This window comes from Desarmillaria tabescens (assembly GCF_030435595.1).
Source record: "Desarmillaria tabescens strain CCBAS 213 chromosome Unknown EV420scaffold_27, whole genome shotgun sequence".
NCBI lineage: Eukaryota > Fungi > Basidiomycota > Agaricomycetes > Agaricales > Physalacriaceae > Desarmillaria > Desarmillaria tabescens.
The window spans coordinates 161,472-397,285 of record NW_026848326.1 but is presented as its reverse complement, the minus strand read 5'-3'; the positions used below and the strand labels follow the sequence as shown (position 1 = coordinate 397,285).

At 46.8% G+C, this 235,814-nt stretch overlaps 42 protein-coding genes across 42 annotated transcripts; 23 read left to right on the top strand and 19 right to left on the bottom strand.

Annotated features, from left to right (window-relative positions):
- Positions 1 to 1,028: 1,028 nt before the first annotated feature.
- EV420DRAFT_1645114 (uncharacterized protein) lies at positions 1,029 to 1,525 on the bottom strand (the record flags this gene model as incomplete). The annotated part of the gene is made up of 3 exons (XM_060477737.1): positions 1,029 to 1,103; positions 1,153 to 1,340; positions 1,393 to 1,525. The coding sequence occupies 3 exons, from the start codon at positions 1,523 to 1,525 to the stop codon at positions 1,029 to 1,031; spliced, it is 396 nt and encodes a 131-aa protein (XP_060328609.1).
- A 3,808-nt stretch (positions 1,526 to 5,333) lies between these two features.
- Positions 5,334 to 5,675, top strand: EV420DRAFT_1481660 (uncharacterized protein; the record flags this gene model as incomplete). Its single annotated transcript, XM_060469793.1, has 1 exon — positions 5,334 to 5,675. One exon carries the CDS (start codon positions 5,334 to 5,336, stop codon positions 5,673 to 5,675), a length of 342 nt encoding a protein of 113 aa, XP_060328608.1.
- A 693-nt stretch (positions 5,676 to 6,368) lies between these two features.
- On the top strand, positions 6,369 to 8,357 carry EV420DRAFT_1555814 (uncharacterized protein). Its single transcript, XM_060473652.1, has 3 exons — positions 6,369 to 6,712; positions 6,761 to 8,087; positions 8,147 to 8,357. The coding sequence occupies exons 1-3, from the start codon at positions 6,386 to 6,388 to the stop codon at positions 8,152 to 8,154; spliced, it is 1,662 nt and encodes a 553-aa protein (XP_060328607.1). The 5' UTR covers positions 6,369 to 6,385; the 3' UTR covers positions 8,155 to 8,357.
- A 1,586-nt stretch (positions 8,358 to 9,943) lies between these two features.
- Positions 9,944 to 11,367, top strand: EV420DRAFT_1765787 (uncharacterized protein; the record flags this gene model as incomplete). The annotated part of the gene is made up of 5 exons (XM_060480841.1): positions 9,944 to 10,077; positions 10,131 to 10,172; positions 10,226 to 10,458; positions 10,786 to 10,950; positions 10,999 to 11,367. The coding sequence occupies exons 1-5, from the start codon at positions 9,966 to 9,968 to the stop codon at positions 11,365 to 11,367; spliced, it is 921 nt and encodes a 306-aa protein (XP_060328606.1). The 5' UTR covers positions 9,944 to 9,965.
- Positions 11,368 to 29,332: 17,965 nt separating this feature from the next.
- Positions 29,333 to 31,067, top strand: EV420DRAFT_1749525 (uncharacterized protein; the record flags this gene model as incomplete). Its single annotated transcript, XM_060480284.1, has 6 exons — positions 29,333 to 29,444; positions 29,781 to 29,824; positions 29,857 to 29,934; positions 30,256 to 30,348; positions 30,375 to 30,692; positions 30,741 to 31,067. The coding sequence occupies 6 exons, from the start codon at positions 29,333 to 29,335 to the stop codon at positions 31,065 to 31,067; spliced, it is 972 nt and encodes a 323-aa protein (XP_060328605.1).
- A 287-nt stretch (positions 31,068 to 31,354) lies between these two features.
- EV420DRAFT_605686 (uncharacterized protein) lies at positions 31,355 to 32,185 on the bottom strand. Its single transcript, XM_060482772.1, has 4 exons — positions 32,136 to 32,185; positions 31,764 to 32,019; positions 31,609 to 31,709; positions 31,355 to 31,550 (listed from the first exon to the last, which is right to left on the bottom strand). The coding sequence occupies exons 2-4, from the start codon at positions 31,884 to 31,886 to the stop codon at positions 31,409 to 31,411; spliced, it is 366 nt and encodes a 121-aa protein (XP_060328604.1). The 5' UTR covers positions 31,887 to 32,019; positions 32,136 to 32,185; the 3' UTR covers positions 31,355 to 31,408.
- Positions 32,186 to 35,079: 2,894 nt separating this feature from the next.
- EV420DRAFT_605610 (aromatic compound dioxygenase) lies at positions 35,080 to 36,919 on the bottom strand. The gene is made up of 6 exons (XM_060482771.1): positions 36,406 to 36,919; positions 35,997 to 36,346; positions 35,870 to 35,942; positions 35,716 to 35,817; positions 35,468 to 35,663; positions 35,080 to 35,412 (listed from the first exon to the last, which is right to left on the bottom strand). The coding sequence occupies exons 1-6, from the start codon at positions 36,647 to 36,649 to the stop codon at positions 35,187 to 35,189; spliced, it is 1,191 nt and encodes a 396-aa protein (XP_060328603.1). The 5' UTR covers positions 36,650 to 36,919; the 3' UTR covers positions 35,080 to 35,186.
- A 397-nt stretch (positions 36,920 to 37,316) lies between these two features.
- On the bottom strand, positions 37,317 to 39,737 carry EV420DRAFT_1481654 (uncharacterized protein; the record flags this gene model as incomplete). Its single annotated transcript, XM_060469792.1, has 13 exons — positions 37,317 to 37,358; positions 37,464 to 37,689; positions 37,817 to 37,907; positions 37,975 to 38,057; positions 38,135 to 38,207; positions 38,265 to 38,278; positions 38,403 to 38,443; positions 38,782 to 38,824; positions 39,055 to 39,131; positions 39,256 to 39,337; positions 39,388 to 39,478; positions 39,547 to 39,560; positions 39,712 to 39,737. The coding sequence occupies 13 exons, from the start codon at positions 39,735 to 39,737 to the stop codon at positions 37,317 to 37,319; spliced, it is 903 nt and encodes a 300-aa protein (XP_060328602.1).
- Positions 39,738 to 41,398: 1,661 nt separating this feature from the next.
- On the bottom strand, positions 41,399 to 42,918 carry EV420DRAFT_1311099 (aromatic compound dioxygenase; the record flags this gene model as incomplete). The annotated part of the gene is made up of 6 exons (XM_060468571.1): positions 41,399 to 41,698; positions 41,753 to 41,948; positions 42,002 to 42,103; positions 42,157 to 42,229; positions 42,285 to 42,589; positions 42,675 to 42,918. 6 exons carry the CDS (start codon positions 42,916 to 42,918, stop codon positions 41,473 to 41,475), a joined length of 1,146 nt encoding a protein of 381 aa, XP_060328601.1. The 3' UTR covers positions 41,399 to 41,472.
- A 786-nt stretch (positions 42,919 to 43,704) lies between these two features.
- EV420DRAFT_1555769 (uncharacterized protein) lies at positions 43,705 to 44,332 on the bottom strand. Its single transcript, XM_060473651.1, has 2 exons — positions 44,093 to 44,332; positions 43,705 to 44,045 (listed from the first exon to the last, which is right to left on the bottom strand). The coding sequence occupies exons 1-2, from the start codon at positions 44,113 to 44,115 to the stop codon at positions 43,811 to 43,813; spliced, it is 258 nt and encodes an 85-aa protein (XP_060328600.1). The 5' UTR covers positions 44,116 to 44,332; the 3' UTR covers positions 43,705 to 43,810.
- A 971-nt stretch (positions 44,333 to 45,303) lies between these two features.
- On the bottom strand, positions 45,304 to 46,989 carry EV420DRAFT_1645105 (uncharacterized protein; the record flags this gene model as incomplete). Its single annotated transcript, XM_060477736.1, has 1 exon — positions 45,304 to 46,989. The coding sequence occupies one exon, from the start codon at positions 46,987 to 46,989 to the stop codon at positions 45,304 to 45,306; it is 1,686 nt and encodes a 561-aa protein (XP_060328599.1).
- Positions 46,990 to 57,020: 10,031 nt separating this feature from the next.
- EV420DRAFT_1645103 (uncharacterized protein) lies at positions 57,021 to 57,391 on the top strand (the record flags this gene model as incomplete). The annotated part of the gene is made up of 2 exons (XM_060477735.1): positions 57,021 to 57,143; positions 57,194 to 57,391. 2 exons carry the CDS (start codon positions 57,021 to 57,023, stop codon positions 57,389 to 57,391), a joined length of 321 nt encoding a protein of 106 aa, XP_060328598.1.
- A 281-nt stretch (positions 57,392 to 57,672) lies between these two features.
- Positions 57,673 to 58,471, top strand: EV420DRAFT_1621487 (uncharacterized protein; the record flags this gene model as incomplete). The annotated part of the gene is made up of 3 exons (XM_060475703.1): positions 57,673 to 57,893; positions 57,972 to 58,124; positions 58,174 to 58,471. The coding sequence occupies 3 exons, from the start codon at positions 57,673 to 57,675 to the stop codon at positions 58,469 to 58,471; spliced, it is 672 nt and encodes a 223-aa protein (XP_060328597.1).
- A 7,458-nt stretch (positions 58,472 to 65,929) lies between these two features.
- EV420DRAFT_1765780 (uncharacterized protein) lies at positions 65,930 to 67,883 on the bottom strand (the record flags this gene model as incomplete). The annotated part of the gene is made up of 17 exons (XM_060480840.1): positions 65,930 to 65,977; positions 66,029 to 66,064; positions 66,119 to 66,221; positions 66,276 to 66,300; positions 66,349 to 66,406; positions 66,457 to 66,484; positions 66,531 to 66,742; positions 66,939 to 66,975; positions 67,037 to 67,061; positions 67,115 to 67,145; positions 67,197 to 67,304; positions 67,356 to 67,373; positions 67,425 to 67,434; positions 67,486 to 67,575; positions 67,628 to 67,641; positions 67,691 to 67,769; positions 67,822 to 67,883. The coding sequence occupies 17 exons, from the start codon at positions 67,881 to 67,883 to the stop codon at positions 65,930 to 65,932; spliced, it is 984 nt and encodes a 327-aa protein (XP_060328596.1).
- A 2,099-nt stretch (positions 67,884 to 69,982) lies between these two features.
- EV420DRAFT_1555715 (uncharacterized protein) lies at positions 69,983 to 70,491 on the top strand. Its single transcript, XM_060473650.1, has one exon. The coding sequence runs from the start codon at positions 69,998 to 70,000 to the stop codon at positions 70,202 to 70,204; it is 207 nt and encodes a 68-aa protein (XP_060328595.1). The 5' UTR covers positions 69,983 to 69,997; the 3' UTR covers positions 70,205 to 70,491.
- A 6,203-nt stretch (positions 70,492 to 76,694) lies between these two features.
- Positions 76,695 to 77,336, top strand: EV420DRAFT_1695666 (uncharacterized protein; the record flags this gene model as incomplete). The annotated part of the gene is made up of 2 exons (XM_060479413.1): positions 76,695 to 77,236; positions 77,306 to 77,336. 2 exons carry the CDS (start codon positions 76,695 to 76,697, stop codon positions 77,334 to 77,336), a joined length of 573 nt encoding a protein of 190 aa, XP_060328594.1.
- Positions 77,337 to 97,370: 20,034 nt separating this feature from the next.
- EV420DRAFT_1695661 (uncharacterized protein) lies at positions 97,371 to 98,916 on the top strand (the record flags this gene model as incomplete). The annotated part of the gene is made up of 7 exons (XM_060479412.1): positions 97,371 to 97,540; positions 97,589 to 97,716; positions 97,766 to 97,799; positions 97,934 to 97,983; positions 98,042 to 98,290; positions 98,682 to 98,725; positions 98,786 to 98,916. The coding sequence occupies exons 1-7, from the start codon at positions 97,424 to 97,426 to the stop codon at positions 98,914 to 98,916; spliced, it is 753 nt and encodes a 250-aa protein (XP_060328593.1). The 5' UTR covers positions 97,371 to 97,423.
- Positions 98,917 to 100,351: 1,435 nt separating this feature from the next.
- Positions 100,352 to 101,995, top strand: EV420DRAFT_1336788 (aromatic compound dioxygenase). Its single transcript, XM_060468880.1, has 6 exons — positions 100,352 to 100,660; positions 100,719 to 101,068; positions 101,124 to 101,196; positions 101,248 to 101,349; positions 101,403 to 101,598; positions 101,653 to 101,995. The coding sequence occupies exons 1-6, from the start codon at positions 100,417 to 100,419 to the stop codon at positions 101,813 to 101,815; spliced, it is 1,128 nt and encodes a 375-aa protein (XP_060328592.1). The 5' UTR covers positions 100,352 to 100,416; the 3' UTR covers positions 101,816 to 101,995.
- A 5,297-nt stretch (positions 101,996 to 107,292) lies between these two features.
- On the bottom strand, positions 107,293 to 108,827 carry EV420DRAFT_1311091 (uncharacterized protein). Its single transcript, XM_060468570.1, has one exon. It carries the CDS (start codon positions 108,524 to 108,526, stop codon positions 107,624 to 107,626), a length of 903 nt encoding a protein of 300 aa, XP_060328591.1. The 5' UTR covers positions 108,527 to 108,827; the 3' UTR covers positions 107,293 to 107,623.
- A 2,916-nt stretch (positions 108,828 to 111,743) lies between these two features.
- Positions 111,744 to 112,238, top strand: EV420DRAFT_1250648 (uncharacterized protein; the record flags this gene model as incomplete). The annotated part of the gene is made up of 1 exon (XM_060466722.1): positions 111,744 to 112,238. A coding segment is annotated over one exon (495 nt), but the record flags the coding sequence as incomplete, so codon positions are not given.
- Positions 112,239 to 114,816: 2,578 nt separating this feature from the next.
- On the top strand, positions 114,817 to 116,137 carry EV420DRAFT_605069 (uncharacterized protein). Its single transcript, XM_060482770.1, has 2 exons — positions 114,817 to 115,198; positions 115,250 to 116,137. The coding sequence occupies exon 2, from the start codon at positions 115,255 to 115,257 to the stop codon at positions 116,005 to 116,007; it is 753 nt and encodes a 250-aa protein (XP_060328589.1). The 5' UTR covers positions 114,817 to 115,198; positions 115,250 to 115,254; the 3' UTR covers positions 116,008 to 116,137.
- A 3,745-nt stretch (positions 116,138 to 119,882) lies between these two features.
- On the top strand, positions 119,883 to 120,863 carry EV420DRAFT_605008 (ubiquitin-related domain-containing protein). Its single transcript, XM_060482769.1, has 3 exons — positions 119,883 to 120,250; positions 120,302 to 120,467; positions 120,519 to 120,863. The coding sequence occupies exons 1-3, from the start codon at positions 120,161 to 120,163 to the stop codon at positions 120,776 to 120,778; spliced, it is 516 nt and encodes a 171-aa protein (XP_060328588.1). The 5' UTR covers positions 119,883 to 120,160; the 3' UTR covers positions 120,779 to 120,863.
- A 182-nt stretch (positions 120,864 to 121,045) lies between these two features.
- Positions 121,046 to 122,628, bottom strand: EV420DRAFT_1695655 (uncharacterized protein; the record flags this gene model as incomplete). Its single annotated transcript, XM_060479411.1, has 4 exons — positions 122,213 to 122,628; positions 121,594 to 122,164; positions 121,174 to 121,352; positions 121,046 to 121,060 (listed from the first exon to the last, which is right to left on the bottom strand). Exons 1-4 carry the CDS (start codon positions 122,531 to 122,533, stop codon positions 121,046 to 121,048), a joined length of 1,086 nt encoding a protein of 361 aa, XP_060328587.1. The 5' UTR covers positions 122,534 to 122,628.
- A 3,103-nt stretch (positions 122,629 to 125,731) lies between these two features.
- On the top strand, positions 125,732 to 127,280 carry EV420DRAFT_1555679 (inositol oxygenase). The gene is made up of 9 exons (XM_060473649.1): positions 125,732 to 125,796; positions 125,852 to 125,983; positions 126,039 to 126,107; positions 126,162 to 126,217; positions 126,272 to 126,402; positions 126,459 to 126,480; positions 126,539 to 126,700; positions 126,757 to 126,836; positions 126,893 to 127,280. The coding sequence occupies exons 1-9, from the start codon at positions 125,745 to 125,747 to the stop codon at positions 127,077 to 127,079; spliced, it is 891 nt and encodes a 296-aa protein (XP_060328586.1). The 5' UTR covers positions 125,732 to 125,744; the 3' UTR covers positions 127,080 to 127,280.
- A 3,264-nt stretch (positions 127,281 to 130,544) lies between these two features.
- Positions 130,545 to 132,038, top strand: EV420DRAFT_1621483 (superoxide dismutase; the record flags this gene model as incomplete). The annotated part of the gene is made up of 4 exons (XM_060475702.1): positions 130,545 to 130,590; positions 131,463 to 131,568; positions 131,623 to 131,826; positions 131,885 to 132,038. The coding sequence occupies 4 exons, from the start codon at positions 130,545 to 130,547 to the stop codon at positions 132,036 to 132,038; spliced, it is 510 nt and encodes a 169-aa protein (XP_060328585.1).
- A 407-nt stretch (positions 132,039 to 132,445) lies between these two features.
- Positions 132,446 to 133,810, top strand: EV420DRAFT_1555665 (uncharacterized protein). The gene is made up of 5 exons (XM_060473648.1): positions 132,446 to 132,565; positions 132,618 to 132,780; positions 132,829 to 132,959; positions 133,019 to 133,181; positions 133,231 to 133,810. Exons 1-5 carry the CDS (start codon positions 132,476 to 132,478, stop codon positions 133,506 to 133,508), a joined length of 825 nt encoding a protein of 274 aa, XP_060328584.1. The 5' UTR covers positions 132,446 to 132,475; the 3' UTR covers positions 133,509 to 133,810.
- Positions 133,811 to 136,376: 2,566 nt separating this feature from the next.
- Positions 136,377 to 137,460, top strand: EV420DRAFT_604844 (uncharacterized protein). The gene is made up of 4 exons (XM_060482768.1): positions 136,377 to 136,777; positions 136,830 to 136,996; positions 137,053 to 137,202; positions 137,269 to 137,460. The coding sequence occupies exons 1-4, from the start codon at positions 136,603 to 136,605 to the stop codon at positions 137,281 to 137,283; spliced, it is 507 nt and encodes a 168-aa protein (XP_060328583.1). The 5' UTR covers positions 136,377 to 136,602; the 3' UTR covers positions 137,284 to 137,460.
- A 167-nt stretch (positions 137,461 to 137,627) lies between these two features.
- Positions 137,628 to 139,404, bottom strand: EV420DRAFT_604824 (uncharacterized protein). The gene is made up of 6 exons (XM_060482767.1): positions 139,286 to 139,404; positions 139,065 to 139,228; positions 138,850 to 139,012; positions 138,310 to 138,802; positions 138,044 to 138,250; positions 137,628 to 137,992 (listed from the first exon to the last, which is right to left on the bottom strand). Exons 2-6 carry the CDS (start codon positions 139,194 to 139,196, stop codon positions 137,695 to 137,697), a joined length of 1,293 nt encoding a protein of 430 aa, XP_060328582.1. The 5' UTR covers positions 139,197 to 139,228; positions 139,286 to 139,404; the 3' UTR covers positions 137,628 to 137,694.
- Positions 139,405 to 140,527: 1,123 nt separating this feature from the next.
- Positions 140,528 to 144,386, bottom strand: EV420DRAFT_1645078 (NRPS-like enzyme; the record flags this gene model as incomplete). Its single annotated transcript, XM_060477734.1, has 19 exons — positions 140,528 to 141,312; positions 141,365 to 141,669; positions 141,730 to 141,992; positions 142,043 to 142,100; positions 142,153 to 142,303; positions 142,363 to 142,381; positions 142,444 to 142,449; positions 142,512 to 142,537; positions 142,592 to 142,718; positions 142,763 to 142,831; positions 142,888 to 142,922; positions 142,975 to 143,009; positions 143,059 to 143,141; positions 143,189 to 143,242; positions 143,292 to 143,423; positions 143,482 to 143,513; positions 143,565 to 143,624; positions 143,676 to 144,059; positions 144,116 to 144,386. The coding sequence occupies 19 exons, from the start codon at positions 144,384 to 144,386 to the stop codon at positions 140,528 to 140,530; spliced, it is 2,895 nt and encodes a 964-aa protein (XP_060328581.1).
- A 992-nt stretch (positions 144,387 to 145,378) lies between these two features.
- Positions 145,379 to 146,928, top strand: EV420DRAFT_604756 (uncharacterized protein). Its single transcript, XM_060482766.1, has 6 exons — positions 145,379 to 145,791; positions 145,838 to 145,997; positions 146,050 to 146,187; positions 146,240 to 146,550; positions 146,603 to 146,659; positions 146,707 to 146,928. Exons 1-5 carry the CDS (start codon positions 145,390 to 145,392, stop codon positions 146,648 to 146,650), a joined length of 1,059 nt encoding a protein of 352 aa, XP_060328580.1. The 5' UTR covers positions 145,379 to 145,389; the 3' UTR covers positions 146,651 to 146,659; positions 146,707 to 146,928.
- Positions 146,929 to 150,035: 3,107 nt separating this feature from the next.
- EV420DRAFT_604727 (uncharacterized protein) lies at positions 150,036 to 151,797 on the bottom strand. Its single transcript, XM_060482765.1, has 6 exons — positions 151,267 to 151,797; positions 151,061 to 151,217; positions 150,866 to 151,003; positions 150,496 to 150,806; positions 150,246 to 150,446; positions 150,036 to 150,186 (listed from the first exon to the last, which is right to left on the bottom strand). Exons 1-5 carry the CDS (start codon positions 151,663 to 151,665, stop codon positions 150,396 to 150,398), a joined length of 1,056 nt encoding a protein of 351 aa, XP_060328579.1. The 5' UTR covers positions 151,666 to 151,797; the 3' UTR covers positions 150,036 to 150,186; positions 150,246 to 150,395.
- A 26-nt stretch (positions 151,798 to 151,823) lies between these two features.
- EV420DRAFT_604716 (uncharacterized protein) lies at positions 151,824 to 152,512 on the bottom strand. Its single transcript, XM_060482764.1, has 3 exons — positions 152,244 to 152,512; positions 152,135 to 152,194; positions 151,824 to 152,080 (listed from the first exon to the last, which is right to left on the bottom strand). The coding sequence occupies exons 1-3, from the start codon at positions 152,415 to 152,417 to the stop codon at positions 151,982 to 151,984; spliced, it is 333 nt and encodes a 110-aa protein (XP_060328578.1). The 5' UTR covers positions 152,418 to 152,512; the 3' UTR covers positions 151,824 to 151,981.
- A 2,081-nt stretch (positions 152,513 to 154,593) lies between these two features.
- On the top strand, positions 154,594 to 155,692 carry EV420DRAFT_604620 (uncharacterized protein). The gene is made up of 4 exons (XM_060482762.1): positions 154,594 to 154,922; positions 154,977 to 155,152; positions 155,215 to 155,357; positions 155,412 to 155,692. Exons 1-4 carry the CDS (start codon positions 154,745 to 154,747, stop codon positions 155,470 to 155,472), a joined length of 558 nt encoding a protein of 185 aa, XP_060328577.1. The 5' UTR covers positions 154,594 to 154,744; the 3' UTR covers positions 155,473 to 155,692.
- Positions 155,403 to 157,247, bottom strand: EV420DRAFT_604625 (uncharacterized protein). Its single transcript, XM_060482763.1, has 5 exons — positions 157,124 to 157,247; positions 156,950 to 157,075; positions 156,373 to 156,848; positions 156,116 to 156,319; positions 155,403 to 156,065 (listed from the first exon to the last, which is right to left on the bottom strand). The coding sequence occupies exons 1-5, from the start codon at positions 157,211 to 157,213 to the stop codon at positions 155,768 to 155,770; spliced, it is 1,194 nt and encodes a 397-aa protein (XP_060328576.1). The 5' UTR covers positions 157,214 to 157,247; the 3' UTR covers positions 155,403 to 155,767.
- A 2,079-nt stretch (positions 157,248 to 159,326) lies between these two features.
- Positions 159,327 to 161,275, top strand: EV420DRAFT_1645073 (uncharacterized protein; the record flags this gene model as incomplete). Its single annotated transcript, XM_060477733.1, has 20 exons — positions 159,327 to 159,388; positions 159,434 to 159,512; positions 159,562 to 159,575; positions 159,628 to 159,717; positions 159,769 to 159,778; positions 159,830 to 159,847; positions 159,899 to 159,924; positions 159,982 to 160,007; positions 160,055 to 160,089; positions 160,143 to 160,167; positions 160,226 to 160,237; positions 160,296 to 160,311; positions 160,370 to 160,412; positions 160,462 to 160,673; positions 160,720 to 160,747; positions 160,799 to 160,856; positions 160,905 to 160,929; positions 160,984 to 161,086; positions 161,147 to 161,176; positions 161,228 to 161,275. 20 exons carry the CDS (start codon positions 159,327 to 159,329, stop codon positions 161,273 to 161,275), a joined length of 960 nt encoding a protein of 319 aa, XP_060328575.1.
- A 10,069-nt stretch (positions 161,276 to 171,344) lies between these two features.
- Positions 171,345 to 172,223, bottom strand: EV420DRAFT_1481627 (uncharacterized protein; the record flags this gene model as incomplete). The annotated part of the gene is made up of 1 exon (XM_060469791.1): positions 171,345 to 172,223. The coding sequence occupies one exon, from the start codon at positions 172,221 to 172,223 to the stop codon at positions 171,345 to 171,347; it is 879 nt and encodes a 292-aa protein (XP_060328574.1).
- A 5,044-nt stretch (positions 172,224 to 177,267) lies between these two features.
- Positions 177,268 to 178,976, top strand: EV420DRAFT_1481626 (uncharacterized protein; the record flags this gene model as incomplete). The annotated part of the gene is made up of 5 exons (XM_060469790.1): positions 177,268 to 177,360; positions 177,707 to 177,982; positions 178,042 to 178,368; positions 178,426 to 178,627; positions 178,687 to 178,976. 5 exons carry the CDS (start codon positions 177,268 to 177,270, stop codon positions 178,974 to 178,976), a joined length of 1,188 nt encoding a protein of 395 aa, XP_060328573.1.
- A 4,284-nt stretch (positions 178,977 to 183,260) lies between these two features.
- Positions 183,261 to 185,962, bottom strand: EV420DRAFT_1645061 (uncharacterized protein; the record flags this gene model as incomplete). The annotated part of the gene is made up of 4 exons (XM_060477732.1): positions 183,261 to 184,222; positions 184,525 to 184,568; positions 184,707 to 185,588; positions 185,658 to 185,962. The coding sequence occupies 4 exons, from the start codon at positions 185,960 to 185,962 to the stop codon at positions 183,261 to 183,263; spliced, it is 2,193 nt and encodes a 730-aa protein (XP_060328572.1).
- A 12,393-nt stretch (positions 185,963 to 198,355) lies between these two features.
- EV420DRAFT_1645056 (uncharacterized protein) lies at positions 198,356 to 200,585 on the bottom strand (the record flags this gene model as incomplete). The annotated part of the gene is made up of 3 exons (XM_060477731.1): positions 198,356 to 198,821; positions 200,223 to 200,478; positions 200,531 to 200,585. 3 exons carry the CDS (start codon positions 200,583 to 200,585, stop codon positions 198,356 to 198,358), a joined length of 777 nt encoding a protein of 258 aa, XP_060328571.1.
- Positions 200,586 to 204,449: 3,864 nt separating this feature from the next.
- On the top strand, positions 204,450 to 205,301 carry EV420DRAFT_1481623 (uncharacterized protein; the record flags this gene model as incomplete). Its single annotated transcript, XM_060469789.1, has 6 exons — positions 204,450 to 204,635; positions 204,668 to 204,727; positions 204,787 to 204,903; positions 204,954 to 205,065; positions 205,118 to 205,159; positions 205,228 to 205,301. The coding sequence occupies 6 exons, from the start codon at positions 204,450 to 204,452 to the stop codon at positions 205,299 to 205,301; spliced, it is 591 nt and encodes a 196-aa protein (XP_060328570.1).
- Positions 205,302 to 208,879: 3,578 nt separating this feature from the next.
- On the top strand, positions 208,880 to 209,591 carry EV420DRAFT_1273185 (uncharacterized protein; the record flags this gene model as incomplete). Its single annotated transcript, XM_060467743.1, has 2 exons — positions 208,880 to 209,168; positions 209,224 to 209,591. 2 exons carry the CDS (start codon positions 208,880 to 208,882, stop codon positions 209,589 to 209,591), a joined length of 657 nt encoding a protein of 218 aa, XP_060328569.1.
- A 19,997-nt stretch (positions 209,592 to 229,588) lies between these two features.
- EV420DRAFT_1481620 (uncharacterized protein) lies at positions 229,589 to 230,874 on the bottom strand (the record flags this gene model as incomplete). The annotated part of the gene is made up of 7 exons (XM_060469788.1): positions 229,589 to 229,607; positions 229,660 to 229,835; positions 229,894 to 230,018; positions 230,079 to 230,188; positions 230,334 to 230,348; positions 230,429 to 230,471; positions 230,742 to 230,874. 7 exons carry the CDS (start codon positions 230,872 to 230,874, stop codon positions 229,589 to 229,591), a joined length of 621 nt encoding a protein of 206 aa, XP_060328568.1.
- Positions 230,875 to 235,814: the final 4,940 nt, after the last annotated feature.

Genomic DNA, 235,814 nt, shown 5'->3' with positions numbered 1-235,814 from the left:
AGTAGCCTTGATTCCAGGCATATGTTCATTCTAGGACTGACTACAATAGCCAATGCATGGATGAAAGGATGTCGCTGTTTGACTCGTCAGGAATTGTCCGGATAGCAGGATAAAGACACGCACTAGTGGTCCTACCACGCATATTGGCCATCCCCGTGGATATATAATTCCTCCCATAACCACAAGCTTGTCGGTAGGAGCGCTGAAAGACCCTCAGGTCGAATTCGCTAGAAAGCGGGATGAAGACCTCGACTAGGCGATAAATCCTTTCCCTTCTTCGGATGCCTATCGGAGCCGTGCTATTCTGCGAATGGCGACAATCGGCCACGCCTAAGTATGTTGAGATTCTCTCCAGTACATGGGTGTGCTCTTACGAAAAGAGATTAGACACGGTCATAAATGGGGAGAAATTTGACTCACGGTCGGACGGCTGCCTAGCGCTTGCACGCCAACAAGATGGGTCTAGCCATGAAATGACAATGAGCGCGTTTTGGCGTGACGAGAACGTAGATACCGCACCCTTCCACTCAACGCCCAACTGAACCTTCTCAGCGCCTTCGCTGGCACGGGGATCCTAGTCTTCTGTGGACTCTAGATTCGACGCAGGCCCGTTGATGGAACATTCTCGTGATGGGTACCACCACGCCAATAACATCCGGGAATTCGACGCGAGGAGACTTGTGGGCATCTCAGCGTTCAAGAGGGAGCGAGAAAGGGCTGACGACGGAATCGTCGCCGTTTGACGTGTTGAAGTCACGGTCGTGGTGGTAGTAGGAGATCAATAGAGATGCCGCCGGCTTCTGCCGCTCTTCGTCCGCTTTCTGTTATCACGCCTGGACTGCCTCTTCCCAAATTCCCTTTTTGATATTATCCTAATATTCAGATATCGTGCATTCATAAGATACAGTGATATGATACAGATTTAGTACTTCAATTGCATTCGGCGGGTGGTCATACAATGCCAGTAGGAAGCTCGTATCTTATTCGTCTGGTTATCAGCCTAAGACGAGATTGTAATGAGCTTCGAGTTATATCAAAGGGCCAAAATTTCCGTGATTACTTGAGGTGTATGCTGGAGGAGGAGGACTGATAGTCATGATGGACTACGGACATCGTCAGTATTAATAAATGTTGGAAGGAGGTAGAACTGACCATGCCGTCCTTACGATCTGCAGCCTCGCTCTCCTTACGGCCTTCATTCACGCTCTGCGTCAGCACAGCAGCCTCTGGAACCCCCACAACCTCCTCTAAATCGCGCCGCCTCCGAGCCTCCCTTCGAATCCTCCGCTTCGTCCAAATGCAATCGCAGAAGCACCCCAAGAACAATAACCCAAAGATACCTGCCAGGGGTCAGGAAAGCTTCGAAAACTGGAAAAGCCGGTAAAAACGCACAGCCAAAGACGATTCCGGCAGCTTTGGCTGAGAAGTGTCCTTTGTTTCCGTCATCTGTTGCTATCGGTATTGGGATAACATATTGTGCGCTAGCATAAGATGCGAGAAGGGCGAGGATGGTGGGAAAGAACATGGTGAGAGGAAGGAAGGGGTTGTATGGCACTTGAGACAAGCCTGGCGTATGTCTCATATGATCGCGGAATTCCGGTATTTGAAGCACGGGATCGACTACATCATCTCCCGCTCTTGCTAGACGACCGTTCGGTACAGCCGTCCCTCTACGAACAATGTTAATGAAGTATTAAGAAGGAAAGAATGTCCTAGCGCCTATCTCTGTGATTGCTAATGACCCTCGCTTGTCTTCTCCGAAAGGAGGTAGCAATTACTTTTCGTCGATGATTTCGTTGGTTTTCACTCACATATACGCTTGTCTGGAAGGCGTGAGCTATAGCTAATGGATCTCCGATCAACTCAAGAAATAGATAAAAGGTAGGCTTGAACATACTATCAGGACCGCTTAACGCCGTAATCAGCAGCGTGGTCGCCTTTTAATCATTGCCAAAGCCTATGGTCTAGGTTGATGCTAGCCGCGACAGTGATGATGGGAGGAAGTAAAGGTACAGGGTCGCGTTAAGGCGTCCGGGCCGTCTCTTCGTTAATATCCGACCATCCTCACGAAACGACACCGACTCTGGGTTATTTCTTCGACACATCGACATCTTCCCCTGGGAACAGCGCAAACAATATTTCACGCAAACCTGGTACTCTGATTTAACGATCCCCTTCAACCACGACCAAACCGCCTGGTCATCCGAATGGGACGTCCTAACAGTCTCCGTTCTCTTCCTTCCAGGAAGGAGCTTCTACGACCGAGGCCGGCTTTCCGTCCACCTTCTCCAGACCTACGATATCGATAAACCCGTAATCCCTGTCCTCTGCCAGACTGAGTTGGTGTTGGATATCGAGCTCGTGGCTCGCGTGTCTATTGGTAATCAGTCACGTGTACGTACCGGTAAATTTTCGTAGCTACGCTTTCCTCTTCTTTACTCGATTGACTACGTACTCACTGCTCATGTACTGCGTCAATCCCGTATTCGTGCCCTGATCCCTCGTGTGCTTCCATACCCACTAGGATTATTTCAACAGTTGGTGGGTGGGCACATGCTCATCCTTCGTGCGGGAAGGGAGTACTACTGTTTTAACCGTTATTCGACGGTATTCTTAAAGTTTAAGGGAGAATACGCTTCAGATTACGAGTTTATGAAGTCGAAGTTTTGGTATGATGGGATATATAGTGTTTTGGAGGCAGTTACTCCGCGTGAGATTATTACAGTGGAGTTTCGTGTGGAGCAGTTGGAGCTGAGGAAGCGGTCTGAGGAGATACGGGCGCTTAGAGATGGACTGAAGCAAAAAGGGGCGGAAGCTTGATTTATCAGGTTGTTATACAGTACGAAATACTGATACCATCCGGAGCAATTCAATCGACGTTAATATTCCTGCTGTATTGCTCCCATATCTTGATGATCCCCATGAGACCTTTCCGGCTTCAGACTCGACCTAGCGTAAGTTCAGGACCAGATGATCCCTCTCAAATTCCACGGCAAAAAAATCACCAGCTGGCTTTCGAGTCGCCTACACTGCATCAGACAGCATTCAAGTACGGAGTGGAGCCTAGAGTCTGCAAAGTGCCATCGTTGCCGATGCACGTGGAGATAAGAAGTAAAATGGTCAGTATCGGAAAGGAACGGCCCGGTGAGATGGACCGTGGTTCAGTAGAAGCCGCCGGCAACTTTGTTGGACACCACCACCTCCCCGCCATTTCGACGCGTCACATAGCAATAGATACGCCGCCAACTATTTCTTTCTCTATCTTCAACATCGTGACACGACATTCACGATTTTTTGTTGCTTCCTTTTCTCCGTTGCCGTTGGCGCGGTCCAAACCCGATGTCTATCACAAGAGCGTTCCTCCAACGGTTCTGCGAGGGATTTTGGGATACAGAGGAAGGGTATCCAATAACTGTAAGACTCCTGAGAAGATTTAGTCCACCATTGAGTATCATGGTGCGATATCTGCCTCTTTTTCTCGTAAACACACGCTCATGGTGATCTCAAGCCAGACATATCTTGTTCTCTCGCTGGCGACGCTGAGCGCTGAGCAGTTGTATGACTGTGAGCTATCTTCAATTCATTTTTGGCTGTAGCTTAACGTTTTTCCGTGGCAGAAAGACTGGTTATCGGAGAAATTTTAGAATTTGAATGCTCTCTTCAAATCTGAAAAGGTGCCTGGATACGTCGTATTTTCTATTCTGTTTCATCACTTAATGTATTTTAGTGCTTCTCCTGGCAAGCCTCTTATCGCAAGAGAATTCGGAGCTTTGAAGGATCCTAGTGCCGCCAGTGCGTTATCGTCAATCTGCTATCTAAGTAATCTCCGATTAATCGAGTAGTCTTATTATCAGCTAGCATCGTCAGTCCTGGAAGGAAAAGGGCCCTACACTGAGCCAAGGTTCCTGCCGCCTCCGTGGTCACTAGCCTCGTGTCAAGTTATGGAGCACGGGACCTTTCAGAATTAACTGGTACTCAAGATTCTCGTTTGAGTCGCTTGGATGTGGGCAGCACTTCGATTAGCATATGCCGGTGTACGGATTGACAAATTTCCCATAATCCCTAAAGGTCCAGGCCCAGGCTCGAAGGGACTGGCGACGCATCGATGTTACCCACCAGACTGCTGGTTCTTGCGTCAACGAGCTGCTGCCGCATATATGCAGGTCTGTGTTCGATCTTGAGGTGAACGGGCGACACGCCCTCGAGTCGGCTTCGTGACAATATGATGTATAGAAAGACTACTTCCATGATAGAGATGGTACGTGCACCGTTTTTGCACTTTCAGCCTTTGCTGACCTATTTTATCCGGCAGAGCAGTGGTTGTTAAATGATCCTTGTATGGCACAATAGCAATGGCATTCTCGCCGTTGGCCGATGGTTATCTGATTATGACCAATATTGTCATAAGATAGATAGTTTTCTTCGCCGGTTTATGTAGACCCTGACCGAGCCGTGTTCTACAGGTTTACCCACTATCCCTCCTAGCAGGAGGGGGAAGTATACCAGAGATGGGACCAAAAAAACTGACCAGTGCATGGATCTATTTTACTCTCTGTGACACCAAACTGACCTCCTGGCTAGCTTGGGCTCATTACATTTCGTCCGCAAAACCTTTGTTATCTCTACAGCTTTACGGCGTCTAACAGACATCGGAACTACCTCTTGTCGCTATCTTAGGTATGAACTGGATGATGATGTTGTTATTGTTACCGCTAACTTGCGAATGAATACAGAAAGTCTTCAAGCGCGTCGCAGTGATGCTATGCGTCGCATTTAGTCAGCAATCTAGTGCGGCCTGCAGGTCCATCTGGGAAGGCCGACATAAGGCTCCGAGTCCTCAGTCCTCGCGTTGTCCTCGCGATCCTTAACTCTTTCTGGATCGACTACTCGATATTCTAGGAGTTACTCCATCGAGCACCGGCAATGGACGTTGTTATAGGGTACCGCGATCTGGTCTTTATCGGCGCCCAAATCGCGAAAAGTCCGGCCTGCCGGGGCAAGTATAAATTCACGGGACTCCTGTCATTCGAATGACTCACTCCCATTGTCAACAGTATTCTACCAACCGCCTGCGAACCTCACAACATGATTTTGACCGAAGATCAGATAGAGCTTTTGGTGCGCCGTCATTTGAGTTTTATGTCAGACTCGCAGTAACTAACAGTGTCTGCAGGCATCGTACGGGCACTATTCATGGCAGAAGCCGATGATGGAACAAGCCCTGGAGTGGAATCCCCGAGAGCTCTGTCCAGCCGGGTGGTCAACGAATTGGAGAATTCATCGAATGAGGGCCAGGCTTGTGAGACTTCTACGATCACGGCCGTCTCATCTTCATGTTCATGTATACCTTCCATCTCGAAGAACCACACCTCTTCTGGGACCCATCGTGGTGCGCCTTAGGAAATTTTGTGCTTGAAGCGGGACCGGATGATCGTCGCGGATATTACTATTGGGAGGAGTCCAACATGCAGTTGTGGAAGTTCAAGGGCGGCGTCGCGACTTTACACGAGTTTGTCTCGGGGGAGATATGGTTCAACGATGGCCTTTTTTTCGACGCGTTTGAAAAGATCGAGGCAGATCATTCTACTTCTGATCTCGCTTGTTTTGCTATCCGGGCAGTCCCTTATTATTCAAACAGCGCCATCCGCATCTTTATGCGTCGGCTGTCCTCATGAGTCCTAGAATGAGCAGGGTCCTGGATAAAGCCGGCTTTCTTGCTGTCTCTGATATTGTGATGCCGACAGAAAAGCTTCACCAGCTTCCAGCATTTCCATGAAACAACCAACATCGGACGCATTGTGGTTCGAGTATTAGGATACTATTGAACTAGGAACCAAATAAGAACCTGGAATCTGTGAAGGGCCATGTGTACGTCCCCAGACGCGATAGTCACGGCGATTCGCGAGGTTTGCGCCAAACCGCCGGCATCTTCGTTGCTCTCTACCATCACCATTGCCAGATATTAGGCACGCAATATAGCCTCATATGATATAGTCATCTCATTCGTCGCACGGCACTTGACAGTCTCTGTTCCTTGCCAAGCTGATGTCAAATCCTGTAACGGTGCCCGTTGTTGATCACACGCACACATCAGAATAAAAACACCACCATCACATGGTCTTGGCAGCGTGACTCATGATCATCATATCACTTTGAGAAGATATCCCAATGTATGCGTTCAACTCGGTAGCAACATTACAATACGAACGGTAATGAGCATATGGTGTTGCGGGAAGCTATCATTCAATCAGAGATAAGGCGAAAAATCACCACCGGCTTACATCATTGGGCGCTTAGTCTTTGTTCATACAGCTCCCCGCAATGAAACCTAGATCTCAATATTTGTTTCCCCGCCACTATACTCTACACTTGATTTCTACGGTAAATGATGGCAAACGTCAATGGCGAAGAGAAGGCAGAGCTCCTTACACCATCGCACTCTGGGCATGGTCTTGCCTCAAAATCCAAGTTTCGAGGTCGAATCCCCCTATCACCAACCACTATTTCTACAATGCTTTCTGGTCCAAACTTGACCATAGTAGGTCTGATAGCAGGCGCTGCTTTCGTCTCAGTGGTACATCATTTCTTTTTGGTATTCCTTCGAGGACGTCGCGTCGAGGAACAGTTTTGGATGAAGAACACCTCTAACGCGCTGAGTATAGTCGTTCAATCCCTCTGTGCGGTATCCGTTTCCGTGTCTCTTACACAGCTTGTGAGTATCCACTTGTTACTTCGAACAAGTTTCTTATATTCATTGAAGATCTGGTGGTTTCTCCGTCGCCGACCCTTTACTGTTTCGCAGCTAAATCAGCTATTCAGCTTACCAGGACAGCTGCCCACTCTTTTCTTGGTCTTGTCGAAGAGGCCGTGGAGAATCCTTCCCATCATCTTCATTTCTGCACTCATCCCGGTCTACACCCTTGTATCCATCCTGGCACCCAATGCACTCGCAGTGGGTCCTGCTTCTCCCAAAACACAGATCATCTCTGCCCCCACAATCTTTTTCGACAGAGATCCGCTTGAGCAGGGCTGGGCTTACCCTCTACCATCAGTGTCGGGCTGCATTTATGAGGTGACTTCGAGCTTTGAAAGAGTCCTGGAGAGATCACTGCGGTTCGATGGACTCGTTGGATGGAGTGCACCCCTAGGGTGTGAAAGTGGGTGCAACTATACATTGCAATACAGTGCACCTGCTCTACGCTGCTCCAGCATTGATGCAGAAGACATCCTCAATGGAAGTTCCACAATACACCCAGCCCAACCACCTGCACTTCTTTGGAGTAACGACTCTTCCGAAGGCGTCTATAATGGTGCCTCCCAATATATGCGCTCAGATGTCGATATCGCTATTTCATGGCGAAAATACAGTGTAGGGGGGGATTTGATCTTTGGTAGCATGATTTGCTATCTGTTCAACACCACGCAACAATCTACAGTGTCATTTTCCAATAACACAGGCATCATTCTACCTAGCATCATTTCGTATAATGAGCGCTTTGATGGCGGGTTCACACCACAGATGCAGTCCCAATGCAATGAACGACAAACATTGGAGATGTCTCCCACACTTTCTTACTACGTGAGCTACTTAACAATCTTGTCCTGGCTCCAAGACCAACTGGATGGCTATATTTCTTATTTGAAACAAGGGAAGCAGTGGTACAAAAATTCAGATGTCATATCGACTGGAATTTTTGTTATCAATGAAACTGCAACTACATTTACTCCAAGGGATGACGATGTGAAGAAGGCCCTAGAGCAGATACTTGTCAATGTGACTATTGCACTTATAAGCGCAGGTGTGGAGACAACGGAGGTCAATGCTACGGTGACACAGGACTATTTGGTATGGGTGTACGATGCGCGTAGACTGTGGATGACCTATGCTACTGCGCTTGCATTGACATTTGTATGCGGCGCCATCGGACTAGCATGTATAGTGAAGAATGGTGAGGTCCGGGACCTGGCGTTTTTGGATATAGTCAGGGCTACAAGGAATGTGGAGTTGGATAGCGTCTTTGGAGAAAACACTGTAGAAAATGCAACAGAGCTCCAATACAGGGTAGAGTGGAAGGACGAGCAGAGGTCTGGAGGATTCATGTTGGTGAAATCTGGGTTTGGGCTGAAAGAGGGACCGTCGACGTACCATACTAGATCCTAGCATACAAGTATGGCCATACTATTACGAGTATGTGACACTGATCCTGGAAGTAATCGTAGGTCCACAATCGTTGAAGGTTAAGAGCTATAATATTCCCCACTTCCGAATCTTGTTCTGCTATGATTCCAACACATCCGCTATTTTGTCTCTGAAGGTTGAGGTAATAGTGATAATGTCCGGACTCCGGTCAGATGAGAGTTAGGCAGGCAGAAGCCGCCACCGGCCCGGCATCTTATCGCTCACCACCACCGCTATCAGCACTTGAAGTTGGACGTGCAATACAGCGATGGATATGCTGCCAGTATTTTCTGGCCCTATTTTCAACATTGCGGTGTGAAATCTTGTTGCATTCCTTGATGGCGTTGGCAAGGTGTGTAAATGTGACATCTCAGATCTGCGCTCCTTCAACAGGTCTGCGTGGAATTCTGATTCTACAGAGGACCAGAATACTATGCTGGCGAGGCTACTGAGAAAATGTAGTCGACCACTGAGTATCACAGTATGATATCTGCCTTTTTTTATCATTAAAACCTGCTCGTGATGATTTCATATCCGTCTCGCTCGCTGGAAAGACATGGGTGGCCGTCTAGCTGCGAGTTATATTACCTCCAATTTGGTTGTATCTTGACTTTTTTCCATAACAGAAAGACTGGTTATCGAAGCAAATTTCATCTTAGAATAGCATCCTCAACCCGGAATATGCCTCAGTTTGCTGGTTTTCTATATTCTGCTGTGCGACTTAATGCACTTCCAGTGCTCATCCTGGTAACCTTTCCGCAGGGACATCCTAGCCTCAGCGCATTTTCGCATGCAAGAACAACGGTAATTTTTTGGCTCCTTTTCTCCAGGGTCGATAAAATCCACAACATAGAGGGACAATAGATCTCCGATCCCTGTGAAGTCTCGGTAAGGAGCGAACATTATTATTGATTATCGGTAGTTCATTCCTCCCTGATGCTCTGATTCATCGAAAGCAGACTATTCGGGATAGTGAAATCACATCGTTGTGGTCCAATTTGACTATCGGCCTGAAGTCACATACCAGCTCATAGTAGATTGGAAACTTCTGGCAGTGACTCGTCAAGTCGCTTCATTCTCTCACCAAATACGTGGGATCGGGGTTCACTTGAAACACTTTATACGTCAAGCACCTAAGGATCAAAACGATTGAAAGGAACTGGATTTCCTTCCGCCTTTGAGGTTGAGCGGGTATATATTCCTTGGGTTCATTGGACAGTGTAGTATGTACTACTCCCTGTTGAGCTTCTACTACACCTATTGATAAATGCGATACAGTATAGCGGTTCAGGATGCACGGGCATCAAACAGGCATAGAGGATAACGCTATTCCTGTGCATATTGAATTGTATATCACCGCGAGACCCATGGCTGTTCTAGCACCATTTCGTAATACTTTCATATGTTGACCTTGAAGGTGATCTTCTGCCGACTAAGGTGTTATATGTCAGGATTACAAGCATCGTCACGACGAGACGTACTTCAGAGAATCCATGTGATTGTATTTCTCCCCCCATGAGACGATGTGGGCGACATGTTATACCCATTCAGTGGATTTTGTAGAGTTTCCTGCACTGTTTGACATGACAAGGATGCTTGTATTCTTCATGTAATGAATAACTGGATGCTGTTAGGTATCAGTGAGTTTAAGAATAGAGATATTTCTTTCCCTTTGTTACATACAGCCGCTGTCCTTGATATACAGCAGGGCGTGGTATGCTATATAAGGACGGATGGGGTAAACAACCTCCCTCACTTACCATTCTATCCTCTCCAGGATTTCCTGATGGCTGCTCGGACCAATAGTCCACCAGACATTCCTGATGCCGTTAAAACCTCCATATTTGAATTACTTGATGCGGACTTGAATAAAACAATACTTGACTCTCTATTACAAGGTGCGGTTTGCTCATTTTCCTAGGTACAAGTATCTAATTATGGCTGGACATAGGCATATACACTGGAATCGTAGCTGTCACACTATGGTATATTTGTAAGGAAATCATGCATTATACATTATAGAAACCGAGTTAAATGACATTCTAGTTATGAACAAGTCTCAGCGTATTCGACAAGGCATGGTTATCATTATAATACTCCTTTATATTGTCACCGCATTCAACTTCGTGAACATTTGGTTGGACATGCACATTTTATTCATCGACCATGGACAGAGTTTCTGGAGAAAATATTTGTTTTCTCGTGATCCAACTGCATTGAAAACAATTGGTGGGGGTGTCGCAGCTGCAACCTGTACTATCCTTGCAGACTCTACTATTGTGTGTAATCGTGCTTTACCATTTAATGCTGCTTACCCTTAGTCTGATTACAGATTTGGCATTGTTGGATCGTCTGGGGATGATGGTGGTTGCTTATTCTGCCCCCTATTCTTTCTCTTATTTCCGCAATTGGTATGAACACACAGATCTTCTATATTACCAATATACTTACAGCTCAGTGCAGTCTTCAGAAGTATTGCTACATACCAACGATATGTTTTTCCGGGCAAATACTGTCACTATTTCATGCCCTATCCATCTTGTGTCCTTGCCATGACATTGTGGTGCACCTTATTAATCATCTACTGAATTGTCACCGTTGCACAGGCAGGAGGTGAAGCGGGAGGTGGACTCAGGGCTTACCACCATGTCCTCGAGATCTTGATTGAGTCATCAGCTCTTTATTCAATAGCCTTGATCTTATGCACCGCCTTCTTTGCTTGCAATACCATTTCAATTATGTACTTCGATGTCTTAGCAGCAATTGCACGGGTATGTTTATGTATTTTTCTCTCTTCACATCTAACAATAATCATGTAGGGAATTGCCCCGACACTCATCATAGGGCGTGTCGCAGCAGGTCATGCCCATCCAGATGATTCATGGATGGGAAGCGTGATATCGGGTTCACTCCATTTCAGGACGTGTTCCAGGGTTCAGAGTTCTCGGAATGAAGACCTTGAAGCTCAGCAGGAGAGCTCCGACGAATATGGCCATCGTACTTTGATGGACTCTGAGGAAGATATTACAGATGACCACCGCTGCACCTTGAGGGCCTTCCAGGAAGATATTGGGGTTGAGATGGAGTGCCTCATTCTTGCAGATCACCCAAAGGCCTGCATAGGGAGACGACAGGATGGTGACTTTGATATTGAGGATGGTATATGTGGGGATGAGCTCCAAGTCTGATAGACCAGAGTACTACTCCAACCCAAATTTTCGTCGTACCTAATGTCTTCATTCGTGGATCGCTGTACTTGATACTCAGTAGGGAGTCGACAGAGAGGTTGCAATATCCACTCACCATGGCTGCCGTTATGTCTCTTTTTAGTGAATTTGTCTCAACCTGTCCTTTGTGCCAACATGCTAGTATGAAAGGATTCAGTATTAATTGGATTTACCGTCTTTTCCAGTACTCGTCTAGCATAGATGTTCATTCTGTAATCTCCTCCGGCTTGACGTTAATAGTCGGGTGAAAAGTCGTTGCGAAATGCTTAACAGTTCGAAAGCAGCTCGAAGTATGTAGTAAGATACCCATATATGCAAGTGATTTTGGGCCAAGTACGCAAAATATAAGATGCATTCTGTTGTGATTTTCCCGGGGCAATAGTAGCTAAAGCACTGGAGGGCAGCTGAAAAAGAGCCTTGTACCCTCTTATTGTTTTCAGATTTCTTGGACTAGTTAATTTTGTTTGGCTGTGCCTGGTTGTAGGCGAAATATGCATCGACAGGTAAATGCACATTAGACAAGTGGAATGGCGAAACATAGAGAGCATACTGATCAACCCGTAATTCTCACCCATCAAATCCAGAAAAAGCAAGAGGCTGGTTGTTGCAGAAAATTAGAGAATATGGCGTAGCAGAGCGCTGCGTCCAAGGAGAAAAGAAAAGTTGCAGAAACATGCCCTTAGATCGCACATGACTTGCGGAACACCCGAGTCCTCCTCACTTGCCACCGGCATTTTGGTTGATCTTCTACCACCATCATCACGACTTTGACCATGCAATATAGCAACGAATGCACCACCAGTCGACTCTCTCATATCTCTACCATTGGGGCACAGAGAACACCATGATTCTTTTCCTCATCTGTGAATGACCAGTAGTTCATACCCGGCCAGAATTCATGAAGCATTGGGCAACACCATGAGTAATCTCCTTTTTATTTTGAAAAAATGCGCTCATGGTCATTTCATATTATAGGTTGATCTATCTACCTTGCAGGAACTAGATTGTGTCATTGTGAGTCAAGTCTTACCGTATTTTGGACTGCATAGAGATTCCTTTTTCTAGGAGAGGGCCAGCGTGTTTCTGACGACATTGTCAAACATGGGTGCTTTCTCTCTTTCAAATGGCAGAGTTTCTCCAGGACCGGAAATCCACATTGTGGATGTGCAGGCATGTCGGTCGGTGTAGAACCAGACAAATAGTCAAGAGTATCGATGGATGTCGAATATGTGTTCGATAAATGCATGTGTGCGTGTTTGTCCTGCCATTCTGGCTATATATGATTACTCGAATAGCAATTTCCATGTGCTGGCTATTGTCGTCAATTGTAACAGGTGCCACACACTTTCCCTGCCCTTAAGACATGGAACAGACTGGCACCCAGCCCAACTTGTTCAATCGCAACCAAAACCACCTTCCCGACATCGCTGGGTAACTTATGTGGTGACCTGCAACGGGCTTCATCCCATGGTTGTCTATGAGACGTGACTGGCCAACAGAATTCCTTGAAAATGCTGGCAGTGCATTGACGTTACCATCCGACAACATCCTTTGCCAAGTAGACCGCCATCGGAGCGTAGCCTAAAGAAACATGCTGGAAGCATCTTCTCTCACATGGACCAGCATACATCCAACACCAAGGCTTTGTCCTGGTATGAATGCTAGTTAAATGGGTCCATCGCGGTTATGACACACTAGCGGATTGGTTTCTCAACAAATTTCTCTACCGCTGCAATGGTACGTCCGCTTCTTGTATCTTTATGCTCTTCCCGACCTTCCTCTTGCAGTGCTGTGGGGAAATTTTCATGATCGAGCGCACCAACGATATCCTTACCGGTGGTCAGCTCACTAATCGTGATGAGGTAGGCGAATTTCTTTCACCGTGGCTTATTCCAATGTTGACCGAGTAGTGTTATAGAAGAAGGGAACTAAAATTGACGACGAGATAGAGAGCCACAAGTGCGTGTATCCATTTCGTGGTCTATGCTCTCTGACCCCTGGGCTAGAACGATGCTATTATGTTCCACCAGCAAACTCCCTGAAGCAGTGATTCTGTTCTAATTTGATGGTCTCATCAGGGTCGTTATTGGCTCGTCGCCAGAACAAATTGCTCACTGGTACCACACCAGCTAGAGTTAAGCATCGGGACGCCCTTGTACCAAAGCCCCGACAACACTACATGCTCTTAATAACAATATAGCGGCGGCGTGCCGCAGATATCGCAACATGATCTGCCATCGAAAGAATCAAAAAACTCTAGGAACATTCATTGATGATGATACTCTTATGGGTGCACTGATGCTATGACAAGACTTTTTCGGTAGATGGTGCTGCTCCAATGTCGGATCTGCAGTGTTTTCTATCACCATGTCCAGCATATATGTGGTGCCAGGCTACTTCCTTGACTTTTTCTGCATAGAAGATCCCATGAAGGGCAGTGGTATGTCTAGTTGTTGCATTTTTAGACCATCCCAGACGTTTTTCTTACAGAACTGTGGCCCAGTAATCACCGCCTGATGGATCTGCATGGCAACAGAGGGTACTGATGATCAATCGCATCCTCAAATCAACGATATTTCGGCAACTCGCCTATTCCCTGATTGCACTGAGCATCCAGGGAAGAGTCATGTCGTATAGGTATTTCGTAGGTTGATTTTCCCTGGTTTACATAAACGTTGAACAAGCAGCTTTTAGCATTGGACCGAAGATTAAAATGAGTACTGAGATGGGTAAAGTGGACCAATGCATGTATATATCCTACACCTAGTGCTACCTAATCTGACTTTCTTGGTTAGGATGATGCTATCGGGACTATTTCACAAATTTCTGGCTGGTTCCCCAGCAAGTATCAATCTGTACTGCATGCTGTCTCCACGCTTCTATCAATGTTCAATGACCAAGACCTGGCCGCCGTCGCTTCACCTCAAGTGAGCCCCACAGATCACACCTTCAGGAAACGCCAGGTTATTTCACACTCGAAAGAATCGCCTCCTCCGAGAGCGCTTACTCTAGGTGACTGTTGTCTAACAATGGTACTGCCCTGCCTTCCCAAATGCATCTTTTCTCTTCCTTTCCTCTTCACTCCACACTCTCTTCCTTGCTTGGTGATCAGTGTTCCAGAAGTTCGAGCACTCACTAGTGCCCTAGTGCTTGTTTCGGGGAGGGTCGAGGACGAACGAGGTGATTTTGGCGCTGTAGACTGGGCAGTGCCGTTGAACACAGCAGGATCTCTCTTCTTTCAGGCTGCAATTTTCCGAAACCAGTAGATCGAATACTCGGCTTTCGGGTGCAGCATTGGTGCCATTCTTCAGGACCCATGAAAAGCGGTCATGTCTTTCACGGTGTTCAGCTAGTCTCGGAGCATCATACCACTGTTTGATCGTCATGTATCTGGCTGCTTCCTGCTATACCATAACTGTTGCCGTGCTGTTTTTTGAAATGGTGTGCTGCAACGTTGCATTTCCTCGGTGCTTGTGTTTCGTGGTTTCATAACTGCTCCTGTGACATCGAGGGTGAAGTCCATGTCCTGTTTTAGATGCATTGCAGGATCTGTTGAGATTCGAGCACGGGAGGGAACGAAAATGAGCAACTCGTTTATACCTAGTATGTCGACATGGTGGTAAACAGTAAAGAAAAGAAGACTACAGGTATGGTAAGTAACAGGTTCGGAGCCGGTTGATTCCGACGGCTCGTACAGCCACAGTAACTCTAATAGGATCTGCGGCTGCAATTCATGCATAGCCTCTGCACTCTTGCTTCTCGTCTCTTTTTAACGTCTCTGCATTCGCATCATTTGGAAATGAAATTGTACACCTCCTTATTGACCTCGGTCAATTCTCTAGATGTTGATTAAGTTTTTAATGTCCTCAATTTGTACAACTCCATACCTTTCCTTCATTCTTAAATTTAAGTCCTCCTTCGCAAACGACGTTGTTCACCTGTCTTTCAGTATACTCACTAATGTACCAGAAGGTGATATCGTTGGGTCAGCAGTGAACCATCCACCGGTGTCAATCCTCTTTGTGCTTCACCTATGGCACACGGATTCATCTTTGGTTTTGCAAATGCTTTTCAGAGTATCAAGGTACAATATCTGCTTTTTTCTTGTTAACACCCACTGATGATAATTTCATTGGATTCATTGGATAGACAAATATCCCTTGCTCGAACTGGGAAGCTGTATTACTGTGAATCACTCCCAATATATTTTTGGTTGTATCCGGAAGGAATCACAATCGTTGAAGGTTAAGAACTATGATAGTCCCCACTTTGTGTCATTCCACTAGGATTCTAACACATCTGCCATTTTGTGTCTGAAGGTTGGTATTGGTAAGGTCCAATCCGATGAGAGTCAGGCAAGTGGAAGCCGCCCCTGGCCCGGCAACTTATCGCTCACTACCAGTTGTTTTTCACCCTATTCAGCATCGCTATACAAAATTCATGATCCATTGTTGCTCTCCTTGGTGTCATTGGCATGGGTGACAGTGCATGAATGCAATATCTCAGATCTGATATCTGATATCTGCACTCCTTCAACAGGTCTGCATGGAATTCTCAGTCCACAGAGGACCAGAAGCCATGCTGGCGAGGCTGCTGAGAAAAATGAAGTTGACCATTGAGTATCACAATATGATATCTGTCTTTTGTAAATTAAATAATGTGCTCATGACAATTTCATACCCATCTTGCTCACTGGTAAGACATAGGCAGCTGTGTAATTGTGAGTTATATTACCTCGTTTTTCATTGTATCTTTACGTATATCCATTGGAGAAAGGCTGGTTATCGTAGTCTCGGATTAGAATTGTGTCCTCAAGCTGGAATATGCCTCTGTTTGCCGGGACTGACCGACCCAATGTGCTGGCTTGCCGGGCCGCAACCCCTTTGCTACCATGCACATGACACTGGGAACAAGCTGATCTTCTGTTTTCCAACAGGCTCCCTTTCTCTAGGGTCAGTATGATCCACGATGCAGAGTGGACAACAGATCCTTGTCAAGTATCGGTAAAAGCGAACGTTATCTGACTCATCGAAAGCAGAGACTGTTCTTGTTAGCAAAATCTGGTCATTGTGGGTCTAGATTTGACTATCTGCCTGAAACCATGAGGCCATATAGCCAATATTGTGTACAATTGCCCTGTAAGCACAGGAATTAAATTGTATATAATCCCATGAGGCCTGAGTTGTATACTTACATGACTCCTGATATGTAATGGCCTAAATCCGCATTTTCTCAACTATTAGGCACATTTCCCATCAGGATGGGCTAGAATTTTCTGTGGGACCTTTCATAAAAATCTATAATTGGCCTGTGAAGTCAGCCCATCAATATCTGGCCGAAAACGGCTGGATGCGACCAAATGAAAATGGATGTAGTGGCAGTGCCAAATTTTTGATGGCATCATAGGGGCTATTTTCCGGTCAGAATAGGATTTAGGCTGGTTTCTGGGTGCTTGGTGGGTCAGGGAATGGTACTGGAATATTCATAAACCTAAATAACATAAGATCTGACCTACTGATGAGGTATGGGGGCTCTGGAGAGCATGTAATATAGGATTTTCGCAAAAATAGCTGCAATATTTGCTTTTTGGGGGATTTTTAGGGTGATACATGCATTGGATCGATCGGGGGACTTCACCAATGAATTTCCTGACCTTGAAAACCCCCAAAAGATTCCTCTATAGCACTTGTGGCACATTTTATTACCAGGATTAGACAAGCATATTGGATTTTTAGGATGCAGCATGCTTGGATTGCTTTGAAAACTATACCAGTCGATTTGTACACTATGAAAACCTTAGAATACATTGTCTTCTATAATATTTGACCTGTATAATACTGTAAAAAAGTGGGGATTGGGGTGCACATATGGTTTATTTTGTTTTCTGTGCTTCGGATGAGTCTGGGACTATCACCAATAGATTCCTTGACATTTAAAACCCTTAAACGACTATAGGAACCTTTTATTGGGCTCCATAAACAATGGTAATGACAATATTACAGTTTAGGAGGAGCACATATGGAAATTCACTTTTCTGTACCTTGGAATACTTCGGAACTTCTACCAGTGTATTTCTTGACCTCGAAAACCTACAAAAATACATGTTAAAAAAGAGTAATAGGGGATGGAGGAGATATACCTTGTATTATGCATTTCTAGTGGTTAGAGAAGGTATTCCTGTTATATGAGAGACGATATATATTGTATAATCATTTGTACAAATTCCCACATTCATCCGAAATGTATTGGAAGAGATATAAGTAAATCATTCTGCAAATGATGAGGAGCACATCCCCAATTTCGATATTCTGATCATTCTATAGCTTGGGGAATGTCAGAATCGGATTCCTTGACCCAAAAAATGGTAGGATCACCAATCATCCATGGGATGTGAAGTGTCAACACTCCGAAGTACAATATGGACTTTCCTTGACAATTGCTGCAGTCTGATTTGTTCTTACCACCAGATGTTTTCTTGATAAAATGGCCATGGATGATTGGTGATCCTACCATTTTTTGGGTCAAGGAATCCGATTCTGACATTCCCCAAGCTATAGAATGATCAGAATATCGAAATTGGGGATGTGCTCCTCATCATTTGCAGAATGATTTACTTATATCTCTTCCAATACATTTCGGATGAATGTGGGAATTTGTACAAATGATTATACAATATATATCGTCTCTCATATAACAGGAATACCTTCTCTAACCACTAGAAATGCATAATACAAGGTATATCTCCTCCATCCCCTATTACTCTTTTTTAACATGTATTTTTGTAGGTTTTCGAGGTCAAGAAATACACTGGTAGAAGTTCCGAAGTATTCCAAGGTACAGAAAAGTGAATTTCCATATGTGCTCCTCCTAAACTGTAATATTGTCATTACCATTGTTTATGGAGCCCAATAAAAGGTTCCTATAGTCGTTTAAGGGTTTTAAATGTCAAGGAATCTATTGGTGATAGTCCCAGACTCATCCGAAGCACAGAAAACAAAATAAACCATATGTGCACCCCAATCCCCACTTTTTTACAGTATTATACAGGTCAAATATTATAGAAGACAATGTATTCTAAGGTTTTCATAGTGTACAAATCGACTGGTATAGTTTTCAAAGCAATCCAAGCATGCTGCATCCTAAAAATCCAATATGCTTGTCTAATCCTGGTAATAAAATGTGCCACAAGTGCTATAGAGGAATCTTTTGGGGGTTTTCAAGGTCAGGAAATTCATTGGTGAAGTCCCCCGATCGATCCAATGCATGTATCACCCTAAAAATCCCCCAAAAAGCAAATATTGCAGCTATTTTTGCGAAAATCCTATATTACATGCTCTCCAGAGCCCCCATACCTCATCAGTAGGTCAGATCTTATGTTATTTAGGTTTATGAATATTCCAGTACCATTCCCTGACCCACCAAGCACCCAGAAACCAGCCTAAATCCTATTCTGACCGGAAAATAGCCCCTATGATGCCATCAAAAATTTGGCACTGCCACTACATCCATTTTCATTTGGTCGCATCCAGCCGTTTTCGGCCAGATATTGATGGGCTGACTTCACAGGCCAATTATAGATTTTTATGAAAGGTCCCACAGAAAATTCTAGCCCATCCTGATGGGAAATGTGCCTAATAGTTGAGAAAATGCGGATTTAGGCCATTACATATCAGGAGTCATGTAAGTATACAACTCAGGCCTCATGGGATTATATCGGTGTCGGAGTAATTAGGACGGTCGTCGTCCAGCGAGGACGTTTTGTCCATAGCATTAAGCTCTTCAGAGTGTGCGGGAGCTGTGCACTCTGAAGAGTACACAGTGATGATGTCGGAGACGCATGGGGTGTCCGGTTCATGATAGTGAATTGGAAGGTTGCGGGGTATTTTGTCGTCTGCCCTGACCGTCTGTCCCCGCTCATTAACTGTCCACCAGACCTTTTGGATGCGTGCTTCATACTCGTTGACAAGCTCTTCGGCATTGGCCATATCGGAGCGCTTGACCCATGAGTTTTCCTCTGCTGGGTATCCCTTCCACTTCACCAAGTATTCGGTGATAGTGCGACGGGTTTGTCCGCGGCCGACGACTCTGTCCCTTTCCCCGACAATCTCCTCAATCTCGTACTCCTCTTCGTCGTCGATGAGTTCTGGGGGCGGCCTCTCAGGGCGCGGCTGATTAGGGAATTCGGGGGCACGGTATGGAGTAAGTAGGGATTCATTAAAGCGATTATGGATCCGCCACTTTGCTGGAAGTTTCAGCTCATAGGCTGAAGCTCCCTTTTTCGCCACGATGGTGAAAGGTCCCACTCGGCGATCGCCAAGCTTCTTGGTAGGTCGGGGCAGATTTAGGTTGGTTGAATCCAACCATACCTTATCGCCGACTTGGTACTGGACGGCCTCCCCCTTATGTTTGTCGTAGGTTTTCTTCATTGAACTGGCCGCTCGCTCGAGAGACTCTTTGGCCTTCTCCTGCACCTCCTGAATTCCCTGAACCAATTTTGAGGCAGCCAGTACGGTGTTCGGGCGTTGGGCAGTCTTAATGACCTGTCCGTCACGTCCGAAGACCACTTTGTACGGGGAAAAGCCTGTGGCGGAGTGCTTGCAGTTGTTATGGGTGAATGCCGCGAGCGGTAACCACTCGCTCCAATTGTCTTGTCGGTAGCTGATGAACATCTTGAGATACTTTTCGATCTCCTGATTAACCCTTTCCGTCTGTCCGTCTGTCTGGGGATGATAGGCCGTTGAAGGGTTTCCCGTCACCTGAATGAGCGCGTAGAATTCTTTCATGAATTTTGACACAAAGACAGCGCCCCTGTCCGAGATGACCTTTTCCGGCATCACGCCGTACGGTACGTAGATGTAATCTCGTAGGATCTTGGCGAAGCCGAGGGACGAAAGTTCCTCAGTGCACGCGATAGGTATTATGGTTTTGGAAAACCTATCGACTAGGACGAGGATGGAGTCATTCCCTTTGGAGTCCGGGAGTTTGGTGATCATGTCGACCGAGATGTGCGTCCACGGTCGATCTGGAACTTCATTCGGGTGAAGAGGCGCCTTTTTGGGGCGACGGTCTGCCTTGGTCCTTTGGCATACCTCACATCCCTTTACATAGGCACCTACCTCGGAGCGCATTCGAGGCCACCAATAATCCCGCAGAATCAACTCTTTGGTTTTCTCGACACCCGGGTGCCCCGCGGTTGCGTGATCATGCCTGAGGGCTATGATTTTGCCTCGCAGTCGCTTGTCCTTAGGTACGTAGATACGGCCGTCGTACCATAGTAGCTCTTGCTCTCGGGAAACCCCCTTCTCGTGATTAAGGGAATCCGAGATGCCTCTGTCCCACTTGTGAGGGTCGTGCGTGGCTAGCTTGATCTTTTCGTGTAGTTCTTCCGTGGTGGGCATGATGAGAGCTCGGAAGTGGGCTGGTTTGAGGATTACCACGTCTTGATTATCGTTTTTTCCCTGGTCGTGATCCGCCCATCGTGATAGCAGATCAGCTTTACGATTTTGGGCTCCCAGCTTGTGGTGTAGGGTAAATTGATATTCGGCTAACTCGGTTACCCACCGAGCTTGTCGTCGATTGAGCTTTTGAGGCTTTCGAAAGTACTGAAGATTGGAATGATCAGTCCAGATCTCGAAGTCCTCCCGAGCGCCCATGAGGTATTGGCGCCACTCTTCTAACACGATCATAATGGCAAGGAGTTCCTTGTCGTAGATCTCATAATTGTGTTCAGTGGCTGCTAGTGCCTTGGAAAGGAACGCCACCGGTCTCCATTTCTCTTCTTGCCACTGGGATAATACTGCCCCGATCGCTCCCTCACTGGAGTCCACCTCTACCCGGAACTTTCCTTCGTCTAGTGGAATGGCTAGAACCACATCTTCACGGAATAGTTCCTTGATCTTCGCGAATGCTGCCCGCTGGGCCTCTCCCCATTTCCATTCTACCTTCCCGGTGAGAGCCGTAAGAGGCTTGACGTGCTTGCTGTAGTCACGTATAAACCGGTGGTAGAAGTTGCAGAACCCCAGGAATGACTGGAGTTCTTGCTTTTTCGACGGGGTAGGCCAATCCAGTAAGCCAGCGATTTTGACGGGATCCATATGGATTTTCCCTTCACTGATGAGTACTCCTAGGTACTCGGTCTCTTCAACCTCGAACTCGCACTTCTCTGCTTTGAGGAATAGTTTATTTTCGCGGAGGATTCGGAGTACTTCGCGTAGGACGCGTCTGTGATGCTTTTTGTCCTTCGAGGCGATGAGGATATCGTCAAGATAGACCGATACCTCTCCAGTGGTGATGAGATCCTTGAAGATGTCATTCATCATCCACTGGAAGGTTGCCGGCGAATTTGTGAGCCCAAAAAACATGACCAGCAGTTCGTAGAGGCCGCGGTTAGTTCAAAATGCAGCCTTCCACTCATCCCCCTGTTTTATTCTGACGTTGTTGTATCCCCACCGTACATCCAGCTTGGTGAAATACTTGGCCTTCTTCAGCCGATCCATAAGTTCTCTGATAAGCGGTAATGGATAACGATTCTTGATCGTCATCTCATTAAGCTTTCGGTAGTCCTGGACTGGGCGGAGCTTTCCGTCCTTTTTCTTGACGAAAAAGAAAGGCGAGGCCATGGGAGATTTCGAGGCTTGGATTCGACCCGTAGTGAGGTTCTCGTCCAGGAACTTGTCCAATTCCTCCTGTTCGGCCGGGTTGAGGGGGTAGACCTTGCAATCCAGGTTGGCGTTGGCGTTGGGCACTAGCTCGATGGCATGGTCCCAAGGCTTTCGTGGGGGCAACTCGTCAAAGTTCTCCTTTGCAAAGACGTCCTCAAAGTCCCTGTACTCCTCTGGTACTATTTCTTCGAAGGATTTGGTAGTTTTGCGGGCGTTGGCCTGGGCGGCTAGTTCATTAGCCTTAGTACCCATGGCCCGTACGTGAAACGCTTCCTCAAAATCGATTACCAGAATGGTATCCCCTTCCTCGTACTCCTCCCACCGGGATGATGGGTCCGCATCAGGGAGGGAAAAAGGGATTTTTCGGCATGTACAGCAGGCCAAGGTGACGGCCCCAGTGTTCCAATCAATTAGTGGGTTGTGCCTCTGTAGCCAGTCATGTCCGAGAAAGAGGGGGGTGGAGCCTAGGTCCACCATGGCCAGTTCGATCCACTCCATGTGGTCACCTATTTGTATCCGCACCTCGGCATACTCGGTAATATCCCCACCCTTGTTTCTGGTGCCATCGGCATTATAGACCGGGACGGGTCGGGCCACCTTTTTGAGATTTAGGGTGTGACTCTGGGCCCAGGCGTGGTCTATGGAACTGCCGGTGGCTCCGCTGTCCACGAGCGCCTTTACCGAATGCGTCTCGCGAGTGTCTAGCGTCTCTAACTGCACTTCGATTGATACATTACGCCCCTTTCGGCCTCATATATACATGGGGGGCTTCTGCAAATCCTCCATCCATTGCCATTTCTCCCTGGCTTGGGCGGCAGTCTCCGTCTGTTCCTCTAGTTGGTGACACAATTGGTCAGTCACCTCCCCCAGGCGTCGTGGGTGAACCCACCCGTTGAGAACGGCCTGAGCCGCTGAGTCCCCTCGTGCAATGCGCAATGCTCGATGGGTCCATAGAATCCCATGGGGTTCATAGTACATTTCCGCAATGAGTTTCTTGTCGTTGGGAGTCACGGTGAGCGGGACCGTAAGCGAAGGGGGCCATTTAGCGGTTATGACCGGGATGTCGGACCGTAAGTGGGCTTCTTCGTCCTCTACCTCTTCTAGCGAAACCGAAGGGGTCTTGATTCGAGGCGGCATTTGGTCACTGGGCCGAAGAGGGCCCCTCAGCAGCACTTGGGCGCCTTCCGTCGAATCGGTGGAGGAGGGCTTGCTGCCCTGTGTTCGGCCCTGGCCACAGGCGCTTGTGCGTGGTGTTGTAACCTCCACTGTGAATCCGTGCTTACTGCTCCTCCTGGACCCGGCGGTACTTCGGGTAACCCTTCGCGGGGGCACACATATTGGTTCCTTCGAAAGGTCCTCACTGTTTGCCGATGTAAGGGCTACTAGGTGAGGGGGGTCTTCCGAATTCATCGCCTCAGCTGCTTTTCCGACGCATCCCGCTGGAACAGACGGCCCCACAGGTGAGGACGCAGGCCCAATGGGCTGGGTTGTCGACCTTTCTCCCTCTCCGGGGTGACCTCCCTTCGTCAAGGGTGCAGTCGGGACTCGACCTAGGGGGCTCTGCCCTCGAGGGGCTTTCCCTATTCGGTGAGCCGGGGGTTCCTGAGCTCGGACGGCCCCTAGGGGTTCAGTACTGAGCACGGGCTGCGCGGAGTGGCGGTAATCCCCTCCTACGCCATTGGCATTTTGCGATTCTTCATTCTTAGTTCCTTCGACTGGTAACGCGGCGAAAAGATGGGTATATTGATCATATGGAGTACCTACATACGTAGTATAAGTCCGACTAGAAGTACATGAGCACGCACCAAGGGAAACTAAGTCCTTTGCCAACGCCGTCGAATCGCTTATTTCGACGCCGGCTCGTCTTTTGACGACTTCTCATCCTTTCCTTCCTTCACTTCTTCGATCTTTGTGTCCTTTCCTAAGTCCTCCTTCTCGGCTTCAGCGAGTAATTGGCGGAGGCGGGCGACGTTAGGTTTCTTGCGAGGTGGGAGTTTGACGGGGAGCCACTTCGCCTTGTCCTCGGGGCATTTGTGTTTCGGGCTCCACCCAGTGTTCCCACACTTGAAGCACCGCTTGTCGGACCGCAGCTTATCGATTTCCATCAGCTGACCGGCACCTCCATACGTTGTCCCTGTGGCGTCCTTCTTATCGCCACTAGAGCCGCTTCCCTTTGATTGATTTTGGTTGCCTCGACCCGAACCGCCTTGGCTTGGGGAGGTCTTACTGGCGAGGCCCTGGGCCACGTCGTATCGGTAGTTGGCGTCGATCCATAGGACCCACGCCTTCCATTGTGCATAGGTCGTGGGGCGCTCATTGTCCCCATGCATGACCGTTTTTCGCACCGTCGGCCTAATCGCCGCTTCTATTGCCTCGAACATCTGTTTTTCATCTCCGAACTCTCCGCACTTGTGGGCCAATCGTTCGAATTTGGCGAAGAATTCGACCGCCGTCTTGAATTCCGACTGTCGGACCTTCTTCCACTCTGCCTTCCATATCGCAAGCTCTGCCACTTCTTGGAACTCCACGGTGAGGTCATTGGAGAACTCGTCCCAGGTGGGGAATCTCCAGTGCCCCCGATCATCCCGATATCGATAGTATTGGTCCCCCCACCATTCCTTGGCCTTCTCCTGTAGGTATCCCTGTGCGAACGTAATGCGATAGGGATTTTGTCCCTGGTCGTTCATGGTGAAGTGCAACGGAAACACCTGGAAGTACATCTCGCAATGATGTAGGAATCTATTGATATCCATGGATTCCCCCGTAAAGTACTCGGGTTGCATGATTAGCTTGGGTTTGACGTCAGCCCAAGGATTGCCATCCTTTCCCGCTGCCAGGGTCCATGGTGGTATAGGGTCCGGTGGGGAAGGCGCCCTGGGTGGCATCTGAGGATTTGGCGGTCGGGGTAGCGACCTAAGCCGATAGTTCTCCCCGGGCAGAGGATAATCGCCTGGATATGCAGGTCGTCGTGGGGGCTGACTCGGCGGTTGAGGTGGCACGGTGGACTGCTTCCCTTTGTTAGAGGGCCCTGCATCAGGGTCGTCCATATCGTCGTCATCGGGCCCGGCCCCTGCCCAAAACTCTTCGGTTTCGAGCGGGTTGGGCATCGGTTGCGGTCTTCGATAGGCCGCACACTCCTGTTTCGGTTGGTCGGGGTTCGCTAGATTCCATACTAGCGCCGCCCGGTGCCAAGTTTCTACCTCCAGGATGTTTTTCATGAGGTAAACATCCCCTACTTCCTTCGCGGATCGGTAATCTTCTCCTGCTTCCGTCAGGAGCCACTGGGAATCTTTCTCCATGTCCTCCATCATTATTTCATATAGCCTGTGCCATAGTAAGATATTAAAGATTGTTGGCCGGGGGTGAAGAGGGTGGACCAGGAGGGTCTGGACCGCCGTCATGACCTCTGTCTCGAGGGCACTGTTTGGTGGTCGACTCGGCATCCTTGGCCTCCTGCCTCTCTCAGGCGATCCGGTCGACCTCCTTGTTTCTCCTCCATCGTCCGATGTCGGAGTCGGGGTCGCTAATCTCGGCCTGGTAGGAGTTCCAAGCTCTTCTTCGCGCCTCAAGGTCGGTGCTGGCTCTTCTTGTCGCTCCTGAATATCGAACGGCTGCGGCGCGGATACGATTTTCGACTTCGGCGTCAGTAGCGTCGGGCTCGAGGGGTAGGTCCCACCAGCCTCCGGGTCCTTGGAGGGCGTCCTCTTCAGCACGCCGGATGCGTGCATCATGTGCTCTCCCTCGCTCCATTCGGGCCTCGACTTCTGGGGCGAGCCGGGCATTTCGAGAGAGTCCGAGGGACTCGACGTACGTGTGGTAGAGGAGGGGCCATGGACACTGAGAGGCCAGTACGGGGTCGGCGAAAGCTCTCGACATGACAGATGGCTCCCAGTTGGAGACTCCGGCGAGTCACTCGGAAGCGGTAATTGTTCCAAGTTCCTCGTCGTCGAGGTCTGGGAACTCGCTCCAAAGCTCCCCACTCGACGGCTCGTGCGAGGGGATGGAGGAAGGGATCGATGGGGTCGCAGACCTTTCAGAGACCTGGTCGGACTCTCTTCCGGACGTGACTCCGGCCACAGGAGTCTCTTCCCGCTGGTTGGCGTAGACCCAACTGGTTGCGGGGTGCCAGGCGACCGGCTCTCCCCTATTGGTCGGCCAGGACCTTGGAAGAGACTGTGACTGAGCTGTACTGGTGGAAGCCGCGGAGGCTCTGAGGCCAAGCTCGCCGGAATCACTGTCGTAGTCGTCCTCCTGGGCGACCCGGTATCTTCTACTCTCACTCTGCCAGACTGCATCTGTCCACCTTGTTCCTGACCGGCCACTGAAGTTGTCTCCGGTATAGGTTGCATCTTCCCCCTCGTTCGGGTAGAGGTCGTTGAGGAGGTCGTCGAGTCGGGTTCTCTCCCACTTGGAGAGCTCGTCCCCTTCGAACTCGGTATCAGACGCTTCTTCGCCCTCATCCAGAGGCCTGGTGCCTTGTCTTCGGCCTCTGTCGTCGCCAGACTCGCCTTGGACTGGAGACTGGTCGAAGAGACCTGGTAAGGGCGAGTCTCCTCGGTCGAGGAGTACGCCCCTGGTATCGGTGATGTCGATTGAGTCGACTGCTGCGCTGGAGGCGCTTCTGTAGGAGTCGGTGCTCGACCCTGAGTATCGCGAGCTGGGTCGCGACGATGTGTAGAGGGATCCTCCAGATTCCCCGGAGACGTTGGATCCGACATCTCCTAGCGTCTGCTGGGATGCCGTGGGTATGTGAATGACTGGTGGCGGGTACGCCGGAGTGCTGGGAACGTAATGGAACGGGAGTTGCGCACGGACTCGTCTCTGTTGTTGAAAACAGCGGCGTAGCCGGTACAAAATAATGGATAAGAAAAAGAGTATGAAAGTTGCAAAGACGGCGAGAATGGAGTCGGACCAGGGCATCCGTGAGTGGATCTATCCTTGGCGTAAGTCGATGATTGACCATGCGAGCTGGTAGACAGCAAGTATGGTGAGGACAATGAGAAGTGCGATAATCAAACTAAGGTCGGTCTCGTAGTTGGAGCCGTTCATCAAAAGGATTTCGCAGTTTTCAGAGGTGCTCGTTAATATCAACAACAAAATTGTCAATATAGAGGCGAGCTGGAGGGCGAGGATGAAAGGTTTCATGTTTTTAATGATGGCGTAGAAATCCGACCCAGAGTAACAGGAGGAATCCTGCAAACACTGGAGATGGGACAAATACGCAGGCAAGGAAGACTCGGAGGATGGTTACTATGACCAGTCCGAGTGGATCGTTAAGGAGGAATCGTAGCACGGAAAGTGCGACGACGATGAAAAGAAGGGTTGGAATAATGTTGGGCAACTGAAAACGAGCTTCGGCTAAATGTTAGCCACTAACTCTATCGACTTAGATTGTACTAAGGTCGCTACTCGCACTTCGGTAGACGACGCTTTAGCAAGTCAAAGGCGATGAAAGTTGATGGGACAGATAGTCACGAAGAACGGAGTTCGATATTAGGTAGATTAAACCTTAGCCGAAGCTGGGGTTTAGACCAGCTGAGGCTCTTCTTAAATACACGTTGGTACACTAAAAATAGTACTGTGGGAGTCAGTCCGTGATGATCGCTTGCGCGTAATCCAGCTGAGTAAGGAAGTGAAAAGAAAAGAAAAAGAAAAGGAAAAAGAAAAGAATAAATCGTAACAGTATTCTAAGGTTTTCATAGTGTACAAATCGACTGGTATAGTTTTCAAAGCAATCCAAAGCATGCTGCATCCTAAAAATCCAATATGCTTGTCTAATCCTGGTAATAAAATGTGCCACAAGTGCTATAGAGGAATCTTTTGGGGGTTTTCAAGGTCAGGAAATTCATTGGTGAAGTCCCCCGATCGATCCAATGCATGTATCACCCTAAAAATCCCCCAAAAAGCAAATATTGCAGCTATTTTTGCGAAAATCCTATATTACATGCTCTCCAGAGCCCCCATATCTCATCAGTAGGTCAGATCTTATGTTATTTAGGTTTATGAATATTCCAGTACCATTCCCTGACCCACCAAGCACCCAGAAACCAGCCTAAATCCTATTCTGACCGGAAAATAGCCCCTATGATGCCATCAAAAATTTGGCACTGCCACTACATCCATTTTCATTTGGTCGCATCCAGCCGTTTTCGGCCAGATATTGATGGGCTGACTTCACAGGCCAATTATAGATTTTTATGAAAGGTCCCACAGAAAATTCTAGCCCATCCTGATGGGAAATGTGCCTAATAGTTGAGAAAATGCGGATTTGATTGGATCCAGGCTTTCATACATGTGTATACTTATCAGGCCTGCAGGCCTCACAGAATTGTGTACAATCTAATTTCTGAGTCTACAGGAAATTGTATACACAACTGGCCTTATGAGGTGAAACCATGGTCCGACCAGGGTCATTTAGTTGGTTAGAAATCGCAGCAGTAACTCATCAAGTCACTTCCTTCCTTTGCCAAACTCTTGGAATCTCATAAGACTGGAGCTCACGGAAATCCTTCATACATCAAGCAGCTAAGGATCAAAATGACAGAAAGGAACTGAATTTCCGTCCGTCGTTGAGGCTGAGCCGGTATATATTACTCGGGTTTATCGGGCGATGCAGTATGTATTACTAACTAGTAGGTTTTTCTACTCCTATGTTATGCTCATTGATGAATGCGATACAGTATTGCAGTTCAAGATGCATGGGCATAGAGACTAACACAATGTCTGTGCTTATTGAATTGGATATCAGTGCGAAAGGCGGCATGGCTATTCCACAATTATTTCGTAATCCTCTCATATATTGATCTTGAAGATGATCCTTTGTGGAACAAGCTATTGCATGCAGGATGATGAGCATCGCCACGACGAGATCTACATCAGAGAATCAGGATGGTTGTTTTTCCCCCTTGCGACATGATATGAAGAATATGTTACACGTACTCAGTGGAATTTTAATTGAATTTCATAGAGTTTCCTGTACCAAGTGCCTTGATAACACTTCTTTTTTCATCATGACGAAGATGTTCATTATATTCTAATACCTGTTCTTGTGATCAAATCACTGGATGCTGTTGTGTATAAGAATAGAGAGCCTATAAGAGGCCTTTCTTTCCCTTTGCTGAGGCAGTGATTCGGGATGACGTTCTTGATGTACTGATCATCTTGTTAACCTGTGAAGGGATTTTACTGGGACAGAGTACACTATAAGGAGGGATGCGGTCTACATTATCCTTCACGTGCTATCCTACCTTCACTCGGACTGCGTGATGGCCGCTCAAGCCAATATTCCATCAGACATTTCCGATGACCTTAAAGCCGTCATTTTGCAAACACTCGATGCAGACTTGAATGGAACTATACTTGACTCCCTATTGCAAGGTACGTCTGGTCATTTGTTTAGGTACATGCGTCTAATCATGACTGAGTCTAGGCATATATACTGGGATTGTTGCCGTCGTGCTGTGGAATATCTGTAAGGGAAGCATGCCTACTACATTATACAAACTGAGTCGAATGACATCATAGTTACAAACAAGTCCCAGCCCATCGGACGAGCGATGGTTGTCATTATAATACTTCTCCATATTGTCATGACATTCAACTTTGTGGTCAATTGGTTGTTCACATGCTCTCAATTTGTTGATCATGGATGGAGTTTCTGGACAGGATTTTTGTTTTATTACAGGTCCAATACAATGATAACGGTCGGCACAGGTATCACAGCTGCGATCTGCACCATCCTTGCAGACTCCACTATTGTGCGTAGTAGTGCGAAGCTGATTCAAATTAGGGATGTGCACCGTACCGTTACGGATACGACCGTAGCAATACGGCCGTAGACCGTATAAAAATTATCGGCCACGGTACGGTACGGTTGATGTCATATCCGTACCGTGTCCGTACCGTTGTCCGTATACGGACACTTTGACGACGACGATGGGTATCTGGTGCCAAAGTGTGAGTACTATATGCTTCTTTTAGGTCATAGGTACTGACCTTTATGGAATAAGATAGTTATCTGTCCCTCCCTCAATGACCGTATTCAAACCGTATGAATACGGCCGTATTTTGGGTCGTTAAAGTCATCCACGGTACGGACCCGCATCCGTATACACCGTACGTAACCACCGTACTACGGATACGGTGCACATCCCTATTTCAAATGTGCTTACTATTGGTCCGGTTGCAGATTTGGCGTTGTTGGACCGTCTGGGGACGGCGGTGGCTGCTTATTCTGCCCCCTATTCTTTCTCTTATCGCCGCAGTTGGTATGAACACACAGGTCTTCTATTACTAATATACTTACAGCTCAGTGCAGTCTTCAAAAGTATTGCTACGTACCAACTATATGTTTTTCCGGATGATTACCCTCACTTTTTCACGCCCTATTCATCCTGTGTCCTTGCCACGACATTGTGGTGCACCTTATTAATCATCTACCAAATTGTCACTGTCGCACTGGCAGCAGGCGAAGCGGGAGGTGGACTCAGAGCTTACCGCCACGTCCTCGAGGTCTTGATCGAGTCATCAGCTCTTTATTCAATAGCCTTGATCTTATGCACCGCCTTCTTTGCTCGCAATACCATTTCAATCATGTACCTCGATGCCTTAGCGGCAATTGCACGGGTATGTTTATATATCTCTCTCTCTTCACATTTAACAATAATCATATAGGGAATTGCTCCGACACTCCTTGTAGGGCGTGTCGCAGCAGGTCACGCCCGCCCAGATGACTCGTGGCAGGGAAGTGTAATCTCGGGATCACTCCGTTTTGGTAGTCATTCTGGGGTTCAGAGCTCTGGGATTGAAGATCTTGAAGCCCAGCGGGAGAGAGGCGATGAATATAGTCATCGAACTCTGGCGGACTCTGAGGAAGATATTGGCGTTGAATCAGCTGAGTGTATCATTCTGGAGGATCTCCCAAAGGCTCGCGTGGGGAAGCGAGCGGATGGTTACCTGATTGACGAGGATGGTATTCGTGTAGATCGTCGAGTCGGATAGACCAGAGTACGGTCCCAACCATAAATTCATCGTACTGAGGGTTGGATGGTGTCGGTAACTGCCATTTCCCTTTCTAATTATCGAAGCATGTCCTTTAGAAAATCTACAGAATAAGGCATTTCTCAATGTTTTCGTTCGCAAATCGCTGTTCCTGTTATTCAGTCCGAGGTGGACAGATGGTTTTGAATACCCGCTCGCTATAACGGTCACCGATATGTTTCTTCGTGCGGTGTTGTCTGATCCACAGCCCTTAATATACGTGCGACATGCAAGCATACAATTATATTGCGTCGCAAGCAGTCTCTATACAAGATATTAGTATGACTGGGCCTATCAGCACCTTATCTCGACCCTCGACGTTCGTGAACCCTGTGAAAGACACGATCGCTTTTCACGGATTCCTTCGAGTATGGAACGCTTCGGCATTTCCTGGAGGAGTGATCCGTGGCGCTAAAGCAAGGCGACGGTGCGCAAGACAGGGTGCTACCTGGTAGAGCTCCAGTTAGTGATTTTGAGAGGTAATCCTGATAGCGTTCCATACGAGCCGTGCCATGAGATAAGATAACCAGGGCAGAATCGCCGTCGTTTCGAGCATTTTACTATTATGGCGCTCCAAAATGATAACAGACAATGCAGGATCATCTTGGCCAAAACACTCAGATCAGGTGGTATTGAGTGTATGATAAATACACGTACAAGATTCAATTTACCCGTCTCAGTACCCATTTGACTCCATCTAGACAGTAAAATCACTAAAACGCTACTCGACCAACATATACATAAACTAGCATGAAGAAAACCAACCTTCAAAATCCTCATATGACGTGAATCTTCTCCGGATGTTCGGCACTATCAGGGAAAATGTGAGCTGCCGAAATCTCGTCGATTTGAGGATGCCGTTGATCATTGATACGTTCTGCTGATCTATCGGACGGTGATCATTGTCTTACTTCTGTAAGAAAAATGTCAGAATAGTCCAGAAAGGTAAAACTAGAAATGCCACTCCACGACGGAAATACGTTCGATGAATCTCTTATGCAGAAAGATATCAAGGAAGTAGTAGCTCACGTTGGCCGTGACATCGAATCTGTGCTGCATATATACCAGATATCGTGGCAAAAAATGCAGCAGATTCGACACCGGAGCAGCAAAAAAGTTGTCCTGTCGTAGCATCAAGGCTTCAGTACGAAAATCATCATTGGTGTTTGTTCCTAGAGTGGTTCGACTCTTTCGAGGGTGGGTCACGTTGCGAGATCTACGCAAGAAGCACTCTACGCATCACATGCCGCCATTGCGTTATGATCAGGAGCTTCTAGCGTTGACAGGCCTTGCACCCAAAGACGTCTGATGTTTCGCGCCAGTTAGCATTAGATAACCAACCAGCAATTTTGAGAAATTGATCTTGCATCGAGCCAGTAACCGTCCTGATGAGATCGACCATTGGATTAGAACGGAATCACTGTTTCCAGAAATCTGCTAACGTAAACAACCATGGTCTAGAAACACGATCCAGCGGCATTCTATGTCGTCGTTCATTTTACTTTTCTTTCCTCTATAACAGTGCTGGTTTAACATTTACGTAAACTGGGGCAGAGGAAATCAGCCTACCTCATCATGATGCTCATGGCGATCCGTGAGTAGACCGCCAGTGAGGATGTTGTCCCCAATCAATAGGTTTTATTTGCCGCACAGTGAATATCCGACAGAAGTTCTGCAAGAAAAAGATCAGGAAAAGTGGGAAGGCGCGAAAAGTGTACGTACCGTTGCGGCGATGGAAATATACCTTTGTTGAAATAATCCTAGCGGGTATGGAAGCACACGAGGGATCAGGACACGAATACGGGATTGACGCAGTACATGAGCAGTGAGTACGTAGTCAATCGAGTAAAGAAGAGAAAAGCGTAGCTACGAAATTTTACCGATACGTACACGTGACTGATTACCAATAAACATGCGAGCCACGAGCTCGATATCCAACAACCTTGGATAGAGAAACCGGTCAAGAAAAAGATCGGTACCGAGTCATATATTTGGCGCGGCCCATTCAGGTGGCGTTCATCCCGGGACTAAGTCTTAGGTGGCATTGTGACGCTGCCGGGACGCTTCCCTAAGCTACGCTCCTGCAACAGTCTACTGGAAAGAGACGCAGTCTGATTGCAAATCAACGCATCGCCAGCTTCTTGGTATCCAAATTATGTGGAAAGCGAAATATTCCGTTGGTGGTTCGCATGTTGTATAGAACCATAAGATAGTTACCCGCCGCAGCGCATCCCGCAGGCCAACTAACAGCCTTCGAGAGGTAGGTGCGGTAGTGGCGAATGAGTTACAAGCTGGGCGCTGGTCCTTGAAGGCAGCGGGAAAGTTGGTGATTCATACTGGGACTGATGACAACATTAAGCGCATGGAAACAAAGACGGTACGCGCTATTCGAGTAATCAGATATCGCAAAGTTAGCAGGATGAAGCTAAGATTGAGGACTCACACTTTTTCATGGAACCCATGTGCATCGATAGCCGCAGCCATTCCCCGTCTCCTGCAACGACGGACTTCCCTGAACACCTCGAACGCGATTTCCCGGCCTGGCGCAACACCGTCTACCTTGCAAGAGAAAGGTCGCTGATGCCTGAGAATGCTATTGAAAATCGGTAAACCCAAAAATCTCGGTTGTTCTTCTACAAAAATTTTCTCGCGATGGTACGACCTAGGCCCTACAATGCAGCGAGATAAGACTACAGTATACGACAATGAGCGCACTTTGTGAAAAAAAAGTAGATTACGCACCATGTCACCTAGTGTTTTGTGAATTCTCTCCAGTTTTACCAGTTTTGCTGGTCGTTGAGTAATTACCGAGGAAAGGAAAAGGAATCGTGGAATATTCTACGTGCATCGGTGGCGAAGATTATAGAAGAGCCGTCCGGTGACGAATCCATTGCTGTATTGCGCGTCGAGGTCGTGATGATGGTGCCACTGGTAGAAGATCAACCAAAATGCCGGCGGCGTGTTCGTATCCCTCCAGTCACGTGGGCACTAAAGGGCGCGACGCGCGTTTACCCGCCAGGGCCGCCACTGTCCGTGTTTATTTATCTTTTCTCCTTCCTTACCCTTAGACCTGGCGAGACCATCCCGCTGCTAACTCAACCATATAATTTACTGTTCTGTAACAACCATTTTCCCGTGTCTTCCTGATAAAACTTTGGCTGTTTTTGATGAGAGAATGATGGGTTGACTAGTACGCTCTCCATGTTTCTCCCACTCCAGTAACCCAGCCGTCGATACGCATGTCGCCTACGGACAGGAACTGCCAGTCATGATTTCTACAGCCTAGGAAGCTGGAAAACAACAACGCAACGACACCCTCCAGTACAATAACCAACTACTATTTCACCGGGGATATCGCATTGGAATAAAAATTATAATTTGCGAACCTGTCAAATATGTCTCGTACATACAGGTATCTACCTACATCTTCAGAGTTGCTCTCAAATTGCTAGACTTTTGCGACAACTGTCCATTTGCCAGATGATCGCACGACTGTTTTATTATTATATATCTAGACTGATTCATGTTGCACTATATTACCATCACCAATATACCATTACGCTACCATGGACTGTTTCCCACCGCCCTTGCCCATCCTTTCGTTTTCTCTATGACCGGGGCTCTGTTGCTGTTGCCGTACCAGCACTCACCTGTCAACTAATGCTTATCCTCATCGTTCTTTCTTATGACACATAAATTTGTCCCTTCGCTCTGAAGAAGCCTTTAAGGTCTCTATTCCATCGAACAGAACGCGTTTCCTACCCACTCGAAGAGCTGTTCAAAGTGTTTTGAATCTTGGTATTTGCGACTACAACGGTCTTCTGTTATATCGACTTATCAGTCCTCCTCGGTGTTGACAAAGGCCAAAGAATACACGCCTTTCTTTTTGTGAATTCCACGTCTGAAAGCGTCAGACATGCGCGAATTCCGTCGTGTTTGCACGACCTTTATTCGCTGAACACATGTAGCACACCGAAGATGAACGATAATTGGCATTGAGACTATCAAAACAAATATTCTACTAAGTATTTAAATGATTATAAGCAATTTTGAGACCACTCTGTTAATGAATGAGCGTAACTAGACCGAAGAACAAGTGCAGAGCAGCTGGACCGTAGAGCTACTGTCAGTGCTTGTGGTCGTGCCGTTTCCTCCAAAGCCGGCATCAGTACCATTGCCGCTAGGTGCTGCCCCATTCACACCGATAGCAGTCGCGTTTTCGTTGACGATACCTCCAGCTTCAGTGAAGTAAGCTCCAGGAGAAGACTCGTAGCTCGCAGTCAAGTCGACACCGACTGTACCCCAGCTGCACGAAAAGTATCAGTAACAGCGAAGAACGAACAATGGTGAAATATGCTCACAGAAGGAGACCGCCTGAAAGGTCGTCACCGAGGTATACGTACTCCAAGACTGGGTCAACACCGGTTCCACTGTCGGGAACAACACCGGCAACGAATACGCGGTCATCTTCGTTGTTAGTGATGGCAATGCTGTTCGAGCTGTAAGGAGAGGTAGCCTCGACGGCGGTGATGAGGTCTTGGTCGAAGAAGACCTGGCCTGTAGGGGTTTTAGTGGCTGGATCAGGAAGCGGATATATAACAAGGCTTACCGACGTGTTGCTGGCCGTCAGATTTGAAGGTACCATTGTCGTAGACTGTTCCATCAGCGTGGACCATCATATGGAAGTGGGTGGTACGTCCGGAGTAGTGTCCTTGGAAGGCCATCAATCAGAAAGGAGGGGAGTAGATAGAGAACAGGCATACCTGGGAAGATAGTCTCAAACTGAGCGTATCCCTCGTCGTTCATTTGCTGGATACCGCGTAGGAAAGTTGTGTTCTACGAAACAAATGTCAAAGAGGGGAGGAGAAATGAAGCGGATTGAGGACTGACCCAGTTAGCCTCAACGCTGGAATCGCCATTGCCTTCCGCGACGATACCGGCGTAGACCCCGGTGGCGTTACAGTGCCAAACATCGAGGTAGACACCGGTCAAAGGCTCGCAAGTGGAGACATCGATTAACTCGATATCGACGTAGGTCGGCACTCCAGTCTGGTCTTCCCTCATATTTGAGCGGACGTATTCACCCTGAACATAGTAGGGTCCCTGCTCGAGCTCGGGAGTAAGCACGCAGGAGGAGTTGGAGGTGAAGGGATCTGAGTCCGAGGTGAGGCCTGTCGCGTTCGACAGGTGGCTCGTGCTAATGACCTCATCGACGGTAAGAGCGCGTTTATAAGGAGAACCTCAAAGAGAGTCAAAATTAGTAAATGAATAAAAACGACAAAAGGAAAAGTCTACTAACGAGTGGCAAGCCCGCGCTTTTGTCGGAGCTCCTCAGCGAGCGCCGTACGACGTGCGATCGACCTGTCCGCATATCCATGTCGAGCAAGGTGGCTCTGACAATCCGCAAGGGAACGACGGGTGGATATTTCAAGCTCAGCACGACGAGTAAGCTCAACTGAAGTCGGAGGTGCTTCTCCGGGGTGACCGACGACGCTGTTTGCGACGAGGAGAGCGACAGAGACGAGAGAAGTGAGGTAGAGCATGTTGACGATGAGACTTCGAGGAGGAAAAGTGTAAGGTTACATAGCTTCACCGTCCGCAGTTCGTATGCCAATGACAGAAATGCTGGTTGCCCATTCCGCGATGTCCTATTGGCTGAAGATCTTCGACATTGGTTAGGTGCTCTGGCCTCCCGGCGGACGCTGTAGACCATCGTGATGCGCTGTGCAGATCTGATGGAAGGTTTTCGGAGAAAACGCAAAAAACATGCGCAGAAGCCAATGACAACAGTCATATTGCAATGTCACCGGTGGACATGCGAGCCTAGTCGGTTTCGCATACCTATTACCTAAAGCCGAGGTTCAGTCGGTGACCCGATGGGGAAACACAGAAGAAATGCAAGAAAAAGAGCGCACACTTATGGAATTATATCTTCAATAGCGACACTACACTGGACAAACCATCTACTTCGAATGCTGACAAATGCCATTTTTGTCATTTGCTTCTCCCTTTTTGCCGGATGCACAGGGATGCAGTCCACCACCGATCTGCGAGGAAGCGCTGAGTGACGTTTAATTTGAACACCGAACAGACTTCCAAATTCACATTAAATAATATCTGCACGAAATATTTCTAGAGTCAGATGAATAAGAGAATAAGCGTACACGTAGTACATACGAGGCTAAGGTCGATGATTTCTGATATCTCTTCTCACCATTCGATTTGTGCATGTTGAGAGAGGAATTCAGAAACCTGTATGTGCCTTTCAGGGAAGCAGGAACGGGAAAACCTCAACTGTTTTTCTTTCTTGGCATCACGTTTGATTGACTGACAACATGCGCGCTTTGGTACGTATACCTTCGAAGTCAATGAATCAATCCCCGCAGCAGCATCCGCAGTCTGCTCGTTAGGTCTTCCAAAAGTTTGGTGTATTGATATGCCGATGGTGCCAAGACCAACCTTTCTGATACAGGTATGGTCATACCGGAGCCAGTTGATCTTGGAATGCCGCCGTGCACCAAGGCATGGCTCTTTGACGTTGCGCCCCCCAAAAATCCAAACGTCAGTCAAAACATTATTATTACTATAAAAAAGCTTACGGTACCTAAAGCACGTACTGAGATATATGCTCAATGCCGCACGAAAACACCTGACATACCAACAACATCCAATCAGATGCATTCTGTTAGAGATGGCCATGAGACTCTCACGGTGGCCCCAGTTCATGCACGCGGACGGTGGATGACTGCATGGGCGACGACTTAGAAGCTACCGCAATCTTTAAGAAAAAGCTTGGCGTCACTGCGGAGAAATTACCGAAATACGAATAATGAATAAAATGGGGCGAATGACTGCGACGACAGCTCACCTTTACTCTGGAAGTTGCGATAAATTATAAGAGGACACTGAACCATAAATATATTTTCATAATCGACGCGTGTAGCGACGTTTCTAGTTATGAAAATGGTTCAAACGAGATTACTGTAGGTGCATGAGCCACTAACAACGACATAGGATGTGGAGCGTACCGGGTATCAGTAAGGTCATCTGCCACGGCATCACTGCCACAATAGAAAAAACGTCGAATCCAGCGGCCGCGAGCTGTAATCGGCAAAATGGGGATTTAGGTGAATGTGGGCGCGCCAAAATACGGCAGACCTGGGTGGATTGATCTACAACATGCTGAATCGACTGAGAACAAAGATTAAGTGAATGGTGGCGCAGGCACGCAAATGCAAGAGACTGTTAGATGCATGAGCTGGCACCGAGGATGGGGAAAAACGGCGTAGCACGTACCTTCTAACAGCCATACCACAAGCGGCAACTCCGTAGATGTTCTATAGTGTAAAAATATTAGAAATAACCATGTATACGCGAAATATCAGGCATTTGAGCGAATATATGCGCACGAAGCGCAGTACGTATAGGCGAGGACAGTCAGTTTGTCCGAAGAGGAAAACCTGAAGAAAACTAGCCCAAAATTCCGTACAAGTGGTTGATTCCCCAGGCCGATGATTGCTATGGCCACTTGAACGCATGCGCTCTGGGACTTATTAGGGACTGATGGCGGTAACTGGAAAAGAGACCTCGGACCGGCCCGTTGTTCCCGGGAACCGTGGTTTATGTCGATCTCTGATGATCGCCATTAGGCTGCGATCCCTGCGATGGGTCGCACCGGTACGGAACTCGGAGACACCTCTCCAACAGCCAACGCATGGCTGCGATGTCGGGGTCCGTCATGAGCTACAAATTCTCAGAGTTCTCGCGCAGTGATTCGGAATTCCTTGCGACCTCACAGGGCTAAGGCTTGGCTTTAAAGGTGCTCGCCTCTAATGGAGCCGCGATTCCTTGCTGATATCTGATAGATGAGCAATCATTTGCTAGACGGTGCACGTTTCTGATGGCGAGATGAGAAAAAGAAAGAACGATACATGACAAACCGGCGTACCAAAGAATCTTGCACGCGTCAATAGCATTGAACACTACGATCCTTATATTGCTGTTCCAGGTGTAAAATTCCTGAAACTGGATAGACAATAGTGCGTTGAGGTGATTTAGTCGCAGGAAGGAACTTAGCTTGAGTCATACATCAATCGAGACCAAGTAGATGAAACGTTGAGACCGCACTGGAATATACAAGGCGAAGTACATGTGCTTGCCATTTGCGAAACGTCCATCCGGAAGTCGAACGCGATATTGTAGTCGATGACTGCAGCGGAAACCCTGATGCACTGATCAGAACAGAGGCGTAGCAGTAGTCCTTGGATGAATACAGACATACCGCTTCCATCTAACATGAGGTTCTTTCTCTGTCTGGTAATGGAGAAAACGGACGTTCCGGTCCTTCAGGGTCCCGACAAGCATGCCATCACCTGGAACCAAACGTGGATGAGGGTGCGATGAACACGCTTCCGCGGACACAGTTATTTTCTTGGTGTACTGATGCCAGGTATCCTAAAAGCAGCATAAATTTACAATAATGAAGTGAAAGGGAAAGGGAAAGGAGATATTACTGGAAATTGTCAGCCGTATTCGACTTCAAGGCTAAAAGTAGATAAAAGATGACCTCGTAAGCCAAGTACACAAAGGACCATCAGCTGCCTACCTCAAGCTAAGTAATGAGGCCGTCATGGAATAGAATTTATGCGTTTCGCTAGTGCGTGGTCGTTTCTTCCGGAAACGCGTTGGGCCTTGGGAAGCAGGGCAAATTTTAAGATATCTCACGAGTTCCGAGCGAAACCATGGCTTGTCGGTAGAATTGTCCTCGTGTATCGGGTTCGCGACTGGCTACCCATATGACTCGAGGGTCAGCCGACAGCATTGCGCTGCCAATGAGCGCTTGAGCTCCCAAGAGCCGTATAGTGTTCGGTAGATGATGAAGCATAAGTGTTGGCAGCTGGATCTCCGTATTTATAGTGAAAGCCTATGTGCTACGCGATTACTTGACACCAGCAGTCGTAGATAGTAGAAGGGAGGTGCCGAAATGTTCCTGATTCATGGGTAAGGAAGGTATAAGACAATAAGAGGGAACCCACAATCAGCCCGCACGATGACCAATACAATATTCTTAGGGAAATCCCATTTCTGAGTACGAAAAGACAGCATTCGGGTCCGTGTACACTCATCTAAGGATATGGGTAAACAATAAGATTATAAATCGGTACTGAGTGATGTGATAAGCAAAGTCGACCAGAAGCGAATACAGTCACCCACGGAAGTGAAAATCCCGCCTGCCATTGTCGTTCTTATCTTTTCGCCATCTCACGAAGGCGGACCGATTGCCTTGGCCGTGACTAAAGGAAAAAAAAGTCTCTCAAGGTGTTTGCCGGAGCTGAGCCAGGTAATTGTCTTGTAGAATTTTGTCTGTTCCGATATCTTGTAGTTCCATTTTCGTCGGTGGTGGCGTGACTGCTTAAAGAAACAGAAATTCAGCGTCAGAAACCAGAGCTCTGTACCAGTGACAGATAAAATCATCCGTGAGAGGATACGCGATTCACAGCTGAAGCATACCCAAAGTTCTATCGCTCGAGCATGTCTCTATTCTTCTAAGCTCAATTCTTCAAAATCAGTCATCTCTGTAGCCAAGACATCCAGAGTGGTCAGAAGGCTCATTGTAATGGTGGAAATGGGAACGTATGAGGGCGATCCGAGCAAAAGATTTAAGATGATGGAAGAGGGAAGAGCGGGATGGAATTTTCAAATTCCTGTTCAGTCGAAACACGTGATCACAACGCGTCGCGATCATTTCAAATTGTCACTGACTCAGTCCGACCACACCAACACCAACACCATCTTCGTCGCGATGCTCTCCTGGTAACTCGACGCGTACCTGCGTTGTGATTGCGTTCATGTTTGAACTTGTCCACTGATGCCTTTACTTTACAATCCCCTTTGAATATACCTGTCCGTTGAACTTTCAGGCCAGGATTGATGAGCGGAACGAGAGAGATAACATCGATATAAGGTGATGGCTGAGCCGAAGGCAGTCCCTGAGGTCCCTCGGCTTGAGCCTACGTCAAATCTCTGGGAACTTTCTTAAGCCCGTATTTCTTAACATGTGTAGAAATAGGAACACTTTTCAAAGGGTAAAATGTATTCCGCTTGTGCTGAAGCCAGAAGTACTGGTTCTTCAGGATGTTACCCATTCGGCGGTACCTCCGCATTATCTTTCAATCGCTGCTGCGCAGGTCGCATTCAATTTGCAGAGTAGCGCGGTTCATTTCTTCCTTGCAACAGAGACAGAGATGTGCGAGCATGAATGGTTTACGGAATTGGGAATAGCAGAATGGATGGTCAACTAGCATTTTCAAATAATAACAAGCGTTTTTACGAGTACTATCTTTCCACAACTGAATAATCCCAGCATCTAAATCGAGGAACAAGTGCATATCAGCTGGGTTGTAGAGCTACTCTCACTGTCAGTAGTGGTAGTGGTGCCATCCGATCCGTCAGAGCCAGCATCAGTACCATTCATGCCAGAAGCCCCTTCATTGGCACGGGAATCGGTGTTTTCGACAACTCCGGCTTCAGTAAGATAACCTCCGGGATTAGCCTCGTAGCTAGCTGTAAGGTCAACGCCGACTGTACCCCAGCTGCACGACAGGCATCAGTACCAGAGAAGAGAGAAGATGATAATAGATACTCACAGAAGGAGACCGTCCGAGAGGTCGTCGCCGAGGTAGACATAGTCCAAAACGGGGTCAACGCCGGTTCCAGTCTCAGGCGTGACAGCCGACACGAAATCGGGGTCATTTTCGTTCAATGTTATGGAATAGGTGCTGCTGGTGTAGGGAGAGGTCGCTTCAACAGAGTTGATGAGGTCTTGGTCAAAGAACACTTGGCCTGCGATAGTTTTAGTAATCGGATAGAGGAGGAAGTGATATCACAAGGCTTACCAATATGTTGGGTAGTGTCTGATGAGAAGGTACCATTGTCGAAAAGCGTTCCGTTTTCATGGACTATCATGTGGAAATGAGTAGTGCGTCCAGAATAATGTCCTTGAAAACCCATCAGTCCGTGAAGTAAAGAAATAGATAGTGAACGAACGTACCGGGGAAGATAGTTTCAAATTGAGCATATCCTTCGTCATTCATCTGCTGGATACCGCGGAGGAAAGTGTTATTCTAAAAAAGAAATGTCAGAACGGAGGAAACCTTTAAACGAATGGTTTTGACCCACCCAGTTACTCGCGTCATTCTCATCGCCATTACCATTCCCAACGACTCCACCGTAGACACCAGTCGCGTTACAATGCCAAACATCGAGATAGGCGGTGGTTATGGGCTCGCAGGTGGAGACGTCGATTAACTCTATGTCGACGTATGCGAGAACTCCGATCTGGTCTTCACGCATGTCTGAGCGGACATATCCTCCCTGTACGTAGTATGGGCCAAGATCGAGTTCGGGAGTGACCACACAAGACGAGTTCGACGTAAAGGGATCGAGGCCCGTCACATTTGCCAGGTGGCTAGTACCCACCACCTCTTCCACGGTAAGAGCGCGTTTATAAGGAGCGCCTGAAGATGAGATTAGACCAGTAGAAAGTGAGGGCGGGGGAGGTATACTAACGAGTCGCAAGCCCACGCTTCTGTCGGAGCTCCTCAGCAAGCGCGGCACGACGAGCAGCAGTCTTGTCTGTGTATCCACGTCGAGCAAGATGGCTCTGACAATCCGCAAGGGAACGGCGGGTGACCATTTCAAGCTCAGCACGACGACTAAGCTCGAATGAAGTCGGAGGAGCTTCGCCGGGGTGTCCGACGACACTGTTAGCGACGAGAAGAGCAGCAGAGACAAGAGAAGTGAGGTAGAGCATGCTGAAGATGACTATTAGACCAAGAAAAGTGTAAGGTTATATACCCCCACCGTCCGCAGCTCGTACGAAAATGCAGAAACGTTGGGTTCCATTTCTTTGACGTTCTATTGGCTAGAAGTTATCAACACTAATTGGGTGTTCTGGCCTTCGATCGGAGGCTGTAGACTCTCTTGATGGAAAGTAACCGGAGAAAAACCTTCGAACATGTGCTGAAGGCAATGACGACAGCGATCTTGCAACGACACCTATTGATCGTCTTTGGATCGTCGAGGTAGCATACCTAGGATCGACGCCGAGTCAATGAATCAATGAGACAATACAGAAGTAATCCAAGAAAAATAGCTTACAAGGATGGTACTGTAACGCTGTTATCGTCCCTTCACATCAAGAAAATCCTCCTCCTTGAATGATGCCCACATTCCGACAAATAACATATTCCTCATTGGCTTACTGTTACCAAATGCGCAGGGACGCCGTCTACCGCCGGACTGAGAGGAGAGGTTGAAGTATGATTGAGCTCCGTTGACAGGCTTCCAAACGCTACACAATGGAATTGTATAAATATTACCTGAATCAAATGAGTAAGCCTTCTTCACTGACAGTGCAGGCTGTACGAAGCTAGGGTTGAAATAGATTTTTACTTTCTGTGCTGCGTCCAAATATCGTGATAATGTCTATCTCTCGCTCTATGAAAGCTAGTGGATTGGTGAAAATCGAGGGTGGAATTCGGAAGCCTAAATCTCACTTATAGGGAAGGAGAAACGGGGACACCCCTTCACATTTGATCGACTGACAACATGCACCGTTTAGTCCCAGGTACGTATACCTTCGAAGTCAATGAATCAATTCCCGCAGCAGCATCCGCAGTCTCTTTCAAAGGTCCTCCAAGCATTTAATCCATTATTTTGCCGACAGTGCCAAGCCTTCTGAGTGGGTATGCCAAAACACAAGCATGAATGATCTGGAAAATATCGCCGTTCACTAAAACAAGCCCCATTGACGTGCGCAGGTCGGCTATTACATATATCGGAATTGGACCCACCTCCTCATATGACAGAAATCGCGCTGACAGGAATATACATGTTAGTGAGATTGTCATTATTACCATAAACAAAAGCCTGCAAGACCTACAGGCGTGACTAAGATGAATTTTGCACGGAATTATATGACATACCACCAGCATCCTATTGGTGACATTCCTCGGACCTCCGCGGATCACCAGCAACTGCAGCTACTCCCATAACGACACCAACATCGGTGTTATTTCCACGCGAAACGTGGGTGACTGTAGGGGCGACGGCTTAGAAAATCCGCCAGTCTCATTAGCTTGGCAGTGCTGCGGGAAATCCCCCTTGAGCCAAATGGGGTGAAAGGCTCCGACGACAGCTCACTGAAGATTTTCTAACATGGAAGCTGCGATAAAATATAAAGAGGATAACAAGCCAGGAATATATCTTGTAATTCCGGAGGAGGAGGAGTAGCGACGTCGCCGTGCACTTATGACAATGGGTTCAAATGACTGCGAGTGCGTGAGTCACTAACGACGACAAAGGGCGTGGGACGTACCATAACTCATACCGTCAGCCACGGCGCCCATAGTTGCACTGCGGTAGTAGAAAATGCACCGAATCGAGCGGTCTCCAGCTGTCATCGGTAAAGTGGGCAATTAAGTGAATATATGCGCAAGAAAGCGTGCGGAATCTGTCGGCAACAAAAATGAAATGCGGTATTATGCTTACAGCTGCCTGAAAAAAGCGTAGCACTTACTTTCTATCACTTATACCACAAAATGCTGCATCTGTAGACATAATACGGTGTAAAAACATTATTCAATTAGGCTATCGTCAGGTAAGGCAGGAATTTGTGCGAATATATGCGCACCGAGCGCAGCATAGGCCGCCGGCGGGGACCAACGGAGACAGTCACCGGGTACTTACCAATGTTCACAATATATCCTGTAAGGAATAATGAAGGAACCTCGACCCAGTTGCCGTTGGTGTCCTCGAACAGCGAGGTCGACGACTGCCCTGGTGGAAGTAAAAGCTAAAAAAGGAAGACCTTCGACCGGGCCGCTGGGCCGGACACCGTGTTTCCGTAGGTTTCTGTCGAGCTCTGAGGATACGGTCCAACGTTGAATAGACTGCACTGGTAGAAAGCTCAGAGCATTCTTTTAAGGTCCAAAAGTGGATTCATGGCAGCGGTGCACGAGTATGTCATGTGGCGGACCCAGATGGCTTTCTGGTACATATTTTGGAGCACGAATAATATTGCAATTCCGTTGTAATATCTGCCAATAGAAGCTACTGACCTTTCTCTCTGTTGTTCCGATCTCATACCGTTCATAACGCGAAACATGTCCCCTAAGACGACTACTTTGAAGTAAATTTACATGTTCTGCAAGTTAAACATGGATTGTGGTGCATTCCAGTCCTTGAGCCATGTTGTAAGCTCATTTAACGTATCTTCATCAGCAAATAAGTTTCTTCCCGCTCGTAGGAAAGTCACGCCTAATCCAGCTTCCTTCAGCTTATACGCTTGCAACAGATGTTTCGGCCAGTCAAGCATAGTGCTCGAGCCACGGTACTTCAAGCATCCGGCGGATAAAATGGACAAATCCAGCGATTTCAGCCTGTAGTTGTGCCGGGATATAGCCATAGAGATTAGGGAATTGTCTTTGAATAATGATATCACCGGAAGGCAGATATGCAAAGACAGGTGCCGAAGACATGGGATGAAAGATGGATCCGCCAATCTTTGAATTACTTCAGTTGACGTTTCTTCGTTCACGGAAATGACGAGATCCGTGAGGGACGGAAACACTTCCTTGGCGAAGTTGTTAAATGCAGGGAAAGGAATAGGTCTGTACACGGCAAGCGATCGAAGTCGACTGTTTGACCGCTTCAGAAATTCGAAGACCACTGCAAGTTCATGCGTTGGTATAATCGGTGCGGATTCACGATCAGCAAAGGAAGTGAAAAGAGTGACCTGCTCCAACCCCGGAAATGTGCAATATTTCAAGGTTGTAGGAATGTGGTATGTCAACGAAAACCGTCGAACATTTGGACGGATGATTTCGGGGAATGGCCCTGATAGTTGCTGCGTAGAAGAACTGTTATGGAACATACGCAAGGTGAACGACTCCAGTTCCGTCCCTCTCGCGATGCAGTTGTAGAACGGGAACGGTGGGCCAGAAGTGCAGTAATGCTCGAGATCAACGTCGAGGCTCGTGAGCTGATGAAGAGGGAGCGATAACTTGCAAAAGACATAGTCGGAAATTTCGGAAATTCTGACGGTACGCAATACAGGGGTGGAACAGAAAAGTTTGGAAAGTCCCTCATAAAAACGCTGTGGTGTTGGTTGGTGGTCAAGAAACGTTAAATCCAGGCTTTCTAGCATTCGGAAGCGTCCTGAGATATCGAAAAATCTAATGATGTTCTCTGGATATTGGATATGCAGATAAAGGGATTTCCACCGATCAGATGTTGGAACGAGGCACTGTTGGATCAACGTCAACTCCCTTGTATCTGGGATGATCCCAAAGCTCTTGATTGATATATTAAGGGGACACTTTCCCGAAAGAGAAAAGGCGGTGCGGAGGAGTCGCTGTTTATTGTATGCTTCCCTGACATCCCGGGTATTGCTTATTTTGATTTTCACTTTAGACCAAAGGGACGGCGAGGTCAGCACAAGAACTCTCCATGTATAACAGACGCTGCGCAGGATAAATGGAGGCGACGACAAGCAGATTTCACTATCATCAGCCGCCAGGCTAAAAATTTCCAGCAGAATATCGGATGGTAGACGTCGGATGGGAGATAATAGGGATGTTTTGCGATGTAGAACCGCTACGGTCTGAACGTACTCCTGTTCAAGACACTGTAACACTGATTGGACCTTGGCGATTTCCTTCGCACGAGTTTGCACTTCAATATCAAGAAGTGGTATCTGGGAAGTGATGGCATTTATGGTAGAGGAGTCCAGATTCGGAGTTGAAGGATTTCGGCGTCCCGAGGGGGAAAGCTCTGAGGGTAAGTCAGAGGAAGTATACCAGCTCGGATGTGTCCAGCGCATAATTTGATTTCGATTGAATCCATGATCTGTGCGAGCGTCTCGTTTAATCTTCCTTATCAACAAGACGATAAGTCAGAGAGGCTGAGATAATGAGATAGGTAGGAGATGCTTACTGCAACAAAGATATCGTTCTTGTAGGAGATGGTAATAGCACAAGGAAGAATAGGGTCTATCGGTCCCTCGGCCGAGATGTTCTAAGACAGTCTTGGATCCAAGCCCTTCCACTGCCAAAGACTATGCGACCACATTCACTTCGTATACGTGAAAAAAATCGATGGAGACGTGTAATACCTCAATAAAAACGGAAGAGGGAATTACGATTTTCAACTTCATTGAGCGCCAAGCGAGGAGATGGATTTCTGTGCTACGTACAAGCGAAAGAGTAAAGTAAGGCGGTCATAATGGTTCCGCACTCATCACTGCTCCGAACTTGAAGGAAAAATTCCAGTTTCAACTCGTTGAAGATTAGCAACGTCGACATAAAAGTAGTTATAAGCCAACAATGTGAGACCACAGGGCGAGGAACATACTCCTATCACTCGACACTGCGATCGTCCACCAGCTGTCTGCGAAACACATGGCTCAATCATCTGTATGGAAGGGAGGGAGCTTGGATGACGAAGCTGGGACGAATGGCTCTAAGCTTGGTTGAAAGGACTGACAGTGGTCGTGGCGGGCAGTCTTCAACATTTGTCGATAACCAAGGTCCCAGAGATGCCACAAAATCGTAACACGGTGTTCCTTTGATAACGATGGACGGCCTCGTACCTCCCGACACGCACCAGGCAGGACAGTGACTTCGGTTGCCAGGACTCGAAGCGACAAATACTACGAAGATTGCAGCATGCACTGGAGCAGAAAGGCAAATGAGTGACTGAAATCATAGAGGATAACGAAGCGTACCTTTCTCCCACGATTGGCGACGTTCTTTTAGTCCTTCGCTGTTGATCTGGAAGTCGGTACGGTCCTGTTTAATAGAAATGACAATCGCTAATTGGATATTTGGCCGCATAGATGGACGTCGGAGCATCACAGGAACCTAGATTCTTCCGTCAGTTTGAGTAAGAAAAATGAGAGTAGTATATGTGGATTCACCGTTAGCTATTCATGTATCCAGCATTCGTACACAATGTCGACGACTTCGGTGCAGGTACTTCTTCGACGTGAGTTGCTCGAGCTGGTCGTAGAAGACGAGCGTCGAGGATTCCGTCAATATACCGCCACAGAAAACTAAGCACTGTGGTGCCATGGATCTCGACGTGCCATCGTGCGAACACTAAAGGCAGAAGAAAACCAGAATGGCAAGGACGCAAATCAAAATAGTCAACTAACTGCGCTTTATGGGCCGTGTCCGACGTCAAGACTGAGAAGTAGAGAAGATTACTTCAACAGAACATGAGAAAGAGATTGGTGGCAGCACACCTAACATTGGGTGATAACGATATACAATCGAGATGTCCCTCGCTTGAAGGCAGTCGTATCTCCTGGAGACAAGGTAAAACCTGGGCGTCAAGACCGATTGCAAAGAAAACTTACGGATTTTGCACAAAGTCGCTGCTAGTCGGTAGGATCGCTCTTATAACTTCAGAACCTAGTATCGGGCTCACAAGGCGCTCGTTGTGTTGGATATTATGTCTGGCAAGAACCAATGGATGGATCTGCAGGGCAAAGAAGCCCCCTAGGGCCATATGTATCCTTTGATCTTTCAAGATTTGGCGACCAGGAATTATAGATGGATGAAGATTAAATCTCTGAAGATGAACTGCAGAGGCAGAGCGAAGCTGATTTTATTGATAAAATGTAGACAACATGGCAGGAGGTTACTCACGGAGTCAACACGCCTACCACAGCCGAATTAGCTTGTACATAGGCAAACGAATCGGGTCCCCGAGGGCCCGAAAGACACAACACCGACGGCCAGACAGCCAACAGGACAGCACGGGCTTGCTGCCGTACGCGTAAGATACCCTGGTCGATGTTGTACTGGTGCCTGACTAGCTGGTGAGAAGGACAGTGGACGGAAACTTGGATCACTCACGATGTAAGATGATGTCCTTCCCGTGCTGTTCGCGTCTTTTAGCACTCTCACAGTATGAAATCACGGCGCCTTCCATGGCGATGGAGGATTCTAGTAGATTACTCAATCTTGACGTTGACGCTATTGAAGTCGCAGCATTATCAACCCTCGGCCTTGAAATGACCTGGTAACCAAGCCCTCTAACAAGGAGAACCTCGTTAGAGGGCTTGGTAAAACTCACGCCGATCATGGCACAGACATTTACGGGTATTGCCGGTGCCCAAATTAGGGAGGCGTTTCCGGATTTGGGACTCGCTGAATCATCACTAAAACAACTTGAGCGTCGAAGCGGCGAAGCGGCGAATACAGCAGTGAAAACACCTTATAAATGTACTGCCATGATAGTTGATTGCCTAGAAATATGACTGAGAAGGTATATGATGAGTATTATCAGTAGAAAAGACTGATTGCTACTAGGAGAACAAATCAGGGGACATTTGAATGGGAATGGGCAAGGAATTCGTGTTTGAAGCGAAGTTTTCTGGTCTAAATACATCTTGGGACATTTAATGAGGTTCTATGTGAGAAATGAAGCTGTCGACAGATAGACGAGGGACATAGACGTGACGCAACATGTAAGCAATGTAGCTACACCAAAACCTAAATCCGGAAAAGCCTCCCTAATTTGGACACCGGCAATGCCCGTAAATGTCTGTGCCATGATCGGCGCGAGTTTTACAGGTCCCTCTAGTGAGGCTTGGCTCATAAGAAGAGGGACCGGTTCAGGTCTAGCCTTGAAAGAATGTCCGCAATAAAACAACCTACGAAGAATAGGCGTATATCGACCCGGAGATTGAGAGCGCTGTTCAGTTCCTGTATAGTAGTGGCAGCTTCTGAACAAAAAGAATAAACGAGAAAGAAAGGGCGAGATACAGCAAAAGCGTACCCGGATCATTCAGGCTCGCCTTTCGCTCAAGCGCGTAATTATCTCGATTCTTATCAAGCCCAGTCCTTCCATTTTCCATCCAATTAAGCGGTCTAGTAATACCGCAGCGATGAACGAGATCCAGAGGGCGAGAAAATGGGAAGCGTCAAACAAGGTCCAAGAAAATATAGGGGTCGAAAGAAGAGCGGGGATTTCGTGAAAATCAAATTGAGCCCTGCCCTCAAGCGCACGTGTTCGATGCCGCGGACCGGCATCCCCGATTCATTCTGCTTCTCGACCACGATCTTCATTTCTCGCTCTTGGTCAGTGTCATCCCCATTCTCCTTCCTGTCGAGGCTCTCGTGCTACAGTGTTTATTTTCCAAGAATCTGTGGATTTGTGAGCCACAGCTCTTTTTTCGAAGCGGGACGGCCGTAGCGATTGATCTCAATGAATCATGATTTGTTTCGAGCGGTAGGCAAGAGTCAAATACCAATCTCGCTGCAATGAAATGCTCTGACTAGGGTTATTTCGCCGTGTGGCCTGATTCTACGCAGACGTACCCTGCTTTATGGCATGTTTTAGTCGGTAAGAAAATTCTACTGTTACTTTGGTCTCACTCATCTCATTTTTCAGACTGAAAACATGATCGTATAAACTAAACCGGATACAATTGTCGTTTAGGAAAATGCTACTATCTGCCTGCTATTTTTGCTCCTAATCTGGGTTCAACGCTCTACAATTGCTATGAAAGGTCAGAATGAAATATCACCCTGGTTTTCAGTCATGGACATATTGGCAGTACCACTTTTTAGATCGCTACGATCCTTGCTTTGTTCTCTCCTGGTTGTTACGACCAGTCTGGAAGACGGCCTATGTTATATACCATCGGGTTTTTGATACAATCCCGCTATGGACAACACCATGACGACGGTTGTAACGTCAGTATTGGTCCATTGAATACGAGCCAAATTTACGAGACGCTCCAGCCAACGGACAACGTATATCTCCCAAGCAAATAGCTACCTCACTTCTTGGCACGACAAACGGTTATTGACCACCAGTAAGTCTGTCTATCCTATTATCATTTCTTCATCTGGAATAAATAGCAGGACGGAAATAAGGTGTATGGCAAGACTGCCCCGCTGTTCGAAATACGCGTCGGCCATCACATGACCGCGTTCCACATCCGCCGAAGAGTCGTCCTCGTTTTCTAGCACTCTTGCCCTCTCGGTAAGCCAAAAAATCTGATATCTTCCTGCGTTCTGGATTTGCTGGACTATTAGCCCTACACAAGGACCCCTTCATTTCTGCACAAGTTTAAATCAGGTGGTCTTTCGGCCCTTCTCAATCAATCATATATGATATTTCATGTCCACCCACAGATTACAATACTGGAACAAAGCCGAGGGTATAACAATCAAGGCAACTTAAGACTATCTAGCAATTCGTACGCGGTATGTACTAATGAATTTAAAGGTATACATTTAATATTCACATTGTTCTATTAAGAAAGATTTACAAGGTCTGGATTTAGCGGCGGTGGAATTTTCCGTTCACATGCGATTAGAGAGACGGAAGAAGGACGGGTTGGTCTTCATTAATGACACATTTGTCGAGAATAGACACATGATTATCGATCCCATCTGTTCTTGGAACAGGTTCTGTGGTCCACCAGAGCGAAAAGCTTCTCAAGTGAGGTGAAGCGTCCAGAATCTGAGCCGTCCCTTTCAGTAATATCAAACCTCCATTGTTAGAGAAACAAAGGATCTCGTCATTGCGAGCAGAGAACCGAGCCACCGTATTAGACATAAATGGTTCACCGAACTGTAAAATGTTCCTCTGCTGGAAATTAGTGTTTGACGGGAAGAACTCTATTTTGGGTTGACGGAAACTGTACACGGGGAAATTTTCAGTATCACTGTACGTTTCCTTTGTGCGGAGACTTTGGCTTGAGCAGAGTGTCATACAACAATGCAGCAACGTTGGTTTCCCATACGTGGTATTGCATCGCCGTCTGGGGATGGTCGTGTGGCAAGCGGTTATAATTTCCTGTTCCGAAAAGGATGAATTACATCGGATAGTATTTACTTAAGGTGAATTGTATAATTTGAGTGCGGGTTTGATACTCCTCTGAAACTAGGCTATGGAATGCATCTCCAATAATATTGATTTACGATGGAAAGTCGTGGGTCCGCAGAGTCAGAGTGTCCAATGCAGGCCACCGGCGGGTCAAATTGTCCTCCAAGCTCATGTCCAGTCGCGATAGCACGAGAGCCCATCCCCGATACCAACAAATCTTCTCATCATATACATACCCCCATGATATATCAAGTTCAATTCGCTTCAGATTAGGAGCCCCGGACCTGAGGATTTCCTATGTTGCCGTGTGGAAACAGGGAAATGATACCTGAATTATAATCTTGAGGCCCTGAAGTTTGTTGAACGAGATGAAGGTTGGAAGGGATACTGAGGAAACATTAATTGGTGAGTTTGACAAAGTATACGCAGAAAAGCTCACCCATCTCACAATGAGCCACCGTCAATGAGCTGGGTGTATACTTATTTTTATTTATCTGAGGGCGGACCTTGGCACCGTATACTTCATTGACAAAGTATAGATTAGTGCCATCCCCTCCCTGAGGCCCGTGAAGTTCAAATTTCTCTACTGCAGATGTATTGAACAAGGATGCCTCATTATTCAGCCCTGCAGGACGAAAAAACAGCTTAAGCTGGTGCTGTTGGCCGTTGTGCTTCCATCACACTTTGCATCCTCTGTTGAAATGTGGCCACGAGATCAATAACAATGCCAGGATGTATCCAGAGAAGATACGCGACAGCCTCCGCTTCTTGTATGATATTTCTTATGGTAATGCTTAGTGGTGGCGCTATTGTTCAACGCTCGTGCTTATCCTCATAGTGGCAGGAGTCAGAAGTCACCTTTGTCAATTTAGTAAGGATGCATTTCGACCTCGGTATGTCGATCAATATAATCTTTCATGTTCATGTCTCACTGGCATCAGTCGTCCGGGATCTGAACGCGTATTGACAGCTATTCCCGTCCCTTGATTGCCCTTGAATCGAAAAAAAAACGAAGAGTAGTCAAATCAGACAAGTGTGTTCCCTGGACATATCGTTTCGCAGGCGGCGGTATGTAGGATCCATCACATCCATCAAGCATACTTCGTCCGATCACGTACTATCCTTGCCCTTTTTCCATCGCCCGTAGCGAGATTGTACTAAGTAGCACTTGGTAGCAGATGGTCCGCTGCGCAGACAATAACTTAGATCTCCCCAAAGTTCATCTCAGATTTCGGCAAGGACTAGCCCACTGCCCGCGCCGTATGCCTGAGGACTAGACACCACTATCATTTGGGGAAATCACTCTCGTCGTTGTACCATATGATCGGATCGTTTCGCGTTATCTCCGCAATAAATGCAGAAAGGCGATTTGATTGCGTCACGAAGACTCACCTAAACGCCAAGCTGACCTGAGTCAATCCGGTTCAAGCTCAGATTCTTACGGTGACTTTCTCATAGACACTAAGTCGGAGGCTTGAGGTTTTTGAATTTACGTATTCATGAGACTCTCTAGCGTTAATTCCATTTATTGCTGACCTTCTGGTGATATATTGTTTAGCACCATCCGCTCACAAACCGCAGAAAACCTTCCTATCGCCACTGGCCAGGATAGGTCACCACCTTCGAACTATACAGAGTTCATTGAAGGAACGCAAACTCATTCGTATACTGCAATGCCTACTGACAAACAGAAATCTTTTATAGTGGGTGTGTAGATAAAGTTTGTGATCTGAGAACTAATCCGCGTGTTATAGAGAAATTGTCATCTATATCCGTGGCAAATGTCCGCAACCGAGCAGGTTATGCCATGGAATCCCGATTGTCTTTGCCCAAGCGAATGGTCTACCGAGTGGGATAGGTGTCCAATAAGGGGCGGTATCTTCCCTGGTATCGACTACTTCAATCAAGGACCTCGTATTGTTGCATTTCGCTTCACCTATCGTCTCCTCAAACCCTTCCCCTTTTTTTGGGATCCAGCTTGGACTAGCTCTGGGAACTTTGTATTCGAGGCAGGACCAGATGAATGCCACGAATATTATTACTGGGAGGAGTCGAACACGCAGTTATAGAAGTTCAAGGGTGGCCCCCAGCCTCTTGAGGAATTTATTGTGGGAAAACGTTGGGTGGACGACAACGTCTTCTTCGAAGAGTTTGAGAAGATGGATCCGGTGAACCTCGGCACTCGGGGCTACAAGGTGGGGGGGGAGGAACAGCAGCGGGAGATGAGGAAGTATTCAGAAGCGGTCCTGGAGTACAGGCAGAAGAGGGATAACACCGAGGATCGCACGTCTGATAGTTGATATTTTTGCCGAACATGACATGTTCGTATTGTTGGTAATGAACGGAGGTGTGCGAATGATGACCCAAGCGCTTAAGTGGTCGTATTGACAAATAACTGTGGGAAATAATTCGAGTATTGGAAGCCTTTGATGCGAGGAATTACATGGGAACAAAAGAAGACTCGCCAAACCTACTTTTTTTGGTGCAATCGGCATGGCGGTGACATCATCACATGCACGTCAATTTTTTCTACTGGATGAAGACGATGAAATCAAGACTATGAATGGCGACGTAGCAGCAAATTTTCAGCCTGAGATTGACTTTGCGAAGGTTTTAGAACCATTGCCATGATTTACGGTGTGAGCGAGACGAGAATGCTGTTATGACATCGTGTGTAAAACCCACGGGGCGGACTGAGAACGTAGGGAGATATCCGTCAGGCAAATTAGTGCCTTTCTTCATCAGATATTCACGTCCAGCGTTGCTAGGAACCGTATATCATTAGAACGTGGATCCCCGCAGGATGTAGTGCAGGTAGCTATATGCTCTTACTGAAACAGCAATGCCATGTGAGAAAGATTTGGAATATTCGGAACTTCTGAAGCACTTCGATCGACTTCGTGACTTTTGTGGCGATGGATATACAGGGATGTGTTCGACCGCCGGCATCTAGGAATGAAACTGTGGGAGGGAATCAGTTTGAACAAAATTGAGACGCTCGGTCGCGCTTCAATACCCCGCTAAATTGTACACAGAAATAATTCATTAATAAAGAAGATTTATAGCGAAAATGGTCTGTTGTTGGTGAGTCTACGGCTCCCGAAAAGCGTGGATCCTTACCATATCCTTGGTGATTGGAGAATATGCGGTCGCGTAGAAGAAACTTGAAGCTTTACCGTATCTCAATTGTTCGCCCTGTACAATTGAATCGGATATGCCGTGAAATGGATTGGTGTGGAACCCCTTTTCGAATTACCTCACCGAAGGATTAGACATTATTGCCCTGGCATGCGAGACACAAGGATTATACTAGCTTTATATGCACAATAAAAATTTTCTGTAAAAAATGTAAGGAGAAGGCGGTCGGAGAGAGAACGTAATAGAACCTAGAATAATATTTCGCAAGTTCGAAAGGGATCTTCGTTGAGGCCTCAAGGTCGGAGACGACAGAGTAGAGACAAACAGGCGCCAGAGTCGTCGTGTCTGGTATCGGTACTGAGGTCTTGAGAAAGTTCTTCCCAGATTAAATCTGAGCACAGGAGGAAATAGAACCAAGATAATAAATCATATGCACGAGGAGAGTTGGGAGAGCATCGCGAAGAAGAAAAAAGAAATTTCAAATCACCAACGCGTCATGATCACGTGTTTTCCTTTGCCGGGAATTTGAAATGTTGTCCCCCTCTTCCCTTTATCTTGTCCCGAATCCCGCAGCCCGCTCGTACTTTCTCGTTCCCATCGTCCAACAAACGACGCGCAGTACGGTGACATCTCAACAACCAGGCTTGATATCAGAGAAGAATGGAGGCCGGCGCCAGCAAAACACAATAGAACTTCGGGTACGCTTCCGTTATGTCCTGTTTTTCTTCTGACTGATATCCTATTGGTTCCTATCGTCTGGCTCAGCGCAGATCTGCGCCAATCGACGCTCTTAGCTGAGTTATTGTCAGACTCACAAGCCGAACTTCGTGCCCCGAGATGGCTAAAAGACAACGACGAGAGCAGGCGTTACACTTCTTCGGCGCACGCTGTTCTTGTCAGTGTCCTTTCATCCTCTTACACCTCTGTTCCCTATAAAATCAGTAAGGTTTCACAATCCCGGTTATCTCGGTTACTGCATGAACTAAGCAATTGAGGAGTAAGTCGCTTTTCACTATGTCTAGTGGCGGTCGAGCAGCCGCCCGCCTGTGTTTCCGGAATTTACAGACGTAAATTGGATTCATAAACGGCCTCGCTGCTTGATATATCAGATAGGCTGCCAATGATTCTTCCCCGAACTTGGTTACGTGTCATCCTTCGTCTTCTTAGTATCGACCTCGTGCGCAGCTGACAATGTTGAGATCGATACGGCCGTCTCCAACAACGGTATCATCATTATCCCTGCTTATGCACGGCGATAGGCATGTTCCAGGTCACTTTCTGTGGTATCTCTCACTTATTCGCCTTGTCGACTTCAGCGCAGCTTCAATGTCTCCTCGCGACCTCCTGGTAGGGTTAGTTTTTCTCTCTATCCTTCGTATGGAGTCCAGTCGTTGAGATTCTCAATCTGACTAGCGTATGCCAGGTAGTAGACGGCAGTCTACTCCCATACGCATCAGCATAACAACGAGTGCTCTTTAGATGCGGCGCAGCAAGACCCTTTTGGCAATGACTTGGGACCGTTATATTTAGATGCGTGGAAACTTCGGCGTTTGAACTGAATCCCCTGTGAATAAACCATCGCAATGCACTATCATCCAACTAGCTGTGGGAACACTCATACCTGCGATAGTCGAGGCCTGCAACATCTCAAAGGCATTGATTTCTGCGAGATTATTTGGTACGTTATTCAGCTATAAATCAGTGACATTTCTCATCTGGCTCTTAGATCCGCATGTGTTCGCCCATCGTTCTGGAGCTGAAGCAGGGTGAAGGCATCGGGGCGCAAATGCTATATCTATCTGACATAGGCCAGATTATATAAGCTCAGCATTACCGTTCGTATGTTTCACCTTGTCTCATCAACCAACAATGACCTCTTTCTTTCCAAATTTTCCCTCTTCTCAGCAGAAACCAATGAAAGACCATTACCTCGTCGCCACAGATGCCAATATCTCGGTCTTCATTCGCAGGTCTGATGTCACTCATTATCAGGTACGCCTTTGGCAATAGACCCTATACACACTGACCTTACATCTCATCAGGATTTAGTCACTCTTCTTCTCTGCCATTTCACAAGCACAAGCACCCAGTCTATTGTTATCCAAACAAACGAATTGGATATCTGTGCCGGACGCTACGTCGATATTCCGCCTGATTTATGGCCGGAAATCAACCCTCAAATCCAAAACATTAAAGTCATCTCTCATCCGTCTTTCTTAACTCACCATCACCATCGCTAGCTCAAGGCATTCTAGGTCCGACTCAAAAGCCAGTAATGACATCGTTTCAATCAATGACAATCCACATCCGAACCCCTCTGGGAGAGACCAAAGCCGTGTCTCTCCCACACTCCGCATCTATCAACGACCCAAAAGCCTCCATCGAAGAGATTGAAGGCACCCCCATGTACAGACAACACCTCACTTACCAAGGCCAGTGCCTAGAGCGCGATCTCAAACTCTCCGAATGCAAGGTCCCCGACTCTGCGACAATCGTCCTTCGGCAAAAGCACTTCACCACGATGAGGAAACCGATCATATACCTATATTCTCCGCAGCCAGTGCATGCTGTGGTGCAAGTGTCCCTCGTCAAGGCTTGGTCCTTCTCCGCTGTCTACCCGAATGTTCCGATCAAAGATTCCGAGATTGGACAGTCCGTCTTGTGGGAGGTCGACGTTCAAAAGGATCACACTCTGACGACTACTAATGGTACTCGGGTGTCCTATTTGTTCTGGGAGGCCGAGTAAGTGTCTTTTCGAGTTTGGCATACTCACTCACTCTTGTCTCAGACCAAACCGATGCTCCCCGTCCCGTCTCCCAGAAATACGAATTCCATCCTCCCATTCGATCCATCATTTGGCCGAATCACAAATGAAAACTCCGTCGTCCTCCGTGCTTCCCAAGCTGCAGAATACCTCGACAAAGCCCTCCTCGCTCTCAGCCTACACGTTGAAGCCCGGATTTCGTTCATCACGTACGTCCATTCCCATTTCCCTACTTTAACTTCATCAATGTATAATCAGATACTGGCTCCCGTCAATTCTGAAACACGACTACGTCGCACTTACATTCCTCCCCCAATCCTCATACTCATGCGCCGCCCCACTCAGCGTCGACCCCAAACCAGATATCATCACCCGCGTGTTCATGCTCTTCAAGAGAGTCCATGACGACGAGTTGGTGGAGTGGGAGGGAGCGCTTACTCGGGCATTTGAGGAAGTAGATTGTTGGAAAGGTGTGGTTGGTGTGGATGGTGATGGGATGGACGATGAGGCGCTCTTTAGGGTGTTCGAGTGGGGTGGGATGGAGGTTGTGCATTAAAAGTTTGGTATATCATATGTATTTTTAGTCAGTGATGAAAGCGAACAAGAATGCGGGAGTAGTCTACCAATAAAATCACATAAAAACGGATGATTTAATTATCACTCCGTCTGAAATAATTTCTTGTGCGCCCTCGTATCGTTGGAATCTAAACGAAATTCTCGTCCCACCAGAGAATAAGAGGAGGGAATAACTTGGACATTGATGATCCGGGCTTGCCCAGCGAAGCTAATATATCAAAATCAGCTGCTATATGTACTTCAAAATCGGGTACATCTTCCATAGATTCAAACAGAATTCCATCGTATTCAAAAAAAATTTTCGTGCTATCTTATAGTGCATAGGAAGAATCGAACTTCGGGCTCAAGGTGTTAACCACTGCACTCCCTATTCAACTATTTTTTTCACGTGAGAAGAAAGAATAAGAGCCCTTCTTTCATAAAACCAAATCAAAAATGGGAGAAGAGTGACACACCGCATGATGCATGAGAAAGAACCCCAGTTAACAGGCGTCACTCGGAATTTTCGCAGATTCGAACGCAGAATTTCATAGCCGCAAAAATCGATTATTTCCTGTGCTTGATACAGTGCCCATGAGGACCGATAGATTTCTGAAAAATTACTTTGACGGGCGCCTCATAGACACAGCGACTAGTCTTTCGCCTCTAAACAAGGAGTATAATTCTCAGTTTCAGAAAACTGAACAGGAGATACAGAGAAGAAAGGACTCGGAGCCTTGCTTGCGGAGAGAATGGCGCTAGGAATTCCAGTCGCAAGCTACATCCCTGTCTAAGCGAACCCTGCACCAAAACGCAAGGATCTATCCATTCATGAAATACGGCAATCTGACGAAGGAACTAGTGCTTCCAATATCTTGTGAAAAAACATTTACACGTGCATGTACGTCCACCGATCATTCTGAGAGGAGGAATCGAACTCCAAGATGTACTCTTAACCATTGAACCAGAGAAGGACAGAAGGAAGACGCAGATACTCGAGTTTACTTGGGTGTAGTGATCACAACAAGAAACTACCGAACAACTAAGAAAGTCGGTTTGGAATCTCACCATTTTCGAGTTTGAAGACACGGGTCGATTCGAAGAAATCTAAAAAGACAGATTGTAGACAAGCACAATGGTATCTAGGGAATCGAACCCCCCACCCACAGCCATAGCTGCAAGACTATACTCCCCGTAAATCGGAAGCACAATATTAGCGCTTTAGCCGCCATTTGTAAACGTGAAGCTCAGCTGGAATTTGCTTGGCCACTGTTAAGAATCAGGGTATTTGAGCTAGTACGCGAAGTAATGAATACTCGAGTGAAACCCAAGTTGTGAGCGAGGATGTCCGAAAGCCGAGTTCCAACCACCAAGAGGGATCCGTAAGGGTGCTAACAAGCGCTAGGCGTAGTCGGAAAGCAATTGATTGGAAAGCGCTTGGCGTAACCGATCAGAGAGCTTAGTTCACACAATCAAGTGGACTTCAAAGATGAGTAAAATTAGCTTAAGATTCCAATACAATGGCAAGTACAATACTTATATACCACTAGTAAGTAAATGAGTCATTATTATTCTAGTATTCACAAGAAGGAAGGAGAAAGTAAGAGAAAATGATAGAAAATACCAGTAAGCCGAGGTCAAGGCCGAGAAGGCCGAGAGTAGGCATGTGTTGACTCATGTGCAGACCAGAAAAGACACGAGATCCATAACAGCCACTCATTAACATTGGTGAAGATTTCTTATACCGATGCCTGGTACCGTTTATGATGCTAGTGTGTTCTCTAATCAAAAAGCCGTCCAGGCTGCGTAACAAACAAGAGATGTGATGGCAATGAATTATTTAATCTGGTGTGCGTTCCTTTAAGTCACCGGAATGACGAACTCATATTAGGAGATGAGGAATCTTAGTCTTACAAAGTAATACATCGGAATCGTTAATACACAGATCACGCAAGCAGAACGACATCCACGGCACAACTAGGTCAACCCGAGTCTCAAGCGAAGTTGAATAAAATATAGCGTTTTTGAATTCGAATATTAGGATGTAGGGAATCGAACCCTGGGCAACCAAATGTCAGGCACCCCGCTTGGCCACATCCTTGTGGAGAATCAGTATATACCTCGAACCGAGAGGAGTCCGAATACACATGCACTAGGAGGGGGAGAAAATGATATTGACGTTGCCCATGTCTCGCCCAATGTGGGCGTAAGGAATTGAACCTCGACAAGGCATGTTGCGCAAGGTTACAGGAGTATATCCACAGAACGACGCTGGAGAATAGCTAGTTACGTGTCTGGACGCGAGTTACACATAATAGTCCATTGAATAATATATGATCGGCTCCGCTGAATTCGATTCATGGTGAGTAATCAGGATAGACAAGAAAATAAAGCCATTTACCTCCACTCGTTGAGTCAAATTCTTGACATCCTTTAACGGCAGGACGAGCGTCTCGCATATGGCATGCCCCAGAGAATGGATGCATCACCATTCAATCGCAGGGTCGGTAGTTGTCCAAAAGTACCGCACTCCCAGTACGGCCGGACGGAGACGATTACCTGTACGTAGATCACGACGCGTGTTCAATGGTTTCAACGTTCATGTTCAGCCTGTGGGCGGCCTTTACGTGAGTGGAAGAGAGACGAACGAATTTCGAGATTGAGGATACCTGCAGCGAGCGAGCATCTACCATAATGCGAGCCAGGCTTTGGATAAAGAGAAAATACGTACCTAGAGGGCAAGCATGTAGTCTTTCTCGTCTCCTGCCCCTGCGTATACTCGAAGAACATTCTCATGTATTGCCAGTGAAAGTAACCATCACGCCTCGTGGTGATCAAGACCTGCATGGAGACAAGAAGGTCGTCATTTGCTATCATCTCTATGTACGGTGTTTCAAACCTAGTTCTCGCCCAGATAACCAGCTGCTATGGGTGCGGTGTTGAGTAAGGGCGACATGATGATGGAATTTGAGTGTCAGTCATTGCCCGGATAAGCTCAAGGCTTATAGTCCTGATCGAAAGCGTTTTGGGAAGGTACAAAGCAGAGGGGAAAACGACACACCTCCTTTAGACCATGTCGCCGTAGGAAGAGCGAACAATAGAGCTCAGGGTCATTGTCGACCCTGGTCGAGCTGGAATCACGTCATTCTTATGTCGGCAATAGTTTCATAGGAAAATGGGACAAGATAAGACGTGAAGTGAACTAGAAGGCCACTGGTAGGAGATGTGGTGGTCGTCGGCAGAGAGGTGACCGTCGCGTTACGCGTAACAATCAATGACGCGTCACACGAGGCTCACGACTCTTTGATCAGCGTCCGGAACCAGCCGATCCCAAGCATCTCCCTGCCATGGCGACTCTGTTCGCATTAAACTTGGACGCCCAACCATGGACAGATCAGCGGAATTGACACTTCAAGCTTCAAGCTTCGACGATGAACAAGGAGACCTCACCTGGACTCAAGATGTGGCCGTTGATCTGATAGAGAGGAAGGAGAGAACTGTCAGCACGTAGCATCACAGTCCTACAAAACCGATACGTGCGCCCATGTCCCTCATGGAATAAGCTGACTATATGCATGCCTTCAGATGCCACTCCGTTCTACCATATGTCCCTCACGCGAGCGCACTCCACTCTCCTGCAATGGGCAGACACGCTTCCAGGCACACCCTATCTACATCCTGATATGCTCGTCATGGCCATTATCCCGTATGAAGCAGAGACGATCTCTCGGGGTGTCGTCGCAGACGGAACGAATGGGCACACTATTTCGTGAGTATGCTCGCCTCCTTCCGAGCCAACGCTTCATTCACTCATCTTTATGGGAACAGTCCTTTCACGTGCAAGCTGACGGGGAGGAATGAGTACGCCGTGTTGGAAGATAGATAACTGATATTTTGTGCCAAGGACGAGTCGTACATCGCGTATAAATTGTCGACGCCATATGCAAGATTGTATATCCTGCCGTGTCTAATTCTTTCAATGACATCCAGTAGCCAATCAATGACTCAGCATTCTTTAACTGTTCAGCAATGCGTAGAGATCCTAAGCATAAGCGACCTTATGCCTGGAATGTTAATCAGTCATAAGGCCTCGCTGCCGTGAGCCCATCCACTGTCCAACGACTCGTAGCACACAGAATTATATCAATGCTTTCTTCACCTCAAGTAAAGCATGACCAAAGACGAAGACTCGCCATGAAGCATTGCGCAACCGCTTGGTAATCCGGAAACATAGATAGAAGCAGCACGACTTCAATGTATCAAAATTGGAGGAAAGTATACATCGCGGACAGAGTTAGGCTAACATGCCGTCCGCAAGAAATCAACAGCCTTGGAACAGGAGCCAAATGAAGGACAACCAACAATCACACCATATCCACTAAGTCAGTTTCCTACTCTCGTACATTTGCCTGTTGCTTTTCTTTTCTGAAAATTCCCATTAAAGACGTCGACCAATGTACCCATAATGATATCCATAAAAAAGCCTATAACTGTTGCCATGTCAAGAACCCAGACAGGGAATCGAACCTTGAATGGTGTGCACTATACCAACTCCGGCATTCTGTCTTGACTTCCGAAAGCTATCATACCCACAAATGAGCGAGGACGAGTCATAAGTCAATTCAAATCCTGACGGAATTAGAAAAAAGAAAGACCTGGGAATCACTCCATCATGGGGCAGGGAGTCGAACCCTGATTAGGTCAACTAAATCAACTTGAGCTCCTAAGCCATATCCCCACAAAGATTAATACCTGAATTCCTTGAGAGGGGAGGTGGCTCGAATGTAGATAATCCAATCCCTCTAGTCGAGAAAAATACATAACCGAGTCCCAATCCAACACCTCCAGAGGAACGCACCAAAACCCTCCGGTGAACTTAAATGCTTGGAAACGCGGAAGAACAAGTTCTCTATAATCAAGATAAGACCCATACTCAAACACAAAATTCCTAGCAAAACCGCCCTGACCAAAAAGAATCTGGACATTTACGCCAAATCGGATGTTGGGAATCGAACCCTTAATGAGGTATGAAGCGCAGCTTAACCATATACCCGCAAAAAGAGCTGGGAAATACTAATTCACAGGAGGGCCCGCACCCCACCATCTCTCGAAGCACCAAAAAGCAACTTCTTCCGGTGTTATTCTCGCACAGGGAACTGAACTCGAGTTGCGAAGGATGTCGCGGTAGCCATTATACAAGACATGACATGGAAGATGTCGAAAGCATACTCGACACCTGGGGAATTGAACCCCGACCTGAGTTTCAGAATAACAACGTTTCGATGGCAGTTGGCCAGAAGAACTAGGTGAGGTGATCAATTCAGATCTAACTTGCCCTTGAGGACGAGCGCGTAAATATCAAAGAGAAAGGGATGGATTTACTCACTCTTCCTTCATACCTCATACAGGACAATAAATGATCAAGCCTAGCTAGAATCCAACATGATATGATATCAACATATCGATAACTAAAAACAGAGAAAGGACGGTCTAGCCAAAAAACAAAGGTCAAATACGATTTCAGATAGGCTACAGGATCAAGGGGATTGAACCCCAGCATCGCCTGACAGATATAGCCACTGAACGACAGTATCCGTACTTGCATCTAGCAAGTACATCCTATTCTTGTGCCGGTGTGATGAAACAACTCTCCTTGCTCTGAAGTTATTCCGTGCGGAAGAGCGGTAAACTGACGGAGGACCCGGAAATTCCAATATCATATCAAGAAAATATACACGTTTTTCGACGGCCGTGATTATTCTGATACGGGGAATCGAACCCCAAGATGTATCCTTAACCATTAGACTAGAGGAGGATATCAAGCAGACGCAGATATATCAATAAATCATTGAGTTTACTTGGGAATAAGAATAAAACCAAGAAACTACCAAACAGCCGAGAAAGTCTGTCTGGAATCTCGATATCTTCGAGTTTGAAGCCGCGTGTCGATCAACGAAAGCAAAAATCAATGCCTTCGTACAAACGCAATGGTATATAGGGAATCGAACCCCCATCGACGGCTATAGCCACAATGTTATACTCCCCGTAAGTCAGAAGCACAAGGATAACGGTCTACCGGTCGATTCTAAATTAAAACGTCAACTGAATTTGCCTGACCGTTAAAATGGCGAAGGTTTTCCATACCGATGCTCGGGGCGGCTTAACAGGCTAATACTGTCCGCTCTAATCAAAAAGCCATCCACGCTGTGCAGCAGGAAACAGGGTATGATGGCACCTTTGCGTCGAGCCAGCTCCATCACAGAAAGATGAACTCATACAAGAAGATGAGGGGGAATCTTGATATTGAATAAAGACACATCCGAAGTGTTAATCCTCAGATCATGCAGAGAGAAAGACATCCCCAGCAAAACCAAGTCAGCCTGAATTTCAAGTGGTATCGAATAAAACAACTCCGTATTAAATCAACTATTAGGTAGGATACAGGGAGTCGAACCCTAGGAAATCAAATGACAAGTAACCCTGCTTAGCCATATCCTTGGAAAGAACTGACGCACATTCCGAACTGAGCGCTAAAAATTGCGATGTAACCAGCATGCAGAAGTCAAATCATCCACTCCGATATCGCTAAAGTTATTTACTTAGCTAAGACATCTATAGAGCTGGATCTAATATCCTGAAAAAGATGCGCTCCTATCTTGGAAGGCAAAACAACCGAGAGGGAGCGGTACCGCCGCTGTATTCGGCTCTAGGAAAACCGAAACCGAAGTTTCGATCTTAACCACTGAACTATACTATGCGTGCATCCGGAGAATAAAATGCAGCGATTTTTTCCTACATTCTGCAATAGTGGGCTGACGCTTACCGTTGGAGAGCTGGGCGCATTCGTTATTGATCGGAGCAATCATTCGCCGTTCGTGGTTATCATCGCTCCAAAAGTTTAACGTGAGAGCTGTTGCGGGTTACAGGCTTGTCCCTGACCCGGTCGAACGAACAGAGATAACGTAGCAGTTATGGTTATAGTATAATTTGCAACAACGCCGGGCGATTCGATGTTTTTCGGCGTTGAATAGTTTCCCGGCGTAAGAGCGTGCCGGCAAGATTCTGGAATGATGCTGAGATAAATCAACCAACACCGGGACGATCTCCATTCCTTGTTAGTTCAAGGCCGAACGGCAGTCTGCCTGTACAGGATACTTCGACCGTAGGTATATCTGATGGCAACAGCCGGCGCCCTATCCATTGATATGAATGGATAACGTCACCGTGGAACACCGGAAAGGCCATTTCGTGAAATGCTGTAACCTCACAATCCTTCCCAAGACGTGCAGAATAGATGGGTATTGAGACTTTGCTATTAAGACGATTGATTCATTTATTTTGTGGGGCATCACGGGCGATAATCAATCCACTTAAATCAAGTGGAATGTATAGTGTTTATACCACATCACCTGCATTCAATCTCTTCTCGCTAGTTATTTCGCGAGTCGCGAGCTCGGCATTAATAATCTGTTGAACAGTGGATGCTCCGCTCCACATTAATCTGAAGCTACGCATAGTGATGAGTAACTAAGCCCGATCAGAAGATCAAACTACGAACCTCTCCTCGTTTAGCCAACACCGGGTCAGCCTGTAACTGAGAACGAACGTGTAAGTTTCCCTGTTTCACCACTCCAGAGGATGAACGCACTACTACTCGATCACGGGGTTGACGGCTATTCAACATTATCGCACTCCCAGTGCGACCAGACGAAGACCACTGTCCTCTTCGTAGGCCACGACGTGTGTTTAACCTTCCGGTTACATTTACGTGAATGGAAGAATGACAAACGGATTCGGAGACTTACGTTGCTAATAATGAGTTGGCGTATACTGCCACTGATGGTCAGCTGGAATGACCGGAGATCCCATCAGACGTACATTTACTAATGACGAAATGAAGGCCCATAAATATTAGGTTTGATGACATCGTGATCCACTGCCGCGGGAATGAGGATGATGAGGTGGAGGACTTTAGAGAGGACTCACACAAATCATGTCGATAATAGTTGCCACGCTAAGCTCAGTTTAGCTATCTGAAAGAGCCGGAAATACGCCCGTACCATGTCAGAGACCCGGTCTCGAAGGTGTACAGGATCAGAGCATCGATGATGGCATTAAGGCTAGGGCGCTCGGTTTTAGCTGGTGGGACAAGAATGGAGGGGATTTCGTACTTCTCGGCCTCCGAGCGACTTTTATGTAGTAGACCGAAGAGAGACCCGGTGATTAGCATGTCGACCGCGGAGGATAGCACCAGACCGAGTGTGAATATCCACTGTAGTTGGGGGTCAGCGATATTCGGGGAACCTATGAGATGATTTACTCGGAAGTCCTGTTTGAATGCAGAGTATGTTTTTAGGCGTATCTTTTCGGGAATCATGGTGTTATCAATGGAACGAATTTAAGCTTTGGATGCATATACATTTCAGACGTCGTGACTGAATTGTTCTATGTCAGTATTTTGAATATACGGGACGAAGAGTCTCATAAACGAACCACAAGCAGAAGCTGGACCACAAATAGAGAAATCAAACAATAGCCACAGCGCGATAAAGATGAAGGCTCTCACCGAGACGGAATGCCGCTAGGATCAGCTGTCAGGTGAACGTTAGAATATGAAACAGGGTATGGTATAAAGTCAACTGACAATAGGGCATGTAAGGAGCCAATTTCTCTTGCTAACTAGTAATATTGAACGATGGTAAACGGGATGTAGGACTTGGACCTACGCATAAATATCCTATGTGCGAAGAAGCTATAGCAACGGGTAGTTGAGTAGATGAGGGGAAATCATAATATGTCTGAGCGTACCAGTGCACGAGAAATGTCAAGACGGCCTACGAAAACTGTCAGATGAATATCGGCTAGGCGGACCCGAGGCGCTCTACCGTAATGACGATGGACACCTGTCTGATCCATCAAAAACAAAGTTTGAATTGGAGATAAAATTTACTGACCCCGATGCTCCTACAGACACATGAGTGATGGTAGCGGGAAAAGGTGGGAATGAATTCTCACCAAGGTATGATATCGAGGCTACCATAGTGGCTGATAAGCATGTACCATAGAGATACCCAGACGAAGCAGGTGTGGCAGGTATCGAGCAGCCTGTCGGGTTATAGTTCAGGAACGAATCGCAACGATGAATGCCATCGCATACCATATAGCGAATACCTGCAGAGACGCTCAACGCTCAACAGATGACAGCGGAGACAGGACTGACGAGGGTTTTAACTCTAATCAAATCAGAGGGATACAGCTTGTAGTAAAAAATCGTTTGGATGGCTACTGCGCCAGAAAGTCTGCGGAATCATTAGAATTGATAGGCTAAAGGATGAAGGAAAAGAAACTTACAGAGAGGCTGAGAGCGCGCCAATTGCTACTGCTCCATATGTACTCGAGACGTTAAACGACATAGATAGAGTAAAGACAGGGTGTATGCGGGAACAAGGCGAAAGACGAATTCAATCCTTAAATATCGTGTGCCAGGGCGGCCATGTTAAGCAATAACAGCATGTGGGTAGCCGGAGGAAAGGTTTCAAGGTTTGATGTGTCTTAGGCTGATCTCGCGTGTGGAGAATGATGAGTTTCGGAGATATACCTCTGGACACTAAGCCCCTCATATAAGTGTAAAAATCTGAAGACGCGCTAAAGAAACAAGGTGGTGAGTCCGCAAGCAGCAGGAGACCGAAGATTTATCGACAGACCTGTGGATTAAGTAGATCCATGGGCAATACGGAGGGAAAAGAATGTTGGAAAAGAGACTTTGCTTTATTTACTTGTAGCGCTAGACAGACATTTAGCGAGGAAAGACAAGGAAGAGAGTCTCTGAGTAACATTTTAAAAGACTGATTAACGCTTTATGTGAGAAGGCAGAACTGAGATACACACGTGGTAGAGACGCAGCAAGATGGCAGTGCCGTTATTACCTACTAGCCTCCTGGCAACCAAATATAGACCGCCTCCCCCGCTTATTCCCACTTAGCCCGACTTCGCCCTTTTTTCCCGTTTCCACCGTTGTGCCAGCGTCTATGGCGATGACACCGTGAGTACATCTTGTTTTTATTCCCTTGCAGAAGCTGCTATATATTCTCTTCGCAAACATTTCCCGGATATCGCTAAGGCGTCGATGATCATCCAAACCAAGGAGTTGGACATTTGCGATGGACGATATGTCAATATTGCTGATGATTTATGGACGAAAGTTAGTCCTCGCATTCGTAATATTAAGGTTACTTCTTGTGTGTCATGACCTCTTATTTCTTCAGGATTGGCTGAATATGATCAGGACTGAAAGGTGCTTACTGCGATACAGTATCGTTGATTTGTCATGTCTGATAGTGCTGGAGCCTTGAACTATTGTTTTTCAGAATCATTCCGAGTCCAAGAAGAAGATAATAAATTATAACACCAGAACCATGTTGGATTTGCAAGCAGGAGCTCCGTCGTATCCCGTCGGCCGAGCTATATACCCCTTTGTGTCGGGATGGACTTGGTTACCGTTATATACTAACTACGGACTATCGGACACCCTCACCGTGTTTCTGCTTATCGCTACGCTGTGTGAGGGTGAGTATCTGTTCATATTACTTCATTTACCTTACTGATTGGTACCTATAGTCTACAATATAGCTAACAGGGTATACTATTAGGTACAGTGAATTAACACCGCATTTCTGCTTATCACTATGCTGTGTGAGGTCTACAATATAGCTAACAGTGTATACTATTAGGTCCTATGAACAAATGCGTGTCACTTTCTTAAAGGTTATACAGCCCCGAGAATTACTCTATCCTTCATACCAATGACTTCCGCCATTGCTGCCTTGACTACGGCCCTGCCATCGAACGTCCCCACATTGAACATGTCCGGTGATAACTGGTCCATCTTCTACCTCCGTTTTTCCACTGGTGTCCAAGCCAAACACTGGATAAGGCCTGTTTCATTAATGAAACTCTCTCGTAAGAGCTTCTAAGTCTTTTAAAAAATGCCTCTCCCTCTCAGCCTTCATCATTAATGAATCCCTCTGAGGCTCAGAGACTACTCTCCTCCCTATTCCCATGCATCCCATCCTCTGCTCGGAATTTTGTATTATTATCAAATAAAATGGATATATTTAAAATACAATACAATACAAAATGTAAATAAAATGTGGTGCAGGCAGGTGTGGTGAGACATAAGCATCGATAGCACCCATGAAGCCTCATGTAGAGGGAAGCAATGATATTGGTGGCAGGGTGGTCATTGCATTGTTATGGGGGGTGACGTGAGCAGAAAAAGGTGGGTGTCAGGATAGGGAGCGGGCAGATGATGACAATGGCATCGAAGGGGTAAACGGAGCTCATATCCATGTTACCCTATCCAAATAATGGGGGATGCATGAGTTTGAGGTTGGCGGGTGAGCTGGGCAGCACATGGGAGGCTGATGTTGGATGGGATGCAGCAGGCGGCGGCAGGGGTATCCGGGATCGCGTAACCATGAATGTGGGTTCATTCACAACGCCTTCAAGCCCTCATTCAATGCCTTAAATGGCACGGTCATCGTCAGTGTCATTCACTGTCAGCATCCTGACCTTGCTCTCACCCTCCTGCCTGTACCCTTTCGCCCTCCCAGCCCTCCCCAGCCCCCCTAACTTCCACACCATCCTTAATCTGCTATTTGGCATGGTCATGCACTATACTCTAGTCCTCCTACCCCTCACGCCATCACTGTCGTCGTCGTCCTGGTCATCGTGATGGTTGGCTGTGCATATATACACCCTCCTAGCAGCAGATGGAGGCGGATCTTGCGTTATCGAGTGAATGAGGCATCATTAATGCATTCAGAAGCTATAGTGAACAGCGATTGGCCCCGATTTCGATGTGGGGGATGCTAGGTGGGTCGCAACAGCAACAGGACAGGGTTTAATGGCAGTGGCAAGAATTGACGGGCACCGTAGTAAAAGGGTGATGGTGGTAGTGCAACTCTCCATCGTTTGGAGGGGGGAAATGATGCTGCCTTGCAGGAGGGCTTACGTGCAAGCGAGTGGGGCATGATGCACGATATCCAGGCCATCTGGGGCCACCAGATGGATGAAAAGTATCTATAAAACTTATGTTAGCATTGAAAGTAATGAAACATACCTTTATTCCATTCAAACAAGCAGCAGGGGCAGGCAGGCGACTATGCAATGGACTGATGGTGATGGTCAGACCAAAGGTCAGAAGAGAAAAGAAGGGGTACAGCCACTCGATCACTATATGGTTTACTGGACTGGAGCAATTGAGCGAGCGGAATGGATGCTCAGGATGCATCCTCTGCTCAACTTCATTGCTCCAAAGTCCTTTGAACTGATGGAATATACTATACTAGTGCTCTACTATACATTTATGTACTTTTTAGTATATTTAATGTATCACAACCTTGATTAATCTGCCTTTTGCAGTGAATATCACAAATTTCAGGACATTTCAAGGATGCATCCTTTGTACACAGATGTGTGCAACCTTTCCAAAGGTAAGATTGGTTTAATATGCAATAGTATATATTTCATTGTCCAAAACATGTGTCTGATCCATGGTGATCTGCCTGCATAGGCCTTGTAATCACTTTTCTCATTGAAGTGATTTCTTTGAGAATGGTATATGCACAGTTTCATCTGGTGCAATTTTGTCTGACTGAAGAATATTCTGGTCAGGGAAGGCATGCCTATTGACATATAACACTTTAAATAAGTACAGGCTATGCTTTTACAGGCAATATACTTCAATTTGAGCATGTACTGTGGGATATGTCTTTCACACATGCTTGTTGTATACTTTTCACATCATAATTCATGCCTATGTTGGCATAGGATAGAAAATATGTGCTGAGATGATGCCTAGAGCATTAAAAAAGACAACATACTCTCTACATTATATATCCAAGCACTGAGAAAGGTTTGGGACCATACAATCTCGACCTATTTGCTTACTGGGACTGAGTTAGGGGTGTTTCAGAAAACTCCGGAAATCATTGAAATACTTTTTGACCTTAACTATCCATGCATTAAGAGATATAAAAAAGATAGAATAATTATACATGACTGCCATTATCATATTACATTTTGAATAAGTGCAATGTACTATCTGCTATCCCAGAAAATTTGCCTGCTTTCCGAAATTCCAAAGCATATTGTTAAGCACTAACTCTAATCTGAGTCAAGGCTGGTCTCTATCCTGTCACTCACATTCGGTGATTCAGTGTTAGAGAGGCCTTGGTAGATTGCAGGAAGTTAGGCATCACTTATAGCAAAAGTGAGGAGCTTGTAAGAGTTAGGAGTATATAACCTTAGCCGAAGCTGGGGTCTAAGGCCACAGTGTAGGCTAGCTTAAATACATGTTAGACTCATACTAAGAATAGTATCTACAAGGGCACATGCAGCAAGAAGTGTGCCCTTCAATGAATGAGAGGAGAGGACACTAAAAGAAGTGCACTCCCGATGAATGAGAGTAAAGAGTGCATGTCACCTGTATCTGCTTGGGACTCCATCTGAATAGGCTGCATCCCATAGACCACCCTCGACTAGTGGTCAACTCCTGTCCAACTACTAAGAAGCATGATGCCATCAAGAGAAGCATGATGGTGCATGCAGGTTGTCAGTCATCCAGGATGTGGCAGCTGTGAACTGGGGTGACGGCAACTGGGTAAACAGGTAAGGGGTATGCTGGTGGAATATCATGGGTCCGAGAGATAATATAGGTAGGTCTGGGGTTCTGAGGGATAAGGATAAGATAAGATAAGGAAAATAGGAGTAAAGTCGTAATAATACCCCCCAACTAAGACTGTTGTCCTGACAGTCCTTTAGACATACTCACTCCCTGAGTCAAAGGAGTTGGTAGATTCCATATCCAATTTGTAGTCCTTGTTCTGTTCCCAAGCAGACATGCCCTGTTCTTCTAGAGGGAAACTAGGGTCGGTCTGAGTCGGTAGAGGAGGCATGGAATGCTTGTTTTCAAAGACGTCTTCATCCATGTCCAATGAATAAAAGCCCTGCTCATCAGAGAATAATGGATCAGTATGATTCCCATTTGGGATTGGAAAGAGTGTTGAGCTCTCGGTTGAAGAGCCAGGAGATGATATGGTTATACATCCCCCTTTGTTTTCCAAGTGTCGCAAATCATGATCCTCTACGTGGTCTTTCTTGTTCTCGTATTGTTTGATGAGTTCTTCGGCATGGGCAAGGTTGCTTCTCTTGACCCAAGTGGCTTCCTCCATCAGGTATCCCTTCCATTTGACCAAATATTCTGTTATGGTCCTCCAACTATGTCCTCAGCCAATAATACAGTTGTGGTCCTGAAGTAGCTCCTCTACTTTGTATTCTTCTTTGCCTTCCATGAGCTCAGGCTCAGGTGGCAGTGGTTTCTCCTGGTTGGAAAACTCCAGGGGGACGTATGGAGTTAGGTATCGTTCATTGAACTTGTTGTGGATCTTCCATCCTGGTGGTAGCTTTAACTCGTATGTGGAGGGCCCCTTCTTGGAGATTATTTCAAAGGGGCCAATGCGTTTGTTATCTAGCTTTTTCACCGGTTGGGGAAGGTGAAGGTTGGTGGAATCCAACCAGACTTTGTCACCTGGTTGGTACTCCTGTGCAGGACAAGTGTGTTTGTTGTAAGCCTTTCTCATAACCTTGGTGGCTTTATTCAGAGAGTGTTCCGCTTGTTTGCATACTCTCTGGAGGCTTTTGATGAAGTCAGTTACTGATGATGTTTCCAATGGCCTCACCATGGTTGGGTGAATTTCCCCATCTCATCCAAAGACTAATTTGATGGGGGAAAAGCCTGTTGCAGAGTGTTGGCGGTTGTTGTGAGCAAATGCTGCCCACTGCAGCCATTCACTCCAGTTGTCCTGTTTGTGGTTAATGAAGACTCAAAGGTATTTTTTGAGTTCTTGGTTAACCCATTCCATTTGTCCATCTGTCTGAGGGTGATAAGCCATTGATGGATTTCCTTGAATATTCATGATTGTGTATAACTTGGTGATGAATTTTGATACGAATTGTGGTCCCTGATCGGAAATGACTTTGGAGGGGGTGACCCCAAATTGACAGATGATTTTGTCACATAAGATTTTGGCCCATCCACTTGATGAGAGTTCCTTCGTGCATGGAATCAGCACGATGTATTTCGAGAACCGGTGATACGCCGTCTACGTGTTCACACCTAGATTTTGCGATTTTATAACAATACGGTTGCAGGTCTATCCTATACTAGTGGTATATCAAGGGCTATAGTTGAGACTTCGGACTGATAGTCAAGTTAGCATGCTACTAGTCGAGTCAGGACTTAGGAATGATACCACTAGTGGGTCAGCCCTACCAGCCGACTGGACTAGCACCTCCAAAGCTAGTATGACTTAGTAAAATACAGTCACTAGTAAAGAATACAGCTGCTAGCACCCAAACAAGAAGTAAGAACCCACACAGATCTCGACTATTCAGTCGCTAGTGGACTGATCTGGGCATGAACGCCTAAGTCAGGATGACTAGTCACGCAAGCACTTCTGAAAGGACTTAGAAATGAACCAGTAAAGGCATAACCCTTAGCCCAATCCCAGCTAGTGTGATACAGATCTCATACGATCAGCACTAGTATAGCCGGGCTGTGCCCTGATCACGATCGAGCAGTTGCTACAGGCACAGTTACCCGACTATTTGTATAGCCATGTCACTAGTGGAGCACCGCTGGGCAAAGGGTGCAGAAACGACCCAATAGCGGAGTCTCTCAACCCGCTATCCGACAGAAAGAACAGGCTAGGCCAACTATTGCATGATTATTCACCATAACTTGTGACTAGCCAAGATATCCTTACCAATATTACCCCTAAAGAATCTATTTATATTTATTCTGTACCTGTCTCTGTAGTATATAAGTAGTAGAAGGGGTGGCCTCGCACGCCAGGCAAGCCATCCCCGCAATTGTGACCTACTAGTCCATATTCTAGTGCCCCAATTAAAGGCTTTTGTGCTTAACCTCAATGAAGTGTCTACTAGTCACTTAGTCACCTATAGTATTGAATGAATTGAAGTGTCTTAAAGTTACTATTCCGTCTTGGAGTGACTCGGAGCATTTTGAAGTTAGTTAAAGTATTTTCTCGGAGTTAAAGTATTTGTGCTTAGGCCAAGAGTGCCACTAGTCGAGCCTAGGGTGCTGCTAGTCAAGTGTAGACCGCTTGTGAGACCCAGTATTTGGCCCAGAGTGCCACTAGTTTTGAAGTATCAGAGTTAGACTGAGCACAGTTGCTCCACCCAAGTCACTATTCATCCAATTGTGTCTTAAAACCCTACTAGCATGAGTATTACATCTTGTGTAGCTCACTAGTACCAAATATACATCTTTAAACAACTCTTCCCTGATTTGTTGAAGTCTGCAGAGTGCTTCTATCGTACTCGAAACACCGGAACTCAATAATATTGGTGATTAGTGTAGAGTAGTAGAGGGTTTTGGTGTTGTGGTGTTCATATCCATTCACTAGCCTTTTGTCACTCGCCATTACTGAGCACATCACCGTGGAGGTGAATACGTCGATAAGGCATTTACCTTGCATCTCAAGAATGCCGGCACTGTGAGGAAGATGACTGTGCATGATACACCACTGATGTGCTCGGTAACGGCGAGTGACAAAAGGCTAGCGAATGGATATGAACACCACAACACCAAAACCCTCTACTACTCTACACTAATCACCAATATTATTGAGTTCTGGTGTTTCGAGTACGATAGAAGCACTCTGCAGACTTCAACAAATCAGGGAAGAGTTGTTTAAAGATGTATATTTGGTACTAGTGAGCTACACAAGATGTAATACTCACGCTAGCGGGGTTTTAAGACACAATTGGATGAATAGTGACTTGGGTGGAGCAACTGTGCTCAGTCTAACTCTGATACTTCAAAACTAGTGGCACTCTGGGCCAAATACTGGGTCTCACAAGCGGTCTACACTTGACTAGCAGCACCCTAGGCTCGACTAGTGGCACTCTTGGCCTAAGCACAAATACTTTAACTCCGAGAAAATACTTTAACTAACTTCAAAATGCTCCGAGTCACTCCAAGACGGAATAGTAACTTTAAGACACTTCAATTCATTCAATACTATAGGTGACTAAGTGACTAGTAGACACTTCATTGAGGTTAAGCACAAAAGCCTTTAATTGGGGCACTAGAATATGGACTAGTAGGTCACAATTGCGGGGATGGCTTGCCTGGCGTGCGAGGCCACCCCTTCTACTACTTATATACTACAGAGACAGGTACAGAATAAATATAAATAGATTCTTTAGGGGTAATATTGGTAAGGATATCTTGGCTAGTCACGAATTATGGTGAATAATCACGCAATAGTTGGCCTAGCCTGTTCTTTCTGTCGGATAGCGGGTCGAGGGACTCCGCTATTGGGTCGTTTCCGCACCCTTTGCCCAGTGGTGACACGGCTATATGAATAGTCGGGTAACCGTGCCTGTAGCAACTGCTCGATCGTGATCAGGGCGCAGCCCGGCTATACTAGTGCTGATCGTATGAGATCTGTATCACAATAGCCGGATCTGGGCTAAGGGTTATGCCTTTACTGGTTCATTTCTAAGTCCTTTCAGAAGTGCTCGCGTGACTAGTCATCCTGACTTAGGCGTTCATGCCAGGATTGGTCCACTAGCGACTGAATAGTCGAGATCTGTGTGGGTTCTTACTTCTTGTTTGGGTGCTAGCAGCTGTATTCTTTACTAGTGACCATATTTTACTAAGTCATACTAGCTTTGGAGGTGCTAGTCCAGTCGGCTGGTAGGGCTGACCCACTAGTGGTATCATTCCTAAGTCCTGACCTGACTAGTAGCATGCTAACTTGACTATCAGTCCGAAGTCTCAACTATAGCCCTTGATATACCACTAGTATAGGATAGACCTGCAACCGTATTGTTATAAAATCGCAAAATCTAGGTGTGAACACGTAGATGGCGTATCACCGCAGCACAATGGGGTAGCTGAAAGGTACAATCGCATGGTTATTGAGAAGGTCAGGGCTATGCTGCATTCAAGCAGCTTACCTCACTTCTTGTGGACCAAGGCAGTTCGCCATGCTGTGTGGGTTCTTAACAGAACATCAACAAAGGCCCTGGATGGCAAGACACCTTACGAGGCAGTTACCAGGAAGAAGCTGAACCTAAAAGGGTTACGGGAATGGGGAGAGAAGTGCTGGGTATACCTGGAGACTAAGGCTATGAAGCTGGGTGGCCGTGTATGGGAGGGTCGGTGGATTGGGTTTGATGAAACAAGCAATGGATCCTGCATCTACTGGCCAGAGAGCAAAATGGTGTCCATTGAGCAAAACATCTATTTTGACAAATCTCATGCCCCTGCTGATGATCTCGAGGGGGAGGAAGATATTGAGTTACGCGAGATCCTGTCAACACCAAAAGCTCAGCCCAACCTGCCTACTGTGAAACCACCACAGACGATGCCTAACCCTGAAGCCCAGCCTACTGTTCAACCCGTAGTTGAAGAAACCTGTTCCCAATGCACTCGAAAGCCTAGCCAGTGGGTGTTGGACCTCATCTCTGGCAAAGGTAGTGTGTCAGCATGCCAGAGTGACCCTGTAGTACCCATTGGTGTTCAGTTACCAGCCATCAACAAAAACGACGTACCTCTTGAGTTTGAGGGGGAAGGAGAGGCAGATTGGTTGATGTTACTTGAGGATGCAGAATTCCTTGAGGAGTACACCATGGCCATTTCAGTGGCTGATGCTGAGGCATTAGTGTTACGGTTTATTCTTTTTCTTTTCTTTTCCTTTATCTTTTTTATGTATTCCTGCTTACTATCATGCAATCACAGTGTATCCAACTTCTCACAGTACTATTTATAGTCTTCAAGTCTGTATTTAAGTAGTAGCCTCAGCTGGATTAAACCCCAGCTTCGGCTAAGGTTTAATCTACCCAACTCGAACTCCGTGTTTCACGACTATCTAAGTTCGCCCCCGCTCATTCCACACAAACCAGGACCTGTGAGTGTATTGATCCACTGAAGTGCGAGTGGCGATCCTCATTTGATCTTGTTTGTAGAGTTGGTGGCTAACATTTAGCCGAAGCTCGACATACGTTGCCCAGCGCCATGTCAGAGAACAAACGCTGCCCAACAACATTCAGAAATCTTAAAACTTCGGTGCCTCGGGTTTACCCAGACACTGAAATGCTTGACCAGAGAGGTCACTGCTGTGTGTTTGTAAGGACAGTGTGTGACTGTCAGCACATCACGGGTGGACCAACCATCACGCTGCTACTCTACGTATTCATCATCCAATTGTTTGTGGTCTCTGCAGTCATAGTACTGCTGGCAACCAGTGAACTCTATCCCGTCTTAGCAGTCTCATGGTTAATTGTAACTGTTGGGCTCTTTGACTTCTAAATCCCGACCACAAGTGCCTATGCCGCTTGCTGAATTGCTTCCTACGGTCGCAGTAGCATTCGGATTACTGGCCGGGGCACTCCTAGCAATTGCCCTCAGGCAACTATACAGGTGCTGCACCCGTGCTCATAGGGCACGACTCCCATTTCATTATATCCCACATCTCCCGATCCCATACCCAACCGTTCCATACCCGCACATTCCTGTGCAACCAACCCTTCATGATGGATGACCCATCACACTCCAAGGAACAGCCTCAGATTCCAGGGAGTCTTCCCCAACCCCAAGGGCATCCTCCATCGACATCACAGACATATGAGGAATCCATCTCAGAGACAGCGACCCTCCCGTACCAGGGATCATTGACCTCCCTCCTGATGGAGGAGAGGAAGGAAGGAATATGGTCAAGGGTGAAGAAAGCAATGATGACCTCACAGAGTTCGAAAGGATCAGGATCCAAGACCTCCTTGATGGTGTCACGATGGAAGAAGGGGATGACCCCTATTCCTGAAGTGAGTACCTCGATGCAGCAGCAGACACAAGAGAGTACTTCCACGGAGATGACCTTGCAGAGGACAGTGGAGAACTTGGCCTTGGGGCCTCCACCGCAACTACCACCGGTCCAGCTGCTGCAATCCCTTATGATGGAAGAATTGCGCCAGGCGGCAGCAGAGAGTGGCAGGGGATCCCTGTGGCGTGGTACCCCCACACAAGTTGGGTCTTTGCCCAGGAAGAAACTCCTGTGGCTGGAGTATCAGCCCAAACTGCAGGGCCCGAGGACACCCCCATCATGAGGACTGTTGCCCTCCCCGCTGAAACAGAAGAGCGTATCTGGGACACCATTGAGGCATACAACCCGGACACTAACCCTGATCTATACCCTGATCCCACTGGAGGAAGTACCCCCACCAACGAACTCACCAGAGTCCCTGCTTTCACCCCATCGGTCATGCCAAGAGCATTCACAGCCCCTGTCCCCTTCAATCAGTGACCATGGACTGATGAGTACCATGCACTCGTCGAGTCCAACTTCGACCTTCGAGCTGCCCGGCTCACCCCAGAAGGAGCAGCCTGAATGGACCAAGCAAGAGTGAACAGCGCATGCTCCCGAAATGCGGAGTGCAGAGCCCTATGAGACAGCCTCGAGTACCTTCCCCTCGAGCCAGACACCACAGATGATGAGGCAAGGCAAAGAATCGGAACTGCTGAGCTTCGATTCCACCAGGCTCTCCAATGAACCAATGACAAAGGCATCCGTACCGACCTCTGACACTGTTTCAAAATGGAGGTCTTCGATGAAGATTGCTCCGACCTGGCAGAGTGGAGAAGGGGGTACAACCTCAGAGAAAGACAATGCCAAGAGCATCGAGAAGCTGGAGAAGACCAGTGGGATTTATGAAGAAGCCACCATCTCCATGCTGAAGAAACCGCCCCTGGCCTCATTTGCAGGAGAAGTGATGAGGCAGGTGAGAGCAGTTCTCACTAGGTCGGTACAGCAGGTACCGGCCATACTGGTGTTCTTGGAATGGGAGTCCCTATACCAAATAATGGCAGAAGATATGGTGCAGGATCCCCACTGGCTTATCACGGAAGCAGGAGAAGATTACATCGACACGAGGCATGCTGGAGACCTCTACTTGATGAGGAATATACTGGAAGTCGATGCATGGCACTGGGCTGCAAGAGTGTGGAACCTGTGCAACCCCGAAAACCTGAAGCCCAGGTGTGCTGCATATCGACGACTGGCACCAATGCCCAACCCATTGGACACCATAAGGTTCCAGGCTGGTGGGGGTGGAGGAGACCAAGGCGAAGGAGAGGCAGGGCCCTCCAACATCGACAAAGAAAAAGGGTCAACAGTCCCACCTATACCTCAGAGGCCACCTGCGGGGCCGCTGCCCCCAATACTGTCTAGACTGGGAGGGTATCCATCGCCGGGTCATAACCCAAGACTAAGATCACTATCGCGGCCGCTGAACCCGCCCATACCACCAACGCCTCCAGAGGGCTCCCTGCCTCCATGGCAGTTGGCCCCAGGCACAGTCCATAACCCCTGGAATGACATGAAACCGAAGTTAATCATGCAGCCAGAATATTTTACTGGAGTATCCTCAGATATCACCCGGTACCTTCACCACTGCGAACTTTATTTTCAAGTCTTTCCCATGTACTACATGCTCAATACAGCTGGGCAGAACCCATATCGTATCATGTTCGCCCAGTCCTATTTGCATGGGGATGCATAAAAATGGTGGAATGACCAATACTACTGATACCGAGATGGGAACGGGCACTGGAGACTGCCCTCATGGTTCGAATTCACCAATGATCTCATGATCTGCTTCCGAGAAGTAGCGGAGCTGGCAATTTGGAAGCAACAGTGGAAGAAGCTCCACCAAGCAGACTTCAAATCAGCAGTAGAGTTCTTCGCGAAGTTCGAAGAACTGGCCCACAAGTGCGAGGAGTTCGGAGATGAGAAGCAGATGTTCGAAGCCATGGAAGCCATAGTGCGACCCACAGTTCGAACCACCATCATGCATGGGGACAATGCTCGTCCCACCACATATGTGGAGTGGAAATGGCGTATCGAAAGGATCGACGCCAACTATCAATATGGCCTGGCCCAACAGCAAGGCAATAAGTCCTCCCAGAGCCAATTGGGTTCGGGTCGAGGTAACCAAAATCAGCCATCAGGGAAGGCAGGAGGTTCTGGTGATAAGAAGGATGCCACAGGAATGACCTATGGTGGCCAGGGGCAGCCGATGGAGATCGACAAGTTGCAGAGTGAGAAGTGATGCTTCAAGTGTGGAAATACCAGATGGAGCCAGGACCATAAATGTCCAGAAGACAAAAAGAAATGGATTCCTGTCAAACTCCCCCCACGCAAGAAGATCCCCGCTCAGCGACTTCAACAGTTACTCATGGAGGCTGAGAAAGAGGAGTTAGGCAGAGACACGAAGGTTGAGGAGGTCAAAGAAGAAAAGTTGTCAAAAGACAAGCCAGCGTCAAAATAAGCAATTCGACGGCATCGGCAAAGGACTTAGTTTCTAGTGGGTACATGCTCTCCTGCTGGTCAGACTTATCATACGTATGTAGGTACTCCATACAAACAATACACGAATTTTTACGCCGTGTTAACCATCGAAGAGACTAAGGAAGAAGAATCGCAAAATGCCCTTGGCGTAGGAGGGGATTACCGCCATCAGGTGCTTCCCACACCTGGCAATGAACCCCGAGGGGCTGTCCTACCTCAGGAACCCCCGCTTGGCAGCAAGGAGAAAGTTCTGGATGCAACGGAGAGGCCCCCATGCCAGAGTCAGACTGGGCCCAGTCACCCCGGCAGGGAAGGACGGTCACTAACCCTGTCTGCTGTTCCTACCCCAATTGTAGCAGTGGTCAGTGATGGAAAAGCAGCTGAGACCGTGAACCCACAGGACCACCCCCACTCAGTAGCCACATGAACACAGGATGCGGCAGCAAAAGGTGGGGACCCTTTGGGGAAGTCAATATGTGTGCATCCATGAAGGGTGATCGGAAGTACCACCAGGTATGAGGGTAAGAAAATGGATATCGAGGAGGTTACAACACCGTGCACAAGCACCCCCAGCCAGGGCTGAAGATGGGACAGAGAGTCCTCCTCCTCCAACTTGATGGAAGGTGACTAAGTGCCACCAAGGGGCCCTTCTCGGCCTGGTGACCAATTGCCACCTCAAGTGAAGAAATCTTCCCCGGTGTCGGTGGAAGAAGTCGAAGATGAGGAAGTGCATTTACGATCTGACATCCCGGTCACACCTCATAAAGGGAAGTCTTCCATGACCCCTGAACCTGAATTGGTGCCTGAAGCCAAATGAGCCATAATCGACATGTACTGCGAACCATTCAGAATACATTGGACTCGACGAGCCTTATGCCTCACTACCAACGAGTCGGCAGCATTTGCCATCCTAAAGAACTGGATGCACCCTCGTAGGGCAGGCGAAATCACGATCGAACTATGCGATTCCCTTCAGGAGCAGCCAGAGACAGTGACGGAGTCAAGGAATAAGTGGGAATGGATGGAGGATTTGAAGAAGCCCCCCATGTACATACAAGGAAGAAAGGGGCATAATGTATCTATTAATGTCCAGCTGGAAACCTTGGACACTCGGGACATTCTCGCCCTCAAAGCTTTAGTAGACAGCAGAGCCACTGGGAGTTCCATTGACCGCAAATGGGTCCAAGAGCATGGGATTAACCTTAAAAAGGCCACCCGTCCTACCCCTGTCTATAATGCTGATGGAACGAGGAACAAGGGAGGTGACATAACCGAGTACGCCAAAGTACGGCTATGGATTGGAGATCACATGGAAAGAATTGATCTGGCTGTGGTGGATTTTGGCACCACACCCCTGTTCCTAGGACATGATTGGTTACAAAGGCACAACCCACTGATCGACTGGAACATGGGGGCCATAATGTTAGCCCGATGTGAATGCCGATGAATACCTTTCCACCTCCCTGATACCGATCCCTCCGCATGCTGGGAGGAATATGAAGAGGGGGACACAATTTTGGTAATAGACTTTGAGGAGGCTTTCCATGTATGAGCTATGGGCACTAAGGCCAATGAACTAGCTGCTCGAGCCAACACAAAGAAAACAGTGAAATCCTTTGAGGAGATAGTACCGGAAGAATACCGGGAGTTTAAAGATGTCTTCAACAAAGAAAATTTTGACGAGCTGCCTCCTCGAAAGCCTTGAGACCATGCCATCAAATTGATTCCCAATGCCAATGCCAATCTAGACTGTAAAGTCTATCCTCTTAACCCCATGGAGCAGGAGGAGCTGGACAAGTTCCTTGACGAGAACCTCTCCACAGGTCACATTCAAGCCTCGAAGTCTCCTATGGTGTCACCCTTCTTTGTCAAGAAAAAAGATGGGAAGCTTCGCCTGGTACAGGATTTATCGAAAGCTCAACGAAATGACCATTAAAAATCGATATCCGCTACCACTCATTGGGGAATTGATGGATCGGTTGAAGAAAGCCAAGTACTTCACCAAACTGGATGTATGGTGGGGCTATAACAATGTTAGGATTAAACAGGGGGACGAATGGAAGACAGCGTTTCGAACCAACCACAGCCTCTATGAACCCTTAGTAATGTTCTTTGGGCTCACCAACTCACCAGCCACCTTCCAGTGGATGATGAACGACATTTTCAAGGACCTCATAGTGGCCGGAGAGGTGTCCATCTATCTAGATGATATACTCATTGCGTCCAAAACCAAGGAAGACCACCAACGCATTGTACGAAAGGTGCTGAAGATACTTCAGGACAATAATTTGTTCTTGAAGGCCGAAAAATGCGAATTTGAGGTGGAGGAGACCGAGTACTTGGGGGTAATCATCAGTGAGGGGAAGATTCACATGGATCCGGTAAAAATTGCCGGCTTGTTAGAGTGGCCAGTCCCCCTCAAGAAACAGGAATTGCAGTCGTTTTTAGGCTTCTGCAATTTCTATTGATGGTTCATTCATGATTATAGCAAGCACGTTAAGCCCTTGACTTCTCTAACTGGCAAAGCAGAGTGGAAATGGGGGCGAGCACAGCAGGAAGCCTTTGAGGCCCTGAAAAGGTTATTCTGAGAGGACATAGTGCTGGCCATCCCGCTTGATGAAGGAAGGTTTAGGGTGGAGGCCGACTCGAGCGAAGGTGCAGTAGGAGCAGTACTGTCCCAGCTACAAGATGACAAATGGCGCCCAGTAGCATTTCTCTCCAAAGCCTTGTTGACGACAGAGCGCAATTATGAAATCTATGACAAGGAACTCCTTGCCATCATGATAGCTCTAGAGGAGTGGTGTCAATACCTTATGGGCACATGGGAAGACTTCGAAATCTGGACAGATCACTCCAACCTCCAATACTTCCGTAAACCCCAGAAACTCAATCGACGGCAAGCCCGGTGGGTGATGGAGCTGGCAGAGTACCAATTTACATTGCATCACAAACCGGGGGCCCAAAACTGCAAAGCGGACCTACTATCCAGGTGAGCGGACCACGACCAGGGCAAGGAGGATAACAAGGACGTAGTCATCCTAAAAGCCGAACACTTCCAGGCATTAATCATGCCCACCGCAGAGCAACTCCACAAGAGAATCAAACTGGCCACCCATGATCCATGAAAGTGGGATAGAGGGATTTCCAACTCCCTCAACCATGAGAAGGGAGTAACGCAAGAACAGGACCTACTTCTGTATGATGGATGGATTTATATCCTGGTGGACTGAAGACTTCGTGGCGAGGTTATTGCCCTAAAACACGACCATGTCACGGCGGGACACCTGGGAATCGAGAAGACCAAAGAGTTGATCCTTTGGGATTATTGGTGGCCCCAAATGTGTCGGGACGTGGAGAGCTATGTGAAAGGGTGTGAAGTTTGTCAAAGGACTAAGGCAGACAGATGACCCAAGAAGGCTCCCCTTCACCCTAACAAAGTACCAACAAAACCGTGGACCCATATCTCGGTAGACATGATCACCAAACTCCCCGATTCAAAGGGGTATGATTCCATCTTGGTCATAGTCAACCGGTTCTCCAAAACCATTATCCCGATCCCCTGCATGGAAGAGCTCACTTCCCTCAGATTTGCTAAAATCCTACGAGACCGCATATACATGCCATACAGGATTATGCCAGAAAAAGTTATCTCAGACAGAGGAGCCATCTTCATGTCCAAGTTCATGAAAGAATTCTATGCTCTTATTCAAGTTACTGGCAACTCTTCCATGGCCTACCATCTGCAAATGGACAGGCAGACGGAACAAGTTAACCAAGAAATATAAAAGTATCTCAAGATGTTCATGAACTATCGACAAGATGATTGGAGTGAATGGTTGCCATTGGCAGCCTTCACCCACAATAACTGAAAACATTCGGCGATGGGCTTCTCTCCGTACAAAGTGGTCTTTGGAAGGGATGGACAGGTTATTAAAACCACCCAACGTCCCAGGGTTGTGCCAGCAGCTTCAAAACTGGTGCAAGGCATCCAGGAAGTGCAGGAGAAGGCAAAAGAATCCTTGGAAAGGGCGGCAGAATCAATGAAGCACACTTATGACTGAGGAAAAGCACCAGCAGCTCAATATCAACCCGGTGACAAGGTCTGGTTGGACACTACCAACCTTCGACTTCCCTGCCCGGCACGCAAACTTGACGATCGACGAGTAGGACCCTTTAAGATCATCACCAAAAAGGGGGCCTCCTCATACAAATTAGAGCTGCTGGGGAAATGGAAGATTCATAATTGTTTCAATGAATCCCTATTAACTCCCTACTGAGCACCTGCCTTTGCAAACCAACCAAGGCTGGAACGACCTCCGCCAGAGCTTATTGATGATGAGGAAGAATACGAAGTCGAGGAGATTGTCGATGAAAGAGACATGGCAGTCGGAAGAGGGCAAAGGCACAAAACCATAACCGAATATCTGGTCAAATGGAAGGGTTATCCCACAGAGGAAAATTCATGGGTGAAACACTCCGACATGGCCAATGCAGAACAACTGGTAAACGAGTATGAAGCCTGTATCCAAAAGGTTCAGTGGAGGGTTAATGACAAAGGAAAAACAGTGGGCATCGATGACAAGATACTGCCCAATAACCTTGCTGGATACCACGAACCAGACACTCCATGTCACACTGAAGTAATCACCGTTCCATTGTCTCAATGCTCAGCGCAAGCACATTCGGAAGAAATCAACGCAATTGGAGAAGCGAACACCTCTGATGGGGTACCAGAGGGATATGTTGCATACAAACTCACTGATAAACAGTTGCACCAACTTGACGGGTGGCTTGCAACGTTACCTCAATGACCCAAAAGTCCTACCTACCAATCATCCTTGGTATCCAGAGCCCTCGAAGAGGGTAACTCCGGAAAGTTCACAAATATATCAATATTGGACGAGAAGGAAATATTGAAGGCAAGAAAATACAAAAATCACCTGGGAGAGGCACTGGAAGAGGAGGAAAATAGTGACGTTGAAAATCTATAACAAGTATGTGAATGATGGGATGATGAAACCGAGGGCTCCTTTGATATACCTGAATCTGAATCCTTTCAAAGTGCAGATGTCCCTGACAACTCATCCGGGATGAATGAGTCTTAAGGAGGGGGTAATGTTACAGTTTATTCTTTTTCTTTTCTTTTCCTTTATCTTTTTTATGTATTCCTGCTTACTATCATGCAATCACAGTGTATCCAACTTCTCACAGTACTATTTATAGTCTTCAAGTCTGTATTTAAGTAGTAGCCTCAGCTGGATTAAACCCCAGCTTTGGCTAAGGTTTAATCTACCCAACTCGAACTCCATGTTTCACGACTATCTAAGTTCGCCCCCACTCATTCCACACAAACCAGGACCTGTGAGTGTATTGATCCACTGAAGTGCGAGTGGCGATCCTCATTTGATCTTGTTTGTAGAGTTGGTGGCTAACAATTAGAGCCATGCAGTCTAGCAGAAGCGAAGCGTCAACCTGATTGGCCTTTGTGGGAAGGTCCAATTCAGGAAGAGCTTGCTACATTGAAGGCTGCAGGGACTTGGGAGATTGTCGACAAGCCAGTCGGAGCGAATGTCGTGGGCTCGAAGTGGGTCTTTCGAATCAAGAAGGATGCTGAGTGTTAACAACCAACTAATCGTCAACTTAGATCATACTAGGATCACCACTCGCACTTCGGTGGATGATACTCTAGCAAGTCAAAGGCAAGGTCAAAGCTGATGGAGACAAGTAGACACGAAGGATGGAGTTCGAGTTGGGTAGATTAAACCTTAGCCGAAGCTGGGTTTTAGGCCAGCTAAGGCTCTACTTAAATACACTTTGGGTATGCTAACAATAGTACATGAGAAACTGTCCGTGGCGATTGCATGTGCGTAATCATGCTGAGTAAAACGAAGAAAAATGAATAAACTGTAACATTACCCCCTCTCTAAGACTCGTTCGTCCCGAATGAGCTATCAGATTCCCAGTCGTTGTCGTCTGAAGATGACTGCTTGGATTCGGAGTAGAAAGATGGCGCATCATCATCATCATCTTCTTCCTCGTCTGCATCCCAGTTTTCGTGAACACATTGGAGGTTCTGTAGGTTCACCTCTTCCTCTGTCTCATCTTCTTTTTCGATAACAGGCGTTCCATCCGCTTCGTCCATGGTGACTTTTGGCCATTTTCCTTCAACGAACTCTCTCTCCAATTCGGGATTGAAAGCTGGATGCCAATTGACTGGTATATCTTCGACTATCCTATCGATTTCCTCTGAGTGGGCTATTGCGGAGCATTGGGAGGATGGAACCATGATTATTTCAGTCAGGCATGGCATATCTAGTTCATGGAATTTTGACAAGTCGTTGGGGGGTATTTTAGTGTCGACCCCAACTGTTTTTCCCTTGTCGTTGACTTTCCACAGGACTTTTTGGATACGAGCCTCGTAGTTGTTCACAAGTTCTTCGGCATTGGCCATGTCTGAACATTTTACCCAGGAGCTTTCCTCCATTGGGTATCCTTTCCACTTTACTAAGTACTCAGTGATGGTTCGGCGAGTTCGTCCACGGCCAACGACTTTATCTCTCTCCCCCACAATCTCCTCAATCTCATATTCCTCCTCGTCTTCGACCAATTCTGGAGGTGGTCTTTCGGGATGTGGTTGGTCTGGGAATTCGGGGGCATGGTATGGGGTCAGGAGGGATTCGTTAAACCGATTGTGAATCCTCCAGGCTACCGGGAGTTTAAGTTCGTATGTGGATGCGCCCTTTTTAGCTACAATAGTGAAGGGTCCTACACGTCGATCTCCGAGCTTCTTGGTTGGATGTGGAAGGTTTAGGTTGGTCGAGTCCAGCCACACCTTATCACCTGCCTGATACACCACTGCGTCGTCCTTATGTTTGTCGTAGGCTTTCTTCATGAAGTCTGCCGCCCTTTCGAGGGATTCCTTGGCCTTCTCCTGGACTTCCCTAATCCCTTGGACCAGTTTCGATGCGGCGGGGACCACGTCCGAATGTTGGGTCATTTTGATGACTTGTCCATCTCGTCCGAAAACCACTTTATAGGGAGAGAAACCGGTAGCTGAATGCTTCCGATTGTTGTGGGTGAACGTGGCCAGCGGTAACCAGTCACTCCAATCATCCTGTCGATAGTTAACAAACATTTTGAGATACTTTTCTATCTCTTGGTTGACCCGCTCTGTTTGCCCGTCCATCTGTGGGTGATAGGCAGTGGAAGGTTTTCCTTTGACTTGTACTAGTTTGTAGAACTCCTTCATGAACTTTGACACGAAGATGGCCCCTCTATCTGAGATGACCTTCTCGGGCATCACCCCATAGGGCACGTAAATGTGGTCCCTTAGGATTTTGGCGAAGCCCAAGGAGGTGAGCTCCTCAGTACATGCGATCGGGACGATCGTCTTCGAGAATCGATCAACAATCACTAGTATTGAGTCAAACCCCTTAGAGCTGGGGAGTTTGGTGATCATGTCGACTGATATGTGGGTCCATGGGCGGTCGGGTATTTCATTTGGGTGTAGGGGTGCTCTTTTGGGGCGATGGTTCGCCTTAGTTCGTTGACAGACTTCACACCCCTTTACATACGCTTCCACTTCCCAACGCATGCGGGGCCACCAGTAGTCACGAAGAACGAGCTCTTTAGTCTTCTCCACTCCTGGGTGTCCTGCCGTTACATGGTCGTGTCGGAGGGCTATAACCTTTCCTCGTAGCCTTTTGTCCATAGGGACATAGATACGCCCGTCATACCAGAGTAAGTCCTGATCTCTTGAAATCCCCTTTTCATGGTTAAGGGAATCGGAAATTCCCCAATCCCACTTGTGGGAGTCATGGGTAGCCAGTTTGATCTCTTCATGCAGCTCTTCCTGCGTTGGCATTATTAAGGCCCTGAAATGTTTGGCCTTCAGGATGACTACATCCCTATTGTCCTCCCTCCCCTGGTCGTGGTCCACTCTCCAAGATAGCAGATCGGCTTTACGGTTTTGGGCTCCCGGCTTATGGTGCAGCATGAACTGGTACTCCGCTAGTTCTGTTACCCACCGCGCTTGTCGTTGATTGAGTTTTTGTGGCTTACGGAAATACTGGAGATTGGAATGGTCCGTCCAGATCTCGAAGTCTTCTCGTGTGCCCATAAGGTATTGGCGCCACTCCTCCAAGGCAATCATGATTGCTAGGAGCTCCTTGTCGTAGATTTCATAATTCCGCTCTGTCATTGCTAGCGCCTTTGAAAGAAAGGCGACTGGGCGCCATTTGTCATCCTGCAACTGCGACAATACGGCTCCCACTGCTCCTTCACTCGAATCTGCCTCGACTCGAAGCTTCCCTTCGTCAAGTGATATGGCTAACACCACATCCTCCCGGAATAACTCTTTCAGCTTGTCGAAAGCCCCTTGTTGAGCCTTCCCCCAATTCCACTCCGTCTTGCCCGTGAGCATCGTTAGCGGCTTGACATGTTTGCTATAGTCATGTATGAATCGTCGGTAGAAGTTGCAGAAGCCTAGAAATGACTGCAGTTCCTGTTTCTTGCATGGAACCGGCCAATCTAGCAGGCCTGCAATCTTTACGGGGTCCATACGAATTTTTCCCTCGCTAATGATGACCCCCAGGTATTCGGTCTCTTCTACCTCAAACTCGCACTTTTTGGCTTTCAGGAATAGATGGTTGTCCCGAAGAATCTTCAGCACCTTGCGAACGACACGCCTGTGATCTTTCTTGGTTTGAGACACGATGAGTATGTCATCCAGGTACACTGATACCTCCCTGGCTGCTATGAGATCCTTAAAAATGTCGTTCATCATCCATTGGAAGGTGGCCGGTGAGTTGGTGAGTCCAAAGAACATCACCAGGGGTTCGTAGAGCCCACAATTGGTACAAAAGGCGGCCTTCCACTCATCCCCCTGTTTGATTTGGACATTGTTGTACCCCCACCATACGTCTAGCTTGGTGAAGTATTTGGCCTTCTTGAGTCGGTCCATTAACTCTCCGATTAGCAGCAACGGATATCGATTCTTGATCGTCATTTTATTAAGTTTTTGATAGTCCTGGACCGGCCGAAGTTTCCCGTCTTTCTTCTTGACGAAGAAAAAAGGGGATGCCATGGGGGACTTCGAGGGTTGAATACGACCGGTGGACAGGTTCTCGTCAAGGAATTTGTCTAGCTCTTCTTGCTCGGAAGGGTTGAGAGGGTAGACCTTACAGTCGAGGTTAGTGTTAGTGTTCGGGATCAGCTCAATGGCGTGATCCCACAGTTTTTGAGGGGGAAGTTCATCGAAGTTCTCCTTGTTGAAAACGTCCTTGAACTCCCTATACTCTTCCTGGCACTATCTCTTCAAAGGATTTAGTTGTCTTTTTGGAGTTAGCGCGGGTGGCCAGTTCGTTGGCCTTGGTGCCCATTGCTCGAACATGGAAGGCCTCTTCGAAGTCTATTACCAGAATAGTATCTCCTTCCTTGTATTCATCCCAATGGGAGGAAGGATCGGTATCTGGTAGAGAGAAGGGAATTTTACGACAAGCACAGTGGGCGAGGGTAACAGCGCCGGTGTCCCAATCGATAAGCAGATTGTGCCTCTGGAGCCAATCGTGACCGAGGAAAAGAGGTGTGGTACCTAGGTCCACCACCGCCAGTTCTATTCGCTCTACGTGGTCTCCAATGCATAGTCGCACTTCGGCGTATTCCGTGATGTCCCCTCCTTTGTTCCTGGTGCCATCGGCATTATAAACCGGAACGGGTCGTGCTGCCTTTTTAAGATTGAGGGCATGGTCCCGTGCCCAAGCATGGTCTATAGAACTCCCGGTGGCCCCGCTATCCACTAGCGCCTTTAAGGCATGAACTTCTCGGGTATCCAGCATTTCCAACTGTACGTTAATTGACACGTTACGCCCTTTTCGCCCTCGTATGTACATAGGGGGTTTCCTCAGATCCTCCATCCATTCCCATCTATCTCTGGCCTCGCTGGCTGTCTCGGGTTGCTCTCTGAGTAGTTCCCACAGTTCCAGCGTGACCTCTCCAGTTCTATGGGGGTGTACCCACCGCTTCAGGGTGGCGAAGGCAGAGGATTCGTCCTTGGCGAGGCGTAAGGCCCTGCAGGTCCAATGCGCCTCAAAGGGTTCGTAGTACGTATTGAGAACCTCCCTCCTGATCTCGGGCGCCAATTCAGGTTCGGGGGGCACAGAAGCCATCCCCTTGGGTCGAGTGATGGGAATGTCAGACCGTAAATGGGCTTCTTCATCTTCTACTTCTTCCAGCGAAACGGGGGGTTTCTTGACTCGAGGCAGCAGTTGGTCACCGGGCCAGTCGGTAAGGCCCCTCAGCAGCATTTGGTCACCTTCCATCGAGTGGGTAGAGGAGGGCTCGCTGCCCTGTGTTCGGCCCTGGCCAAGGGTGCTTGTGCGTGGTGTTGTAACCTCTACGATGATCCTATACTCATCCTCATTCCTAATGCCGGCGGTACTCCCGGAAGCCCTAGGCAGATGCACACATATCGGCTCATCTCGGGGGTCGACATCGTTTGCAGATGAGGCCACTACTAGATGCAGGTGGTCCCCTTGATTCCTAACCTCAGCTGCTTTTCCACCACTGATGGGAGGAACAACCTGAGTGGAAGGCCCGTCCATTGGAGTGGTTGGCTGGTTCTCCCTGCCGGGGCGATGACCACCATGTCTGGCATCCATCTTGTCTTGACCTGAGGCGCTCGCTGGGTGCTCCAGACTTTTCCCCATTCGGTCAAGCGGGGGTGTCAGAGGTGGACCAGCCCCTAAGGGTTCATTGCTTGATGCAGACCGTGTCGAGCGGCAGAAATCCCCTCCTACGCCATCAGCATTTTGCGATTCTTCATTCTTAGTTCCTTCAGTTGGTAATGCGGCGAAAAAATTGGTATATTGATCATATGGGGTACCTACATACGTAGTATAAGTCCGACTAGCAGTACAAGAGCGCACACCAGATGAGACTAAGTCCTTTGCCGACGCCGTCGAATCGCTTACTTCGACGCCGGCTCGTCTTTTGACAATTTCTCCTCCTATACCTCCTCAACCTTCGTGTCCTTTCCCAATTCTTCCTTCTCGGCTTCTACAAGTAGTTGGCAGAGACGCTGGATGTTGGGTTTTTTGTGAGGTGGGAGTTTAACAGGAAGCCATTTCGATTTGTCCTCCAGACATTTATGGTCCCGGCTCCACCTGGTATTCCCGCACTTGAAGCATCGCTTGTCGCTTCGCAGCTTATCGATCTCCATGGGCTGCCCGGCGCCCCCATATGTCGTCCCGGTGGCGTCCTTCTTATCGCTACTAGAGCCTTGTCCCCTCGGTTGATTTTGGTTGCCTCGACCCGAACCGCCTTGGTTCTGGGAGGTCTTACTAGCTAGGCCTTGGGCGACGTCATATCGATAGTTAGCGTCGATCCTAAGGACCTGCGACTTCCACTGCTCGTAGGTTGTGGGGTGCTCGTTGTCCCCATGCATAACCATTTTTCGGACTGTAGGCCGAATCGCTGCTTCCACTGCTTTGAACATCTGCTTCTCATCACCGAATTCTTCACACTTATGGGCTAGCCGCTCAAACTTCGTGAAGAACTCCACTGCTGACTTGAAGTCCACCTGCCGGATCTTCTTCCATTCTTGTTTCCATATGGCTAGCTCAGCCACTTCTCAGAATTGAACGGTTAAGTCTCGGGAGAATTCTTCCCACATGGGGAACCTCCAGTGTCCCTGTGGCGTCTGATATCGGTAGTACTGATCGTTCCACCACTGCTGGGCTTCCCCTCATAGATACCCTTGGGCGAACGTAATGTGATAGGGGTTCTGCCCCTGTGTGTTCATGGTGTAGTATATGGGGAATACTTGGAAGTACATCTCGCAGTGATGCAGGAAGCGGGTGATATCGGAAGATACCCTGGTGAAGTATTCCAGTTGGGTAATTAGCTTGGGTTTCACGTCATTCCAAGGGTTGTTCACTGCCCCCAGAGCCAGTTGCCATGGAGGAATGGGGTCAGGAGGGGGGGGCGGTACAGGAGGGATCGGCGCATTCGGCAGTCGAGGTAGCGACCGTAGGCGTGGGTTGTCGCCAGGTGGCGGGTATCCCTCTGGAAAGCTGGGCGGCAGCACTGGCAGGGGCTGTCTTGGTACGGTGGACTCCTTTCCCTTGCTCGCCGGTCCTGCACCCGGGTCATCCCAGTCATCGTCTAGGTCTGCGCCTCCCGCACCGGCCATAAACTCCATTGTTTCCAATGGGTTTGGCATTGGCTGGGGACGACGATAGGGCTCGCACCCCCTTTGTGCTGCCTCGGGGTGTACCTGGTTCCACACGAGGGCTGCCCTGTGCCAGGTTTCGACTTCCAGAATGTTCTTCATCAGGTACATGTCGCCTGTGTACCTCGCACTTCAGTAATCTTCTCCTGCTTTGGTGAGAAGCCACTGCGGATCTTTTTCCATGTCTTCCATCATGATCTCGTATAGTCCTTCCCATGGAAGGATGTTGAATATTGTTGGGAGCGTCCCCCCGGGCCTAGAGAGAACCGCCTTTACCGTGTCCATCACCTGTTTTTCGAGGGCCACGTTTGGAGGCCTGCTCGGCATCCTCCCTCTCTCGGGTGAGGCAGTCAAGCTCCTTGTTTCGCCTCCACCTCCCAATGTCGGAGTCCTCATCGTTGATCTCGGACTCGTACGCACTCCACGCCCTTCTTCTGGCCTTGAGGTCTGTTCCAGCCTGCTGTACGTTCCCGGAATATCTAAGGGCGGTGGCACGTTGTCGATTTTCAACTTCGGCGGGGGTGGCGTCAGGCTCGAGGGGGAGGTCATAATGACCTCCTGGCCCGAGGAGGGTGGCGACTTCGGCCCTTCGGATGCGTGCGTCATTTTCTCTTGCAGCGTCCATTTGGGCCTGTACCTCTGGGGCGAGCCTGGCATCTCGTGTGAGCTCAAGCGACTCGACAAGGGTGTGGTAGAGTAGGGGCCAGGGGCACTGATAGCGAGGGACTGGGTCAGCGAATGCTCTTCCCATGACTGACAGTGTAAAAGGGGCGACAGGGGCGAGGTCTCCGGCACCGGCAACCGTTCCAAGTTCCTCGGGGTCGTAATCTGGGAACTCAGCCCAGAGCTGCTGATCCATTGGTTCAGCCCTGGGGACGGCAGGGGCGAGTGCACTGGTTTCTGGTATGGGAGGGAGGGGCCGCTTGGTCGACTCTCCGGCCACAGGAGTCTCTTCCCCTGGGTCAGCGTAGACCCAGCTGGTTCTTGGGTACCAGGCAATGGGAGGCCCCCAGTTTGTAGGCCAAACAGGTCCAGCAGTCCCTGCTGCATTTGTATGGGAGGTAGTCGCGGTGGAGGCCTCAAGGGCAAGCTCTCCGGGATTGTCATCGTAGTCATCTCGTGTTCCTCCCCTTTCGTACCTCCTCTGCTCACTGCCCCAATCGGCGTCAGTCCACTTTGTCTGGGAGCGTCCGCTCCAACTGTCTCCGGTATGGGTTGCATCTTCCTCCTCGTTCGGGTAGAGGTCACCAAGGAGGTCTTTGAGTCGGATCCTTTCGAGGTCGGTGAGCTCGTCCCCTTCAAACTCGGTGTCAGCGCCTTCTTCGTCCTTGTCCAGATCCCCAGCAGCTTGTCCTCTGACTCCATCGGTGCTTGACTTGCCTTCGACTGGAGACTGGTCCAAGAGGCCTGGTAGGGGCAAGTCTCCTCGGTCGAGGAATATGCCCTGGGTATCTGTGATGTTGACGGAGTCGACTGACTCGGCAGTAGCGCTTCTGTAGGAATTGGTGCTCGACCCTGAGGATCACGAGCTGGACCGCGACGATCCGTAGAGGGACTCTCCAAGTCCTCTGGGTGTGACGTTTCTGCCATCGTGTAGGCTTTGTTGGGAGGCCTCTGGAATGAATATTACCGGAGGCGGGTACGTGGGTGTGCTGGGCACGTAATGGAAGGGAAGCTGAGTGCGAACCCTCCTCTGTTGGCAGCAACAGTGGTGTATTTGGTACAAAGAAATGGACAAGAAAAAGAGTATGAAAATTGCGGAGATTGCGGGAATGGCATCGGACAAGGGCATCTGTGCGTGCGTCTATCCTTTGTAAAGTCCGATGGTTACGATTAACCATGCGACAGTCAGGACAGGATAAAGTTCGCTAGTCGTTATCAGCACAATGACAGCTGAGATTACGACTGCTTGTACGATGACAGTGAACAGTGTCAGTTTGAAAATGTGGGGTGTCTTTTTTGTTAGAGTCGAATAATCCCGACGTAGAGTCCTACAAGGTAGGCTGCAAGTATGGGGGCCGGAATGTAGAATCGACACAGGATAATGGTAATTGCTACTCTCGTCAACGCTGAGGTTAACAGGTCTCACAATAGGAAGGGCAGCACCTGAAGGGCAACTGCGAGGAGTATAATGATTGGGTAAATGATGTTGGGTAGCGTTCGTTTTTGATCGTGACGCTAGGCAACGTATGATGAGCTTCGGCTAAATGTTAACAACCAACTAATCATTGACTTAGATCATACTAGGATCACCACTCGCACTTCGGTGGATGATACTCTAGCAAGTCAAAGGCAAGGTCAAAGCTGATGGAGACAAGTAGACACGAAGGATGGAGTTCGAGTTGGGTAGATTAAACCTTAGCCGAAGCTGGGTTTTAGGCCAGCTAAGGCTCTACTTAAATACACTTTGGGTATGCTAACAATAGTACGTGAGAAACTGTCTGTGGCGATCACATGTGCATAATCATGCTGAGTAAAACGAAGAAAAATGAATAAACTGTAACACTGAGGGAGGCATAGTCAAGTTTAAAGCTTGTTTAGTAGCACAAGGGTTCTCACAGGTACCTGGTGTCAACTATTTCGACACTTATGCTCCTGTTGCAAGGCTTGCATCCATCTGTTCTATCCTTGCCATGGCTGCAGCACTCGACTTAGAGCTCCATCAGGTTGATATCAAGGGCGCATACTTAAATGGAAAGCTCACCGACGAAGAAATCATCTATATGCACCAACCTCCTGGATATCCTGAGCCTGGCTCTCTCCCTGGTCAGGTCTGTCATCTCGTAAAGACCCTGTATGGATTGAAGCAGAGTGGTTGTTGCTGGTACCAACACCTCGTTGAGATTTTGGTGGAGAAGCTGGGCTTCAAGCAGTGTGACATTGATCAAGCCGTGTTTTACAAGCACGAGGGCCGAAATCTGACTGTTATTGCTGTCCACGTTGATGATTGCACTATTGCCGCATCGTCATTATGTCTGGTGTGCAATGTGAAGGAAGGAATGGCAAAATATGTGGAAGTCACAGATTTGGGGGAGCTGCACTGGATTCTCGGCATTGAGATCACGCGTGACCATGAGTCATGCTCCATTTCTCTCCCGCAACGCTCCTACATTGATGCCATCATCCGTTGCTATGGCTTCGAGGACCTCAAGCCAGTCTCCACACCGATGGATACCAATGTCTGTTTATCCTCTTTTCCTGCACCAGCCTCTACCCGGGAGATTGCAGCCATGAGAGACATCCCTTACAGGGAGTCTGTTGGATCCTTAATCTGGGCTATGCTCGGGACTCACCCTGACATCGTGTTTGCTATGACAACTGTCTCGAAATTTTCATCAGCACCTGCAGAAGCTCACTGGAGAGCTGTGAAGCATATCTTCAAGTATCTGAAAGGCACGAGGGACTATCGGTTGATGTTTGGGGGAAATGGAAAGGTTCTGCAGGGATATGTGGATGCAGATGGGAGCATGGCCGAGGATAGGCATGCTATTACTGGGTATGCTTTTCTGCTGAATGGTGGAGCCATTTCGTGGTCATCTAAAAAGCAGGAGATCATCTCGCTTTCAACCACAGAATCTGAATATGTGGCCATGATGCATGGATCAAAGGAGGCGCTCTGGCTTCGCAGCCTGCTCTCTCAGGTCTTTTCCCCGATTACTGAGGTGATGACTTTGTTCTCTGACAACCAGTCAGCCATTGTGCTCTCAAAGGACCACCAGTACCATGCTTGAACAAAACACATCGACATTCATTTCCATTTCATTCGCTGGGTCATCAGTGAAGGCTCCCTTTGCCTCGTTTAGTGTCCTACCGAGGATATGGTTGCCAATGCCCTTACCAAGCCTTTGCCTTCAGCCAAGGTGAAGCACTTTGCTGCAGAACTCGGACTCCGTTCCGCTTGAGGGGGAGTGTTGGATTTGCAAGCAGGAGCTCCGTCGTATCCTGTCGGCCGAGCTATATACCCCTTTGTGTTGGGATGGACTTGGTTACCGTTATATACTAACTATGGACTGTCGGACACCCTCACCGCGTTTCTGCTTATCGCTATGCTGTGTGACGTCTACAATTTAGCTAACAGTGTATACTATCAGGTCCTACGAACGAACGCGTGTCACTTTCTTAGAAACCATCGCAAGGAACTTGAATCAAGAAAGAATTTCGAATCATCACACCGTGTCATGATCACGTGTTTCTTTGATCTGGAATTTGAAATGCCAGCCGCCCATTTCTTCCCTCCATCAGCCCCGAATCCCGCACATACATTCTCATACCTATCGTCCAGCCAATGGCACGCATTTACCTGGACTCGGCTAACGAAACGGTGATATCTCAACAACCGGGCTTGGTATCGGAGAAGAAATTAGAATGGAGACTGGCGCCCGCAAACACAAAAGTACTTCGGGTACGCTTTCGTTGTGTTTCATTTTTCCTCTGACGGATATTCTGTTAGCTGCTATCGTCTGACTCAGCGATGCCCGTTGCGCATCGTCGCACTCATTATGGTCAGGATAACAAGCCGAACCTCGTACTCCGAGATGGATATAAGACAAGCACATCGAGAGCAGGCGGTACACTTCCGTGAGTTGTTGAAATTGCTCCTTGTTGACCTTTTCAATCTTATTCACAGTGTTTCGGGAAGCCTCAGTGCGTCGGTATTCTTGGTGAGTGTCATACTGTCGTCTTCTACCCTTTTTCTTACCCATATGGCACCATAGCGCATCGAATTTGGCTATATCAGATGTTTCGCTGACAGCACTTGCACATTTCCGGATCGCTGAGCTTTTCAATGAAACAGGCTGCAATATCCTATACAGTCTTGGTGACTCTTCCGCACGGGCCGTCCTTGTTAGTACCCTTTGATCGTCTTATACATCTCTTCCCTATGAAAACATCAACGTTTCAGAATGCTGGTTATTTCTACTACTGCAGGAACTAAGCAATTGAGCGGCAAGTCAACTTTCACTACGTCTACTGGGGTCGAGCAGCCGACCACCTCCGACCACCTGTGTCTTCGGCGTTTGCGAAACTACAGCTCTTGGAGATCCCTAGAAGCACACAGCTATCAGCTGTCCTTGAAGCCATACTGGTCGAAGCTCCTAAGAGATGTGATCAGGACGATTCTCTCGAAAAGGCATGGGTTTGTCCAGAATTTGTGAGTTATCTTATAGTTTACCATAACCCTCGAATTTTAACATCTTTCCGGAAGATACGACAATTTACTGGGGAAAGACGTGAATTGGATTCATGAACGGCCTCGCTGCTTGATATATCAGGTAGGCTGCCAATGATCCTTCCCTTAATTTGGTTACGAGTCATGTTTCGTCTTCTTAGCATTGACCTTGTGCGCGGTTGACAATGTCGAGTTCGATAACTGTTTTGCTCCACTTGGTCTTTATCATTCTGAGGATGCGCGGCCGTCTCCAACAACGGTATCATCATTATCCCCGCTTATCCGTGGTCGGCGATGCAGAGAAGTGATACCTGCAGAGATAGGCATGTTCCCGGTCACTGTCTGTGGTATCTCTCATTTATTCGACTTGTAGGCTTCAGCGCGGCCTCAACGTCTCCCTAGCCATCCCCTGGCCAGGTGAGGCTTTCTCTCTATTCTCCAGTCGTTGAGATCCTCAGTCTGACTCGCATAAGCCAGGTGGTAGAAGGCAGTCTACTCCTATACGTATCAGCATAACAACCAGCGCTCTTCAGATGCGGCGCAGCAAAACCCTTTTGGCAATAATTTGGGACCGTTATATTTGGACGCGTGGAAACTTCGGCGTTTAAACTGAATTCCCTGCGAATAAAGCACCTCAGCACACTGTCGTCCAACTAGCTGCAGGAACGTTCATACCTGCGATAGTCCTAGCAGCCGCTGTAAACTGAGGTCCGCAATATCTCAAAGGCATTGACTTCAGCGAAATTCTTTGGTACGTTGTTCAGCTATGAGCTGTTGCCTTTTCTCATCTTGCTCTTAGATCTGCATGTGGTTACCCATCGTTCTGCGACCCTTCTGGATCTTCGATAGAGCCCGATATCCGAGGGTCTTGGCATTCTCGTAGGAGCTGTCATTGTTATGGAGAAAGCATCCGTCGAGGGAATCAAAATTCGGATTTCTCCGTGTTCAGATGTGGTCCGTGCGGGAAGGAAGTCGAGACACAGTCAAAGCCTGAACAAGATAACTGTGCTTTTAACCTAGCTAATGCACCTTCGCAGACTGGTCCTCAATGTTTCTTCGCGATTGAAGAGTTAAGGGGTCGCCATGCTGCTTCAATTGGGGAACTCTATCCTCTCACAGTATCGTCGATTTCCGCAGCTTCACTGCACCAGTGTCGACCTACTACTAAAATCCCCGGCTTAGCTAAGACTCAGCTCCACACAAGGACGGTATGCTATCCATTGTCCTTGTTCCTTCGCGTTTCAATGATCTTCCTAAAGTTCCAGATATGATGGTAACTTTTTTGGAAAATTTTTTCTCTCGTGAGGAAACGAGAAGCCTCCTAGGAAAATCCGTACTAGCATACCTGAACATAAGAGTGATATTGTTGGGTCCAGTTGTAAGTCGCCCGTCCAATATATTGTATGTGGCCAGAATACTGGGCTTCGAGGATGCCATGATCCTCGTGCGTACTATGCGAGATTATTTCTTGCGTTTCTCTGATAATGCTATACAGTGTATAGGAGTACAGTTCGCAGTCTGTCTATGAGATCATCGTCGCATCCATGATATCTATTCTATGAACTGCGCTTCTGCGCAACACTGCGCGTGCTATGGCTTCCATACCGAGCTCGGAAGAGCAAGAATGAAAGCAGTACTTCTTTTCTGTGCTTCGGGCACTTGTCCAAGGCAGTGAACACAGCGAAGATAATACCAGGCGGCAGTCCTTGTTTTTTCCAGCGTGTAAGAGGATGTTCTGTACCATCTCGTCATCAGCGGTTAACTTAATATCAGTCTCAAGTATGTTAATTTGACTAGGTGCACATGTACCGAATACCACTTGCAATAACCTTCTCGTCATTGGTTCCTGCGCCTATTCAAAATAAATTTCCGATCATTTCCATCAGATTTGCACAGTAAATCACGAAAACAGACGGCGTCCACCCGTGACGCAAGGGACCCGCCAAACACTGACCAGGATGAGCGCCCAATGGAATGTCGCCAATATTTTTCTCATTGGCAACCGCAATCTCTCCATTGCTGTATGTGCTGCGGACGGTGAAGCTATAAATTCATGAACCTTTCTTCGCCAAAATGTCATTCCAATTCCACTGTCCAGATCTCTGAATATGTTCTATCTTACTTCTCTCGTCTCTGTCGCCCTCCTCATCGCCAACAGCGTCGTCGGGCACCCTGGCGCTGCTCCATCGACCGAAGTCGACCTTGCTCGTCGCGCAGAGCTTGAAACGGCCACCCGCCGCTCCCTCGCAGACTGTCAGAATCATCTCGCTCGACGCGGATACACGGACAGGTCAATTGCTCGTCGCACAGCCCTCGCAGAGGAACTCCGAAAGAAGCATGGGCTTGCCACCCGTTAGTATACCCTTCATTCTATCGACCTATTAATGCCCTGACTGAATCTCTTCATTAGGCTCTCCTTACAAGCGTGCCCTTACTGTCGCTGAGGTCGTGAACACCACCCACCTGTCAAACATAACGGGGCTTACCTCCGACTCGGACCCCTTCACCTCCAACTCGTCGTGTGTACTTACTCCCGAACTCGAGGAGGGACCATACTATGTTCAGGGAGAATACGTCCGCTCGAACATGAGTGAAAACCAGACCGGAGTGCCGGCCTATGTCGATATCGAGTTAATCGACGTCTCCACTTGCGAGCCTATCACCGGCGTCTATCTCGACGTTTGGCATTGTAACGCGACCGGTGTCTATGCAGGAATCGTCGCTGAGGGCAATGGTGATTCCAGTGACGAGAGTAACTGGGTTGGTCATCCATTTACTTTATTTTGCAACCTTTTCCCTAACATTTACTTGTTAGAACACAACTTTCTTACGCGGTATCCAGTCAACGAATGACGAAGGATACGCTCAGTTCGAAACTATATTTCCCGGTATGTTTGTTCTCTGTTGAGTCATCCTTCACCAACTGACGGCTTTCCAAGGACACTACTCTGGGCGGGCCACCCACTTCCATACTATAGTCCATGAAAATGGAACACTTTTCGACAATGGTACCTTCTCATCTGACGGTCAGCAACACATCGGTGAGCCTTGTGATACCGCCTTCTCTTTTATTTGATTGCTAAATCCACCGAAGGCCAAGTCTTTTTCGACCAAGACCTCATCACCGCCGTTGAGGCAACTTCTCCTTATAGCAACAACACCATCGCCATCACAGAAAACGAAGATGACCGCGTATTCATCGCGGGTGTTACGCCTGACAATGGAACCGGTGTCGATCCCATTTTGGAGTATGTCTACCTCGGTGATGACCTCTCTGGCGGTCTCCTTTTGTGAGTGTTTATTATCGTCTTCCGTGTTCGTCGTTGCTAATGCTTTTAATGCAGCTGGGGTCTTATCGGTGTAAATCTTTCAGCTAGCTACGAGTCTTCTCCCGGAGGTTATCTCACTGAAGATGGAGGCATCGTAAATGAAAATGCTACTGCCATTGGCGTCGATGGAGCAGCCCCTAGCGGCGTCAATGGTACCAATACCACCTCTAGCACATGAAGAGTGTACCATGGATGATATTTATTTTCTTGTTTTGCTGTTGTCAAGGACTCTGTTATAGCCATCTTTGACCTCTCCATGTCGCCCGTTTTTTATATCTCAACCTCCACTATTACTTATTTCCTGTGATGTCTGGAACAGAACATGATTATGGTCTCCACATGATTGCGGGGGAGCGAGGAACCGTTATGAAGTCCATCAAAGCTATCTGAGCCTAGAGCCTGTTGTCATCTAACCGCCACAAGTACATCGTATTGCAGCAAGATTGAAGTATTCTTACTCTCGGCCTCGACATTCGAAACTGGGCGTCTATCTTAGAACCAAAAACGCCACCAATGAGCTGGACGACAGCCGCGTTTCGACATTGTATGCATAAATTAGCTGCCATATCTACGCTACGCTCTCTACTCCTTTCTAAACATAGTGGTCAATATAAAATACTTAGTTCCCCCGTCCCTGTCGTTTGGTAGTAGGGAAAAGGCGTTGGTCAACTTCAATTCTGCGTTTAAGGTCTGAAGTGAACTGAATAAATGCCTCTGCGTCAGCGAAGTAATTTTTGCTGTGATGTATTAACTTCACATCTAGCCCGGTGTCTTGTGCTTGGTAGAGGCGCAGAACTTGGGTGTACCAGTCAGAAGTGACGCAATATGGGTCGATAGATAGATCTCTCGACGGAAGTGTCAACGTCAATGACTGTAACCCGAGATTGTGCCGATATAAAATCATGGAGGTGAGGATATCGTCCGGAGATAAGGACATAACCTAGAGGGAGAGGTGCAGAGACAACCGTCGAAGACATGGAAGGGTAAGAGGTTCCTTTAATGTCTCTATCGTTCCTACAAGTGTTACCTCATGATCCGTGATAGACGAGGGCAATAAGGCAATAATGCTGTCTAGACGAGGGGAAAGGAGAGGTTTATACTATATCGCGAAGGATCTAAGATGACTTGGTGAGCATCTCAGAAAGTCGCAAATGAGCATGCCTTCATCCATCTCAGCTCTGACAACGCATACCCGGTGCTCAGTGTGGTCCCAAGAAATGGATAGTTTCCGCAATTTGGGCAAGAGACAATATTTGAGCGTCGGTGGCATATCTAGGCCGAACGAAAGGCTCTGGAGATGCGGCTGAGTTATCACGGGTAAGGGATCCGAGTATCGTTGCGGTTTAAAAATGATATTGTCGAAAGTGAACAACTCCAGATTTATAGCGCGTTTTATACAGTCATGAAAAATGGCTGATCCGGGTGCTGCCCTAGTGCTATAATGAGTTATGAGTCCAACTGTTATGGATATTGGGTATCCGTTGATTCGGTGTATGAGTCAACATAGGGCGAGGAGAATTCTGCGTTTGCGTGCTGCGTGCTTGCGTTTGCTTGCGTTTTGTTTGCGTTCATTTGCGTTTGGGGTGCGTTCATTTGCGTTTTCATCATTGCGTGTATACGGTATCGTGTGCGTGCCATTGTCTACGAATGCGAGTGCTATTTAATGTTCTTGAGTCCTTCGAATATATCTTAATTTTCGGATGAACATAGCATGTCAGAACAATGTTATATATACTTAATAGAGGTAACTCAGTTGTTTCAGACACAACATACATCAAATAAGTTACATACAAGATGCCCCAGATACACAATTAATCGACTGCAGGCCTAACGCAAGTCCCATCCTATGAACGCAATGCATCAACTTCGTGATGGTTGCGTCTGAATCATTAACGCACGTGTTCACTTGATTTACGCATGCGTTCACATGGTAACGCAAGCGTTTTGAACATTCTCGCAAGCGTTTAAATATTCACGCAAACGCACAGGCAGCCCACGCACGTCAAGAGACAAAAACGCATGCGTTACAAGGTTTGAACGCAAGTGTGACATACTCGTCACATTTGCGTTTCATTGGAGTTGAACTTGCCCAACATGCTTTTCGTCCTTCCGCGGCCTCGTATTGATTTATTTCGCATATCTTTTACTATAAAATACCTTAAAATCGTCTAAACTTCCCAATCAATATCCATAATAATGGTTTAACAGTGCCTTCAAGGCATTCCCTTACATACAAGGCTACCACTTCTGTGATAAGAAACAGTACAGTATTCTAGTGTCTACAAGTGAGAATCATTGCTCTCCGATTGTCTGCAGCTTTGCTTAGCAGGTCAGCAATGATTTTCGTTAGTATCAGCTGTACCCGAGTCATCTGATTTGGTAGGTATATCAGCCTCAGCCCGACGCTTTCCGGTACCATTTGACAGCATTCTGGGTCATGGAAGTGTGACTTTTTGCACTTGTTCTCTTTCCTCTCCTTCTCTTGTTCCATCTTATGCCACGGTTCCAGCTCCTCTTTGTCAAAAATCCTTGGAATCGGAATCCGCTTCCAGCAGCCAGGTGCCTATCACATGCCTAATTTTTTTCTGTTAATTAGAAGCATTAGGGAGACATCTTTCAAGTACATCACTGAGACTTACGAGGATACCCATGAAATTTTTGAGGCAAGATCTGTGCAAGAACTCATGGTTCACAAGTGGGTGGAAACTTGAACTAATGTTCACAGCAATTGTGCTAGCAATGCTGTACTAACTACAAGGATTTTATACTACCAGAATTCCGAGTCCTATGAATATAGGATATCTTGGTCTTTATGCGGGTGGGAATGACCCATGGGAAATTCTATTCGTGGAATCAATTGATGGCAGCCTTTGCCAACTGCCCAACTGGATCACCCCGTGGGAGTTTTTCTATTCATGCATGGCCTTTGCCGATTAAACTTCCTTCCGGCAACTGTTTCGTTGTCCTTGCTTGTTGTCTCTTCACATGCTACCTCTCCAACTCTCTGCAACTTTTCCAGTGTCCCTTTCCGGTCCACCTGAAGGCTCATTGTTGTCCATCTCCCCCATCCAGCATGCCAGCAGTGACAACTGTCAGTGCAAACTTGGACTAGATCATCTTTGACCTCAATGGTCATGGCAAATATTTGTTTGATGCTGGCTTTTCTCGCTGGATTAAACTTTTACATTCCACAGGTTTTTATTCTGGTCAACCAAGTCTCAGCCTCAAGAATCAACTTGCACACACCTTGAAGGGACAGGACTACTCACCAATGCCAACAACTCAAGACTACTGACAAAGTCAAACAGGCTTAGGAGTGCCTTGCAATGCTGAGTTAAATGTGGGTATCATTTTCCTGTCAGTGCCTTCCAGGCCTTATTGACCAAAATCAGCTGATGTGGAGCATTCAAATACTTGTTTTCCGCCAAAGGTACATCCTCTCTATTTCCCCCCAACTCCATGTGCTAACCATAGCTGAAAGGAGCGCATTTAATCTCTCTGGAGATAGCTACCACAAGCTTCAGATGGCTTTTGAAGGTGGTTTATGTTTCTGTTATGCCCACTTTCTTACTGATCTGTTTCAGAGAGCAAGCGGATGTCACATTCCATCTTGGTGTTGATCACAGCGCCATCATGTTCAAATCTGGCCTTGTTGGGGAAGCTAGCTATGCGTTCATACGACAGACCCATGCTTGCTCTTTCACTTTTCGAGGGAACATGGGGCGCTGACTTCGATGGTTGTTGGATGAGATCCCATTCGCAAATGCATCAGGCCATGTTGCTATGAAGAAGGTTTCTGGCTTTCCTGTGTTGCAGCAGCTTTCTTGCTAACTTATCTCTTATCTAGATTGTATCATTCAGGATATCATTCGTGTCTCTGGGTGTATCTCCCCCTGCTGTGGTCGGCTGCTCTCCTAGATTGACACATGCATGCCAGATGTCACTTCCTTGACACCCTCTATTTCTCTGGAAGATGCCATAACCTCTGTTGATTTGGCACCTTTAACTGATTTCCACCAATTCTTGAGTAACCTAGTCAAAGACAACAACACCATCACCCCCAAATTGAGGACAAAGAAACCGGGCCTGGTATGAGGCATTTGTTGATGCCTTCATTGGCAGTGTCATCCCCATGACAGATTTCGTTTCCCGCAGGCTGGTCAGATCCCATGGCTGGGTAAGGGTACTATCATTTTCTTGCCATATTCGCACCGAATAAGCAGGGACAGCTGGATTGAAAAATGCTCTACCTGACTTTGTTTTGGGCCAATACGTTATCAACAATCACGCTGGAAGCCTGGAATTTGGTCTCATCCATACTCTATGAGTGCATCCCCCCATTCCCTCTACTACACATATTCTATATACTAATATTGTCTGTTGTAGCACTTCCAATCCTCTTCATTACTCCTCTCCCACCACCCTCAATGAAATCCATGACATTGGTGAAGTCTGGTCTAAAATATTGCTCAATGTTTACATGGTGCTCATTTCTGAACATTGATGGCCAGTCACTGCCAAGACGGATCCCACTGGCACAGCCAGGGAGTGTTGTTTGCCTTAAATGTATGGGATGAGTCCGTACCCAATGCATGTTCCCTGAATGCCCTTGGCATTGTGTAGAGAGATACATGGCCATATATGCACCTATCGGCATTGCTCTGGGAGTAGGATAAGTCTCTGATTCTCTATCTGTGATGCGAGGGAAAAGTTGAGGGTAAGCGTAGTGCCTGAGCCATACAGAGCCGAGTTTGTGGCATGGGGTGCCTCCACGTGGGGAGCCTATGATGTCGTATGTGCCACCATTGCTTGTGTGCCATTGGGGAGAGGAGAAACGAGCATTATGATGTAGGCCCTTGTTCTTGCTTGTTCATGTTGTCATCCCTGGTAGATTTACCTTTGTGCAAAAAATTCGTTCGGGTCCTGTTTTAAAAAAATACAATTACCTGGCATAACCTAATAGTGGAACTCGGAGAGAGGTAATGTGTTTAATGAATGTGACATGGCTTCACAGGGCCCGACTAAACTGTGCTTCTATTACTGAATGACTATCCAGATGGGAGTGACAAGAATAGGACTCAGTTTTGCCACCGTATGAGCTGGCCCTCACCCGCTAGTACATAGAATGTACTAGAATGTATGACGGTATCACTGATAAAATGAGTGCATCTGGGGAATATGGGGAGAATGAGCGAGAATATTCAAGCAAGCTCCGACATCTAAAAATAGTGATCCGTATTCTAACAAGATCTCGAATTGATGGGCTCCCGTCGCGGCATGAGGGATTGGGTTGTGTCACGCCACGACGCGTCTGCAGGTGAAACGCAAGGATGTCACGCACGCAAACGCAAACGCATTTCAACTAACGCAACTGCCTTTTTAGGAAACACATGCGTTCGAACGCAAAAGCAAACGCAGGAGCGATAACGCAAGGCAACGCATCCACGCATGTGGATAATGCAGAATTCACCGTGCCCGTCAACATATGCCCGTACTCGGTCTTCTCGGTCTTAATACTGACTCACTCGTACTTTCTGTTACTTTCTCTATTCTTCGTATTGATACTAGAATATTATGGAACATTGTAGAATAATAATGACTCAAACCTTTCCTTAGTATATAATCTCGTAGGTAACATTGTATTAGAAAGCTTTTATCAATCTACCACTTTCAGGACACCTTCACTGCGTGAACCCTCAGTTACGCCTAGCACTTGCTGAACAACTCGTTGGATACGCCTAGCGCCTTCTGACACCAACCCGAAGGTTACGCCTAGCGCTTGCCTTCACCCACGGCCCATAATAGCTTCGCGCTTACAGGCCTTCTATATCGGTAATTGCTCCACGCTTACCGGCTACTTCCCTCAGTAATTGCTTCGTGCTTACTGATTTCCTTTATTTCGCAAACCGGACCACTCAGGTCTCCTCACGAACCCTCGCCGGAATCCATTATATTCCCTAACGACGTACATCATTTCTAATTATTCTCACCTCACTTCGATTACCACTCCTCGCCTCGTGCTCGCATCTCCGGATTTCGGCAGATCCATAACACCAACATGTAGGGACGTGAGTTGACGAAGTGGGAGCGCCAACTCATGGAAGTAATGGCTAAAGATTTTGGCCTTGCGTAGCAAGGGGGCGGAGCGGAAGAGTTGCGATAAGGCTTCATCGGTTTCTTTGGTGCGCATTTCCACCCATGGAGGAGGAAGAATTATATCCAGGCTTTCCAGTGTCCGGAGACACCCTGCTATGCTTGAGAGACTCTGTATATTCGATTCCAAGATGCGCAGACGGAGTGATTTCCAGCGTGTTGACGTGGGAGCAACGTATTTCGTTATCAGTGCCTCTTCCGGTGGTTCTATGTCTTCGACTCTCAACGTCAGATCCAAGGGACAGTTTTTCGAAAGGGATAAAGCTGTGCAAACGAGGTGCTCATCTTGTGGAGTGTATACCTTGGCTGTCTCAGAATTCTTACTAGATATATGAATTTCCAGGCCGGACCAAAGGGACGGTGATGATAAAGTCAGATTTCTCCACCAGTAACAGACACTGCGGAGGATGCATGGAGGTTCCGATAAGCGGATTTTTGCCTGATGCGCTGCGAGACAGAATATACTCAGCAGGACATCAGAAGGTAAGCGCCGGATGGGGGAGAAAATGGACTCGTGACGATCCAGATTCTCTTTGGCTTGAACACGTTGTAATTTTAGCCCATGGAGGAGGGAGTCGAGATGAAAAAGTGAATCGAGCTTAGTAATCTCTTCGTCTCTTGACTTGATTTCGGCCTTCAGAGAGTGGATCTTGGCACGGGTGAAAAGAACGGTAGATGGATGGAGATCTCCAGCTGCGATGCCAGCACGGAGAAGGGGAAGGATGTCAGGGCCCATTTTTTGGTAAACCACGTCCTGAAAGGGTTTCTTCTAGGGGTACGAATTAATTAGGAAATATGGAGCAGTAAGTACGGAGTACCTCGTTTCTGTCGGTTCTTCTCTTGTATTTGGACCTGGTAGGTAAGTACGGTGAGAGTAGAATTGATGAATATAGTCGAGGGGAAGATTGGTGACAAAGTGAAACGTCTCTGCTGCTACTTCGGGCCGGAGAGTCGGAGACGCATGTCTCATCCATGTGTACGGTTATGACTTACAGACTCGTCCAGAGTCAATTCAAGAAACACCTACTTACTGAACGGAAAGTGTCCATCATTCTGGACAGATATTCGACAAGGGTTCTTTTTTCTCCGTCACCATCTAGGCACGACTCTCATGTCGACAGCGATTTTTTTCGTTGATCTGACATAGTATTTTTGTGTGGGCACTGGTATAGGCATGGTACTCGGGTTCCCCGATTCTTTCCGAACGAAGAGAGGAATAGAGAGGGTGTTTATCAGGGTCTAAGCGACCGATCAACCACCATAGAGCGTGGGCAGGGGCTATTTGTGAGTATTTTATTTTGCGTACTAAATCTTTAGAGACTAACATTTCCCGTAGCTTTTCGGAATGTTGTCTGTGACCACATTGGTTTGCGGGCACTTTGAGATGTCTTCGCCGCTTATGATGTGGATTGGTTAAAAAAGGACGGTTTAAAGTGTCCCACCCCCCTCCCCCCCACCATTCCGGAACTTTGAGCGCTTTTAGTGTTCCCTGTTTCTTACTTTCTTACTGCAAATGTGGCCTTCGAACTAGAAGTGATGAACCAGAATACAGTGGACATTTTGAAGTGCGACGCTGGAAGACCGGCCATCCTCCATGTCCAATTAGGTGTGACCGTGTGCTGACTGAGGCAGTACTCCTTCCAGTAACAGCTCGTCCGACTTCCCAAGTCAGCCCATCCTCCTGTTTTAAATTACGTTGCGAACTGAACAATATATTCAGAAACATCATACTCGGAAAACTGGAACAATCTGTAACGATGGTCGGAGCTGGTGAACTGCAATTCCAATCCACGATATACACTATTTCACATGTCAAGGACTTTCTCTAGGGATTCGGGCTCCAAGCTCAGAAACGATGTCTGCCTACAATCCGCTGTTTACTCCTATTCAAGACACCAACTTTTCGTCGGAAAATGTTGTCAACCTGCTATTACCTTTCATCTCAAGAACAACCGAGTTTCATCAATCATTTGGCTAGATACCAACCAGAACATGCTGTCACCCGTTCGATGTCTCAACCAGGTCATCTTGTCGACATCGGAATCCGCTTCCAACTTATCCAGTGAGACCTCAGTCACTATAATATATTTCCCTGATTCGTTTCCATCAGTAGCCAGCGATGCCAATGAAGTGCGTAATTACGACAGACAGTTCGCTAACTGACTGATCTCGTAAAAGAAATGGCTCGTCTGTAATACTTATAGCTGGAAGCATGAAATTCCGCTCGCACACTTGGACCCAGCTCGGTTCATAACCAGGAACAGAGATGCTGTACTCATGAGAATAAATGGTTATAAGCTCATTGTTCAGTGATCCTTTATGTGTTAATAAACATGGTCCACTGTTCATGTGATTAACTGTTTTCCATAACATTGCGAAGACCTTCTCGAGACAAGATACCGACAATTTCATCACACTGGACGAACACAAGCCACGACATTGTTTTGAGGTTGCCAAAATGACATGCTGCGGTACGGGCACTGTTATAAACAAAATGGTTGAGAACAATGGTGTCACGATGTTCTGGTCTCTGACGTTGGTAAGTGGTCGGTACATTTCACGGTCGTCTTCTGAGTTCAATCCTGACGGCGGCATGACATCCGAGTGAGGCCATTGCACCACATTTCCAATGAGCCTTTCTGATCATCTCTCCAACCTCTCATCGACATCTGCCTAGAATTGCGGTGTATTCGTATTAACTGCAAAAGATGCCGTGGGAAAGCAGCATTTGCCGAAGAAAAGGGAAGAATCGGGGACCGGCGCGAAGTCGCCGCTACAGCGATATTTGTGGGGCTCTAGAGGAACAAGCTGTGAGGCGGCTCCATGGTCTGTGTTGATGGCAGTGCAATTGCAACGACAGCTATCCTTGGCAAATCCTTGGACCAAATTAATTCGGGCCGAACATCCGAAGAGTCTACAGCCTCCAAATACCGCCATCATCATCATCACTCGGCACGGTACCACTTGGGCATGATAGTAGCGACAACGTCAAGTGCACTGAGCTCTCTGCTATCACCTTGTTATAGGCTTTCTATTCTCGTCGGCAACCCAGATACTGGCGATCTCATTGAATCGGGAGGATAGCATGGCGCCATTACAAGAGTCGCTTCCGCCAAGTATTTATAGAAAGCTGTATGCCATTCAGTTTTCAGCGCTCGTTGCGTATCGCTGTTGTACTATTACACCTGTCCTATGATCGGATCTATTTAGTTGTGAACTGCTGTTATTACGTTCTACAGACCACAATAAAGAGATGCCTCGGTAGGACCGCTGGGATCTGGCGCTCCCTCACGCACTGTATCCAAGATACGACTCCCTAACTGCCACAGAGACGACTAGTCACTTGAAATCAAGATTATTCAGCCGAATGCAAAACGCTACCATGAACACGACTTTCTACACTGGAATAACCTTCTTCGTAAGTGCCCTGTTCTCTGGTTCCGTCTCTCGAAGTTGACTAACTCGACCACCTGTCTTAACAGACTTTTGGACAATGGTTTCTGCAACCAAAGACGGGTGGTGATTTCATGACACTCCCGGTGGTTGATGATGTTGTGAGTGACCACTTAGTGGTTTCCGACCAAAAAGACGTTGACACCGGGGAGTAGAAGTCGTCTTCAGAAAAGGACAATCCTATGCCGGACCAGCTCGAGAAGCAGCTGGTTCCTCAGACAGAGTACCAGATCGAGAAAAGAACAATGCCGGACCTTGATAACAAGGCGCCGTCAACTATGGAAATGTACAAAGGAGAGGGCGTTTCCTTAAAAACATATCAATACCTCTTCAACAAAATTCTCTGCCACATCATGCGTAGGTTCCAGTATACATATAACCCGATCCCGCCACCTCTTGTGAAAGACATCAGCTCCTTCGATACCAAGGTAAACGAATCATTTACTGTGCTAGTCAAATACTGATTTATGCATTTGTAGCCACCACCGCATATAGAAGGTTCCAAGTTCTGGGCCGTGATAATTGGCATTGATGCGTATAAACCATATACGTTACGTGGCTGCGTATCAGATGCATTATTAGTTGAGAGATATTTGAAGGAGGACCTTGGCGTACCTCAAGAACGAATCCAGCTACTTCTCGGCTCACAACACGCTTCATCGGAAGATCCATCCTTCCCCTCCCGTGCCAATATCATCAGCACGCTTCTAAGCCTCATCGATAACCCTCAAATCGAATTTAGTGACAATATCATCATCTACTTTTCTGGGCACGGCTCGAGTTATTCCCCAAGCGACTATTACTATTCAGCTGGGGACTACGAGTTTCCTGGTTCAGTGGACGAATCCATCGAGGTCATATGCCCCATCGATCGAGATACCGTCGACGCCAGCGGGTTACGAGTTCCCGACATCAGCGACCGAGAGATCAATGCCATCTTTCAGCAGATCTCTCGCAGCAAGGGTCACCACATCACGTTCATCCTTGATGCCTGCCATTCCGGCGCTCATATCCGAACTTTTCCGGATCCCAGGGAGCGTACTATCCCTTCGTTGCCGTACGCCTCTCTCAGGCGTATGCTCCACATGGCGGACGAGAGCCTTGGTCGGTATCCATCTCACCAATCGATTTTGGCGGCAGATTGGCGCCCGGATATGTCTTCTCATGTTATTCTCGCTGCGTGCAAGGCATACCAGACCGCGAAAGAAGTGGAGGGCGAGATGGGGTACAATGGGGTATTCACTCAGGCGCTCCTTGGTTCCCTGCAGTCGGGAAAACTGACTGAGGAGTCGACGTATATTGATCTCCTCGAGTCACTTCCACTATTACACAGACAGGCTCCTGTTGTTGCTGGGAAACATAAGCGTGACCGCCTCTGGTACAAGGAATAGGCAGGAGGAGTGTATCGTGTGGTATTCTTCTCATCGCAAGTCCAGTTTCTCATCCGTGGTATGTTACGTACGATCTCGGTATTTTCCCCTTTGATACATGCCTTCCTGTCATACATCGTTAGAAAGCTTACTAGAGCATATGGTATTCACATACTTGCGTTCTCGATACATTCTGAGGTGGTGAAGCATGCGAAATGTATACTAGGCCGGGCTGGATGTTACACCGAGTTCGACGTCGAACGAAGGCAATACAAGCGCTCATTTCGAACCTTGGTTCCCGCACGCAGGAGGCTGTGTTCTTTTCGTAGGAGCGTTCTCGTGCGGTAGCTCCGTGAGATAGTCGACTCCGCCATCATCAGCTGTTAATGCATCGTGTGGAACGACGCCAACAAGCACTGTCTTTGCCGATTCGCAGCGTCTCTCTTCGCATGGCGATAGCATCCATAGAGCCGTAGGCCCCGCACCTCTGAAGTGCTCTCAAACGCCACCTGAAGAGGCCCCCAGCCATCCGCAATCGAGCGTATGGCTACGTCAGGAGCAGTTATCAACCCGTGGCTGCTTCTTAGGACGATGTATGATGGACGGTGCTAGAGATAACGCCCTCATCGTCACTGCAGTCTGGACTGAAGGAGGCGGATCCGGGGTTCTGTACGTTCTTCGTAAGTTGGTGAACGACGCCGGGCATGGACTTGGGGTCGCCTCCATGTTTCGTTCAAAGATAACATTGACGAGGTGGGAGCAGGAGGGAGAAGCTGTCGTGCTGTGACGCACACGTCGAGCAACAGATGCAATGGCTGGATGGTAGTCGCCGATGCGGAACAGAGATGAGAGTAGCCAAGGTAACTGTGTTGTCACTGAATACAAAGGATACATTTCACTACGCAATACACCGAAGGATTCTAGAGGATATAATATCAGAGATAATGGAGCCGAAAGAGAAGAACTCCACTAACCGTCCTCGTTCTTCCAAAATGACATCACGCCGAGCCTCTGCAACACTCCTTCAATTTTCCGTTTCATAGAGCGTTAGACGTCGTCGTGTGCCGGTTAGGTTTGCGTGGCGGAAACGAAGTAAAGCACCCATAAGATGACTATCAGGATGGCTTTTCGAAGTGGTGCGAGGAAATTACGCTGCACAGGACTACGCGGAGGAACAGAAGGTTACACTTCATGCAGACCTGAGCATCAATGAGCAACGAGGAAGCGAGGTGGGAAAGAAGCATTTACCATTATCAACACGAACCTTCCGAGAACGTATCCTTGGCCAATGCTGGCATCGCTTGCCTTATATCGAGAAGGTGGCGGATGGCGAGCTTCAGGCTACAAATGACACGGTAGGGGAATTTCATGCCGAACCGCTGAAATCGACGAAGAAACTTTAGGCGATCACTGGTCGCAACGCTGTAGCCAGAATATCACATTGAGCCGGAGTACCTAACACAAAGGTTCGTCATCAGGTTACGACTGAGAGCGTGTCCATCGTACATACCACGAGAGCCTTCTGAAAATCAGTATCTTACTGAGGCATATCCCCCCAGAGGCCCAGAAGATCTTAATTTCCTGGATGTATGCGCATCTCGGACGACGTCTGTTTTCTCACTGAGCGATAACCGCATACAACAAGAAAGAAACGCGCTGTTCTAATGAACGCGTCGAAAGACGAGAGCATGGCTATTTCAGAAAAGATGACGGTTTGAGAATGCCTAAATTTTATCCATGTGAGTAAAACGGCATTGGCGAGATGACACAGGAGCATTAACGCACCTCCACAAGAGCAAAAATTGCCGCTTATCCCATCCAGGTATCTCGAAGCTCCGTCCAACTCCAAAGGCATATTTTCTTTGGGTGCAAAGAGAGTCCACGGCTCGTCCAAAGTTCCGTTGTCATCCTCAAGAGTAAAACGAGGTCGCGGCGATTGGAGCTATAATAACTCGCATTCAGCAAAACGAACCTCGTCAATCACAGAAAGAAGTACCGATGTCATCCTCCACGGCAACGGCATGCATGCAGAAAAATATAAAGGTGTCTGTCACGGACAGAACGTCGACAGCGTGGCTAGCAGGTTGTATCGGAATGAAGACGGTCGCATGGACGTGGTGGTATTGGTATGAACGTACGATGTCGGAGTCTGAATCTGTGCCCAACCAGCCGGGTTTTCGTCACGTGATATGCCGAACTTGACCAATACTTAACTGTCAGTGGTCACCCATCATCTCCCTAAACAATAATTCCATGAAGCACCTTTAATCACAAAGTATCACAGTTTGGTACTCCGAACGACAGCCCTCTCATGGAACTGCCTTTAAAGAACAGCATCTGAAAACTCCGGCAGAACTGGTAGGCCATGCTGCAGCATATGATTATGGACCTCACGTTTCGGGCGATGAAAAAGAAGCGGTGCCCACCATAGCTTATTGTCGTAGATAGTTGGTGCCTGCCGTAGGAGAGTAGGGAAGAGTCGGGTAATTGTTCAATCTCCGGACCGTGCCACTAACCAGGGTCACCTTCCGCCATCCATAATCGCCTGGTTTTTCACTCATCTGCTCTGTGTATCTTCACAAAAGGTAAGCTCTGCTCATCGGTTGTCCATACCTATCTAATATTCGCGAACAAAGAGCAGATGGACCCGACTTTCGTCCTTCCGCTAGAAATCATCCACAAGATCTTCCATCATTATCTCAAAGACTGCAAATATCCCGTGCAATCACTCGATTTCTCCGATGGGCCTTGGGTCCTAGAGAAAGTCAGCAGCGCTTGGAGGAACGCCGCTTTGATATCACAGTCGCTTTGGTCGAGCATAAACATCATCATAATAGAACCGGAAGATCCCTTGCACAACGCCGACTTGGAATCCACCCGACTCGGCAGCGGTATGCCTCGGTCTGATGGGGAGATCCTTCCTCCTACCGGAGAAGCTTCATCTGATGATGGAGAGGAGGACAAGGAGGACCCCCTCTTTGTCGTACTCAATGACACAACGAACCGCATTGTTACGGAAATACTTCATCGCTCCGGAAATTCCCCCTTGGACGTGACCATATTATTCCCAATAATACTAGGAACTGTTCCACAAAGCTGGATACAATTCTTCTCCCTTATTCCCACATCCTCCTTTCGCTGGAAAGCGCTCGACCTCGAGGCTCCCGATGAATTGTGGGAACATTTCGTCGGGGCTGCATCTGTTCCTGCCAGCTATCCAACACTACGTGATATGAGGGCGTTACTGGAGAGACAGTCTGCTATCCTCACACGCATTGTTCGTGTTTGCTCTAATGTGGAAGGATTGGAACTTTGGCATCACATTGTCGCTAGTGGCGTCGATGTTACCGAAGATGCTAATGTCATGCTATCGCTGAAAAGAGCTCGAAAATAATCTTCCTCATATACTCGATGGCATTAACGCGCCGGCTCTTGAATACTTATCACTACGTATAAACATTCCTGGACCAGAATTATCGTTCAGCACCTTCGTCGTTGCATTTCTCATACGCTCCCAATGTACCCAGCTTACTGGTCTCGCCTTGGACCTTTGGTCGGGGACATGTGAGGAAACTGTGGACATCCTATCTCACATACCGACACTCAAAAGCCTGTCGATCCATTTTCAATTCAAAGAAGCTTTCTTCATTACGATGAAGTCTACGCCATCTTTCCTTCCACAGCTGAAAATGCTATATCTCCGTGGTAGTAGTTGTGACGATACATGGGATCCTGATGTCGTCCTTGACATGGTCGAGTCGAGGCTCCGAAGCGCGTTACAATCCGTCGATATCACACTCCTATCCATTGAAAGGGAAAACATGTCGCAGCCCCGACTGGACGCTCTAAATGCGATGCCCAGTGTTAATATCAGGTTCCAGGATATATTCTGAATTATAGTGGCGGATTCATGGGGTGTCTTTATTCATTGTAATCAGTACGTGAATGAAGACACTGTCGGCAATCAACTTTGTACGCTTATTCTTAAGCAGAGTCTTGATTAGCTGAAAATGTCCGGGCACTTACGAGCCTAATTGTACATTTTAAACAGTGAAAGGACTGTAGGGTATATTTCAACGGGATTGAAGAAATGACTCATTCTTCAGGAATCAAGCCACGATGAAGGTACCCTTGACTGGGACTTCTGCAGGAGATCAATAAACTGAATTTTCTGTCCGAACTTACGATGTCCAATTTGCCTGATCCTAATATCATATCTCTGATAGGCATCCTTCTTGAAATGCATTTAACCGCATGAATTCACCAACGCATCAAGTTCTTGTTCTCTAAAGACGCATATCTAACAAATCAACCATATCACTTCTTACAGAATAATGGAAATCATACGCGATATATCGCGCTCATATTAGTGATCTCTTCCTCGCATCCAGATACAGTTAATGCTCCCAAACGACAGTGGCCTTTGGTGAGAAAGTAAATGTCTCCCTTGGCGTTTACACACCCCCGTTCGAGTGTTGCGTTTACTTGAATGTGAGTACTATCAGAGTTATGTATATGCCTTATTTAACTATATGTCCAACGAGTGCGATAAAGCGCTAAGAGTCACTAAAAATGTCTATTGTGGGTATCATCGTAGTCATAATGTTTTGTCGCAAAAAGAAAACGAAAGCCAAAACAATCCTTGGTAAAGTAAGGCATATCCAAGGGTCATGTGAACCAGTCATCCAGGCGCTCACTTCCGAACACCCCCTGAAGGAGCGGGGGCTGGCTTCGGCTTAGGCGCTGGTAGGCTGCCAGTTGTGGGCCCTGTAACACGGCCTCTTGGTTTTTGGTCCCTTCAGCCAATATTAATGAAACTTTCAGTTCAAGAGATACTGAAACTCACGTGTCATCATCTTCCTCTTTGTCCTTGTCAGATTCAACATGCCCCAAGGTACAGTCAAGTTTTCGGATGGACTGAATAAACTTGAGGAACCTAGAGTCGTCGTCAAGACCACCGTAACGTATCACGGAAAGATGTACTCACAAGCGGAATCTGCCTCCATTCTTCTTCCTCCCTTCCCTCGACTCAACGAGTGGCTTTGCACGCGAGATATGAGTGGGAGGCGCCTCGGTTGTATTGTTTTCACTCATGGCGACATCACAGGTATTTTCATTGGTATCCGTGACCGATTCCCTGAGAACGAATCAACACGAGCACGAACGAGGACCCTAGGTGGGACTAACATTTTGGATCCTTCTTCAATGAGAGTTGTGGTGAGTGGGGGACTTGTCACAAGTACAAATGTATAGAGGTTTTTATCAATGCGGTATATAACAGCTTGATAACAGCGACTCTCGCATAGCTTTTTATTGATACTCACGACAGCATATTCTACAGCGCGGTAAAGCACAACGAGCAGCAGCTAGCAGGTGCTGATGGTCAAAGCTGTCAAGCGCCGTCCCAGCGCTTGTGCACACAGGAGCAGTTTATTCCGTTAGGTTTAGGCGTAGAAGTCAGGCATTCTAGGCCAGTCAACATTATTCATCAAATGCGCAAGGTACCCGTCCGTAAAATGGGGAAAAGAGGTTTACTATGGTGCGATACAAGTTCAAACAGTTATCGGTCCGCCGCTCTCCGCCGGGTCGACTCGGTACTCACGTGATTGCAACAACAGGAACTTGTCCGGGTACAGCCATTCGCATTCGAACGCACATAAAATATTTAGAAAACAAGGCTATTACGCTGTAAATGTAGGTGATCATCGTTCTTCACGGTTATACTATTCATCAATTCTAGTAGGACAGCATCTGCTGATGAGAGAATTGCCGCTTGTCACCAACTTATCACTGTCAGCAGCAACTCAAACGCTTGGCCTAAGAAAATCTTCATCGTCGCCTTCTTCCTTTTGGTCTCACTCCCTTCGATTCAAAGCGTGAGCTTCATACTTGAAGCTCGGATCTTGAAGTCCCGGCGTGCACTGCAATGACTGCTGTATGAGTGCTATTATGACTGGAAAAAAAGATCTACGACGTGGCAGTTCTCTCCGTTCTACGCAGCCTTCATGGCTACAGCTAACGTCGATACAGCAATTTTATTGGATGCTCTGGTCTACTCATGGGCGGTGGAGACCATGACATCTCTTAGATGTCTGTGATGAGTGCGGTATTGTCGATTCCGTGCAATATCTGACACGTCTCTACTCTACCAGGGAAGTGTCGTAAGGAGCTTTACTATACGCTGTTGGAAGGAGTTGTTGAGGCTGTTGAATGCAGCACAGAGTTCGTCCAGTCTTCTTTTTTCAAGGCATGACACAGCAAAATTTCTTTAGGTGTTGTGAGCACACTGCCTTGTCTATCGTAGAATGGACAGTTTTGCGACTCTAAGAAGAACTCGTAGGGCTCGCTTCCTTGAAAAGCAGTTCCTCGGTGATCGCCCAAACGCCGCACACTGTTTCTTCACCCGCCTCCACGACCATCATTCGGGAACTTCTGCTCCACTGAAGTGCGCACTTCTTCCTTGTCTGCGGCAGAATATACGGAACACGTCTTGCGCTGTCTATAGCATTATTCGTCAAGGCTAGAGGTCTTTTACGCTATTTTCTGTTGTAAAGCTTGCCATCTAGCCCCTTCCGTCGCAGAATTGGTAAAGTGATGCTTCGCGACCTTCTATATACTTACTTTTGGCTGCCATGTCTGTACGTCTTTTACGTAGGCGCTACTCGTGACGAATGGACGCCGCCACTCAGCGCATCACGACCTCCCGTCCCCCACATGTTGATCTAGAAGCCGATACAGGTCTCGTACCGAAGACAACTACAAGCTCCGAAATGTCTCTGGAAGGTGATACAGCACCCTTCATATTTGACAACTGATATGTACGATACCTTCAGCATAAATTCGGTCAAGATTGTGTATTGGCATATTAATCGAAACAAATTTACGGCGTATTTCCCTCGGTCGCAGTACAAATTCCTGGAAAGAATGTTTGTTTGTTGTTGAGGTATGAGCGCTCGCTATGGGCGTAGAATGCACCTCGCATACCATCATCTTCGAGTCCCGTTCTCTAAAGAAAAACGCTGCCGAAGAACGTACTTGTACAGCCCCCGTGCCTTGGGGACACACGGGAGCATGACGTCGATCAGTCGAAGCTTGGATAGGTTTGCTGCGGAGAGGAATTAACGAGGTTCTGGCGTTTCTGCGCGATTAGACATCTTCGCTGCAGAGGGTGGGTCCATGAGGACAAAAGAGTCCTGTTCTTCCCGCAAGCGGTCTCACTGTTCCGGTCCCGCGATGACACACAGCTTCTTTGGAATCATGATCCTGTAGAGGGTCATAGTGCACTCGGAAGCGAACCTGCTCTCCTATGGTCAGTTACCTTTGACGTGTGTACATCGCTCAGTGAATTTCGCTCTTATACCCCAGAGATCTCCATTTCAGTCAATCTGTCTGCTTCTGTCGCTCAATCACCACACAGCCGTATGTTAGAAGAGAAGTTGAACACAGCCTTAGTGACGGGCATACTTCTATTGAACCTACGGGATGTCATAAAATTCAACGTGAAGGACTAACCTACCCTGGCCACCGTTTCTTCCCCCTCATCCACCATGTCCGACTCAGAGGCCAAAAGGTACATCGTCGCTACTGACGGGAACACTCGCGTCTTTGTCAATAGATCGGAAGTATTACAGTACGAGGTACGGAATGAATGCCCAGGAAAGATTCCCCAACTGATGTGCTGCGTGCAGGAGTTTGTCACCGTTACTCGGCAATATTTCTTCCCAGGATCGGACTCCTTGAAATTGGTTTTACAAACTAACGAGCTGGACATATGTGCCGGACACTACGTCGACATTCCACCAAATTTATGGCACGAGATGAGCGCATTTGTCTCTAATATCCGGGTCGTCAGTCGTGAGTTATAGCCTGCCATTTCTACCTGTTATTATGCTAATTGGCGATCAGGGCATGCTCGAGCAACGTCTCCATTGATGGCAATTTGTGTAAAGACTATTGCTGGGAAACAAATACCGCTATCTCTCCCTGAGTCTGCATTTGTATCCGACCTGGCAGCGCTGGTCCATGAATCGGAGGGACATCCACCAGAGGAGCAGCATCTCATCTATGGAGGGCGATGGTTGGCGTTCGAAGATCGGCTTTCTGCGTACGATATTCGTGATGGAGCGACAATTCATCTCCTTATACGAGGCAAAGGGCGCATGTAAGGGAGATCGGAGGTTGTATTCAGGACATGGTAGAACTTTTTTTTAGCGGACCTTACTTTTTCTAAGGGACAGGCAAAGAACGAGTTCCGCGGGAGTATTAGAGAGTGAATATCTTCACGAGTTTGATTTTGTAATACGATGGAATAGTTTACGGACGACTGGACTAATACCTACGAAACGCTATTTCTAATAACTAGATACCCTAATCGTGTACTCTGGGGCAAAATATTTATTTCGAACATTTCTTGAAGTTGCTCTTTGGTGATTTCATTGGAACCAGATCTACGGATATCAACCACCAGACCTATTGCTAGAGGTTGCAGCCAAGAGATCGAATGTCCTCTCTCATACCTATCTACAATGGCAGCATCTAAGGCTTTTAATTCTTTCACTACCTTTCCTTGAGTCGAGTACACAATATTCAGGGACGCATCAGTTGGCCAGAGATCCACTATGCGACTCAAAAGCTCAATCGGCATCGCGGAATTCTGCCAAAGGTCCAAAGTCACATTGGATAGCGCCGAGTGCCGGATGAGACTTGTAAGGGATACTTGGGCGAGCTGGTTACCCGGGGCTGTTCTCCGTGTATGAGATGCGGATCACAAATTAAATGGGTTTAAAACTTGTTTTACGAAAGTCTAATTGCCGCGAGCGCACAGAGTAAGGGCTTACCGCATACGGTACTCGTGCAATAATCACTCGCACTCGGGCCCCGCAGCTGATTTCAGGACGGGGTCGCGTCTCGGCTAACTTCGTGTGAACTGAGACCCTGCATTCACGCGGACGAGCAAGGCAATTAGTAAATTAACACTCACTGTATCTGCCGAATGCCTCGCAGATGATTCGCAATTCCTTGAGCCTGCTTCGAGGTTCACCGATGGGCCGGAAAAGATTATCCCTGAGAAGAATCGCAAGCTCATGCTTTATACCGACGCTGAGGACAGAGTTCACGGTCGGCTTCATGACAGCCATGAGCCTCTGTAGATTAGAGACTGAAAACTTAATATTAGAGGATTTCCGGATCATCCTAAGAAAATTGGCGAAATAAGCATCGTAAAAATCTGAGATGGAAAGCTCTTTGAGATCATGGGATCTTCTTTCTGTGGGGGATGTTATCTCAGAGGGAGGTTCGACCGCGGTAGTAAGAAGAATATCTGAAAGAGTAAGGATGTCTAGCTTCGAGCAGGAGCGTATGATCTGGTATAAGGCATCTTGAGGCATAGATACCTTCGAGAACTCCAGGAGAGTGAGATTAGATGTCCGGGACGTGAAATTGGAGTTTCCGCCATAGCGAGACGGGATGATCTCGCCGGTATGGCTAAACGCTACACGATTAAAGGGCTTCGATATATCTGACCACAACTCGAGGTCTACTAGCGGGAAATCCTGCAAAACGAATGCACAGAAATCAGAGCTGGTAGGCATGCCACGAACATCCACTGGTCGACTGAGGATGGACCGGAATCTTGGGCTAACGAGGGTTATCTTCTGAAGCTTTCCATTTGCAGGTGGAAGGTAAACTGACGAATTACGAAGGAATATCGCTAAGTCGTTCAGATCCTCGAACTGTATTGAAGGAAGCAAGGCAGACGTATACGCAAGGTATCGAGGATTGTGCAAGATGGTAGAGATGTGGGTAGGAGTGGCAAATGATGGGAAATGGAGTATCGTGGAGCAACCTGTACGTTGCTGATATTCATCGACGAGATCCGTGACAGCACGGAGGGCAGCGTTGTCTTGGTGAAAAGGGTTCATCTCATTGCAGGCAGTAGGGATGTGGGCTGAATGAGGGGGATTAGGTTTTCGTTGACAGATTTTATACTACAGGAAGGGACCTTATTGTGCACGAAGGCTGTACAGGCATGCATTTTCTTTCATGAAATTCACGTTTTTGGCGTGAACAACGCGGTTATGCCGGTCAAAAAGTGCGCGGCTTTGCGAATAGATGGTCCCGACAGAATATAACGTCAGACTAAGCGCGTGCCAGAATAGTACCTGCACCGAGATGAAACCCTCACAGGTTTCGACGCCGTTGCCACATCGTGGTGGGAATCGTGTCGTTGCTATCCTATCATGCCTGAGCGCCGGTTCGGGCATGAGGAGTTGACGAGTATTCCACGCAGTTAGATAGCAATGGAAAGGCAATGGTGTGCGTGTAAACCTCAAAATCTGATCCGGTCAACACACAGAGGCAAGATAGTGACAGGTCTAGTTCATCCTCGCGATAAACATGGCTTTGTACAGCGAAGCAGAGTCCATTGAGTTCTTTGGAGACCATTGGGAGCGCTGACGAGTAACCACAACAAAATACCAGATTTTAAGATAATCATGAGCCTAGCGTCATGTTTTAAAGCAAGACCAGGAGACAAGTTATTTGCTTCACAGTTTGATAAATAAATATGCGGCGGGGAAATTTGAACTGGCATGTCGGAGGATACACGATTAGAAAATAATCAAGAGATATCCACCGAGCATCTTCATTCCATATCTTCGGCTGAACATGAAGGCGCCGTAGTCGTCGAACGTGATAAAGCGAAGAAGAGGTGGTGGCGGGCACCACATGGCATCCCATCCCCTGGAACACGTGGCATCCACCTACCCGGACTTTTCCGATCCCTGCCTCTTGCTCTTCCTCTCATGCCAGCACGCCTTGTATTATTGAAGGGTCCCCACGGATTGAGCGTTCGTATTTTTCAGCAGTCCATGCATACTCTGGTGTAAAATTATTCTGCTTCCTCGTCGAATGGCACTATTCCTGATTCTCATGTTTCTTTCACGCCTCTTGCTGACTCTGGACTCTGGGATCATTTGTTTGAGGTATTATGATACGGTCTTAAAAACATTCTTCCCGTCATTTTCTGTCTCCCGAACTGACAAGGGTACCAAGAAGGATCTATATGTCATTCTTACGTGTGTCGTCTTACTGGACAGGCGGCGATGATATGGTACCTCCATTTGAACTTGAACAATACCTGACACTGAACTTCTACTGACGCGTATACTTTTCGTTGCCGTATTTCAACGACAACACGGGAATTCGGACAAACGCTTACTTAGAAGATTGTTCTTAAGCCGCAAAAGCCAAGCGTGCGTTCGCTTCTGTTTGTCCGCTTTTATCGGAAGCTGCATACATTTATGTATATGATGTTTCCATCAACGACGAGTAGACGAGCTATGAGAATTTTCCCATTCGTCTTTGTAATCAGGGCAATCGCCGAATGTACTACATTCCTTTCAGTATGTCATTCTTGGCCACGTCCTCAGAAATATGTACTCATTCTTCTGTTCAATTCTCTTCCAGCCGACACGACTCTCGTTCACATGGATGAAGATTATCAGAGATAGTGAGGAACAGTCCTAGATTACCCGGTCTCCGGTCCGTACATCCGGAGTTGTGAGTGCCCTTGAGTGTCCTTTTTTTTTACCTCGATCTTACGACAGGATACACAATAACGGGAGTCCTAGCGTATACCGCCTGTGCCCTTAATAAACTAGCTTGCGTGCCTGCCTCCAACTAATTCAGTTCCCGGGGAAGCCTTTTTCCTTGACGGTGATAATGGAAGATTCGACGTTGTGCATATGAAAAGGATCTCTCCTACTGGCTGTATCAAGCCGCTATCCTATGCGAAGATACTTGATCGGTTGCTCTCTGTGGATAGTCAGCAACTTCACGTTCTCTTCGCCGTAAAGCATCCTTTATTTTCTTGGCGTCAGGATACGCATTGTCTTCCAAAACTGGCGACCTCACATATGGGTATCGTATTCCTATGAAAAGCGGACCGCTGACCATTGCGAAATCCAGACGCGGTATTATAAGCCGTTGAGAACGGTTCCATTCAGCTGGGCGAGTTCCATCTTACCTACGTCTCTTCTCCATTGAGGCCTTATCTACACCATACTATGTCACATGGCAACGATTGAAACTTTTCTCTGATTCGCGCGCCATCTAGAGCTGGTTTTGACCTCATATTTTTTACCAAAGGGTGCCACCTCTGTCTGCTTTCCGAGCGTGCGCCATCGTTCCTGATCGCGTGATCCTTCATATACCACTACTAGCAAACATCGAAATCGAAAAGTGAGCTAAATTTTATCCTTTTCCGGTCCGCAGTTTCTGATATCAGATAAGATGCCGGTCTTCTTGAAGTAATTTGAGAATGAAGAAGTCCGGATCCTGAAAGAGCGCTGCTTCACGATATGTTCCGATAACCAGAGAAGCGACTAATCTATTAGAGGGTCCGGCGGCAAAACTCCCAGTAGTTTTCCATTCCTAAAACACGTCGCCTCGGAGGATGTACTACCGCCTCGTACTCTGAATGAGCCTACAGGCTCCCCAATATCCCTACAAGCTTTTACGGCTTCTTTCTCTGAAGTATCAGCAGACCCTCTCTTCCCTCGGTCATGCCCCCGCATCCTGAAGCTCTAAAATTAAACACGAAACACAGAATGACAAAGCCAAGTCTAAATCTCATTCCACAAGTCTCCCAGCCACCGACACATCTCCTCGTGGAGGGAAAAAAATCACCCGTTCTCACCACACCTCGCACACTGACCGAAAGGTACCTTAGAGCGGGTCCAAATTCCTAACGTATGAATTATCCTGCTCTGATAACGAGCAAAGTCCGCTGACATTGGATTAGCGATCACGCGCGGAGCGACTATACTTAGTACGCACCCCACACTCCAAAATGGCAGAGCCCAGAAACAACTCCGTTGTGTCGGATTTCCAAGCCCCTTTCCAGGTTCCACTGCGCGATGGCTAAGGAAATCCAGCTGACTATACTTTTGGCCTCGGCAAGTGTCCGCGGTCCGCGGTGCTGTGAGGAGAAGCGGACCGGTTTTTCCGTGTGTTCCCAGTGGACTTCGTCCCCAAGCCCATCAGTTTCAGCGTTTAATTAGGAAACGACCGTTGGGGATATTTAAAGAGCTCCAAGGTGATCGCTCCATTGGGACTAGTCAATTTTCTACCATGTCAACCGCTTTCAATGATTTCGACGCCATTTCTGATGCTGTGGATAAAGGTGGACATTGTTCATTTTTTTTGAACTGATGGTGCTGACTAGGGGTGCGCATCAGTGAACATCCTCAAGGCGTCTACTATTGTGTGGGACAGTAAATCCGAGTTCGATAACGGCCTCGACAAGACGCGTTTCCGACAGTACAACGACGCATGCGACCGGGTTAAAGGATTCTACCGGGAGCAGCATGGTAAGCCTGCAAACCTCCTCTCAAAATATTTCGTCTTCATCATACCGTCTACTAGAGAAACAGACCGTTCAGTACAACCTAGAGGCGCGCGCCAACTTGAAGAACACCGTACGCGCGAGGATGGGTACGTACATTTTAGAACAGCCTTCGGAACTGTCAATGGATACCAGCGTCCTAGGCGTATGCGAGGCTCTCGAGCTACTCAACACCCTTGTAGACGAGTCTGACCCCGATGTACGTCTCTCCACCTCGCTCTCACCATGTCTTCCCTCTACCCTCTCCCCGCAGATCGATCTCTCCCAAATTGACCACCTCCTTCAAACCGCCGAGTCCATACGCCGTGATGGGAAACCCGAGTGGATGCAAGTCACAGGGCTCGTACATGATTTGGGGAAACTGCTCTTCCTTTTCGGTTCAGAGTGAGTGGGGTTGGTTTCTCGTTGTGTGTGGTGTGCGTGCCTTATCATTACATCAGGGGTCAGTGGGATGTTGTCGGTGTGGGTTGTTGTTAGTTTTCCGTGTGTCGATATACTGATGCTTGTTTGTCATGTATAGGATACGTTCGTCGTGGGGTGTCGTTTCTCAGACAAGGTTATCTACCCAGAGACCTTTAAAGGAAACCCGGATGCCTCTCACCCTATTTATTCCACTGAATATGGGATGTACGAGCCGCATTGTGGGCTGGATAAAGTAATGCTTTCGTGGGGACACGATGAGGTTTGTCTTTAGTTAGTATTTATGCTCTATGTCGTGCATTGACTGCTTTGTCGTAGTATCTCTATAACGTTTTCAAGGAACAGTCTTCCCTTCCCAGGGAAGGCCTTGCTATGATCAGGTATCATAGCTTCTACCCGTACGTTGCACTTGTCTATGGTTCCTGGTGCTATCTTCGCTGACAATTCACATCAGATGGCATCGCGAGGGGGCTTACTCCCATCTCACCAACGAAGAGGACGAGAAGTACCTCGCGGCTGTTCGGGCTTTCAATCCATACGATCTGTACAGCAAAAGCGATATTCCCGTCGACGTTGAGGCTGTCAAGCCGTATTATCAAGGCTTGATTGCGAAGTTCTTCCCGCCTATTCTTAATTGGTAAATGGAGTGCTATTACGCTCAGTTATTTAGCGCGCGACTGAAACTACGGAAGAGAATTTATGTGTTATTTTGTTTTGTATCATATATATCGTTGTCGTCTACTGTTAGTCTTACGCAATTCCTTCCTGAAAACATGAAACTGTAATCTGGGTATAGAGACTTCGTAGCAAGTACATACGCCGGACAATGAAGGAAGATATGGTGCACAGAGTGGCATTGTTTGCTACGGTCTCCCAAAATTCGGCTGGCCGTGGTGCCAACTCACGCGAAAGGTATGCTACATTCAGATTATAACAAACATCCGAGAGTTTTATTGCTCTAGAGTTTCCTTTGGAGAAAATCGCACAGGGCAAGCTTGTCTTCAATATAAGTATTCCAAGAGCCTGGGTATAGTACCTTGGTCCGACGAAGATTATAACGTCTTCCCTGGTATAATTGTCGGTTGGGATCACAGATTCTGGGTTCGATTCCCCGTACCAGGATACGTAAGCTTCAGAACTGTTTGCTTTTTTAATCTATACTGGCCTTGCCAACCGTATTTGAAAAGCAGGTATAGTTCACTCTGCAATTTCTCCATGTGATTAGAATTTGGACAGCTATGCAACGATAACTCAAATAAAAATCGTCGTGTGCCATTTCAAATGTAGATATAGGGACTCGAACCCTCGGAAAGTACTTCTTATGCATGTTATCCACGTAGACTTACTTGCAAGCTGCAAGGGCTCTACCAAGGCTTCATCCAAAGGAGGGGGTCCTAATCACACTTAGTACAAGTTGGCATGGACACGTGCAATATATTAGGGAGCATATACGAATGCGCGGTTCGATTCCTCGTGTCTGGTTTTACCAGATCACTATGACCACGATGTTGATGAGGCCTTGCAGCTTGAAAGCGTGGATACTCTGGTCAAGGAGTAGTAGTAGCTTCCAAGGGTTCGAGTCCTTATATCCTCATGTGGAGTACTGTGGAATGAACATTTTTATCTGAGTTGTGGTTGTATAACGAGGGGGAAGGACTACGTACTTGCCTCTGGTTGAAGTGTACGGGTTGGTAGATGGAGGTTCAGGTTCTTCATATGCAAAATTCCGCTATTTTTTCAGGTTATTGCGCTTCGTTACATAGCCCTAATAAACATATGGTAGGGTGCGGATTTGAGGGTTTGAATTCATGGAAAATCGACGATATGTTGACAGCAGTCAGAAGTATATACTGAAAGATTGCTATTATTTTTACGAAATTTCATCCCACAAAGCATGGATTTATGGTATGGGTATAAAGCTTTCGTAGCGAGTACATAGTTTAAAACAAGGGGCCCAGAGTTTTATTGTCCCGGAGTTTCGATGAAACAGTAACCTATGCGATGTGAATAAAATCACTCAGGGCAAGTTTGTCTTCAATATAAGTATGACAAAGGCCATGGTCTGACCAACATTACCGCGCATTTTCTGGTAAATTGGTCAAGTCAGGGTTCGATTCCCCGTATCAGAATAGTGGGTGCAGGAAGTTACTTTTACCTATACAGGTCTTGACACCGCTTTTTGTAAGTATGTATAGTTGAACCTGTTATTAGTTAGCTCCACCCTGAAATTAGTTTTGGAGAGAGGGAGAGCCCTTGTCGCGCTACCATCTGTGCTTAATACAAGTGGGCATGGACACATGCAATGTATTATTGTACGTCGTCACGAATCATTGAGAGGTCGATCCTTCATGTCTGCTTTCACCCGTTTGGTGCGAATACGATGTTTGCTTTATTCAAGTAGGTTGAGGCCTTGGTAGAGTCCCTGTATCTTGAAAGCAAGCCGGCGTGGATAATATGATCAAGGTGGAGTTTCCGGGGGTTCGAGTCCCTATATCCTCATTGTTTGTCGAGAACATATTTTATCAAATTTGTTTTGTATAGCAAGGACTTAGTAATCAGGAGGGGATGGTACTCGCCCCTGGATGAAGAAGACAAGTTGTTTTAATATTCTGCTTGGTTGGTTACTACTTGTTATTGCGACCTTGATATACCTTTGGTAGGGGGAGGATTTGAATTCGCGGAAAGTCGACGGTATGCTGACGACGGTCTATATAACTAATTCATGCAGAAAAATTCGTCTTGTTGGCACGTAGAATTACACCACTAGTCTAAGAACAGATCGAGGAGGATCCGGCCCAAGTCATGCAGTGCTAGTCAGTTATTCCTGCTTGCAGACCTTAGCGAAAAATATACGGGTAGGCGCGAAATGTGGAGAACATGAGTTCCTGGCGGTTTGGGAACTCCGTTGCACCTGCCGTGATAACGATCGCCCTAGAGAGAACGTGTCAAGTCGTACCGAACGCTTGCCCATGAGTAGAGAAGGATGAAAATGCGAGATCATCTCGTAGCAGGTGGATCTGTATATTGTCAACTTGATATCGTCAGAGTTACGGTACACATACGATATACTTCGGTACTCGCAGTTCGTCGATAGCAGGAAACGGTGCCGCCTCATAGTCGTAGTCCTCAAGGATGGACACCAAGTACCAGTGTGGGGCCAAGCTCAAAGGGTCCGTCAAGGGGAAGAACACTCTCTGTGGGAGATGTGCGGTATGGAACGACCCTCCATCGTGATAGAGTAGTGCGCCGAGAATGGTGCATACAGCGCGGGGTTAGTAAGTTGATGCATATGGACCATAGGAGAGGTGGCGTATGGCAGCGGGTCAGAATCCTTGATGGCTCCGAGAACAAAACACCCACCGACCGTGTATGACTACTAATGTTAATCGCACGAGCAACCAATTCAACACGGCACGGACCCAACTCCGCCATATGCACATATAGTCAGCTGTTGGGGTCGAAGGCGTCTAGGAGGAGGTCGCAATGACGGCAATAAGCATGCCGTGCTCTCTGATCTGTGCAGCCGATATGAGCATAATTCTATGCAATTGAGCGCATATCATCACCATCAACGCGAAGACTCGGACCTGTCGCCGAAAAACATTGGCGACATAGGGCATGGATGAGAGATCACAGATGCCATGGTGCCTCGCAGCGAGGAAAAGGAAGAAGGTGCCGTGAAGCAGGTCGAAAAGTCAAACGTTGCGAACGAGTTGGTGGTAACACTGACAGAAGAAAAGCTTTAGCAGTCACACTGACTGTGACAATCGTGCTCGTGATATGTGTGACCGGGTCGGATCGGGACGATTAAATATTCGGGTGTCGTTTTCTCCTTCTTCGCTACTCCTTCGCTTGCTCTCTCTTGATTGTGTGTGGACCGCTATTGGATGTATTCTCGGAGGATAATCGATTTTCAGAGGAAGAGTTTCGGAAGAGGCGTGCACGATGTCGGATGTTTGTTTTTTCTCTGAAGATTCTCCGCCAGGCTTGTGGACTAATACCATATAGGTTCCCAGAACAAGAATTATCTCTTTAAAAGTGCACCTACACAAATATAGTACAATCCGGAATACTTTTTCGATAGCCATCACACGACTCGTATTCCGATGAACGCGTTGGTGAAGTCGATTCCAGCAGTCAATCGCTTGGCGCGTAAATGCCTACGAGTACCGCAACGAAGGCTATACATCGGATCCTTCCAGACAGCTCTTCGGTGCCAAGTCAGATGGTATTCGGGTTGTCATTGAACTGCGGTGGATCTTGGGATTCAGTAAGTTTTTGATATTCCTTGCGTGAATAACCATACTAATTACTTGTCAAGGAACACGCAAGCTGCGGTGCTTCTTCCACGTGCTGGCGGGATGACCCAACAATATCCAGATATTATTTTCCATGTTCATCTACTCCGCTACTCAATTTCGCACATCTGACTTCTTGGCGACTGCGACAATATTTTTAGCAAGGACAAGTTTATAATGTGACCAATGAGAGTAAGTGGCGTTCCATTCATCTAGGGTTCAACTGCACCGCATAAGACCAGGAATTCATTGCTTCGAATAGGTCTCTATCCACCCTTGACCCACACGCAACGAGACAATTTCGTTCTGAATGCTCTAACCTTGAACTCTACCCATACGTTATAATACAGGATCGCTCAGTGTCGCCAAACAACAGACCTGACATCTTCAGCCAAGTCGCGAGAGAGTACGTACTACTTGATGCCCAGGGACAAGGCTGTGCTTATGTGGGGCACCCGCCAAGACCCTAGACTACGTTAACCAGATCATCTCACCACCGCAATTCTCACGCATGAGGCACATAAGAACCCTTCATTCAAGGTAACCCACCAGGCACTCCGCGATGAAGCTTAAACTACTATTCCTTGGATTCATAGTTCTGCCAGTCTGGTCTCAGGGCCAGCCTGGACGCGGCTCTAGGGTATGCAATTCTACACATTCCTTCCTCCTTTTCACTGAAGCTACCCGTCCATCTGAAGGCAACCGTTGTCCTAAGCGGATCGACAGTAACCGGCAGCGTCATCTTCCAACAAGATCAATCCGACGGGCCCGTCAAAGTATCGGGACGTATCCAAGGTCTCGACCCGTCCGCATTACGCGGGTTTCACGTCCAGTACGTCTTTTCTTCTTCCCCAACAGCCCATCCTCACCGCCTTCCCACCCCTAGCGAATTCGGCAACCTCCCAGGTAACTGCACCTCCGCCGGAGCGCACTACAACCCCTTCAACACCACCCACGGCGCTCCCACCGACGACATCAACCACCGACACATCGGCGACCTCGGGAATATCAAATCCGACGATAAAGGTGTTGCCAACCTGGATTTTAGTGATCATATTATCAAGCTGGAGGGGCCGATGAGTATTATTGGGTGAGTGAAGGGGTAGGGAGAGGGAGGTGACTGTGACTGACTGGGTTGGTTGGTGTAGGCGCTCTGTGGTCGTACACACGGGGACGGATGATCTTGGGAGGGGCGGAACGCCGCTTTCGCTCACGACGGGGAATTCGGGGGACAGAGCTGCGTGTGGAGTTATCAGTATGGGGTTTACTTCATATTTATCTCATACGCTGATTGATGATTAACTCTAGAATCGGGGTGATGTGCAGTACCGAATGAAAGTTGTTTCTTTTATCTCCCTTGATTGTAATTTTGTACGATTTTGGAACGAGGAATATCTCAGTCCGTGTTTTTAAACTGATCAAGGGATGAATAACGAGGTGTTTTTAAGTTGCTGAAGGATTTACTAGCGCCACAGGAACTATCAAGCAACGGCTAGCCGTCGCAATTCTTCTAAGCGATGGACAGTAACATCTCATTGTGATTGAAGCAATGCAGTTTCAATCTCTTAACTACGTGCAAGTACAAAGTTATGATGGTGGCGCTATCAGGCGTCTATCAGTATCAATAGACCGTAAACATTGTGTCAGTCACAAGATCAGGCTATAGGCGCTACACTCGTGTTGCGCATGACCTGGGCTCCCACGGCTCACGCAGCCTCTTCTTCTCTCCTTCATCGATAATGGGCGCTAATCAATCAAAGAAGTACATCCTCGCTACGTATGAAAGGGCCACCGTATTTGTCAATAGGGATGACGCTACTTATTACGATGTAGGTATTTCCGTGTCGACCAGAGGGATATATCGAAAGTTGATATGCGCAGAACTTGAGAACTGCTCTACACACTCTTTTCAAGAGTCTTTCGAAAGACTCGATGATCATCCAAACTAATGAGTTGGATGTCTGCGATGGAGAATATGTCGATATTCCGGATGAATTGTGGGTGGGCATTGGCCCCCGTGTTTGTAACATAAATGTTATTTCTCGTGCGTTACAGTACTTTGCTTATCGGAAGTAGCCAAATTTTTAATCAGGACCTCCTACGACATACCTTAGCTATGGCGTGCACGATGGCTCTCCTCTTTCCCCGAAGGAAAACTACCTTGTCGCTACAGATGGAAAGTTCAGGGTCTTTGTCCGTAGAGCTGAAGTCACTAATTACGAGGTGTGCATCTAAGAAGTCATCGATTGTTGTGTATTCACTTCTAGTTACGTCTCGCGTAGAATCTGATTATCACTCTTCTCCGTCATTTCCCGGAGTTAGATGAAGATTATATCGTTGTTCAAACAAATCAGATGAAGACATGTGCGGGACGATATGTCGACATACTACCTTCAGAGTGGTCAAAGATTAGTCCCCAGATTCATCGCATCAAGGTCATCTCTCGTGAGTACTTACTTTTCTCATCACTGCTGTTGACTTTACACTGTACAAGGACTGCCTAAGATGATGACTATTTCTGTTCAATTGCTTACTGGAGAAACAGCATCAGTGACACTGCCTCAGTCTGCATCGGTCTCTGATCTAGCAGAGATGGTACACATTTACAATGGGTATTTCATACACCGGGGAGAGTGGCTGGAATCCGACCGGAACCTATCTTCATATAACATTCGTGAAGGGGCGAAAGTTCAACAAGTTAAGTATGCTTCTCAGCCTTGGTGGTGGGCTTGGGAACATGGCATGGACGAATCAGAAGATCGCGGCGTTTAGGGAAGGATTTGACTAAGCATCAATATTTGTACCGTGTCCCTTACTGTTCCCTATAGACGTTGTTTGTACTCTCTCGCCTCCTGAACGGTACGAATATTATTGCACGGACAGTCACTACCCGGTCTCGAGAAAAGAAGAAATCAGGAGACAAACTTCGTCAGCGCTTGACCCCCATTCCAACTGCATAAAGAGTTTCTCGTATTTCATCTTTTCGCAATCCACGCCAACTGCAACAATACGTCTCCAGCAGTCAACATGTTCAGACGCTCGGCAAATCGCTACATCCAACTTCTCATCCTTGCAAACATTTTCGAACAGCATGAACACGCCGGCAATTTACCGATGACGATATCCTGTCTGGGATCGACATCAAGAAGTGCAGCACATTCATACAAGAGACGTCGCAAGGTATGTCAACGTTGCGAACGAGTGAGTGGCAGCAGAAGAGGAGCATTTGAAGTCAGTCATGACAATCGCCTATTTTTTGTCTCTTGATTGTATGTAACCTCCGATGGGATGAATTATCCGAGGATCCTCTAGACTGAGCGGGAAATTTAGGAAGAAGCTTGCACGATGTTCGATGCTCCTTTCCCCTGAAAACCTTTCACTGCTCGGCTCGTGGGCCGATACAATGCAAGTACCAAACCCGTGAATTATCTCTTTCAAGATACACTTATATAACTGTGATACGCTATAGCATACTTTGTCGACCACAGTGCACAATTGTGATTCCAAAAAAGACATGCTAATCCCGGTCAAATCGATAGTTCTAGCAGTCCATCAGTTTACGCGTAAATTCCTACCCACGAATATTGTAGCAAAAGCTGTACATCGTTTCCTTCCAGGGATCTCTTCAGCGCCAAGTTCGATGGCATTCGGAACGTTGTTGAACTGCTGTGGATCTTGGGATTCAGTAAGTTTTTTGATATTCCTTGTGCGGATGACGATGCTTAACAGCTCTCCTAAGGACACCAAAGTTGGAATGCTTCTTCCGCGTACTGACGTGGAACCGTCTCGCTAGGTCCAGGAGAGAGAATAGGGAATCGCTCGTGATAGTCGCGGTCGTAGCTACGGACAAGCGGAAATTACGGAAATGGTGCACGTGATCGAGGAGGAACCGGACCGTGCCAATGCCGCCTCCAACGGGATGACCCAAGAAGATCCACACGTTCTTTCGCATGATCTTCACTTTCATCTGCTCCGCTACTCTGCTCCGTACATCTGGCTTCTTGATATGTAACACTGAACGGAAAGTGGTTTCTTCTATCTCACTTCATTTTAATCTTGTACGATTTGAAAGGAGGAATATCTCAGTCCGTGTTTTCAAGCTGATAGAGAGATAATAGCATGGTGTTTTTAAGCTGCTGAAGGATTTCATAGTGCCGTAGGAGGTATCGAGCAATGGATAATTTTCCCGATTCGCTCTCAGTGATTGACACTCTGACTCTTCATTAAATTACTCGCTTTGACCAGTGCACTCTGTTCCTATTCGTCAGATACGAGTAACGTCTTTAAAAGGGCTTCCTTCGCTGTCATCCAAGTCACTGACGTCCAGTTTTCTGTTTCGGTATGTTCTTCGCTGCCAAAGCATATCCCGATCTGATTTCATTTGTTAGGAACGGCGACAGTATTATCCCTTATCCTGGTATTTGTACGAGCCCGGGACTTATGAAAGGTACTTTGGAGAACCCGAATACGCTGTAGGAGCGATTAGGATGGTGATTTTCTCCCCACTCGTATCTTACCTCTACATCACGTTAGTCTACTCCAAAAATCTAGAATATCGATCCCTTACTGACATTCTCTTCGATGCCATTCATGCGGCTATAGAGTGCTATTGCAATTTCTTCTACTTATTACGTCGCCTACGCCGTCTAATCAACAGGCGTACCAGGGTCTTGCAGGGGCTTAAGACTTCCATTCAACCTCTTCCATCCTTGCATCTCTTCTACTACGAGTAACCTGCTATGGTTCCAGATCGCAGTGGCTCGCAAGTATCAGAAGTTAAAGAACTACATCATTTGGAAGAACAGCGACCGGCCGTCTTACTCTCTCTCGATACCAGACCTACGAGTGTGTAGGGTGACGCAGCCGCTGCTATTACTTTGAAAAACGGAAGAACGTATCTAGCCGAACAGGAAACTTCGACCGCGAATGCGGATGACCATCGCGGATATATTCCGTTGATCTCAACAGTATTCGCTCGCTGTCTGAGTCGTCAATACAACGCGCCGACCCAGCAACGAGGGAATCCGCGGCATAGGGTTCGTTTCGAAGTGTCTATCTCGGAGCTCGTATTTACCGACGACAATCCCGACACATGCAATTTTGACTCAGTTCCGCTAATTAGCTGGAATATCCAATTCGCCCAGCCGCCGTATGGAGTGTCGAGGTTCGCTCTCGCCAACACAAATTTTCAACAGCTTCTTTTTCCTGTACTTGCAGGATCCTGGGGCTCATTCCTCTTCGTGAATGAAAATGAAATGATTCTCTCCCTCCATCCCCATCCGCCGCAGCCTCTGCGAATGAAAATGTATTTCACTTCGGACCAATTTCAATTTCAAGGTTCGCTCACCCGGATGTCAACTTAGTTCCCTCCAACAGTACGATTTGCGTGTCACCATTGCACCCTTTAACGCTCAACCCTTTGACAGCTCCGTATAATTCTCTCGGAAGCTGCGTCAATACAAAATACCTCGTCGCCGGTCTGTCCAGAAAGTTTCTCGGCACCTCGGGGTCACTGATGCTCGACTTCCAATACCCTGGATTTCATGCGGGGATCGCCTTTTGGACTGCGATAGGCGCGTATCTTCGAAAATGGTACTCCACGGATCGAGTTCTATCTTGTAGCTTCAATGTCATTACCAGACAGCGAAATCTATTCATCGAATATTCTATTACGTCTGCCACCCCCTCCAGAGTGTCGTTTTTCTGACTATTTCTGCGATTACGTCCCAATCTCAACTCGCGTCATCTACTAGGTTTCCGGGGCTAGCGCGCTTGTCGTTGATAAAGAAAGCAGTATAAAACAACCCCGGAGGCAACTTACTAGTGCAGTCCCCGGCAGTCCCTCTCATCTGAATACCTCTTCACCATGTCCAGCTCGCGTCTCGTCGTCCTCGTTTTCGCTTTCATCACCTTTGCTGTTGTGCTCGTCGGCGCAAGCCCTGCACCGGGGAATGTCATCTCCGCCAGAGCTGAACCTCCCTGTGCCATGGACGTCATGAACAACCTCGGGAGCTCCGTCACACCAATTCTCGATAAAATTGGTAGGCTACCCGTGTCTTTCCATCTTTATACCGATGGATACTTTTTGCGTAGATAATCTCGTAGAAACGAAGACCGCCACCACGGAAAATATCATACCGCTGCTTAATGAGGTCACCGTCGTTATCAATGTCGCTGCTTCCTCTCTGCAGATTGTCAGTGTCGTTACAAGCTTACTCCAAATTGCCAATGTCGCACAGGTGACTTTCACCATCCTGGCGGTGTGTAGTTTTTCAGAAATGCACTCAATATCGGATAATCAACTGTCTTTCTGCAGGCTATCAATACCACTCTTTTAGGCCTTTTGGGCTCCGGTTTGGGTCTCGATCTCGGAGTGGTAGTATCACTGGTCAATGTGGCTACCGGCGACGTACTTAAGATACTGGTTGTTATCGCGCCCGGGTTGCTCCCTCTTGGTTGTGAAATTGTACGTCATCCTTCCCCTTCAGCGTTGTTTCCTTGAGTCTGCACCCTGACAATATTCATGAAATAGGCTGCTAGGCGTTAGTAGCCCCATCGTCTCTGTGGTTGTAGGTTTTTTGTGACTTTAGATGGTAGTAGCTCGATTTCATCTTTGTTCTTCCGACCCTTCTTTCCTTCTGCAGATATCGTTACCTGTTTAGTTTCGCTATGGACACTATCGAACACCTTGCAGATACAGCCGATATGAGCTACTGATTTCCAGACAAATTGAAACAGAGACATTGTCTCCACTGGTCAGATCTGTACTCATACCGATGTCTAAAAGAATCAAGACATCCCGGTCCATGCATGCTAGGGTCTGAGGATCCTAACATTTATGTTAGTGGGATGGAATACATACGAAGAAATCCTAGCAATGGCAACAATGATGGCTAAACGGAGAAGTACATGGATGATATTCAGTCTCGTAAAAACAGGAAACAAGTACATGGCTCAATCAATTCTTCACCTCCATACCTCCCCATTCCAGAACTCTGAAAAGCGCCTCGTCTTCCATCATATTGCAGTCCACACCAATGACACTCTTCCAAAATTCAACCTCCTCAGATGCCCGCGAGAGCGCACCCTCCCACTCGTCTAACTCATCTTCGCAAACCCTCTTGAAGAGCATGAACACACGGGTGACAACATCTGGTTTAGGCTCGACGTGGAGCGGCGCAGCATATTCGTACGAAGCCTGCGGAAGGAAACGTAGAGCGACGTAGTCGTGCTTCAAGATTGATGGAAGCCAATATCTGATGGTGAGGTAGGTAACAAAGAACGGGATGGAAGCGTCGATGACGTACGTGATGAAAGAAGTCCTTGCTTCGACATGGAGACCGAGAACGGTCAATGCCTTGTCGATGTACGGAGCAATTTTTGACGTCGGAAGGACGATGGATTCGTCGTTGGTGACTTTGGCCTGTAATGGGTTGAACGGAGAAATGGTATCCAAAAGCGCCGGGATAAGGTGGGGAGACGAAGGAGGCGAGGGCGGACAACCAGGGTTTGTCCTACGAGGATGGCGAGATTGAGTCCAGTAGCCTGAGAAATGAAATTGAAATCGACTTACTCTGCTTCCCAGAACAAATAGGATACTCGTGTACCGGTAGCCGTATCGGTCATGGTATGGTCCTCATGAGTATTGACGTTCCATTCGATGGACTGCCCGGATTCAGTGGACTTGACTTGGATACTCGGGTAGAGAGCAGAAAATGACCATGATTTGACTAAAGCTACTCGCACAACGGCGTTCATGGGATGAGGAGCAAATAGGTATATGACTGGTTTGCCGCCTCGCAATTTGTCGACGATGGTGACCTGAACTGTCGAATCCTTGCGAACATTGTATTCGGACAGGTTGTGACCGGATATAAGCTCCCGTCCCCGATAGGTCAGTTTTTGCTGATCACGTGGTAAGCCTTCATTATCTTGCACCATTTCTACTAGATCAGAGACAGATGCAGCCTCGGGCAGCGTCAATGTTATCATTTTACCGGTGAAGGTCTTAACAAAAATCCGCATCGATCGGTTCAGAGGGGCAGGCGTCGATGTTTGCGTCGGTCCTGGTCATATCTCAGGTAGTTGTGATACACAAACATCGATCACGCACGGGTGATAACCTTGATATTATAAATACGAGGGCTAATCTCCAGCCATAAGTCATCTGGAATGTCGATATACCGCCCAGCGCAGATATCCAGCTCGTTGGTTTGGATGATCATGGACTCTCTGGCGATACTCGGGAAACGTTTGTGAAGAATAGAGAGCAAGTTCTGGGCACAAGCATCACGAATGCACCATCATCTTCAACTTTCGAACGCTTACGTCGTAATAAGTAGCTTCATTCCTACGGATGAGAACGTTTGCATCACCATTCGTAGCGACGATGTAAAGCTTGGACGATGTGGTCATTGTAGATAGGTCGGAGAGAAGAAAGGGTACCGTGGGTGCATACATACAAATCACGCTGTACTGGATCTGTGCTCCGTCTTGTGACGCACATATAAAGTTCAGATAGACGCCAAAGAATCAAGGGAAGTATTCACCTAGCTATATGTAGGTATCGCCTAAGAATAGACCCACTGCCCTCCTACTCTGACTGCAGCCATGCATGAGTCCGTAGCACCCTTTCCAACAACAGTAGCAGTGATATAGGAGCCCACAGTTATCATAATTTCAATACTGAACACGAACAGACATCGGCAGATCTAACGTAGCAATCCATGGATCCACCATTAAAGTGCAGAGATATTGACGATATCCCAGGGTATATGATATTTTCTGTGAGAGCTAAAAGCGCTTGTCATTAGGCGGTCGAAGAGAGAGCGGCTCAAAGACTTACTGCATAGGGAGGGGTTCGCTGATCGGGTTATCGACCACTCGTAGAGAAGGAAGCAGGCAGTACAGAGACAGAAGTCATGTGTAGTGGAGGTAGAACAAGAGCAGACGAAATGCCACGAGGAGAACGAGAAGAAGGTCGATTGAAAAATACACGCCAAGACGGCGCGATCGATCTCTTAAACGGGCTATTATTGATCGGAGCTGGATCGGAGATCAAAATGGACGGGAAAAAATTTGCGCCTTGTTTTGGCCTTCTTCAATGCTCCCCTTAGCATTATTAGCCTCGGCGCTTTTAACAGTTCAATTTTGTTCCCACACAGCTGTAGCTCTAAAGTGGTGTATCTTATTTCTTCCCAAGTTCGCAAGAAACTTGCAGTCTGCCTGATAGTTCGGAACGTTCCATCCAAGTTCCACCTAGCCTTTGTCCTGTAGCCAAGGATTTAGCACCCTTAGCGTGAGCTATCCGAACGTGCATTTGGTAGTAGTACTATATAGCATATATACGGATTTATGTAGTTAAAAGCTTTGACGATTCGCAGCGTACCCTGCAACATTATAAGGTTGGGAAATTCGACTGTTAATTCCGAATTCCTCCTCTTGCCTTTGGAGGGTTAAAGCCGAGCTTGATAGGCCGGGTCGTTCCGGGATAAACCCCAAAAAATTTAGGAAAAGAACGAGTGCGACGGTTCATGCAACCCCGTAACTGCAGCTCATCGTTCTGATTCAGTAGTGAATTCAGCTGGTGAGCAAAAGAACTTGTTATGTGATTTCTGCTGAGTATCGAATATACGGAATATCTGTACATCTGAAAAGTTCTTCATACATTCTGAAGTTATCGGCCGCTTAACCAAAATACAAACGGTTAGAACAATTACATGTAACAGTACAGCTAATTTGAAAGCATGTTTACCCAACACCCAATAAAAACAGTAGAACTGAAGACATATTTAGTACCCCTCCTGCAGAACCTCAATCACCCTCTCATTTGTAAGAAACTCATAATGCCCTCCACCCACGAACACAACCCTCGCATCCGGCAAACATCTCTTCACACCAAGATCCGCCCACTCCTCCCTATTTTCCTCCGCATATGAGCCTACAGCACCTTCTTTCGTAACAACAACCATAATAGGAGCCTTCACCGTCCTAATCCAGCGTTCCATAGCCTCCATCGAAGCCCTCCCATCACCCTCCCTATCCGTAGTCAAATCATACACAAACTCCGAAATAGCAGTCATGTACGCCCTGATATTATGCACTCCAACCTTGACAATCTCATTCGCATAAACCCCGTTCCATGCATCCCGCAGGGCCTTCAAAGACCGCTCGAGTGACCCCCAATTCGCATCACGCTTCATCAGCCCTCCGATCGCCTCGATCCCGCCATCGACGAGGATCTCTCGGTTCTCTGGGACTCGAGGGTCAGGATTCCCGGCCTTGTTAGCGGAGTAGACGAAGGATGTGGGGAAATGGTCGAGCATTACTGCTTGCGAGACCGTGTCACCGTTGTCTTCGAATAGCTTGACTAGGACGACGAGGAGGATGCTCGTGGAGGAGTAGGAGGCGAATCGGTAGGGCCCATGGGGCTGTCGGGCTTTGATCTGGTGGAAGTAGAATGCAGCCATTTCGTGAAGGGATCCTAGGGGTGTGTCGGGTGTTATTTGGAGACTCCAGACCGATGTTCTGAATTTCTCGGCGTATGAGGCGTATTCGAAGATAAAGCCTCCAGCACCTAGGCATTTCCCAGTAAACAAATAGTAGAAACGGAAAAAAACACGACCCACCATGAATCATAATAAGCGGCGACTCGCCTTTCCCATCCCGAAGCTTAACGATAGTCTCTCCCTCTTTAGGGACCGTGCTCACTTCGGGATAATAAGGCTTCGGCTCCTTCTCCTTCGAAGTCTCTTTCTGTCCGTTGACGGTCACCCTTCCAGCTAAGATGACGCCATGCACAAAAGCACCGAGCGTGGCGATCGTGGGTAGATCAAACACGAAATTAGGCGGCAGCGATCTGATGACTCCCACGGGTAGATGGAATTTCCGCAGCGCGCCCATGATGGAGTTTCGTATGGACAGTGCCGTCAGGCTGTTATGTTAATCATTGGAGTTGGAGAGATGAGTAGGATGGAAGAGGTAGGTGACGTACCTGTCTCCACCTACAGAGAAGATATCGTCAGTATCGCCGATGACGGAATCTCCTTGCAAAGCGCCTTTAACGATGTCCCGAATGAGGTTGGTTGCCGTTTTCAGTGTGAGGGTTTGTGGGATTGATATATCGGGCGACAGAGCCTCGACGGCTTTGTATGCGTCTTCGATTTCTTGTCCGTAGGCTTTGAGGATGGCTCCCCTTCGTAAGGATTGTTTTGCAGTGAATTCGAAGGGTTTCTCTGGGCTCGCGATGAGGATCATCTTTGGACCAGGATCAATCAACTATCACCCGAGATGGAGTGTACCCTCACCTCTTTGTAAATCCTAGAATGCTGAGGGGCACTCTCGTTGATTTGCACGACCGTATCCCTGTCACATCCATCATGTCAGCACGGAGAAAGCCAGATGAAGTAAGTCCAACCAAATAAGTGAACGATACTCCGCTAGACGCTTCGCGTCGTTCGGATCAAAGGCGTATTCCTCGGAAGGCTGTATCAAGACACCCGGTTGGAATTTCCCTCGTCCAAACATGACGGCACCTGAGATACGTTTATCGCCTAGCAAGCCCGCCTCTGTAGGGATATATATATATAAATTTTGATTTGGGGATTAGGGAGGAGAGAGATCGCACCGATGGGTCCTGGGTTGGTCTATTGAGTAGAACATAGAACAAGTAAGAAAGGTAAGCCATTTGGTGCCGAGCTTTCCTTACCTTCTCCTGTATGAAGTAAACCGTCAGATCGCCCGGTTTGTTATCTTAGGATAGAATTAGCGACTTACACCGGTACTATGCATGATTTGGTCATCTAAACACCGCATCAGTCAGAACTCAGTTATATAAATATACATAATCCTCGTACCAGCGCGTCCATAAGCCTTCCACAATTTCGGGTTTGACGGATGCAGCTTGACGAGATCTTTCGTATCGAACGCCGGGACACCGTCTATCTCGCAGTTCAGGACTGAAGGTGTGCTGAGTTTGGATTTCTACGTAGCCGTGAGTGACATACGTTGCAGAGCATAAGCTTTACCTTGATGTACAGACGGTATATGTCTTCCTCCTCAGTTGGAGCAAACACGGCGTCCATCCTGTTGGAGACCTGTAATTCAGGTAAAGGGAAATGAGAATGAAGTAGGGGAAGGAGGAAATACGAACTCCCATCCATTCCCAGCCTTCGGGCGGTGCGGATTCTGAGTGAAAAATATTAGTTCGAGTAGACATGAGCGAAGGAGCTCCGCGTACTAGGAAATATGTCTGAGATACCTCCGACCTCCGTTCTAAACCACATTTAATCGATGAGAGGGCTTGAAAGGAGGGAAAACTTACAGGCCGAAAACCGAGATTAAGTTGACTCCGTGGTGAGATAGGATATCACCAGCTTCCTTCGAAAGAGGACCTCCGCTAGAGACCTACAAACTCAGCTTGAAGAACACTTTTTATCAATGGTGATACTTACTAGTCCTTTTGTCGTTTTCAAAGCCTTGATAGCAGCAGGATCGTGGGCCCATTGCTATAGAACAGATGAGTTGCTAGCCGGAAGATAGACAAGACGGGCGTACTTCTAGGAAGGAAGGGACAGAGAAGATATAAGTACATCCCGTCTTGACTAGGCTGGATAAGAAACGTTCGGCAGTGGGTATTACGGCTGGCTGTTTTGGAGAAAAATGCGCAGGAATCGCGCCTGTTGCCACCTTCAAAGGGTTATCAATAAGACGAGTTTGAATAGAGAATGAAAATGAAAGGACGTACACTGAGCGACGTGATCCAAAAACCGAGAATATCTGCAAAGATAGATTCAATGAAGGGCAGTCATTCGGGTTTGTTGTACTTACGGTACATGGGACATGACTGAGCAGCGAAGACTTCACCACAGAGGTCTATTTCACCGTAATCTGTGGAAGCTACGTTTAAAGTTGGCAAGGAGAAAAGATGGGGACACGTACAGGAGGCCTTGCTGAACTCCAACATAGATTCATGACTCCGAAGGATCGGGCTAGGGAACCGCGTCGTTCCCGACGAATGCATGATAAACGCTGTTTCATTCCAGTCTGGTTTCTTGAACGGGGGAAGGGGTTCGTAGGACTTGACGTAGATATCGCTGAACGCGGGCATCGGGATGGTGGTGATGATCCTCTCGTCATCGTTATGCTGGCAAACCGACTCAGCGATCTTCTGGACTGTCGCGTCCGGGCTGACGATGAGGTATTTGGAGTTGGTGGCTTTCATTAGATGCGTGATGGCAGGAGCCGAGTTTCGGATGGATATGGCGAAGGGGATGTGTCCGAGGCGCATGATTCCGGTGATCGTCGCGAAGAAGGTTAGGGTATCTGGGAAGTTTGGCTTTAACTTTGTCATTCATCCTTAGATATGCGTAACAGCGTACCGGAATTTGCCAAAATGCTGACAACGACGGGACTGGTCTCGTCGTGGAGGTATTTCTTGAAGTATTGACCGGCATTGTGAATGGCTGCGACGCCTTCGGTCCAATGTATGGTTCGGACGTCGTTGCTATTGGGATCCTCGTATCGAAACAACGGGTGGTTCGGGCTGTGTTCGCCATTGTAGTCGATAATCTCTGGGAAGGTCAGCGAGCCGTCTATAGGAGGAGGAGTAAAGGTGAGGGATGAACGGCCTTGGGGGGTTGGGAATGCCATACTGGAGTAAGATGGAAGACCACACTACATCGAAAGAGCATCATTTATAGAGGGTACCTTAGGGGGATTATAGTGTTGTGATTACGTACGAAGCGTACGTCCCTATCGCACGAATCGATGCTTTCTCGTGTAGTCAATAGGATGCCGATCGGCGGTTTAGTCGATCCTGTTTACTTGAAGAATGTATCTGTGAGAAGAAGTGCATTGATTAGGTGAAGGACAGGACGTCATCCGTCATGAGACTGGTATCTGCGAAGAAGACCTTGCTATCTCGTGGTCCTTGTATTCTGATGGCAGAAAAATGAATCATAAGAATAGCAAAGTTATATTTAGCAATTCACCGTGGTACGTGAACTGTTCAGTAGCGCCCATATGCGCTGAGTTCGTGGAAAGTTGAAACGTATTCACTCGGGCAACTTGGGTGTTGCTCAATAGTATCTCTGCGTGAAATTGGTGAGTATATATATACACATCTGATTGGTACAGCTGCACTCACATAATGGCAGGGAACCAGACTATGTACCGGCAGCTCAATCGTTGCGGCGGTTACGTGGTTGTACAATATACATGCTAATCTCTGGTTCCTGGAGGACAAGTGAGCATACTCGTGATGGTCGAGCCGCAGAAAATAGAGAATAAAGACATCAATATAGGTTCTTTCGGCTAGAGGTTAACCGGTCTGCTGTCTGGAATGACAAATACTTAATGATACCGACTGAAATCGAGAGAGGAGATAAAGAGGCGAGAGGTTAACCTAGATCAGAACGAACGTGTCAAGGTCAAAGATAAAGTTCTAGTACGAACTGTCGCTATTCGTATTCAGCGCTCAGAGTCGCGTTAATAGTATATAGTGCGGTCGTCGAGACAGAGTGATGGAAGGAAGATGAAGCCCGGATAAAATGAAATTCAGGCGCACACAAAATTTGTGACTGCCTAGCACGTGCGCAGCGAACGCGTTTGTGACACTAAATTGAAATCGTCCCCTTCTTTCCCTCCAACCACGATGAGCGCTCCCAGACACGTCCGCTACGCGGCAGAAACGCCCCTCATGTCATCCTGTGAGCTCGATATGAGGGAACTCTCAGGTTCAAAGACCGAGACCCTTCGCGACGACGTGTTATTCGAGAAGGAAAAGATCACCATTGAGCGGCACGGATTCTCGCCCTTCCAGCGGTGGTACCGCGAGATCGCGAGCGTGAAGAAACGGCAGAGGACCATCGCATGGAAGACCGGAAAGCCTTTTGTGCCGGAGAACCTCTTTTTCCGGACCGTCGATACGGCTCGTCTCTTGCCCATGAATCTCGCGGATTTCCGGATCCAGATTTACGCGACGAAGGGGCTGTGGGCGCCCATGGAGCAGAACGGAAATACGGAAAGCTGGACTAATATCACGATTCTTGGGCTGGTGCGTCGTTTCCATGTCTTGTCACCATTGATTGACACCCCTGTAGATGCACCATATGCTGGTTTTCCGGAATATGCAAGATTATGCGGGTGGCGACATTCCGATTGTATGCATCGACTGGGATAAAGAACTCGTGGATGCTGCGATGGATTACTGGGTAGAGCTGAGTGCTGATAAATGGACGAAGGAAGAATGCGAGACGAAATGTGCGTAATCCTGTCTCTAATAATTCTCTAGCTAACCTCAGGCATTGTATAGTCTGTCAAGTCGCCGCTAAAGTACACGGTCGTAACCCTTGCTTCTACCAAGTTGACCTCTGCGTTCGCGCCCTCCTTCTCGACAAGGACGTCGGCTACGTCCCGCCGTTCATCGTCATTTTAGAAGCTAGGAAGGACGGTGAGTATCATCCCCAATTTCTTCTCTCTGTCGCAGTTTATCGCCTTCTCAGGCAAGGCTCGTGCGCTCTTCACCCGTCCCTCGCACTGCCCACCTCCCTCCATCCTCAACACCCTCCCCAAGACATGCGGTAGCGCCACCTGCACCGACTCCAAGTGCATCGGAATGTGGCGCATCGAGGATTGCCGGAGCCTCCATTACCCGAGCCCTATGATCCGAGAACTCCAGCGCTACGAAGATCGTGTCGTGTGTAACCTCTGGGGATGCGAAGTCAAGCCGGAGTTGGATGCAGATGGAAAGGTAGTTGGACTCCAGAGGTGCCAGAAGTGTAAGGAGGTTTTGTATTGCTGTCGGGAGCATCAGGTATGTTTCGTGGTGTTCTTTGAAGGAGGCTTTTCTGATATATGCGTGTCAGTCGGTGGATTGGTATACCCATAAACGCGTTTGCGAGGCTCCTCCTTAGGCTGATAAGGTAAGTTTTCCGTTCACCGTTTATTTCCACCCTCATGAACATTCCAGGGATTTGTTTCTCCTCTAACGACTAACAGAAATGAAGAAGCCGTCACCTTGAGATTAATATTTTTGTGCTGTAACCTATGGAACAAATGATATACGTCGTATAATGCTTGGGGTGTCGTCTTGCCCTCTTGGAGTGGCCGTCACACCGAGCTACGGTTCCTCCGTTACGAACTCTCTTTCTCTGCCTTCGCCTGGATCAACCTGTCTGGATGAGCCTTCCGCAGCACTGTCATCACGCGAAGCGGCAAGGCTTCAATGCTACTGAACTCAGATATCCGATGTCTAACCTTGACGCGTAGAACGGCGACTCACAGATTGATATGTCCCATCGGCGTTCGTTCGTTGATCATACCTTATCAACGTTTAGGCCACACCGGTCGGCCGCTAGCGACATAACCAGTAACGCCACACCGACCCAAAGACGCCTCATTTCCTTCCCACGTTTTTGTATTGCTATTTAGACGCTATTGTATCGATGAGGGCGCGGTTCTGATTCTTCTTCTCGGAGAATGAATAAGTAATTCTTATTGTAGATGCTATAACTTGTGTGACCATGAACTGGATAAATGAATTCTCCAAAGTCGAACGCGTGAAAAATACGTAGGTGTCTATACGAACCCTATATGCCGTCCGTGCCACTGCGGCCAAATCATCGGAATCTGAGGACGAAGGTTGAAGTATATCGCGATCAAGCTTCGACCAGACCGAAGACACCGTAAAACATTGATATATGACTGAACACACAAAGTTACGAGAAAAATGTACGATTGAAGGACAGAAAATACCTATTGTAGCTATTGGGGTAGGCCACGAGTAAACACTGCCGCGTCTCTGTACATAGATTATAGTATGCTGTTTCGAAATATAGAGTCAAAAAATGGTATCCAAGATCATCTGAGTGTGGGACAGTGTGGGAAAGATGCTTAAACAGCACTTGATATCTTCAGACGCATCAGTCTTCTCTAAGTAATTGTTATGCTACTTAAGGTGTAAGCCACAAGGGTGTAGTATTTGTGCGCCACCGTCCAAGGCGCACTGCACCCTTTCTCCCTTCTCACGTTGTTATAGTGGAATTTCCCACTCTCTTGCACGGTCTCCTCTTTCGTTTTTCGGAATCTCCGCCAACCCGCCAACGGCCCCATACTTCAAATACCGAACAGGAACGGAAAATTAACCTTCCATACTTTCCAGGATATAGAATTTTTCCTCTCTCGAGTCGGGAAAAATCCTCACTTGTTGAATTATTCCTTCCTCGATATCAGGAATGTCGAATTCCCCAATATAAGCCATCTGGAGAATATGATTCTCGGAGGGGGACATTCGATTATTGTCGTAAAGCCTTGCACATTATTGTTGCATATGATCGCTCTTGTGGATCAGTCTGCGTCTTCTCACCTTCAAATATTCAACTCAGGAGAATCTTTCGAATGCATTGATGACAAGCGCATACACGTCGGTCCCCTCGGTTCTATCACTTCGAATTGGCCTAGGACCTTCGAGGGCCAGTTCAAAGCCTCTCTATCGCCAATACACCTGTCGAAAGTGATGCTATGGAAACACTTCTTTGACTTTCCCCAAAGCTGATGGATCTGACCATTGAAGGGATGCAGCTACTAAAACCCGACTCCTATTCTTCTTTCTACTGCGCGAGTATTCCCGTTCATCTCATATCTCTATCCATGAGATCCATGAGCAAGAACGATATGTCTAGGATTATGAACATGATGAACGTCGAATCTTTGCGTGGACTGCAGAACTTAGTGCTTCAATCCAGGTCGACAGGAGGAGAAAAGCAACACAATGAAAGATACACTCGTTTCCTAAAGCGCTTATTCTTTTTCACCTGTCTTCGCAATCTCCCCTTCGCTCATCTCGGACGTGAAGAACGTGTCCTGATTTATCCCTTCCAGTCTGTGATCTGATATCACCTATTTTAGACAGGATTTTTTTCTAGGGCCATCGCAATGTGTCGCGCCTGATGATTGATATTCCAACGCGTTTCCCAATTATTCCGCAGCTCGAACTCGGAGGCAAACTTATTGGAAATCACTCAAACCACCTTACTATCAATGTATACGACATCGATGTTGGCACAGAAAGCGATTGCAAAGCGTGGAAAACGCTAGGACAGCTAATTCCCAGTAACGCTGTAGCGGAAATCCTCGAAATTTGGTTGTGTTACAAAAATGGGGAGAACGAAAATGCCCATAAGTATATAGACAAGCTTATAAATACGTTGATTGATCATATTATCTGTAAGATGCTTAGAATTACAAGGTTCCCTTAATCTGGGGAATAGATACCATGCCCAAAGACTTTGTACGATACTTCAACCTAAATAGTACTCTCACTTGAAACTTCATGATCTGTCTGAATATAAATCAGATATTAAATAGATTTTGCACCACTAGACTCTCCATAGCAACTTCTTGGATATGTTTACTCTCATCTATTGGTCGACAAGAGGTTCAGTCGCACTCTTCTCGTTGGTTTCTCCTGGTAAGGCCTGAATAAATATACCAGAACACAACGGAAGTGGAGTACGAGTAGACAGATGCAGACCCACACATAGTGGAAACATACAAAATAGCTGGATTCATTTTGCATGTCAAGAGACAACCCCTCCTGGCATCTGATTGGAATATGAAATAATTAAAGTAGGCGGCGTTCCCTTCTGTGGTCCTGCTCTGATGAGGGTGATGGCGGCGGTTCAGAACCAGTAGATAATAGTTCAAGATCTTTCCTGTTCAAAATATGAGTCCAAGGGAACTGAAGGTACAGAAAGATGTAATAAGTGGGATAGTCGACCGGGTCATACGGGAGTTAACGTGAAGACAGGGTAGACGTGATACAACGGTTCAATGGAATTGTATTCAGAATCAATTATTGCAATAAATCTCGCACATGAATGTTAGAGTTGGACAGTCGGAGACATGTTGGACGGAAGAAGAAAAGAGCACTCACCGATATGATACTCATATATGGTACAGTCGAAGTCGGTGATCCCGCGAAGGGGGTGGTGGGTCTCCATTCGCGACGAGATAGTGAAGCCAACGGTTTGCATTTTCTTCCCCGGATTAGTCGAACGAAGACTAGGTACAGTTAAACGATAGAAATCAAGGAAACGAGAGGAAGAGAGGCACAGGTTTAGCTGATTGCAGGGTCGGAGTAAACGCGACCAGCGGCAACAGAATTTCTGACATGAACTGTTACTGTTCGCGTTCAATGCTGAGCATTTTATTTCAACTGTAACGATAGTGGGGAAAAGAAAGATAGAATGGAGGCACAGAATTTGTGACTACCTACCACTGCGTGCACAGATAACACGTCTGTGACAATTAACTGAAATCCCCTCTTTCCCTCCAACCACGATGAGCGCTCCCAGAAACGTCCGCTACGCCGCGCAAACGCCCCTCATGTCATCCTGCGAACTCGAGAAATTTGAATTCACCGCTTCGATGAGAATTGACAACTATAGTACTATTTGCCGAAAGTATACTATCACTAATTATCATATCGTCAGTGAGAATCTGGCAGACCTTGAGCGATTTTGGCCAAGCGTCTTGTACCTTGGGAAAAGATCGATGGTAATTCCACTATTCTCAGAGACTGGGGTCAGGCCACTTCGCTCACGCCGATTTCTGATTGTTCTGGGTTACCTAAAATATCTACTGAGTATAGAGTGATCCTCAAGCTTGAGCTGGCTCGCAAACACGTTTGTGGACGTTCCAATCCAAGAACTGCTAGCAATCCGTCAGTACCGACCCGAAAGATAACACGGAAACGCGCCTGGTGCTCCCGACTGCAATATAGGACCTCCTTACACTTCTGGCACCTCTTCAGCGTCATCCGGCCAGTTATCACATCTTTCTGCATCTGGACTTCGCATCCCCAAAGGTTGCACACGACGCGATCGTCATAGCGCTGCGGCTTTCGGACCATGGGACTGGGATGATGGAGGCTCCGGGGACGCTCGGTGCGCCATAACCCGGTGCAGTCGGAGTCGGTGCATCTCCGGCTACCGCATACATTGGGCAAGGACTCGAGTAGAGAGGGCGATGGAACGTGGGACGGGCAGGTGAAGAGTGTACGAGCCATGACTGCATAATCATAATGTGGATCAGCGGCACGAAATGCGCAACACGGAGAGAACCCTCACTATCATACCCCATTTCTACAATAACGATGAACGGAGGTACATATCCGACCGCCTCATCGAGAAGGAGCGCACGGACACACAGGTCGAGCTCATAGAAGCTTGGGCTTAACCCGTGTGAGTCCCGAGCGATTTTGCAAACTGAAATACACAACACGTGTGAGATCAACGTGGACAAGGAAGGAAGAGACGACGAACATTTCGCTTCTCGTTCTTCCTTCGTCCACTTGTTCGCACTCAGCTCTATCCAGTAGTCCATCGCAAGATCCACGAACTCTTTTTCCCATTTGATGCATATGATAGGAATATCTCCTCCATAGTCGTGTATGTTACGGAAGATTAATATACGATGCATCTAATACCACTTGAGGCAGTGATTAGAACGGAAGACCAAAAAAACTCACCAGCTCAAGCACTGCGTAGGTGGACCACCTCTCCTTCACCCCTTGCTGTTCCAAAGTGTCCCACCGATCCTTCGTCGCGTACATCTGAACACGGAAACTCGCCAGGGACATGGGGAGGAGGCGACCCGTATCGACAGTGCGGAAAAAGAGGTTCTGAGGATGAAATGGCCTTCCCTTCTTCCACGCGACGGTCCGCCGCTGGTGCACACTCGCTGCATGGCGATACCACTTTTCGAATGCGGAGGATCCCTCTTCTTCAATGATGAGCCGTTCATCTTTGAATAAAACCTCGCGAAAAGTCTGGATCCTAGACGAAGAAAATTCTATCATGACGAGCTCTGAACAGGAAGATATGAGAGGAATTTCTGCGGCGAGGCGGGCATGTGGAGGTATGCTCATGGTTGTCGCTGGGTAAGAGATGAGGCATGTAGGCGACCGTCGTAGCCAGACCTCGTCGTTATAGCCTGTCGGATCGGAGCAGCGAAGTCTCCGAAGGTGATCTGCGTCTCCTGATATCGTAAAATCGAAGCTTCTATTGGCGGTAGACACTCTTTGCGTTGCACACAGATAGAAGAAATGGCAATATATTTCGCAACAGGTTATCTTGTAACGTTTTGTTGAACAGAGAGGTATCAGTGATTGTGAAGTCACGAAGAGGAATACATGGGGAGACGTTTCATGCGGGTTCGTATCCTGCAAATGAGGTTGTTGCTAATTATAGGAACTGCATCTTCAAATGATTCGCGTAATGATCGTCTACCATCATTCGAGGAACCAAGGGATTTCTGTGAGGTCTACCAACGCACGAACATATCTTCGTGCTCTCAAATCAGATCTTTGTTCAAAGTATTCAAGGGCTAAACCATACCTCGTAAAATACCGCGGTCGCAGAGGAATGGATAAGTACTTGACAAAGACGTCGCTTTGCCTGATTGAAATTAATTAGCTCTTGTTGAAAAGAAGCAGGAAGATCCTGCCTTGGATGGAATGGCATAATCCGGTTCCTCCGCGAACGTCAGTATGGTGCTTTTATTTAAGTAAAAGTGGCGATATTCACGATCTACGACAACGACACTGAAACAGACGACCTGCAGAGCTAGTGTATCAAGGTACAAAGGCACAAGCAGAATTCTTGATCCAGGACTGCTCATGCGCGTCCCGACCACATAACAGGGACAAGGTGATGCGGTGTAGTCCAGCGATACCTGCAATGTCGGTTTCCTGAACACATTTTGAGGAATCGTCAGATAGAGAAAACATATTTCAACGTACGATGATGGTGCTGCAGAATTGAGGAGACAATAGTTTTCGGCGGTGCGGCATCTCCTTCGTGTTTGAAATTTGAAGTGCGAATCCAGGGGAACGGAGGGGAGGGTACAGAAAGAGTTGAAAAGAGGGATAGTCGAACGGGTGATACGGGAGTCAGCATAAGGACAGGATGGATGTGATACAAATGTTCAATATAATTAGGCTCAGCATCGATCATTGCAATGAAGTTCGTGCCTGAATCCTATAGAGTTGGACGTCGAGGGACGCGGTGAACCGAAGAAGAGAGAAGTCACCTATACGGCACCGTCGACACGAGAACGGTTCACATTTCCTCCCTTGGATTAGGCCAATGAAGACTGCGCAAAGTTAGAAAAGAATTTCGATAAAAGAGATACGACGAAAAACTCGCCTTCAGCGTAAGCTCAAGCTCAGGAACCAGGCGAAGTTACGTTGATCGGTCAAGCCGTATTGACGACCGGATCAGCCTGGTCATAGACAATGACTCAGTAGCGCCAACGTTCAGTAGAGTATTTCCACTATTCAGAATGTCGTGCAAACATGGAGATTTACGTGCCACAAACCCTACGGTGGACTCACTGGGCATGAGCGTGTCAAAACGAAGAAATTTTCATTAGGATAAGGTACCAGACGCACCAAAGTGAATTTCCTGGAAATAGGTATCCTTTACTGCCCTGTGAGCTCGGTGCCGAGTATGACCTGATGCCGTTCTCACCAGGCTAGTGGTGCTCTCTTCTTTCTTCTAGAGCTCCATCGGTCCCTACCATCGTAGGTGGGAGTACATATCCAAGCATAGTTGTGCAAGATCGAAGCTGCGGTATGAATAATAGACGTTCGCGATGACGACGGGCAAGAGGAAAGGGTAACAGCTGGTGCTTGGGTTAGGGTTCGGATACTCGTGACGACTTTCCGGAATCCGGTCCGAAATCGCCCGAATCCTCTCTCCAATCAACTCCATCTACTTAGCCGTTTCAGTACTTGAAATTGGTCTCAATGCAGAAATACTTACAATCAATGGTAGTTTCAAGAAGTCCTACATGCATTGAGTATTCTCGACAACACGGAATAACCATTCCGGCACAAGATGTCTTCAAAACTTGAACATCACTTGCGACATGCTTCCCTGTCAATGATATTCGGGTTTCGCTTCCGATATGTCGTCTATTGCTGTAGCTGTCAGTGTTCTCTGATTTCATTCGTTGCTTTGTAGGAACTGCGACTGGGTTATCGCTTATCCTGATGGTTTTTATTACCTTCAGAAACGGAAGCCTGTCCGAACAAGAAACTTCGGCGTAGGATGCGGATGACCTACATGGATATATCCAGTTGATTTGACAAGTGTTCGCTCGCTGTCTGAGTCGATATCGATATCAATTTCCCGCGTCGACCAAGCAAAGACTTATGGGGTTCGTTTCAAAGTGTCTATTCCGGAGCTGATACAACCCCGGCTCCTGCAATTTAGGTTCGATAGTTTCCCAATTCCGCTAATTACCTGGAATATTCAATTCCCAACCCAATCGCTACATAGAGTGTCGACGTCCGGGCCCGGTCTCCATCCTCTCGTTCGATGGTTTATTCTCGCATGCCTTCAGGTCCCTGAGGTCTGAGGCTCAAAAATGATTCCTTCCCCATCCTCCGCAGATTCGGCAAATGAAATTGTATTTCATTCCGGATCATTCAATTTCAAAATTCCTGCTCTCCCGACGTCGATTATTTAATTTCCTCCGACAGCACCCTTGGCGCGTCACCGTTGCACTCTTCGAAGCTCCACCCTTTGACGGCTCCGTATGCTTTCTGAGAAGCCATGTCATTGAAGCATATCTCGCCGGTCCAGAGAGTTTCGCGGCAGCTCTGGGTCGCTGATATTCGACTTCCAATCCCGCGAGCATCGCGTCTAATTCATGATACACATCTAAACACCTTGTTCCTCATACTCAAGGGCGCATCGCACTAGACTATAGCTTCAAGGACATTCAATACCAAGCACCGTTATCCATTCCTTTCGGACTCTATTACGTCTGAATGGACTGTTTTCTTTGAAGTCGGAATACTCCTGCGATTACGTCTGAACTACCATACAACCGATATCCGGGGGTAGCGCACGGCTTATGGTGCCGACGAAACAGTATAAAACGTCTTCGGAGACCGCATAGGAATCCAGCACCAAGAAGATCTCGCCCATCTCTTCATCATGCTCTACCCACGTCTCGTTGTCGTCTTCTTCTCACTCTTACTCCTGCTCGTCGGTGCAACACCTACACCAAAGAATGCCTTCGACGTCTCCGTCAGAGCTGATGATAAAGCATCCAGTGCCCAGGAGGTTTTAGCCAACTTCAAGGCCTCTGCCGACCCTATCCTTGGCCAAATCAGTACGCGTGTCTACCTCGAATCGTCATATTGACGGCGTTCACCCGTTTTCTTAGATTCCATGATGTCAAATGGAGCCGCGACAAAGGAGAACATCACCCCATTGCTAAAGGAGCTTACCGGTGCCATCAACCAAGCCAGCCAGCATGCGTCTTCTCTTCAAGCTCGCGGGCTCATCACAAGGAAACGGTCTCTCGGCGATGTCGTGGCTCTAGCAGTTACCATCCTGACGGTGTGTTAATTAGCCGTTGTTCGCATTATACGCGATGCTCAGCTATTATTTGTTCCTTACAGGCCATCAACGCTACCCTCTTGAGCCTCATCGCGTCAGGTTTGGGTCTTGGAAGTTTGATAACGGTTGTTGTGGGTGCGGTGGGGAACCTACTTGGGCTGCTTGAAGCCCTCGTGCCTGGGTTGCTCGCGCTTGTCTTGCCTCTGTGTGTGCCTTCCTTCAACGCTTCTCTCCTTTTACTGAATATAATCTCGGATAGGCTCACGGGTATAGCGGGACCCCTCTTAGGCGTGGTTTCTGGTCTTTTGGGTATTCTTTAGAACATGATAGTTCGATTTTTGTTATTCCATACGAAGCTGTTTTAGTTATGGATCTTTCACATGGACATTTTGTACTCCTCTTCTGCAGCGAATCGTTGAGAGTAGGATTGATAGGTCCTAACAGAATAGAATACACGCGGAAGGCTTGATACTTCACGTGCTACGGTATCTCGTTTACGTGAATATGTTGTCACAATCGTATACATGGTACAGCAACAGGTCCCAAGGATGAATATACAAATCACAATATTTAACGGTCAATCTCACAAAAGCAGGCGGGAAGTATGTCCCTCGATCAATTCTTTACCTCCATACCTCCCCATTCCAGTACTCTGAAGAGCGCTTCGTCTTCCATCATATCGCAGTCCACACCAATAATACCCCTCCAAAATTCAACCTGCTCAGATGCGCGTGAGAGCGCACCCTCCCACTCGTCTAACTCATCCTTGCAAACCCTCTTGAAGAGCATGAATACGCGGGTGACGACATCTGGCTCCGGCTCGATATCGAGGGGGGCGGCATGCTCGTACGAAGTTTGAGGGAGGAAACGAAGTGCTACGAATTCGTGTTTCAAAATCGACGGAAGCCAGTACCTTGTGGGACATTGAGTCTAAGTGAAGTAATGGAGGAAATAATGACGTACGTGATGAACGAGGTCCTTGCTTCGACATGGAGACCGAGAGCGGTCAATGCTTTGTCGAGGTAGGGCGCAGTTTCTGATGTGGGAAGGACGACTGAGTCGCTGTCGGTGAGCTCAGCCATTAATGGGTTGAACGGGAGGGTACGATCGGAATCGGCTGCGCCCAGGAGAGACGTTGGAGGCGAGGGCAGTAGACTAGGGTTCGTCCTATGAGGATACCGATAAATATGCAGCCTGAGAAAAGAGCATAGAGAACTTACTCTGCTTCCCAAAACAAATAAGATACTCGTGCACCGGTAGCCATATCGGTCATGGTATTATCGTCATGAGTACTGACGTTCCATGTAATGAATTGTCCAGACTCGGAGGACTTGATGGGGACACTCGGGTATGTGGCAGAGAATGACCAGTCTTTGGTGAGCGATAATTGGACAACAGCATTTAACGGAAGAGGAGTGAATAGGTATACGACCGGCCTCTCGCCCCGCAATTTTAGAACAAGATGGACAGTAGACTCGTGTCCAATGTTATAATCGGAGATCCGACGCTCGAATTCGATGTTTTTTCCGGTAAAGATAAAACGTTGTTGATTAAGGGGTATACCTTCCTTGTCTTGTATCTTTTCTGCCAAGTCGGAGACCAGTGCAGACGGTTCCACGAACAACGTGATCGTTTTTCCGGTCAATGTTTTAATATAAATCTTCATTGATTGACTGGGAGGAGGTCGCATAAAACACTTGGTTTGGGTAGCTCCTGTTCGATATTCAATAAGTTACCATGAATAAGAAAGAACGACGCACGAGAGACAACCCTTGTGTATGAGATACAAGGACCAACCTCCGGCCATAGATCATCTGGAATATCGACATACTCTCCAGCGCAAATGTCCATTTCATTGGTTTGGATTACCATCGACTCCTTGGGAATTCTTGGGAAACGTTTTTGAAGAATACGGAGAATGTTCTGTGGGTATCGTGAGTGCATCGCCATCGATGGCTTCAAAATACTCACATTGTAGTCACCAGCTCCATGTCTACTGACGAGAACGCGATTTGTGTCATCGGTAGCAACGATATAATTCTTCGACGGAGTAGCGCCCATGGTTGATGGGGGTAAAGGAGATGCAGGGGCTGCGTCACACGTACATAGTAACATACGTTTATATAAGAAATGATGCGGCGCCTATCGCCTGATCCTGTGACTGATGCGGCGCTTAAAGAACACTGATAGACGCAGCGCGTCTAAGAGTACGTAGGCAGCATAGGGACACTACGAGTTACAGTAAGGGAAGAAGGGGCTCATTGTCAAGCTCAGCACTGGCCACAATGATGGTTAAACGTTGAAGTACGTGGGTAATATATGATATTCGAATTTGTAAAAACAGGAGACAGATAACGTAGCTTGTTCAATTCTTCGCCTTCGTACCTTCGTATTACAGCACTCCCAACAGCGTCTTTTCTTTCATCTTACTGTGGTCCACACTTAAATGCCTTTCCAAAATTCAAAGAACTCAGTCGCTCGAGGGAACGAACTCTCCATTCATCTAATTCATTTCGGCTGACCATCTTGTGCAGCATGGCCGACCTCATATGGGGGTAGCCCGCGACCTAACTCAGGCTGCTTTGCAGAAATTTGAGCTGGTCCTGGTCATAGTTTAGCCAGTGCCGAACAAATAACATGTCATGACGCACGAGAGGCAACCTTAATGTTACGAATACGAGGGCTAACTTCTACCCACAACTCCTCAGGAATATTGATGTATCGTCCATCACAAATGTCCAGCTCCTTGGTTTGGATGATCATCAACTCCTTAGCAATATCCGGGAAATGTTTGTGAAGAACAGATAGCAGGTTCTGCATGCATCATGAGCGCACCGACATCGCCAATTTCAGAATGCTCACACTATAGTAACCTACTTCATACCTACGGACGAGAACAGTGCTCGAACCATCAGTAGCTGCGATGTAATCCTTTGACGCGCTAGCCCCCATATTTGATGGATAAGAGAGATGAAGGGGACGTGTTGCCTCCGTGGGAGTGCCGTTTATGTCGGGCACGACGAAGCGCCTATCGCCTGATCTTGTGACTCACACAGCGTTCAGAGAACCCTGATAGACGCCTAACAGGTTACATAGCCATCATAGCAATAATGACTGGCGAACACGTATTAATATCCTATCCTGCCAGTAAGTGTAGTAGGGTTGAATAATCTCATACCTGATATGAAACAGGCAGTGACTGTGGACAGGAGATAGTAGTTGGATAGTTGAGCTCTTCGTACATGATCTAGAATGGCACCGAAAATAGGGATTTGGGAGTGTTGGAAAACGGGGTATCAGTTCGTTCCCAGTGTCACATGCACGGTAGCAAGCCAATAGTATTGCGCTTGGCTGAGCTCTGCAAATGCATGAGGATCTACACTAAAGTACCTACTTTTATACTAAATGTACTTTTACTAGAAATTTCCACGCTTTTCCTAAGACTTCTACCTTAATAAGCAGACTCGGCATGATGCCGGATTGCCAAATCCCAACAGGGAGATTTTATGAGCTTCAGCTTCTGCAACGGAATAAAAACAAGCTGTACTCACGGTGTCATCGCTATAGATGCTGGAACAACAGTGGATACGGGAAAAGAGGGCGAAGTTGGGCTAAGTGGGAATAAGCGGCGAAGACAGTCTATATTTAGTTAGGAGGCTAGGTAATCACGGCACTGTCATCTTGCTGCGGTCTCTGCCACGTGGTTATCTCAGTTCTGGCTTCTCACGTAAAACGTTGACCAGTCTTTTAAAACGTTCCTCTCTTCCTTGACGCTCCTCGCTAAATGTATCTGTTTAGCGCTACAAGTAACCAAAGAAAAACCTCCTTTCCAACATTCTTAACCCTCCGTATCGCCCATGGATCTACTTAATGCAGATACACAGGTCTGTCGATAAATCTTCCCTCTCCTGTTGCTTGAGGGCTCACCACCTTGTTTCTTTAGCGCGTCTACAGATTTTTACACTTACATGAGGGGCTTAGCGTCGAGAGATGTATCTCCGGAACTCATCATTCTACAAGCGAGATCAGCTTATAACGCATCAAACCTTGAAACCTTTCCTCCGGCTATCCACGTGCTGTTATTGCTTGACATGGCCGCCCTAGCACACGGTATTTAAGGATCGAAGTCGTCTTTCGCCTTTTTCCCCGCATACACCCTGTCTTTACTCTATCCATGTCGTTTAACGTCTCGAATACCTATGGAGCAGTAACAATCGGCGCGCTCTCAGCCTCTCTGTGAGTTTCTTTTCCTTCAGCCTGTTAAATCTAATGATTCCACAGACTTTCTGGCGCAGTAGCCATCCAAACGATTCTTTACTACAAGCTGTATCCATCTGATTTGATTAGAGTTAAAACCCTCGTAAGTCCTGTCTGCGCTGTCATCTGTTGAGCGTTGAGCGTCTCTGCAGGTATTCGCTATATGGTATGCGATGACGTTCATCGTTGCGATTCGTCCCTGAACTATAACCCGACAGGCTGCTCGATACCTGCCACACCTGCTTCGTCTGGGTATCTCTATGGAACATGCTTATCAGCGACTATGGTAGTATCGATATCATACCTTGGTGAGAATCTACTCCCACCTTTCCCCGCCACCATCACTCATGTGTCTGTAGGAGCATCGGGGTCAGTCATTTCTATCTCCAATTCAAACTTTGTTTTTGATGGATCAGACAGGTGACCATCGTCATTACGGTATAGCGCCTCGGGTCCGCCTCACCGATATTCATCTGACAGTTCTCGTAGGCTGTGTTGACGTTTTTAGTGCACTGGTATGTTCAGACATATGTTGATTGGCGAGAATCTATCTCAACTGACCAACGCCGTAGCTTCTTCGCCCATAGGATATTCATGCGTAGGTTTTGATCTTACATCCTGTTCACCTTCATCCAATATCACCAGTTAGCAAGCGAAATTGGCTCCTTACATGCCCCATTGTCAGTTGACCGTATGCTGTACTCTGTTTCATGTTCTGACGCGCACCCGGCAGCTGATCCTGGCGGCATTCCGTCTCGGTGAGAGTTTATCTGTATCGCGCTGGGGCTATTGTTTGACTTCTCTATTCTGGTCTAGCTTCTGCTTGTGGTACGTTTACGAGACTCTTCGTCCCGTATATTCAAAATCCTGACGTAGAACAATTCAGTCACGACATCTGAAATGTATGTGCATTCAAAGCTTAAATTCGCTCCATTGATAATACGCCATGATTCCCGAAAGGATACGCTTAAAAACGTACCCTGCATTCAAACAGGACTTCCGAGTATATCATCTCATACGTTCTCGGAATATCGCTGACCCCTGAACTACAGTGGGTATTCACACTCGGTCTGGCGCTATCGTCAGCGGTCGACATGCTAATCACCGGGTCTCTCTTCGGTCTACTACATAAAAGTCGCTCGGAGGCCGAGAAGTACGAAATCCCTTCCATTCTTGTCCCACCATCTAATTCCGAGCGACCTAGCCTTAATGCCGTCATCGATTCTCTGATCCTGTACACCTTCGAGACCGGGTCTTTGACATGGTGCGGGTGTATTTCCAGCTCTTTCAGATAGCTAAACTAAGATTAGCGCGGCAACTATCATTGACATGATTTGTGTGAGTCTTCTTTAAAGTTCCGCGCTTCGTCATCCCTCATTCCCACGGCAGTGGATCACGATGTCATCAAACTTAATATTCATGGGATTGCATTTTGTCATTAGCAAATGTACGTCTGGTGGGAACTCCTGTCATTCTAGCTGACCATCAATGACAGTATACGCCAATTCATTATTGGTAACGTAAGTCTCCAAATTCGTTCACCTATCTTCCATTCACGTAAATGTGACTGGCAGGTTAAATACACGTCGTGGTCTACGTAGAGGACAGTGGTCTTCGTCTGGTCGCACCGGGAGTGCGATAATTTTGGATAGTCGTCGACCCCGCGATCGAGTAGTGGTGCGTTTGTCTTCTGAAGTGGTGAGACTGGGAATCTTACACATTCGTTCTCTGTTACAGACTGACCCGGAGTCGGCTAAACGAGCAGAGGTACGTAGTTTGGCCTTCTGGTCCGGTTTCGTTACTCATCACGATGCGTAGCTTCAAATTAATGTGGAGCGGAGCATCCACTATTCAACAGATTATTAATGCCGAGCTCGCAACTGGCGAAATAACTAGCGAGAAGAGATTGAGTACAGGTGATGTGGTGTAAACACTACGGCTTCCACTTGATTCGAGTGGATTGATTATCGCCTGTGATGCTCCACAAAATAGATGAATCATTCGTCTTAATAGAAATGTCTCAATACCCGTCTATTCTGCACGTCTTGGGAAGGATTGTGAAGCCACAGCATTCCGCGAAATGGCTTTCCGGTGTTCCACGGTTACGGGATCCATTCATATCAATGGATAGTGCGCCGGCTGTTGCTATCAACCATATCTACGGTCGAAGTATCCTGGACGGCCATCAAGGCAGGCTGTCGTATGGCCTTGGAGTAACAAGGAATAGAGATCGTCCGGGTGTTGGCTGCTTTCGCTCAGTATCATTGCCGAATCTTGTCGGCACGTTCTCACACCCGGACACTATTCAATGCTGAAAAATATCGAATCGCCCTACTATAAGCATAACTGCTACATTATCTCTGTTCGTTCGACCGCGTCAGGGACAAGCCTGTAACCCGCTACAGCTCTCCCGTCAAACTTGGGGAGCGATAACGCCCACGAATGGATAGCGGCGAATGATTGTTCCGATCAACAACGAATGCGCCTAGTTCTTGAGCGGTAAGCGTCAGCCCATTTCGGAACTCTCACCATACGAAAAAAACGCTGTGCTTCATTCTCTGTGTGCGCGCATTGTGTGGTTCAGTGGTTAAGGCCGGAACTCGAAGTTCGGTCCTTCTATATGCGAACTCAGCAGCGGCACCGCTCCCTCTTGGTTGTTTTGCTTTCCAAGATAGGCGCGCCTCTGTTTACATATATTAAATCCAATTCTATACATGTCTTAGCTAAGGAAATAACTCTAGCGATATCGGAGTGGATGATTTAACTTCTGCATGCTGATTATATCGCAATTTTTAGCGCTCAGTTCGAAATGTGCTCCAGTTCTTTCCAGGGATATGGCTAAGCAGGGTTACTTGTCATTCGATTTCCTAGAGTTCGACCCCCCTGTATCCTAATAGGTTATTGAACAAGAAGTTATTTTACTCGATATCACTTGAAATTCGGATTGGCTTGATTTTGCTGTGGATGTTCATGTCGTTCTCTCTGCGTGATCTGAGTATCAACGCTTCGGATCGCACTTTATTCATTATAAAGATTCCTCATCTCTCCGAGAACAAGTTCATCCTTCTTGGATGGCGCTGGCTCGACGCAAAACTGGCATCATACACTGTTTCCTATTGTGCGGCGTGGACGGCTTTTTGATTTAGAGCCGACAGTAGCCCAATAAGCTGCACACGGCGTCGATAAGGAAAACCTTCGCCATTTTAACAGTCAGGCAAATCCAGTTAAGGTTTGTTAGCCACCAACTCACAAACAATGTCAAACAAGGGGCCGCCACTCGCACTTTGGTGGTTTCAGCCTGATCCCTGCGGCAATACTTGTTGGATGAGCTAGTTACTACTTAGATAGTCGCGGAGCAAGGAGTTCGAGTTGGGTATATTAACCTCAGCCGAAGCTGGGGTTTAGACCAGCGAAGGCTCTACTTAAATACAGGTAGGTCTGTGCTAATAATAGTATACTACGTTCAGTGAACATGTGTGAAACAGGTAAAGTCATGCGGCGACCGGTTGTCGCAGTATTGCAAGACAAGCGTCCGGTTAAGGCATGTGAACTGTCTGTCTAAGCACTGAAGATAAGATAGATGCTTGGATAAGATAAGAAAAAGAAAAGAAATCATAACATTACCCCCTCCTTAAGACTCATTCGTCCTGAATGATTCATCATCAGATTTGTCCTCTTCCTCATCCCAGTTTTCATGTACCTTTTTAAGGTTTTCAACATCCGTCTCCTTGTATTCGACTATTCCTTCTTTTCCTGTGGCCTTTCTGCTCCATTCATGTCAGGATATTCCATCTGATTCTAGCTCTCGGGAACATGTGGAAGACTCATAACCATCTCGTTTGAGGGCTTCATCTCATTCTTTCACTATTTTTTCAATGAAGGTTTTTACTGCCAGCCAGTCTTCATTGGCTATTATGGCATGCTCAGAGAGGGAATTAGGAGTGTTTGCTCTGGAGGCTCATGCTCCCAGGACTGGTCAGGTATGGTGAACTGAATGCTTGGATTGGATGTTCGAGGGTGGATTGACCATGGAGGAAGTAGACCCGATGTCATGAATTCACCCCTATTTTTTGCTTTATCTTATCTTATCTCAGCATCACAGCAACTCGTCATTCAACTCTTGTCATCATTCCTCGCACCTGATCCGCATCACTCATGACCCGCTTGGTCACACCGCCCACATGCTCTGACTCCTACTTCACACACATGATCGCATCGCTCACACGTATGATCCGTTTGATGGCCCATAGGTCTGATCATACTTCTATGGGCCCCACCCTTGATATTCCCTCATGCTTTGTGGGTTGACATAAGTCACACCCCAGGATGGATAGGACACCACGTATGCTCCTCAGAAGATAGCACCACACGAGTGCTAGTCTTCTGATGCACTAATGCGCTTCTACCATATCAAGCACCATATGGATGCTGCCCTTCCTACTCGCATGAGCGCTTCTCCTATACCAAGTGTTACAAGGATGGAAGCCATAATGTTCACAGGAGGACTTCTACCATACCAATGCCATATGATACAGAAGACAGTGATGCATTAGGACAGTACATACTAGTAAATACAGCAATGTATTTAGTCGAGCCTTGCTGTGGTCTTACACCCCAGCTTCGGCTAAAGTTATACACTCCTAACTTTTCATGCAGAAACTCCCTGTTTCCAAGACTAAGGACTATCATTTCTGACCTAGCGATTGCAATGCCCTCTTCACAACTGAATCACTGAACGCGAGTGACAGTTTAGAGGCAAATGTTGTTCAGTCCAAGTTAGTGCATTACACCCAAAATGTGTCTCGGTGTCTGATGGAAGCTCTTGGAATTTGTTGAGTACATCATAGGGGTCAAGAACCTTGGGATCTTCCCCTGTTTGGATTCTCTTTGTGATCCTTTGGATCTGGGCTTCATACTCATTGACTAGCTCTTTGGCATTGGCCATGTTCAAATGTTTAACCCAGGAGTTTTCTTCCATTGGATATCCCTTCCACTTGACCAGGTATTCGGTAATGGTGTAACGAGCATGCCAATGGAAACCCGACTTCCACTCAACCCAACAAACCACAGCCCGGAATCCTACGGATTCCGATTCCCACTTTCTATTTCATATTCCATTTCATATTCCTTTTTATATTTCACTTCTCCATTACAATTTATCAATAGCCCGACATCGGTAGTGAACATGTCATCAGACCCCATCGGCTACTGACCGGTAGAATACATCCTCTGACAACCCTAGAATGTAGACCACTCCGAGTAGGAACTAGATCGGACTCCTAACTAGTATATAAGCCTTAGAATTACACTGTAGATACTCAGTTCAAATATCAACTTGGTTCAGCCCAATCTCTCTCTCTCTGACTCTAAGTCTAACTCTCATTCTCCAGTCTGCGGAACTCCGATCCGTTGGACTTATCTTTTACCTCGTCTCTGCCACTCCGCGGACTTCCGTCTGTATCCATCTTAGGGCTTCGGCTCAGGGGTGACATTGCTAATAGCTTCGCCTACGCCCGACGCATCCCACGGCATTCCGCTATGTGCACTTACTGCCGCAATCCTATTGGCACGATCCTAACAAATGGTCCTACGGTTCCTTCCTTTTCCTACAACTTTGTCCCTCTGCTCAACAATTTCCTCTATTTCATACTCTTCTTCATCTTCCAGCAGCTCAGGGGGAGGCCTCTCTGGTTGTGGTTGATTTGCGAACTTGGGTGCGACATAAGGGGTTAGGAGAACTTCGTTAAAGTGGTTATGGATTTTCCACCTGACTGGTAGTTTGAGCTCATAGGAGGATGCGTCTTTTTTTGCAATAACCTCAAAGGGTCCAATGTGTTTATCTCTGAGCTTCTTGGTGGGTCGGGGTAAATGTAGATGGGTAGAGTTGAGCCATACTTTGTCTCCTGGTTGATACTCTATCACTGTGTCCTTATGCTTGTCATAAGCCTTCTTCATTGCTGTTGCTGCCTTTTCCAATGACTGTCTCACTTTCTCTTGTACATCCTTTATCCCTTCTACTAACTTGGCGGTGGCTGGAACGATTCCCTGTTTGGTGCTGCTGGTGATAACCTGTCCATCTCGTCCGAATACTACTTTGTATGGAGAGTATCTAGTGGCAGAATGTTTGCAGTTATTGTGTGTGAATGCGGCGAGTGGTAACCATTTGCTCCAGTCATCCTGTCAATAATTGACAAACATCTTCAGGTATTTCTCAATTTCTTGATTAACCTATTCAGTCCGTCCATCAGTCTGAGGATGATACACCATTGAGGGGTTTCCGGTTACATGGATCAAGTCGTAAAATTCTTTCATGAATTTGGAGACAAATATGGAACCTCTATCCGAGATTATCTTTTCAGGCATTACTCCATAGGGTACATATATGTGGTCTCTGAGAATTTTAGTGAATCCAGCAGATGTGAGTTCTTCCATGCATGTGATGGGAATGATGGTTTTCGAGAAACGATCAACAATAACCAGGATTGAATCATAGCCCTTGGAATTCGGTAACTTGGTGATCATGTCTACCAAAATGTGCATCCAAGGCTTGTTTGGTACTTCATTGGGGTGTAAAGGAGCCTTCTTCAGTTGTCAGTCTGCTTTTGTCCTTTGGCAGACTTCACATCCTTTTATGTAGGTCTCGATGTCTCATCACATCTTGGGCCACCAATAATCCCAAAGTACTAACTCCTTTGTTTTTTCCACTCCGGGGTGTCCTGCCATCATGTGATCATGTTTAAGAGTGATCAGCCCTCCCCTGAGTTTCTTCTCTTGGGATACATATACTCTTCCATTGTACTTCAATAACCCTTCTTCCTTTATTATTCCTTTTTCATGATTGAACAAGTTAGCAATTCCCTGATCCCATTTGTGTGGATCATGGGTTGCTAACTTGATCTTTTCATGAATCTCTTCCTCATTTGGCATTATGAGGGCTCAGAAATGTTCAGGTTTTAACATGATGATATCCTTATTGTTGTTCTTTCCTTGATCGTGGTCTGCTCATCTACTCAGCAAGTCTGCTTTTCAATTCTGCATGCTGGGTTTGTGGTGCAAGGTGAATTGATATTCTGCCAGTTCCGTCACCCATCAGGCCTGTCTCCTGTTCATCTTCTGAGGTTTTCAGAAATACTGTAGATTGGAGTGATCTGTCCAAATCTCAAAATCTTCTCGCATACCCATTAAGTACTGTCTACAGTCTTCGAGGGTGATCATGATCACAAGTAACTCCTTGTCGTAGATTTCATAGTTCTGTTCCATGGCTGAAAGGGCCTTTGAAAGGAATGTGACTGGTCTCCACCTGCTGTCCTGTTCTTGTGATAAAACCACTCCTATCGCTCCCTCGCTGGAGTCTACTTCTACTCAGAACTTCCCTTTGTCTAATGGTATGGCTAGCACCATGTCCTCTTTAAACAACTCTTTCAGCTTGTCAAAAGTGTCTTGTTGCGCTTTTCCCCAGGTCCATTCAGCCTTTCCAGTTAAGGACATTAGGGGTCTGACATGCTTCGAATAGTTGCATATAAAGTGTCAGTAAAAATTGCAAAATCCTAAAAAGGACTGTAGTTCCTGTTTTTGTGAGGTACAGGCCACTTGAGCAAACCCATCACTTTCATGGGATCCATTCAGATTTTTCCTTCGCTGATGATTACTCCCAGGTACTCTGTTTCCTCCACCTCAAATTCACACTTTTCAGCTTTGAGAAACAACTTGTGTTCCCATAGTATCTGTAGGACCTTTCGGACGATCTTCCTGTGTTCCTTTTTGTCTTTGGAGGCAATTAGGATGTCATCTAGGTATACCGACACTTGTCCTGCCAAAATCAAGTCTTTGAAGATATCATTCATCATCCACTGAAAGGTGGCTGGTGAATTGGTCAATCCGAAGAACATTACTAGTGGTTCGTAGAGCCTTCTATTGGTGTGAAATGCTGCCTTCCATTCATCCCCTTGTTTGATCCGAACATTATTGTACCCCCACCTTACATCGAGCTTGGTGAAGTACTTGGCATCTTTGAGCTTGTCCATCAGTTCTCCGATGAGCAGCAATGGATAACAGTTCTTGATTGTCATCTCATTGAGCTTTTGATAGTCTTGGACTGGTCTCAGCTTCCAATCCTTCTTTTTGACAAAGAAGAATGGAGATGTCATGGGGGATTTAGAGGCATGGATTCTTCCTGTGGATAGATTTTCATCCAGGAACTTATCCAACTCCTCTTGTTCAGTGGGATTGAGTGGATTGACCTTGCAGTCTAGGCTCGCATTCGTGTTTGGGATTAACTCTATGGCGTGATCCCAAGGTTTTCACAGGGGTAGTTTGTCGAAGTTTTCTTTGTCGAACACATCCTTGAAGTCCCGGTATTCGGTGGGGACTATTTCTTCGAATATCTTTTTTTCCTTCTTTTCATTTGCTTTCACAGCCAGCTCGTTGGCTTTGCTCCCCATGGCTCATATGTGAAAGGCTTCCTTGAAGTCCATGCACAAAATGGTATCTCCTTCTTCATACTCTTCTCCCCATTTGGCATCTGGGTCTGTGTCAGGTAGTTTGAACTTCACCTTCCTGCAGTTGCAGCGGGCTAAGGTGACTGATCTGGTGTTCCAGTCGATAAGGGGATTATGCTGCTGTAACCAGTCATGTCCCAGGAATAGTGGGGTGGTGCCTAGGTCCATGATGGCTAGGTCTATCCTCTCGCTATGGTCTCTGATTTTGAGTCTTAGTTCTGCATACTCCATGATGTCTCCTCCTTTGTTCCAGGTCCCATTTGCATTGTACACTGGAGTGGGGTGCACTGCTTTTTGTACATTCAGTTTGTGTGTTTTTACCCATTCTTGGTCGATGGAACTTCCCGTGCATCCAGAGTCAACAAGTGCAGATAGGGCATACATCTCTTGGTTGTCTAAAGTTTCTAATTGAACTTTTATAGACATGTTTCATCCTTTCCTTCCTCTAATATACATGGGTGGCTTTTTTAGGTCGTCTAGCCATTCCCATTTATCCCGTGCTTCTTCTGCGCTTTCTTTCCTCTCCATGAGCGCTTCACATAACTCCTCGGTGATTTCTTCCTTTCAACGGGGATGTACCCATCTGTTTAGAACAGCCCTGGCCTTGGAGGCAGTTCACACTAAATGAAGTACCCTTTGGGTCCAGTGTGTTCCAAACGGTTTGTAGTACATGTCCGGGTACTCTGCCGGTGTAGCCAGGGTCTTCCCCATGCTGTTGGGAAAAAATACTCAGAGCAAACCTGAGGGTTCCAAAAATTGTTTGCCTCCAGACCTCTTCATCCCTGTCGAGGTCTTTTCCTTCATTTCATTAGTGGTGGGAATAGACGATCTGTACTCACCTTCTTCATCTTTGTTATGCACTAACTCTAATCTAAACCAAGGCTGGTCTCTATCCTGTCACTCACGTTCAGTGATTCAGTGTTAGAGAGGCATTTGGTAGAGTGCGAGAAGTTAGGGCATCACTTAGATAGTGAAAGCAAGGAGCTTGTAAGAGTTAGGAGTATATAACCTTAGCCAAAGCTGGGGTCTAAGGCCACAGTGTAGGCTAGCTTAAATACACATTAGACTCATACTAAGAATAGTACCTACTAGGGTGCATGCAGCGAGAAGTGCACCTTGTAATGAATGAGGAGTGAGGACACTAAAAGAAGTGTGTTCCTGATGAATGAGAGTAAAGAGCACATATCACCTGCATCTGCATGAGGCTCCATCTGAATAGGCCACATCCCATAGACCACCCTCGACTAGCAGTTGACTCTTGCCCAACCATTAAGAAGCATGATGCCATCAGGAGAAGGGTGATGGTGCATGTGGGTCATCGGTCATCCAGGTGCAGCAGCTGTGAATTGGGGGATGGCAACCAGGTAAAGGATATGCCAAAGGAACATTGTAGGCCTGAGAGATAAGATGGTGTGGTCTGTAGTTCCTGGAGATAAGGAGAATAGGGGTAAAACCATAATAATACCCCCCGACTAAGACTGTCGTCCTGACAGTCATTAATTGTACTCACTCTCTGAGTCGGGGGAGTTAGTAGATTCTCTATCCCATTTGTAATCCTCGGTTTGTTTCCAGGTAGATATACCCTGTTCTTCAAAGAGGAAGCTGGGGTTGGTCTGAGTCATCTGAGGAGATGTAGGACACTTAGTTTTGAAGACATCTTCATCTGTGTCCAATGAATAATAGCCCTGCTCATCGGAGAATAATGAATCGGTATGATTCCAATTGGAGGCTGGAAAGAGTGTTGAGCTCTCGGTTGTTGGAGAGCCAGGAGATGATATGGTTATACATCCCATCGTTTGATTCTCTATGTGGTTTTCCTTGTTCTCATATTGGTTGATGAGTTCTTCAGCATTGGCGAGGTTACTCCTTTTGACCCAGGTGGCTTCTTCTACCGGATACCCTTTCCATTTGACCAAATATTCTGTTATGGTCCTCCAGTTGCGTCCTCGACCGATGATACAGTTGCAGTCCTGAAGTAGTTCTTCTACTTTGTATTCTTCCATGTCATCCACAAGCTCCGGCTCAGGTGGTGGCAGTTTTTCTTGGTTGGAAAACTCCTGGGGGACATACGGAGTTAGATATCGTTTGTTGAACTTGTTGTGGATCCTCCACCCTGGTGGTAGTTTTAGTTCATACGTGGAGGGTCCCTTCTTTGAGATTATCTCAAAGGGACTGACACATTTGTTGTCCAGCTTTTTTGCTGGTCGGGGGAGATGAAGGTTGGTTGAGTCCAACCAGACTTTGTCACCTGGTTTGTACTCCTGTGCAGGACAAGTGTGTTTGTCATAAGCCTTTCTCATAACCTTGGTGGCTTTATTCAAAGAGTGTTCTGCTTGTTCACATACTCCCTGGAGGCTTTCGATGAAGTCAGTTACCGATGGTGTTTCTGACAGCCTCACCACGGTTGGGCAGTGACATGCATGCAACGCATTCATATGTGTAATTTTGCGAATTCTGTGAATCCAAATGTGTGTCAATCCACTAAGTAATATTAGAGTGCATACCCGGCATGGAGCGACACCTGTTGAGGCAGAAGCAGCATATAATAAAATAATCCGAGTGGAGTGCATGGCTTAGACTTAGAGCAGCACACTGGTGTCATTTAAGTGTGAAGTCTCAGTGCCCTGACTCACACCCTATGCATCCCTCAGCAGCTCACTCAAATAAAATACACTGAGAAGATAATATATTTATAGAGCTTCATGCAACATTGATCTATGATGCATGAACCCTGCCAATCTGGCAATCACCAAGAAATGTCATTCAGAACCAAGGACCACCCAGTCCGAGCCTCCTGAGAGGGCTTTGGCCGACATGAGAGAAACCCTGTATCCAGAATGAAATATTGAACTAAGAAAAGGTTGTGCAGCAACCAAATAAAAATACCAACTCGCTAGCAATGTGTGTGACAGAGGAATTAAAAACAAGGAGCCAATTAGGAGAAATATTCTGCATGATGTGGCAACTCTAGACCTTGCCAAGAAGAAAGAGCAGCATGTTATCGAGCACTAACTCAGATGACTGACTCAGGATATTAATTAGTGACCATGCGGTTGACACATCATGGAGAGGAAATGGCTCCGGGATGGAGTGTATCTATTTTCGATATTTCTATTTATATAATTAGCTGTAGATAAAAGCATGGTAATTAGAAGTAGGTAGGAAGCTTTCGAACCCCCGCAGTTGTGACACAAAGCAGAGAGCCTAGTGTGCAACCAAAGGACTGTTGAGATTCGAGCAAGGGAGGGAACGAAAAGAGCAACTCGTTTAGCCTATGTACGTCGACATGGAGGTAAACGGTAAAGAAAAGAAAACTGCGGGTACGGTAAGTAACGGGTTCGGAGCCGATTGATTCCGATGGCTCGTACAGCCACAGTAACTCCAATACATCCCCTCGAGTCTAGGAATCGCACGGAGCATCGAAAACGTGCATCCCCTCAAACTGCAACATTCTCCCTTCCATCGTCAGAGTCGTCTGATCCATCAATCGCTTCGATAATGACATGCGCTTCATCCATGGGCTCGCTTGGACAATCCGACTGGTAGTGACCACGACCACCACAATTGAAGCAAGTGATCTTGAATTTTGAACCGCGTTGAAGTGCGACATTTCTCCTCGCCACTTGCAGCCTTGCAACTGCTGCAGCAATGTCTGCCATCATTGCCTCGTCACCGGGGTCCTTCCCAGCTTCATCATCATTGCTATCCACCTCCTTCTTCTTCTGGCGCTCCTGTTTTGAGAACTCGTTGAGACAGCGAGAGATGACGTGCTCCTTGTCGTCATTCTGTAGGTCTGATTCGAGGCCACTTTTGAATAGTTTCCAATCGGAGGTGTTGGGGAGGGAACGTAGGAGCGTGGAAATGAATTTTGAGTTGGATGGCTTGTCCTTGAAGAGGCGCCCGAGCTTGTCAGATAACTCGCATAGCATGGCGATGTGATCCACCATGGCGGTCGCCTTTGACATCTTCAACTCGTCAAACTGGTCCCACAGCGCAGTCTGTGCACTGAGACCACCAGTTGAGTTCATCACGATGAGCCAATCCCAGATGGCTTTCGGATTGTTACCCAATTGGCGAATGTGCTGGAGCTGCTTCCTACCAATCCTCTTGATCATCTCCGCCTTGGCTTGACTAGCCTTCGTATCCCAAGTCTTCACCTGCTTCGATCCGGGAAAACCTGCTGGCCTGGGTTCGTCTCCATTGACAAGCGGCCATAGCTGTTTGCCTTCAAGAACAGATTGGGTGACGAACTTCCAGTCATCGAGATCATCTGAAGAGTTGAGAACAACAAGATTTTGGCCGTCGGTGTGAGTCATGAGGGGGGGTTTCGGATGGACTAGAGTGCCACGGCCTTCGGGAGCCAATGCTCGGGTGATGAAAGTGAATACGGTCGTCGGTGAGTTCGGAAGCACAACGGCTCGATAGAGTTCGGGAGCTACTGCTCAGGTGCGGGTAATACGATCTGTACGACGCAGGTTCGGGAGCTGGCGATGCTGCTCAAGCAGGTCGGTATTCCCACCAACCAGGGTAGACTGTTTATGTTGAGATTCGAGCAAGGGAGGGAACGAAAAGAGCAACTCGTTTAGCCTATGTACGTCGACGTGGAGGTAAATGGTAAAGAAAAGAAAACTGCGGGTACGGTAAGTAACGGGTTCGGAGCCGATTGATTCCGATGGCTCGTACAGCCACAGTAACTCCAATAAGGACTTGTGTTTGTAGCTTCGAGCGAGAGAATATTATTGGATCTAGAATTATTTTGAGATGCTTGAGAGGTCATGAGGCATGCCTTGCTCGCACACGATGCCTAGCTTGATTCTGGACAGTAATTGATTGTGCTCAACTCGAAGAAATATTGTATTGTGATAACTTGAATGTGCATTTGTGTTTGCGGAACATGTTTGTGAATTCTGAGTTGTTGCAAGTAGCAGAGGTTCAAACCCTTTGGCTTGTCAATACTCTTTGAGGGTTTTTGGTTTATTCCCAAGTAGCATAGGTTCAAACCCTGTGGCTTGTGGACGTGTTTCTGTGTCTCTGGATTGCATAGGTTTGAATCCTGTGGATCTACAAAAGGTTTCTGAAGTGTTTTCTGCTTAGAGCATGAAGCTTTAAGTCATGTGTAGTTTGTTTGATGGGTTGTGGCCACCTGTGTGTCACACACAACATCAATTGAGGGTTGTACGTTCTTGTGGGACGTTTGTGGGCTTGGGAAATATTACTTTTGCCTTGAGGCCGAGTGATACATATTGCTCACCTCCTGTCCTAAAAGCATTTGGACTTAGAGAATTCTTTTGAGCTAGCATGCTATTATATCTTGAAGAGCACAAGACATCTTTTAGTTCTACTGTTATTGTGTGCTTGCATCGCACATCTCCCCTGAACTACTGAGATTCTGTGGGTGTGTTTAGTGTGTCTACACTATCACATTTCGAGCTTGGCATGCACAGAGCCTCTTCAGCAGATTTCCCCATCTTGTCCAAGGATGAGTTTGATGGGGGAGAAGCCTGTTGCAGAGTGTTGGCAGTTGTTGTGAGTGAATGCTGCCCATTGCAGCCATTCGCTCCAATCGTCCTGTTTGTGGTTAATGAAGACCCAAAGGTATTTTTTGAGTTCTTGATTAACCTGTTTGGTCTGTCCATCTGTCTGCAGGTGGTAAGCCATAGATGGATTTCCTTGGATATTCATCATCATGTATAATTTGGTGATGAAATTTGAGACAAATTGGGATTCTTGGTCAGAAATGACCTTCAAAGGGGTGACTCCAAATCGGCAGATAATCTTGTCACGTAGGATTTTGGCCCATCCACTCGATGAGAGCTCTTTCATGCAAGGAATCAGCATGATGTATTTCGAGAATTGGTCTATGACGACTAGTACAGCATTGTAGCCCTTGGATTCTGGAAATCCAGTGATCATGTCGACTGAGACATGCTCCCATGGTCGAGATGGTACAGCATTGGGATGTAGTGGAGCTGCTTTCCATTGCATGTCAGTCTTCATTCTTTGACATGCCTCACATCCTCGTATGTAGGTTTTCACATCTCTTCACAGCTTGGGCCACCAGTATTCCCTTAAGACCAATTCTTGGGTCTTATCGATGCCTGGGTGCCCTGCATAGACGTGATCATGGCAGTGGGAGATAAGTTCCCCCCATAGTGTATGATCATGGGGGACATAGATTCGTCCATTGTAAAGAGGAGGTGATCTTTTCATAAGATCCCCTTCTCATGACCAAGACTTGAAGTGATTCCACGATCCCATCATTGAGGGTCACTTGTCACTCTCTTGATCTTGGTGTGGATCTCCTCCTCTGTTGGCATAATGAGGGCACGGAAGAATTCCAGTTTTAAAAGGACAATATTGTCATTGTCCTTTTTGCCCTGATCGTGATCTGCTCACTGACTTAAGAGGTCGGCTTTCCTGTTGGATGCTCCTGGTTTATGATTGAGCATGAAGTGAAATTCTGCTAGCTCAGTAACCCACCATGCTTGTCTGCAGTTAAGTTTCTGTGGTTTGCAGAAATATTGTAGGTTGGAGTGGTCTATCCAGATTTTGTCATGAATTCACCCCTATTTTTCACCTTATCTTATCTCATCTTACTTTATCTCAGCAACTCATCATTTGACTCTCATCATCACTCCTCATACCTGATCTGCACTATTCATGACCCAATTGATCACACACATGATCCACTGCTCACATGCATGATCTGTTTGATGACCCATAGATCCAATCACACGACTATGGGCCAGACCCTCCTTTACCCAGTAATGCTTCTTTAGGTTGACTCTGATCACATCCTAGGATGGATAGGGTGCCATGTATGCTCGTCAGAAAGTAGCACCACCCCTCTGACTCGCAGACTCACTTCTACTATTATGGGCACTTGCCTTCTTATTCGCAGAAGGACTTCTCCTATACCAAACACTGTACGATACAGAGGACATAGAAGACAGCACTGCATTGGGACTTTGCATGCCGACACACTAGGAAGGTACAATACTAGTAAATACTAAAATGTATTTAACAAGCCTCACTGTGGTCTTACACCCCAGCTTTGGCTAAAGTTATACACTCCTAACTTTTCACACAGAAACTCCTTGTTTCAGGCCTAAGAACTATTGTTCCTAACCTAGCGATTGCAATGCCCTTCATCACACTGAATCACCAAACGTGAGTGACAGTTTGGAGGCAAACATTGTACAATCCAAGTTAGTGCGTTACAGATTTCAAAGTCTTGATGGGCACCCATAAGATAATGTCACCATTCTTCGAGGGCTATCATTATTGCCAGTAGTTCCTTGTCATAAGTTTTGTAGTTCCATTCTGTCGCAGACAGAGATTTTGACAAGAATGCAATTGGTCACCATTTCCCTTCTTGTTCTTGGGATAACACTGTGCCAACTGCTCCTTCGGTGGAGTCTGCCTCCAGGTGGAATTTGTTATAGTCATTTGGCATCGCCAGTATGACTCCTGTTGTGAATTGGTGTTTGAGTTCCTCAAATGCCTCTCTTTGCTTCTTTCCCCAGGCCCAGGGTTCCTTGCCTGTGAGTTTTGTCATTGGTTTGATGACTGCGCTATAGTGCCAGATGAATTGTCGATAGAAATTGGTGAATCCCAGGAATGACTGGAGTTCCTGTTTCTTAGAGGGTTCCAGCCAGTCCATAATGCCAGTGATTTTAACTGGGTCCATTTTAATGGACCCTTTGCTGATAATGACTCCGAGGTACTCTGTCTTGAGTACCTTGAATTCACATTTTTCCGCTTTCAAGAATAACTTGTTCTTGCACAGAATCTTTAGGACTTCTTGCACTATTTTTTGATGTTCTGACTTGTTCTTTGTGAAGATGAGGATGTCATCCAAGTAAACGGTGACTTTTCCCTAAGTGATGAGGTCTTTGAAGATGTCGTTCATCATCCACTGGAACGTAGCAGGTGAATTGGTGAGTCTGAAGAACATAACCAGGGGCTCGTAAAGCCCTCAGTTAGTGCAAAATGCTGCCTTGAATTCGTCTCCCTTTTTGATTCGGATGTTGTTGTATCCCCAACAGACGTCTAGTTTGGTGAAATACTTCGCATCCTTAAGCTTATCCATAATATCTGAGATAAGCAGTAAAGGGTAGTGATTTTTAATGGTTATTTCATTAAGCTTGTGGTAGTCTTGTACTGGCCACAGTTTCCCATCCTTTTTCTTGACAAAGAAGAAGGGAGACACCATTGGGGATTTCAAAGGTCGAATTTGTCTGGTCACCAAGTTCTCATCAAGGAATTTATCCAACTCCTCTTGTTTCTTTGGATTCAAGGGATACACCTTGCAATCCAAACTGGCACTGGCATTGGGGACTAATTCAATGGCATGGTCCCAGAGTTTGCGAGGGGGAAGTTCATCAAAGTTCTTCTTGGCGAAGACATCAATGAAGTCCTGATAGTGTTCAGGGATGATTTCTTTGAAGGACTTGGTTTCCTTCCCCTCATTAGCCTTGGCTGCCAATTCATTGGCTTTGTGTCCCACTGCTCGGATGTGAAAGGCTTCTTTGAAGTCTATGATGAGGATGGTATCCTCTTCTTCGACTTCGGTTTCCCACTGTTGTTCTGGGTCTTTGTCAGGAAGTTGGAACAGCATCTTGTGACAGTCACAGTGTGCTAAGGTTACCGAACCTGTATTCCAGTCGATAAGTGGGTTATGCCTCTGTAACCAATCATAGCCTAGGAAGATTGGCGTTGTTTCTAGGTCTATGACTGCTAACTCAATGTGTTCGCTGTGGTCTCCGATCTTGAGTCATACCTCAGTGAACTTGGTAATATCACTGCCTGTCATGAACTCACCCCTATTTTTTGCCTTATCTTATCAGATCTTATCACTCATCATTCGACTCTTGTCATCATTCCTTGTACCTGACCTGTATCATTCATGACCTGCTCAGTCACATGCCCACACTGCATTACCTCATGTCACGGACCACATCACTGGGACTCTGTCATAGGCTCTGCAGCCATACATCATAGGAGGCAGCACCATATGACTGCTGCCCTTCTTACTCATAGGAGCACTTCTCACATTACATGCTCACACCGCATCACCAGAGCATTGCCACAGCAAAGCCATCTGATTGGTCCCTGGATCTGTTTGATGGCCTATAGATCCAATCATACTTCTATGGGTCCCACCCTTGATATTCTCTCACACTTCATGAGTTGACACAAGTCACACCAGGATGGACAAGGCACCACGTACACTCCTCAGAAGGTAGCACCACATGGGGGCTAGTCTTCTGACTCACTGACATACTTCTACCATATCAAGCACCATACGGGTGCTAGTCTTCTTACTCACACGAGCTCTTCTCCTATACTAAGCACCATATGGACAGAAGCCTTAACATTCACAGGAGGACTTCTACCATACCAGTACCATACAATACAGAAGACAGCGATGCATTAGGACAGTACATACTAGTAAATACTGCAATGTATTTAGTCGAGCCTTGCTGTGGTCTTACACCCCAGCTTCGGCTAAAGTTATACACTCCTAACTTTTCATGCAGAAACTCCCTGCTTCCAAGACTAAGGACTATCATTCCTGACTCTGCGATTGCAACGCCCTCTATCACACTGAATCACCGAATGCGAGTGACAGTTTAGAGGCAAACATTGTTCAGTCCAAGTTAGTGCATTACACTGCCCTTATTGCGAGTACCATCTGCATTATAGACTGGAGTGATTGCAAGCTCGTCTGCACTATCGGAGTATGTGATTGACTAGTGGGCTGTTTCTGATTCCATTACTGACTAGCGACTATTAGGCGGAGTTGACCTTAGCTCCCAACGCTGTCACCGGAAATCAGCAGCTCAAGGATCTTATATTCCATATCAAGCAGGTTTTTGAGCATATTCACAAGGCCAACCCAGTCGTTCCGACCTTCCATGACTATCACACTGTTTGGTCGTTTACTGGAACTATTCACAATGACCGGGAGCGTTGTGCAGCGCTAGCTGCAGCTGCTTTGGCTGCTAGTACGACTCCAGCGGAGGGTACCCCTGGGAAGGCCGCTAGTGTGAAGCCTAAGGCCTCGAAAGCGGTGAGTGCTTTCACTAGTCATTTCTTTATTTCGTTTCTTAAGTACTATCGGGTTACTAGCCTGTCAAGCGGAGTCACCGCATCGCCAAGTCATGTCCTACCATTGAGGATTCGTCTGAGGAGGAGGCTAGTGTCATAGCCGCCGCTGAGGAGGACACAGTCATGGGTAATCCTGACGCTTCAGGTGCCTCACAGGAGACTGACTTGGTATTGTTTCCCTCAGCCACTATTCATCGCAAGGCTGATACCATGATTGCGCACTTTCAACAGATGGCTATCGACGATGAGGTCGAGATTGTGGTCAATTGTGACCCAACCGCTGGCAACATCGTCGAGGGCCACAAGGTCCCGCTTCCTAAGTTCCTCAAGAACAAAAAGGCTGCTCAAGTTCATGATCCCTTGCTAGTCAAGTCTTTCTTTCAATAGTCTAATGTTTTCTTATAGAAGGACAAAGCGGAATGTCATCCGGAGGTAATATTGCTTCCTTACGCCCTAGTACCCGGCATGGACTCACTATCCCACCAATATCAGCTCACCGAGGCTACTATTGCCAAGGGTAAGGCCAACAAGGCAGCTGTCCAAGCTCGGAAGCGTCCTCACGCTGCTAGTGAGCAAGCCTTCAAGGACTCGTTGTTCACTATTGCTGGTACGTGTTACTAGTGTCCTGTTTAACCCATTACTGATACTCATTTCTCTTACTAGCAGCTGACCTGGCCATCAATAACGAGGCTAGTCAGGGTATTATCGATGTGGCCAGTGCACTAGTCGGCATCGGAGATCATGTCAACCCTTCAGAGAGTGTCTTACGTTCTTGGGAGGCTGATCTTCGCAACGACATTGTTGCTACTACCCACAAGGTCGAGTACTTGCTTAAGTATCATGAGTTTGTGGTAGCCCATCATGGCCAAGTTGTAAAACAACTTGAGAGCCATCAGGGACCCGTGGCTATGGAGGCAGACTCAGCTCCTGTCGCTTCTGGGTTGCAAAATAACTAGCACTAGTCGCACAGACCCTCACTAGCTGCCGTTTACACATATATATCTTTACTAGCCAGTCATTTCTGTAAATACCAACTATCTACTGTCCTTACTCAGAATTATATCATGCATCCTAACCATATTTTGGTTGCTGCTTTGAGCTTCTGAGGCGACTAGCGAGAGGGGTATCATCCTCTTCATCACTATTGTCCTCCTCACTCCGAGGTGGAGGGTATCCCTCTGCTTCCGACTCTGAGTTGTCACTTTGGGAGTCACTATCCTCGGGCCGTTTCAACTTAACCCGGTCTACACCATATAATTTCTTTCCTAAGGGCTGATAGTGGTACTCTGTGGATGCAGGCTTGTCACTATCCACCAACTCTTTAAGAGTTTTCGGACTTATGTCTATCAAATCATGAATTTTCTTAGGTAACTCTATACTATGCCTCGCATGGTATGGGATAACTCGGAATTGAGCGACAGTACCACCGACCAGTGATCCATCCAACTCAGCTAGCACATAGGATCCTCCCTTGGTCCTCCGAATTACTACTAGAGGTCCCAGGTAGCGGGGATCCATTTTACTATCCAGACTATCCTCTACACGCGTATTTCGCATGAGCACTAGTTGACCCGGTTTGAAGTCGTAATCCACAATAGTGGCCTTGTGCTCGCATTCATAGTGAAGTACAGTATCGAGTTTATTCTTGCTTATTCTTTTCTGCATCTCCATCACATGCTGAGCGTGCTTGGCGAGTGCTTGAGCATGGATCCCTATCAGGTCTGCCATGCTCAAGACTCCACTTGGGGGTTTTATGAGCCAAGTCACTTCTACTACATCCAAGGGCACTATTGGGTGCGCTCCCAACACCATAAAATACGGTGAGCATCTGGTACCACGTTTAATGGTGATACGGTCCACCCATAGTACATGTGGTAGAAAGTAAAACCATTTCTTTGCATTGCCACTAGTCACCTTAAATAATGATTGCCGGATGTCCCAGTGGCCTCTTTCTATTTTCCCATTTGCCTGCGAATTATACGGAGTGATTCTTATGCCTGTGATGCCATACTTGTCCGCTAGCCACTGCACAACAGCTACCCAAGGTCTGCCATTATCAGTTACTATCTCGGAAGGACAACCCCACCTGCATATCACATCCTCAAAGAACCATACTGCAATAGCCTTTGCATTTTCATGCTGTAGTGCTTGCGCTTCTGGCCAGGACAATAGCAAGTCCTGAGCGTGCACAATATACTTGCACTTATTCGATGGGACGGACATAACCATAGTGTCACAGTGTACTTTCTGGAATAGTGAAGGCGTCTCTGTGAGAGAGGGTGGAATACACAACATGGTTTTCTGCCGAATCTGACACAAGTGACAAGACTTGACGTACCAACTCACGTCCCATTCCAACTCCGGCCACCAGAACCTTTGTTCCAATAGTGACTTAGTCGTGTAAAAGCCTCTATGTCCTAGCGAGTCGTGTGCCGACCTCATCATGTACATTCGATGCTCTTTACTGACCACTAGTCTATGGGATCCTTCAGTACCGTGTCTATACAGTCGTCCTTCCTTGTCCAAGAAGAAATTCTGGCAATATTGCTTGAAATTCAAGTATTGCTTTTCGTTAAGTCCTTCTGGATGAAATCTGGGATTTCTTAACCAAGTCCTTACATGCGGTAAGCGCTCGTCTTGCACTAATCCACTACTAGTCCGCTAGGTCTCTGGATAGTCTTCTCGCTTTTCAGGATCAAACTTGTGTTTGAGGCCTGGGATCAGAGGGGTTGCTTTCAGGAACTGGCATACAGATTCGTCGGTGTTTTCTTGTGCTAAGTATAACTGTCTGAGTTCTTGCTCGCGCGACTGTGCTTCGTCTAATTCTGCAGCAAACTCCTCGATACTAGTGGCTAGAGTGTACATATAGCCGCCTCAACTATCAATATCATGCTTAAATTCTTCTATATCTTTCGGCTCAGTACTAGTTCCTTCTGCAACTTCAAACTGGAGCGGACCATGATCTTTGAGGTCATAATCTTCCAAGTCCAGATGAACTTTGTCTCCTGGTTGCGCATTGCGTCTTGATAGTCCATCTGCAGGGAAAGTACTGCCTTTTACATGCCTAAGAGTGAAATGAAACATAAGAATGTCTTCTATCCAATGATTGATAGTGGCATTCGGTCCCATTCCAGGATTACTCAACATTCCTTTTATATATTGCACATCTGTTTCTACAACCAAGTTTCGAACCCCAATGAGCCAATACTGACAAGCTTTCAAAGCTCGTAATAGTCCATAGAGTTCGCATTTTGGTTGTGAAAAATGGGCTTCTCTTTCATTCATGGTAATAGATCCGAAGCGAACGTAGTAGCGCTTGGTTGGATCCTTCTCATCCACCTGATAGATATAGAAGCCAACAGCCTTGTAGGACGTGTCCACACATAACCCAACTTCAGCCCCACTAGTGAGGTTTATTGGTTGAATAGCGGGGCTATTGATGACTGCTTCTTTCAGCCCGTCCATAGCTTTCTGCTGCTCATCACCCCACTCGAAGGTTACATTGAGTCATGTCAACTTCACTAGGGATTCCACTATTTTCGCATAGTCTTTTATAAACTTTCGGCAGACCCCACAAGTTCCCAGGAAAGCATGCACATCTGTGAGGTGCTTACAAGGTCCCCACTGGCTAATGACTCCTGCTCTATCGGTTTCAATCTTTCTTCCTTCATAAGTGCATAGATGACCAACCACCGTCATTTCCTCAACACACAAGAACGTCTTAGGTCCCGAAAAAGTCCCTCCACAGTACTTCATTCTTTGAACCACGCGATTCACATTTTGCATGTGTTCCCATACAAAATGACGAATCCCAGGGTTCTCTGGAATGGTCTCATAGCCCCCATCTTCAGTCTCGTAGCGGGTTTCTGGCCCTCTAACAGGTGCATCATCGATATAGGGACGAGTTACATGTGGAATTTCTTCTCTCAAGATATGTGTTACATCTTCATGGAATATTGGGACAGAATTCGTCCAACCTATCGGTAACTTCACTAGTCGCATAGAACCAAACGGAGTCTGGAAGGTAGTATAGTCTCGAGAACCAACTGCTATGTCGCGCTCGTCGTATCCCACATACAAGTCCAAACATCCTCCACAGGCTCATCCAGCGAAGTGCTCAGAGAGTTCATCTGTGGCTGGTGGAATCCCCGAATGCGCAATAGTTACTGCATTGAGGGGCTCCAAACTATGTACTAGTCGAAGGCTTTTACCATCTTTCTTAATAATGCAGAACCACCTTGATCTATAAGAAGAATTAGATGGCTCGTATACACCAGCGTCGATCTTGGACTTAATAATCCTACAGACTTCTTCATAGATCCCAGGTGGGATGGGAATATTCTTCAATACCCACGGAGTGTGTGGTACTACCGGGATGTCTATTGGCGGGAAGAAATCCTCTCGGAAACACCCTCTTTCTGTGTCATCCCAAGTGAACGCTTGCTCTTGGATAGTCATGAAATGGTGCATTAGCTTTCGCTCTTCTGGCCATAGAAACCCCTCTGGGTGATTTTCGTCTATCTTTGCTTTTCTTTCTAGGGTATAGCGTGCCGTAGGTACATACGCAGGTGGATTCATACTCAATAGTGGCATATCTTTAAGGGGGTCACCCTTAATATCCCTCACTATTCGGAACTTATCCGGAAGGTCACCCAATAGTGGCTTGACCTTTAATGCTACGGGCTTATATTTCTTTCCAGCTAGTACCGTGACTGGCTTGAAGTCGGGGCTCTTCATGCATGCACCAAGGTGTTCAAATCCTGGAACTAGTGTCGTTTTCGGCTTACTAGTCTCCTTTGCCTTGGTGGTTGCATGCAAATTATCTACTAACAAATTATATATTGGAATTTCATTATCATCTAGCAACGGAAGAGTGTCACTAGCGTGCTTATGAGCACAAAATTTTATGCTATAGCCCTCAGGTACTACCTTCCCTTGGAAGTAGGAATTCAATAGTCCTGCAGCTTTTTCATCTTTGCGCAAGTTTTCATTACTATTTAGCGAAGCCATAAGGAAACTATCTCTTAGATTTTCTTGAGAGAAACTAGTACCTTGTTCTGGCTTCATATATGCTTCAATTTCAAAGGTTCCATCACTATTCTGCACGATTTGCAAAGCCAACTCTCCTTGATCATTCATCAATTCATTGAGTTCAACTGAAAACCCCCTTCTGGAGCTTTTGGTGCTGTCTTTGCAAGTCGAGGGGGAGCACCCCTTAAGAAAGTCGGAATGGTGCACCTTCAACTCGTGTTAGGATCAGTAATAGTGATTATCTGTCCACCGTCTGCTTGGTTCTTGATGACACTCTTGGTGAGAACGTCGAACGGTCGACCTAACAACACCTTATAAGCCAGACTATTGATAACATGCACTTGCAAGTACATGGTAATATCATTAAAGAGGAACGGAACATTCCTGGCTAGTCCTAAGGTCTTCTCAAGTTGGCCATTCGCACTCTGCATATGAATAACGATGTCCGGATCCCAAGCTATACCCAACTTGGTCACTATTGCCCCAGCCATCGACACTATTTGCGAGCCGCCATCAACCACACTTTCTTCTTCGCCTATGCCATTTATTAAGGGGTACACAGCTCGCAAGCTGGCAGAGTCTTTTGCGACTATTACCGGCTTCGGCTTTTCTCCTGGCACTAGTGAGTCGAGGTACTGAAGGTATGGGTCTGTCATGATCAAAGAACCAGCTGGTACTAAACCAACATTGAATTGTGCAGCCATAAATGTCGCAGAGGATAAGTCACGGATGTTAATAGCATCAGAGGTCAAGGACAAGTCCTCCTCATCTTCTGCTTCATCACTAGTGCCGTGAAATGGTAATGGGACTGACTCTGGCTGAGTCTCCCCCACACTAAACACTGTTTCCGTCACTGGCTGTGTTGCTACCCGCTTTTTGGACATCAACTTGGCTATCTCTTTTCTTAATGGTTCTGATAGATCCATAAGCTCTTCAGCATTCAACACTATTGGCATTTTCAACACTTTGGACACGACGTCCTGTACCCTGCCTTCCTTATGGATAGGTGCCATATGCTTGTAGGCTGGTACCTTGGAGTCGTCTGCCCATTCTTTACTCTTAGCTCTAGTTTTCTTACTGTCCGACAGCAGAGGAGCAAAGCTCACACTGGGGACATCCCTGAATGGCAGCTCCTGCCTTGGAGGGTCCTCCTCTTCATCTGAATCTTCTTCTATGGTAACTTGTTTTCAACTAGTGCACCAGATGGTGGGTACTTCTACCACAACTTTCTGACTAGTCGGTTTTCTTAATTTCTTTTCTGATTCTTCAACTTCATCAACCAAGTATTCAGTCACTTTCTTTCACAAATTCTGAGGTTCAGGCCCCTGGGTTTTATTTTTAAAATGGTCCTCTGGCTGTTTATGAGGAATAGTCGAGGGGTTCGACATATTTTGCCTCATAGCCTTCATCGGACCTACTCAAAACCCTGCTGGGTCTGTTCATTTGTGCCAGAGCACGTAGCAACATACTGACCTTCAGAATTCTGCCAACTAGTCTGGTTCTGACTGTTGGCTTGACTTAAAAGAGACATCATTTGACTCAAAAACAAGTTAGGATCAAACGATTGATTCATTGGCTGACTACTAGTAGATGCTACAGGAGCTTGTATCAACTGAGGCTGGATAGTCGGCTGGGCAGGCTGCATTGGGGCTCACGTGCTAGTTTGCCAATATTGGAGATCTTGACGGAGTTTTTCAATAACTTCGTCTCGAGTGTCCCTTGGCCTGCTCGCATACAGAGATGCATACTTGGGAATAGCGAGGTTGTAAACACCCACTGCCCTGTTTTGCTCTTCCCAAAACAACTGCTCTTGCTTTTGACTATTATGCCATGCTAGTACTCGATCCATGGGTGAGAGCTGTGCTGGTTCACGAGGAATAGGTGAGCCATCGGCCATCACGAACCTGTTGTTGACTACCTTCAATAGTCCTTCCACTATGTGCTTCTGGCAGTTCTGGCAATCTTTTACAAAGTGCCCTGGCTTCCAGTCATACCAGCAGAGGAAGTCTGAAGACCCCGATCCGGAGTTGTCATGCTGAGGTCTCGATTGCCTCAGCGCGGAGGCATTATTACCGCCTTGTTGAAAGGCCCGCAATATTTCATCTTGCCTCTCACGCGCACACTTATCACTTACATCGGTGTGATCGAGTAGTGTAGCTACTTGTTGCTTTACTTCTTCCATTTCTGCCTTGATACCAGGGCCACTAGTGACTCCAGTAGATGACATACTCATACTAGTCAACGACAGAAGGTAACTAGTAGACGTGTTGAACACAATGTCATCAGCTTCTGCAACAACCTCTTCAAGGGTGTGCATATCTTCCCATCGCTTGACAGGGGTTGCAGTGCTAGCTGCACCTATAGCCAGAGCCGCAGCAGGCATAGTCGTTCTGCTTTTGAGTCCTTGCTTGATACTTAGTCGGGAATCAATGTGTTCTCTAAACGAGGGTGACAACGACTCAGTGAATTTTTCCACTAGTTCTCGATTTGTAACTAGCACTGGAGGTTTTTGTAGCTTCTTTGCCTCAGTCAAGAACCTACACTTGAACTTCAGATACGTCTCATGCTTGTCAGATCCAATGTTTGAGAACTTACGCGAAATTCACGTCAGCCTCTCCCAAGTACCTGTCTCTGCATCAGCCGCCTCTGGATAGTTCTTAAGCACAGCTTCCTTAAACTCAGTAAATGTGCCACTGGTATATTCATCCAGTGCTTGCCACTCTTCCTCGGTATGGGCATCCGTGTACCTTACTAGCTTCTTCTTCTTCTTGTCATCGTCAGTGATGCTATAGTCGGAGAATAAATCCTCCATCTGCCCAAGGAAATGTCGCAAGTTCTCAGGCTCATCGCTATCAAACTTGGGTGCATCCCTAGACGTGGGTCTAGGCATCTTTTGGGTACTAGTCGACATGGTCGGTCTACTAGTGGTTTGAATGGACTGGGAGTTCAATTGTCCGGGTACTAGTGGGTTTCTATTTCCACTAGTGAGGGAAGTTCTTGGCCAGGAGGGCGGTACAGGAGGTCTAGTCTGTTGAACTGTTAAGTTCGTGTTGATTCGCTGCGCTGTCCTAGCTTGTGGGCTATCGGGCGGTGCAGTTGCACTTCGTTTCTGCTTTAACAAGTCATAATTCGATGGAGATCCAATACCAGCAGCTCTTGAATTGGCTGTTGATCTTCCATGCGGCCTCAAAGCAGCACTATTGCATACTGGCTGAGAAGTCTAGGCTTGTTCGGGCTCTGTAGCTCTAGCTTTGCCCTTTGCTTTCGCTGAGGCTCGGTTAGACAGATTGTGTACAAGCAGCTAGGTTGAATGATATCTTCTTTAACACGACTAGTGTCAAATAGTAGTCTTTATTCAACGAGATTTATCAAGTCTGAAACTCCCTCATGGTGGGCTCCAGATGATGTGCTCGGTAACGGCGAGTGACAAAAGGCTAGTGAATGGATATGAACACCACAACACCAAAACCCTCTACTACTCTACACTAATCACCAATATTATTGAGTTCAGGTGTTTCAAGTACAATAGAAGCACTCTGCAGACTTCAACAAATCAGGGAAAGGTTGTTTAAAGATGTATATTTGGTACTAGTGAGCTACACAAGATGTAATACTCGCGCTAGTGGGGTTTTAAGACACCATTGGATGAATAGTGACTTGGGTTGAGCAACTGCGCTTGGTCTAACTCTGATACTTCGAAACTAGTGGCACTCTGGGCCAAATACTGGGTCTCACAAGCGGTCTACACTTGACTAGCAGCACCCTAGGCTCGACTAGTGGCACTCTTGGCCTAAGAACAAATACTTTAACTCCGAGAAAATACTTTAACTAACTTCGAAACACTCTGAATCACTCCAAGACGGAATAGTAACTTTAAGACACTTCAATTCGTTCAATACTATAGGTGACTAAGCAACTAGTAGACACTTCGTCGAGGTTACGCACAAAAGCCTTTAATTGGGGCACTAGAATACGGACTAGTAGGTCACAATCGCAGGGATGGCTTGCCTGTCTGCGAGGCTGCCCCTTCTACTACTTATATACTACAGAGACAGGTACAGAATAAATATAAATAGATTCTTTAGGGGTAATATTGGTAAGGATATCTTGGCTAGTCATGAATTATGGTGAATAATCATGCAATAGTTGGCCTAGCCTGTTCTTTCTGTCAGATAGCAGGTCAAGGGACTCTGCTATTGGGTCGTTTCCGCACCCTTTGCCCAGCAGTGCTCCACTAGTGACACAGCTATATGAATAGTCAGGTAACCATGCCTGTAGCAACTGCTTGATTGTGATCAGGGCACAGCCTGGCTATACTAGTGCCAATCGTATGAGATCTGTATCACACTAGCCAGATCTGGGCTAAGGGTTATGCCTTTACTGGTTCATTTCTAAGTCCTTTCAGAAGTGCTCGCGTGACTAGTCATCCTGACTTAGGCGTTCATGCCCAGATCGGTCCACTAGCGACTGAATAGTCAAGATCTGTGTGGGTTCTTACTTCTTGTTTGGACACTAGCAGCTGTATTCTTTACTAGTGACCGTATTTTACTAAGTCATACTAGCTTTGGAGGTGCTAGTCCAGTCGGCTGGTAGGGCTGACCCACTAGTGGTATCATTCCTAAGTCCTGACTCGACTAGTAGCATGCTAACTTGACTATCAGTCCAAAGTCTCAACTATAGCCCTTGATATACGACTAGTATAGGATAGACCTGCAACAGTATTGTTATAAAATCGCAAAATCTAGGTGTAAACGCGTAGGGGCATGGGTTCGAATCCCACTCTCATCACCAGAGATGATATGCCGTCTATGCGTTTACACCTAGATTTTGCGATTTTATAACAATACTGTTGCAGGTCTATCCTATACTAGTCGTATATCAAGGGCTATAGTTGAGACTTTGGACTGATAGTCAAGTTAGCATGCTACTAGTCGAGTCAGGACTTAGGAATGATACCACTAGTGGGTCAGCCCTACCAGCCGACTGGACTAGCACCTCCAAAGCTAGTATGACTTAGTAAAATACGGTCACTAGTAAAGAATACAGCTGCTAGTGTCCAAACAAGAAGTAAGAACCCACACAGATCTTGACTATTCAGTCGCTAGTGGACCGATCTGGGCATGAACGCCTAAGTCAGGATGACTAGTCACGCGAGCACTTCTGAAAGGACTTAGAAATGAACCAGTAAAGGCATAACCCTTAGCCCAGATCTGGCTAGTGTGATACAGATCTCATACGATTGGCACTAGTATAGCCAGGCTGTGCCCTGATCACAATCAAGCAGTTGCTACAGGCATGGTTACCTGACTATTCATATAGCTGTGTCACTAGTGGAGCACTGCTGGGCAAAGGGTGCGGAAACGACCCAATAGCAGAGTCCCTTGACCTGCTATCTGACAGAAAGAACAGGCTAGGCCAACTATTGCATGATTATTCACCATAATTCATGACTAGCCAAGATATCCTTACCAATATTACCCCTAAAGAATCTATTTATATTTATTCTGTACCTGTCTCTGTAGTATATAAGTAGTAGAAGGGGCAGCCTCGCAGACAGGCAAGCCATCCCTGCGATTGTGACCTACTAGTCCGTATTCTAGTGCCCCAATTAAAGGCTTTTGTGCGTAACCTCGACGAAGTGTCTACTAGTTGCTTAGTCACCTATAGTATTGAACGAATTGAAGTGTCTTAAAGTTACTATTCCGTCTTGGAGTGATTCAGAGTGTTTCGAAGTTAGTTAAAGTATTTTCTCGGAGTTAAAGTATTTGTTCTTAGGCCAAGAGTGCCACTAGTCGAGCCTAGGGTGCTGCTAGTCAAGTGTAGACCGCTTGTGAGACCCAGTATTTGGCCCAGAGTGCCACTAGTTTCGAAGTATCAGAGTTAGACCAAGCGCAGTTGCTCAACCCAAGTCACTATTCATCCAATGGTGTCTTAAAACCCCACTAGCGCGAGTATTACATCTTGTGTAGCTCACTAGTACCAAATATACATCTTTAAACAACCTTTCCCTGATTTGTTGAAGTCTGCAGAGTGCTTCTATTGTACTTGAAACACCTGAACTCAATAATATTGGTGATTAGTGTAGAGTAGTAGAGGGTTTTGGTGTTGTGGTGTTCATATCCATTCACTAGCCTTTTGTCACTCGCCGTTACCGAGCACATCACCAGGCGTTGGGGTCTTCCCCTTGTCATCACAATCCATAGGCTGCAAAGGCCCTGCTCCTATGACCATGTGACCAGTCAGCTCCTTTTTGCTTCGGTGCAGACACCCACTCGGGCTAGTTGGGGCTTCACTGGATTTTGAAGAGTTCTGTAAACTCTTTGAATAGCTAGGATCGTCCTTTCCATCAGTTTCTTGTGAGGAGACACGTACCTGTGAAGGGGAGCCTCTCTCCCCTGTTTGGCCTGCTTGATCCTTGTGGGTGATTGAGCTTTTTCGGCCAGTGTCCTCTGTGTTAGAGGTGCCTGTTCCTTGGGTATCCTTTCTACTTGGTTCCATGTGTGGTGCTGGGTTATTTCCTGGGGCTTTACAACAGTCCACCATTTGGTCTGCTAGGTTCCACCAGCCTTTGGCTTTGTCCCTAGGCTTGCCTGGATTCTCCGACCTCACCGTCATCAAAGCGGTCTGTCATTGGAGAACCTTGATGCTCAAAGGAGATGCCAGTTCACCATCGTCTGGATCCTTTGCCACTATATGTGGCTTTCCCGGGAGTTGGATTATGACATCCTCATCTTGACCTCCCATATGGCAGGAGTTGTCACTGGGCATCAACTCCATACCCCCAAAGTTCCAGCTTTGGGTGCCTGTCAAACTGGTCAATTCTGCTGCATTGTACATGCACCCCAAAGGGGTATTTGCAGTGGCTTGGATGCAGCCAGCACTAGGACTTGGCTGGTGGGGTTCATTGCTAATTAAAGCAGTGGAAATCCTGTGTATGCCATTGAAGGGCAGACTTGAGGGTCCCTCACCTGCTTTTAAGTAAATGTCGGGTGGTGAGGACAGGTGCAAGGAGCCCCATCGCTCCTGGGCTTCATTCCTGGTCATATCTGGGCTCTTGATCCATTGATTGAGAACCCGATCTGGGTTTTTGATTGAATGATCGAGAGTTGCTTCTGGATCCTTGATCCATTGATCGAGATTCATTTTGCACTGGTACAGCCTCGAGTTGCTAGTCAGGTCTGGTCCTTTCATACCTGATCCTCGGGGTTCATTGCCCAATGGGTGGTGGCAATCCCCTACTACACCGTTCTTGTTTTGCGATTCCTTCATAGTGGGAGATGAATGCAGTATATTGTTACAAGTATCTACAGATACAACATAAGCATGAATATTCATGTCATGAGATGCACTATGGTAAACCCCAGCTGACAAAGTAGAATTGCAAAGTCCTATGCCAGCGTCTCTTTTATCTCCTCGACCTGGGTCGAGCTAGCGAGGTCTTCTTCCTCTATTTCTGCTAGAACAGCTCTGAGATGGGTTGCAAAAGTCGATGGTTTCTTCTTTGGGAATTTTAACCACTTCGACTTGTCAGGTGGGCACTTATTGTCCTGCCCCTGGTGTCTGGTGTGTCTGCACCAGAAACATTGCTTTTCTCTTCTGAGACAATTGATGTCCATAGGTTCACCTTCACCACTGTAGGTGAATCCAGTGGCATCCCTTCTGCCCTTCGAGCCACTCGAAAAGCCTCCTGCTGCTCTGGGCTTAGAGCCAGCAGTCCCACTGAGATACTTCCCGCCTTGGGCAAGGTGAACTTGATAGTTCTTGTCCATCTGTAGGACTCTGCGCCTCCACTCCCAGTAGGTGGTAGGCCACATATTATCTCCACCCATAATAATCTGTTTGATATTGGGCCGGATTGTGAGGGTGACGACTTTCTCCATTTCGTCGTCATTGTGAAAGTGCTTGGCTTCCACAGCCATTTGTTCGAATTTCTCAAAGATCTCGATGACCATTTTGAACTGTGCTTGTTGCAGTTTCTTCCACTGCATCTGCTTGATTTGGACCTCTGCTACCTCCCTGAAACGTGTTTGGACATTTTCCTTGAAGGTCTCCCAAGAGGGAAGGTGGTGTCTCCCGCTGTGTGGGTCCTTGTAGTGCTGCTGCTGATGGACCCACCAGCTCATCGCTTTCCCACCGAACCGGTGGGCTGCAAAGAGTACTTGACTTGGGCCATACCCATGTGCTTCATTAAGTGTGAAGTATTGGGCGAAGACCTCAAAGTAGTATTTGCAGTGGTTGAAGAAATGGTCTAGGTTGCTGGCCTTCCCATAGAATTTGTCAGGGACCTCAATTAACATTGGTTTCACATTTCCCCAGAGGTTGGGTTGTCCATCGGTAATGACCCACCCAACCGGTGGGTCAGAGGGTAGAGGAGGATTGGCAGGTCATGGTAGTGATCGAAGATTTTGATCACTATGAGGTGATGGTGGTCAAACGGGAGGTTGGGCAGGTATAGGTGGAGGTCCTCCTCCACCACCTCCTTCTGGGTCTCCTGGTCTGCAGCCACCTCCTCCAGGTGTGGCTGGTGCTGGCCCACTGGTTCCCCCTGTTGGTGCTGATTGCAAAGGTTCTCTGCCCATGCTTCGAGCATGAAAAGTACCTCCTCCTCCGGCTTCCAGCCCTAAGGCACTGGATGGTGCCCAGGCCATATCAGAGATCAGATTTTCTGGGCCTACTATTCCCAGGTTAGGGAATGATTCCTCACTGTAGCATCTTCCTGGTGCTATGGGACAGTCAGGGTGTATTATGTTCTAGTCAATGGCAGTGTGATACCAGGTTTTGGTGCGGAGTATTCTATCCTCCAGGTCAGATCCCAGTTCTGTGGCATTATACACTCATCCTTGGTCAGACGTGGTCCAATTCACATTGTACCACAATCATCTGCTTGTCCATTCTAGCATCTGCTGCCATGACAGGTCATATATTTGCTGGTCCATAAGCTCCTGTGCTTGAACCCTGGATGAACTTGGGTGGGTTGTCAGAGGGGGTTCTACTGGGGGAGCTATGGGGCTCACCCTCTCAGGATTGTTGGGCAATGACCAAGCCAGTGATATGCTAGCCACATGTTCACACCTTGATTTTGCGATTTTGTAATAATACTAGTGCATATCTATCCCTGACTAGTCATAACTAGAGGACTATAGTGGAGGCTTCGAGCTGATAGTCAAGCCAGAAAGCTACTAGTCAAGCCAGGACTTAGGCACAATACCACTAGTGGGTCAAGCCTATAAGCTGGCATGACTAGTACCTCGAATACTAGTACAAGTCATTGAATAACGGTCACTAGTAGACAAGGGTAGCTATGAGAGTATCCAACAAGAAGCAGAATACACAGATCTTGTGAAAGTACAGTCACTAGTGGAATGATCTGAGCAGGAATGCCTAAGACAGTTTGACTAGTCATGCGGCAGTCTCTAACGGGACTTAGAAATGAATTAGTGAAAGAAGCCAGCAGCCCAGATCTGACTAGGGCAATTGAGATCTATTCTGGTTGGTACTAGTATAGCCAGGTTCCATTTTCAATCATGATCGAACAGCTGCTACAGGCATGAACACTGGAATCGGAGCTTATCTGTGACACCAGTGGAGCATTGTTGGGCCGAGGGTGCAGAAGAGGACCACTCACAGAGTTCCTGGACCCACTAGTAATCAAGAAACTACCTCTAGACCATGTATTGCATGATCATTCACTATTTACTCGTGACTAGCCAAGAAATTCTTACCAATAATACCCTTTACCTGGTTTATTTATACTTCAATTGTACCTTACTAGTCAGTATATAAGTAGTAGAGTAGGTGCATGTGCAGGCAGGCAAGCCATCCCCATGATTGTGACCTACTAGTCAGTAACTAGTGCCCCAATTAAAGGCTTTTGTGCTTAACCTCACCAAAGCAGTGACTAGTCGAGTGTCTATCACTTGTAGGAAGCAGTATAGGGCCAAGAGAGCCACTAGTTCAAAGCAGTTTCAGTCAGAGCGAGTGCAGTAGCTCCAAACAAGTCACTATTACATTCAATTGTGTCTTAACAACCCCACTAGTGTGAGTAGTACCTTTGTATAGCTCACTAGTAACAAATAAACGTCTTTATAACAACTTCCCTTGATTATTGAAGTCTGTAGAGTGCTTCTATCATACTTGAAATGCCTGAATTCAATATATTTGGTGATTTGTGTAGAGTAATAGAGGGTTTGGTGTTTGTGGTGTTCATATCCATTCACTAGCCTTTAGTCACTCGCCATTACTGAGCACATCAACAGCTCGGGTCCAGGGATCCGTCCTGTTGTCATGGTCAGGTGGAAAGCCAATGACCTGGTATCTGGAGAATATCCTGTATCCTGCATGCCAGTCATTGTTCCAATCCCATATGCCCCTGAGGTATCTGTAGTACTCATCCCAGATCTCCAGGGCATCTTCACATCTCCAGATCCAGGGCCATAGATCGTGGAGGGGGAGGAAACCCCCATTGTATCCATCAGGTAAGAACCCTCCTTCTGGTGCAAGGAAGGGCTTGAGCTCGATGGGGGGTTGGGCTCTCTCATACTCGTCGATGGCCAGGGTTCTGAGGCACTGGCAAGTGGAACAGTTGCAATAGGGGTATGGATGGGGAGAGGTCTGGTCAAGCTCCCTTGGGATGCAGTTCAGGAGGATGATAGGGTCCAGAAAGGGTTGATCTCTGGCAAACCAGTCAAGGACTCTGTCTCCCTTGAGTGTATCTCCTGGGAAGATGACCCACTGGCCTGCACTAATCGGGGGTCCTGGGTGGGTGTAGTACTCTGGAAGCTCCTCATTATTACTGTTGGAGTACTCAGTGAATGCGACATCATCAGGTCCATCTTCGACGGCATCATTGGTGGAAGTCTCTGAGATGTGGGCAAATCGAGGCTCTGCAAAGTCTCTAAGGTTGGCGATGGTGATGAAGTTTTGGGGAAGGACTTTGGATTTGGGTCGAGGGGGTGGCCAGACAAAGTCTGACTCATGGACAGAATCGTCGTCCCACCATGAAGGGGGTTCTTCAACTCTATAAGTTCCATCAGGGGTGTACAAGGAGAGGGAGGTTGGGGCATCGTGCCATTCTGGCTCTGGGGATTCATCTCTTTGATGTTCTCCTGCATCGCCCACTCCCCAAAACTTTCCTCATTCCTGGGCAGGGAGGAACGGGTTTTCACCTTCTTCGAAGGTGGTTCTTCACCCAGTTCATCCATGGACAATTCGGTTGAATACGTCAATGTAGAACCCACTCATTCCTCTCTGATAGAGGTGCTCTCCATTGTCGTCGAACCCTGGGACAGCTGCTGATAACTCAGTGGAGGTGACTGATGGCTCCCTGGAGTCATTGTCATTGCCCCAGGTTGTGGCATCCCAGGATCCCTCTGTATTGGTCCAGTACTCGACTGTAAACCTGGAATCTGTTCGGTCATCTCGGTCATCAGGTGGAATGCAGAGTCATCTGAGCTCTTCTTCCCAAAGGGATTCTTTGCCTTCACCATCTTGCTGATCCTCACTCGAAAACTCGAACGTGGAGGCTCGGTCTTCTCCATCAGGTAAGGGAGGTTGAAGTGTGTTTCACTCCCCCCTTGGCCGGGGTGTGATTGACCTGAGCCAGACGGTGCTTCCTGTCTGTGAGGTTCCTGTGGATGAGCCATTGAGTCCGTGTATTCTCCCTCTTCCAGGGGTCAGTGCTCTTGGGCATCGGGTTGGTTGGGTAAAATGGACAACTGTGATTGCAGTTAGCAGTATCAAGGTAATGAAGGTACTTCTGAAGATAATGGCAGTGTGGTCTGAGGGGGTGAGAGGCATACAGTTCATTGTACCACAATGAATGTTTCAGGTCTCGAGGTATGGTGGGTGCTGTTTTAAATAATGGGCAGAAGGTTTTTCTTTGAAAGTATAACAGTGACTGCCTTGAAGCAGTATGGTTACTGTTTGAAGATGATAAGGGTATTGAGGGCAAGCTTCAGCTAAATGTTATGCACTAACTCTAATCTAAACCAAGGCTGGTCTCTATCCTGTCACTCACGTTCAGTGATTCAGTGTTAGAGAGGCATTTGGTAGAGTGCGAGAAGTTAGGGCATCACTTAGATAGTGAAAGCAAGGAGCTTGTAAGAGTTAGGAGTATATAACCTTAGCCAAAGCTGGGGTCTAAGGCCACAGTGTAGGCTAGCTTAAATACACATTAGACTCATACTAAGAATAGTACCTACTAGGGTGCGTGCAGCAAGAAGTGCACCTTGTAATGAATGAGGAGTGAGGACACTAAAAGAAGTGTGTTCCCAACAAATGAGAGTAAAGAGTGGATATCACCTGCATCTGCGCAGGGCTCCATCTGAATAGGCCACATCCTGTAGACTGCCCTCGACTAGCAGTTGACTCTTGCCCAACCATTAAGAAGCATGATGCCATCAGGAGAAGGGTGATGGTGCATGTGGGTCATCGGTCATCTGGGTGTGGCAGCTGTGGATTGGAGGATGGCAACCAGGTAAAAGATATGCCAAAGGAACATTGTAGGCCTGAGAGATAAGATGGTGCAGTCTGTAGTTCCTGGAGATAAGGATAAGATAAGATAAGGAGAATAGGGGTAAAACCATAATAGTCTTCCACTTCTTCAACCATTATGGTCCACTTGACTACTTTTATGGGTGGAAGACATACCTTGTACTCGCAATCTGGCTCATTCAAATGTTTGGTCTTCTTGTCATCCTGGCCATACTCTGTCCCCATGGCTCAGCACATAGATATTGCCTCCCCTCCAGGCTCTGCGCCTTTCTCTGCTGCCTCATGCATTCTCAGGCTTACTCAGTGGGAGGGCTCCTTTTGGTTCATTGACTCACCCGCTCTTCCTCTTCCCAGTCCGATTTTCTGGCCATGGGGTATGGGATCTCCTCTCTTGTCCTGGTGAGGGGGGCTCTCCATTGCATCTGGAACTTTCCCCAAGTCAGGCAGAGTCTATCCACAGGGTGACTTGCCTCCCATCTTTATCGCTTCATGAGGCAACTTACCTGGGCCTTTTGCTGTGAGGCTACTCAAGCCTGTTTTCTGTGTCAGGGGCAATGCCTGCCCTTGGGGTCCTTTATCAGTCTGGTGGTCTATGCCAGCACAAAGGTGGAAGTCCCCTTCTACACCTGCTGATTCCTGTGCTTCTTCTTCCTTAGTTGTCTTGATGGTGAGCAGAGCATAAAAATTTGTATATTGTTCAAACGGTGTACCTACAAAAGTATTATAAGTCTGACCAGCAGTGAATAAGCTTGTACCATGAGAAACTAAGTCCTTTGCCAACGACGTTGAAGCACTTAGTGTGCTGATGAGCCTAAACTTCTGTGGCAATGGCAAAAACCACAACTCTAGAGGAGTTCATGGCAAATGGCGTGTAGCAGCAATAAAGGCTTTGTGAGTGTTTTGATGCACCTCCATGTGATGAATTCCTCAAGAACACAAGTATACACTGCGACTTTTCAGTCAGCGGAGTAGTACTCTTAACAAACGAGTACTAGAAAGCATTGGCTGTAAGCCGGGAAGGGTCTCAATAGACGAGAAGGAATGGAATCCAGTATAACTGGGAATACCGGCAAACTGTGAACAAAGTGACGGCAATTAACTAGTAAAAGCCATGGGCAGATTTGGCAGAATTAATGGAAATGCCATCAAAGAGAAATACCATTGGCAAGATAACAAATACCGTGATGGCAAGAGATGAAGACTGTAGTCAAGAAACTGGTGGTAAAATGAAGAGAGACTGGCTGGCAGAAATATGAAGAGGAAGCTAGTGGCAGCAAAATGATGACTGATACTGGGCAAGGCTGAGACTAAAACTGGGCTGAGGTTAACTGTGATAAAATGAAACTGATACTGATCCTGAGTCTACACAGAGACTATCCTATACTGAAACTGACAGCAAGATAACAAATACTGTGACTGAAGGTCCTATACTGAAACTGTTGACCGAAATTCCATGACAGACACTGCTGGCAGCAATAATGATCCTAATCTGTGTCCACATGAGGATGTAACTGTACTGAGCTGAACTGGGGTGAAACGATGGCAACGTAGAAAGTGAAGACTGGTAAAACGATGCTGGCTGGTGAAAGTGAAACGGTGCTGGCAGAATAAAAGATAAAAGCGAGTTGTGGACACGAAATTCCATGTATTGGCACAATATGAGCATACACCAATACCATTAGAATAAAAGCCGTGACAGAGAGTATAACTCAGAGTGACTATGCTGTTATTGTCTGTCTCCTAGTGGGTACAAGAGATAGCGGTTGTAGCAACTTAGTTACTTGTCATTGATAACCTGTGTGTCTCTGCCACCACCTATTTTCCATGGTGTATACTAGCTTTTATACTACATGCCTGGAATAAATTTAGAATACTTGAAGCGAGTCCTTAGTAAGTCCATAGTACATAGATTGGTAAGAAATGATACCAAACACATGTTCCCAAGGTTCTAAAGTAACAGCACCCATATGGCTTTACCATATATAGATGAAGTGATTAGCAAGAATGCCACCAATCTCCGGAATTTTGAGCTGCTGTGTTGCTGTGGCAAAGTACATTGAAGCAAGTGTACTGAAGTAGATGCTTGCAGCAATCTCTTGGCAGTATAACAGCCTTAGTAAAGACTGAGGAAAGGTCACAGTATTAAAGCTAATGCCATGGAATTGCTATTGGAGCTGCAGAATTGTGGCTGTGCTGCGGAATTGCGGCTGTGCTAGGCAATAAGATGGGATTCTAAATCCGTGAGATCAACAATCAGGTGCCTGGCAGAATTAATGAAAGAAGACTGGTGAAATTAATGAAAGAGGCACATAATTGATGTGGGGTACAAGTGAGGAAGGATAATTGGTGGCATTAAGCAATATTGCCAGGATTGAAATAGTAGGTTTGTGTGGTGGCTGGAGAATTAAATATCTGGTAAAATCCGTGAATTCTGAGCATACAGAGCCTGGAGGCTCATCAGTGCTGCTGGCTCATCTTTTGACAACTCCTTTGCCTCCTTCTTGTTGTTGGCCTTTATGGTGCTTTCGACCTCTTCCTTTTCAGCTTCTTCCAGCAGTGCTCACAGCCTCTGTATGTTAGGCTTCTTCCTCGGCAGTAACTTGACCTTCTTCCATTTGGACTTGTCGTTGGGGCACTTGTTTTCGTACCTGCGATGTCCTCGTAGTCCACACTTGAAGCATAAGTTGTCTTTGCATAACTTGTCAATCGCCATGGGCTCTCCCTGTCCCCTATACATCGTTCCCATACTGTCCTTTTTGTGACCGGTATTTCCAGGACTGTTAGCTTTTCTGGTTGACTGGTGTTGGTTGCCTCAACTTGAGTTGTTGTTCAAGGGGGTCTTGCTTCTGGGTGCCGGTCCATTGCTGAACTTGGCATGGTGGACATGGTAGTTCAGGTCAATCTGTTTGACCTGTTGCTTCCATTCATTGTACATGGTCAGGGGGGCTTCCTTGGAGTGATAGATGATGTCCTGCAAGGTCTTGCGGGTGCCATTTTGGGCTATGCAAAGCATGTCAGCATCGATTCCCAGCTTTCCAGTGTCTTTAGTGAGTTCCTCGAACTTCTGGAAGAATTCTTCCATGCTCTTGAAGCTAGACTGCCTCAACGCCTCCCACTCCTGATACTTCAGGTCCTGGTGGTGTCCTTTCCAGAATCTCTGCTGTACGGCTGCTTTGAGAGCCTCATATCTGGGGTACCTCGTATGGGCCGGGTTGGCATGCTGGTCAAGGAAGTAATCACTCTGGTGATTCCAGCACTCGAGTGCATCATCTTCAAACCTGGTGATGCAGAAGGCCACCCGGTGTGGGTTGGACTGGAAGTATTTGTAATGTACTTCGAAATAGATTTGACAATGGTTGAAGAATCTGTCTGTAATGCACTAACTTGGATTGAACAATGTTTGCCTCTAAACTGTCACTTGCATTCAGTGATTCAGTGTGATAGAGGGCATTGCAATCACTAGGTCAGGAACGATAGTTCTTAGACATGAAACAGGGAGTTTCTGCATGAAAAGTTAGGAGTATATAACTTTAGCCAAAGCTGGGGTGTAAGACCACAGCGAGGCTCTTCTTAAATACATTATGGTATTTACTAGTGTGTACTGTCCCAATGCATCGCTGTCTTCTGTATCATATGGTGCTTGGTATGGGAGAAGTCCTCCTGCAAGTAAGAAGACTAGCATCTGTATGGCACTATCTTCTGTAACTATATGACTGAGTCTTCATACTCCATTAAGTGCACACAGTCAACCTTAAGAAGCATGACTGGGTAAAGGAGGGTCAGGCCCATAGAAGTATGATCGGATTTAAGGGCCATCAAATGGATCATGCATGTGAGCAGTGTGACCAGGTGGGTCATGAATGATGCAGATCAGGTATGAGGAATGATGATGAGAGTCAAATGATGAGTTGGTGTGATAAGATAAGATAAGGCAAAAAATAGGGGTGAATTCATGACACTGTCAATGTCCATTCTGACTCCTTTGAATGGTACTGGGTCTCAGATGATGTTGGGATTTGCAACTTCAAGCTTATGCCAGAAGATTCCCGAAGCTTTGGCTTACTCATTTGTCATGATACTCAGATATATTTAGTTACTTTGGTAGAATATTCTAGATACTTTTCGTAGTATATAAGGAGCTCATTAGGAGCTCTAATAGCTAACAATTAGGTATTATTCCTACTGCAAGCCTCCCACTGCAATAATTCCAACAGATGATGGTCGGCTTCAGATTGCACCATGGATATTCATCATCATCATCATCAGGGGTCCATCAGGATGGGGGTCCTCCTCCTGGTGGATTCGGTGGTTGGGATAGTGAGCATAAAGAAGGGTTTTGGCTTGGTGGTGGCCCACTCGGTTTCGGTGGTGCCAGTGATTGCCAATGCATTGGTGAAGGGCCTGTTTGTCAGCTGGGACCAGCTTCTGGTCCTCTGCCTCTGGCAAACGGTTTCTGTTATATTGGGATGCTTGCTGTTGATGCCGATTTTGGCAGTGATTGCAGTAGGGGCTTGGGCCTCTGGTAGGTTTGTATCTCAGTCATTTTGTTGGCCAGGTGATACTTGTTCCAGATGGTGACTGCCACCATGTGTTCATCCCATCGTAATATTTGGTATGCTAGGTTATAGTCCACCCTACTCTTCGCGTCTCAATAGTCCTCCCTGCCTTCGGTTGCGTACCACTTCAAGTCCTCCTTTAGGTCATTCATGCATCCCTCCCTTATTTCTTCAAAGAGTAGGGTTGTTATTTGGTCCTCTTTCTCCTGGAGGGTGGTTTCCACCAGATCCTCCATCCTGAAGCAGTCAGTGATGTCTTGCATTGCCTTGTCCTGCTTCTCTTCTTCCTTGTCTTGCCACTCGTTGCTCGGAGTGGGTGTGTACACCATTGGTGCTTCCTCCTTCTGTGTTCCCCATACTGAGCTGGTGAAGTCCACCACTGTGAATCTGCTGAGCCTTGTCATTGGTCTCTCGGTTCCTATTGTCCTCACTGTCATCCTTGATGATGGCCAGGACATCCTCATGCTGATTCTCAAGCCTGGTCATGATACTTTGATGACCACCGAGGCTGCCGAGGGTGGTCAAGTCAGTGCAGGCAGGTTCAGAGGGAAATGTGAAGTTGTCAAATGCATGGGTGTTGATAGATGTGCTGGGCCATCCTCCTCTTTTGGTTGTTGGGGTGACTGGGCTGGGGAATCTGGTGCGGTCTCCTGCACTTGACTCGTGGTAGTATTGTTCGAGGTCCCACTCTGATCCTGGCCCCAGACATTCAAGTTTGCCCACAATTCTTCAGGGGAACTCCATAGAGCTGCTGGTTGGGGTTGTGGAGCATGGATGATAGGACTCAGTGTCCTCTTCTTCATCAATGGGGGTCTCACTTCAAATTCGTATTCCCCCTTCTGTGGAACTGAATGACCAGGGGTCTGTCCAGCAGGTAGAGGGAATGCTATGCCCATTGGTGATGTCCACTTCTCTTCTTGGACTGGTGTCATCTCCTTTGTCTTCCCTTTGCCTGTTACTGCATCTTTCGTTCACTGTAGCAATCCTTTCTTTTTCTCTGTACTTGAAGTCGAGTGAATAGATGTCTTCAATCAATGCCTCTGGTCTCGGGGGGGGGGGGACAGTATATGGGCCTGGCAATGTCATGGACAATTGCAGATCTTTGCCATCCGGGAATTTGGGGTTCGATGGGTCTGCCATCATGGAGTGTTGGATATGTGGGGGATGGGGTGGTTGGTATGTAATGTGTGGGTATCTGGTCCATGGGTGGTCATTGTATGGGTAGTCGGGCTCGTCTTTGTTGATAGCGGTGTCCCAAGTATCCGATAGCTACTCCTGCAAGGAAGATAGTGATGGTGGCTATGAGGAGCATACCGGTAATGGCAATGGTGATTGTTTCGGAAGGTGTGAGGGTCATGAACGTTGTGAAGCAAGCTTCGGCTAAATGTTAGCCACCAACTCACAAACAATGTCAAACAAGGGGCTGCCACTCGCACTTTGGTGGTTTCAGCCTGATCCCTGTGGCAATGCTTGTTGGATGAGCTAGTTACTACTTAGATAGTCATGGAGCAATGAGTTTGAGTTGGGTATATTAACCTTAGCCGAAGCTGGGGTTTAGACCAGTGAAGGCTCTACTTAAATACAGGTAGGTCTGTGCTAATAATAGTATACTATGTTCAGTGAACATGCATGAAACAGGTAAAGTTGTGCAGCAACCAGTTGTCGCAGTATTGCAAGACAAGCAACTGGTTAAGGCATGTGAACTGTCTGTCTAAGCACTGAAGATAAGATAGATGCTTGGATAAGATAAGAAAAAGAAAAAAAATTGTAACAAGGTTTTCATTTAGAATTGGCTGGTAAACCATGACCCTTGTGCTTCTGACTTGTGGGGAATATAACATCGTAGCCGTGGCTGCTGGTGGGGGTTCAATTCCCTATATACCATTGAGTTTGTTCCAAGTCAGTATTTTTCCCTTTTGTTTGTTGACCCATGGCTTGAAGTGAAATATTGAGATTCCAGACAACTGTCTTGGTTGTTTGGTAGCTTCTTATTATGACTAAGAACTTAAATGCTTTATGGGTATGTCTGTGTATTCCTTCTGTCCTTCTCTGGTTTAATGGTTAGGCATACATGGGGTTCAATTCCCTATATCAGAATACAGGTGGTCTTCTTTGGTGCTTGCACATTAAATTTTGATATTTCAATTATTGCATCTTTTATTAGATTACTGCTCTTCCATATGGAATGATTTCACAGTAAGTACCACCTCTTCCTTGGATTTATATGGAAATCCGATATGCTTAATAACAGTGCTAAGTATCAAGTGTAATGCACAGATAATATCGTGTACTGGCTATATCTGCCGTGTAGTGCTTGGTTTCAATCTCCTGCATCCTATTTCTGTTTCAATGTACTTGATTGCTTGATTTTTGTTTTGCGACAGGACTGGTATTTTTACTAGTCATATTCAACCATTTCGCTTTTTTGTTTCGTGATGACCCAAGAGTCCATGTAAAATCCATCAACCTGAAAGATGGTGAAATCCTCACTAGACATTTCTCCTCGTGTGAGGTGTAAAAGAAATAGTGAGTCAGTGTGGACTTTTTAGCTTTCAGTTTATGAGCTTGTACTCAAGGATAAGTATTATTTTGAAACTGTGGTCAGATTTCAATTCCCTCTATGAGAGCTGCATGTATAAACACAGCCCTTTCGTGCTTCAAGAGATGTTTAAATATGGTCCTCCCACTAATTAGTATTTCCAGGTTTCTTTCACAGATGTATGCCTAAGCTGCGGTGTTTGCCTGATGAAGGGTTTGATTCCCACTAACCGATTTGAATTTGATAGATGACTTTTTTTATTGCTAGGGGTTCAAGGTCCGAGGATGCATCTTACTTGCTGACAGAGTAGGCTTCTCCCATTGCCGATGAAGCCTCTGGTTCGATAAGTAATTTTTGGTTCAGTTGCTCGGGAACCTGGGGATATTGAATTAGGACACGGATATGCATTTGTCTTGGAGGGAGGGAGACTTGGATTATTCAAGTCAGAGACAGTTTTCTTCTCAAGGAATTCCTGTATTGATCTTCGCAGGGATATGGCTGACAAGCCCCTGTTCATTTAGTCGTTCCAATCAGGGTTCGATTCCCTGTCCCATGATGGCGTGAACCCTTCCTAGGGCTTTCTTTTTTCTAATTCCCATTGGGATTTGAATTGATTTATGACTCATCCTCACTCATTTGTGGGCATGATAGCTTTCAGAAGTCAAGGCCGAATGTCAGAGTTGGTACAATGGGAACCAATCAGGGTTCGGTTCCCTGTCTGGGTTCTTGACATGAAACTCTTGACTTTTTTATGGATATCGTTAGGGGTACATTGGTCAAGGTCTTTAGCGGGAATTTTCAGAAAGGAAAAGCAACTGACAGAGGTACAAGAATAGGAAGCTGACTCACTGGATATGGTGTAATTGTTGGTTGTCCTTCATTTGGCTCGCCGTTCTAAGGTTGTGAGTTCTTGTGGACGATATATTAGCCTAACTCTGTCTGTGGTGTATACTTTTCTTCAATATTGATACATTGAAGTCATGTTGCTTCTATCTATGTTTCAATGTTACCAAGCGGTTGCACATTGCTTCATGGTGACTCTTCATGTTTATTCATGCCAGACCTGTGGTGAAGAAAGCCTTTGTATGGTTCTGTGTGCTACAAGTCGTTGGACAGTGTATGGGCACAGGGTAGCGAGGCATTATGGCTTTTAAATGTTCCAGGTATAACCTCGCTCATGCTCAAATTCTCTATGCATAATGCTGAGTCACTGATTGGCTACTCGATATCATCGAAAAAATTAGGCACAGGCAAGATATGGAATCTTGCATATCGTGTCGACAGTTTCTATGCAACGTATGACTTGTCCTTGGCACGAAAATCTCAGTCCTCTATCTTGCGACACAGCATACCCATTCCTCCCCATCAACTTGTATGTGAAATCTCTGTGCCCATAAAGATGAGTGAATAAAATGCTGGCTCAGAAGGAGGCGAGTATACTTACAAAATTCTGTTGCTAATGTGACTGTTCGTTCTGTCTGCGACAACGCCCCGAGAGATCGTCTGTTTCATATGGGATAATGGCCATGTCGAGCATATTAAGGTGTAGATAGAGTGTGCTTGGCAACGCCTCCGCCGGTCGGAGAGGAGTGGAGCGGTGTCTGCAGATGCGCATATAGTCGGCTTATTCCATGAGAGATGTGGGGGCGCGTATCGGATTTGCAAGCCTATGGTGCTACACGCTGACAGTCCTTCCTCCCTAAGAAATCATTGGCCACATCTTGAATCCAGGCGGGATCTCCTTGTTGAAGAGTCTATTCTGTTGATCTGTCCACGGTTGGGCGTCCAAGTTTAATGCTAACAGAGTGCCCATGTCACGGAGATGCTCAGGGTCGGCCGGTTCCGGATGCCGATCAGGCTTGTGCAACGCGTCATTGATTGTCACGCATAACGCGATGGTCACCTCTCTGCCAACAACCACCACGTCTCCTACCAGTGGCCTTCTAGCTCACTTCACGTCCTATTTCGTCCCGTCTTCCCATGGAACTATTGCCGAAGTACGAATGATGCGATTCTAGCCTTGTTCTAGCCCGACCACGGTCGACAATGGCCTTCAGTTCTGTTGTTAGCTCTCCCTACAGTAAAGGAAGTGTGTCATTTGCCCATCTGCTTTGTAACTTTCCCGAAATCTCTCCATCTAGACTATAGGCCGACGTCAATTTCTCATGCGCGCAACGATTGACCCTCAAATCCCTTCATCGTGTCGCCCTTACTCAACACCGCACCCATAGCGGCTGGTTCTCTGGGCGAAAACTAGGTTTGAAAGTCCGTACGTGGAGATGATAGTGAATGACAGCCTTCTTGTCTCTATGCAGGTCTTCATCACCATAATGCGTGATGGTGACTTTCACCAGCGATACATTGAAATGTTCTTGGAGGAGTATACGCAGAGGCAGGAGACGAAAAAGACGGCACGCTTGCCCTCTAGTACGTATTTTCTCTTTATTCTCACAATATGGTAGATGCTCGCTCGCTGCAGGTATCCTCAATCTCGAAATCTGTTCGTCTCTCTGCCACTCAGGTAAAGGCTGCCCACAGGTTGAACGTGAACGTTGAAACCGTTGAACACGCGTCGTGATCTACGTACAGGTAATTGTCTCCATCCGGTCATACTGAGAGTGCGATACTTCTGGACAACTACCGACCCTGCGATTGAATGGTAATGCATCCATTCTCTGGGGCATGCTATATGCGACACGCTCGTCCTGTTGTTAAAGGATGTCAAGAATTTGACTCAACGAGTGCAGGTAAATGGCTTTGTCATCTTGTCTATCCCGATTACTCACCATGAACCGTGAATTCAGCAGAGCCGAGCATATATTATTCAATGGACTATTATGTCTGACTCGCGTCCAGGCATGTAACTAGCTATTCCCCAGCGTCATTCTGTGAATGTGCTCCTGTCACCTTGCGCAACATGCCTTGTTGAGGTTCAGTTCCTTACGCCCACATTGGGCAGTACATGGGCAGCGTCGATATCATTTCCCCCCCTTCCTAGTGCATGTGTAGTTGGACTCCTCTTGGTTCGAGGTATATAATGATTCTCTGTATGGATGTGGCTAAGGGGGGTACTTGGCATTTGATTACTTCCCGTTCGATTCCCTACATCCTAATGGTAGAATTCTGATGTTTTTTATCTTATTCAACTACAATTGAGATTCGCGTTGACCCGTGTGTGCTGTGGACGGTGTGTACTGTAGATGTTGTTCTGCTGGCGTGATCTGTGTTTTTATGATTCGGATGTATCCTTTTGTAAGATTGAGATTCCTCATCTCCTAATGTGAGTTCGTCATTCCGGTGACTTAATGGGACGCGCACCAGATTAAATACTTCGTTACCGTCACATCTCTTCTTTGTTACGCAGCTTGGACGGCTTCTTGATTGGAGAAAATACTAGCGTCGTAAACGGTACCGGGCGTCGGAACGGGGAATCTTCACCAACCAAAAGTGGAGGTGGCGATAATTTGATTTCCTTTCATTTGACGTTAACCAGTGTCCACCCCTTACTCGAGGCTTTCGAGGAATTACTGAGCAATACATGTTCATCAACACGAGTGGCTTTCCACATGGTTTTCGCTCTCTCGTGATGGGGTCGTTCTGCTTAACGCAGACTTCACAAGCCTGAAAGAAACATTTGAACAATGATACGAACGATTTGCCAAGTTCCGCCATAGCCAGGGGAAGTACACCATAACAGCTAGTACGTCAGTGGTGCTATGTTACCGTATGCGAGAAGGAAATGCGATGTTCCTGTCCGAGCTATCAGGCAAGGAAATGAAACAGTTAAATTGCGAGACAGCTCACCAAGAGGAGATTTTCCTTGTGTTTGCGCATAATTCTCAATAAATAAAACGTCTGCTTCATGAGTTATTTTCCAGCCAAATATTTCACATCGTCCGGCTTACAAGAGGATTTGTATCCTCAGAGTAATTTTGATATGTAAACCGCCGTTCCTAAGAGCGGAAAAATTGGCTTCGCATTGCCATGACAGACCAGTACTATCATTATTCCATCGAAGAACAAACCACGCATGAGAAGAGATCAATATCAGCACCAGGAACCCAGCGAGACACTCGTACTCATAGATTACGTCGAGAAATCACCCTAGACGAAGTCTTCTACACTTGTTGAAAAGCAGTTAGGCACTAAACTGCCGTACGTAGTTGCGCTTTAGCGTTTTCCAAGTCAAAAACCAAGCCTTCTCATCGACAATCCTAAGTTTCGAGAGAGATGTCGAAGAATGATATTCTCAGAGAGCCCAAAAGAAGATGCACACTCCCCGGAGGAAGACGACTACAAATAAAACATATCCATAGATTGGGATCCAGAACAAGACGGACTTCGCATGAGGTCTAGCGAAGGGAACGTAGTATCGATTATGGCCTCATACAGAGATTTGAGGTCCCCAGCTCCTTGTGGAAAGAGATCAGCAGACATTTCGGAGACCGGCCCGGTACTGGCTTCCTTTCCGACCACCACCATCACGCGCCATAACGCGATATTGAAGGACGTTCTGTCTTCGATGCCTCGGTACTAGTCCCCGTCGAGCCCAAAAATGAAGGACAGTACCCCTCCGCGGCACTTGATCAGGACGAAACATCATTGGTCAGAGGTGAAATTTTTACTCTTTACTTCACTCAAAGGCTGATTGGCTCCGGATCTTTCCCTCTGGAGGTATTCGATTTGTTGATCAACCACAACGCTTATCGTACTGCACTATCAGTCCAGGCACCGGGTTTTCTTCGTTTTAACAATCTCCAGGCGGCAGTTTCTCTGATTCCGCATAAGGATCTAGTACCGTCGTTGAACCTTTTCTCACTCGTTCGCCTGCTATGCTCGACCGTCCGATTATACCACTATCGTCGTTTGCCCTTGTGGAATTAAGCCAGGTCTCGTAGTCAAGTAACGGAAGTCTAGTTAACCGTCACGCTGTCAAAAAGCAAAACACAACACGCTGGATATAGACGAGAATATTTCCTTTCCGACGTGACTGACATTATGAGTTTACTAGCACAGAGCACATAATGCCGTCTAAGAGGCAACTGGAACAGCGACCTCCTCCATTCTACGGGAATGATTCTATTTCTTCCGTAAGCCAACAGCGATTGTTCATTGGCACGGTTTTATTTCGTGAGTACGTCCTGCCTGCAGGTTCACGTACCTTCCTGCGACCAGGTCGCTCCTTAGTCAACTTGGAATGAGCCCGAAGGGGATGTTTCTTTATTATCGCCTCTGCCGCACCGGTATGGTTCCATTTTCTCCAAGTGTATCTCTCTTTAATAAACGTCAAAGTTCATAAACTCAAATACGACAATGCTTCATTATGTTCGCTCCAAATAGTCCTGTGAAAATTCCAGTACGTGAATTCTGTCTAATTCTTTGGCTTTTCCTTTTGACCGGCTTTGAACCCACTCCCCGGACTCGGTAGAATTTGTTTTGTACGTCAATTCATTCGATTAATACTACTACGCCGCCTGAACAATCTCATCGTAGTAGTCAGAACACCCAACTAACTACGCCTTGCGTCGCTGCGGAGAGCGAAGGCTATGTCAAAACCAGTACATATTCTTTTCTTTCCAATGCTCGCATAGCTCCGATATCATGCCTAGATCAACGTGATACGTCGGCAAGCCGAACGTATGCCAACCCACCCCCAGGCTCGCAGTCAGTCGATCCGGTTCTTAAATGTGTGGCGGAACGTTATATTGTCTGCTCACACTGGGCTCAATCGTGTCATCAACTGTTAAGTGAGTAACTGGCTATATTTACCGCGCCGACCTACCGGTTTTCCTTTATCAGGGCCATGAGTTCTTGATGCTCGCGATCACGGGGCTTCGATAAGTGAATTCGATTCTCCGTTGCCGTGCTTCGGTCGTTTTGATCAAAACATAAGCATTACTACGACCGATGGTACGTCTACACTCCATCAACTGTATCACCGCGTTTTAACTGCAACATAGATATCCTGTTACCATGAGCAAACCGTCTTACTCCTCCTTCAGTCTCTACATATTTCTTACCACGGCTATATCTCTTCCGGGATCCCATGATCAAGTATCTTCACCAGCCAGACTTTCTTTGATCCACAATATCACGTACTGTGTGAGAAGCGTTGCTTTGTAAATTCAGTACTTGCCTATCTTGGCCTTGCCACTGCCATGAGCTCTATACGAAGTCTTTAGTTTCCCACGACATCGCTGCCGTGGATTTGTCTGCGGCGGAATTCGCTGCGTCTTCTTTGATGGTGTTCTTCACTCTACTTCCCCTTCTGCTCCTGAACTGCATCGTGGCGAGAGAGTTGTTCAACCATACCATTGATGATACGCTCGGGGATGAGCTGACTGGGTTCCAAGTAGACTATAGTTCGGCCAGTCAACCTTCGAACGGGAGCGAACTCGTGTGGAAGAACGCCTCCCATTGCAACGATTGCCCCGTTGTGCTGGACCACTCATTGGCGATGAACGGCACATGGACTGGGGTCACATACTATCCATCTCTGGGAAATACAACCGCTCGGCTTTCATTCCGTGGTGTGCTCCTTGGTTTTTGTTCTGAAGACATTCTTAGACCAAATGTCGTTCTCAGGCTCTGCGATATATGTCTACCTCATCATCTCGAACTATCCAAAGAGCACGGGAGTTGTGAGCGATGCGATATGTGATTTCCGAATGGACGGAGAAGTCGTAGGAAGCTATAGCCATAATTCTGACGGGACATATCAATTTGAATACGATGTTCTGGCATATAGCAATGCATCTTTGAGCGACGAATATCATACGTTGCTCATAGAGACTACGGGGACGGAGCCGTCATATATTGTTTTTGATTATGTGGTTTATACGTACGTCCTTGGCATGATCACTCGATTTCGTGCTCACTTCTTGAAGGAACACTCAGTCGTCTATCCTGCTGCCAAGCTTGTCCACAAAACAAGGTTCAGTTATTTCGAGTAAACTTTTTTCACCGTCATCAGGAGCTCCTTCCGCTCTTTCTTTCGCCGCCATATCCTCCTCAAACTCAGCCAAAACGTTCGGAGGTGCCATTGCAGTAGGGGTTTTGGCATTGGTCATATTGGCGGCGTCGCTGGTATTTTACCTTCACCGGCGACGCCAAAATCCAACTGGACCAGCAACTCCATCGATGATGGCGCATCCCAGCGATTTCTTCCATCCATCCAATCAGATGCCACAGCGGCCTACAGCTGTATTCCATTACGACGCCGAGTCATCCACCGACACATTAACAACTCAGGTTCCTGCTCCAGCAGGGGCCGGGAGAATTTCGCGTTTTTCCGATGCTTTTTTGCGTTCTCTTGCGTTTGCTGCGCTTGAGTGATATGTGTTTGGGTGCGTTTTCACGCGATCTTGTGCGTTTTAGACCAGGATGTTATTACACTTACTCCCCTGAAAAGGCTTCGCTGCCCAGCCAGCTTCGTGTAAATGTATTGCAACTCACAATACTGTACGATTTCGACCGTTAATTCACGTAACGCGTAACGGTACCCCATGAAGTGAAGCTATCGGTAATTCGTAACGCGTAACAAGCCCTTCTGAGAGGTAGTACTCGCTGAATATGGCAAATTTTCGGGTCCGGCTATCACCGGACGTCCTAAATATGGTAATTTTATGACATTTCTCGGTGAATGAAGCTATGGTCCGACGGCCATAAAGCATAACGCGTAACACCCCGTGAAGCTACGGTCGAAATAGGACAGTATATGTAAAATCAAGGCTTGTTACATGCACTTGCACCTTAGAAAATGCTTCGCATGTCATCCCGCAAGACAAGATCGATAGTCAAGTCAGAATGCATCTCGCACATGAATTGAATCTCAAATACGCACCTAGCAGGACCTCATACGTGCGTTACTGGATACAATGCATGGGGTCAAAATAGAACGAATTCACGCATGTGACTGTGACAGGTTTGTGATGGGTGCGTTGAGGTGCGTTAGGCTGCGTTTTGAGTGCAGTCAAGCCCACAACATGCTCTTCGATACTCCAGGCTTAGCAAACAGCGTTTGAGACCTTCTGATAATGTCGGGGTACTCATAAAATTGTTTGTTTTAACAGCAACACTGTTAATGTAAATAATAACTTGAAGTGACTGATCAGTGACCTAATGCCACATTCGATGGATAATACAAGTCAAAAGCACTTACATTTGGACCCTAAAAATGCTCACAATCCAAATGTATATCCAGAAGGGAGATAAATAAATTGTAAATTAAGTTCAGGTAGTCAATATCTACTCCATGATTGTGCGGCACTAGTCTAAGTTCTCTTTTTTCGAGACCATTTAATAGCTCTTATCATGCCCATACAATAACACAGCGTAAAAAACGCACCTCTGTCACGCACGCACACGCATCAAACGCATCAATGCATCAAACAAAACGCAAACGCATTTGTTCCAACGCATGCATGATAATGCACACGCAAATACATTTAACGCAAACGCGCGAACGCATCTATAAACGCGGAATTCACCGTGCCTACCCGCTACAGCTCTCCCGTAAAACTTGGGGAGTGATGAAACCCACGAATGGGTCGCGGTGAATGATTGTTCGGATCAATAACAAATGCGCCCAGCTCTCCACCGGTCAGCGTCAGTCCACTGTTGCGGAATTCACAATGTAGGAAACGGTCGCTGCACTTCATTCTCCGTATGCACGCATAGTATCGTTCAGTGGTTAAGATAGAAACTCCGGTTTCGGTTCTCCTATATCCGGATACAGCGGCGGTACCGCTCCCTTTTGATTGTTTTCCTTCCAAGAGAGGCGCCTCTTTCTCTAGATATTAAATCCACTTGTATCCCTGTCTTAGCGAAGGAAATAACTTTAGGGATATCGGAGTGGACGGTGTGACTTCTGCTTGCTGGTTACATAGCCATTTTAACGTTCAGTGCGGAATGCGCCCCAGTTCTTTACGAGGATATGGTTAAGCGGAGCTACCTGCGATTCGATTTCCTAGGGTTCGACCCCCTGCATTCTAATAGGCGATTAAAGAGGAAATTATTTTATTCGATACCACTTGAAATTCAGGCCGACTTGGTTTTGCTGTGGATGTCTTTCTCTCTGCGTGGTCTGAGTATTAACGCTTCGGATGGCTCTTTATTCAGTATAAAGATTCCTCATCTGCGATAACAAGTTCCTCCTTCTTGGAAGGTTCTGACTCGAGACAAAACTGGTATCATACACTGTTTCCTGGTAAGCAGTGTGGACGGCTTTTTGATTAGAGCGAACGCCGGACTTTAAATGGTACTGGGTGTTGGTACAGGAAATCTTTCGAATGGTCAGGCAAATACTAGTTGACATTTCATTTGAAAAATGAGACTAAACCGACAGCCTTGTGCTTTTAATGTATGGGTATTATGGTCCAACAGGTATTCCTGTGAACTGGGGTTCATTTCCCTATATCCCAATGGAATAAAATGGCAGGCAGTTACTTTTATATTTCTCCAATTTGATTGTGGGTAAATCGTTGAATCCGTTTCCTGAGAATTCAAATCCGAAAATAGTGAGATTTCAGACCGACATTCTTGGTCGTTTCGTAGTTTCTTGCTATAATTGGTATACTGAATGATTGTTGGTATGTGTGTGTATCCCTGCTATCTTCCTCTGGTCGAATGGCTATGAATACAACGTGGGGTTCAATTCCCCATATCAGAATATTCATTGGCTGAAAATATTTTTCGATGCGGTATTTCAATCATTCGTTCCTTCCTCAGATTCCCGTTTTTCCGTGGGAAATTACTTCAAAGTAATTAAGTATACAGCCACTTCATTAAACTGAATGTGCTTGATAACGTTGCGAGATGAAGTACGTATGGTATCGTGTAATAGCTATATCTGTTGTGCAATGCTGGAGTTTCAATCGCCTGATTCTGAATGGTAGTAGTACATGGTTTTGCGACTGGTGCGGTGCTGCTCAATAAGGAGTACCATTCATGTTCGACCTGATCACATTTTCTGGTTGGACTCGTCCAATTTCTGGTTGGTGATGGACGTGTCCATGTCCGAATCAGTGGTCTGAGTGATAGTAGGGTATTTGCGATGTATGAAGGAAGAGTGAATAAATCCGTACATTTCTGTTTGATGTTTACGAGGTCGTTCTCAAGGACAAGTCAAATCTGAATTGATCACCTCACCTAGTTCTTCTGGACGACTGTCATTGAAGTGTTCTTACTCTGAAACTCTGGTTGGAATCCGATTCCCCAGGTCTCGAACATGCCCTCTTTTTCCTTTCGACATCTTCCATGTCATGTCTTGTATAATGGCTACTACGACATCCTTCGCAACTCGAGTTCGATTCCCTGTGCGAGAATAATGCCCGAAGAAGTTGTTTTTCTAGTGCTTCGAGAGATGGCAGGGTGTGGGCCCTCCCATGAATCAGTATTTCCCAGCTTCTTTTGCGGGTGTATGGCGAAGCTGCGCTTCGTACCCGATTAAGGGTTCGATTCCCAACATCCGATTTCATGCAGATTTCGGACTTTTTTGGTTTGGTCTGGGCGGTTTTGTTAGGAATTTTGTATTCGAGTAAGGATCTTACCTTGATTACAGAGAACTTGTTTTTCCGCTTTTCCAAACGTCTGAGTTCACCAGACGGTTTTGATTTGTTCCTCCGGAGGTGTTGGATTGGGACTCGGTTATGCGTTCTCCTTGCACAGAGGGATTGAATTATCTACATTCGAGCCACCTCCCCTCTAGATGAATTCATGTATTGATATTTGCCGGGATATGGCTGAGGAGCTCTTGTTCATTTAGTCGATCCGATTAGGGTTCGATTCACTGTCCCATGATGGCGTGAATGCTGAATAGGTCTTTCTTTTTCTAATTCCCGTTGGGATTTGAATTGACTTATGACTCATCCTCGCTCTTTTGTTGGTTGGTATGATAGCTTTCTGGAGTCAAGGAAGAATGCTGGAGTTGGTATACTATATACCATTCAGGGTTCAATTCCGGGTTCTTGACGTACCAATTATAGGCTTTTTGTATGGGTACATTTGTCGATGTCTATAATGGGAATTTTCAGAAAGAGGTACGAAATTAACTCACTGAATAGGGTGTGGTTGTTGGTTGTCCTTCATTTCGCTCGCTGTTCCGAGGTTGTGATTTCTTGCGGATGCAATGTTAGCCTAACTCTGTCCGCGATGTATACTTTTCTTCAGTTTCGATTCATTGAAATCGTGTTGCTTCTATCCATGTTTCTGCGTTACCAGGTAGTTGGGTGGCACTGCTTCATGGTGTCTCTTCGTATTTATTCATGCCCTACATGCAGCGAAGAGATATGGTTCTGTGTGCTAAGAGTCGTTGGACGGTGGATGGGCTCAGGGTAGCGAGGCCTTATGCCTTTTTAACGTTCCAGGTATAACCTCGCTCATTCTTAGGTTCTCTACGAATTGCCGAATAGTCAGGAATGCTGAGTCCCTGTGGCCTGATTGGCTACTCGATATCATTGAAAGAATTAGACACAGGCAAGATATGTAATGTTGCATAACGCGTCAACAATTTCTACGCAACATATGACTCGTCCTTGGCTCGAAATCTCAGTGGTCTAGCGACACGGCATACTCATTCCTCCCCGTCAGCTTGTATGTGAAAGGTCTGTTCCCATAAAGATGAGCGAATGAAGCGTTGGCTCAGAAGGAGGTGAGCATACTCACGAAATTCCATTGCCAGTGTCCATTTGTTCCGCCTGAGACAACACCCCGAGAGATCGTCTCTGCTTCATACGGGATAATGGCCGTGACGAGCATATCAGGATGCAGATAGAGCATACTTGGCAACGTCTCTGCCGCTCGGTCGGAGAAGAGCGGAGTGGGCTTGCGCGAGGGAGATACGAGAGAGCGGAATAGCGCATGCGCATATAGTCGGCTTATTCCATGAGGGATGTTGGGGGGGTATATCGGGTTTGCTGGCCTTTGATGTAACGCGCTGACAGTCCTCCTTCCTCTCTATCTAATCAACGGCCACATCTTGAGTCCAGGTGAGGTGTCCTTCTTGTTGCGGACAGAGTACTCATGACAGGGAGATGCCTGGGATCGGTCGGTTCCGAATACCGATCAGGCTCGTGCGATGGGTCCATTGATTGTCACGTGTAACGCGACGTTCACCTCTCTGCCAACGACCACCACGTCTCCTACCAGTGGCCTTCTAACTCACTTCACATCTTATTTCGTCCCATCTTCCCATGGAACTATTGCCGACATACAAATGACGCGATTCCAGCCCGACCACGGTCGACAATGGCCTTGAGCTCTATCGTAGGCTCACCCTACGGCGACATGGTCTAAAGGAGGTGTGTCGTTCGCCTATTCGCTTTGTACCTTGCCGAAACCCTCTCCGTCCAGATCATATACCTTGGAGTGCTGATGTTACCTTCCCATCAGCGCAACAACTGACTTCAACCCGTCTTGGTGTCGCCCTTATGCAAAGCCGCACGCATATTGGCTCGCTCTGGGCTAGGACTAGATTTGAAATTCCGTACGTGGAGATGGTAGCCCCTGTTTCAATACACGTCATGATTTCAACTCGGCTCGATGGTTACTCCCACCGGAAATACACTCGATATTCTTGCAGGAGTATACTCAGAGGTAGGAGACAAGCCAGACGATATGCCGACCCTCTGGGTACGTGCCTTCTCTTTGTCCGAAACCTGGCTTACATCGTGGTAGATGTTCACAAGCCGTGTTCCATGAAAATCGTGCCTCTGTCAATGAACTGTACGTCGTTTCAACATGTCCTTGTGCTCGAACCTTTGATTATTCTACTAGATTTTGTGCTGTTTCTGTGTAGAATACCCAACGTGGAAACTGCTGTTTAACGTTCTGGGTGGATACTGTTCAACCTCCAGTACTATCACAATGGCAGTGGACCTCGACTATCGTTCAACCCTGATATTCGGTCGCGTACATTTCCTCATCGGGAAATATAGGTCTGGCAGGTGTTCACGCCATATGACAGACAGTATATGTGAACTCGCCGCAGGTCAAGTCAGTCTGAAAATTCGTTCGTCTTTCTTCTACTCACGTACAGGCGGCTCACAGATAGAATCTACATCAGGGTCTACGTGTAATCAATCATATTCTTCTGGTCGTACTCAGTGCGATATTTTTGGGTAGCCACTACGATCCATTCATCCTCTGGGTCATGCTAGTTGTGACACGTTCGTCCTGCCGTTAAGAGATGTCAAAAATTTGACTCAACGAGTGGAGGTAAAGGGCTCTATCTTCTCGTCTATCCCGAGTCGATTACTCACCATGAATCGTGAATGCAGCGGAGCCGAGCGTATAATATTCGATGGACTACTATATCTAACTTGCGTCCAAGCATGTAACTAGCTATATACCAGCATCGTTCTGTGGATGCGCTCCTGTCACCTTGCGCAACATGCCTTGTCGAAGTTGGATCCCTTACGCCCACATTGGCTGGTACATGGGCAGCGTCGATATCATTTTTTCTCCCTTCCTAGTGCATGTGTAGTCGGACTCCTCTTGGTTCGAGGTATATACTGATTCTCCGCAAGGATATAGTTAAGCGGGGTACCTGGCATTTGGTTGCCCAGGGTTCGACTCCCTACATCCCAATGTTCGAATTCGAAATCACTGTATTTTATTCAACTCCGCTTGAGACTCGGATTGACCTGTGTGAGCCGTGGATGTCGTTCTTCTTGCGTAGTCTGTGTATTAACTATTCAGATATATTACTCTGTGAGACTAAGATCCCTCATCTCCTAATATGAGTTCGTCATTCCGGTGACTCGATGGAACGCGCTTCAGATTAAATAATCCGTCGCCATCACATCTCTGCTTTGTTACCGGGTGTGGATGGCTTTCTGATTGGGGGGAATACTAGCGTCGTAGATCGTACCGGGTGTCAATATGAGAAATCTTCCGCAATGAGTGGCCAAGTAAATTTCACTCGAGCTTCACATTTACAAACGGCGCTCATCTTGTGCTTTTAATTTGTGGGGAGTATAGTCTCGCAGCTATGGCTGTGGGGGGTTCGATTCCCTAGATACCATCAAACCTTTCCGAAATTGGTCTTTTTATATTCCTTCGAATTGATCCGTGGCTTCAAACTCGAAAATGGTGAGATTGAAAACCGACTTTCTTACTTAGTTATTTGGTAGGTTCTTGCTACGATCACTACACCCAAGTAAACTCAATTCTCCATGCGTTATCTGGGTCTTCATTCCGTCCTTCTCTGGTTTAATGGTTAGGAATGGATCTTGGGGTTTGATTCCCCCTATCAGAATGATCGATGGAAGTATATGCACGTGCAAAATATTTGTTGACAAGATATTGGAATCACTAGTTCCTTCGTCAGATTGCCGTATTTCAGTAGGGAATAATTTCAGAGCTGCTAAGTATACCACCTCTTCATTGGAAATCTGACAGCATTGTGAGCTGCAAGTACGGATGATATCGTGTAATGGATATATCTGTTGCGCATAATGCTGGGGATCGATTCCCTGCCTCCGAATGGCAGAAATACATGGTTTTGCGACTGGTGTCGTATTGCTCAATAAGTACTACCATTCATGTTTTACCTGATAACATTTTCTCGTCGGTGACAGAGGTGTCCATATCCGATTCAGTATCCTAAGTGAGAGTGGGGTCTTTGCTAAACACAAACGGCTCTTGGTCCTGTGATGTGTAAATCGTGACCGTTGGATTTTGGTCTCGCTTGCGGCTTGTTGTTGTTTGTTTTTGATGACCTATATTCTTTGAGAGTGAGGACAGAATGGCCGAGGTGGTATAGTGTGCACCATTCAGGGTTCGATTCCCTGTTTGAGTTCTTAACATGACAATGTTAAACTTTTTATGGATATCGTTATGGGTTGTTCGACTTTTATAATGGGAATTTGCAGTAAGGAATAGCAATAGACAATATCCTGGATATGATTTGGTTTGTTGTCCTTCATTTGGGTCATAATTCCAATGTTGTGATGCTCTTGTGGATGCCATGTTAGCCTAACTGTGTCTACGATGTATACCTTCCTTCAATTTCGATAAATTGAGTTCTTCTTGTTTCTATGTACGTTTCTGCATTACCAGGTAGTTGCTAATGCTTCAAGGTAAGTCTTCATCTTTGTTCACACCATATCTGTGGTGAAGAAAGCCTGATTATGGTTCTGTGTGCTACGAGTCGTTGTATGGTGGATGAGCTCAGGATAGTGATGCCTTGCGCCATTTTAACGTTCGATGTATGACCTAACATCTTATCTATGAGTTGTAGAACCATTAGGATCGCTCAGTTAGTATATAAGATCAGAGGCCGGCAAGATATGTAGCGTTGCATGTCATGTAGACAATTTCTAGGCGACGTATGACATGACCTTCGCACGAAGTCTTAGTAGTATATCTTGCAACACGGTGAACTAATACCTTCCTGTCAGTTTGTATGTGAAAGGTCTATTCAAAAAAGATGAGTGAATGAAACGTTGGTTTAGAAGGCTCATAGTGGGGCGAATGTATGAAATTCTGTCACCAGAGTGCTTATTCATGCAGTTGTTGCATCTACGCCAGATTGTCTCTACATATCAGCTAAAGAGCATGACTAACTTACCCGGCTGTGAATAGAGCGTGATTATAAACGTTTCTGCTGGTCGGAGGATTGGATAAGTGAGCCCGCATGAGGAAGACATGATAGAGCGGGCTAGTGTCTGCAGATGCGCATACAGTTGGCTTACACTGTGACGGTCCCCTCCTTCCTCTCTTCAGATCAACGTCCACACCTTGAGTCCAGGATAGGCTGCCTTGTCGAATAGTCTATTCTCTTGATCTGTACGCGGTTGGACAAGTTTAGTACGAGCAGAAGCAGGGAGATGCTCGGGATCGGCAGGTTCCGGAGGCCGATCAAAGAGCGACGCGTCATTAATTGTCACGCGTAACGCGATACGAACCTTCCCTCCCACGACCACCATGTGTCTTCGCAGTGACCTTCTAGCCCTGTTCGCGTCTTTGTTCATTCCGTCTTCCCATGAAACGATTGGAGGCTTTCGAACAACGCTATTTCCGGTATGGCCTGGATCAACCATGACATTAAACTCTTCCTACGGCGACATGGTCTAAAGCGGGTGTGTCATTCGCCCATCCGCTTTGTACCTTGCCCATGCCCTCTCCGTCTAGATTATCAGCCTTGGAATGCAAGCATCATTTTCCCATCAACGGAACGACTGACCTCACATCCCGTCTTCAAGTCGCCTTCATGCAGAGGTGGGAGATGAACGAGACGATATGCAGGCCCTCTAGGTACGTAATTTCTCTTTTTCGGAAACCTGGCTCACATCGTAGTAGATGCTCGCAAGCTGTGTCCCACGAGAATCATACTTCTGTACATGATCTGTACGTCGCTTCCACATGTCCATGCACTCGAACCTTTCATGATTCTCGTATATTTAGTGCCGTTTCTGTGTAGAAGAACCAGTGTGGAAACCGCCATTCACGTCTTCTAGATACATGCACTCTGACCTCCTGTATTTATCACCATGGTCGCCGATGAGAACTGTCGCTTCATCATCCCGCATTTTGTCACCGGAAAGCATATTCGTATCATATGACAGACAGTATATGTCAACTCGCTTCAGGTAACGTCAATCTCAAAATTTGTTTGTCTGCCTTCTACTCACGTAAAGGCAGCTCACAGGTTGAATGTTCTGAACGTTGAACCCATTGAACCCGCGTCATGATCTACGTATAGGTAATTGTCTCCATCTGGGTTGGACAGCCGCCGACCCTGTGATTGAATGGTTATGTGTTCCTCCTCGGGGCGTGTCAGATGCGCTACGTTCGTCCTACCGTTAAGGGATGTCCAGAATTCGACTCGACGAGTGGAAGTAAATATCTTTATCTTCTTGTCTATCCCGATTACTCAGTGAGGTATATGGGATTCGGTTGCTCAGGGTTCGATTCCCTATATCCTGATAAGAGATGATGATTGGTGTATTATTTTATCTGATTCCACTTGACTTGTGTGTGCCATAGATGTGCTCCCCATTTGATTTTTGCTTGACCTGGGTATTAACACTTTGGATGTATCCTGATTCAATATCGAAATTCCTCATCTCTGAGTACGTAATCATCATTTGAAATGAGCGCCGGCTCCACTTAAAAGTTCACACCATATGTCATGCTTGTTGCGTGTTGAAAACGGTCTTTGGATTAGAGCGAACACTAGAATTGTAAACGATACTGGGCGTATGGAAAATCTTGGCCAATAATTAATGAATGGTCAGGCACATTGCATTTACACTTTGCATTTAGAATCAGTCGGTCAACCGCCAGCCTTGTGCACCCCATGTATAGGGAATATGGTCCACTGGGTATGCCTGTGGATTAAGGTTCGATTCCTTAAATCTCAATTAAGTCGGAAGAGAGAAAATTAATTTTAGATTTCACCAATTCGATGTGTGTAAGTCATTGAATCTGTGCACCTGAGGATTCAGAAACGAAAATATATAGATTCCTGACTGAATCTCTTGGATGTCTGGTAGTTTCTTGCTATTATTGCTACTCCCAAGTAAACCCGATGCTCCATGCGTTATGTGCATCTTCCTGCTGTCCCTCTCTGGTCTAATAGTTAAAACTACATCTTGGGGTTCGACTCCCTGTATCAGAATATTCCGAACAGTTAATAAACATGCAAAATATCTTTTGATAAAATATTAGAATCCCTATGCCCTTCCTCGGATTACCGTTCTTCTGTACGGAATAATTTCAAAGCAAGTACATCTCCGCATACGAAAATTGGATGTACTGGATAACATTGCGAGATGAAGCACAGATTATATCGCGTAACGGCTTTATCTGTTGTGTAATGCCAGGGTTCAATCCCCTGCATCTGAGTAACGGGAATACATACTGGTTTTGCAACTGAACTGGTATTGGTAAAATACATATTTGTCCCTTTCACTTTTTGCTTGGTCACTGACATGTACATGTCCGATTCAGTGACCTGAGTGATAGTGGAGTTTTTGCTAGATACGGACATTGAAAGGTCTTGCAATGTGTAAATGAAAGAGCGAGTCAGTGCGGATCTTTTCTCTTTCAGTTTATGAGCTCGTCCTCAAGGACAAGTCAAATTGATTATTTCACCCAAGGTATACTGGATAACGGACAGAGATGGGTTGCTATTCTGAACAGTTGGTCAGGTTTCGATTACTCGTACAAGAATCCTCGAGTATAAACACAACATTTTCCTACTTCAAAAGAGATGACAGGATGTGGTCCTCCCATGAATTTGTATTTCTCAGTTCATCTCACGGACGCATGGCTAACCTGCCGTGTTTACCTGATGAAGGGTTCGATTCCCACTAACCGATTGAATTGGATAGGTGACCTTTTTTTGTTGCTAGGGATTCGGGGTCTGAGGATGCATCTTGTTTACAGGGTGGGTCTTTCCCAATGCCAAGTGAGCGTCTGGTTCGATAAGTCGATTTCGTTCAGTTGCTTGGGAACCTGAGATACTGGATTAGGACTCGGTTATGTGTTTTCCTTGGAGGAAAGGAGACTTGGAGTATCCACGTCCGAGCTACCTTCCTTCTGGATAAATTCGTGTATTGATCTTTGTGGGGATGTGGCTGAGGAGCTATCGTTCATTTGGTTGACCTTATCAGGGTTCGATTCCACGCCCCATGATGAATAGATTCGCATGTGTGTATTTTTTCTAATTCATGTGAGGATGTGGGTTGAATTTCCGCTCATCCTTGCTTGATTGCGAGGATGGTGGCTTTCGGAAGTGAGAGTGGAATGCCAGACCTGGTATAGTGTGCACCATTCCGGGTTCGATTCCCTGTCTGGGTCATTGATGTTGTAAATATAGGGTTTTTTTATGGATTTCGTTACAGCGAGTATTGGTAGTGTGCAAAATGGTACTTTTCAGAAAGGAAATCAAAAGGAATAGAGAAAGGTATCCGTGGCAAGAGGCCCATTCCTTCAGCATCCTGCATCCCTCATATCCGTTGCGATTCCTTGCGAGCTCAGATTGCATGCCTAGCGATGGTACTTTGCCTCGTCAACTCAAGTTCTTCCTTTCAATTTTCGGACATTGAAGATTATGTCGTTCAAGGAGTACTCACTAGCGTTGAACGTGCACGTGGCTTACTCGTCTCGCCTCTTCCTAGCTTCGCTTTCCGTACTGTGTTAAAAGGCGGTCGTACGTTGTTCCCTACCGAGTCTTAAATGCTGTTAACGTGATGGATGTAGTCAATAATCCATTGAGATAGTTCTGGGCTACGAGCCATTGGACGGTGGATGCGATAAAGATAGTGAGGCATAATGGAATTTTACCGTTCCAGGTATACTTATCATACTAAACGATCTTCTAGTCTGAATGACAACATTGAGTGTCTCTAGGAGGAGTATTTGTTTCTGTACGGATGTGTGAAAAAGTGGCTTTATTGGAAGGCTCGGAAGGAGGCAGAAATATAAACCTCCGTTGCCAAAGTGCGTGTTCACGCCAACTCACGGGATAATGACTGTGACGAGCAAATCATGGTGAATAGAGTGTACTTAGCAACATCTCTACTGGTGGGAAGGGAAGAGGAGTGCGCGCACACGAGGGAGCATGAGAGCGCGGACTAGTATGCAGATGCACCTATAGTCAGCTCATGCCATGAGGGATACGGGGCGCATACTGGATTTGCAGCCTGAGGCCTGAGGCCTTTGATGCTGCGCACTGAAAGTACCCTCCTTTCTCTCTTTCAAATCACTGTCCACAGGAGAGGACATCTAAGTTTAATGCGAATAGAGTGCTCATGGGAGGGAGACGCTCGGGATCGGCCGGATCCGGATGCCAATCAAAGAGGATCGTGCGAAGCGCCATTGATTGTCACGCATAACGCGACACTTCCCTTGCTGTCGATGACGACCACGTCTCAATGACGGCTATCTAGATATGCAGCTCCCGTCGCGTCTTGTCTCGTTCCATCTTCCCGAATCGTTCACGACATGATCCCGGGATGATCAGGATCTACCAGCTCTATGAGTCTTACTAGGATCTCCCTGTAGTAGCATGGTCTAAACGAGGTGCGTTATCGGCTTATACGCGTTATACCATGCCCAAAACTTGTGCCTTCTAGATCTTAGGCCTTGGAATGAACACGTTTCTTTCCCATTAGTGCGACAACTGTCCTCATCTTCACCAGCCCCTTTGCGCTAACAGTGTAAAGGATTCTACCTTAAGGAGGGTCTTCAACCCGAGAACAGAGCACGATCGGCATATATTAGCCAGAGTACGTCGAGTCAAAGACACAGCAGCAAGGTAAAATCAAAGGTTAAGCCGCAAAAAGGCCGAAAACGGCGCATACGTAGCAGTCCGAAGGCATAGGTAAACAGGAAGAAAGAAATGACGTAGCTAACCGGTCCGTATGGAATTCGTATCCCTTACAATCAGTGCATCACCTTTACTCAGTCCTGCGCTCACACCCACATCCATACCGAATACTTATCTGCGTTATAAAATAATGAAACGATATCCCGTCTCTTTATCCGAAATCTAACTCACATCGTGCTAGACGCTCGTGAGCCATGTTCCACGAGAATCATTCCTCCGTAAATGATTTGTACGTTGTTTCCATGTGTCGTTGTTTGATGATGCTCCCAGATTTAGCTTCATTTCTTTGTAGAAGATTCAGCATGGAAACTACCATTCACATGCTCTTGTCATCTCTCGCAACACGACTCGTCAATGTTCCAAAGATCACCACGTATCCTAGCAGTGGTTTTCTAACGCTCATAGTGCCTTTGTAAGTTCCATATCCTTGACGACAAGAACCTAGTCTGACCCTACTATGATGTCGAGATGTAATATCATATCCAAATGTTTTACCAACGTCTGGATCCTAGTCCCTGTTATGGAGAATTGACTTCGTCATCGGTGTGAAGACTGACCCTTGCATCGTCGACCTTACTCGGCAGCAGATGACTCTCCGGGCAAAGATCAATCTGGCGACGCTGCCTGAAGCAACGGAGACTGTACTGATCATTGACTTCTGGCCTTGACACTTGTTCTCAATTGAGACCCGAGTCCTGCGGTTGTTTGAGTTGTCTGGTCGTTGAATAGCCTTTCGTGAAGGCATACGGAGGTAAGAGGCGAACACAAGAATGTGCTGGATCTCTAGGTACGCTTCTTTCCATGTATCTTATGCCGGGCTCATATCCAGATGGATATTTGTGAGCGAATTAGTGAGAATAATCTCTCTGTAAATGATGTGTGTGTCGCTCCACATATTATCGTGCCTCAAACCTACGATGATGCTCACAGATTTAGTGGCATTTCTGTGTAGAAGGACCGGTGTAGACACTGCCTTTCACATATTCGAGCATGATACACCCATACTGTCACCGTGGCTGTGGACTAGTAGTATATAAATATTGTCCTTGCATTAGGATTCTTATTCTAATTTTACACATATTTGGGCGTCCATTCTGATCGGTAACACCTAGCGTTTGTCAGAAACCCGGCATTTACATCTAGCGCTTGCTGAGGACCTCGTTAACTACAACTACTGCCTGTTAGCACCCTTATGGATCCCTCTTGGCGGTGGAACTCACTTTACGGATGTACTCACTTATGACTTGTGTTTTACTTGAGTATTCATCAACTCGTGTATTAGCTCAGATACCCGGATTCTTAACAGCTAAATGATCTTCGGCCCAAGAAATATCACATGTCAAATCTAGCATCGATGACGTGCTATATTTATTCTCATCGTCCACTCCCATCGCTACCTCTTTGTTGGCACGCTCAGGCTCAACAAATAAGCTGTCGAATCATCCTCCAAATATCTCGTATCAAACAGCAGTTGATTTTGAAGGGCATCCAGGCATCTTTGAGGCATCTCGTGAGGCTGTAACCTGTTCCTGAGCATGCCAGCTGTGAGTGATAAAAATATACAACGTATACAGCTTTACAAGGCGCGGGCCTAAATTGTCAGCTCTGGTCAACCCGAGAGCCCTTCAGATTAGAATGGAAAACCTCAACAATCCAGTGTCTGATATTTTTCAAACCATGGATATTGAAGGAAAACAGTGAACAGAGATCAATTGCTGTATTATCATTTACGAGCACTAGGGAGACGAAATGTATTCTTTAAAGGGGAGCGGAGCTTGGATACCAGCCGTGGCCTATGGCGGGGACTGAATACGTAGGATCAACCCAGGCATGTTAATTGCCACCATCTAATCATTGAACGACAGTATAATCAGTTTCAACCAATTCCCATGACAAACAAAGATCTGAATAGAACTCACCGTTTGTAACAAACATGGATGTTATCGATTTGGGAGATCATTATTGGCCACAGATGGGGTGGAATATCGACATATTGTCCTTTGCAGTGGGGCAATTCATTTGTTTGGATGACTATATCCCAAGCGCATCGAGGCATCCCGTAACAATAGTGCCGTATGTAGTATATTAGCCACTATTCCAGGAAGGAGCAGGTGAGGGTGAATACGACTGTGAAGTTCAGAATAAAAGACCCGGTAATCCCATACTTGGTTCCTAAAAGCGAAGGTTCTGTGATTACCGATTGAAATGATAATGTAGCCGTTGGACTGGATGGCGTACATGATGGTTGGGAAGAAAGAAAGATCATTGTAGGAGGGTGCTGTATAAGAAGGGAATGCACCATCTTCCCAGGTGATTGAACTAATAGACGCCCTCCGTTATGACTGTCAGGTACATTGAATATCCCTTGATTCGGCGCATGAGTGAACACATGCCCGTACTCGGCCTTCTAGGTCTTAGGACTGACTTGCTCGTACTTTCTGTTACTTTCTTTATTCTTCATACTGATGCTAGAATATTACAGAATATTGTAGAACAATTCTGACTTAGGAACTCTCAGCTCATTTTAGGGCTTTCCGACACCAATGTGAAGACTACGCTTAGCGCTTGTCGTCACTAACAGCCCGTAATAGCCTCACACTCACAGGCTTTCTATATCGGTAATTTCTTCACGCTTTCCAATTTCTTTTGTTTTTAAAACTGGACCTCTCAGGTCTCCTCACGAATCCTCGTTGGAATCCATTATTTTCCCTAACGACACACATTCTTTCTAATCATTCTTACCTCGGTTCGATCACCACTCCTCGCCTCGTGTTCACATAGCCGGATTTGATCGTCTCTGCTTCATACATATGACAGAGGATGACGAAATCACAGGGATACCATTATAGCATGCTGATAAATGTGCTGTGTTCATGTGCGGTGTAAACGTAAACCTTAAAGAACTGTGCGCACGCAAGGGAGATAGCCGAACCTAGACCGAACCGGACCCCGGTCAGACCAGGAGATGCGAGCAGGATGAAATCTGTCAACGCGCATATAGTCAGCTTGATATTGTGACAACGACATACCACGTACTAGAAATTCATAGCATTCAATTTCCTCCTTCCTCCGTTTCAAATAACCAAGCCTATCTTGAGTCGGACGTAGAAATCTCTCTGTTGAGAGGTCCCTCAGTCTCTCAGTCCTTCCCCGGCTGGCAGGTATGCTCCATCCAAGTGTAGTGGAAGCGTATCAATGCTCACGATGTTGAAATAAGTTGGCAGGGCAGTTTGCAAAGATTGCGTCGAGGGTCGGTGTGCGGAGAGTGATGGCAGGTCAAGGCACGTGGAAAACGCGTTACTGACTGTCACGCATAACGCGATGTCTCCTTTCTGCCCACGACCACCACGTCTCTAAGCGACGGTCTTCCAGTTCTGATGCGTCTTTTTTCACTCCGTCTTCTCTTGGATGATTGGCGCTGTGAATCCAGTCATGTCTTGGTCTAAAATGCTTAGCAATGGTGAACACTGTTGGATCTTCCTTTTCCGGCACGGTCCAGAACGAGGTGAGTTCTCAGCCCTATTGGTGTTATACCGTGTCCAATGTTTTCATCACAGACCTTGTGAAGAAAACGTTTGGCTCTCGTCCCGTCACGTAGGCTTCGTCTTCCTATCGGCGCGACGATTGACTTCAAAGTCAACTGCCGTCTTCACTAGCACTCTTGCACAATTGCGCATATGCATTATCCTCGAAGCCAACCAGCACCGGCGCCGAATACCTCTAGCTTCGCCCTACGCGGTGAAATCATGCATGGTACCGGGAAGTGATAACGAACCTGCGAGTGCTAGCTTCGAGACCAGTGGGCTTTTATAGCTCGAACTGCGTTTGATGTTCTAGCGGGACGTGTGGTGGTGGGAGGCGGACGCGATGTTGTGCTAGCCCTTTAAGTACGTATTCTCTGATTATTCGCACTCTCGCTCACATCGTCATAGATGTATGTATGACGTGCCCCGCAACAGTCGCCATTTCTCCCACGACGATGTGCATGTCCTTCTCACGCGTCCTTGCACACCGACGTTCGATGATGCCCCGACTGTTCTATCCTAGAATAACCACGGAAGCTATCATTGGCATGTTCTGAATACGTGTTCGTCAATATCTCTCACTTCACGTCTTCATGAAAATGCTTGTAGATCACAATCTCGTCAAAGATACTATTCTGGATTTTGTCTTCGGAAAATATACCTTTCGCCACGACCTGCCACGGATATTATTGTCCAACTTCAGACTGGTAATGTCAGTCTCCAAATCCATTCATCATTCTTCCATTCATGTAAAGATAGCTCGCAGGTTAAACGCCCGTCGTGGTCCACATCGAGGCCACATTCATCTTCCTCTTGTCGAACTGGAGGTGCGATATATCTCCATAGCCGTTAATTCCACAAACGAGTGGTGGTGGTGCGTTTATCCCCTCCAGTGTGTCGGAGACGTGAAAAATGAGGAATTTGTTCTCTTCGTACAGGCTAGAAGGGACGAGCGGAGGTAAACGGCTTAATCGTCTTGTCGGGCTTGTTACTCATGACGATGTTTAGCTTCAGGTTGACGTGGAGCAGAGTGTACTTTATTCCGTACGCTGTAGCACCTTGGCGTATAGCTAGCTAGGATTGTATCAATGCAAGTACCGTAAGGTGATGCCATATGGATTTTTCCACCAGCGGGTTATGGCTTGGTGGTAGGCAACGTAATGAGTAGGTACTGAGTCGGGATTCAATTCCCCATATTCAAATCAACGATTGCACCAGGAATTTTATTGCAAGCTACGTGTTGTTCTACTTAAAGGTTACCCAAATCGTCCTTGGTGAAACCGGCCGGATCTCGGTCTCTAGTGATTCTTTTTAATCTCTTTGGGCGCTGAGGTGAGGAACAGACGTTCTTTCTTCGTAGTATTTGGACATGGGTGGTGTATCGGGAAACACCACTAGCGATGGTTCGATTCCTCGTGTCTAGCTGATGTCGATGCCACGACCTTTTTCCCATCGATGCTAGATATTACATGTGGTATTTCTTGGGCCGAAGATCATCTGGCTGTTAAGAATCCGGGTATTCGAGTTAATACACGAGCTGATGAATACTTAAGTAAAACCAAAGCCATAAGCAAGTACGTCTGTAAAGCGAGTTCTAACCACCAAAAGGGATCCATAAGGGTGCTAACAGTTGTAGATGTAGTTAACGAGGTCATCAGCAAGCGCTAGACGTAACTGGTGAGGTTTCCGACAAACACTATGCGTAACCGATCAGAATGGACGTCTGAATTTATGTAAAATCAGAGTAAGAATCCTAATAGAAGGAAAATATGTACATACTACTAGTTCACGGCCATGGTGATCAAGGCCAGAAATCAATGATCACTACAGTCTTCACTGCTTCGGGAAGCCTCGCCAGATTGATCCTAGCCCAGAGAGTCACTCACTGCTGAGTAAGGGAGATGACACAAAGGTCAGTCTTTACGCCAACGAGGAGGTAACTTCTCCATGACAGGGACTAGGATCCAGATATCGGTGAAAGGGTTGGATATGATACCACATCTCGGCATCATAGTGGGGTCAGATTCGGTTCGTGTCGTCAAGGAGATGTAACGAACAAAGATGCGATGGGAGCTAGAAGACTCCTGCTAAGAGACGTGGTGGTCAGCGGAAGAAAGGTGAGTGTCACGTTACGCATTACGCGTTGCACCAACTCTTTGATCAGCATCTGGAAATGGCAGATTACTAGCATTTTCCCTCGGTGAACACTTCTCTGTTCGTCATAAAATGATGCCCAAACACGTACATACCAAGAGAATAGATTAAGAGAGAACAGCATCTACGGCACATACAACTCGAGTCTCAAGTGGAGTTGAATAAAAGGGTTTGTCGAATTCATATATTAGGGTGTAGGGATTCGAACTCTGAGCAACCGAATGTCAAGCACCCCGCTCAGCCACATCCTTGTGAAGAATCATTATATATCTCAAACTAAAGAGGATTGCGCATAAGCTAGGAAGGGAAAAAAATTGGTATTGATGCTGCCCATCTATCGTACAATGTAGATGTAAGTTGGATGTAAGGAATCAAATGTCGACAACAAGGCAACAGGAGCATATCCCCAGAACAATGGACAGGAGAAAGGCTAGTTACATGTCTCGATACAAGCTTGTCAATACAGTCCATCGAATCATATATGCTCTATGCTGCGCTAACCTGGAGCTACAATTCATCATGAATAATTGGGCTAGCCAAGACAATAAATTTACTCACTTTCACCCATTCTCAATTGCATTTATTACTAACCTTACAGCTGTTGAGGTCTAACGAAAAATTGCCATAAATGCGAAATAAAAACTTAAATTTTCCACGTTGTTATCAGACACATTATGTTTCAGGTTGGCTTGTTGAAACTGACATTATTCCCTGCCTTATTGTGTTAAATATAATCCAGCCATGTCCGTATAATGAAAATTGTCGTTCCAGGCTTGTTTCTTATCACGGACTATAAGGGTTGCTCGGAAATTATAGCATTGTAGCACCATAATATGTACATATACCTGAATTCGGACTTTTCCGACATAAGTATTATACAAGGATCAACCTGTTGCAGCACAAGGTTGCAGGCCATGCTGCTTCCTGACCTTATTTAGTAACGGTCATAAAAGCTAATCATATTTCAAAATGCCAGTGACAAACAAGATGCTACATCGAACTCACTCGGAAGCCTCCGGAGCAGAGACATTGATGTTATCGATCTTGCCGATAATTGCCGACCACAAGTTTTGTGGAATATTGACATATCTTCCGGCGCAGATGGCTAAGTCATTGGTTTGAATCGTTATTCCATCTCTAGGAGTTCCCGGAAAATGGCTGATTATGGTATTGATTAACGCCTGTACCAGAAGGGAGCGAGTGAGGGTGGATACAATCGCGAACTTCAGAACAACAGACCTTATATTTGGATACGTTAGCCCTTAAAGCGAAAACGCTCTTTTCATCCTTTGTAATGACGATGAACTGTTTGGACTTTGTAGTGGACATGATGGTTGGGAAGAAAGAAGGGGCATTGTGAGAGTCTGATTTATAAGAACGGCATGCGGCATATTTACCAGGTGATTGAACTGATAAGCGCCTACCGTAATAATCAGGGTGAACGAGGACACATGCAGGAAGCGAGGCTGTTGTTGTCGTTTCACATCTCCTTGCACTCAAACTTTCGATATGGCTCCTAGATTTCGTGTGATTCCTATATAAGACCCAGCATGGAAAACCCCATTCACAGATTCTGTGCAGATCCTCTCTGACCTCCCGTACCATCATAATGGTGATGGATCTTGACCATCATTAAACTTGATATTTGTTGTCCTGCATTTCCTCATAGGAAAACATACGTCTGGCAGATGTTCCTATCATATGACAGACAGTAGATGCCAACTCACTGCAGGTAAAGTCCATCTCTACATTCGTTCATCCCCCTTCCACTCACGTAAATCCAGCTCTCAGGTTCAACGTTAAACTTGCATCATGATCTACATATAACCAATCGTCTTTGTCTGGTCGTACTGAGAGTGCGGTACTTTTGTACAGCTGCTGATGTGATTGAATGGTGATGCATCCATCTCAGGGGTATGTCAGATGTGACATGTTTGCAAGGGTACCTAACGAATTGATATATCAAAATGTGTATCTTATACATTGTCATGATATATCAATGCACTGTACCTACCATGACGGTGTGATATATCAACTACTGGTGGCCTGATGTGTACGCCCATCATTGACCCCCCCTAGCTACTCACCGACGTGTCTTCTGAAGCCCAAAATAACACCGTGTGCGCGCCATGACGATTCCGTGTCCATGTTGCCATCAGAAGCCTTGTCTGCTTTCGTACGACCTTTGGAAGCAGATATTTCCGGATTGTTGTTCTTCATGTTATATTGACAAAATACAAGGGAAGCAATGACAGTTGAAATGTATTGCAAAGATACTAGTTATATACAATCACAGGAGGTCAGTAAGTAGTTCGAGGTGATGACATGGAAACCGGAATCAAAATGGGCACCACTCCTGCAGAAGCATCCTAGCCCACTGTTCAGACAAATACTTTCCTGGTGTTCGCGTTCTTCAGGCGCAAAGTTTAGAGGCATCAAAATAGACCATCATAGCCTACCATACATATTCTTGCAGGTGGGGATAGATGCGATGCCACCAAAGCAGCATATTAATAGGATTCATTTAATTTCACTAGGTTGACATCCAGTTAGTGACCCGGGGCAAACATAGCATGGAATCTGCAGCAGGGGTCATCTCAAATATCTATCAGCAGGATACATCATATGCACCTTCTCCATGAACCTCGTTAACAGCCTGCTCTCATTTCGAGTCCAAAAAATTGTGGCTACTATCATTGTAGTATCGCTGGGCAAGTGATATGCCCCTGCCTGGCGTACACCACTGAAAACGCATATAAAAGTGTATTTTTCCAATACACAAACTATTATACATGATTGCACAAGAAGGAAAGTCTGTGTAAGGTAACATGTAAGCACAGCAAGGTTGTTCCAGTGGGACTTAGCCAGGAAGCGCGTGAGGCTTGGGCAATGGGCCTGGTGACCCAATGACTCAGCCCAAGTGACCGAAGGTCCAGGCAGGTCGACGCACATGGTGCCAGCTGAACCGGCATCCCAGCATGATAGCCAATTGATGGCACTGGTCCAAAAGCAAACAAGAAAGATTGCATACACTGTTACTTACCTGGTAGCCCCCTTAGTCTCCCAGACTAGTGGTGGACTTGCCAGGCAGGCAAGAAACATGACTTGTGGAACCAGGGGCTCTGCCCTGGCCCAGAAAAGTAATCAGAAATCATGCACCAGGTCACCAGGCTGTGGCAAAAGGTCATGATTGGTTTACCTGGTAGCTGGGATATGAGCTCATATCCACCTGGCTCACTCAGCCAGAGTATTTGTCAGTACCTGGCAGGATTGGAAATATAGATAGAGTAGAATAGTATAAATACACACCTATATTAGTGGGAGGTTGTAACGCACTAACTTGGATTGTACAACGTTTACCTCCAAACTGTCACTCACGTTCAGTGATTCAGTGTGATGAAGGGTGTTGCAATCGCTAGGTCAGAAATGATAGTCCTTAGTCTTGGAAGCAGGGAGTTTCTGCATGAAAAGTTAGGAGTGTATAACTTTAGCCGAAGCTGGGGTGTAAGACCACAGCAAGGCTCAACTAAATACATTGCTGTATTTACTAGTATGTACTGTCCTAATGCATCGCTGTCTTCTGTATCGTATGGCACTTGGTATAGGAGAAGTGCTCATGCGAGTAAGAAGACTAGTGTCCATATGGTGCTTGATATGGTAGAAGCACATTAGTGCATCAGAAGACTAGCACCCATGTGGTGCTATCTTCTGAGGAGTGTATGTGGCGTCCTATCCATCCTGGGGTGTGACTGGTGTCGTCCCACAAAGCGTGATGGAATATCAAGGGTGAGGCCCATAGAAGTATGATTGGATCTATGGGCCATCAAACAGATCATGCATGTGAGCAGTGGAAACAAACTGATCCATGGACCAATCAGGTAGGACTGATGGTTGTGTTGTGGCAATGCTCTGGTGATGCGGTGTGAGTGTGATGATGTGAGAAGCACTCCTGCGAGTAAGAAGGGTAGTGTCCATATGGTGCTACCTCCCATGATGTATGGCAGCAGAGCCCATGACTGAGTCCCAGTGATGTGGTCCATGGTGCAAGGTAATGAGCAGTGTGACCAGGCAGGTCATGAATGATGCGGATCAGGTACGAGGAATAATGATGAGAGTGGAATGATGAGTTGCCCAGATAAGATAAGATAGGCAAAAAATAGGGGTGAATTCATGACAGAGGTCAGGTTTCTGGCCCCTGGAATGCTACCAAGCAATTAGTATGGGTTTATTGGCTAAGAGCTTCAAGTCATAGACTCACCTGGAATAGTATTGAAGTGACCTGGTCACGTTTTGTGTGCAAGAACTGTTCAGAAAGCAATCAGTTAAGCAAGATACAGACAGACAGCCAGAAAAGACTGTTCAGAATTTGTATTAGTACCAGTAAAGCTGCAACCAGGCAGTTAGTATGCATTCAGGAATCTGCACCAGGTGGCCTGTTAGTGTCAGATTGTGTTCAGTAACACAGAACGTACAGATTTGTTAGCTTCAGAGTATTTCAATCATATAAATATATATTCTATTGCAACCTGGAACCTTTATTACAGTACAAGTGTTCTACCAGGTGTATCTTACCCCTTCAAACCACATTTGTTGAGTGTGTGTGTTTGTGTTTTGTGGTTAGTGCATTTCACTTGCATATACAGTCACTACCTTTCACAAGTGTATGTCCTTCAATGGATTCCCAAAAGGGTGCAGTCATCACAGTTGTCATCAGCCATCAGGGTCCTGATCACCATCCTGCCAACCTGCTCATCCCCTCCTGCATCCCCACATCTCCCCTGCAACTCCTCCTTCCATGCAAAGCCTGCCTCAGATCCTACAATGGCCCTGCATCAGAGTATGATGCCCTACCCCCCACATTACACTCAGCATCAATGTATTCATTGTCATCATTATCATTCATTTGCAGGCAAAGTGGTGGCCATACAACTTTGATGTCATGCACTTTCATCATGCCATCGAGGTCTCCATCGATGCCTAAAAGGGCAAAGTCATCATCATCATCCCTCATTGGTGGCCTGACCTTGTCTTGCTGTCTCGACGTCTCATGACCTCTGGCATCTCCACAGGTCCTACCATGGTCTTCTGTCATATTCCACCCTTCTCCACCCTTCCTAATGTCATCAGTGTCATCATGCTTGTCATCATCATCCCTGTGGTTGGAAATGCTTTCCATGGATAGATGGTGGCAGATCCAGGGTGGAGAAGACCTAAAAAAGTATAACAATCATTGAAATAAATAAAATATACCATCAATATGCAAATTGAACTTGATTTGCATGCAACACAGGTGTAGTGGTAGGAGGAGAGGGACAAAAAAGATGCTGCACAGCCACTCAATCACTGTATGGATTTATGGTCCAGGGCTGTATGCATGGAACAGAAAGAAAACAATCACATCTGCTGCTCATATGAAATACCTTGAGGCTCTAAAAATGATAGGAATATGATCCTGTATGCATTGTTTACCTAAATATAAAATTTTGAGCCCACAAGCATCTGACCACATATTCATTTTTGAAGATAGCATTTAGCATAATTCACTAATGAGGTACACTCTCAAGTAATCATGTCGTCTCACTGTCTAGCACATTGGTGCCACTGTTTTTATATCCTGGCTATTATAAACATAGAATATCAAAATAGAATCTGTTTTTTGCTGCTTAGAGGCTGGTGTAATGAAGAATGGAGTTTTTATCAGGCCAAAGGATCCTCCTGTGGAGGTCGGAATCATATAGCACATAATTTGTGCCAGATCCTATGACATCTTCTGTGCTGGATGAGTGTGGATATAATACTAGGTGACTCTGGTACAGAATTAACATACTTCTAGGACTGGTCAAGGTCCCAATGCAATGCAAATGAGTATTTATCAGGTCATGATTTGTCCATGTAACTGTATTCTTGCCTGTTCACATCAAAGATGAGCCCCATTTTACCCCTAGACATTCTGAAATGCTTGATGAATACATTTATTGTAAGAAAATCTCAGACAAGAGGATGAGATGTAGAGCAATGAGAATAAAATTGCAATAAGACTGTATTGCCATGGCTGAATCAAGGAGTGTCTGGCAAACTCTGAAACAGGTTGAAGTGCTAGTTTTCCATCCTTGTATTCATTGTATGACAATTATTATGTCTAAGTAAGCATATAATAAAGTATATACAGAGAGATCAATCACAAAGATTCTAATTATTACTATTTTGCACCTATCTTATCTTAACGACTCCATCATAATCCTCATATGCTAATATTCTGGTCTTGATCGCACAGAAACATGCTAGTACCACATGTTCCACATGCTGCTACAGACTCTTGTACTATACTTAGAATACCCAAAGTTGTATATAAGTAGCATGACTGCAGGTCTTAAACCTCAGTCTTGAACTAAAGTTTATTCACCTGATAACTTGGTTAGAACTCACTCTCAACACTAAGCATGCATGCTCCCTGAGAACAAACCTGCGAGCAACTAATATGTGCCTGACTGAAGTGCGAGTCACATGTAGTTGTTTGATCTTATTTGTTCAATCAGTCGCTAACAATTAGTTCGAGACTTTCCTAACTCTTCACCAACATTGACATTGACGATGACGAACAAATGAACCCTATCGAACAAACTATCACCGAGTTCATTGGGCTACAAGGCTTTATTGCCCTAGCCTACCTAACCTTCCTATATGGCTATGAATACTGACAACACAGGGAAACTATCCCCACCGAGACTGCCATCGAGGTGAACGAAAGACAGGACTCACCCTCTCCCCCCTCTTACAATGGATCCAGCAAGGATTTCCCAATCAGATTCATCATCCTCTCAGATGACGAGTCTGACACCGACATGGGAGGATGGGCCACACCAGAAAGCTCAATCAATATGCTCGAAAACGAGCCAGGATGGCTCAAGCAAAGGAGGATGGGTGAACATATTCTCCCTCCCATTACCGAAGAAGAGGAAGGGCAAGGAGAAAGCTGAAGCATCTTGCCCACCTCCACCAAAAACTCGGCTGCCTTCTCTGGCTATGATTCCAATGGAAACTGCATCTATCAAAGAGGACTTAGATATCATCTGGGAGAAGGAGGAGAGGCTGAAGATGGAGTTGGAAGCAGTAGCAATGAGGAAGGAGGAACTGAGGAGGAGGACTGCCCCAGTGAAGGG

What these genes read in the sequence shown, in the direction of transcription:
- EV420DRAFT_1555814 (XM_060473652.1), top strand. Translation starts at nt 6,386, where the DNA reads ATGATGGCAAACGTCAATGGCGAAGAGAAGGCAGAGCTCCTTACACCA. An exon ending in CCGTGTCTCTTACACAGCTT is followed by an intron (nt 6,713 to 6,760) that starts GTGAGTATCCAC and finishes TATTCATTGAAG; the next exon opens with ATCTGGTGGTTTCTCCGTCG.
- EV420DRAFT_605686 (XM_060482772.1), bottom strand. Translation starts at nt 31,886, where the DNA reads ATGAGGATTTTGAAGGTTGGTTTTCTTCATGCTAGTTTATGTATATGT. An exon ending in AGACGGGTAAATTGAATCTT is followed by an intron (nt 31,710 to 31,763) that starts GTACGTGTATTT and finishes GTTTTGGCCAAG; the next exon opens with ATGATCCTGCATTGTCTGTT. An exon ending in CTTATCTCATGGCACGGCTC is followed by an intron (nt 31,551 to 31,608) that starts GTATGGAACGCT and finishes TCTACCAGGTAG; the next exon opens with CACCCTGTCTTGCGCACCGT.
- EV420DRAFT_605610 (XM_060482771.1), bottom strand. Translation starts at nt 36,649, where the DNA reads ATGCTCTACCTCACTTCTCTCGTCTCTGTCGCTCTCCTCGTCGCAAAC. An exon ending in CCAGCGTTGAGGCTAACTGG is followed by an intron (nt 35,943 to 35,996) that starts GTCAGTCCTCAA and finishes TTTGTTTCGTAG; the next exon opens with AACACAACTTTCCTACGCGG. An exon ending in CTTTCAGGCGGTCTCCTTCT is followed by an intron (nt 35,413 to 35,467) that starts GTGAGCATATTT and finishes CTTTTCGTGCAG; the next exon opens with CTGGGGTACAGTCGGTGTCG.
- EV420DRAFT_1555769 (XM_060473651.1), bottom strand. Translation starts at nt 44,115, where the DNA reads ATGTCACCAATAGGATGCTGGTG. An exon ending in TCACCAATAGGATGCTGGTG is followed by an intron (nt 44,046 to 44,092) that starts GTATGTCATATA and finishes TCACGCCTGTAG; the next exon opens with GTCTTGCAGGCTTTTGTTTA.
- EV420DRAFT_1555715 (XM_060473650.1), top strand. Translation starts at nt 69,998, where the DNA reads ATGGCACGGTCATCGTCAGTGTCATTCACTGTCAGCATCCTGACCTTG.
- EV420DRAFT_1336788 (XM_060468880.1), top strand. Translation starts at nt 100,417, where the DNA reads ATGTTCTATCTTACTTCTCTCGTCTCTGTCGCCCTCCTCATCGCCAAC. An exon ending in GAAGCATGGGCTTGCCACCC is followed by an intron (nt 100,661 to 100,718) that starts GTTAGTATACCC and finishes TCTCTTCATTAG; the next exon opens with GCTCTCCTTACAAGCGTGCC. An exon ending in CTCTCTGGCGGTCTCCTTTT is followed by an intron (nt 101,599 to 101,652) that starts GTGAGTGTTTAT and finishes CTTTTAATGCAG; the next exon opens with CTGGGGTCTTATCGGTGTAA.
- EV420DRAFT_1311091 (XM_060468570.1), bottom strand. Translation starts at nt 108,526, where the DNA reads ATGGGCCCTGACATCCTTCCCCTTCTCCGTGCTGGCATCGCAGCTGGA.
- EV420DRAFT_605069 (XM_060482770.1), top strand. Translation starts at nt 115,255, where the DNA reads ATGGACCCGACTTTCGTCCTTCCGCTAGAAATCATCCACAAGATCTTC.
- EV420DRAFT_605008 (XM_060482769.1), top strand. Translation starts at nt 120,161, where the DNA reads ATGTCCGACTCAGAGGCCAAAAGGTACATCGTCGCTACTGACGGGAAC. An exon ending in CGGAAGTATTACAGTACGAG is followed by an intron (nt 120,251 to 120,301) that starts GTACGGAATGAA and finishes TGCTGCGTGCAG; the next exon opens with GAGTTTGTCACCGTTACTCG. An exon ending in TAATATCCGGGTCGTCAGTC is followed by an intron (nt 120,468 to 120,518) that starts GTGAGTTATAGC and finishes ATTGGCGATCAG; the next exon opens with GGCATGCTCGAGCAACGTCT.
- EV420DRAFT_1555679 (XM_060473649.1), top strand. Translation starts at nt 125,745, where the DNA reads ATGTCAACCGCTTTCAATGATTTCGACGCCATTTCTGATGCTGTGGAT. An exon ending in CTCTTCCTTTTCGGTTCAGA is followed by an intron (nt 126,403 to 126,458) that starts GTGAGTGGGGTT and finishes TCATTACATCAG; the next exon opens with GGGTCAGTGGGATGTTGTCG. An exon ending in GTCAGTGGGATGTTGTCGGT is followed by an intron (nt 126,481 to 126,538) that starts GTGGGTTGTTGT and finishes TGTCATGTATAG; the next exon opens with GATACGTTCGTCGTGGGGTG.
- EV420DRAFT_1555665 (XM_060473648.1), top strand. Translation starts at nt 132,476, where the DNA reads ATGGGCGCTAATCAATCAAAGAAGTACATCCTCGCTACGTATGAAAGG. An exon ending in ATGACGCTACTTATTACGAT is followed by an intron (nt 132,566 to 132,617) that starts GTAGGTATTTCC and finishes TGATATGCGCAG; the next exon opens with AACTTGAGAACTGCTCTACA. An exon ending in TAACATAAATGTTATTTCTC is followed by an intron (nt 132,781 to 132,828) that starts GTGCGTTACAGT and finishes ATTTTTAATCAG; the next exon opens with GACCTCCTACGACATACCTT.
- EV420DRAFT_604844 (XM_060482768.1), top strand. Translation starts at nt 136,603, where the DNA reads ATGTCCAGCTCGCGTCTCGTCGTCCTCGTTTTCGCTTTCATCACCTTT. An exon ending in ACCAATTCTCGATAAAATTG is followed by an intron (nt 136,778 to 136,829) that starts GTAGGCTACCCG and finishes CTTTTTGCGTAG; the next exon opens with ATAATCTCGTAGAAACGAAG. An exon ending in TGACTTTCACCATCCTGGCG is followed by an intron (nt 136,997 to 137,052) that starts GTGTGTAGTTTT and finishes GTCTTTCTGCAG; the next exon opens with GCTATCAATACCACTCTTTT.
- EV420DRAFT_604824 (XM_060482767.1), bottom strand. Translation starts at nt 139,196, where the DNA reads ATGTATGCACCCACGGTACCCTTTCTTCTCTCCGACCTATCTACAATG. An exon ending in TAATATCAAGGTTATCACCC is followed by an intron (nt 138,803 to 138,849) that starts GTGCGTGATCGA and finishes AGATATGACCAG; the next exon opens with GACCGACGCAAACATCGACG. An exon ending in GCAAGGACTTCTTTCATCAC is followed by an intron (nt 137,993 to 138,043) that starts GTACGTCATCGA and finishes CCTCACCATCAG; the next exon opens with ATATTGGCTTCCATCAATCT.
- EV420DRAFT_604756 (XM_060482766.1), top strand. Translation starts at nt 145,390, where the DNA reads ATGAGCGCTCCCAGACACGTCCGCTACGCGGCAGAAACGCCCCTCATG. An exon ending in ATATCACGATTCTTGGGCTG is followed by an intron (nt 145,792 to 145,837) that starts GTGCGTCGTTTC and finishes ACACCCCTGTAG; the next exon opens with ATGCACCATATGCTGGTTTT. An exon ending in TTTAGAAGCTAGGAAGGACG is followed by an intron (nt 146,188 to 146,239) that starts GTGAGTATCATC and finishes TCGCCTTCTCAG; the next exon opens with GCAAGGCTCGTGCGCTCTTC.
- EV420DRAFT_604727 (XM_060482765.1), bottom strand. Translation starts at nt 151,665, where the DNA reads ATGAGCATACCTCCACATGCCCGCCTCGCCGCAGAAATTCCTCTCATA. An exon ending in TGTAGAAATGGGGTATGATA is followed by an intron (nt 150,807 to 150,865) that starts GTGAGGGTTCTC and finishes ATGATTATGCAG; the next exon opens with TCATGGCTCGTACACTCTTC. An exon ending in ATTGCAGTCGGGAGCACCAG is followed by an intron (nt 150,447 to 150,495) that starts GCGCGTTTCCGT and finishes GATTGCTAGCAG; the next exon opens with TTCTTGGATTGGAACGTCCA.
- EV420DRAFT_604716 (XM_060482764.1), bottom strand. Translation starts at nt 152,417, where the DNA reads ATGAGCAGTCCTGGATCAAGAATTCTGCTTGTGCCTTTGTACCTTGAT. An exon ending in ATTATGCCATTCCATCCAAG is followed by an intron (nt 152,195 to 152,243) that starts GCAGGATCTTCC and finishes AATTTCAATCAG; the next exon opens with GCAAAGCGACGTCTTTGTCA. An exon ending in CGACCGCGGTATTTTACGAG is followed by an intron (nt 152,081 to 152,134) that starts GTATGGTTTAGC and finishes GAGAGCACGAAG; the next exon opens with ATATGTTCGTGCGTTGGTAG.
- EV420DRAFT_604620 (XM_060482762.1), top strand. Translation starts at nt 154,745, where the DNA reads ATGCTCTACCCACGTCTCGTTGTCGTCTTCTTCTCACTCTTACTCCTG. An exon ending in CCCTATCCTTGGCCAAATCA is followed by an intron (nt 154,923 to 154,976) that starts GTACGCGTGTCT and finishes CCGTTTTCTTAG; the next exon opens with ATTCCATGATGTCAAATGGA. An exon ending in TAGCAGTTACCATCCTGACG is followed by an intron (nt 155,153 to 155,214) that starts GTGTGTTAATTA and finishes TGTTCCTTACAG; the next exon opens with GCCATCAACGCTACCCTCTT.
- EV420DRAFT_604625 (XM_060482763.1), bottom strand. Translation starts at nt 157,213, where the DNA reads ATGGGCGCTACTCCGTCGAAGAATTATATCGTTGCTACCGATGACACA. An exon ending in TATTTGTTTTGGGAAGCAGA is followed by an intron (nt 156,320 to 156,372) that starts GTAAGTTCTCTA and finishes GTATCCTCATAG; the next exon opens with GACGAACCCTAGTCTACTGC. An exon ending in GCAAGGACCTCGTTCATCAC is followed by an intron (nt 156,066 to 156,115) that starts GTACGTCATTAT and finishes ATGTCCCACAAG; the next exon opens with GTACTGGCTTCCGTCGATTT.